Here is a 257187-nt window from a genome sequence, read left to right as displayed (position 1 = left end):
CAGAGACGAATGTACTAAGTTTGGTGTACCCAATAGAAATAAAAAGATTAGCGACTTAGGCTCTGTGGAAACTGACACCCAGAAATAATCACTGCCTATTAAGCTGTCCATTTGATTTGTCTTACATAATGCCATGAGCACCGCACTGCTCTAGGCCGAAGCCTTTTGTTGAGGTCATCTCGTGTTTCCTGGTTTTGTTTTGAAAATAAACATTCTGAAAGTTATACCATTTTCTAAATTACAAAGCTTAATACAAGTGAATACGGATAAACACGGTGAATCTGGAAAGCAATTTACAAACTTTGCCAAACATTCAGTAAAGCAAAGAAGGCAGAAACAATCTAACCTGGTTCTCTCGATGTTTTGTAAGCGGGTAGCAAGCCTTAGTCTTCAATTACACGTGTCAACAGTTTTCGTCTCGTCATCAACTCGGAATAAATTACTTTTGGAATTAACCGGAAATAAACAATTTCGTATCCACTCGTGCAAAGAGCTACAAAGGGGTCGATTACTCCCTTGTCATGTAGGATTACGTCAGTTTGTGATAGTACAATGATGAAACTTAAGTGTTAGTAAACAGTGACACCATTCCAATATTGAAGCTGATGTAATGTAGCTGCTCGCATTTACCAGGTACTATACACAGCGGACATTGCTCGGCATATAACACAGAAGAGATGTGGATCGTAGGTGAAGTAGCTTCAGCTCGACGTTAACAAAACGAAGATAGGTGTTGCCTCTGCAACAAACAGAAAAATAATGATACAATAAGGAGATGCTCTCTTGTGATAAGTTAGGAAACTTTTGGTATTTTAAGGAAGAGAATTTATGGATGTCAACTTCTTTATTATGAGGAACACAACGTTTCGGAGTATATGCTTACTCATTCATCATCATTCACCTGGTGAAGGAGTAAGCATATACTCCGAAACGTTGTGTTCCTCATAATAAAGAAGTTGACATCCATAAATTCTCTTCCTCATGTGCATCACTTCTAAACGCCTTACAAAGACTTTGGGCATTTTGTCTTTTTACTGCCTCTAAAGCACGCAGCTGTATGTAGGGACGTGGTTGTATGTCACCACACATACATTTAGGAGACGTACTCCATTTTAAATGTAGAGCAAAGTTTTCTGTATATTTGTTGCTGTTAAATTAAAATTCACTATTGTAGTTACTGCGGATTTACTGCCACTAAGTCGTTGATCACACACGTAGGATCTAATATTCATTCCATAAATTAGTTGCAGTATTTTCAAAGGATGATATTTCAACAGTTGTCATGTTTCTACGATCCTGTTGGTTGCTATGTTACAGAAATAACGCTGGTGGCCATGAATATATTTTGAAGTGTTACAGTTAAGTGTAAGACACTTACATGTCCGACACAAAGACACTTAAAACGCAAGTAAGGAGTGAAGTGGCTATTATCGTAAGCTATTGCTTCTTTCCTGGAAACACGTTCACTTCGTTGGTATGGAAATAAGCTTAATAATGTGTATACATGTACTGTATGCTGGCTGTGGCCTCGGACACAAGTAGTGCGTACACACTACAGCAGAAACACCTTCCACCGATCTCGGACATGCATACAAAACAACATTGGTTTGTGTCTTTGTAACGTGGTTTTCAAACTGTGTTGTTTCTTTTACTGAACAGCACATTGCATTTTCTCAAATGTTGTCTTATGTTTAATTAGACCAGCTAGGTATGCTATTTGGAGTTTCGAGTGCCTTTCTTATAATAACCTTTATAGGATGTAGTAACAGTCGTCTGTGGCTCTAAAATTTCATCTTTTGCAATGTTGCTCTGAGGTATTCTAATATGCCGTCCTTTCTTTAAATAAAGAAAATGCATTTAAACTGGAGAATTGATGTACCATATCCATGTTCTGTGTAGTGAGATTCAAACAAATTATTCTGTGTGTCTGTCACAGGGTTAAGATAGGTAATTACTGGCGATCAGCGTTCAGCCAGACACAATGAGGCGTGATAAATAGATATTACGTCAGATTCTCCATGTTCTACGATCTTCTCGACTGCCATATGGCGGCATATCTTTCTCTAATAACGCATCGAGGTAACAATAATTCTCTCTCTCCTCGGTCAAGCTCAAGTTGAAGTAAGTCAGAGGTGAACAAATATTGGTCTAATCGCTTACATAACACAAATAAATATGTGCGTTACTCGATGCTAGGTGAAAGTCAGGACTACGTGTGGCCCGGATGCTGAAACTACCACTCTATGTGATGGGGACGTAAATACGCCATTTTATAAATTTTATCAACTGAGTCCTCTTGTATGTGATGAAATAAGCCTTCCCCAGAATGCAACACGTGTAATGTAGACCCAGCTTTTGAAGACACGTTTCCGTCTAGAAGCATCTGATTCCATGCATGCATTTATAGGAGTTAAGACGTTATGTGTAACACCCAATCCCATGTCCGGGCATCAAATACCGAACACCCACGAATGTTTAAACTACTAATATTATCAACATTGTAAATACAAAACGTGTTTTCTTAGAAAACAGTTTCTTACTAATAAAGTTGTGACGCAAATATAATATCACTCAAGAATGCTATGGATTCATGATTCAATGGATGACAACATATGTTTCCATGATAACTCAATCCACACGGTTAACAGAATGCAGAGGCGTATCAATCATATGATATCATGTCGCCAAGCCGGATCTTGCGTGAGTTTTTATAATTTGTGAAAAAGACCACACAACATTTCCATGCTTCGAATCCAATCAGGTTGTGTCGCACACTCACATTCGTTTTACACAGCCACATTGAAACCACCATTTAGGACTCGGATGTCATACATGTTCACAAGGCTTGCTTATAACAGGCACATAACGTTCCATGACCTCAGCTCATGGCATGCACACAGCACAATTGCCGGTAATTGAGGAAAGATCATAGGTACGTTGTTGGTGACCTAACATAACGTGACAAGCAGCTGACACACAAAGATAGATTGGATTTATCATCATAAAATGAGGCCCACATACAGGTGTGACAAAGCCACTATGTCACAGTTCGCATCTTCAAAACCCCATATCCCGCTCATAAAACACGAAAAATAGCGTTTTCATACTTCTGGTGAAAGGTCAGTGTTACGCAGATTAATTGTACGGAGACACTAGCTGCGAGCACGCTTAATACGAGCAAATTATGCACAAATCCCGTAACAAACAATAAAACACGCTTTTCCTGTTTTAATGTGTGATTAATTGATCTTGTGCTTCTGTCTTGGGGTGAAGTAAAAGGTTTCCACTGTTTTGTCTCTCGATCAAGGCGATGGATCCAAGTTTCATCCAAGCTTTCAATTCGCGCAACAAAGCTTTGAGTATTCTGCAGATAACTGGACAAAAGGTCTCTTGTTCAGTCGGGTCAGGTTCTGATCTGGTGTCATCGTCATGGATACATCTTGTGGACAGCTTGCTCATGCAGTGTGTCTTAAGATGGACTTCGTAAGAGGCGACTAAAGGGTTCTGGTGGTCAACAAACAAACAAACAAACAAACAAACAAACAAACATTAAAATGAAGTGTACTGACCCCAAAACGGTCCTAATAGTGTCAGTTATATTTTGAATTGTAACAGGACGGTCAGCATCCACTTGAATTTCTAACGTAGCATCTTCAGGACGTCATCTTCTGTGCTTCTTCCGTCTCACTTGGATTCAGCAGCCCATATCTTAACGATTGACTATGCAGGGAAGTCATCCTCAAGCGTGTTTTTCATATCTTCGTATCTGACCTGTATTTCCGTTGTGATGTGCCCTTTATGCAGATACTTAATCACAGCTCGTGTTTCAGCTTTCTCCCTTTTCGAAGTTTCTTTCCCCCTGTCAAATTCTCAAGAAAACTTCAGGGCACGGGTGTCCTTGAAACCTCACTGGTTGAAGCAATGTCAATGAGGCCACGAGCTGTTGGATTTACCTAGGTAAGTGATGGTCACCGATTAATCTATTTGCATGCTACATATTCTGTAATTGTGATGAGAAGTTTTCGTAATTTAGTTTACATGGTTTACAACGGTTGTCAAGGGTGCTATGCATTTTACGCAGATCAATGGAAACTACGTGCATTGTGCTGTGAAGGCTGTTTAAGTAACTGATATCAAAGAATCCTATCTCAATATCTACCCGTTGTATGCACGTGCAGAGTAAAGTTACTCACGTGACAAGCTGTGTATGTAATACACACGCCAGATGTGTAAGCACAACGTGATCCCTGGATACAGGCGCAGACCCTTGCAAGGGTGACGCATATCTCCATCTGCTCAGCGGATCACGTACCTCACAAAGTAACATGTATGTAATCAGTCATTAAAGCAAAAGTGAATTGAATTAGGATCGCACTTGTCTCTGTCTCCTAATTCAGTTACACAGGGCATCCACATGATAATGGGCGCGTGTGCAGGTTTCAATTATGTGAAATTGTAAGATGTAATGACGGACAGGAGGTGTGGTATATTGCATTACAACCATGGATTGAGCAGTGCGCCCCTCTATGGGAGGACGTGATTATGGCCTGTTCAAGTTGCAACAGGTCATTAATACCATTTAGTCAGAGATGTGGAACAACCAGGGAAGACGATGGAGAGAATGATACTAATGATAACATGTTTATGTCTTGTTAATCACATATACAACAAGTCCTTTCATGCTGACTCGCGCACGCTCATTCATTACACTCCATTGTTAATGGTCAATTCCTGACCCAAACGCCATTCCGTGTGCATTTTCCTTTAAGATTTACATATAAAATGCAAGTGAAACCCTTTATCTGTATCAATGTTTTCGTAATTCAATGTCAAAATATATTTCTGTGTTGAGACTCCAAACTTGGACACACGAGGCTGAAGACCCAAACCAGTTTCTGTGTTCGCATTTAGAAATTGAATGCTGTTTATAGTCTCTTCCCACGGGTGACAAATTGTTGAAATAACACCAGACTTTGATAATATTCAATAGCTAATAATTGACACATTTTCGCCATGGTAATAATACTTCAGACAGCCTATCCACCACGCAACATAAATTAATGCTTGTTTTTCTCAAGGAAAAGTCCACACAGACTTGAGAGCGAATGAGACTCTCCTTGTTCCGCTGGCCTCCTCCCCTCCCTGTACCCCTCTCCATCGAGTACAACGTTTCCCCCTTCACGGGGACCCCACACCTGGCTCACTTTTTTCTCACATTTGTCACAATTCATGTTGTGGGACGTGATATGAGCATTTTGTAATTTGAAAAGTATTAACAAAACGTTTATAATGTGAGATAAAATACTATGGAGCGATGTGGAATGTATTACATGGAACAATTCATAGACGAACTTTAGAGAACCCAAGCAGTTATTGTTCTCTGGAGAGAAATGTTTCATCAACAAGCTGTCATCATGTTTCATCAACAGGATGTCATCACAAACGAAATGCGCGAAACATGTTTTTTTATTGATTTGTCAATTTGAAACAATTATCAATCGGAAAATAAAACTCACCTGAAGTTTGTTCTACTCATTTTGAAATGTTTTAAATATTTTTCATATAATTCCAAGTGTAGCATAATTAAAACTATTTCATGTAAAAGGGCATATATACGGATATGAATCCCAGCATGAAGCGTCCGATAATGGTACTGTTGTAAACCTGTCGACAACAATACTGACTTTCAACACCAATGCCTCAGACTGTAACTACGAGTTTCTTGTGTCATCTTTACCGTTTGTGAGAACGATGTCTTCACGCGAGTCCCTTGAGTCATCTTTACCGTTTGTGAGAACGATGTCTTCACGCGAGTCCGACACTTAAATTTCCAGGTTCATGTTTATGCGGTATTTCTTTGAGAAATATTAATGTTTGAGTTGACTCAGTATCTGAACTGTTATGACAATAACTATTATGGTTTAAGTGAACAGAACGCTGATAACTGTATAGCTAAATGGCTAGACAGTAGACACAAAACTCTTCACGAGCCAAATCATGCAAAAAAGAAGAATGCATTCTCCGATTCTATTTCCTCGTTCTTCCTTATTGGATAAATGACCTCCCTAACTTGCGATGCATGAACGAATTACTTGACAATTGTTTTGATACCTAAATTCATATTTATGTCTGTTTGTACCTAAAACTATTTATTTTTCTGTCATGTATGTCCTTGTCATATAATGTATCCGCGTGTACATGTAAAATATATAAATAAATGCAATATACCTAAAACTTGTACGTGTCGTACTGTCTATGCTTCCTGTTATTATTAGAAAGGGACGTTAAATAAATTCGGCCGGCAATCGTCATTAACCCTACTGTCTAGATATTAGCTCCAAGTTTTTGTTGAAAACTTTTGACAAAAATAATTTGACTATTGAAAAAACAAGAAATTGCCTGCCACAAAAATTACATTTTTTCCCCCGAAAACTTTTGACAAAAATAATTATGACTATTGAAAAAACAAGAAATTGCCTGCCACAAAAATTACATTGTTGCAAGATGTTTTTCTTTTGAAAAATAAGGCTCATAGTTTAAATAAAAACATTTTTGGTTTTGTATCTGCAGTTGAAAAAATATGCAATCTCGATACCAAATCCCAGCCCCAGACCAACTGTTTTGAATATTGAACATCAAGTATGTCTTCTGTGATTTATTGTAATATTTACTGACAGGTTGCAAGCGAAATAGAAGACCTGACACAACAAACAGTGTATGCATTGAGCTGTCAAACATGCGGATGTTGACATGCGGCCTTAAGAGCTTGAAACGATAATCCAACTTTAAACTTTTGTCTTTGCTCTAAATTTCCACCTCCACAAAGCACATTTATTCTTGTAGGTTGGAGTTATATATTACCTTTCTGCCTTCGATGTGATATCAACATCATTTCCATTGTTGCATCTTCAACATCTACAATACATACGTTGTCCCCCATGTATCGTCAGCTTAATCACGTGCGCTGTCCTGCTGGAGTATAATCTCAGCAACATGATGATGACATGCTGCTGTTTATCATTTATTTTTATTTTTTTACGTGTATGCCAACGTTGAATGTCTCATACATTTGTTGTCTAAATATATAAGATTGTTCTGAACAGCTTTTGAATGTAAAATACTGGAATACTAGCCACGAGTGTTTTGGTTCAATGCGGATATTGGGTAATTAATATGTGCATTATCTGCGATGATTATCTCCAAGATTTAATCAAAGAGTTTCACGAATCGATTCCAACTTTAACATCTGTTCCCTGCAGTGCTGTACTTTATGAACGTTTGACAGGTTTTTACATTCCATGCTTTTTCAAGCGGAAAATACAGGGTCAAAGTATTCAACCCCTCTCCAATCTTCATTTGCCAGAGAATTCTGGCTCGTTTTGTTGACAAATATTTGCTGAGCTCTCAGTACATGACAGTTGAGGGACGTCTCCTCATTCCCCATCACAGTGCCAGTTGCTCGCACGAAACAGCAAAACTGATGGGAACTATAAAGCCACTTGTATTGACACTACTCTAATATGAGCATGAATGCGACTGTCAGAACATCTCATACCTTTGTTCATGGCGTTAATCTGAACTGGGGGACGACGACAATTGGAATTAATGACCATAGATTATGGCCAAGTGGAATTGTCAGTGCTATTGAGAGTATACGTTGTTTATCGTCAGTGATTTACATTGAGACAGGCAGTTGATGCATCGCCACGATCTCTCAGCAAATGGTCGTCAGGGCTTTATTGTCAACACAAATAAATGGGTTAAAATACATATAATCACAATAACCCTCAGAAGAAAAGTATTAAACATGACGTTGTCTGTGTGGAACATAAATCGTGTCAGCAATCTAAGCAACACAAAATGGGCATAAAAACAGAATGACTTATCTCATTCTCCCTCTGTTGATGATTCTACTAACTAACTAACTAACTAACTAACTAACTAACTAACTAACTAACTAACTAACTAACTAACTAACTAACTAACTAACTAACTAACTAACTAAATAAATAAATAAACCCTGGACGACCCTGGTGTACACTCGTTGGCCAAGGTATAACACAGGTAAGCACATTTTACCTCAGTGATACCTCATGAATGTCATACCTAGGTTAATCAGAGATCCCCACACCTATTGTACCCCTGGGAGACGGTACTCTGGTTAGCAGCCTCCAAGTGACGTCACCCTCAAAGTTAATTAGTTTTTCATTCATTGATTCACTCATGGATAAAAATGTTCTAATGAATATAATTAACTCGGCATTGATATTATATGTATTCTGATGTGCGTCAGGGAATGTTTTTCATTGTTGACATAAATACTTTAGAATCAATAATGGAAACTTTGATGATAATGTCGCATCTTGTCGTTCTGGCATAAAATAAAATGAATAGGGTACCCGTGAAGATCCGGGTTTGAATAGGTCTTCAGCAACCCATGCTTATGCTTTATTGTAAGAGGCAACGATGCTTGTCGTAAGAGGCGACTAAAGGCGTCGGGTGGTCAGACTCTCTGACTTGGTTAATTTATGTCATCGTATCCCAATATTGTGCATCGATGCTCATGCAATCACTGGTGTGTCTGGCCAGACTAGGTGATTTACAGACCGCTGTCATATAGATGGAATATGACTGAGTGCCTTAAACAACAAACAAACAAAGAACAAAGGCAAGGACAAAGAAACTGTACAATGGCAGGTATGTCAAGCAATAGGTCATACGTGTGTGTTATAGCGTTACACATAGTTGTTGTGTTTCTCCTTCTCTCAGCCATTTTGTATCAAATCTAAGATTCCATTTTATTGTCCTGAGTTAGTCTTGATTAACACTGGTTAACACATTTTGCCAGTATCAGGTCACTCAAATTTTAATAATCAAACACACGTTGTAAGATATGGGCGACGTCCTGTTAGCAGCTGCTCTATGCTCTTCCTCAGTGGAAGTGACTGTTCTCCACATCCGTGCATGCCGGGACTTACACACGTAGCACATTATAAGAAAATTCATTTGACACAAGTGTCTGATATGCCTTTTATTGACATTAAAATACACTTTTTGCCTAAAATTTACAATATCCGATATTTCTAAATGACGAACTCAATTCGTATGCTCCTTACTTTCTACAGTAAGACCTTTAAAACCAGAGCTTCAGTAACTCGATACTTTCATGATGAGGATTATTCTAGTTCTGATTCCTTTTATAATTTCTTATTTAGCAGTTGACCCCTCATGAGTCGACACACCAGGGCCAACGGTCGCAGTAATGTCTTATCATTGTGATATTCTAACTAAATAATTCGCATTTGCATTCAACTCTCAAATATTATTTTGAGAACCAATGTCGAGTGCTACTGCGCGATCAACTGCCCTGCAGTGTTGTAATGTGTAATCCACTCCAGTGTTGTATTGTGTAATCCACTCCAGTGTTTTAATGTGTAATCCTCTCCAGTGTTTTAATGTGTAATCCTCTCCAGTATTTTAATGTGTAATCCTCTCCAGTGTTTTAATGTGTAATCCTCTCCAGTGTTTTAATGTGTAATCCTCTCCAGTATTTTAATGTGTAATCCTCTCCAGTGTTTTAATGTGTAATCCACTCCAGTGTTTTAATGTGTAATCCTCTCCAGTATTTTAATGTGTAATCCTCTCCAGTGTTTTAATTTATAATCCTCTCCGGTGTTTTAATTTGTAATCCTCTCTGGTGTTTTAATTTGTAATCCTCTCCAGTGTTTTAATGTGTAATCCTCTCCAGTGTTTTAATGTGTAATGCTCTCCAGTGTTTTAATGTGTAATGCCCTCCAGTGTTTTAATGTGTAATCCTCTCCAGTGTTTTAATGGGTAATCCCCTCCAGTGTTTAAATGTATAATCCTCTCCAGTATTTAAATGTGTAATCCTCTCCAGTGTTTTAATGTGTAATCCCCTCCAGTGTTTAAATGTATAATCCTCTCCAGTGTTTTAATGAGTAATCCTCTCCAGTGTTTTAATGTGTAATCCTCTCCAGTGTTGTAGTGTGTACTAATAATCCATTCAAATGTGTAAATATGTAATCAATTCCAGTGTTTTAGTGTGTTGCGTAATCCATCCCGTGTTGTAATGTTTAATCAATTCCAGTGTTTTAATGTGTAATCCGCTTTAGTATTGTAGTTTGTAATCCACTCCAGTGTTGAAGTGTGTAATCCATTCAAGTGTGTAATCCACTCCAGTGTTGAAGTGTGTAATCCACACGAGTTTTGTAGTGTGTAATCCACACCAGTGTTGTAGTGTGTAATCAACTCCAGTGTTGTAGTGTGTAATCCACACCAGTGTTGTAGTGTGTAATCCACACCAGTGTTGTAGTGTGTAATCCACTCCAGTGTTGAAGTGTGTAATCCACTCCAGTGTTGTAGTGTGTAATCTACTCCAGTGCTGCAGTGTCTAATCCATTCAAGTGGTTAATCCACTCCAGTGTTGTAGTGTGTAATCCACACCAGTGTTGTAGTGTGTAATCCATACCGGTATTGTAGTGTGTAATCCACTCCAGTGTTGAAGTGTGTAATCCACACCAGTGTTGTAGTGTGTAATCCACTCCAGTGTTGTAGTGTGTACTCCTCACCAGTGTTGTAGTGTGTAATCCACTTCAGGATTGATGTGTTTAATCCACACCAGTGTTGTAGTGTGTAATCCACACCAGTGTTGTATTGTGTTTAATCCACTCCAGTGTTGTAGTGTGTAATCCACATCACTGTTGTAGTGTGTAATCTACTCCAGTGCTGCAGTGTGTAATCCATTAAAGTGTGTAATCCACTCCAGTGTTGAAGTATGTAATCCACACCAGTGTTGTAGTGTGTAATCCACGCCAGTGTTGTAGTGTGTAATCTACTCAAGTGCTGAAGTGTGTAATCCATTCAAGTGTGTAATCCACTCCAGTGTTGAAGTGTGTAATCCACACGAGTTTTGTAGTGTGTAATCCACACCAGTGTTGTAGTGTGTAATCAACTCCAGTGTTGTAGTGTGTAATCCACACCAGTGTTGTAGTGTGTAATCCACACCAGTGTTGTAGTGTGTAATCCACTCCAGTGTTGAAGTGTGTAATCCACTCCAGTGTTGTAGTGTGTAATCTACTCCAGTGCTGCAGTGTCTAATCCATTCAAGTGGTTAATCCACTCCAGTGTTGTAGTGTGTAATCCACACCAGTGTTGTAGTGTGTAATCCATACCGGTATTGTAGTGTGTAATCCACTCCAGTGTTGAAGTGTGTAATCCACACCAGTGTTGTAGTGTGTAATCCACTCCAGTGTTGTAGTGTGTACTCCTCACCAGTGTTGTAGTGTGTAATCCACTTCAGGATTGATGTGTTTAATCCACACCAGTGTTGTAGTGTGTAATCCACACCAGTGTTGTATTGTGTTTAATCCACTCCAGTGTTGTAGTGTGTAATCCACATCACTGTTGTAGTGTGTTATCTACTCCAGTGCTGCAGTGTGTAATCCACACCAGTGTTGTATTGTGTTTAATCCACTCCAGTGTTGTAGTGTGTAATCCACGCCAGTGTTGTAGTGTGTAATCTACTCAAGTGCTGAAGTGTGTAATCCATTCAAGTGTGTAATCCACTCCAGTGTTGAAGTGTGTTATCCACACCAGTGTTGTAGTGTGTAATCCACACCAGTGTTGTAGTGTGTAATTCACTCCAGTGTTGAAGTGTGTAATCCACACCAGTGTTGTAGTGTGTAATCCACTCCAGTGGTGTAGTGTGTAATCCACACCAGTGTTTTTGTGTGTAATCCATTCAAGTGTGTAATCCACTCCAGTGTTGTAGTGTGTAATCCACTTCAGTGATGTAGTGTGTACTCCACACCAGTGTTGTAGTGTGTAATCCATTCAAGTGTGTAATCCACTCCAGTGTTGTAGTGTGTAGTCCACTCCAGTGTTGTGGTAGGTAATCCACTCCAGTGATCTAGTGTGTAATCCAATCCATTGTTGTCGCGTGTAATCCACTCCAGTGTTGTAGTGTGTAATCCACTCCAGTGTTGTAGTGTGTAATCCACTTCAGTGATGTAGTGTGTACTCCACACCAGTGTTGTAGTGTGTTATCCACTCCAGTGTTGTAGTGTGTAATCCACTTCAGTGATGTAGTGTGTACTCCACACCAGTGTTGTAGTGTGTAATCCATTCAAGTGTTTAATCCACTCCAGTGTTGTCCACTCAAGTGTTGTGGTAGGTAATCCACTCCAGTGATCTAGTGTGTAATCCAATCCATTGTTGTCGCGTGTAATCCCCTCCAGTGTTGTGGTGTGTTATCCACACCAGTATCTTAATGATTTTATTCGGGATCCACACCAGTGTGTTGATGTGTAATCCATTCCTGTGTTTTAATGTGGGATTTACATCAGTGTATTGATGTGTAATCCACTCCAGTATTGTAGTGTGTAATCCACTCCAGTGTTGAAGTGTGTAATCCACACCAGTGTTGCAGTGTGTAATCCACTCCAGTGTTGTAGTGTGTAATCCACACCAGTGTTGAGTGTGTAATCCACGCCAGTGTTGTAGTGTGTAATCCACTCCAGTGTTGTAGTGTGTAATCCACATCAGTGTTGTAGTGTGTAATCTACTCCAGTGCTGCAGTGTGTAATCCATTCAAGTGTGTAATCCGATCCAGTGTTGAAGTGTGTAATCCACACCAGTGTTGTAGTGTGTAATCCATTCAAGTGTGTAATCCACTCCAGTGTTCAAATGTGTAATCCACACCAGTGTTGTAGTGTGTAATCCACTCCAGTTTTGTAGTGTGTAATCCACACCAGTGTTTTAGAGTGTAATCCATTCAAGTGTTTAGTCCGATCCAGTGTTGTAGTGTGTAATCCACTTCAGTGATGTAGTGTGTATTCCACACCAGTGTTGTAGTGTGTAATCCATTGAAGTGTGTAATCCACTCCAGTGTTGAAGTGTGTAGTCCACTCCAGTGTTGTGGTAGGTAATCCAATCTAGTGATCTAGTGTGTAATCCAATCCATTGTTGTCGCGTGTAATCCACTCCAGTGATGTAGTGTGTACTCCACAGAAGTGTTGTAGTGTGTAATCAATTCAAGTATGTAATCCACTCCAGTGTTGTCGCATGTAATCCACTCCAGTGTTGTAGTGTGTAATCCACTCCAGTGTTGTAGTGTGTAATCCACTTCAGTGATGTAGTGTGTACTCCACACCAGTGTTGTAGTGTGTTATCCATTCAAGTGTGTAATCCACTCCAGTGTTGTAGTGTGTAGTCTACTCCAGTGTGGTGGTAGGTAATCCACTCCAGTGATCTAGTGTGTAATCCAATCCATTGTTGTCGCGTGTAATCCCCTCCAGTGTTGTAGTGTGTAATCCACACCAGTATCTTAATGATTTTATTCGGGATCCACACCACTGTGTTGATGTGTAATCCACTCCAGTGTTGTTGTGTTTAATCCACTCAATTGTTGTAGTGTGTAATCCATTCAAGTGTTGTAGTGTGTAATCCACACCAGTGTTGTTGTGTTTAATCCATTCAAGTGTTATAGTGTGTAATCTACTCCAGTGCTGTAGTGTGTAATCCACTCAAGTGTTGTAGTGTGTAATCTACTCCAGTGCTGGAGTGTGTAATCCATTCAAGTGTTGTAATGTGTAATCTACTCCAGTGCTGTCGTGTGTAATTCATTCAAGTGTTGTAGTGTGTTATCCACTCCAGGTTTGTTTTTGTTTTATCCACTACATTGTTGTTGTGTTTAATCCACTCAAGTGTTGTAGTGTGTAATCTACTCAAGTGTTGTAGTGTGTAATCTACTCCAGTACTTTAGTGTGTAATCAATTCAAGTCTTGAAGTGTGTAATCCACAGCAGTGTTGTAGTGTGTAATCTACTCCAGTGCTGTAGTGTTTAATCCACTCAAGTGTTGTAGTGTGTAATCCACTCAAGTGTTGTAGTGTGTAACCTACTCCAGTGCTGTAGTGTTTAATCCACTAAAGTGTTGTAGTGTGTAATCCACTCCAGGTTTGTTTTTGTTTTATCCACTACAGTGTTGTTGTGTTTAATCCACTCAAGTGTTGTAGTGTGTAATCTACTCAAGTGTTGTAGTGTGTAATCTACTCCAGTGCTGTAGTGTGTAATCCATTCAAGTCTTGAAGTGTGTAATCCACAGCAGTGTTGTAGTGTGTAATCTACTCCAGTGCTGTAGTGTTTAATCCACTCAAGTGTTGTAGTGTTTAATCCACTAACGTGCTGTAGTGTGTAATCTACTCCAGTGCTGTAGTGTTTCATCAACTCAAGTGTTGTAGTGTGTAATCCACTCCAGGTTTGTTTTTGTTTTATCCACTACAGTGCTGTAGTGTTTAATCCATTCAAGTGTTGAAGTGTGTAATCCACACCAGTGTTGTAGTGTGTAATCTACTCCAGTGCTGTAGTGTGTAATCCATTCAAGTGTTGTAGTGTGTAATCTACTCCAGTGCTGTAGTTTGTTATCCGTTCAAGTGTTGTAGTGTGTAATCTACTCCAGTGCTGTAGTGTGTAATCCATTCAAGTGTTGTAGTGTGTAATCTACTCCAGTGCTGTAGTGTGTAATCTACTCCAGTGCTATAGTGTGTAATCCGTTCAAGTCTTGAAGTGTGTAATCCACAGCAGTGTTGTAGCGTGTAATCTACTCCAGTGCTGTAGTGTTTAATCCACTCAAGTGTTGTAGTGTGTAATCCGTTCAAGTCTTGAAGTGTGTAATCCACAGCAGTGTTGTAGTGTGTAATCTACTCCAGTGCTGTAGTGTTTAATCCACTCAAGTGTTGTAGTGTGTAATCCACTCCAGGTTTGTTTTAGTTTTATCCACTACAGTGTTGTTGTGTTTAATCCACTCAAGTGTTGTAGTATGTAATCTACTCAAGTGTTGTAGTGTGTAATCTACTCCAGTGCTATAGTGTGTTATCCGTTCAAGTCTTGAAGTGTGTAATCCACAGCAGTGTTGTAGTGTGTAATCTACTCCAGTGCTGTAGTGTTTAATCCACTCAAGTGTTGTAGTGTGTAATCCACTCAAGTGCTGTAGTGTGTAATCTACCCCAGTGCTGTAGTGTGTTAAACCACTCCAGTGCTGTAGTGTGTAATCCACTCCAGTGTTGTAGTGTGTAATCCACACCAGGTTTTTTTTGTTTTATCCACTACAGTGTTGTTGTGTTTAATCCACTCAAGTGTTGAAGTGTGTAATCTACTCAAGTGTTGTAGTGTGTAATCCACTCCAGGTTTGTTTTTGTTTTATCCACTACAGTGTTGTAATGTTTTTTATCCATTACAGTGTTGTAGTGTGTAATCCACTCCAGTATCTTAATGATTTTATTTGGGATCCACACCAGTGTTTTGATGTGGGATCAACACCAGTGTGTTAATGTGTAATCAATTCCAGTGTTTTAATCTTAATCTGTGAATCTTACTTTGACATAATTGAGTTCTTTTTGATAGTTTTCCAAATATATGTATAGTTCTCAAAGAGAAGACTACACAGGTAAGCTGTGTGGGAATGCTTATCACGAGGATAAGCACCCCACTTCCTTCCCACTTAGCAAACAACCCGGTACAATAACGTCTTTGGAAAACGTTTTCAGTTAGATCCAGTAGTGAAAGGATTCACTTCTGTATGTTCGCAGTAGCAAGGGAAAAGACTGTGAGGACACACGACCCATTGAAATAGCATGGACGCGTAAACAACCAGGACCGTGCCCTAAAGGTGGACCGTCTTAGGTGCAGACCAGTGGTAAATGATATTTACAAGACATTCACAATGTATAGCTTGCATGTGTAGGTCGTCCATACACTAGTTCCAAAATATTTTACAGCAAATAAATTAGATGAAACAAACAACAAATGATTTTTCTATGGTGATGTATCTTATACGGGTATGGTTTAGATGTGTTTTTTACACAAAAGAAATTCGGATTGGTAAGCAAGCAAAACATTGCTTATATAAACACGGAACCGGGAAAAACAGATTTCAGCTGGTGAATTGATATAAACATAATTATGTTTAAAATAAATATATTATGCATCTACATCTGTAACCGTAAGCTAGAGCTAATTATGTCCTAGCTAAAGTGATACAGTATCAAAATTTCGATTTTTATCCCAAATTGATTTATATTATTATTGCTATTCGAATCTTTTGCTTTTAATAATTATATCGTCGACTGATTTCAGAATGTCCATGTTGATTGAGTCACTAAATGAAGCGTTGCCGCATTCAGCTGTTTTCAGCTTTTATCCATGGCTATTAAAATACATATTATTTCTAATGTTTGGATAGTTTCTGCATGAAAATAGAAAATGCATGAAGAAAGGATTACCACAGCTGTGGTCAGATCTGTTCGATATATGTCGCTTGAATTTATGAGCGATTAGTTCGCTGCAACCGAACCTGAGACGACAATGCATAATTTGACAGAATCTAGAACCGAAGTTTAAGTTTATATGTTTACGACTAGTGTCCGGGGTATTGATTAAAATGTTAAATTCTCTGTTGACCCAGTTTGAAATTTAAACCAAATTCATTATTAATACACGTGGCTGACTGCCGCAGCTGGATAATCATCATCATTTATTTCTAAAAAAAAACACCCACGGTGGTACAGGAGAAAAAAAAGTTTCTTAATATGATAATAATCAATATTTAACAAGATGTCGGTTATACTGTACAGATATTTGGCGATAAACATTTTGCTTGAAGATTTGTACGAACATTTAAACCGTAACACTTACATAAGCAAACACACATATACAGTTACACTCAAAGGTACTTAGCTATTATACATATGAATTTTACAAGGTTCTTGATTTCTTTTACATTTCTGGTACTCAACATTTTTTTGTATTTTATTATATTCGGAAATTGCGTTTATTTATTCGAGATAAGTTTAGATCTAGATTCACGGAACGCTTCACATTTAAACATGTAGTGGAATTCATCGGCTATAGCTTGCGACATACACAGTTCACATGTCCTAAATTCTCTATCTATACCCAGCCAACGGCCAACTTCGACAGGTAGATTATGGTTACAGGTTCTATGTTTTAGATTAGGATAATAAATATGTTTAGATAGGAGAAGAAAGTTTTCAAATGACTGGCTATCTTTTAAATATTTATAATAATAATACGCTTTTGAACTTCGACGTCTGATCTCCAATTTTGATCAAACTGATGTTTAAAGTTGTTTCTTTCTGAGCAGTAAGCCACTTCGCTGGAGACGATTTGTGGGTCATAAAATACATAGGGCAGACCACAGTAATTAAGTATTTGCCTCACATTTCTTATAAAGGCATTTTGTTTATTATTGGAGAACAATTGCAAATGAGCAAACTTGTAAATAATTGTCGATAGTTTCGGTGCAGGTCCGGGTTCACACAGTTTATGCCAAAAGTTAACTACCCGTTTATAAAATGATAAAGGTATTCTACCTTGTTCTCCATAAACCATAACATTTGGGGGTCTCATTTCTAAGACCCAATGCTAGTTTAAGGAATTTTAGCTGGGTCTTTTCAATTATGTTCATATTTTCGTATGCCAAATTTTCACAACCATATAAAAATATTGGTAGTATCATTACGTCAAAACAAAAACCTTAAGTAAGCAATCCAAAGGAATCGTTTTTTAGAAGACAGAACATGGTTTTAGATGCACTCTTCGCTTAACATTTTGGCTTGAAATTTCTGTTTCTACTAAACATAACACCTAAGTACGTATAATTGTCTATCAATTTCCGTATTCTTCAAATAAAATGATAACCTACTGTTTTTGGACGGCCCGCTTCCAAAGATCAAAACTTACGTCTAAATCCAGATATTGCAATAACGTTTAAAAGAATCTATGATGACTTATATTGAAATATCGTCAGAAACAAAGACGCATCTTGCCCTCAATTTCTTCAACAATATAAACGATAAACAACAGTGGTCCTCGCACACATCCCTGACTTACACCAGCATTGAGATAAACACTGGATAATACCTTTGTGTCTCACAATAAACGGCTCATTTCTTTTCCCTCCTCTGAAGCCTCAGAGATGAGATGAGGTTATATAGGTTTATCAGCTGCCTGAATGCAGCCTGACGATTATTCCCCCAAACCCTTCTCTTTGCGACGATAAATGCGAGCAAGGCCATCATTATGGAATAAGCAGAATCTGATTTCGGTCACTTAAAAACAGTTTCTACCAGTCACGGATCTTTTAACGTTGTACTGTCCTTTCCCAGTCTTCGACGTTGACGCTCATTGGTCAAGGCCACTCGGCGGAAGGGGCGATAGGCTCGAATACCTGCGACACGGACACGCCATAGCACAGTGCGTCGACTAATGCGGCCTCAAAACGCTGCTGTTTCCACCGCTGTGACGAACCAACCTTTTCAAACTAACGGGTTGTGATTTGGACCTCGCAGTTTGCAGTGTTTCGGCGACTGTTTTAGCACAGTCTAGTAACGTTTTGATAACGTTTGTACAAGTGTACATGTTATTTTGTTTATTTAAGATCTCACATGACATCCAGATATCTACTGTCAATATAGAGATGTGCACGTGAGAACTAAATCATCCCAAGTTCGCTTTATTTGCTCAGAATAAACGTCTGTCTCGGAAAATCACTCACTCACTCACTCATGCTCAGATAACCATTCTTGATATAATATCAGATAGAAGATTTGCTGCCTAGGGGAGAAATGTATCGCATGTTTTGATTACATGAGTTCACTGGGAAGTATACAAAACACAATCGACAAACCTATACACAACCCTACAGCGTTAGAAATTGGCACTAGTCATGTAGTCCATGCCAAACTGGCCAATAGTTAATATAACATAAGGACCAGTAGAAATTTGCCATTTTTAAGGGTTTTGTTATATGTTATCATTATAAGGACTAGTGGACTAAATATGATAGTTTCTACACCTGCCCTAGGTGCGGGTCAGCAAAACGTTTTGTCACAACACAATGAACGCACGCTTTCTGGTTGCCTGTTTCACGTTAGGTGAGATGCGCATTTACACTCTTCCTGTTTCCGATTCTATATGGACCAAACAATCCCATATACCCATTTTTCCAAAAGTAACCTTTCAGAATGGAAAAGAAAATATTTACATATCAAACAATGCTCATCGTCATTGACTTGTGATCTATACACTGACCATCACACTCAAGTGTCATGCAAACACAATTGACCATTTGATTGTCATTAAACTGACCACTGTGTAATACACCAAGGGAACTTGGCTTTTAAAGAAAACAGAGATTTCCTTGGCATCTCTGACTGTTCCCCTGCACCTGGCTCGGATTGACCATTGAAAGCGGTCAGTTTAGTTGTCCGGCCCATCAGGTCAACCTATGCCACCTGGAACACAAACGTAATGCGATCCGTGTGACTGAACGGACACTGGTCATTAGTAAACAAATGAACATTTCACCCAGCAACAATAAGTCATAGGTTTCGGCACAGATGGGTGTTTCCAATGCAGTGCACCATAAAACAATGTATGCAGGGGGTTGTGTGAAGTCGTTGGAAAAAGCTACATGTATGTTAAACTGGTATTGCAGATTATAAGTTACACAGCAACTACTCAACATTTTATGTAATTATAATGAACCGCAAAAGGAACGTCACCCCAAGTAACATTGCATGAAAAGTTGTCATTTAAATATCTGGGTAATTTTTGTCAAAGTTTCTAAAATTTAACATTACCTTGTCCGCAAAAGCAGATGAAAATATAACCGATCGCCCAAACGCATCACGACAACGACCATGGTAACCCGATGCACGTGAGTTCCGTGTAAATTGAAATGCACATGCGATCCCCCATTTCTTGCCCTATAAAAATCATCCCGAGATCGGATAACATTCATTCGTTATTGAATTGCTACCACATGCCAAGATTGACAAGAAAACCAAGCCCTTGCAAGCAAGCTAGACAAACCGCCCGGCAAGTAGCCATTGCATTTCAAGTCCACGTAAGGACCATATACAGGCTCCATCAACGGTACCAGACCACCAACACTGCAGATGACCGACCACGTAGTGGAAGACCAAAGGTCACTACACGACGTCAGGATCGTCAGATTGACACTTCCACTGTCAAAGGCCACACCGAGGACGTCATCGCCGGGGCCATCTTCAGAGAGAGAGAGAGAGAGAGAGAGAGAGAGAGAGAGAGAGAGAGAGAGAGAGAGAGAGATACGCCGTGGGAAACGTTATTTGGATGCTTGTATTGTTGGGAGAGATTCGTGGGGGGTGGTCCGAGCATCATGGTATGGGGTGGAATTGGTCTTGCACAGAAGGTCGGCCCTGTGGTCTTCCAGAACATCGGTCCAGGGAGAGGCAATGGTGTCACAGCAGCTGGGTACATTGATCAAGTCTTGAGACCACACGCCATACCTCATTTGGCAACATCGCCGCAAACACGAGTTTCAGCATGATGACGCCCGTGCCCACACTACGAGAGCAACAAGAGACTTCCTTCAGCAGAATGGCATCAGAACCATACAGCGGCCTGCCCTCAGTCCCGATTAAAATCCCATTGAGTACCTGTGGGACGAGATTCAAAGACGGCTGAATGACGTCCGACCAAGGCCGACAACAGCAGTTGAACTGCGCCAGGCGTCCCTCGGAGTGTGGGCTCAAATGCCTATGGCCTTCATCAACCGCCTCATCCATTCCATGCATCAACGTTGCACGGCAGTCATCAATGCACATTGCGGACACACGAGATACCGACTTGTGATGCAATTCTCTCAGAGACTAGTGTTGTGATTCACTTTAAGAACATTTGAGACTTTAATTTCAACCTTGATGATTAGTTTTGCCAAGTTTCATCTTTTTAATATGTCTCAAAGTATGTTTACAGTGTTTGGACAAATAAGGTTTCTCATACATCTATCCATGGTGACGTTTCTTTTACGTTTCAGTATATATATACACACAAAATAAGTAACGTTGTTTAATTGGAATTCTAGAAATTGATATATATGAATCCAAACATTAGTGTTGGTACTACGTTACTTGTCATCACTTCTTACTTGCCTCTATACATGCACTGGCATCTTTATGGAGCATGTCTAGAGCTAACGCTTATAGCTTTGAAATTACAGGCATCATACGAACGCGTAATGGCCGCACTATATGTCCCCGTACAGGTTTTTATTTTAGTTCAGGCACACACATGTCTGACACTGCACCCATAAATGTTACGGGACGTCTCCAGCAGGGGCATATCATATGTCGCAAACCATGTATATTTATGTGTCCACAGCACTGGGAAACCCAAAAGGGACAATAATGTATATGTCAGGTGCAATTAACGTCTGATATGCATAGCTTATGAATTCCAATACAAACAATTCCATTGACAAACAAATTATCTCTTGAAAAATGCATGTGTTTGCTGTAAACCATAACGAAATTCGGCACAGCTCTATGGTATTGGATTGCGTGCAAATATTTAAACTCATATTATTATTATTATTCTGTCATTATATTTCTATGTTTCGGAGTTATAAAATTCATTCTGATATCATCGACTTATGAATGTTTGTATAAATATGTTAGAGTTGAATTTAATGTCGATTTGGGCAGTACTTCATTTACATTACAGCAAATCAGCTGAGGGCAAGCCAAAATGTCACATGTCATATACGTTTGGTGAAACCCACACCTACAGGCATGGTGCTGACAAGCCAACAGTTATTGTTCTAAACACATTTTGCACAGTGTATCTTCATTTGAGATCTCTACCTACACGATGCCTTCATTACACTTGTCTGTAGTATCGCTCCTGTGGTAAGTATATGTTTGCAAGACTAACAGATTAATAATCTTTCTAGATATAGCATTAGCCCCAGCGATGGCCCGAAAATAGTCTGGACTAGTCAAACACTGGAGTGAGTAACGGATACGACCTCACACACTCAGCAAGGGTACGTGACACATGGTACCTCACCTCATGGTTGATGGCTCGGGGATGCCAATCATCCATCCTGCCTGCTGGTAGACACTCCTATTGGGATACCGTCCCTTCCTGCACATCATGTAGATGTCTATCCTGAAGTAGAAGGGGTCGTTGCCGGCACGGGTACTACATATATGTAGCCCAGGTACGTTTTTGTATACAGAAATGTACCCTAGCCAAAAGCAGATTACAGAGAGGTACCCTAGGATACCGGTTCCTTGGACGCTTACGTAACGACACGTCTTGGACGCCACTCCGCGGTAAAATTCAACATACGCGATATATATGTTTCTCTCTGTATTTCCTTTTCATTAATGGATCGTCACTGTCATACTATTACATCACTCAAAGACGTATATATGGATATAAATACGTACTTAAATCAATCTATTAGTCGGCGATGAACAGCATTAACCAGCATGCACTGGTCATCAGGCGAACCAGAACTGTTTCTCTAATACAAACCCACCAGAATCTCCAATCAAATTACCAACTCCTCTTGTCTACTAAAATACAAACTAGAATCCTTCAGTGCTCGATCCTTCTGTCATGCAGGTGCCTCACTATGAAACTCTCTTCCCTGCAACCCCCCACCCCCCACCCACCCACCCACCCCAAAAACAAGAAGAAAAAAAGTGCACCTAGTATCATTTTTTAAAAGAAATTGGGCTCAAATCGTACCTCTTTGAGAGCTACAACTGAATCAGATAGGACTACGATCATTTGTCGTAAGGCCTCTATGAAATGTGTGGTCACAGAAGCCTACAATCACATTACAGGGAGCTGGCTCTGATCCGTATTGCCTAATATATATGGATCCATACAAATAAAGAGGGCAAAACCCTTTCATCGTTCATAAGAAATCCCTGTTATAATCAGAGTCGAATGTACGATTCCGACTACATCATGAGCAGGAGTTTATGAATCACTGTCAAATAGACTAAGTGATGGTACCAGGTGTTCGCGAAAAGGTCCTGCCCCACCGGTGGCACCCGTCACAAACACATGCAAAGGCAAGTCATTTGTTCACCTGAAATAACACGTGAATATATGTTACAGTCAAAATAGGGAATTGCATCTCACATCATTTAATTTCTGCCCCCTTTATGTCGTCTGTATATGTTTATTAGTGTTATCTTACTGTCCCCTCTCTGTTGTGTATATGTATATATGCCGTGCTGCACATTGAGCATGTCCCTCGGTGATGTGGAATTTGCATTATGGAAATAGCCTTATTACTTTTAGAGGTACGTGAGAGAACTTGACAGGGAGCAGCAATATTGTACGAAAATAATTTGCATTATATGCACACGTAGTTTGTGGAAGCTGTTCATGAACACACATTCTGTTAAGCAATTTGGATCCCTCATTTGGGGACAAATTAAATTATAAAATGAATATGTATTTTACAGAAACAGAGGTCAACAGAGGTTATGGGAAACTATTTCATCGACTTGGTGCATTAGTAGTCGATTTGGGCACTATCGCCCCTTTCACGTGTGTGCTGCCTACACGACTGGTCGGCCTCACATTTACATACTTTTCATAAATATATTTTATATTCAGATATATTTCTATACTGTGTCTTCATTAAATATCTTCAAATTCCCCTCACGCGTATTCGATATCATCCCATCATTTAAACGTTTCCTTGTTGATGTTTTGCTGAGTGAAGTATAATTAAGTTCAAACGTAGTCCATGTACCTGTCAGCTGACAAATCAATACTGTTAGTTTCTTGGTTTCACATAATTGCAATGGCAATAAACATGACAGATCAAAGATTAATTTGACAACAATTTAAATTGGCATGATCTTGACATTTTACAGCTGATTACAACACATGATATTATTCAGAAAGGTTTAATCTTGTCAGTAATCTATGCATCTAGATCAAAAGTCCATACCGTAATTTACACGGTGGGCGTGGCAGGGTATTGTAGTCTTTCATCACCATCAGTTGGGGACGGCATGGGACACGGGGAAAGAGTCCCAGCTTGTTTTTTATTGTCGCTCTAGGCGTTATTGATACACAAAGACCTCTATATATGCTTTCCTCGTCTCCGTAAACTGCAATGAACATATCAGGATCTATTTGTTTGGACGAGATAACTTGTGAGAAGATAGTAAATACAATTCTTTCTTTACATTCTAGTTGTATATAATTTAAATACAAAGTGCATATCACTCTCTCTCTCTCACTCACTATATATATATATATATATATATATATATATATATATATATATATATATATATATATATATATATATATATATATATATATATATATATATATATCTTGTGCATAATACATGCGTCTTGTTTGTATTTGCATATACGCAAGAGAAAGATACTCATGTATACAACTATTCGTTCATTTCCTGAAACACGTGCTGACACAAACATTCTGAAACACATGCTGACACATACATCCTGACACACATGCTGACACATTCATCCTGACACACATACTGACACATACATCCTGACACACATGCTGACACAAACATCCTGACACACATGCTGACACAAACATCCCGAAACACATGCTGACACATACATCCTGACACACATGCTGACACATACATCCTGACACACATGCTGACACATACATCCTGAAGCACATGCTGACACATACATCCTGACACACATGCTGACACATACATCCTGACACACATGCTGACACAAACATCTTGAAACACATACATCCTGACACACATACTGACACATACATCCTGAAAACACATGCTGACACATACATCCTGACACACATACTGACACATACATCCTGAAGCACATGCTGACACATACATCCTGACACACATACTGACACACATACTGACACATACATCCTGACACATGCTGAAACATACATCCTGACACACATGCTGACACATACATCCTGTCACACATGCTGACACATACATCCTGACACACAAACTGACACATACATCCTGACACACATGCTGACACAAACATCCTGAAACACATGCTGACACATACATCCTGACACACATACTGACACATACATCCTGACACACATGCTGACACATACATCCTGACACACATACTGACACATACATCCTGTCACACATGCTGACACATACATCCTGACACACATGCTGACACATACATCCTGTCACACATGCTGACACATACATCCTGACACACAAACTGACACATACATCCTGACACACATGCTGACACAAACATCCTGAAACACATGCTGACACATACATCCTGACACACATACTGACACATACATCCTGAAGAACATGCTGAAACATACATCCTGACACACATGCTGACACATACATCCTGACACACATGCTGAAACAAACATCCTGAAACACATGCTGACACATACATCCTTACACACATGCTGACACATACATCCTGAAACACATGCTGACACAAACATCCTGAAACACATGCTGACACATACATCCTGAAACACATGCTGACACAAACATCCTGAAACACATGCTGACACATACATCCTGAAGCACATGCTGACACATACATCCTGACACACATGCTGACACATACATCCTGACACACATGCTGACACATACATCCTGACACACATGCTGACACATACATCCTGACGCACATGCTGACACATACATCGTGACACACATACTGACACATACATCCTGACACACATGCTGACACATAAATCCTGACACACATGCTGACACATACATCCTGACACACATGCTGACACATACATCCTGACACACATGCTGACACAAACATCCTGAAACACATGCTGACACATACATCCTGACACACATACTGACACATACATCCCGACACACATGCTGACACATACATACTGACACATACATCCTGACACACATGCTGACACATACATCCTGACACACATACTGACACATACATCCTGACACCCATGCTGACACAAACATCCTGAAATACATGCTAACACATACATCTTGACACAAATCCTGAGACCCATGCTGACACATACATCCTGACACACATGCTGACACACATGTTGCCACAAACGCCCTGAAACACATCACCGCCTCCTTGGTCTAGGGGTAGAGCATCCGCCCGGAGAGCGGAAGGTCGGGGGTTCGATCCCCGGCCGCGTCATACCAAAAGACGTTAAAAGATGGTACTTGTTGTTACCCTGTCTGGCGCTCGGCATTAAGGGGATTAAGCAAGTACTGGTCGGCTCGGAGTCAGTATACTGTGTCTGAGTGGGATATCCATGTTAAACTGCGGCATGGTATCTCAGTCCGGTCTAGTACAAGCAGCAAAACACACACACACGTGCATCCACGTCGCTATATAAGTGCAATAATCTTGGACGCGACCTTAACCCCAATTTCACCTCCCCTCCCCACACATACATCCTGACACACATAGTGACACCCATGCTGACACATACATCCTAAAACCCATGCTAACACATACACCCTGACACACATGCTGACACGTACGCCCTTACATGCACATGAGTTTTTCTTACACATGATGAGAAACACATGCTGACATACGCATGATGAAAAACACATGCATGAAAAAATATACATACTGAGATACACATGCTGACATGTCATGCACATGCTGACATACACGTGAAGACATAGACATGAAGGCATGCACGTGAAGAGATAGACATGATGATATGCACGTGATGAAATACACATGTCACTATGGGTGTTCATAAATAACATAGGTTGCTGTATGTACGGAGGACTTATTGACGACAGTCAGAACAAACGCCATGAAACATATGCCGAAAAAATAAATATACATAGTTCTTTTTTAGTGACAGCGAGGTTCAAAGGGTAGTAAATCTTTCTCTTATTCTCTATTCAAGGTATTGTTTGGTACAGAGTTGTATCTTAGCTGTGTGACCGTCAGTAAATTGAGAGTGGCGCTAGCTCGGTTTAGATGTTAGCAATTGAACCTAAAGTGATCAACTTATCTTATGTAGACCTGACAGAGGAGGACATTTCTGTATTACTTAAAGGTATGAAGTTCACCCATACTCCATCGAAACAGGATTGACGTGAACTAGAAACAGATAAGTCTGATTTTTTGTAGAAAATTGAGATTACTAAATCATTTTGATATTGATGCCAATAACGAAGATACTTCATAAGTTAGAAACAAAAGCACCTTCACTCCAAAACCTGGTAGTAACAAAGAGTTAGACAATGTTATTAACCGCCTCAGAGATTTACCCTTTACTGTAAACCCTCAAAGAGGTAAACCAAACATAACAAGTCTCTAAACAGATTATGACACAACGAGTCAATTGAGATTAAAGAAGCTGACAAGGGAGGCGCTATATTAATTATGGACAGTAATGAATGTGGGAAAGATGAATCTTGTTACAGAAAGCTTTCAGACAGTTCGGAGAAATCTGTATTACTTAATCTTAAATAATTAGTATATTCACATTCTCAATGCCTTACTAAGACAAAGAGGATTATTTAATTAATTTTGAATCGAAAGAAAGTAATTTTTATGGTCTCCCTAAAGTTCATCAGAGCGCACAGATCCAAGAAAATTGTCGAACATTGAATACTGCTTATGTCAAAATCCCCCCCGTTAATTACGGCCAATAATTGCGGGGCCCAAATGTCCCACACACAGAATCAGTGACCTTATGGATAAAGTGTTAAAACCCATAACTAAACATGTCAAGAGCTACATAAAAGATACCACTGACATTCTGAACCAAACTTCCCGCCTCAGTCGAAAATATTACAAAGTTAGTAGGTTTTGATGTAGTAAGTTTATATTCAAACATTCCCCATGATCTCGGCATAGAAGCTACTGAATACTGGATAAATAAACACCGTTCGGAAATTGGAGAAGACATTGCCTCTGAATTCATTATCAAATTTATTCTAAACAATAATACTTTTAATGTTGATGGTTCTCATTACAAACAAGTTAAAGGCACAGCAATGGGGAAAAAAATGGCCCCTACTTATGCAACTCTTGTACTTGGTTATTTGGAGGAAAACTGTACTAAAAAATGATGAAAAATTCGCCACTGAATTTTGACAGGGATTTCAAGACAAATGGAAAAGATTTTTAGATGATTGTTTGGTTCTGTGAAATCGGAATGAAGACGATCTACAATGTTTGATAGATATTTTACAGACACTCCATCCAAATTTAACCTTTACATTAGAGATGAGCGATAACAATCTATTGTTTCTAGATGTAATGGTTACAGTTTCGAACAATAACATTGAAACAGATGTATATTACAAAAGCAACCGATTCCAAGCAATACCTCAATTACAATTCCTGTCACCCCGTCATACTAAAACAGTGTCCCTTATTCATTAGCACGTAGAATCTGCGCGATAGTATCTAATTCAGATCGTGCACAAGATAGACTCGATAAACTGAGTCACTATTAGAAAGAAACTACCCTAGAAAAATAGTAGAAGACGCAATAAACAATAACTAAATCACAAAACCGTTGTGATATTTTAAAACCATAAGATAAACCTTACGAGAGTGTTCTCCCTTTTGTTTAACCTTTAATCCCCAAAACCCGGTAACACTGTATTCCTTAAAGAAGGAACTAAAGCTGAGAGCTAAAGAACTAAAACAAAAAATATCACTAAATACAAAAAAGAGTAATAGACAAAGCCAAAATCTGAAACAGATTTACTAGGGCTTCTTTCTCAAATGAAAAACAAGAATGTAAAACAGTACAAAAGTGTAACAGGCCAAATTGTGGTACTTGCCCTCATGTTTTACAGTGTTGTTCTTTTACAGTCAAAGGCGGAAAAACTTTCTATGACCGTGAAAATATGAATTGTGCTTCGAAAAACTTGAACAGAGGACACCCTAAGAGCGACAGTGAAGATCCATCGACAACAAATAAGGGACTCCTCTTGCCGGTGTATCCCACTCAGTCAACACATTGATCAGTGTGTCGGGAATAAAACACCAAATTTTGTGATATTCCCGTTTTACAAATGTGACAATGATGCACTGAGAAAGATAAAAGAAAGTTATTACATTAATACGTTCAAACCAAAATTACATGGCCTGAAATAATTGAATAATTTTATACAGTTACAAGTATTGTACATTTTACTGCCACTACAATACTCATTTCTTACATTTTCCAAGTAAATGTCGATTAGCCACTTCATATAGACACTTTGTGCGTGACTTCATAATTAATCAACAGTGGACACAGTCAACACAATACGCTGTGTGTGCCAGCAAGAGAGAAGTAAAATAACAATTCATAGAAGAGCAAAAACATCAAGGTTCAGGCGAGGCTCGAACTCGCGGCCTTCTGCGTGTGAAGCAGACGTGATAACCACTACACCACTGAACCTCAGCTGTGTTGGTGGCAGTGTTTGTAAAGACTTATACCTGCCACGGACACTAACAGAGCACGGCAAGTTGAGGATCTGCTGAGGGGTGGTGTACATGTGTAAAAGGCGACAAGAAACAAAACATTAAGAAGTAACAAGCCCCCTTCGCTGGTGGTAGGTTTTTACCTGAGAAAGAGAGATGTATACATTCCATGAAATAATGGAAATCCCCCAAAAAGTAAGGTTCCGGCGAGGCTCGAACTCGCGGCCTTCTGCGTGTTAAGCAGACGTGATAACCACTACACCACGGAACCACCTGTAAAGGAACATGAATCTCTTTCGTGTACCATTGATTGTATGTTTTCTTTTCTCTCACGGCATTTCCTCTTACTGGTTCCATCATTTCCAATATCAGGACTTTGTATCATTGAAACATGACTGGAAACGTATTGGATCACGATCAGGGGGCTAATTAAGGTGTAATGATGTCTTATCTCACAAACTTCCCACCAGCTTCTCTCAACTAGACAGTTAACACCATGTATATTGATGTCTTATCTCACAAACATCCCACCACATTCTCTCAACTGGACAGTTTACACAGGAGCAGCCATACAGTCTCAATCACGGTCAATGGGAGATAACCATTGCCACGATGTAATCACCAAACAATATACATTGTACAAACCACTTCAGCTGTTGACATTATCTGTACTCTCTATGTTTTTTTCGCAAATCACAAACGTGGAATGAATCCTAAGTACACAGAGGTGGCGATGTCTGTAACTGATTGACCTGATTAAGATTTTTCAAAAGATTTAGCAGGAATGTTACATGATGTTGCATACCACACTGGCGTGCCTTTTGAAAAGAAGTAGGTACAAATTCCGCCATGTGTTAGTTAAGATCATACTTTTAGGGATCATTTCTATAGTATGCATCGCCATGACTTCAGGTAAAATTGACAGTCTACCAAACCACGAGGACGATAGACAGCCTCTCTTTCTGAGCGCGAAGCGAACCAGGGTGAGTGCCAGCTCAGGCTAGTAACTCTGGTTATTGATGACCGTTCCTCTCAGTCACATGTGGCAGAGATGGAGGGAAGAGAGGCATTCTGAGTGGTTTGGCTTATCTATTTTTCCAAGTAAATGTCGATTAGCCACTTCATATAGACACTTTGTGCGTGACTTCATAATTAATCAACAGTGGACACAGTCAACACAATACGCTGTGTGTGCCAGCAAGAGAGAAGTAAAATAACAATTCATAGAAGAGCAAAAACATCAAGGTTCAGGCGAGGCTCGAACTCGCGGCCTTCTGCGTGTGAAGCAGACGTGATAACCACTACACCACTGAACCTCAGCTGTGTTGGTGGCAGTGTTTGTAAAGACTTATACCTGCCACGGTGTACATGTGTAAAAGGCCACAAGAAACAAAACATTAAGAAGTAACAAGCCCCCTTCGCTGGTGGTAGGTTTTTCCCCGAGAAAGAGAGATGTATACATTCCATGAAATAATGGAAATCCCCCAAAAAGTAAGGTTCCGGCGAGGCTCGAACTCGCGGCCTTCTGCGTGTTAAGCAGACGTGATAACCTCTACACCACGGAACCACCTGTAAAGGAACATGAATCTCTTTCGTGTACCATTGATTGTATGTTTTCTTTTCTCTCACGGCATTTCCTCTTACTGGTTCCATCATTTCCAATATCAGGACTTTGTATCATTGAAACATGACTGGAAACGTATTGGATCACGATCAGGGGGCTAATTAAGGTGTAATGATGTCTTATCTCACAATTTTCCCACCAGCTTCTCTCAACTAGACAGTTAACACCATGTATATTGATGTCTTATCTCACAAACATCCCACCAACTTCTCTCAACTGGACAGTTTACACAGGAGCAGCCATACAGTCTCAATCACGGTCAATGGGAGATAACCACTGCCACGATGTTATCACCAAACAATATACATTGTACAAACACCTTCAGCTGTTGACATTATCTGTACTCTCTATGTTTTTTTCGCAAATCACAAACGTGGAATGAATCCTAAGTACACAGAGGTGGCGATGTCTGTAACTGATTGACCTGATTAAGATTTTTCAAAAGATTTAGCAGGAATGTTACATGATGTTGCATACCACACTGGCGTGCCTTTTGAAAAGAAGTAGGTACAAATTCCGCCATGTGTTAGTTAAGATCATACTTTTAGGGATCATTTCTATAGTATGCATCGCCATGACTTCAGGTAAAATTGACAGTCTACCAAACCACGAGGACGATAGACAGCCTCTCTTTCTGAGCGCGAAGCGAACCAGGGTGAGTGCCAGCTCAGGCTAGTAACTCTGGTTATTGATGACCGTTCCTCTCAGTCACATGTGGCAGAGATGGAGGGAAGAGAGGCATTCTGAGTGGTTTGGCTTATCTATTTTTCCAAGTAAATGTCGATTAGCCACTTCATATAGACACTTTGTGCGTGACTTCATAATTAATCAACAGTGGACACAGTCAACACAATACGCTGTGTGTGCCAGCAAGAGAGAAGTAAAATAACAATTCATAGAAGAGCAAAAACATCAAGGTTCAGGCGAGGCTCGAACTCGCGGCCTTCTGCGTGTGAAGCAGACGTGATAACCACTACACCACTGAACCTCAGCTGTGTTGGTGGCAGTGTTTGTAAAGACTTATACCTGCCACGGTGTACATGTGTAAAAGGCGACAAGAAACAAAACATTAAGAAGTAACAAGCCCCCTTCGCTGGTGGTAGGTTTTTCCCCGAGAAAGAGAGATGTATACATTCCATGAAATAATGGAAATCCCCCAAAAAGTAAGGTTCCGGCGAGGCTCGAACTCGCGGCCTTCTGCGTGTTAAGCAGACGTGATAACCACTACACCACGGAACCACCTGTAAAGGAACATGAATCTCTTTCGTGTACCATTGATTGTATGTTTTCTTTTCTCTCACGGCATTTCCTCTTACTGGTTCCATCATTTCCAATATCAGGACTTTGTATCATTGAAACATGACTGGAAACGTATTGGATCACGATCAGGGGGCTAATTAAGGTGTAATGATGTCTTATCTCACAATTTTCCCACCAGCTTCTCTCAACTAGACAGTTAACACCATGTATATTGATGTCTTATCTCACAAACATCCCACCAACTTCTCTCAACTGGACAGTTTACACAGGAGCAGCCATACAGTCTCAATCACGGTCAATGGGAGATAACCACTGCCACGATGTTATCACCAAACAATATACATTGTACAAACACCTTCAGCTGTTGACATTATCTGTACTCTCTATGTTTTTTTCGCAAATCACAAACGTGGAATGAATCCTAAGTACACAGAGGTGGCGATGTCTGTAACTGATTGACCTGATTAAGATTTTTCAAAAGATTTAGCAGGAATGTTACATGATGTTGCATACCACACTGGCGTGCCTTTTGAAAAGAAGTAGGTACAAATTCCGCCATGTGTTAGTTAAGATCATACTTTTAGGGATCATTTCTATAGTATGCATCGCCATGACTTCAGGTAAAATTGACAGTCTACCAAACCACGAGGACGATAGACAGCCTCTCTTTCTGAGCGCGAAGCGAACCAGGGTGAGTGCCAGCTCAGGCTAGTAACTCTGGTTATTGATGACCGTTCCTCTCAGTCACATGTGGCAGAGATGGAGGGAAGAGAGGCATTCTGAGTGGTTTGGCTTATCTATTTTTCCAAGTAAATGTCGATTAGCCACTTCATATAGACACTTTGTGCGTGACTTCATAATTAATCAACAGTGGACACAGTCAACACAATACGCTGTGTGTGCCAGCAAGAGAGAAGTAAAATAACAATTCATAGAAGAGCAAAAACATCAAGGTTCAGGCGAGGCTCGAACTCGCGGCCTTCTGCGTGTGAAGCAGACGTGATAACCACTACACCACTGAACCTCAGCTGTGTTGGTGGCAGTGTTTGTAAAGACTTATACCTGCCACGGTGTACATGTGTAAAAGGCCACAAGAAACAAAACATTAAGAAGTAACAAGCCCCCTTCGCTGGTGGTAGGTTTTTCCCCGAGAAAGAGAGATGTATACATTCCATGAAATAATGGAAATCCCCCAAAAAGTAAGGTTCCGGCGAGGCTCGAACTCGCGGCCTTCTGCGTGTTAAGCAGACGTGATAACCACTACACCACGGAACCACCTGTAAAGGAACATGAATCTCTTTCGTGTACCATTGATTGTATGTTTTCTTTTCTCTCACGGCATTTCCTCTTACTGGTTCCATCATTTCCAATATCAGGACTTTGTATCATTGAAACATGACTGGAAACGTATTGGATCACGATCAGGGGGCTAATTAAGGTGTAATCATGTCTTATCTCACAAACTTCCCACCAGCTTCTCTCAACTAGACAGTTAACACCATGTATATTGATGTCTTATCTCACAAACATCCCACCAACTTCTCTCAACTGGACAGTTTACACAGGAGCAGCCATACAGTCTCAATCACGGTCAATGGGAGATAACCACTGCCACGATGTTATCACCAAACAATATACATTGTACAAACACCTTCAGCTGTTGACATTATCTGTACTCTCTATGTTTTTTTCGCAAATCACAAACGTGGAATGAATCCTAAGTACACAGAGGTGGCGATGTCTGTAACTGATTGACCTGATTAAGATTTTTCAAAAGATTTAGCAGGAATGTTACATGATGTTGCATACCACACTGGCGTGCCTTTTGAAAAGAAGTAGGTACAAATTCCGCCATGTGTTAGTTAAGATCATACTTTTAGGGATCATTTCTATAGTATGCATCGCCATGACTTCAGGTAAAACTGACAGTCTACCAAACCACGAGGACGATAGACAGCCTCTCTTTCTGAGCGCGAAGCGAACCAGGGTGAGTGCCAGCTCAGGCTAGTAACTCTGGTTATTGATGACCGTTCCTCTCAGTCACATGTGGCAGAGATGGAGGGAAGAGAGGCATTCTGAGTGGTTTGGCTTATCTATTTTTCCAAGTAAATGTCGATTAGCCACTTCATATAGACACTTTGTGCGTGACTTCATAATTAATCAACAGTGGACACAGTCAACACAATACGCTGTGTGTGCCAGCAAGAGAGAAGTAAAATAACAATTCATAGAAGAGCAAAAACATCAAGGTTCAGGCGAGGCTCGAACTCGCGGCCTTCTGCGTGTGAAGCAGACGTGATAACCACTACACCACTGAACCTCAGCTGTGTTGGTGGCAGTGTTTGTAAAGACTTATACCTGCCACGGACACTAACAGAGCACGGCAAGTTGAGGATCTGCTGAGGGGTGGTGTACATGTGTAAAAGGCGACAAGAAACAAAACATTAAGAAGTAACAAGCCCCCTTCGCTGGTGGTAGGTTTTTACCTGAGAAAGAGAGATGTATACATTCCATGAAATAATGGAAATCCCCCAAAAAGTAAGGTTCCGGCGAGGCTCGAACTCGCGGCCTTCTGCGTGTTAAGCAGACGTGATAACCACTACACCACGGAACCACCTGTAAAGGAACATGAATCTCTTTCGTGTACCATTGATTGTATGTTTTCTTTTCTCTCACGGCATTTCCTCTTACTGGTTCCATCATTTCCAATATCAGGACTTTGTATCATTGAAACATGACTGGAAACGTATTGGATCACGATCAGGGGGCTAATTAAGGTGTAATCATGTCTTATCTCACAAACTTCCCACCAGCTTCTCTCAACTAGACAGTTAACACCATGTATATTGATGTCTTATCTCACAAACATCCCACCAACTTCTCTCAACTGGACAGTTTACACAGGAGCAGCCATACAGTCTCAATCACGGTCAATGGGAGATAACCATTGCCACGATGTAATCACCAAACAATATACATTGTACAAACCACTTCAGCTGTTGACATTATCTGTACTCTCTATGTTTTTTTCGCAAATCACAAACGTGGAATGAATCCTAAGTACACAGAGGTGGCGATGTCTGTAACTGATTGACCTGATTAAGATTTTTCAAAAGATTTAGCAGGAATGTTACATGATGTTGCATACCACACTGGCGTGCCTTTTGAAAAGAAGTAGGTACAAATTCCGCCATGTGTTAGTTAAGATCATACTTTTAGGGATCATTTCTATAGTATGCATCGCCATGACTTCAGGTAAAATTGACAGTCTACCAAACCACGAGGACGATAGACAGCCTCTCTTTCTGAGCGCGAAGCGAACCAGGGTGAGTGCCAGCTCAGGCTAGTAACTCTGGTTATTGATGACCGTTCCTCTCAGTCACATGTGGCAGAGATGGAGGGAAGAGAGGCATTCTGAGTGGTTTGGCTTATCTATTTTTCCAAGTAAATGTCGATTAGCCACTTCATATAGACACTTTGTGCGTGACTTCATAATTAATCAACAGTGGACACAGTCAACACAATACGCTGTGTGTGCCAGCAAGAGAGAAGTAAAATAACAATTCATAGAAGAGCAAAAACATCAAGGTTCAGGCGAGGCTCGAACTCGCGGCCTTCTGCGTGTGAAGCAGACGTGATAACCACTACACCACTGAACCTCAGCTGTGTTGGTGGCAGTGTTTGTAAAGACTTATACCTGCCACGGACACTAACAGAGCACGGCAAGTTGAGGATCTGCTGAGGGGTGGTGTACATGTGTAAAAGGCGACAAGAAACAAAACATTAAGAAGTAACAAGCCCCCTTCGCTGGTGGTAGGTTTTTACCTGAGAAAGAGAGATGTATACATTCCATGAAATAATGGAAATCCCCCAAAAAGTAAGGTTCCGGCGAGGCTCGAACTCGCGGCCTTCTGCGTGTTAAGCAGACGTGATAACCACTACACCACGGAACCACCTGTAAAGGAACATGAATCTCTTTCGTGTACCATTGATTGTATGTTTTCTTTTCTCTCACGGCATTTCCTCTTACTGGTTCCATCATTTCCAATATCAGGACTTTGTATCATTGAAACATGACTGGAAACGTATTGGATCACGATCAGGGGGCTAATTAAGGTGTAATCATGTCTTATCTCACAAACTTCCCACCAGCTTCTCTCAACTAGACAGTTAACACCATGTATATTGATGTCTTATCTCACAAACATCCCACCAACTTCTCTCAACTGGACAGTTTACACAGGAGCAGCCATACAGTCTCAATCACGGTCAATGGGAGATAACCATTGCCACGATGTAATCACCAAACAATATACATTGTACAAACCACTTCAGCTGTTGACATTATCTGTACTCTCTATGTTTTTTTCGCAAATCACAAACGTGGAATGAATCCTAAGTACACAGAGGTGGCGATGTCTGTAACTGATTGACCTGATTAAGATTTTTCAAAAGATTTAGCAGGAATGTTACATGATGTTGCATACCACACTGGCGTGCCTTTTGAAAAGAAGTAGGTACAAATTCCGCCATGTGTTAGTTAAGATCATACTTTTAGGGATCATTTCTATAGTATGCATCGCCATGACTTCAGGTAAAATTGACAGTCTACCAAACCACGAGGACGATAGACAGCCTCTCTTTCTGAGCGCGAAGCGAACCAGGGTGAGTGCCAGCTCAGGCTAGTAACTCTGGTTATTGATGACCGTTCCTCTCAGTCACATGTGGCAGAGATGGAGGGAAGAGAGGCATTCTGAGTGGTTTGGCTTATCTATTTTTCCAAGTAAATGTCGATTAGCCACTTCATATAGACACTTTGTGCGTGACTTCATAATTAATCAACAGTGGACACAGTCAACACAATACGCTGTGTGTGCCAGCAAGAGAGAAGTAAAATAACAATTCATAGAAGAGCAAAAACATCAAGGTTCAGGCGAGGCTCGAACTCGCGGCCTTCTGCGTGTGAAGCAGACGTGATAACCACTACACCACTGAACCTCAGCTGTGTTGGTGGCAGTGTTTGTAAAGACTTATACCTGCCACGGTGTACATGTGTAAAAGGCCACAAGAAACAAAACATTAAGAAGTAACAAGCCCCCTTCGCTGGTGGTAGGTTTTTCCCCGAGAAAGAGAGATGTATACATTCCATGAAATAATGGAAATCCCCCAAAAAGTAAGGTTCCGGCGAGGCTCGAACTCGCGGCCTTCTGCGTGTTAAGCAGACGTGATAACCACTACACCACGGAACCACCTGTAAAGGAACATGAATCTCTTTCGTGTACCATTGATTGTATGTTTTCTTTTCTCTCACGGCATTTCCTCTTACTGGTTCCATCATTTCCAATATCAGGACTTTGTATCATTGAAACATGACTGGAAACGTATTGGATCACGATCAGGGGGCTAATTAAGGTGTAATGATGTCTTATCTCACAATTTTCCCACCAGCTTCTCTCAACTAGACAGTTAACACCATGTATATTGATGTCTTATCTCACAAACATCCCACCAACTTCTCTCAACTGGACAGTTTACACAGGAGCAGCCATACAGTCTCAATCACGGTCAATGGGAGATAACCACTGCCACGATGTTATCACCAAACAATATACATTGTACAAACACCTTCAGCTGTTGACATTATCTGTACTCTCTATGTTTTTTTCGCAAATCACAAACGTGGAATGAATCCTAAGTACACAGAGGTGGCGATGTCTGTAACTGATTGACCTGATTAAGATTTTTCAAAAGATTTAGCAGGAATGTTACATGATGTTGCATACCACACTGGCGTGCCTTTTGAAAAGAAGTAGGTACAAATTCCGCCATGTGTTAGTTAAGATCATACTTTTAGGGATCATTTCTATAGTATGCATCGCCATGACTTCAGGTAAAACTGACAGTCTACCAAACCACGAGGACGATAGACAGCCTCTCTTTCTGAGCGCGAAGCGAACCAGGGTGAGTGCCAGCTCAGGCTAGTAACTTTGGTTATTGATGACCGTTCCTCTCAGTCACATGTGGCAGAGATGGAGGGAAGAGAGGCATTCTGAGTGGTTTGGCTTATCTATTTTTCCAAGTAAATGTCGATTAGCCACTTCATATAGACACTTTGTGCGTGACTTCATAATTAATCAACAGTGGACACAGTCAACACAATACGCTGTGTGTGCCAGCAAGAGAGAAGTAAAATAACAATTCATAGAAGAGCAAAAACATCAAGGTTCAGGCGAGGCTCGAACTCGCGGCCTTCTGCGTGTGAAGCAGACGTGATAACCACTACACCACTGAACCTTAGCTGTGTTGGTGGCAGTGTTTGTAAAGACTTATACCTGCCACGGACACTAACAGAGCACGGCAAGTTGAGGATCTGCTGAGGGGTGGTGTACATGTGTAAAAGGCGACAAGAAACAAAACATTAAGAAGTAACAAGCCCCCTTCGCTGGTGGTAGGTTTTTACCCGAGAAAGAGAGATGTATACATTCCATGAAATAATGGAAATCCCCCAAAAAGTAAGGTTCCGGCGAGGCTCGAACTCGCGGCCTTCTGCGTGTTAAGCAGACGTGATAACCACTACACCACGACTCCACCTGTAAAGGAACATGAATCTCTTTCGTGTACCATTGATTGTATGTTTTCTTTTCTCTCACGGCATTTCCTCTTACTGGTTCCATCATTTCCAATATCAGGACTTTGTATCATTGAAACATGACTGGAAACGTATTGGATCACGATCAGGGGGCTAATTAAGGTGTAATGATGTCTTATCTCACAATTTTCCCACCAGCTTCTCTCAACTAGACAGTTAACACCATGTATATTGATGTCTTATCTCACAAACATCCCACCAACTTCTCTCAACTGGACAGTTTACACAGGAGCAGCCATACAGTCTCAATCACGGTCAATGGGAGATAACCACTGCCACGATGTTATCACCAAACAATATACATTGTACAAACACCTTCAGCTGTTGACATTATCTGTACTCTCTATGTTTTTTTCGCAAATCACAAACGTGGAATGAATCCTAAGTACACAGAGGTGGCGATGTCTGTAACTGATTGACCTGATTAAGATTTTTCAAAAGATTTAGCAGGAATGTTACATGATGTTGCATACCACACTGGCGTGCCTTTTGAAAAGAAGTAGGTACAAATTCCGCCATGTGTTAGTTAAGATCATACTTTTAGGGATCATTTCTATAGTATGCATCGCCATGACTTCAGGTAAAACTGACAGTCTACCAAACCACGAGGACGATAGACAGCCTCTCTTTCTGAGCGCGAAGCGAACCAGGGTGAGTGCCAGCTCAGGCTAGTAACTCTGGTTATTGATGACCGTTCCTCTCAGTCACATGTGGCAGAGATGGAGGGAAGAGAGGCATTCTGAGTGGTTTGGCTTATCTATTTTTCCAAGTAAATGTCGATTAGCCACTTCATATAGACACTTTGTGCGTGACTTCATAATTAATCAACAGTGGACACAGTCAACACAATACGCTGTGTGTGCCAGCAAGAGAGAAGTAAAATAACAATTCATAGAAGAGCAAAAACATCAAGGTTCAGGCGAGGCTCGAACTCGCGGCCTTCTGCGTGTGAAGCAGACGTGATAACCACTACACCACTGAACCTCAGCTGTGTTGGTGGCAGTGTTTGTAAAGACTTATACCTGCCACGGACACTAACAGAGCACGGCAAGTTGAGGATGTGCTGAGGGGTGGTGTACATGTGTAAAAGGCGACAAGAAACAAAACATTAAGAAGTAACAAGCCCCCTTCGCTGGTGGTAGGTTTTTCCCCGAGAAAGAGAGATGTATACATTCCATGAAATAATGGAAATCCCCCAAAAAGTAAGGTTCCGGCGAGGCTCGAACTCGCGGCCTTCTGCGTGTTAAGCAGACGTGATAACCACTACACCACGGAACCACCTGTAAAGGAACATGAATCTCTTTCGTGTACCATTGATTGTATGTTTTCTTTTCTCTCACGGCATTTCCTCTTACTGGTTCCATCATTTCCAATATCAGGACTTTGTATCATTGAAACATGACTGGAAACGTATTGGATCACGATCAGGGGGCTAATTAAGGTGTAATCATGTCTTATCTCACAAACTTCCCACCAGCTTCTCTCAACTAGACAGTTAACACCATGTATATTGATGTCTTATCTCACAAACATCCCACCAACTTCTCTCAACTGGACAGTTTACACAGGAGCAGCCATACAGTCTCAATCACGGTCAATGGGAGATAACCATTGCCACGATGTAATCACCAAACAATATACATTGTACAAACCACTTCAGCTGTTGACATTATCTGTACTCTCTATGTTTTTTTCGTAAATCACAAACGTGGAATGAATCCTAAGTACACAGAGGTGGCGATGTCTGTAACTGATTGACCTGATTAAGATTTTTCAAAAGATTTAGCAGGAATGTTACATGATGTTGCATACCACACTGGCGTGCCTTTTGAAAAGAAGTAGGTACAAATTCCGCCATATGTTAGTTAAGATCATACTTTTAGGGATCATTTCTATAGTATGCATCGCCATGACTTCAGGTAAAACTGACAGTCTACCAAACCACGAGGACGATAGACAGTCTCTCTTTCTGAGCGCGAAGCGAACCAGGGCGAGTGCCAGCTCAGGCTAGTAACTCTGGTTATTGATGACCGTTCCTCTCAGTCACATGTGGCAGAGATGGAGGGAAGAGAGGCATTCTGAGTGGTTTGGCTTATCTATTTTTCCAAGTAAATGTCGATTAGCCACTTCATATAGACACTTTGTGCGTGACTTCATAATTAATCAACAGTGGACACAGTCAACACAATACGCTGTGTGTGCCAGCAAGAGAGAAGTAAAATAACAATTCATAGAAGAGCAAAAACATCAAGGTTCAGGCGAGGCTCGAACTCGCGGCCTTCTGCGTGCGAAGCAGACGTGATAACCACTACACCACTGAACCTCAGCTGTGTTGGTGGCAGTGTTTGTGAAGACTTATACCTGCAGTAGTATAGGTAATAGGGGTTCTGGCTCACTTCCACTGGAGCTGGATTTATATACCTATACTGCTACTACAGATGGAATTTTTTATGCCAAAATGATTATGCGATTCAACGATAGTCATGAGATTAAGTTAAATTGGCTCTAGCTCACCAATACCTGGGGCCAATCATTGCTTTAGATGAGTCTAAATGGTAATAAAAATATTCTTTATTATTTTTATCGATAAAGCGATATTCAACATTTTTATTAAGTTCTTGGTTCATTTTACTAGGAGACCAGACTATATAACTACACTCTTCTTGTAAATTGATAAGAAACAATTGATAACCGTATTTGGTTGGTTTGGCATCACTGATATAATAAAAACCTTGTGGTAATTCTTTCCATTGAATAGCTTTCTCCATTATTATATATTTATGTTAGCATTTGTCTAAATGTAATCACACGATAGTAAACAATCTATTTTTAATCTCCAACCAGTTCTTTGGTTTTGGCACGGAATAATTGACGCGCTTGTTGCCTCCCCTGTTCTATGAACTTTTTTTTCTCATCTTCGCTAATACCACTGGTCTTGCGAGATTTTGATCAAATCTCCTGCTTCATTTCGTTGTATTTGGTGAGTTCCGACAGCACTAAACGAAACTCATCCTCGGATATCTTACAATCGGCCATTGCTGTCGAAATATGATCCTCAATGCTGTTCAACTTTGCTTCGGCGAGTAGCCGAATACTATCGTGTTTTGATGCTTTCTTTTGTAACCTACGAGAAATGAATTTTATCGCTATTCCTGCCAGTCCCGAGACTCCAGCGGTTATTTCCATGCCGAGCACGATAGGCGCGGCGATTATAGTTGATAGTAAACCGATACCCGCTACACCGAGTCCCATGCCAGATACTAAAAGCACGGTGTCAACTCCGTCCAGAGCATTCACGGCTCTGCGATACTTTTTATACAATCCAAGTCTCAACTCCCTCTCCTTCCCTATTCGATGTTTTATGTCGCTTATTTGATGTAATCGAAATCCATCAACAGTTTCCATCTTTTCAAATGCTTCACCGAGCGTCGGATATAAACTCATAGTGTATATAACGATCATATAATAGTCTTTAATTGGTCTTGCTTAAATGTTTTGAGACTATACATCAATCTTATCAAATGTATATTATACGGCAAGAATATCTTAGAAAGAGAAATACTGTCACTTTTAATAATTTGGACCCCCTCGAGGGTTGCAACGGGCGATGCTCCGATATGAATAATACTGCAACGTTGACGTTGGTGTTTCTTTAGCCATTTAATCGATAGACCTGGTAATATATCGAAGGCATCTTCCGGTGCATCTCCGAACAAGACTTCAATAATAAGCGTAGAAAGATTAGGTATTGCACTCAAGTTATCTTTAATATCTTCGAATTCAGTAACCAAATTTAAAGTAACATTTCTTAAGGTCGGACGACTATATAACATATGACCTGGGTTTTCTGGCAGGGGGGTAACTAACACACTTTTTCGTTTTGACGGGATATAAGCCGCGAGTACGATGCCACTATTTATTATCTTAGTTAAATTATGTCCCTTACCCATCATCACATAAGGTGGGGTAATGACGATATTCAGTAGCCACTCGATGTTTGCTTCGATCATAGTCCATTTATTATCGTCGTTGCGAGTAATATTGTACGAAGTGTTTTTAAGGAGTCTACTAACATCAACATCGCTTAAATCTCCTAGATTACCCGTGAATGTAACTTCTTTCCGATTGTATACATTATCGTGTAAGTGTAAAGCGTATAACTTACCATCGGTACCGTGTTTACCAAATCCTTCTGTGTCTCCGAGATCGGAAAGCGCAATTGTATTACATTGTCTTACTGTTCCAGGGCCTGATGCATCAACCATTATTTTTAATATGGAGTGTTACACTTAAGTATCCTATATGTACAGGTTGGTGTTTTACATCTAATACAGAAATTTTGAGGTCTGAAATAATACCCCGCTTTAATTTTTTATATTGTAATGTTGAGAAAGATTCCGTTCTACCGCTATTATATTTTTCATTTTTCACTGGAACACTTCTTAGCAGAGTTGAAGGACTTTCTTGTTGAATATTATCTGTCGTACTGATTTGATCAAGATGGATGCACAACTCTTTATAGGGAACTAAATCGGGTAAATAGAGTCCCTGATCTGATGTCTTGATTACTGTTATTTCTCCTCCCCATCCAAGTGTGTATGCTAAGTTCATGTAAAGCTTTACATCCTTTGTTCCAGCGTTTAAAATCAGTTACCCATTTGACTCATTTTGTGTTAGACTAATTCCATTAGGCTTAAAAAATTCATCATTGAGTGAGCATACGCTGTAATACCCATCAGGTATAATGTATTTTTTACCATTTATTTCTGTCTCATTATTATAACCCCTCGTAGCACTTATATTGGTCCACAGTGGGTAATACGTTACATCACATAGAGCGACTTCGAGTTGTCCATCCGAGTTATCGATAGTACGAAGCAGTTGAATAGACTGACCATTTGTTATTCCCAGGAGTGTAACATACATATCAAATATACAATGATACTATATCATAACTTAAATATGGAATCAACCATTATATAATATGGAGTGTTACACTTAAGTATCCTATATGTACTGGTTGGTGTTTTACATCTAATACAGAAATTTTAAGGTCTGAAATAATACCCCGCTTTAATTTTTTATATTGTAATAACAAGAAAGATTCCGTTCTACCGCTATTATATTTTTCATTTTTCACTGGAACACCTCTGAGAAGAGTTGAAGGACTTTCTTGTTGAATATTATCCGTCGTGCTTATTTGATCAAGATGAATGAACAACTCTTTATAGGGAACTAAATCGGGTAATGTATTAGGTACAAACATTGTTACGTCGGGTGGTAATGTTGTTTTTCTTCTTCCCAATCCAAGTGTGTATGCTAAGTTCTCACCAATAATTATTTTTTCGTTTCCATTGATGATTTTCATTGTCCAATTCGACTCATTTTGTGTGATACTAAATTTAATAGTATTTAAAAATTCTATATCAGCCTTAAAATAATCATTGAGTGAGCTTATGCTGTAATACCCATCAGGTATAGTAAAAATTCTATTAATTCTATTTTGGTCATCTATTATAAATATCTCATTATTTTTTCTCGCAGCACTTATATTGGTCCACCGTTGGTAATACGTTACATCGCATAGAGCTACTTCGAGTTGTCCATCCGAGTTATCGATAGTATGAAGCAGTTCAATAGACTGACCATTTGTTATTCCCGGGAGTGTAACATACATATTAAATATACAATGATACTATATCATAACTTAAATATGAAATCGAGATACATTACTAATCAATCGATTATAGTAACTGCCTCTGGTGCTGAATTTTTCGTTAAATTCCCCGATATCTTTGAAAATTACAGGGTCACGGCAACTAGCGATAAAATGGTGCACGATTGGTTTCACAATCCTATGCAATTTTGGCAGAATCAGTTAAACTTTGCCATATGGTGTGCCACAACGGGATGTGGCGTATCTGTTAATGCCCCAGGATTTATGCTAAATAAGTCTGTTTTATTATTTCACGTGTATTATCAGATTAGACGTATACTTAAAGAAATTAGTGCTCCTTTACCGCAGGATCGAGCGTGGAATTCCACAATTAATAATTATGATAGGTCCGCGTATGAGCGTATTTGTAATGAATTTAATGTTTCTACGAGTAAAGATTGGCGCATTAAAGGAGCAAACCATGGTCTAGGTGTTCCGTACAGCGGACAAAGAACTGTTAAAGAAGTAAGCGATGATTTAGTTAAAAAAACTCATCAACCATTCGATCCATTTAAATTCTTACAGATAGACAATCTTTTTGTAAGATTGCATAATCTTAATCATGGCTGGGAACTTTCGAGTAACGATTGGAGAGGTTCTCTTATGAGTTTTAAGGGTGGTTTGGCTTATATTGTTACAAAATTTATACAAATGAACGATACCGCAAACGCTTGGAATGAATTTCTTAATGATAAAACGGAAAATAATTTTACTAACCCAGGATTTGTAAGATTTAATGAATCGATAAGAACTTATGTATGGGCAATTCTCGGAGCACAATCGCAAACACGAACGTCCATTATCGGTTCTGGGACGGCGCTCGATGCACAAAAACAGTTTGTCGCAAACGTGGAGGACGCCATTAATTCACCAGTTGACATACCATCGTCAATAAAGCGTTTTCAAGATGCATTACAGTACGCTCAATCCAAAGTGGACTTCGTTTATGCGCCGGGACTATACATGTCTCCGAGTAATATGGAACTTAAGATCGGTCAAGTGATAGGCTATAATAATAAAATTGTTATCGCTACCGATCAACAAAAACCAGGTATAAATTCAGATATTAACGTTGAATTAATAACGCAAACGATCACGGGCGAAAAGGGAATAGTCAAGCCGCAAACACCAACTATCGCTAAAACTTCTACTAATGCACAACCATCTACAAACGCACACGCACAAGTACCACCGCATATTGAGGCTAAAAATCAACAACATATCGATGAAAAAACAGCGCTTGTAGTGGGTGGAGTCTCGGTTGGTTTACTCATGATTTGGTTAAATAGTTCTTAGCGAACTGATTTGGTTAAATAGTTCTTAGCGAACTGATTTGGTTAAATAGTTCTTAGCAAATACGTACAGCAGCCCTGCAATTGCTACGATCAACCCCCACAAGTTTTGACTAAGCCAAGTGGTGGTCTTAGCTAATAAATTCAATAGCCAGGAAACAACACTCCCTATTATACCGGGAAGTGCGGCCGCGGCTTTCTCAGCGAGCTTTCCCAGTGCTGAACCTAATGCTTTTAAATGCTTTTTTATCCACTCTTTTATACCATTTTTATCGCTAGGAGGTGATCCGCCTCCACCTGTACTGCCACCTGTTAACGAGAGAGTCAAAGTCGATATAATAAATCCCAACGCGGTTAAAATACTGGCAATGGTTATTCCCTGTTCTCTGAACAATGTTTTAATTTTATCGGCCAGTGTAGTGTCATCGTTGAGGACTTGATCGATAGTTTCTCGAATACGACTGATTTGCGAACGAAGTGCCTTTCTATTACTGGAAGCTGCTTCGAGGCGGGCCGATCTTTCGTCTTCTAAGTTACGCAATCTTTCCGCTACGCGGCGTCTACTGAACTCATTGCCCGCCTGTTCGAGTTTTGTTTTCTCTTTAGCTATATGCTTGTCGATTTCGGATATCTTGGCTATATTATTGATGAGTTCTCCCCGCATTGTTCGCATTGCCTTGTCAAGACCTCGTAATTCCCTAATACTAAACTCCGATACCTGTAACGTGGAATTATCGTAATAGGTATCTAAGATTTCTCCGAGTCCGTCCGAGGCCACCATCGAGGCTGCTTCCAAATCATCTGTATTAACGAGTTCATCATGCACGGTTCGAAGAACCTTAGTAGTCTTCGCGGAAAGTCGTCGGTAGTCCACAAAACCTAATTTATCACGAACAGTGCCGATGCCGTGTTTAGCAGCTATCGTAGACAAGGCTAGGGGCTTACGAGTACGAGAATGCATAAGATCAATATCCGGAGAGTCACGCAGTCGCAATATTCCTTTACTATCTATCGTAAACTTTGAATAGTCACGGCCTATTGGGGTATCTTCTTTTAAGGCATCGTAATAATCATTGACGGACGATTGTAAAAGTTCATCGTTAAGACTACTAAACCTGGTTTCATCAGTACCCTCTTCAGTTCGATTCGGATCATCAAAGGAACTTAGATCAAAGTCATTAATATCAAAATCAGTCATTTTTATATTAAACATAGGGTACATAATTTTAATATAAACAATGTCTTCACAGTACGGACGCAAGTTAAACCCACAACGTAGACTTCGAGATCCATTAGGGGTCAAAGCAATTCGTCAGTCTGTAACTATAACTAATAACCCTAGTACCATAGATCAGAATCAAACGCTTCTGGTTCGCTTTCCTAATCTCGGCGCACACGATGTGTTAGTTCCGGGAACTGTCCGACTAGCATTTACGATTAGTTTGACTTCTACAGACGTTAACAGGGAGCTCGTTCAGAACATAGGTCGTGCTATCGTTAAGAAAATCGCCATTAAAATTAGCGGTAATGAGGTTTTGAGTATCGACGATAGCGATGTATACTATTGCTACATGGATCTCTGGAGAACGCATAAAGAGCGGGAAAACTTACAGTACCAAGGTATTTGTAATAAGAACACATTGAGACTGCGCGTGGGTGCTGAAAATGGTGTTGATACCAACGAAAAAGATAAGGCCGTTGCCGACGCATTAGGTAACAGATTCTATATTCCCCTAGACTTTGAATTACTAGATTCCCACATGCCCTTTTATCAAGCATCCCTAGGCGATAGGTTAGAATACGAACTCACTTTTAATGACTACGGTAGAGTAATCAGATCTGCTAATGAAGATGCTAGATATTCCATTGACAATATCTCGCTGGAGTACGATATGATAACGGATCCCGAATTAGCCAGACAAATTCGTAACCAGTATACCGGAAGTTTAGCCATTTTGTACGATCGCGTGCTGCGACACCGAAAGATCACGAGGGACAAAAAAGATACGATGTGGAATATCAATCTAAACGTTCCCACGAGGTCGTTGAAGGGTATTTTAATGTTGTTCGAGGACCCCTCCGATGCGTTTAAAAGAAATACCGAGAAGTTTTACAATCCCAAGATTACAAAAGTAGAATTGACTATCGAAGGCGTTCCTAATCAACTATATAGCCAAGGAATGCTAGCGTATCACCAGTGGGATGAGATTAAAAAACTTCCTTCTATAAAACGTTCTCCGGAAGTTAACGCGGTCGTGAAAGATCTGTCTCACGGGAGTGTATCGATGGGTGAATACCTCACCACGAACTACGCGCTATGGCTCGACATGCGAACAACGGACAATGACCAATTACACGGCAGTGGGAGGAGAATAGAAAATGCTAGCGAGGGTGCCACCATACAGATAACGAAGCTTCAGGAAGCGGCTGGTAAATTAAACATATATTTGTACGTGATTAACTTAATATACAGAATGGGAGATTCGTGCAAGCAATCTATTGATAATCTTTTACCTCAAGATCCGCACTGCGCTATCATATGCGGGCAAACGGACTGCGGAAAAACAGCTTTTATTCTAGATATTTTAGAAAGTCATTATCGGGACGTTTTCGATCATATTATTATTCTGTGCCCGACTATAAGCGTTAATAAAACCTACCTATCGAGAGATTGGGTAATGAATAACGACGGGGTACACAGAGTCGATCCCGGCGATCGTTTACAAGACTGCCTCCGAGTATGTCACGAGAAATACAAAGGAGAATCAACCCTTTTCATAATAGACGACTGCAGCGCGAGTAAAGAACTCACAAAAAAGAAAGATATGCTTTCGTATTTAGCATTCTCCGGTCGGCATACTCAACATAGCGTTTGGGTACTTACTCAAAAATACAACTCTGTCCTGAAAGATCTCAGAGAGCAGACCAAATGGGTAGCGCTTTTTCATTGCAAAGATCGAGATTCATTCGAGGAATTTTTACTCGAAAATGATGTCATTTATACCAAGGGCGAACAAGATAAAGTCAGAAAAGTGTTAGCGGCAACGAAGCACTGTAAACTCGTTTTAAAAACCGATCAACCAGCTGCTTATGCAATTGCTTAGCAAATTGTAGCAAAAATATAGTAAAATTATAGCAAAATTATAGCAAAATTATAGCAAAATGTAGCAAAATTATAGCAAAATGTAGCAAATTGAACATTAGCGGTTAATATTACATAAAATGTGGTTCGAAATCCTCATTCTTTCGCAACAGTTCATTATTACGGGATGTATTGGATATGTTATATTATATTATGTTAGACTTAAATATCTCCTTTGGTATTACATTATGGAATGCGACGAACTCATCCAATAAATGCTCAAAGAATCTGATGCAGATCAAAAAACACATCAACATGCTGATAAATCTTTAGATAAACATAGAGAAAGACTCGCCGCTTTGGTAGCCGGTGGAAAATGTTCCCAATATTTGGGAGAAAATTATACCATCGAAAAAATTGATAACATGACAGACGAAGAAATTAAAAAACTGTACGCGCGTTACGAGTCTAGACTGGGAGCTACCATGACTAAAACGATAGGGTCTTCTATATTACAACTATACACAGCCGTAGCTAGTACGTTTCTCCCCATCCCGGCAGAACATCGCCTGTATTTATGCGAATCTCTCGAGAAAGACCCATTCATCGAACACGCTATAAGCGCAGTGAGCTGTGAGTTTTATCATAGATTCGGAATGTTCTTAGCTCCGTTCACCACAGCTTTAATAACGGCTAGGTATTGTCAATTTAAACATACGTGCCCACTTAATAATATAAATGGAGACACAACAGATTGCGGAAACACAATCACAACAGGTGACACCACAGATTGTGAACGAGGAACAACAGATTGTGAACACACAACAGATTGCGGAACAACAAGTGAATGCGGAACCACCACATGTGAATGAGAAAACAAAAAAACAACCCAGAGTTACTAAGAATCCTTTGAAAATAGCTGCAGGAAGAAAGGGAGGGCTGGCGCGCAAAGCGAAATTAATAAATAATTCAAATATTAATCCGATTAAAACATGGGCACTAGTAGGAGTTGCTGGTATAGCGGTTGTATGGTTCTTTTATAAGACCGGAGAAGAGAAAACGTCACCCCCGCCGCAACAACAAGTTCAATTAGAGGTTAGTCCTCATATAATGCTATAAGAAGCATGACTACTCCAGCTACAGACGGTAAAATGTTGGTAAACGCGACGTATCATTCAGCGGTGGTCACCGGCTTGGCCATTGGCTATGCCCGTATGGCTAAAATGATTACTAAAGCCACACCTCCCAAGCTAGATTTTAATGGATATGACATACCAATGATGGTTCTGGATATTGGATTAGCTATGGCAACGAAGGATATGCTCATCAAACAAGGACTTATCCCGGAAGACATAATGAAGTAATTAAACATTTCAATATTTTATATTATTATACATATGGCATCAATTGCGATGATGGTCGGTGGAGCTATTGTTAATGCTCTAGCTTTTTCGGGGAGTAATTTTTTATTTTCTAGTATGAGAGGTTCGGAGCAGAAAAGACATAATAAACCTTTAGAACAACTCCAAGCAGCCCAGTCACAATGGGCCAGAAATAGGACATTAAGATTAGACTTTATTCATGAAAAACTGCTTAAGGAAGGACATTCAATTCAAACGTTTAAGGATGTTGAATCTGCCATGCACGAATACTTCCTCGTTTATGGGAAAAAACTAGACCCAATACCGAGACCAACAATAAGTCAGTTTTATACACCGTCAGAGGAACAAAAGAACCGAGAGGTCACATTTATTATTATTGGATTGACTTCTCTATTGATTTTCAGCTATACCATGCATAAGTCAGAGTGACAGCTGTGGCTATGCATAATCAATATCTCACAGTGTAGCTGTGATTTGCATTTAGACAAATGATATGATAGATGTATATACCATGAATAACTGCAAGTTTACACTCATGGGAAAGACTACCCTTTGTAACCGACGCTGTGTTGATTTTTTTTACTGCGGCATACACAATCATTACATCAGGCGCGGAAACATTAACTATACGTGTTCTGTATGCGGGATAGGGGTCAAAGGTCGTTATTGTTTATGTAAGGAACACGGTGCTGATAGGGTCAGGAACCAGATTATTTATGCTAGGAAGAGAGATTACATCAATGAGAGGAATAGGTTGGGGAGAATATGTATTTAGATATATGAAAACAACCAATTAGACAAAACTGACAGTCTACCAAACCACGAGGACGATAGACAGCCTCTCTTTCTGAGCGCGAAGCGAACCAGGGTGAGTGCCAGCTCAGGCTAGTAACTCTGGTTATTGATGATCGTTCCTCTCAGTCACATGTGGCAGAGATGGAGGGAAGAGAGGCATTCTGAGTGGTTTGGCTTATCTATTTTTCCAAGTAAATGTCGATTAGCCACTTCATATAGACACTTTGTGCGTGACTTCATAATTAATCAACAGTGGACACAGTCAACACAATACGCTGTGTGTGCCAGCAAGAGAGAAGTAAAATAACAATTCATAGAAGAGCAAAAACATCAAGGTTCAGGCGAGGCTCGAACTCGCGGCCTTCTGCGTGTGAAGCAGACGTGATAACCACTACACCACTGAACCTCAGCTGTGTTGGTGGCAGTGTTTGTAAAGACTTATACCTGCCACAGACACTAACAGAGCACGGCAAGTTGAGGATCTGCTGAGGGGTGGTGTACATGTGTAAAAGGCGACAAGAAACAAAACATTAAGAAGTAACAAGCCCCCTTCGCTGGTGGTAGGTTTTTACCCGAGAAAGAGAGATGTATACATTCCATGAAATAATGGAAATCCCCCAAAAAGTAAGGTTCCGGCGAGGCTCGAACTCGCGGCCTTCTGCGTGTTAAGCAGACGTGATAACCACTACACCACGGAACCACCTGTAAACGAACATGAATCTCTTTCGTGTACCATTGATTGTATGTTTTCTTTTCTCTCACGGCATTTCCTCTTACTGGTTCCATCATTTCCAATATCAGGACTTTGTATCATTGAAACATGACTGGAAACGTATTGGATCACGATCAGGGGGCTAATTAAGGTGTAATGATGTCTTATCTCACAAACTTCCCACCAGCTTCTCTCAACTAGACAGTTAACACCATGTATATTGATGTCTTATCTCACAAACATCCCACCAACTTCTCTCAACTGGACAGTTTACACAGGAGCAGCCATACAGTCTCAATCACGGTCAATGGGAGATAACCATTGCCACGATGTAATCACCAAACAATATACATTGTACAAACCACTTCAGCTGTTGACATTATCTGTACTCTCTATGTTTTTTTCGCAAATCACAAACGTGGAATGAATCCTAAGTACACAGAGGTGGCGATGTCTGTAACTGATTGACCTGATGAAGATTTTTCAAAAGATTTAGCAGGAATGTTACATGATGTTGCATACCACACTGGCGTGCCTTTTGAAAAGAAGTAGGTACAAATTCCGCCATATGTTAGTTAAGATCATACTTTTAGGGATCATTTCTATAGTATGCATCGCCATGACTTCAGGTAAAACTGACAGTCTACCAAACCACGAGGACGATAGACAGCCTCTCTTTCTGAGCGCGAAGCGAACCAGGGTGAGTGCCAGCTCAGGCTAGTAACTCTGGTTATTGATGATCGTTCCTCTCAGTCACATGTGGCAGAGATGGAGGGAAGAGAGGCATTCTGAGTGGTTTGGCTTATCTATTTTTCCAAGTAAATGTCGATTAGCCACTTCATATAGACACTTTGTGCGTGACTTCATAATTAATCAACAGTGGACACAGTCAACACAATACGCTGTGTGTGCCAGCAGGAGAGAAGTAAAATAACAATTCATAGAAGAGCAAAAACATCAAGGTTCAGGCGAGGCTCGAACTCGCGGCCTTCTGCGTGTGAAGCAGACGTGATAACCACTACACCACTGAACCTCAGCTGTGTTGGTGGCAGTGTTTGTAAAGACTTATACCTGCCACGGACACTAACAGAGCACGGCAAGTTGAGGATCTGCTGAGGGGTGGTGTACATGTGTAAAAGGCGACAAGAAACAAAACATTAAGAAGTAACAAGCCCCCTTCGCTGGTGGTAGGTTTTTACCCGAGAAAGAGAGATGTATACATTCCATGAAATAATGGAAATCCCCCAAAAAGTAAGGTTCCGGCGAGGCTCGAACTCGCGGCCTTCTGCGTGTTAAGCAGACGTGATAACCACTACACCACGGAACCACCTGTAAAGGAACAAGAATCTCTTTCGTGTACCATTGATTGTATGTTTTCTTTTCTCTCACGGCATTTCCTCTTACTGGTTCCATCATTTCCAATATCAGGACTTTGTATCATTGAAACATGACTGGAAACGTATTGGATCACGATCAGGGGGCTAATTAAGGTGTAATGATGTCTTATCTCACAAACTTCCCACCAGCTTCTCTCAACTAGACAGTTAACACCATGTATATTGATGTCTTATCTCACAAACATCCCACCAACTTCTCTCAACTGGACAGTTTACACAGGAGCAGCCATACAGTCTAAATCACGGTCAATGGGAGATAACCATTGCCACGATGTAATCACCAAACAATATACATTATACAAACCACTTCAGCTGTTGACATTATCTGTACTCTCTATGTTTTTTTCGCAAATCACAAACGTGGAATGAATCCTAAGTACACAGAGGTGGCGATGTCTGTAACTGATTGACCTGATGAAGATTTTTCAAAAGATTTAGCAGGAATGTTACATGATGTTGCATACCACACTGGCGTGCCTTTTGAAAAGAAGTAGGTACAAATTCCGCCATATGTTAGTTAAGATCATACTTTTAGGGATCATTTCTATAGTATGCATCGCCATGACTTCAGGTAAAACTGACAGTCTACCAAACCACGAGGACGATAGACAGCCTCTCTTTCTGAGCGCGAAGCGAACCAGGGTGAGTGCCAGCTCAGGCTAGTAACTCTGGTTATTGATGATCGTTCCTCTCAGTCACATGTGGCAGAGATGGAGGGAAGAGAGGCATTCTGAGTGGTTTGGCTTATCTATTTTTCCAAGTAAATGTCGATTAGCCACTTCATATAGACACTTTGTGCGTGACTTCATAATTAATCAACAGTGGACACAGTCAACACAATACGCTGTGTGTGCCAGCAAGAGAGAAGTAAAATAACAATTCATAGAAGAGCAAAAACATCAAGGTTCAGGCGAGGCTCGAACTCGCGGCCTTCTGCGTGTGAAGCAGACGTGATAACCACTACACCACTGAACCTCAGCTGTGTTGGTGGCAGTGTTTGTAAAGACTTATACCTGCCACAGACACTAACAGAGCACGGCAAGTTGAGGATCTGCTGAGGGGTGGTGTACATGTGTAAAAGGCGACAAGAAACAAAACATTAAGAAGTAACAAGCCCCCTTCGCTGGTGGTAGGTTTTTACCCGAGAAAGAGAGATGTATACATTCCATGAAATAATGGAAATCCCCCAAAAAGTAAGGTTCCGGCGAGGCTCGAACTCGCGGCCTTCTGCGTGTTAAGCAGACGTGATAACCACTACACCACGGAACCACCTGTAAACGAACATGAATCTCTTTCGTGTACCATTGATTGTATGTTTTCTTTTCTCTCACGGCATTTCCTCTTACTGGTTCCATCATTTCCAATATCAGGACTTTGTATCATTGAAACATGACTGGAAACGTATTGGATCACGATCAGGGGGCTAATTAAGGTGTAATGATGTCTTATCTCACAAACTTCCCACCAGCTTCTCTCAACTAGACAGTTAACACCATGTATATTGATGTCTTATCTCACAAACATCCCACCAACTTCTCTCAACTGGACAGTTTACACAGGAGCAGCCATACAGTCTAAATCACGGTCAATGGGAGATAACCATTGCCACGATGTAATCACCAAACAATATACATTGTACAAACCACTTCAGCTGTTGACATTATCTGTACTCTCTATGTTTTTTTCGCAAATCACAAACGTGGAATGAATCCTAAGTACACAGAGGTGGCGATGTCTGTAACTGATTGACCTGATGAAGATTTTTCAAAAGATTTAGCAGGAATGTTACATGATGTTGCATACCACACTGGCGTGCCTTTTGAAAAGAAGTAGGTACAAATTCCGCCATATGTTAGTTAAGATCATACTTTTAGGGATCATTTCTATAGTATGCATCGCCATGACTTCAGGTAAAACTGACAGTCTACCAAACCACGAGGACGATAGACAGCCTCTCTTTCTGAGCGCGAAGCGAACCAGGGTGAGTGCCAGCTCAGGCTAGTAACTCTGGTTATTGATGATCGTTCCTCTCAGTCACATGTGGCAGAGATGGAGGGAAGAGAGGCATTCTGAGTGGTTTGGCTTATCTATTTTTCCAAGTAAATGTCGATTAGCCACTTCATATAGACACTTTGTGCGTGACTTCATAATTAATCAACAGTGGACACAGTCAACACAATACGCTGTGTGTGCCAGCAAGAGAGAAGTAAAATAACAATTCATAGAAGAGCAAAAACATCAAGGTTCAGGCGAGGCTCGAACTCGCGGCCTTCTGCGTGTGAAGCAGACGTGATAACCACTACACCACTGAACCTCAGCTGTGTGTTTGTAAAGACTTATACCTGCCACAGACACTAACAGAGCACGGCAAGTTGAGGATCTGCTGAGGGGTGGTGTACATGTGTAAAAGGCGACAAGAAACAAAACATTAAGAAGTAACAAGCCCCCTTCGCTGGTGGTAGGTTTTTACCCGAGAAAGAGAGATGTATACATTCCATGAAATAATGGAAATCCCCCAAAAAGTAAGGTTCCGGCGAGGCTCGAACTCGCGGCCTTCTGCGTGTTAAGCAGACGTGATAACCACTACACCACGGAACCACCTGTAAAGGAACATGAATCTCTTTCGTGTACCATTGATTGTATGTTTTCTTTTCTCTCACGGCATTTCCTCTTACTGGTTCCATCATTTCCAATATCAGGACTTTGTATCATTGAAACATGACTGGAAACGTATTGGATCACGATCAGGGGGCTAATTAAGGTGTAATGATGTCTTATCTCACAAACTTCCCACCAGCTTCTCTCAACTAGACAGTTAACACCATGTATATTGATGTCTTATCTCACAAACATCCCACCAACTTCTCTCAACTGGACAGTTTACACAGGAGCAGCCATACAGTCTAAATCACGGTCAATGGGAGATAACCATTGCCACGATGTAATCACCAAACAATATACATTGTACAAACCACTTCAGCTGTTGACATTATCTGTACTCTCTATGTTTTTTTCGCAAATCACAAACGTGGAATGAATCCTAAGTACACAGAGGTGGCAATGTCTGTAACTGATTGACCTGATGAAGATTTTTCAAAAGATTTAGCAGGAATGTTACATGATGTTGCATACCACACTGGCGTGCCTTTTGAAAAGAAGTAGGTACAAATTCCGCCATATGTTAGTTAAGATCATACTTTTAGGGATCATTTCTATAGTATGCATCGCCATGACTTCAGGTAAAACTGACAGTCTACCAAACCACGAGGACGATAGACAGCCTCTCTTTCTGAGCGCGAAGCGAACCAGGGTGAGTGCCAGCTCAGGCTAGTAACTCTGGTTATTGATGATCGTTCCTCTCAGTCACATGTGGCAGAGATGGAGGGAAGAGAGGCATTCTGAGTGGTTTGGCTTATCTATTTTTCCAAGTAAATGTCGATTAGCCACTTCATATAGACACTTTGTGCGTGACTTCATAATTAATCAACAGTGGACACAGTCAACACAATACGCTGTGTGTGCCAGCAAGAGAGAAGTAAAATAACAATTCATAGAAGAGCAAAAACATCAAGGTTCAGGCGAGGCTCGAACTCGCGGCCTTCTGCGTGTGAAGCAGACGTGATAACCACTACACCACTGAACCTCAGCTGTGTTGGTGGCAGTGTTTGTAAAGACTTATACCTGCCACAGACACTAACAGAGCACGGCAAGTTGAGGATCTGCTGAGGGGTGGTGTACATGTGTAAAAGGCGACAAGAAACAAAACATTAAGAAGTAACAAGCCCCCTTCGCTGGTGGTAGGTTTTTACCCGAGAAAGAGAGATGTATACATTCCATGAAATAATGGAAATCCCCCAAAAAGTAAGGTTCCGGCGAGGCTCGAACTCGCGGCCTTCTGCGTGTTAAGCAGACGTGATAACCACTACACCACGGAACCACCTGTAAACGAACATGAATCTCTTTCGTGTACCATTGATTGTATGTTTTCTTTTCTCTCACGGCATTTCCTCTTACTGGTTCCATCATTTCCAATATCAGGACTTTGTATCATTGAAACATGACTGGAAACGTATTGGATCACGATCAGGGGGCTAATTAAGGTGTAATGATGTCTTATCTCACAAACTTCCCACCAGCTTCTCTCAACTAGACAGTTAACACCATGTATATTGATGTCTTATCTCACAAACATCCCACCAACTTCTCTCAACTGGACAGTTTACACAGGAGCAGCCATACAGTCTCAATCACGGTCAATGGGAGATAACCACTGCCACGATGTAATCACCAAACAATATACATTGTACAAACCACTTCAGCTGTTGACATTATCTGTACTCTCTATGTTTTTTTCGCAAATCACAAACGTGGAATGAATCCTAAGTACACAGAGGTGGCGATGTCTGTAACTGATTGACCTGATGAAGATTTTTCAAAAGATTTAGCAGGAATGTTACATGATGTTGCATACCACACTGGCGTGCCTTTTGAAAAGAAGTAGGTACAAATTCCGCCATATGTTAGTTAAGATCATACTTTTAGGGATCATTTCTATAGTATGCATCGCCATGACTTCAGGTAAAACTGACAGTCTACCAAACCACGAGGACGATAGACAGCCTCTCTTTCTGAGCGCGAAGCGAACCAGGGTGAGTGCCAGCTCAGGCTAGTAACTCTGGTTATTGATGATCGTTCCTCTCAGTCACATGTGGCAGAGATGGAGGGAAGAGAGGCATTCTGAGTGGTTTGGCTTATCTATTTTTCCAAGTAAATGTCGATTAGCCACTTCATATAGACACTTTGTGCGTGACTTCATAATTAATCAACAGTGGACACAGTCAACACAATACGCTGTGTGTGCCAGCAAGAGAGAAGTAAAATAACAATTCATAGAAGAGCAAAAACATCAAGGTTCAGGCGAGGCTCGAACTCGCGGCCTTCTGCGTGTGAAGCAGACGTGATAACCACTACACCACTGAACCTCAGCTGTGTTGGTGGCAGTGTTTGTAAAGACTTATACCTGCCACAGACACTAACAGAGCACGGCAAGTTGAGGATCTGCTGAGGGGTGGTGTACATGTGTAAAAGGCGACAAGAAACAAAACATTAAGAAGTAACAAGCCCCCTTCGCTGGTGGTAGGTTTTTACCCGAGAAAGAGAGATGTATACATTCCATGAAATAATGGAAATCCCCCAAAAAGTAAGGTTCCGGCGAGGCTCGAACTCGCGGCCTTCTGCGTGTTAAGAAGACGTGATAACCACTACACCACGGAACCACCTGTAAACGAACATGAATCTCTTTCGTGTACCATTGATTGTATGTTTTCTTTTCTCTCACGGCATTTCCTCTTACTGGTTCCATCATTTCCAATATCAGGACTTTGTATCATTGAAACATGACTGGAAACGTATTGGATCACGATCAGGGGGCTAATTAAGGTGTAATGATGTCTTATCTCACAAACTTCCCACCAGCTTCTCTCAACTAGACAGTTAACACCATGTATATTGATGTCTTATCTCACAAACATCCCACCAACTTCTCTCAACTGGACAGTTTACACAGGAGCAGCCATACAGTCTAAATCACGGTCAATGGGAGATAACCATTGCCACGATGTAATCACCAAACAATATACATTGTACAAACCACTTCAGCTGTTGACATTATCTGTACTCTCTATGTTTTTTTCGCAAATCACAAACGTGGAATGAATCCTAAGTACACAGAGGTGGCGATGTCTGTAACTGATTGACCTGATGAAGATTTTTCAAAAGATTTAGCAGGAATGTTACATGATGTTGCATACCACACTGGCGTGCCTTTTGAAAAGAAGTAGGTACAAATTCCGCCATATGTTAGTTAAGATCATACTTTTAGGGATCATTTCTATAGTATGCATCGCCATGACTTCAGGTAAAACTGACAGTCTCTCTTTCTGAGCGCGAAGCGAACCAGGGTGAGTGCCAGCTCAGGCTAGTAACTCTGGTTATTGATGATCGTTCCTCTCAGTCACATGTGGCAGAGATGGAGGGAAGAGAGGCATTCTGAGTGGTTTGGCTTATCTATTTTTCCAAGTAAATGTCGATTAGCCACTTCATATAGACACTTTGTGCGTGACTTCATAATTAATCAACAGTGGACACAGTCAACACAATACGCTGTGTGTGCCAGCAAGAGAGAAGTAAAATAACAATTCATAGAAGAGCAAAAACATCAAGGTTCAGGCGAGGCTCGAACTCGCGGCCTTCTGCGTGTGAAGCAGACGTGATAACCACTACACCACTGAACCTCAGCTGTGTGTTTGTAAAGACTTATACCTGCCACAGACACTAACAGAGCACGGCAAGTTGAGGATCTGCTGAGGGGTGGTGTACATGTGTAAAAGGCGACAAGAAACAAAACATTAAGAAGTAACAAGCCCCCTTCGCTGGTGGTAGGTTTTTACCCGAGAAAGAGAGATGTATACATTCCATGAAATAATGGAAATCCCCCAAAAAGTAAGGTTCCGGCGAGGCTCGAACTCGCGGCCTTCTGCGTGTTAAGCAGACGTGATAACCACTACACCACGGAACCACCTGTAAAGGAACATGAATCTCTTTCGTGTACCATTGATTGTATGTTTTCTTTTCTCTCACGGCATTTCCTCTTACTGGTTCCATCATTTCCAATATCAGGACTTTGTATCATTGAAACATGACTGGAAACGTATTGGATCACGATCAGGGGGCTAATTAAGGTGTAATGATGTCTTATCTCACAAACTTCCCACCAGCTTCTCTCAACTAGACAGTTAACACCATGTATATTGATGTCTTATCTCACAAACATCCCACCAACTTCTCTCAACTGGACAGTTTACACAGGAGCAGCCATACAGTCTAAATCACGGTCAATGGGAGATAACCATTGCCACGATGTAATCACCAAACAATATACATTGTACAAACCACTTCAGCTGTTGACATTATCTGTACTCTCTATGTTTTTTTCGCAAATCACAAACGTGGAATGAATCCTAAGTACACAGAGGTGGCAATGTCTGTAACTGATTGACCTGATGAAGATTTTTCAAAAGATTTAGCAGGAATGTTACATGATGTTGCATACCACACTGGCGTGCCTTTTGAAAAGAAGTAGGTACAAATTCCGCCATATGTTAGTTAAGATCATACTTTTAGGGATCATTTCTATAGTATGCATCGCCATGACTTCAGGTAAAACTGACAGTCTACCAAACCACGAGGACGATAGACAGCCTCTCTTTCTGAGCGCGAAGCGAACCAGGGTGAGTGCCAGCTCAGGCTAGTAACTCTGGTTATTGATGATCGTTCCTCTCAGTCACATGTGGCAGAGATGGAGGGAAGAGAGGCATTCTGAGTGGTTTGGCTTATCTATTTTTCCAAGTAAATGTCGATTAGCCACTTCATATAGACACTTTGTGCGTGACTTCATAATTAATCAACAGTGGACACAGTCAACACAATACGCTGTGTGTGCCAGCAAGAGAGAAGTAAAATAACAATTCATAGAAGAGCAAAAACATCAAGGTTCAGGCGAGGCTCGAACTCGCGGCCTTCTGCGTGTGAAGCAGACGTGATAACCACTACACCACTGAACCTCAGCTGTGTTGGTGGCAGTGTTTGTAAAGACTTATACCTGCCACAGACACTAACAGAGCACGGCAAGTTGAGGATCTGCTGAGGGGTGGTGTACATGTGTAAAAGGCGACAAGAAACAAAACATTAAGAAGTAACAAGCCCCCTTCGCTGGTGGTAGGTTTTTACCCGAGAAAGAGAGATGTATACATTCCATGAAATAATGGAAATCCCCCAAAAAGTATGGTTCCGGCGAGGCTCGAACTCGCGGCCTTCTGCGTGTTAAGCAGACGTGATAACCACTACACCACGGAACCACCTGTAAACGAACATGAATCTCTTTCGTGTACCATTGATTGTATGTTTTCTTTTCTCTCACGGCATTTCCTCTTACTGGTTCCATCATTTCCAATATCAGGACTTTGTATCATTGAAACATGACTGGAAACGTATTGGATCACGATCAGGGGGCTAATTAAGGTGTAATGATGTCTTATCTCACAAACTTCCCACCAGCTTCTCTCAACTAGACAGTTAACACCATGTATATTGATGTCTTATCTCACAAACATCCCACCAACTTCTCTCAACTGGACAGTTTACACAGGAGCAGCCATACAGTCTAAATCACGGTCAATGGGAGATAACCATTGCCACGATGTAATCACCAAACAATATACATTGTACAAACCACTTCAGCTGTTGACATTATCTGTACTCTCTATGTTTTTTTCGCAAATCACAAACGTGGAATGAATCCTAAGTACACAGAGGTGGCGATGTCTGTAACTGATTGACCTGATGAAGATTTTTCAAAAGATTTAGCAGGAATGTTACATGATGTTGCATACCACACTGGCGTGCCTTTTGAAAAGAAGTAGGTACAAATTCCGCCATATGTTAGTTAAGATCATACTTTTAGGGATCATTTCTATAGTATGCATCGCCATGACTTCAGGTAAAACTGACAGTCTACCAAACCACGAGGACGATAGACAGCCTCTCTTTCTGAGCGCGAAGCGAACCAGGGTGAGTGCCAGCTCAGGCTAGTAACTCTGGTTATTGATGATCGTTCCTCTCAGTCACATGTGGCAGAGATGGAGGGAAGAGAGGCATTCTGAGTGGTTTGGCTTATCTATTTTTCCAAGTAAATGTCGATTAGCCACTTCATATAGACACTTTGTGCGTGACTTCATAATTAATCAACAGTGGACACAGTCAACACAATACGCTGTGTGTGCCAGCAAGAGAGAAGTAAAATAACAATTCATAGAAGAGCAAAAACATCAAGGTTCAGGCGAGGCTCGAACTCGCGGCCTTCTGCGTGTGAAGCAGACGTGATAACCACTACACCACTGAACCTCAGCTGTGTTGGTGGCAGTGTTTGTAAAGACTTATACCTGCCACGGACACTAACAGAGCACGGCAAGTTGAGGATCTGCTGAGGGGTGGTGTACATGTGTAAAAGGCGACAAGAAACAAAACATTAAGAAGTAACAAGCCCCCTTCGCTGGTGGTAGGTTTTTACCCGAGAAAGAGAGATGTATACATTCCATGAAATAATGGAAATCCCCCAAAAAGTAAGGTTCCGGCGAGGCTCGAACTCGCGGCCTTCTGCGTGTTAAGCAGACGTGATAACCACTACACCACGGAACCACCTGTAAAGGAACAAGAATCTCTTTCGTGTACCATTGATTGTATGTTTTCTTTTCTCTCACGGCATTTCCTCTTACTGGTTCCATCATTTCCAATATCAGGACTTTGTATCATTGAAACATGACTGGAAACGTATTGGATCACGATCAGGGGGCTAATTAAGGTGTAATGATGTCTTATCTCACAAACTTCCCACCAGCTTCTCTCAACTAGACAGTTAACACCATGTATATTGATGTCTTATCTCACAAACATCCCACCAACTTCTCTCAACTGGACAGTTTACACAGGAGCAGCCATACAGTCTCAATCACGGTCAATGGGAGATAACCATTGCCACGATGTAATCACCAAACAATATACATTGTACAAACCACTTCAGCTGTTGACATTATCTGTACTCTCTATGTTTTTTTCGCAAATCACAAACGTGGAATGAATCCTAAGTACACAGAGGTGGCGATGTCTGTAACTGATTGACCTGATGAAGATTTTTCAAAAGATTTAGCAGGAATGTTACATGATGTTGCATACCACACTGGCGTGCCTTTTGAAAAGAAGTAGGTACAAATTCCGCCATATGTTAGTTAAGATCATACTTTTAGGGATCATTTCTATAGTATGCATCGCCATGACTTCAGGTAAAACTGACAGTCTACCAAACCACGAGGACGATAGACAGCCTCTCTTTCTGAGCGCGAAGCGAACCAGGGTGAGTGCCAGCTCAGGCTAGTAACTCTGGTTATTGATGACCGTTTCTCTCAGTCACATGTGGCAGAGATGGAGGGAAGAGAGGCATTCTGAGTGGTTTGGCTTATCTATTTTTCCAAGTAAATGTCGATTAGCCACTTCATATAGACACTTTGTGCGTGACTTCATAATTAATCAACAGTGGACACAGTCAACACAATACGCTGTGTGTGCCAGCAAGAGAGAAGTAAAATAACAATTCATAGAAGAGCAAAAACATCAAGGTTCAGGCGAGGCTCGAACTCGCGGCCTTCTGCGTGTGAAGCAGACGTGATAACCACTACACCACTGAACCTCAGCTGTGTTGGTGGCAGTGTTTGTAAAGACTTATACCTGCCACGGACACTAACAGAGCACGGCAAGTTGAGGATCTGCTGAGGGGTGGTGTACATGTGTAAAAGGCGACAAGAAACAAAACATTAAGAAGTAACAAGCCCCCTTCGCTGGTGGTAGGTTTTTACCCGAGAAAGAGAGATGTATACATTCCATGAAATAATGGAAATCCCCCCAAAAGTAAGGTTCCGGCGAGGCTCGAACTCGCGGCCTTCTGCGTGTTAAGCAGACGTGATAACCACTACACCACGGAACCACCTGTAAACGAACATGAATCTCTTTCGTGTACCATTGATTGTATGTTTTCTTTTCTCTCACAGAATTTCCTCTTACTGGTTCCATCATTTCCAATATCAGGACTTTGTATCATTGAAACATGACTGGAAACGTATTGGATCACGATCAGGGGGCTAATTAAGGTGTAATGATGTCTTATCTCACAAACTTCCCACCAGCTTCTCTCAACTAGACATTTAACACCATGTATATTGATGTCTTATCTCACAAACATCCCACCAACTTCTCTCAACTGGACAGTTTACACAGGAGCAGCCATACAGTCTAAATCACGGTCAATGGGAGATAACCACTGCCACGATGTAATCACCAAACAATATACATTGTACAAACCACTTCAGCTGTTGACATTATCTGTACTCTCTATGTTTTTTTCGCAAATCACAAACGTGGAATGAATCCTAAGTACACAGAGGTGGCGATGTCTGTAACTGATTGACCTGATGAAGATTTTTCAAAAGATTTAGCAGGAATGTTACATGATGTTGCATACCACACTGGCGTGCCTTTTGAAAAGAAGTAGGTACAAATTCCGCCATATGTTAGTTAAGATCATACTTTTAGGGATCATTTCTATAGTATGCATCGCCATGACTTCAGGTAAAACTGACAGTCTACCAAACCACGAGGACGATAGACAGCCTCTCTTTCTGAGCGCGAAGCGAACCAGGGTGAGTGCCAGCTCAGGCTAGTAACTCTGGTTATTGATGATCGTTCCTCTCAGTCACATGTGGCAGAGATGGAGGGAAGAGAGGCATTCTGAGTGGTTTGGCTTATCTATTTTTCCAAGTAAATGTCGATTAGCCACTTCATATAGACACTTTGTGCGTGACTTCATAATTAATCAACAGTGGACACAGTCAACACAATACGCTGTGTGTGCCAGCAGGAGAGAAGTAAAATAACAATTCATAGAAGAGCAAAAACATCAAGGTTCAGGCGAGGCTCGAACTCGCGGCCTTCTGCGTGTGAAGCAGACGTGATAACCACTACACCACTGAACCTCAGCTGTGTTGGGGGCAGTGTTTGTAAAGACTTATACCTGCCACGGACACTAACAGAGCACGGCAAGTTGAGGATCTGCTGAGGGGTGGTGTACATGTGTAAAAGGCGACAAGAAACAAAACATTAAGAAGTAACAAGCCCCCTTCGCTGGTGGTAGGTTTTTACCCGAGAAAGAGAGATGTATACATTCCATGAAATAATGGAAATCCCCCAAAAAGTAAGGTTCCGGCGAGGCTCGAACTCGCGGCCTTCTGCGTGTTAAGCAGACGTGATAACCACTACACCACGGAACCACCTGTAAACGAACATGAATCTCTTTCGTGTACCATTGATTGTATGTTTTCTTTTCTCTCACAGAATTTCCTCTTACTGGTTCCATCATTTCCAATATCAGGACTTTGTATCATTGAAACATGACTGGAAACGTATTGGATCACGATCAGGGGGCTAATTAAGGTGTAATGATGTCTTATCTCACAAACTTCCCACCAGCTTCTCTCAACTAGACAGTTAACACCATGTATATTGATGTCTTATCTCACAAACATCCCACCAACTTCTCTCAACTGGACAGTTTACACAGGAGCAGCCATACAGTCTAAATCACGGTCAATGGGAGATAACCATTGCCACGATATAATCACCAAACAATATACATTGTACAAACCACTTCAGCTGTTGACATTATCTGTACTCTCTATGTTTTTTTCGTAAATCACAAACGTGGAATGAATCCTAAGTACACAGAGGTGGCGATGTCTGTAACTGATTGACCTGATGAAGATTTTTCAAAAGATTTAGCAGGAATGTTACATGCTGTTGCATACCACACTGGCGTGCCTTTTGAAAAGAAGTAGGTACAAATTCCGCCATATGTTAGTTAAGATCATACTTTTAGGGATCATTTCTATAGTATGCATCGCCATGACTTCAGGTAAAACTGACAGTCTACCAAACCACGAGGACGATAGACAGCCTCTCTTTCTGAGCGCGAAGCGAACCAGGGTGAGTGCCAGCTCAGGCTAGTAACTCTGGTTATTGATGACCGTTCCTCTCAGTCACATGTGGCAGAGATGGAGGGAAGAGAGGCATTCTGAGTGGTTTGGCTTATCTATTTTTCCAAGTAAATGTCGATTAGCCACTTCATATAGACACTTTGTGCGTGACTTCATAATTAATCAACAGTGGACACAGTCAACACAATACGCTGTGTGTGCCAGCAAGAGAGAAGTAAAATAACAATTCATAGAAGAGCAAAAACATCAAGGTTCAGGCGAGGCTCGAACTCGCGGCCTTCTGCGTGTGAAGCAGACGTGATAACCACTACACCACTGAACCTCAGCTGTGTTGGTGGCAGTGTTTGTAAAGACTTATACCTGCCACGGACACTAACAGAGCACGGCAAGTTGAGGATCTGCTGAGGGGTGGTGTACATGTGTAAAAGGCGACAAGAAACAAAACATTAAGAAGTAACAAGCCCCCTTCGCTGGTGGTAGGTTTTTACCCGAGAAAGAGAGATGTATACATTCCATGAAATAATGGAAATCCCCCAAAAAGTAAGGTTCCGGCGAGGCTCGAACTCGCGGCCTTCTGCGTGTTAAGCAGACGTGATAACCACTACACCACGGAACCACCTGTTAAGAAACATGAATCTCTTTCGTGTACCATTGATTGTATGTTTTCTTTTCTCTCACGGCATTTCCTCTTACTGGTTCCATCATTTCCAATATCAGGACTTTGTATCATTGAAACATGACTGGAAACGTATTGGATCACGATCAGGGGGCTAATTAAGGTGTAATGATGTCTTATCTCACAATTTTCCCACCAGCTTCTCTCAACTAGACAGTTAACACCATGTATATTGATGTCTTATCTCACAAACATCCCACCAACTTCTCTCAACTGGACAGTTTACACAGGAGCAGCCATACAGTCTCAATCACGGTCAATGGGAGATAACCACTGCCACGATGTAATCACCAAACAATATACATTGTACAAACCACTTCAGCTGTTGACATTATCTGTACTCTCTGGTTTTTTCGCAAATCACAAACGTGGAATGAATCCTAAGTACACAGAGGTGGCGATGTCTGTAACTGATTGACCTGATGAAGATTTTTCAAAAGATTTAGCAGGAATGTTACATGATGTTGCATACCACACTGGCGTGCCTTTTGAAAAGAAGTAGGTACAAATTCCGCCATATGTTAGTTAAGATCATACTTTTAGGGATCATTTCTATAGTATGCATCGCCATGACTTCAGGTAAAACTGACAGTCTACCAAACCACGAGGACGATAGACAGCCTCTCTTTCTGAGCGCGAAGCGAACCAGGGTGAGTGCCAGCTCAGGCTAGTAACTCTGGTTATTGATGATCGTTCCTCTCAGTCACATGTGGCAGAGATGGAGGGAAGAGAGGCATTCTGAGTGGTTTGGCTTATCTATTTTTCCAAGTAAATGTCGATTAGCCACTTCATATAGACACTTTGTGCGTGACTTCATAATTAATCAACAGTGGACACAGTCAACACAATACGCTGTGTGTGCCAGCAAGAGAGAAGTAAAATAACAATTCATAGAAGAGCAAAAACATCAAGGTTCAGGCGAGGCTCGAAATCGCGGCCTTCTGCGTGTGAAGCAGACGTGATAACCACTACACCACTGAACCTCAGCTGTGTTGGTGGCAGTGTTTGTAAATACTTATACCTGCCACGGACACTAACAGAGCACGGCAAGTTGAGGATCTGCTGAGGGGTGGTGTACATGTGTAAAAGGCGACAAGAAACAAAACATTAAGAAGTAACAAGCCCCCTTCGCTGGTGGTGGGTTTTTACCCGAGAAAGAGAGATGTATACATTCCATGAAATAATGGAAATCCCCCAAAAAGTAAGGTTCCGGCGAGGCTCGAACTCGCGGCCTTCTGCGTGTAAAGCAGACGTGATAACCACTACACCACGGAACCACCTGTAAACGAACATGAATCTCTTTCGTGTACCATTGATTGTATGTTTTCTTTTCTCTCACGGCATTTCCTCTTACTGGTTCCATCATTTCCAATATCAGGACTTTGTATCATTGAAACATGACTGGAAACGTATTGGATCACGATCAGGGGGCTAATTAAGGTGTAATGATGTCTTATCTCACAATTTTCCCACCAGCTTCTCTCAACTAGACAGTTAACACCATGTATATTGATGTCTTATCTCACAAACATCCCACCAACTTCTCTCAACTGGACAGTTTACACAGGAGCAGCCATACAGTCTCAATCACGGTCAATGGGAGATAACCACTGCCACGATGTAATCACCAAACAATATACATTGTACAAACCACTTCAGCTGTTGACATTATCTGTACTCTCTGGTTTTTTCGCAAATCACAAACGTGGAATGAATCCTAAGTACACAGAGGTGGCGATGTCTGTAACTGATTGACCTGATGAAGATTTTTCAAAAGATTTAGCAGGAATGTTACATGATGTTGCATACCACACTGGCGTGCCTTTTGAAAAGAAGTAGGTACAAATTCCGCCATATGTTAGTTAAGATCATACTTTTAGGGATCATTTCTATAGTATGCATCGCCATGACTTCAGGTAAAACTGACAGTCTACCAAACCACGAGGACGATAGACAGCCTCTCTTTCTGAGCGCGAAGCGAACCAGGGTGAGTGCCAGCTCAGGCTAGTAACTCTGGTTATTGATGACCGTTCCTCTCAGTCACATGTGGCAGAGATGGAGGGAAGAGAGGCATTCTGAGTGGTTTGGCTTATCTATTTTTCCAAGTAAATGTCGATTAGCCACTTCATATAGACACTTTGTGCGTGACTTCATAATTAATCAACAGTGGACACAGTCAACACAATACGCTGTGTGTGCCAGCAAGAGAGAAGTAAAATAACAATTCATAGAAGAGCAAAAACATCAAGGTTCAGGCGAGGCTCGAACTCGCGGCCTTCTGCGTGTGAAGCAGACGTGATAACCACTACACCACTGAACCTCAGCTGTGTTGGTGGCAGTGTTTGTAAAGACTTATACCTGCCACGGACACTAACAGAGCACGGCAAGTTGAGGATCTGCTGAGGGGTGGTGTACATGTGTAAAAGGCGACAAGAAACAAAACATTAAGAAGTAACAAGCCCCCTTCGCTGGTGGTAGGTTTTTACCCGAGAAAGAGAGATGTATACATTCCATGAAATAATGGAAATCCCCCAAAAAGTAAGGTTCCGGCGAGGCTCGAACTCGCGGCCTTCTGCGTGTTAAGCAGACGTGATAACCACTACACCACGGAACCACCTGTTAAGAAACATGAATCTCTTTCGTGTACCATTGATTGTATGTTTTCTTTTCTCTCACGGCATTTCCTCTTACTGGTTCCATCATTTCCAATATCAGGACTTTGTATCATTGAAACATGACTGGAAACGTATTGGATCACGATCAGGGGGCTAATTAAGGTGTAATGATGTCTTATCTCACAATTTTCCCACCAGCTTCTCTCAACTAGACAGTTAACACCATGTATATTGATGTCTTATCTCACAAACATCCCACCAACTTCTCTCAACTGGACAGTTTACACAGGAGCAGCCATACAGTCTCAATCACGGTCAATGGGAGATAACCACTGCCACGATGTAATCACCAAACAATATACATTGTACAAACCACTTCAGCTGTTGACATTATCTGTACTCTCTGGTTTTTTCGCAAATCACAAACGTGGAATGAATCCTAAGTACACAGAGGTGGCGATGTCTGTAACTGATTGACCTGATGAAGATTTTTCAAAAGATTTAGCAGGAATGTTACATGATGTTGCATACCACACTGGCGTGCCTTTTGAAAAGAAGTAGGTACAAATTCCGCCATATGTTAGTTAAGATCATACTTTTAGGGATCATTTCTATAGTATGCATCGCCATGACTTCAGGTAAAACTGACAGTCTACCAAACCACGAGGACGATAGACAGCCTCTCTTTCTGAGCGCGAAGCGAACCAGGGTGAGTGCCAGCTCAGGCTAGTAACTCTGGTTATTGATGACCGTTCCTCTCAGTCACATGTGGCAGAGATGGAGGGAAGAGAGGCATTCTGAGTGGTTTGGCTTATCTATTTTTCCAAGTAAATGTCGATTAGCCACTTCATATAGACACTTTGTGCGTGACTTCATAATTAATCAACAGTGGACACAGTCAACACAATACGCTGTGTGTGCCAGCAAGAGAGAAGTAAAATAACAATTCATAGAAGAGCAAAAACATCAAGGTTCAGGCGAGGCTCGAAATCGTGGCCTTCTGCGTGTGAAGCAGACGTGATAACCACTACACCACTGAACCTCAGCTGTGTTGGTGGCAGTGTTTGTAAAGACTTATACCTGCCACGGACACTAACAGAGCACGGCAAGTTGAGGATCTGCTGAGGGGTGGTGTACATGTGTAAAAGGCGACAAGAAACAAAACATTAAGAAGTAACAAGCCCCCTTCGCTGGTGGTGGGTTTTTACCCGAGAAAGAGAGATGTATACATTCCATGAAATAATGGAAATCCCCCAAAAAGTAAGGTTCCGGCGAGGCTCGAACTCGCGGCCTTCTGCGTGTAAAGCAGACGTGATAACCACTACACCACGGAACCACCTGTAAACGAACATGAATCTCTTTCGTGTACCATTGATTGTATGTTTTCTTTTCTCTCACGGCATTTCCTCTTACTGGTTCCATCATTTCCAATATCAGGACTTTGTATCATTGAAACATGACTGGAAACGTATTGGATCACGATCAGGGGGCTAATTAAGGTGTAATGATGTCTTATCTCACAAACTTCCCACCAGCTTCTCTCAACTAGACAGTTAACACCATATATATTGATGTCTTATCTCACAAACATCCCACCAACTTCTCTCAACTGGACAGTTTACACAGGAGCAGCCATACAGTCTAAATCACGGTCAATGGGAGATAACCATTGCCACGATGTAATCACCAAACAATATACATTGTACAAACCACTTCAGCTGTTGACATTATCTGTACTCTCTATGTTTTTTTCGTAAATCACAAACGTGGAATGAATCCTAAGTACACAGAGGTGGCGATGTCTGTAACTGATTGACCTGATGAAGATTTTTCAAAAGATTTAGCAGGAATGTTACATGATGTTGCATACCACACTGGCGTGCCTTTTGAAAAGAAGTAGGTACAAATTCCGCCATATGTTAGTTAAGATCATACTTTTAGGGATCATTTCTATAGTATGCATCGCCATGACTTCAGGTAAAACTGACAGTCTACCAAACCACGAGGACGATAGACAGCCTCTCTTTCTGAGCGCGAAGCGAACCAGGGTGAGTGCCAGCTCAGGCTAGTAACTCTGGTTATTGATGATCGTTCCTCTCAGTCACATGTGGCAGAGATGGAGGGAAGAGAGGCATTCTGAGTGGTTTGGCTTATCTATTTTTCCAAGTAAATGTCGATTAGCCACTTCATATAGACACTTTGTGCGTGACTTCATAATTAATCAACAGTGGACACAGTCAACACAATACGCTGTGTGTGCCAGCAAGAGAGAAGTAAAATAACAATTCATAGAAGAGCAAAAACATCAAGGTTCAGGCGAGGCTCGAACTCGCGGCCTTCTGCGTGTGAAGCAGACGTGATAACCACTACACCACTGAACCTCAGCTGTGTTGGTGGCAGTGTTTGTAAAGACTTATACCTGCCACGGACACTAACAGAGCACGGCAAGTTGAGGATCTGCTGAGGGGTGGTGTACATGTGTAAAAGGCGACAAGAAACAAAACATTAAGAAGTAACAAGCCCCCTTCGCTGGTGGTAGGTTTTTACCCGAGAAAGAGAGATGTATACATTCCATGAAATAATGGAAATCCCCCAAAAAGTAAGGTTCCGGCGAGGCTCGAACTCGCGGCCTTCTGCGTGTTAAGCAGACGTGATAACCACTACACCACGGAACCACCTGTAAAGGAACAAGAATCTCTTTCGTGTACCATTGATTGTATGTTTTCTTTTCTCTCACAGAATTTCCTCTTACTGGTTCCATCATTTCCAATATCAGGACTTTGTATCATTGAAACATGACTGGAAACGTATTGGATCACGATCAGGGGGCTAATTAAGGTGTAATGATGTCTTATCTCACAAACTTCCCACCAGCTTCTCTCAACTAGACATTTAACACCATGTATATTGATGTCTTATCTCACAAACATCCCACCAACTTCTCTCAACTGGACAGTTTACACAGGAGCAGCCATACAGTCTAAATCACGGTCAATGGGAGATAACCACTGCCACGATGTAATCACCAAACAATATACATTGTACAAACCACTTCAGCTGTTGACATTATCTGTACTCTCTATGTTTTTTTCGCAAATCACAAACGTGGAATGAATCCTAAGTACACAGAGGTGGCGATGTCTGTAACTGATTGACCTGATGAAGATTTTTCAAAAGATTTAGCAGGAATGTTACATGATGTTGCATACCACACTGGCGTGCCTTTTGAAAAGAAGTAGGTACAAATTCCGCCATATGTTAGTTAAGATCATACTTTTAGGGATCATTTCTATAGTATGCATCGCCATGACTTCAGGTAAAACTGACAGTCTACCAAACCACGAGGACGATAGACAGCCTCTCTTTCTGAGCGCGAAGCGAACCAGGGTGAGTGCCAGCTCAGGCTAGTAACTCTGGTTATTGATGATCGTTCCTCTCAGTCACATGTGGCAGAGATGGAGGGAAGAGAGGCATTCTGAGTGGTTTGGCTTATCTATTTTTCCAAGTAAATGTCGATTAGCCACTTCATATAGACACTTTGTGCGTGACTTCATAATTAATCAACAGTGGACACAGTCAACACAATACGCTGTGTGTGCCAGCAGGAGAGAAGTAAAATAACAATTCATAGAAGAGCAAAAACATCAAGGTTCAGGCGAGGCTCGAACTCGCGGCCTTCTGCGTGTGAAGCAGACGTGATAACCACTACACCACTGAACCTCAGCTGTGTTGGTGGCAGTGTTTGTAAAGACTTATACCTGCCACGGACACTAACAGAGCACGGCAAGTTGAGGATCTGCTGAGGGGTGGTGTACATGTGTAAAAGGCGACAAGAAACAAAACATTAAGAAGTAACAAGCCCCCTTCGCTGGTGGTAGGTTTTTACCCGAGAAAGAGAGATGTATACATTCCATGAAATAATGGAAATCCCCCAAAAAGTAAGGTTCCGGCGAGGCTCGAACTCGCGGCCTTCTGCGTGTTAAGCAGACGTGATAACCACTACACCACGGAACCACCTGTAAAGGAACAAGAATCTCTTTCGTGTACCATTGATTGTATGTTTTCTTTTCTCTCACGGCATTTCCTCTTACTGGTTCCATCATTTCCAATATCAGGACTTTGTATCATTGAAACATGACTGGAAACGTATTGGATCACGATCAGGGGGCTAATTAAGGTGTAATGATGTCTTATCTCACAATTTTCCCACCAGCTTCTCTCAACTAGACAGTTAACACCATGTATATTGATGTCTTATCTCACAAACATCCCACCAACTTCTCTCAACTGGACAGTTTACACAGGAGCAGCCATACAGTCTCAATCACGGTCAATGGGAGATAACCACTGCCACGATGTAATCACCAAACAATATACATTGTACAAACCACTTCAGCTGTTGACATTATCTGTACTCTCTATGTTTTTTTCGTAAATCACAAACGTGGAATGAATCCTAAGTACACAGAGGTGGCGATGTCTGTAACTGATTGACCTGATGAAGATTTTTCAAAAGATTTAGCAGGAATGTTACATGATGTTGCATACCACACTGGCGTGCCTTTTGAAAAGAAGTAGGTACAAATTCCGCCATATGTTAGTTAAGATCATACTTTTAGGGATCATTTCTATAGTATGCATCGCCATGACTTCAGGTAAAACTGACAGTCTACCAAACCACGAGGACGATAGACAGCCTCTCTTTCTGAGCGCGAAGCGAACCAGGGTGAGTGCCAGCTCAGGCTAGTAACTCTGGTTATTGATGATCGTTCCTCTCAGTCACATGTGGCAGAGATGGAGGGAAGAGAGGCATTCTGAGTGGTTTGGCTTATCTATTTTTCCAAGTAAATGTCGATTAGCCACTTCATATAGACACTTTGTGCGTGACTTCATAATTAATCAACAGTGGACACAGTCAACACAATACGCTGTGTGTGCCAGCAAGAGAGAAGTAAAATAACAATTCATAGAAGAGCAAAAACATCAAGGTTCAGGCGAGGCTCGAACTCGCGGCCTTCTGCGTGTGAAGCAGACGTGATAACCACTACACCACTGAACCTCAGCTGTGTTGGTGGCAGTGTTTGTAAAGACTTATACCTGCCACGGACACTAACAGAGCACGGCAAGTTGAGGATCTGCTGAGGGGTGGTGTACATGTGTAAAAGGCGACAAGAAACAAAACATTAAGAAGTAACAAGCCCCCTTCGCTGGTGGTAGGTTTTTACCCGAGAAAGAGAGATGTATACATTCCATGAAATAATGGAAATCCCCCAAAAAGTAAGGTTCCGGCGAGGCTCGAACTCGCGGCCTTCTGCGTGTTAAGCAGACGTGATAACCACTACACCACGGAACCACCTGTAAAGGAACAAGAATCTCTTTCGTGTACCATTGATTGTATGTTTTCTTTTCTCTCACAGAATTTCCTCTTACTGGTTCCATCATTTCCAATATCAGGACTTTGTATCATTGAAACATGACTGGAAACGTATTGGATCACGATCAGGGGGCTAATTAAGGTGTAATGATGTCTTATCTCACAAACTTCCCACCAGCTTCTCTCAACTAGACATTTAACACCATGTATATTGATGTCTTATCTCACAAACATCCCACCAACTTCTCTCAACTGGACAGTTTACACAGGAGCAGCCATACAGTCTAAATCACGGTCAATGGGAGATAACCACTGCCACGATGTAATCACCAAACAATATACATTGTACAAACCACTTCAGCTGTTGACATTATCTGTACTCTCTATGTTTTTTTCGCAAATCACAAACGTGGAATGAATCCTAAGTACACAGAGGTGGCGATGTCTGTAACTGATTGACCTGATGAAGATTTTTCAAAAGATTTAGCAGGAATGTTACATGATGTTGCATACCACACTGGCGTGCCTTTTGAAAAGAAGTAGGTACAAATTCCGCCATATGTTAGTTAAGATCATACTTTTAGGGATCATTTCTATAGTATGCATCGCCATGACTTCAGGTAAAACTGACAGTCTACCAAACCACGAGGACGATAGACAGCCTCTCTTTCTGAGCGCGAAGCGAACCAGGGTGAGTGCCAGCTCAGGCTAGTAACTCTGGTTATTGATGATCGTTCCTCTCAGTCACATGTGGCAGAGATGGAGGGAAGAGAGGCATTCTGAGTGGTTTGGCTTATCTATTTTTCCAAGTAAATGTCGATTAGCCACTTCATATAGACACTTTGTGCGTGACTTCATAATTAATCAACAGTGGACACAGTCAACACAATACGCTGTGTGTGCCAGCAGGAGAGAAGTAAAATAACAATTCATAGAAGAGCAAAAACATCAAGGTTCAGGCGAGGCTCGAACTCGCGGCCTTCTGCGTGTGAAGCAGACGTGATAACCACTACACCACTGAACCTCAGCTGTGTTGGTGGCAGTGTTTGTAAAGACTTATACCTGCCACGGACACTAACAGAGCACGGCAAGTTGAGGATCTGCTGAGGGGTGGTGTACATGTGTAAAAGGCGACAAGAAACAAAACATTAAGAAGTAACAAGCCCCCTTCGCTGGTGGTAGGTTTTTACCCGAGAAAGAGAGATGTATACATTCCATGAAATAATGGAAATCCCCCAAAAAGTAAGGTTCCGGCGAGGCTCGAACTCGCGGCCTTCTGCGTGTTAAGCAGACGTGATAACCACTACACCACGGAACCACCTGTAAAGGAACAAGAATCTCTTTCGTGTACCATTGATTGTATGTTTTCTTTTCTCTCACGGCATTTCCTCTTACTGGTTCCATCATTTCCAATATCAGGACTTTGTATCATTGAAACATGACTGGAAACGTATTGGATCACGATCAGGGGGCTAATTAAGGTGTAATGATGTCTTATCTCACAATTTTCCCACCAGCTTCTCTCAACTAGACAGTTAACACCATGTATATTGATGTCTTATCTCACAAACATCCCACCAACTTCTCTCAACTGGACAGTTTACACAGGAGCAGCCATACAGTCTCAATCACGGTCAATGGGAGATAACCACTGCCACGATGTAATCACCAAACAATATACATTGTACAAACCACTTCAGCTGTTGACATTATCTGTACTCTCTATGTTTTTTTCGCAAATCACAAACGTGGAATGAATCCTAAGTACACAGAGGTGGCGATGTCTGTAACTGATTGACCTGATGAAGATTTTTCAAAAGATTTAGCAGGAATGTTACATGATGTTGCATACCACACTGGCGTGCCTTTTGAAAAGAAGTAGGTACAAATTCCGCCATATGTTAGTTAAGATCATACTTTTAGGGATCATTTCTATAGTATGCATCGCCATGACTTCAGGTAAAACTGACAGTCTACCAAACCACGAGGACGATAGACAGCCTCTCTTTCTGAGCGCGAAGCGAACCAGGGTGAGTGCCAGCTCAGGCTAGTAACTCTGGTTATTGATGACCGTTCCTCTCAGTCACATGTGGCAGAGATGGAGGGAAGAGAGGCATTCTGAGTGGTTTGGCTTATCTATTTTTCCAAGTAAATGTCGATTAGCCACTTCATATAGACACTTTGTGCGTGACTTCATAATTAATCAACAGTGGACACAGTCAACACAATACGCTGTGTGTGCCAGCAAGAGAGAAGTAAAATAACAATTCATAGAAGAGCAAAAACATCAAGGTTCAGGCGAGGCTCGAACTCGCGGCCTTCTGCGTGTGAAGCAGACGTGATAACCACTACACCACTGAACCTCAGCTGTGTTGGTGGCAGTGTTTGTAAAGACTTATACCTGCCACGGACACTAACAGAGCACGGCAAGTTGAGGATCTGCTGAGGGGTGGTGTACATGTGTAAAAGGCGACAAGAAACAAAACATTAAGAAGTAACAAGCCCCCTTCGCTGGTGGTAGGTTTTTCCCCGAGAAAGAGAGATGTATACATTCCATGAAATAATGGAAATCCCCCAAAAAGTAAGGTTCCGGCGAGGCTCGAACTCGCGGCCTTCTGCGTGTTAAGCAGACGTGATAACCACTACACCACGGAACCACCTGTAAAGGAACATGAATCTCTTTCGTGTACCATTGATTGTATGTTTTCTTTTCTCTCACAGAATTTCCTCTTACTGGTTCCATCATTTCCAATATCAGGACTTTGTATCATTGAAACATGACTGGAAACGTATTGGATCACGATCAGGGGGCTAATTAAGGTGTAATGATGTCTTATCTCACAATTTTCCCACCAGCTTCTCTCAACTAGACAGTTAACACCATGTATATTGATGTCTTATCTCACAAACATCCCACCAACTTCTCTCAACTGGACAGTTTACACAGGAGCAGCCATACAGTCTAAATCACGGTCAATGGGAGATAACCATTGCCACGATGTAATCACCAAACAATATACATTGTACAAACCACTTCAGCTGTTGACATTATCTGTACTCTCTATGTTTTTTTCGCAAATCACAAACGTGGAATGAATCCTAAGTACACAGAGGTGGCGATGTCTGTAACTGATTGACCTGATGAAGATTTTTCAAAAGATTTAGCAGGAATGTTACATGATGTTGCATACCACACTGGCGTTCCTTTTGAAAAGAAGTAGGTACAAATTCCGCCATATGTTAGTTAAGATCATACTTTTAGGGATCATTTCTATAGTATGCATCGCCATGACTTCAGGTAAAACTGACAGTCTACCAAACCACGAGGACGATAGACAGCCTCTCTTTCTGAGCGCGAAGCGAACCAGGGTGAGTGCCAGCTCAGGCTAGTAACTCTGGTTATTGATGATCGTTCCTCTCAGTCACATGTGGCAGAGATGGAGGGAAGAGAGGCATTCTGAGTGGTTTGGCTTATCTATTTTTCCAAGTAAATGTCGATTAGCCACTTCATATAGACACTTTGTGCGTGACTTCATAATTAATCAACAGTGGACACAGTCAACACAATACGCTGTGTGTGCCAGCAGGAGAGAAGTAAAATAACAATTCATAGAAGAGCAAAAACATCAAGGTTCAGGCGAGGCTCGAACTCGCGGCCTTCTGCGTGTGAAGCAGACGTGATAACCACTACACCACTGAACCTCAGCTGTGTTGGTGGCAGTGTTTGTAAAGACTTATACCTGCCACGGACACTAACAGAGCACGGCAAGTTGAGGATCTGCTGAGGGGTGGTGTACATGTGTAAAAGGCGACAAGAAACAAAACATTAAGAAGTAACAAGCCCCCTTCGCTGGTGGTAGGTTTTTACCCGAGAAAGAGAGATGTATACATTCCATGAAATAATGGAAATCCCCCAAAAAGTAAGGTTCCGGCGAGGCTCGAACTCGCGGCCTTCTGCGTGTTAAGCAGACGTGATAACCACTACACCACGGAACCACCTGTAAAGGAACAAGAATCTCTTTCGTGTACCATTGATTGTATGTTTTCTTTTCTCTCACGGCATTTCCTCTTACTGGTTCCATCATTTCCAATATCAGGACTTTGTATCATTGAAACATGACTGGAAACGTATTGGATCACGATCAGGGGGCTAATTAAGGTGTAATGATGTCTTATCTCACAATTTTCCCACCAGCTTCTCTCAACTAGACAGTTAACACCATGTATATTGATGTCTTATCTCACAAACATCCCACCAACTTCTCTCAACTGGACAGTTTACACAGGAGCAGCCATACAGTCTCAATCACGGTCAATGGGAGATAACCACTGCCACGATGTAATCACCAAACAATATACATTGTACAAACCACTTCAGCTGTTGACATTATCTGTACTCTCTATGTTTTTTTCGCAAATCACAAACGTGGAATGAATCCTAAGTACACAGAGGTGGCGATGTCTGTAACTGATTGACCTGATGAAGATTTTTCAAAAGATTTAGCAGGAATGTTACATGATGTTGCATACCACACTGGCGTGCCTTTTGAAAAGAAGTAGGTACAAATTCCGCCATATGTTAGTTAAGATCATACTTTTAGGGATCATTTCTATAGTATGCATCGCCATGACTTCAGGTAAAACTGACAGTCTACCAAACCACGAGGACGATAGACAGCCTCTCTTTCTGAGCGCGAAGCGAACCAGGGTGAGTGCCAGCTCAGGCTAGTAACTCTGGTTATTGATGACCGTTCCTCTCAGTCACATGTGGCAGAGATGGAGGGAAGAGAGGCATTCTGAGTGGTTTGGCTTATCTATTTTTCCAAGTAAATGTCGATTAGCCACTTCATATAGACACTTTGTGCGTGACTTCATAATTAATCAACAGTGGACACAGTCAACACAATACGCTGTGTGTGCCAGCAAGAGAGAAGTAAAATAACAATTCATAGAAGAGCAAAAACATCAAGGTTCAGGCGAGGCTCGAACTCGCGGCCTTCTGCGTGTGAAGCAGACGTGATAACCACTACACCACTGAACCTCAGCTGTGTTGGTGGCAGTGTTTGTAAAGACTTATACCTGCCACGGACACTAACAGAGCACGGCAAGTTGAGGATCTGCTGAGGGGTGGTGTACATGTGTAAAAGGCGACAAGAAACAAAACATTAAGAAGTAACAAGCCCCCTTCGCTGGTGGTAGGTTTTTCCCCGAGAAAGAGAGATGTATACATTCCATGAAATAATGGAAATCCCCCAAAAAGTAAGGTTCCGGCGAGGCTCGAACTCGCGGCCTTCTGCGTGTTAAGCAGACGTGATAACCACTACACCACGGAACCACCTGTAAAGGAACATGAATCTCTTTCGTGTACCATTGATTGTATGTTTTCTTTTCTCTCACAGAATTTCCTCTTACTGGTTCCATCATTTCCAATATCAGGACTTTGTATCATTGAAACATGACTGGAAACGTATTGGATCACGATCAGGGGGCTAATTAAGGTGTAATGATGTCTTATCTCACAATTTTCCCACCAGCTTCTCTCAACTAGACAGTTAACACCATGTATATTGATGTCTTATCTCACAAACATCCCACCAACTTCTCTCAACTGGACAGTTTACACAGGAGCAGCCATACAGTCTAAATCACGGTCAATGGGAGATAACCATTGCCACGATGTAATCACCAAACAATATACATTGTACAAACCACTTCAGCTGTTGACATTATCTGTACTCTCTATGTTTTTTTCGCAAATCACAAACGTGGAATGAATCCTAAGTACACAGAGGTGGCGATGTCTGTAACTGATTGACCTGATGAAGATTTTTCAAAAGATTTAGCAGGAATGTTACATGATGTTGCATACCACACTGGCGTTCCTTTTGAAAAGAAGTAGGTACAAATTCCGCCATATGTTAGTTAAGATCATACTTTTAGGGATCATTTCTATAGTATGCATCGCCATGACTTCAGGTAAAACTGACAGTCTACCAAACCACGAGGACGATAGACAGCCTCTCTTTCTGAGCGCGAAGCGAACCAGGGTGAGTGCCAGCTCAGGCTAGTAACTCTGGTTATTGATGATCGTTCCTCTCAGTCACATGTGGCAGAGATGGAGGGAAGAGAGGCATTCTGAGTGGTTTGGCTTATCTATTTTTCCAAGTAAATGTCGATTAGCCACTTCATATAGACACTTTGTGCGTGACTTCATAATTAATCAACAGTGGACACAGTCAACACAATACGCTGTGTGTGCCAGCAGGAGAGAAGTAAAATAACAATTCATAGAAGAGCAAAAACATCAAGGTTCAGGCGAGGCTCGAACTCGCGGCCTTCTGCGTGTGAAGCAGACGTGATAACCACTACACCACTGAACCTCAGCTGTGTTGGTGGCAGTGTTTGTAAAGACTTATACCTGCCACGGACACTAACAGAGCACGGCAAGTTGAGGATCTGCTGAGGGGTGGTGTACATGTGTAAAAGGCGACAAGAAACAAAACATTAAGAAGTAACAAGCCCCCTTCGCTGGTGGTAGGTTTTTACCCGAGAAAGAGAGATGTATACATTCCATGAAATAATGGAAATCCCCCAAAAAGTAAGGTTCCGGCGAGGCTCGAACTCGCGGCCTTCTGCGTGTTAAGCAGACGTGATAACCACTACACCACGGAACCACCTGTAAAGGAACATGAATCTCTTTCGTGTACCATTGATTGTATGTTTTCTTTTCTCTCACGGCATTTCCTCTTACTGGTTCCATCATTTCCAATATCAGGACTTTGTATCATTGAAACATGACTGGAAACGTATTGGATCACGATCAGGGGGCTAATTAAGGTGTAATGATGTCTTATCTCACAATTTTCCCACAAGCTTCTCTCAACTAGACAGTTAACACCATGTATATTGATGTCTTATCTCACAAACATCCCACCAACTTCTCTCAACTGGACAGTTTACACAGGAGCAGCCATACAGTCTAAATCACGGTCAATGGGAGATAACCATTGCCACGATGTAATCACCAAACAATATACATTGTACAAACCACTTCAGCTGTTGACATTATCTGTACTCTCTATGTTTTTTTCGCAAATCACAAACGTGGAATGAATCCTAAGTACACAGAGGTGGCGATGTCTGTAACTGATTGACCTGATGAAGATTTTTCAAAAGATTTAGCAGGAATGTTACATGATGTTGCATACCACACTGGCGTTCCTTTTGAAAAGAAGTAGGTACAAATTCCGCCATATGTTAGTTAAGATCATACTTTTAGGGATCATTTCTATAGTATGCATCGCCATGACTTCAGGTAAAACTGACAGTCTACCAAACCACGAGGACGATAGACAGCCTCTCTTTCTGAGCGCGAAGCGAACCAGGGTGAGTGCCAGCTCAGGCTAGTAACTCTGGTTATTGATGATCGTTCCTCTCAGTCACATGTGGCAGAGATGGAGGGAAGAGAGGCATTCTGAGTGGTTTGGCTTATCTATTTTTCCAAGTAAATGTCGATTAGCCACTTCATATAGACACTTTGTGCGTGACTTCATAATTAATCAACAGTGGACACAGTCAACACAATACGCTGTGTGTGCCAGCAGGAGAGAAGTAAAATAACAATTCATAGAAGAGCAAAAACATCAAGGTTCAGGCGAGGCTCGAACTCGCGGCCTTCTGCGTGTGAAGCAGACGTGATAACCACTACACCACTGAACCTCAGCTGTGTTGGTGGCAGTGTTTGTAAAGACTTATACCTGCCACGGACACTAACAGAGCACGGCAAGTTGAGGATCTGCTGAGGGGTGGTGTACATGTGTAAAAGGCGACAAGAAACAAAACATTAAGAAGTAACAAGCCCCCTTCGCTGGTGGTAGGTTTTTACCCGAGAAAGAGAGATGTATACATTCCATGAAATAATGGAAATCCCCCAAAAAGTAAGGTTCCGGCGAGGCTCGAACTCGCGGCCTTCTGCGTGTTAAGCAGACGTGATAACCACTACACCACGGAACCACCTGTAAAGGAACATGAATCTCTTTCGTGTACCATTGATTGTATGTTTTCTTTTCTCTCACGGCATTTCCTCTTACTGGTTCCATCATTTCCAATATCAGGACTTTGTATCATTGAAACATGACTGGAAACGTATTGGATCACGATCAGGGGGCTAATTAAGGTGTAATGATGTCTTATCTCACAATTTTCCCACAAGCTTCTCTCAACTAGACAGTTAACACCATGTATATTGATGTCTTATCTCACAAACATCCCACCAACTTCTCTCAACTGGACAGTTTACACAGGAGCAGCCATACAGTCTAAATCACGGTCAATGGGAGATAACCATTGCCACGATGTAATCACCAAACAATATACATTGTACAAACCACTTCAGCTGTTGACATTATCTGTACTCTCTATGTTTTTTTCGTAAATCACAAACGTGGAATGAATCCTAAGTACACAGAGGTGGCGATGTCTGTAACTGATTGACCTGATGAAGATTTTTCAAAAGATTTAGCAGGAATGTTACATGATGTTGCATACCACACTGGCGTGCCTTTTGAAAAGAAGTAGGTACAAATTCCGCCATATGTTAGTTAAGATCATACTTTTAGGGATCATTTCTATAGTATGCATCGCCATGACTTCAGGTAAAACTGACAGTCTACCAAACCACGAGGACGATAGACAGCCTCTCTTTCTGAGCGCGAAGCGAACCAGGGTGAGTGCCAGCTCAGGCTAGTAACTCTGGTTATTGATGATCGTTCCTCTCAGTCACATGTGGCAGAGATGGAGGGAAGAGAGGCATTCTGAGTGGTTTGGCTTATCTATTTTTCCAAGTAAATGTCGATTAGCCACTTCATATAGACACTTTGTGCGTGACTTCATAATTAATCAACAGTTGACACAGTCAACACAATACGCTGTGTGTGCCAGCAAGAGAGAAGTAAAATAACAATTCATAGAAGAGCAAAAACATCAAGGTTCAGGCGAGGCTCGAACTCGCGGCCTTCTGCGTGTGAAGCAGACGTGATAACCACTACACCACTGAACCTCAGCTGTGTTGGTGGCAGTGTTTGTAAAGACTTATACCTGCCACGGACACTAACAGAGCACGGCAAGTTGAGGATCTGCTGAGGGGTGGTGTACATGTGTAAAAGGCGACAAGAAACAAAACATTAAGAAGTAACAAGCCCCCTTCGCTGGTGGTAGGTTTTTCCCCGAGAAAGAGAGATGTATACATTCCATGAAATAATGGAAATCCCCCAAAAAGTAAGGTTCCGGCGAGGCTCGAACTCGCGGCCTTCTGCGTGTTAAGCAGACGTGATAACCACTACACCACGGAACCACCTGTTAAGGAACATGAATCTCTTTCGTGTACCATTGATTGTATGTTTTCTTTTCTCTCACGGCATTTCCTCTTACTGGTTCCATCATTTCCAATATCAGGACTTTGTATCATTGAAACATGACTGGAAACGTATTGGATCACGATCAGGGGGCTAATTAAGGTGTAATGATGTCTTATCTCACAAACTTCCCACCAGCTTCTCTCAACTAGACAGTTAACACCATGTATATTGATGTCTTATCTCACAAACATCCCACCAACTTCTCTCAACTGGACAGTTTACACAGGAGCAGCCATACAGTCTAAATCACGGTCAATGGGAGATAACCACTGCCACGATGTAATCACCAAACAATATACATTGTACAAACCACTTCAGCTGTTGACATTATCTGTACTCTCTATGTTTTTTTCGCAAATCACAAACGTGGAATGAATCCTAAGTACACAGAGGTGGCGATGTCTGTAACTGATTGACCTGATGAAGATTTTTCAAAAGATTTAGCAGGAATGTTACATGATGTTGCATACCACACTGGCGTTCCTTTTGAAAAGAAGTAGGTACAAATTCCGCCATATGTTAGTTAAGATCATACTTTTAGGGATCATTTCTATAGTATGCATCGCCATGACTTCAGGTAAAACTGACAGTCTACCAAACCACGAGGACGATAGACAGCCTCTCTTTCTGAGCGCGAAGCGAACCAGGGTGAGTGCCAGCTCAGGCTAGTAACTCTGGTTATTGATGATCGTTCCTCTCAGTCACATGTGGCAGAGATGGAGGGAAGAGAGGCATTCTGAGTGGTTTGGCTTATCTATTTTTCCAAGTAAATGTCGATTAGCCACTTCATATAGACACTTTGTGCGTGACTTCATAATTAATCAACAGTGGACACAGTCAACACAATACGCTGTGTGTGCCAGCAGGAGAGAAGTAAAATAACAATTCATAGAAGAGCAAAAACATCAAGGTTCAGGCGAGGCTCGAACTCGCGGCCTTCTGCGTGTGAAGCAGACGTGATAACCACTACACCACTGAACCTCAGCTGTGTTGGTGGCAGTGTTTGTAAAGACTTATACCTGCCACGGACACTAACAGAGCACGGCAAGTTGAGGATCTGCTGAGGGGTGGTGTACATGTGTAAAAGGCGACAAGAAACAAAACATTAAGAAGTAACAAGCCCCCTTCGCTGGTGGTAGGTTTTTACCCGAGAAAGAGAGATGTATACATTCCATGAAATAATGGAAATCCCCCAAAAAGTAAGGTCCCGGCGAGGCTCGAACTCGCGGCCTTCTGCGTGTTAAGCAGACGTGATAACCACTACACCACGGAACCACCTGTAAAGGAACAAGAATCTCTTTCGTGTACCATTGATTGTATGTTTTCTTTTCTCTCACGGCATTTCCTCTTACTGGTTCCATCATTTCCAATATCAGGACTTTGTATCATTGAAACATGACTGGAAACGTATTGGATCACGATCAGGGGGCTAATTAAGGTGTAATGATGTCTTATCTCACAATTTTCCCACCAGCTTCTCTCAACTAGACAGTTAACACCATGTATATTGATGTCTTATCTCACAAACATCCCACCAACTTCTCTCAACTGGACAGTTTACACAGGAGCAGCCATACAGTCTCAATCACGGTCAATGGGAGATAACCACTGCCACGATGTAATCACCAAACAATATACATTGTACAAACCACTTCAGCTGTTGACATTATCTGTACTCTCTATGTTTTTTTCGCAAATCACAAACGTGGAATGAATCCTAAGTACACAGAGGTGGCGATGTCTGTAACTGATTGACCTGATGAAGATTTTTCAAAAGATTTAGCAGGAATGTTACATGATGTTGCATAGCACACTGGCGTGCCTTTTGAAAAGAAGTAGGTACAAATTCCGCCATATGTTAGTTAAGATCATACTTTTAGGGATCATTTCTATAGTATGCATCGCCATGACTTCAGGTAAAACTGACAGTCTACCAAACCACGAGGACGATAGACAGCCTCTCTTTCTGAGCGCGAAGCGAACCAGGGTGAGTGCCAGCTCAGGCTAGTAACTCTGGTTATTGATGACCGTTCCTCTCAGTCACATGTGGCAGAGATGGAGGGAAGAGAGGCATTCTGAGTGGTTTGGCTTATCTATTTTTCCAAGTAAATGTCGATTAGCCACTTCATATAGACACTTTGTGCGTGACTTCATAATTAATCAACAGTGGACACAGTCAACACAATACGCTGTGTGTGCCAGCAAGAGAGAAGTAAAATAACAATTCATAGAAGAGCAAAAACATCAAGGTTCAGGCGAGGCTCGAACTCGCGGCCTTCTGCGTGTGAAGCAGACGTGATAACCACTACACCACTGAACCTCAGCTGTGTTGGTGGCAGTGTTTGTAAAGACTTATACCTGCCACGGACACTAACAGAGCACGGCAAGTTGAGGATCTGCTGAGGGGTGGTGTACATGTGTAAAAGGCGACAAGAAACAAAACATTAAGAAGTAACAAGCCCCCTTCGCTGGTGGTAGGTTTTTCCCCGAGAAAGAGAGATGTATACATTCCATGAAATAATGGAAATCCCCCAAAAAGTAAGGTTCCGGCGAGGCTCGAACTCGCGGCCTTCTGCGTGTTAAGCAGACGTGATAACCACTACACCACGGAACCACCTGTAAAGGAACAAGAATCTCTTTCGTGTACCATTGATTGTATGTTTTCTTTTCTCTCACAGAATTTCCTCTTACTGGTTCCATCATTTCCAATATCAGGACTTTGTATCATTGAAACATGACTGGAAACGTATTGGATCACGATCAGGGGGCTAATTAAGGTGTAATGATGTCTTATCTCACAATTTTCCCACCAGCTTCTCTCAACTAGACAGTTAACACCATGTATATTGATGTCTTATCTCACAAACATCCCACCAACTTCTCTCAACTGGACAGTTTACACAGGAGCAGCCATACAGTCTAAATCACGGTCAATGGGAGATAACCATTGCCACGATGTAATCACCAAACAATATACATTGTACAAACCACTTCAGCTGTTGACATTATCTGTACTCTCTATGTTTTTTTCGCAAATCACAAACGTGGAATGAATCCTAAGTACACAGAGGTGGCGATGTCTGTAACTGATTGACCTGATGAAGATTTTTCAAAAGATTTAGCAGGAATGTTACATGATGTTGCATACCACACTGGCGTTCCTTTTGAAAAGAAGTAGGTACAAATTCCGCCATATGTTAGTTAAGATCATACTTTTAGGGATCATTTCTATAGTATGCATCGCCATGACTTCAGGTAAAACTGACAGTCTACCAAACCACGAAGACGATAGACAGCCTCTCTTTGTGAGCGCGAAGCGAACCAGGGTGAGTGCCAGCTCAGGCTAGTAACTCTGGTTATTGATGACCGTTCCTCTCAGTCACATGTGGCAGAGATGGAGGGAAGAGAGGCATTCTGAGTGGTTTGGCTTATCTATTTTTCCAAGTAAATGTCGATTAGCCACTTCATATAGACACTTTGTGCGTGACTTCATAATTAATCAACAGTGGACACAGTCAACACAATACGCTGTGTGTGCCAGCAAGAGAGAAGTAAAATAACAATTCATAGAAGAGCAAAAACATCAAGGTTCAGGCGAGGCTCGAACTCGCGGCCTTCTGCGTGTGAAGCAGACGTGATAACCACTACACCACTGAACCTCAGCTGTGTTGGTGGCAGTGTTTGTAAAGACTTATACCTGCCACGGACACTAACAGAGCACGGCAAGTTGAGGATCTGCTGAGGGGTGGTGTACATGTGTAAAAGGCGACAAGAAACAAAACATTAAGAAGTAACAAGCCCCCTTCGCTGGTGGTAGGTTTTTCCCCGAGAAAGAGAGATGTATACATTCCATGAAATAATGGAAATCCCCCAAAAAGTAAGGTTCCGGCGAGGCTCGAACTCGCGGCCTTCTGCGTGTAAAGCAGACGTGATAACCACTACACCACGGAACCACCTGTAAAGGAACATGAATCTCTTTCGTGTACCATTGATTGTATGTTTTCTTTTCTCTCACGGCATTTCCTCTTACTGGTTCCATCATTTCCAATATCAGGACTTTGTATCATTGAAACATGACTGGAAACGTATTGGATCACGATCAGGGGGCTAATTAAGGTGTAATGATGTCTTATCTCACAATTTTCCCACAAGCTTCTCTCAACTAGACAGTTAACACCATGTATATTGATGTCTTATCTCACAAACATCCCACCAACTTCTCTCAACTGGACAGTTTACACAGGAGCAGCCATACAGTCTAAATCACGGTCAATGGGAGATAACCATTGCCACGATGTAATCACCAAACAATATACATTGTACAAACCACTTCAGCTGTTGACATTATCTGTACTCTCTATGTTTTTTTCGTAAATCACAAACGTGGAATGAATCCTAAGTACACAGAGGTGGCGATGTCTGTAACTGATTGACCTGATGAAGATTTTTCAAAAGATTTAGCAGGAATGTTACATGATGTTGCATAGCACACTGGCGTGCCTTTTGAAAAGAAGTAGGTACAAATTCCGCCATATGTTAGTTAAGATCATACTTTTAGGGATCATTTCTATAGTATGCATCGCCATGACTTCAGGTAAAACTGACAGTCTACCAAACCACGAGGACGATAGACAGCCTCTCTTTCTGAGCGCGAAGCGAACCAGGGTGAGTGCCAGCTCAGGCTAGTAACTCTGGTTATTGATGACCGTTCCTCTCAGTCACATGTGGCAGAGATGGAGGGAAGAGAGGCATTCTGAGTGGTTTGGCTTATCTATTTTTCCAAGTAAATGTCGATTAGCCACTTCATATAGACACTTTGTGCGTGACTTCATAATTAATCAACAGTTTACACAGTCAACACAATACGCTGTGTGTGCCAGCAAGAGAGAAGTAAAATAACAATTCATAGAAGAGCAAAAACATCAAGGTTCAGGCGAGGCTCGAACTCGCGGCCTTCTGCGTGTGAAGCAGACGTGATAACCACTACACCACTGAACCTCAGCTGTGTTGGTGGCAGTGTTTGTAAAGACTTATACCTGCCACGGACACTAACAGAGCACGGCAAGTTGAGGATCTGCTGAGGGGTGGTGTACATGTGTAAAAGGCGACAAGAAACAAAACATTAAGAAGTAACAAGCCCCCTTCGCTGGTGGTAGGTTTTTCCCCGAGAAAGAGAGATGTATACATTCCATGAAATAATGGAAATCCCCCAAAAAGTAAGGTTCCGGCGAGGCTCGAACTCGCGGCCTTCTGCGTGTTAAGCAGACGTGATAACCACTACACCACGGAACCACCTGTTAAGGAACATGAATCTCTTTCGTGTACCATTGATTGTATGTTTTCTTTTCTCTCACGGCATTTCCTCTTACTGGTTCCATCATTTCCAATATCAGGACTTTGTATCATTGAAACATGACTGGAAACGTATTGGATCACGATCAGGGGGCTAATTAAGGTGTAATGATGTCTTATCTCACAATTTTCCCACAAGCTTCTCTCAACTAGACAGTTAACACCATGTATATTGATGTCTTTTCTCACAAACATCCCACCAACTTCTCTCAACTGGACAGTTTACACAGGAGCAGCCATACAGTCTAAATCACGGTCAATGGGAGATAACCATTGCCACGATGTAATCACCAAACAATATACATTGTACAAACCACTTCAGCTGTTGACATTATCTGTACTCTCTATGTTTTTTTCGTAAATCACAAACGTGGAATGAATCCTAAGTACACAGAGGTGGCGATGTCTGTAACTGATTGACCTGATGAAGATTTTTCAAAAGATTTAGCAGGAATGTTACATGATGTTGCATACCACACTGGCGTGCCTTTTGAAAAGAAGTAGGTACAAATTCCGCCATATGTTAGTTAAGATCATACTTTTAGGGATCATTTCTATAGTATGCATCGCCATGACTTCAGGTAAAACTGACAGTCTACCAAACCACGAGGACGATAGACAGCCTCTCTTTCTGAGCGCGAAGCGAACCAGGGTGAGTGCCAGCTCAGGCTAGTAACTCTGGTTATTGATGACCGTTCCTCTCAGTCACATGTGGCAGAGATGGAGGGAAGAGAGGCATTCTGAGTGGTTTGGCTTATCTATTTTTCCAAGTAAATGTCGATTAGCCACTTCATATAGACACTTTGTGCGTGACTTCATAATTAATCAACAGTGGACACAGTCAACACAATACGCTGTGTGTGCCAGCAGGAGAGAAGTCTGCGTGTGAAGCAGACGTGATAACCACTACACCACTGAACCTCAGCTGTGTTGGTGGCAGTGTTTGTAAAGACTTATACCTGCCACGGACACTAACAGAGCACGGCAAGTTGAGGATCTGCTGAGGGGTGGTGTACATGTGTAAAAGGCGACAAGAAACAAAACATTAAGAAGTAACAAGCCCCCTTCGCTGGTGGTAGGTTTTTACCCGAGAAAGAGAGATGTATACATTCCATGAAATAATGGAAATCCCCCAAAAAGTAAGGTTCCGGCGAGGCTCGAACTCGCGGCCTTCTGCGTGTTAAGCAGACGTGATAACCACTACACCACGGAACCACCTGTAAACGAACATGAATCTCTTTCGTGTACCATTGATTGTATGTTTTCTTTTCTCTCACGGCATTTCCTCTTACTGGTTCCATCATTTCCAATATCAGGACTTTGTATCATTGAAACATGACTGGAAACGTATTGGATCACGATCAGGGGGCTAATTAAGGTGTAATGATGTCTTATCTCACAATTTTCCCACCAGCTTCTCTCAACTAGACAGTTAACACCATGTATATTGATGTCTTATCTCACAAACATCCCACCAACTTCTCTCAACTGGACAGTTTACACAGGAGCAGCCATACAGTCTCAATCACGGTCAATGGGAGATAACCACTGCCACGATGTAATCACCAAACAATATACATTGTACAAACCACTTCAGCTGTTGACATTATCTGTACTCTCTGGTTTTTTCGCAAATCACAAACGTGGAATGAATCCTAAGTACACAGAGGTGGCGATGTCTGTAACTGATTGACCTGATGAAGATTTTTCAAAAGATTTAGCAGGAATGTTACATGATGTTGCATACCACTCTGGCGTGCCTTTTGAAAAGAAGTAGGTACAAATTCCGCCATATGTTAGTTAAGATCATACTTTTAGGGATCATTTCTATAGTATGCATCGCCATGACTTCAGGTAAAACTGACAGTCTACCAAACCACGAGGACGATAGACAGCCTCTCTTTCTGAGCGCGAAGCGAACCAGGGTGAGTGCCAGCTCAGGCTAGTAACTCTGGTTATTGATGACCGTTCCTCTCAGTCACATGTGGCAGAGATGGAGGGAAGAGAGGCATTCTGAGTGGTTTGGCTTATCTATTTTTCCAAGTAAATGTCGATTAGCCACTTCATATAGACACTTTGTGCGTGACTTCATAATTAATCAACAGTGGACACAGTCAACACAATACGCTGTGTGTGCCAGCAAGAGAGAAGTAAAATAACAATTCATAGAAGAGCAAAAACATCAAGGTTCAGGCGAGGCTCGAACTCGCAGCCTTCTGCGTGTGAAGCAGACGTGATAACCACTACACCACTGAACCTCAGCTGTGTTGGTGGCAGTGTTTGTAAAGACTTATACCTGCCACGGACACTAACAGAGCACGGCAAGTTGAGGATCTGCTGAGGGGTGGTGTACATGTGTAAAAGGCGACAAGAAACAAAACATTAAGAAGTAACAAGCCCCCTTCGCTGGTGGTAGGTTTTTACCCGAGAAAGAGAGATGTATACATTCCATGAAATAATGGAAATCCCCCAAAAAGTAAGGTTCCGGCGAGGCTCGAACTCGCGGCCTTCTGCGTGTTAAGCAGACGTGATAACCACTACACCACGGAACCACCTGTAAAGGAACATGAATCTCTTTCGTGTACCATTGATTGTATGTTTTCTTTTCTCTCACGGCATTTCCTCTTACTGGTTCCATCATTTCCAATATCAGGACTTTGTATCATTGAAACATGACTGGAAACGTATTGGATCACGATCAGGGGGCTAATTAAGGTGTAATGATGTCTTATCTCACAAACTTCCCACCAGCTTCTCTCAACTAGACAGTTAACACCATGTATATTGATGTCTTATCTCACAAACATCCCACCAACTTCTCTCAACTGGACAGTTTACACAGGAGCAGCCATACAGTCTCAATCACGGTCAATGGGAGATAACCACTGCCACGATGTAATCACCAAACAATATACATTGTACAAACCACTTCAGCTGTTGACATTATCTGTACTCTCTGGTTTTTTCGCAAATCACAAACGTGGAATGAATCCTAAGTACACAGAGGTGGCGATGTCTGTAACTGATTGACCTGATGAAGATTTTTCAAAAGATTTAGCAGGAATGTTACATGATGTTGCATACCACACTGGCGTGCCTTTTGAAAAGAAGTAGGTACAAATTCCGCCATATGTTAGTTAAGATCATACTTTTAGGGATCATTTCTATAGTATGCATCGCCATGACTTCAGGTAAAACTGACAGTCTACCAAACCACGAGGACGATAGACAGCCTCTCTTTCTGAGCGCTAAGCGAACCAGGGTGAGTGCCAGCTCAGGCTAGTAACTCTGGTTATTGATGACCGTTCCTCTCAGTCACATGTGGCAGAGATGGAGGGAAGAGAGGCATTCTGAGTGGTTTGGCTTATCTATTTTTCCAAGTAAATGTCGATTAGCCACTTCATATAGACACTTTGTGCGTGACTTCATAATTAATCAACAGTGGACACAGTCAACACAATACGCTGTGTGTGCCAGCAAGAGAGAAGTAAAATAACAATTCATAGAAGAGCAAAAACATCAAGGTTCAGGGGAGGCTCGAACTCGCAGCCTTCTGCGTGTGAAGCAGACGTGATAACCACTACACCACTGAACCTCAGCTGTGTTGGTGGCAGTGTTTGTAAAGACTTATACCTGCCACGGACACTAACAGAGCACGGCAAGTTGAGGATCTGCTGAGGGGTGGTGTACATGTGTAAAAGGCGACAAGAAACAAAACATTAAGAAGTAACAAGCCCCCTTCGCTGGTGGTAGGTTTTTCCCCGAGAAAGAGAGATGTATACATTCCATGAAATAATGGAAATCCCCCAAAAAGTAAGGTTCCGGCGAGGCTCGAACTCGCGGCCTTCTGCGTGTTAAGCAGACGTGATAACCACTACACCACGGAACCACCTGTAAACGAACATGAATCTCTTTCGTGTACCATTGATTGTATGTTTTCTTTTCTCTCACGGCATTTCCTCTTACTGGTTCCATCATTTCCAATATCAGGACTTTGTATCATTGAAACATGACTGGAAACGTATTGGATCACGATCAGGGGGCTAATTAAGGTGTAATGATGTCTTATCTCACAATTTTCCCACCAGCTTCTCTCAACTAGACAGTTAACACCATGTATATTGATGTCTTATCTCACAAACATCCCACCAACTTCTCTCAACTGGACAGTTTACACAGGAGCAGCCATACAGTCTCAATCACGGTCAATGGGAGATAACCACTGCCACGATGTAATCACCAAACAATATACATTGTACAAACCACTTCAGCTGTTGACATTATCTGTACTCTCTGGTTTTTTCGCAAATCACAAACGTGGAATGAATCCAAAGTACACAGAGGTGGCGATGTCTGTAACTGATTGACCTGATGAAGATTTTTCAAAAGATTTAGCAGGAATGTTACATGATGTTGCATAGCACACTGGCGTGCCTTTTGAAAAGAAGTAGGTACAAATTCCGCCATATGTTAGTTAAGATCATACTTTTAGGGATCATTTCTATAGTATGCATCGCCATGACTTCAGGTAAAACTGACAGTCTACCAAACCACGAGGACGATAGACAGCCTCTCTTTCTGAGCGCTAAGCGAACCAGGGTGAGTGCCAGCTCAGGCTAGTAACTCTGGTTATTGATGACCGTTCCTCTCAGTCACATGTGGCAGAGATGGAGGGAAGAGAGGCATTCTGAGTGGTTTGGCTTATCTATTTTTCCAAGTAAATGTCGATTAGCCACTTCATATAGACACTTTGTGCGTGACTTCATAATTAATCAACAGTGGACACAGTCAACACAATACGCTGTGTGTGCCAGCAAGAGAGAAGTAAAATAACAATTCATAGAAGAGCAAAAACATCAAGGTTCAGGCGAGGCTCGAACTCGCGGCCTTCTGCGTGTGAAGCAGACGTGATAACCACTACACCACTGAACCTCAGCTGTGTTGGTGGCAGTGTTTGTAAAGACTTATACCTGCCACGGACACTAACAGAGCACGGCAAGTTGAGGATCTGCTGAGGGGTGGTGTACATGTGTAAAAGGCGACAAGAAACAAAACATTAAGAAGTAACAAGCCCCCTTCGCTGGTGGTAGGTTTTTCCCCGAGAAAGAGAGATGTATACATTCCATGAAATAATGGAAATCCCCCAAAAAGTAAGGTTCCGGCGAGGCTCGAACTCGCGGCCTTCTGCGTGTTAAGCAGACGTGATAACCACTACACCACGGAACCACCTGTAAAGGAACATGAATCTCTTTCGTGTACCATTGATTGTATGTTTTCTTTTCTCTCACAGAATTTCCTCTTACTGGTTCCATCATTTCCAATATCAGGACTTTGTATCATTGAAACATGACTGGAAACGTATTGGATCACGATCAGGGGGCTAATTAAGGTGTAATGATGTCTTATCTCACAATTTTCCCACCAGCTTCTCTCAACTAGACAGTTAACACCATGTATATTGATGTCTTATCTCACAAACATCCCACCAACTTCTCTCAACTGGACAGTTTACACAGGAGCAGCCATACAGTCTAAATCACGGTCAATGGGAGATAACCATTGCCACGATGTAATCACCAAACAATATACATTGTACAAACCACTTCAGCTGTTGACATTATCTGTACTCTCTATGTTTTTTTCGCAAATCACAAACGTGGAATGAATCCTAAGTACACAGAGGTGGCGATGTCTGTAACTGATTGACCTGATGAAGATTTTTCAAAAGATTTAGCAGGAATGTTACATGATGTTGCATACCACACTGGCGTTCCTTTTGAAAAGAAGTAGGTACAAATTCCGCCATATGTTAGTTAAGATCATACTTTTAGGGATCATTTCTATAGTATGCATCGCCATGACTTCAGGTAAAACTGACAGTCTACCAAACCACGAGGACGATAGACAGCCTCTCTTTCTGAGCGCGAAGCGAACCAGGGTGAGTGCCAGCTCAGGCTAGTAACTCTTGGTTATTGATGATCGTTCCTCTCAGTCACATGTGGCAGAGATGGAGGGAAGAGAGGCATTCTGAGTGGTTTGGCTTATCTATTTTTCCAAGTAAATGTCGATTAGCCACTTCATATAGACACTTTGTGCGTGACTTCATAATTAATCAACAGTGGACACAGTCAACACAATACGCTGTGTGTGCCAGCAGGAGAGAAGTAAAATAACAATTCATAGAAGAGCAAAAACATCAAGGTTCAGGCGAGGCTCGAACTCGCGGCCTTCTGCGTGTGAAGCAGACGTGATAACCACTACACCACTGAACCTCAGCTGTGTTGGTGGCAGTGTTTGTAAAGACTTATACCTGCCACGGACACTAACAGAGCACGGCAAGTTGAGGATCTGCTGAGGGGTGGTGTACATGTGTAAAAGGCGACAAGAAACAAAACATTAAGAAGTAACAAGCCCCCTTCGCTGGTGGTAGGTTTTTACCCGAGAAAGAGAGATGTATACATTCCATGAAATAATGGAAATCCCCCAAAAAGTAAGGTTCCGGCGAGGCTCGAACTCGCGGCCTTCTGCGTGTTAAGCAGACGTGATAACCACTACACCACGGAACCACCTGTAAAGGAACATGAATCTCTTTCGTGTACCATTGATTGTATGTTTTCTTTTCTCTCACGGCATTTCCTCTTACTGGTTCCATCATTTCCAATATCAGGACTTTGTATCATTGAAACATGACTGGAAACGTATTGGATCACGATCAGGGGGCTAATTAAGGTGTAATGATGTCTTATCTCACAATTTTCCCACAAGCTTCTCTCAACTAGACAGTTAACACCATGTATATTGATGTCTTATCTCACAAACATCCCACCAACTTCTCTCAACTGGACAGTTTACACAGGAGCAGCCATACAGTCTAAATCACGGTCAATGGGAGATAACCATTGCCACGATGTAATCACCAAACAATATACATTGTACAAACCACTTCAGCTGTTGACATTATCTGTACTCTCTATGTTTTTTTCGCAAATCACAAACGTGGAATGAATCCTAAGTACACAGAGGTGGCGATGTCTGTAACTGATTGACCTGATGAAGATTTTTCAAAAGATTTAGCAGGAATGTTACATGATGTTGCATACCACACTGGCGTTCCTTTTGAAAAGAAGTAGGTACAAATTCCGCCATATGTTAGTTAAGATCATACTTTTAGGGATCATTTCTATAGTATGCATCGCCATGACTTCAGGTAAAACTGACAGTCTACCAAACCACGAGGACGATAGACAGCCTCTCTTTCTGAGCGCGAAGCGAACCAGGGTGAGTGCCAGCTCAGGCTAGTAACTCTGGTTATTGATGATCGTTCCTCTCAGTCACATGTGGCAGAGATGGAGGGAAGAGAGGCATTCTGAGTGGTTTGGCTTATCTATTTTTCCAAGTAAATGTCGATTAGCCACTTCATATAGACACTTTGTGCGTGACTTCATAATTAATCAACAGTGGACACAGTCAACACAATACGCTGTGTGTGCCAGCAGGAGAGAAGTAAAATAACAATTCATAGAAGAGCAAAAACATCAAGGTTCAGGCGAGGCTCGAACTCGCGGCCTTCTGCGTGTGAAGCAGACGTGATAACCACTACACCACTGAACCTCAGCTGTGTTGGTGGCAGTGTTTGTAAAGACTTATACCTGCCACGGACACTAACAGAGCACGGCAAGTTGAGGATCTGCTGAGGGGTGGTGTACATGTGTAAAAGGCGACAAGAAACAAAACATTAAGAAGTAACAAGCCCCCTTCGCTGGTGGTAGGTTTTTACCCGAGAAAGAGAGATGTATACATTCCATGAAATAATGGAAATCCCCCAAAAAGTAAGGTTCCGGCGAGGCTCGAACTCGCGGCCTTCTGCGTGTTAAGCAGACGTGATAACCACTACACCACGGAACCACCTGTAAAGGAACATGAATCTCTTTCGTGTACCATTGATTGTATGTTTTCTTTTCTCTCACGGCATTTCCTCTTACTGGTTCCATCATTTCCAATATCAGGACTTTGTATCATTGAAACATGACTGGAAACGTATTGGATCACGATCAGGGGGCTAATTAAGGTGTAATGATGTCTTATCTCACAATTTTCCCACAAGCTTCTCTCAACTAGACAGTTAACACCATGTATATTGATGTCTTATCTCACAAACATCCCACCAACTTCTCTCAACTGGACAGTTTACACAGGAGCAGCCATACAGTCTAAATCACGGTCAATGGGAGATAACCATTGCCACGATGTAATCACCAAACAATATACATTGTACAAACCACTTCAGCTGTTGACATTATCTGTACTCTCTATGTTTTTTTCGTAAATCACAAACGTGGAATGAATCCTAAGTACACAGAGGTGGCGATGTCTGTAACTGATTGACCTGATGAAGATTTTTCAAAAGATTTAGCAGGAATGTTACATGATGTTGCATAGCACACTGGCGTGCCTTTTGAAAAGAAGTAGGTACAAATTCCGCCATATGTTAGTTAAGATCATACTTTTAGGGATCATTTCTATAGTATGCATCGCCATGACTTCAGGTAAAACTGACAGTCTACCAAACCACGAGGACGATAGACAGCCTCTCTTTCTGAGCGCGAAGCGAACCAGGGTGAGTGCCAGCTCAGGCTAGTAACTCTGGTTATTGATGATCGTTCCTCTCAGTCACATGTGGCAGAGATGGAGGGAAGAGAGGCATTCTGAGTGGTTTGGCTTATCTATTTTTCCAAGTAAATGTCGATTAGCCACTTCATATAGACACTTTGTGCGTGACTTCATAATTAATCAACAGTTGACACAGTCAACACAATACGCTGTGTGTGCCAGCAAGAGAGAAGTAAAATAACAATTCATAGAAGAGCAAAAACATCAAGGTTCAGGCGAGGCTCGAACTCGCGGCCTTCTGCGTGTGAAGCAGACGTGATAACCACTACACCACTGAACCTCAGCTGTGTTGGTGGCAGTGTTTGTAAAGACTTATACCTGCCACGGACACTAACAGAGCACGGCAAGTTGAGGATCTGCTGAGGGGTGGTGTACATGTGTAAAAGGCGACAAGAAACAAAACATTAAGAAGTAACAAGCCCCCTTCGCTGGTGGTAGGTTTTTACCCGAGAAAGAGAGATGTATACATTCCATGAAATAATGGAAATCCCCCAAAAAGTAAGGTTCCGGCGAGGCTCGAACTCGCGGCCTTCTGCGTGTTAAGCAGACGTGATAACCACTACACCACGGAACCACCTGTAAAGGAACATGAATCTCTTTCGTGTACCATTGATTGTATGTTTTCTTTTCTCTCACGGCATTTCCTCTTACTGGTTCCATCATTTCCAATATCAGGACTTTGTATCATTGAAACATGACTGGAAACGTATTGGATCACGATCAGGGGGCTAATTAAGGTGTAATGATGTCTTATCTCACAATTTTCCCACAAGCTTCTCTCAACTAGACAGTTAACACCATGTATATTGATGTCTTATCTCACAAACATCCCACCAACTTCTCTCAACTGGACAGTTTACACAGGAGCAGCCATACAGTCTAAATCACGGTCAATGGGAGATAACCATTGCCACGATGTAATCACCAAACAATATACATTGTACAAACCACTTCAGCTGTTGACATTATCTGTACTCTCTATGTTTTTTTCGTAAATCACAAACGTGGAATGAATCCTAAGTACACAGAGGTGGCGATGTCTGTAACTGATTGACCTGATGAAGATTTTTCAAAAGATTTAGCAGGAATGTTACATGATGTTGCATAGCACACTGGCGTGCCTTTTGAAAAGAAGTAGGTACAAATTCCGCCATATGTTAGTTAAGATCATACTTTTAGGGATCATTTCTATAGTATGCATCGCCATGACTTCAGGTAAAACTGACAGTCTACCAAACCACGAGGACGATAGACAGCCTCTCTTTCTGAGCGCGAAGCGAACCAGGGTGAGTGCCAGCTCAGGCTAGTAACTCTGGTTATTGATGATCGTTCCTCTCAGTCACATGTGGCAGAGATGGAGGGAAGAGAGGCATTCTGAGTGGTTTGGCTTATCTATTTTTCCAAGTAAATGTCGATTAGCCACTTCATATAGACACTTTGTGCGTGACTTCATAATTAATCAACAGTTGACACAGTCAACACAATACGCTGTGTGTGCCAGCAAGAGAGAAGTAAAATAACAATTCATAGAAGAGCAAAAACATCAAGGTTCAGGCGAGGCTCGAACTCGCGGCCTTCTGCGTGTGAAGCAGACGTGATAACCACTACACCACTGAACCTCAGCTGTGTTGGTGGCAGTGTTTGTAAAGACTTATACCTGCCACGGACACTAACAGAGCACGGCAAGTTGAGGATCTGCTGAGGGGTGGTGTACATGTGTAAAAGGCGACAAGAAACAAAACATTAAGAAGTAACAAGCCCCCTTCGCTGGTGGTAGGTTTTTCCCCGAGAAAGAGAGATGTATACATTCCATGAAATAATGGAAATCCCCCAAAAAGTAAGGTTCCGGCGAGGCTCGAACTCGCGGCCTTCTGCGTGTTAAGCAGACGTGATAACCACTACACCACGGAACCACCTGTTAAGGAACATGAATCTCTTTCGTGTACCATTGATTGTATGTTTTCTTTTCTCTCACGGCATTTCCTCTTACTGGTTCCATCATTTCCAATATCAGGACTTTGTATCATTGAAACATGACTGGAAACGTATTGGATCACGATCAGGGGGCTAATTAAGGTGTAATGATGTCTTATCTCACAAACTTCCCACCAGCTTCTCTCAACTAGACAGTTAACACCATGTATATTGATGTCTTATCTCACAAACATCCCACCAACTTCTCTCAACTGGACAGTTTACACAGGAGCAGCCATACAGTCTAAATCACGGTCAATGGGAGATAACCACTGCCACGATGTAATCACCAAACAATATACATTGTACAAACCACTTCAGCTGTTGACATTATCTGTACTCTCTATGTTTTTTTCGCAAATCACAAACGTGGAATGAATCCTAAGTACACAGAGGTGGCGATGTCTGTAACTGATTGACCTGATGAAGATTTTTCAAAAGATTTAGCAGGAATGTTACATGATGTTGCATACCACACTGGCGTTCCTTTTGAAAAGAAGTAGGTACAAATTCCGCCATATGTTAGTTAAGATCATACTTTTAGGGATCATTTCTATAGTATGCATCGCCATGACTTCAGGTAAAACTGACAGTCTACCAAACCACGAGGACGATAGACAGCCTCTCTTTCTGAGCGCGAAGCGAACCAGGGTGAGTGCCAGCTCAGGCTAGTAACTCTGGTTATTGATGATCGTTCCTCTCAGTCACATGTGGCAGAGATGGAGGGAAGAGAGGCATTCTGAGTGGTTTGGCTTATCTATTTTTCCAAGTAAATGTCGATTAGCCACTTCATATAGACACTTTGTGCGTGACTTCATAATTAATCAACAGTGGACACAGTCAACACAATACGCTGTGTGTGCCAGCAGGAGAGAAGTAAAATAACAATTCATAGAAGAGCAAAAACATCAAGGTTCAGGCGAGGCTCGAACTCGCGGCCTTCTGCGTGTGAAGCAGACGTGATAACCACTACACCACTGAACCTCAGCTGTGTTGGTGGCAGTGTTTGTAAAGACTTATACCTGCCACGGACACTAACAGAGCACGGCAAGTTGAGGATCTGCTGAGGGGTGGTGTACATGTGTAAAAGGCGACAAGAAACAAAACATTAAGAAGTAACAAGCCCCCTTCGCTGGTGGTAGGTTTTTACCCGAGAAAGAGAGATGTATACATTCCATGAAATAATGGAAATCCCCCAAAAAGTAAGGTTCCGGCGAGGCTCGAACTCGCGGCCTTCTGCGTGTTAAGCAGACGTGATAACCACTACACCACGGAACCACCTGTAAAGGAACAAGAATCTCTTTCGTGTACCATTGATTGTATGTTTTCTTTTCTCTCACGGCATTTCCTCTTACTGGTTCCATCATTTCCAATATCAGGACTTTGTATCATTGAAACATGACTGGAAACGTATTGGATCACGATCAGGGGGCTAATTAAGGTGTAATGATGTCTTATCTCACAATTTTCCCACCAGCTTCTCTCAACTAGACAGTTAACACCATGTATATTGATGTCTTATCTCACAAACATCCCACCAACTTCTCTCAACTGGACAGTTTACACAGGAGCAGCCATACAGTCTCAATCACGGTCAATGGGAGATAACCACTGCCACGATGTAATCACCAAACAATATACATTGTACAAACCACTTCAGCTGTTGACATTATCTGTACTCTCTATGTTTTTTTCGCAAATCACAAACGTGGAATGAATCCTAAGTACACAGAGGTGGCGATGTCTGTAACTGATTGACCTGATGAAGATTTTTCAAAAGATTTAGCAGGAATGTTACATGATGTTGCATAGCACACTGGCGTGCCTTTTGAAAAGAAGTAGGTACAAATTCCGCCATATGTTAGTTAAGATCATACTTTTAGGGATCATTTCTATAGTATGCATCGCCATGACTTCAGGTAAAACTGACAGTCTACCAAACCACGAGGACGATAGACAGCCTCTCTTTCTGAGCGCGAAGCGAACCAGGGTGAGTGCCAGCTCAGGCTAGTAACTCTGGTTATTGATGACCGTTCCTCTCAGTCACATGTGGCAGAGATGGAGGGAAGAGAGGCATTCTGAGTGGTTTGGCTTATCTATTTTTCCAAGTAAATGTCGATTAGCCACTTCATATAGACACTTTGTGCGTGACTTCATAATTAATCAACAGTGGACACAGTCAACACAATACGCTGTGTGTGCCAGCAAGAGAGAAGTAAAATAACAATTCATAGAAGAGCAAAAACATCAAGGTTCAGGCGAGGCTCGAACTCGCGGCCTTCTGCGTGTGAAGCAGACGTGATAACCACTACACCACTGAACCTCAGCTGTGTTGGTGGCAGTGTTTGTAAAGACTTATACCTGCCACGGACACTAACAGAGCACGGCAAGTTGAGGATCTGCTGAGGGGTGGTGTACATGTGTAAAAGGCGACAAGAAACAAAACATTAAGAAGTAACAAGCCCCCTTCGCTGGTGGTAGGTTTTTCCCCGAGAAAGAGAGATGTATACATTCCATGAAATAATGGAAATCCCCCAAAAAGTAAGGTTCCGGCGAGGCTCGAACTCGCGGCCTTCTGCGTGTTAAGCAGACGTGATAACCACTACACCACGGAACCACCTGTAAAGGAACAAGAATCTCTTTCGTGTACCATTGATTGTATGTTTTCTTTTCTCTCACAGAATTTCCTCTTACTGGTTCCATCATTTCCAATATCAGGACTTTGTATCATTGAAACATGACTGGAAACGTATTGGATCACGATCAGGGGGCTAATTAAGGTGTAATGATGTCTTATCTCACAATTTTCCCACCAGCTTCTCTCAACTAGACAGTTAACACCATGTATATTGATGTCTTATCTCACAAACATCCCACCAACTTCTCTCAACTGGACAGTTTACACAGGAGCAGCCATACAGTCTAAATCACGGTCAATGGGAGATAACCATTGCCACGATGTAATCACCAAACAATATACATTGTACAAACCACTTCAGCTGTTGACATTATCTGTACTCTCTATGTTTTTTTCGCAAATCACAAACGTGGAATGAATCCTAAGTACACAGAGGTGGCGATGTCTGTAACTGATTGACCTGATGAAGATTTTTCAAAAGATTTAGCAGGAATGTTACATGATGTTGCATACCACACTGGCGTTCCTTTTGAAAAGAAGTAGGTACAAATTCCGCCATATGTTAGTTAAGATCATACTTTTAGGGATCATTTCTATAGTATGCATCGCCATGACTTCAGGTAAAACTGACAGTCTACCAAACCACGAAGACGATAGACAGCCTCTCTTTGTGAGCGCGAAGCGAACCAGGGTGAGTGCCAGCTCAGGCTAGTAACTCTGGTTATTGATGACCGTTCCTCTCAGTCACATGTGGCAGAGATGGAGGGAAGAGAGGCATTCTGAGTGGTTTGGCTTATCTATTTTTCCAAGTAAATGTCGATTAGCCACTTCATATAGACACTTTGTGCGTGACTTCATAATTAATCAACAGTGGACACAGTCAACACAATACGCTGTGTGTGCCAGCAAGAGAGAAGTAAAATAACAATTCATAGAAGAGCAAAAACATCAAGGTTCAGGCGAGGCTCGAACTCGCGGCCTTCTGCGTGTGAAGCAGACGTGATAACCACTACACCACTGAACCTCAGCTGTGTTGGTGGCAGTGTTTGTAAAGACTTATACCTGCCACGGACACTAACAGAGCACGGCAAGTTGAGGATCTGCTGAGGGGTGGTGTACATGTGTAAAAGGCGACAAGAAACAAAACATTAAGAAGTAACAAGCCCCCTTCGCTGGTGGTAGGTTTTTCCCCGAGAAAGAGAGATGTATACATTCCATGAAATAATGGAAATCCCCCAAAAAGTAAGGTTCCGGCGAGGCTCGAACTCGCGGCCTTCTGCGTGTTAAGCAGACGTGATAACCACTACACCACGGAACCACCTGTAAAGGAACAAGAATCTCTTTCGTGTACCATTGATTGTATGTTTTCTTTTCTCTCACAGAATTTCCTCTTACTGGTTCCATCATTTCCAATATCAGGACTTTGTATCATTGAAACATGACTGGAAACGTATTGGATCACGATCAGGGGGCTAATTAAGGTGTAATGATGTCTTATCTCACAATTTTCCCACCAGCTTCTCTCAACTAGACAGTTAACACCATGTATATTGATGTCTTATCTCACAAACATCCCACCAACTTCTCTCAACTGGACAGTTTACACAGGAGCAGCCATACAGTCTAAATCACGGTCAATGGGAGATAACCATTGCCACGATGTAATCACCAAACAATATACATTGTACAAACCACTTCAGCTGTTGACATTATCTGTACTCTCTATGTTTTTTTCGCAAATCACAAACGTGGAATGAATCCTAAGTACACAGAGGTGGCGATGTCTGTAACTGATTGACCTGATGAAGATTTTTCAAAAGATTTAGCAGGAATGTTACATGATGTTGCATACCACACTGGCGTTCCTTTTGAAAAGAAGTAGGTACAAATTCCGCCATATGTTAGTTAAGATCATACTTTTAGGGATCATTTCTATAGTATGCATCGCCATGACTTCAGGTAAAACTGACAGTCTACCAAACCACGAAGACGATAGACAGCCTCTCTTTGTGAGCGCGAAGCGAACCAGGGTGAGTGCCAGCTCAGGCTAGTAACTCTGGTTATTGATGACCGTTCCTCTCAGTCACATGTGGCAGAGATGGAGGGAAGAGAGGCATTCTGAGTGGTTTGGCTTATCTATTTTTCCAAGTAAATGTCGATTAGCCACTTCATATAGACACTTTGTGCGTGACTTCATAATTAATCAACAGTGGACACAGTCAACACAATACGCTGTGTGTGCCAGCAAGAGAGAAGTAAAATAACAATTCATAGAAGAGCAAAAACATCAAGGTTCAGGCGAGGCTCGAACTCGCGGCCTTCTGCGTGTGAAGCAGACGTGATAACCACTACACCACTGAACCTCAGCTGTGTTGGTGGCAGTGTTTGTAAAGACTTATACCTGCCACGGACACTAACAGAGCACGGCAAGTTGAGGATCTGCTGAGGGGTGGTGTACATGTGTAAAAGGCGACAAGAAACAAAACATTAAGAAGTAACAAGCCCCCTTCGCTGGTGGTAGGTTTTTCCCCGAGAAAGAGAGATGTATACATTCCATGAAATAATGGAAATCCCCCAAAAAGTAAGGTTCCGGCGAGGCTCGAACTCGCGGCCTTCTGCGTGTAAAGCAGACGTGATAACCACTACACCACGGAACCACCTGTAAAGGAACATGAATCTCTTTCGTGTACCATTGATTGTATGTTTTCTTTTCTCTCACGGCATTTCCTCTTACTGGTTCCATCATTTCCAATATCAGGACTTTGTATCATTGAAACATGACTGGAAACGTATTGGATCACGATCAGGGGGCTAATTAAGGTGTAATGATGTCTTATCTCACAATTTTCCCACAAGCTTCTCTCAACTAGACAGTTAACACCATGTATATTGATGTCTTATCTCACAAACATCCCACCAACTTCTCTCAACTGGACAGTTTACACAGGAGCAGCCATACAGTCTAAATCACGGTCAATGGGAGATAACCATTGCCACGATGTAATCACCAAACAATATACATTGTACAAACCACTTCAGCTGTTGACATTATCTGTACTCTCTATGTTTTTTTCGTAAATCACAAACGTGGAATGAATCCTAAGTACACAGAGGTGGCGATGTCTGTAACTGATTGACCTGATGAAGATTTTTCAAAAGATTTAGCAGGAATGTTACATGATGTTGCATAGCACACTGGCGTGCCTTTTGAAAAGAAGTAGGTACAAATTCCGCCATATGTTAGTTAAGATCATACTTTTAGGGATCATTTCTATAGTATGCATCGCCATGACTTCAGGTAAAACTGACAGTCTACCAAACCACGAGGACGATAGACAGCCTCTCTTTCTGAGCGCGAAGCGAACCAGGGTGAGTGCCAGCTCAGGCTAGTAACTCTGGTTATTGATGACCGTTCCTCTCAGTCACATGTGGCAGAGATGGAGGGAAGAGAGGCATTCTGAGTGGTTTGGCTTATCTATTTTTCCAAGTAAATGTCGATTAGCCACTTCATATAGACACTTTGTGCGTGACTTCATAATTAATCAACAGTTTACACAGTCAACACAATACGCTGTGTGTGCCAGCAAGAGAGAAGTAAAATAACAATTCATAGAAGAGCAAAAACATCAAGGTTCAGGCGAGGCTCGAACTCGCGGCCTTCTGCGTGTGAAGCAGACGTGATAACCACTACACCACTGAACCTCAGCTGTGTTGGTGGCAGTGTTTGTAAAGACTTATACCTGCCACGGACACTAACAGAGCACGGCAAGTTGAGGATCTGCTGAGGGGTGGTGTACATGTGTAAAAGGCGACAAGAAACAAAACATTAAGAAGTAACAAGCCCCCTTCGCTGGTGGTAGGTTTTTCCCCGAGAAAGAGAGATGTATACATTCCATGAAATAATGGAAATCCCCCCAAAAGTAAGGTTCCGGCGAGGCTCGAACTCGCGGCCTTCTGCGTGTTAAGCAGACGTGATAACCACTACACCACGGAACCACCTGTTAAGGAACATGAATCTCTTTCGTGTACCATTGATTGTATGTTTTCTTTTCTCTCACGGCATTTCCTCTTACTGGTTCCATCATTTCCAATATCAGGACTTTGTATCATTGAAACATGACTGGAAACGTATTGGATCACGATCAGGGGGCTAATTAAGGTGTAATGATGTCTTATCTCACAATTTTCCCACCAGCTTCTCTCAACTAGACAGTTAACACCATGTATATTGATGTCTTTTCTCACAAACATCCCACCAACTTCTCTCAACTGGACAGTTTACACAGGAGCAGCCATACAGTCTAAATCACGGTCAATGGGAGATAACCATTGCCACGATGTAATCACCAAACAATATACATTGTACAAACCACTTCAGCTGTTGACATTATCTGTACTCTCTATGTTTTTTTCGTAAATCACAAACGTGGAATGAATCCTAAGTACACAGAGGTGGCGATGTCTGTAACTGATTGACCTGATGAAGATTTTTCAAAAGATTTAGCAGGAATGTTACATGATGTTGCATACCACACTGGCGTGCCTTTTGAAAAGAAGTAGGTACAAATTCCGCCATATGTTAGTTAAGATCATACTTTTAGGGATCATTTCTATAGTATGCATCGCCATGACTTCAGGTAAAACTGACAGTCTACCAAACCACGAGGACGATAGACAGCCTCTCTTTCTGAGCGCGAAGCGAACCAGGGTGAGTGCCAGCTCAGGCTAGTAACTCTGGTTATTGATGACCGTTCCTCTCAGTCACATGTGGCAGAGATGGAGGGAAGAGAGGCATTCTGAGTGGTTTGGCTTATCTATTTTTCCAAGTAAATGTCGATTAGCCACTTCATATAGACACTTTGTGCGTGACTTCATAATTAATCAACAGTGGACACAGTCAACACAATACGCTGTGTGTGCCAGCAGGAGAGAAGTCTGCGTGTGAAGCAGACGTGATAACCACTACACCACTGAACCTCAGCTGTGTTGGTGGCAGTGTTTGTAAAGACTTATACCTGCCACGGACACTAACAGAGCACGGCAAGTTGAGGATCTGCTGAGGGGTGGTGTACATGTGTAAAAGGCGACAAGAAACAAAACATTAAGAAGTAACAAGCCCCCTTCGCTGGTGGTAGGTTTTTACCCGAGAAAGAGAGATGTATACATTCCATGAAATAATGGAAATCCCCCAAAAAGTAAGGTTCCGGCGAGGCTCGAACTCGCGGCCTTCTGCGTGTTAAGCAGACGTGATAACCACTACACCACGGAACCACCTGTAAACGAACATGAATCTCTTTCGTGTACCATTGATTGTATGTTTTCTTTTCTCTCACGGCATTTCCTCTTACTGGTTCCATCATTTCCAATATCAGGACTTTGTATCATTGAAACATGACTGGAAACGTATTGGATCACGATCAGGGGGCTAATTAAGGTGTAATGATGTCTTATCTCACAATTTTCCCACCAGCTTCTCTCAACTAGACAGTTAACACCATGTATATTGATGTCTTATCTCACAAACATCCCACCAACTTCTCTCAACTGGACAGTTTACACAGGAGCAGCCATACAGTCTCAATCACGGTCAATGGGAGATAACCACTGCCACGATGTAATCACCAAACAATATACATTGTACAAACCACTTCAGCTGTTGACATTATCTGTACTCTCTGGTTTTTTCGCAAATCACAAACGTGGAATGAATCCTAAGTACACAGAGGTGGCGATGTCTGTAACTGATTGACCTGATGAAGATTTTTCAAAAGATTTAGCAGGAATGTTACATGATGTTGCATACCACTCTGGCGTGCCTTTTGAAAAGAAGTAGGTACAAATTCCGCCATATGTTAGTTAAGATCATACTTTTAGGGATCATTTCTATAGTATGCATCGCCATGACTTCAGGTAAAACTGACAGTCTACCAAACCACGAGGACGATAGACAGCCTCTCTTTCTGAGCGCGAAGCGAACCAGGGTGAGTGCCAGCTCAGGCTAGTAACTCTGGTTATTGATGACCGTTCCTCTCAGTCACATGTGGCAGAGATGGAGGGAAGAGAGGCATTCTGAGTGGTTTGGCTTATCTATTTTTCCAAGTAAATGTCGATTAGCCACTTCATATAGACACTTTGTGCGTGACTTCATAATTAATCAACAGTGGACACAGTCAACACAATACGCTGTGTGTGCCAGCAAGAGAGAAGTAAAATAACAATTCATAGAAGAGCAAAAACATCAAGGTTCAGGCGAGGCTCGAACTCGCAGCCTTCTGCGTGTGAAGCAGACGTGATAACCACTACACCACTGAACCTCAGCTGTGTTGGTGGCAGTGTTTGTAAAGACTTATACCTGCCACGGACACTAACAGAGCACGGCAAGTTGAGGATCTGCTGAGGGGTGGTGTACATGTGTAAAAGGCGACAAGAAACAAAACATTAAGAAGTAACAAGCCCCCTTCGCTGGTGGTAGGTTTTTACCCGAGAAAGAGAGATGTATACATTCCATGAAATAATGGAAATCCCCCAAAAAGTAAGGTTCCGGCGAGGCTCGAACTCGCGGCCTTCTGCGTGTTAAGCAGACGTGATAACCACTACACCACGGAACCACCTGTAAAGGAACATGAATCTCTTTCGTGTACCATTGATTGTATGTTTTCTTTTCTCTCACGGCATTTCCTCTTACTGGTTCCATCATTTCCAATATCAGGACTTTGTATCATTGAAACATGACTGGAAACGTATTGGATCACGATCAGGGGGCTAATTAAGGTGTAATGATGTCTTATCTCACAAACTTCCCACCAGCTTCTCTCAACTAGACAGTTAACACCATGTATATTGATGTCTTATCTCACAAACATCCCACCAACTTCTCTCAACTGGACAGTTTACACAGGAGCAGCCATACAGTCTCAATCACGGTCAATGGGAGATAACCACTGCCACGATGTAATCACCAAACAATATACATTGTACAAACCACTTCAGCTGTTGACATTATCTGTACTCTCTGGTTTTTTCGCAAATCACAAACGTGGAATGAATCCTAAGTACACAGAGGTGGCGATGTCTGTAACTGATTGACCTGATGAAGATTTTTCAAAAGATTTAGCAGGAATGTTACATGATGTTGCATACCACACTGGCGTGCCTTTTGAAAAGAAGTAGGTACAAATTCCGCCATATGTTAGTTAAGATCATACTTTTAGGGATCATTTCTATAGTATGCATCGCCATGACTTCAGGTAAAACTGACAGTCTACCAAACCACGAGGACGATAGACAGCCTCTCTTTCTGAGCGCTAAGCGAACCAGGGTGAGTGCCAGCTCAGGCTAGTAACTCTGGTTATTGATGACCGTTCCTCTCAGTCACATGTGGCAGAGATGGAGGGAAGAGAGGCATTCTGAGTGGTTTGGCTTATCTATTTTTCCAAGTAAATGTCGATTAGCCACTTCATATAGACACTTTGTGCGTGACTTCATAATTAATCAACAGTGGACACAGTCAACACAATACGCTGTGTGTGCCAGCAAGAGAGAAGTAAAATAACAATTCATAGAAGAGCAAAAACATCAAGGTTCAGGGGAGGCTCGAACTCGCAGCCTTCTGCGTGTGAAGCAGACGTGATAACCACTACACCACTGAACCTCAGCTGTGTTGGTGGCAGTGTTTGTAAAGACTTATACCTGCCACGGACACTAACAGAGCACGGCAAGTTGAGGATCTGCTGAGGGGTGGTGTACATGTGTAAAAGGCGACAAGAAACAAAACATTAAGAAGTAACAAGCCCCCTTCGCTGGTGGTAGGTTTTTACCCGAGAAAGAGAGATGTATACATTCCATGAAATAATGGAAATCCCCCAAAAAGTAAGGTTCCGGCGAGGCTCGAACTCGCGGCCTTCTGCGTGTTAAGCAGACGTGATAACCACTACACCACGGAACCACCTGTAAACGAACATGAATCTCTTTCGTGTACCATTGATTGTATGTTTTCTTTTCTCTCACGGCATTTCCTCTTACTGGTTCCATCATTTCCAATATCAGGACTTTGTATCATTGAAACATGACTGGAAACGTATTGGATCACGATCAGGGGGCTAATTAAGGTGTAATGATGTCTTATCTCACAATTTTCCCACCAGCTTCTCTCAACTAGACAGTTAACACCATGTATATTGATGTCTTATCTCACAAACATCCCACCAACTTCTCTCAACTGGACAGTTTACACAGGAGCAGCCATACAGTCTCAATCACGGTCAATGGGAGATAACCACTGCCACGATGTAATCACCAAACAATATACATTGTACAAACCACTTCAGCTGTTGACATTATCTGTACTCTCTGGTTTTTTCGCAAATCACAAACGTGGAATGAATCCAAAGTACACAGAGGTGGCGATGTCTGTAACTGATTGACCTGATGAAGATTTTTCAAAAGATTTAGCAGGAATGTTACATGATGTTGCATAGCACACTGGCGTGCCTTTTGAAAAGAAGTAGGTACAAATTCCGCCATATGTTAGTTAAGATCATACTTTTAGGGATCATTTCTATAGTATGCATCGCCATGACTTCAGGTAAAACTGACAGTCTACCAAACCACGAGGACGATAGACAGCCTCTCTTTCTGAGCGCTAAGCGAACCAGGGTGAGTGCCAGCTCAGGCTAGTAACTCTGGTTATTGATGACCGTTCCTCTCAGTCACATGTGGCAGAGATGGAGGGAAGAGAGGCATTCTGAGTGGTTTGGCTTATCTATTTTTCCAAGTAAATGTCGATTAGCCACTTCATATAGACACTTTGTGCGTGACTTCATAATTAATCAACAGTGGACACAGTCAACACAATACGCTGTGTGTGCCAGCAAGAGAGAAGTAAAATAACAATTCATAGAAGAGCAAAAACATCAAGGTTCAGGCGAGGCTCGAACTCGCGGCCTTCTGCGTGTGAAGCAGACGTGATAACCACTACACCACTGAACCTCAGCTGTGTTGGTGGCAGTGTTTGTAAAGACTTATACCTGCCACGGACACTAACAGAGCACGGCAAGTTGAGGATCTGCTGAGGGGTGGTGTACATGTGTAAAAGGCGACAAGAAACAAAACATTAAGAAGTAACAAGCCCCCTTCGCTGGTGGTAGGTTTTTACCCGAGAAAGAGAGATGTATACATTCCATGAAATAATGGAAATCCCCCAAAAAGTAAGGTTCCGGCGAGGCTCGAACTCGCGGCCTTCTGCGTGTTAAGCAGACGTGATAACCACTACACCACGGAACCACCTGTTAAGAAACATGAATCTCTTTCGTGTACCATTGATTGTATGTTTTCTTTTCTCTCACGGCATTTCCTCTTACTGGTTCCATCATTTCCAATATCAGGACTTTGTATCATTGAAACATGACTGGAAACGTATTGGATCACGATCAGGGGGCTAATTAAGGTGTAATGATGTCTTATCTCACAAACTTCCCACCAGCTTCTCTCAACTAGACAGTTAACACCATGTATATTGATGTCTTATCTCACAAACATCCCACCAACTTCTCTCAACTGGACAGTTTACACAGGAGCAGCCATACAGTCTAAATCACGGTCAATGGGAGATAACCATTGCCACGATGTAATCACCAAACAATATACATTGTACAAACCACTTCAGCTGTTGACATTATCTGTACTCTCTATGTTTTTTTCGTAAATCACAAACGTGGAATGAATCCTAAGTACACAGAGGTGGCGATGTCTGTAACTGATTGACCTGATGAAGATTTTTCAAAAGATTTAGCAGGAATGTTACATGATGTTGCATACCACACTGGCGTGCCTTTTGAAAAGAAGTAGGTACAAATTCCGCCATATGTTAGTTAAGGTCATACTTTTAGGGATCATTTCTATAGTATGCATCGCCATGACTTCAGGTAAAACTGACAGTCTACCAAACCACGAGGACGATAGACAGCCTCTCTTTCTGAGCGCGAAGCGAACCAGGGTGAGTGCCAGCTCAGGCTAGTAACTCTGGTTATTGATGACCGTTCCTCTCAGTCACATGTGGCAGAGATGGAGGGAAGAGAGGCATTCTGAGTGGTTTGGCTTATCTATTTTTCCAAGTAAATGTCGATTAGCCACTTCATATAGACACTTTGTGCGTGACTTCATAATTAATCAACAGTGGACACAGTCAACACAATACGCTGTGTGTGCCAGCAAGAGAGAAGTAAAATAACAATTCATAGAAGAGCAAAAACATCAAGGTTCAGGCGAGGCTCGAACTCGCGGCCTTCTGCGTGTGAAGCAGACGTGATAACCACTACACCACTGAACATCAGCTGTGTTGGTGGCAGTGTTTGTAAAGACTTATACCTGCCACAGACACTAACAGAGCACGGCAAGTTGAGGATCTGCTGAGGGGTGGTGTACATGTGTAAAAGGCGACAAGAAACAAAACATTAAGAAGTAACAAGCCCCCTTCGCTGGTGGTAGGTTTTTACCCGAGAAAGAGAGATGTATACATTCCATGAAATAATGGAAATCCCCCAAAAAGTAAGGTTCCGGCGAGGCTCGAACTCGCGGCCTTCTGCGTGTTAAGCAGACGTGATAACCACTACACCACGGAACCACCTGTAAAGGAACATGAATCTCTTTCGTGTACCATTGATTGTATGTTTTCTTTTCTCTCACGGCATTTCCTCTTACTGGTTCCATCATTTCCAATATCAGGACTTTGTATCATTGAAACATGACTGGAAACGTATTGGATCACGATCAGGGGGCTAATTAAGGTGTAATGATGTCTTATCTCACAATTTTCCCACCAGCTTCTCTCAACTAGACAGTTAACACCATGTATATTGATGTCTTATCTCACAAACATCCCACCAACTTCTCTCAACTGGACAGTTTACACAGGAGCAGCCATACAGTCTAAATCACGGTCAATGGGAGATAACCATTGCCACGATGTAATCACCAAACAATATACATTGTACAAACCACTTCAGCTGTTGACATTATCTGTACTCTCTATGTTTTTTTCGTAAATCACAAACGTGGAATGAATCCTAAGTACACAGAGGTGGCGATGTCTGTAACTGATTGACCTGATGAAGATTTTTCAAAAGATTTAGCAGGAATGTTACATGATGTTGCATAGCACACTGGCGTGCCTTTTGAAAAGAAGTAGGTACAAATTCCGCCATATGTTAGTTAAGATCATACTTTTAGGGATCATTTCTATAGTATGCATCGCCATGACTTCAGGTAAAACTGACAGTCTACCAAACCACGAGGACGATAGACAGCCTCTCTTTCTGAGCGCGAAGCGAACCAGGGTGAGTGCCAGCTCAGGCTAGTAACTCTGGTTATTGATGACCGTTCCTCTCAGTCACATGTGGCAGAGATGGAGGGAAGAGAGGCATTCTGAGTGGTTTGGCTTATCTATTTTTCCAAGTAAATGTCGATTAGCCACTTCATATAGACACTTTGTGCGTGACTTCATAATTAATCAACAGTTGACACAGTCAACACAATACGCTGTGTGTGCCAGCAAGAGAGAAGTAAAATAACAATTCATAGAAGAGCAAAAACATCAAGGTTCAGGCGAGGCTCGAACTCGCGGCCTTCTGCGTGTGAAGCAGACGTGATAACCACTACACCACTGAACCTCAGCTGTGTTGGTGGCAGTGTTTGTAAAGACTTATACCTGCCACGGACACTAACAGAGCACGGCAAGTTGAGGATCTGCTGAGGGGTGGTGTACATGTGTAAAAGGCGACAAGAAACAAAACATTAAGAAGTAACAAGCCCCCTTCGCTGGTGGTAGGTTTTTCCCCGAGAAAGAGAGATGTATACATTCCATGAAATAATGGAAATCCCCCAAAAAGTAAGGTTCCGGCGAGGCTCGAACTCGCGGCCTTCTGCGTGTTAAGCAGACGTGATAACCACTACACCACGGAACCACCTGTTAAGGAACATGAATCTCTTTCGTGTACCATTGATTGTATGTTTTCTTTTCTCTCACGGCATTTCCTCTTACTGGTTCCATCATTTCCAATATCAGGACTTTGTATCATTGAAACATGACTGGAAACGTATTGGATCACGATCAGGGGGCTAATTAAGGTGTAATGATGTCTTATCTCACAATTTTCCCACCAGCTTCTCTCAACTAGACAGTTAACACCATGTATATTGATGTCTTATCTCACAAACATCCCACCAACTTCTCTCAACTGGACAGTTTACACAGGAGCAGCCATACAGTCTAAATCACGGTCAATGGGAGATAACCATTGCCACGATGTAATCACCAAACAATATACATTGTACAAACCACTTCAGCTGTTGACATTATCTGTACTCTCTATGTTTTTTTCGTAAATCACAAACGTGGAATGAATCCTAAGTACACAGAGGTGGCGATGTCTGTAACTGATTGACCTGATGAAGATTTTTCAAAAGATTTAGCAGGAATGTTACATGATGTTGCATACCACACTGGCGTGCCTTTTGAAAAGAAGTAGGTACAAATTCCGCCATATGTTAGTTAAGATCATACTTTTAGGGATCATTTCTATAGTATGCATCGCCATGACTTCAGGTAAAACTGACAGTCTACCAAACCACGAGGACGATAGACAGCCTCTCTTTCTGAGCGCGAAGCGAACCAGGGTGAGTGCCAGCTCAGGCTAGTAACTCTGGTTATTGATGACCGTTCCTCTCAGTCACATGTGGCAGAGATGGAGGGAAGAGAGGCATTCTGAGTGGTTTGGCTTATCTATTTTTCCAAGTAAATGTCGATTAGCCACTTCATATAGACACTTTGTGCGTGACTTCATAATTAATCAACAGTTGACACAGTCAACACAATACGCTGTGTGTGCCAGCAAGAGAGAAGTAAAATAACAATTCATAGAAGAGCAAAAACATCAAGGTTCAGGCGAGGCTCGAACTCGCGGCCTTCTGCGTGTGAAGCAGACGTGATAACCACTACACCACTGAACCTCAGCTGTGTTGGTGGCAGTGTTTGTAAAGACTTATACCTGCCACGGACACTAACAGAGCACGGCAAGTTGAGGATCTGCTGAGGGGTGGTGTACATGTGTAAAAGGCGACAAGAAACAAAACATTAAGAAGTAACAAGCCCCCTTCGCTGGTGGTAGGTTTTTCCCCGAGAAAGAGAGATGTATACATTCCATGAAATAATGGAAATCCCCCAAAAAGTAAGGTTCCGGCGAGGCTCGAACTCGCGGCCTTCTGCGTGTTAAGCAGACGTGATAACCACTACACCACGGAACCACCTGTTAAGGAACATGAATCTCTTTCGTGTACCATTGATTGTATGTTTTCTTTTCTCTCACGGCATTTCCTCTTACTGGTTCCATCATTTCCAATATCAGGACTTTGTATCATTGAAACATGACTGGAAACGTATTGGATCACGATCAGGGGGCTAATTAAGGTGTAATGATGTCTTATCTCACAATTTTCCCAGCCATACAGTCTAAATCACGGTCAATGGGAGATAACCATTGCCACGATGTAATCACCAAACAATATACATTGTACAAACCACTTCAGCTGTTGACATTATCTGTACTCTCTATGTTTTTTTCGTAAATCACAAACGTGGAATGAATCCTAAGTACACAGAGGTGGCGATGTCTGTAACTGATTGACCTGATGAAGATTTTTCAAAAGATTTAGCAGGAATGTTACATGATGTTGCATAGCACACTGGCGTGCCTTTTGAAAAGAAGTAGGTACAAATTCCGCCATATGTTAGTTAAGATCATACTTTTAGGGATCATTTCTATAGTATGCATCGCCATGACTTCAGGTAAAACTGACAGTCTACCAAACCACGAGGACGATAGACAGCCTCTCTTTCTGAGCGCGAAGCGAACCAGGGTGAGTGCCAGCTCAGGCTAGTAACTCTGGTTATTGATGACCGTTCCTCTCAGTCACATGTGGCAGAGATGGAGGGAAGAGAGGCATTCTGAGTGGTTTGGCTTATCTATTTTTCCAAGTAAATGTCGATTAGCCACTTCATATAGACACTTTGTGCGTGACTTCATAATTAATCAACAGTGGACACAGTCAACACAATACGCTGTGTGTGCCAGCAAGAGAGAAGTAAAATAACAATTCATAGAAGAGCAAAAACATCAAGGTTCAGGCGAGGCTCGAACTCGCGGCCTTCTGCGTGTGAAGCAGACGTGATAACCACTACACCACTGAACCTCAGCTGTGTTGGTGGCAGTGTTTGTAAAGACTTATACCTGCCACGGACACTAACAGAGCACGGCAAGTTGAGGATCTGCTGAGGGGTGGTGTACATGTGTAAAAGGCGACAAGAAACAAAACATTAAGAAGTAACAAGCCCCCTTCGCTGGTGGTGGGTTTTTACCCGAGAAAGAGAGATGTATACATTCCATGAAATAATGGAAATCCCCCAAAAAGTAAGGTTCCGGCGAGGCTCGAACTCGCGGCCTTCTGCGTGTAAAGCAGACGTGATAACCACTACACCACGGAACCACCTGTAAACGAACATGAATCTCTTTCGTGTACCATTGATTGTATGTTTTCTTTTCTCTCACGGCATTTCCTCTTACTGGTTCCATCATTTCCAATATCAGGACTTTGTATCATTGAAACATGACTGGAAACGTATTGGATCACGATCAGGGGGCTAATTAAGGTGTAATGATGTCTTATCTCACAATTTTCCCACCAGCTTCTCTCAACTAGACAGTTAACACCATGTATATTGATGTCTTATCTCACAAACATCCCACCAACTTCTCTCAACTGGACAGTTTACACAGGAGCAGCCATACAGTCTCAATCACGGTCAATGGGAGATAACCACTGCCACGATGTAATCACCAAACAATATACATTGTACAAACCACTTCAGCTGTTGACATTATCTGTACTCTCTGGTTTTTTCGCAAATCACAAACGTGGAATGAATCCTAAGTACACAGAGGTGGCGATGTCTGTAACTGATTGACCTGATGAAGATTTTTCAAAAGATTTAGCAGGAATGTTACATGATGTTGCATACCACACTGGCGTGCCTTTTGAAAAGAAGTAGGTACAAATTCCGCCATATGTTAGTTAAGATCATACTTTTAGGGATCATTTCTATAGTATGCATCGCCATGACTTCAGGTAAAACTGACAGTCTACCAAACCACGAGGACGATAGACAGCCTCTCTTTCTGAGCGCGAAGCGAACCAGGGTGAGTGCCAGCTCAGGCTAGTAACTCTGGTTATTGATGACCGTTCCTCTCAGTCACATGTGGCAGAGATGGAGGGAAGAGAGGCATTCTGAGTGGTTTGGCTTATCTATTTTTCCAAGTAAATGTCGATTAGCCACTTCATATAGACACTTTGTGCGTGACTTCATAATTAATCAACAGTGGACACAGTCAACACAATACGCTGTGTGTGCCAGCAAGAGAGAAGTAAAATAACAATTCATAGAAGAGCAAAAACATCAAGGTTCAGGCGAGGCTCGAACTCGCGGCCTTCTGCGTGTGAAGCAGACGTGATAACCACTACACCACTGAACCTCAGCTGTGTTGGTGGCAGTGTTTGTAAAGACTTATACCTGCCACGGACACTAACAGAGCACGGCAAGTTGAGGATCTGCTGAGGGGTGGTGTACATGTGTAAAAGGCGACAAGAAACAAAACATTAAGAAGTAACAAGCCCCCTTCGCTGGTGGTGGGTTTTTACCCGAGAAAGAGAGATGTATACATTCCATGAAATAATGGAAATCCCCCAAAAAGTAAGGTTCCGGCGAGGCTCGAACTCGCGGCCTTCTGCGTGTAAAGCAGACGTGATAACCACTACACCACGGAACCACCTGTAAACGAACATGAATCTCTTTCGTGTACCATTGATTGTATGTTTTCTTTTCTCTCACGGCATTTCCTCTTACTGGTTCCATCATTTCCAATATCAGGACTTTGTATCATTGAAACATGACTGGAAACGTATTGGATCACGATCAGGGGGCTAATTAAGGTGTAATGATGTCTTATCTCACAATTTTCCCACCAGCTTCTCTCAACTAGACAGTTAACACCATGTATATTGATGTCTTATCTCACAAACATCCCACCAACTTCTCTCAACTGGACAGTTTACACAGGAGCAGCCATACAGTCTCAATCACGGTCAATGGGAGATAACCACTGCCACGATGTAATCACCAAACAATATACATTGTACAAACCACTTCAGCTGTTGACATTATCTGTACTCTCTGGTTTTTTCGCAAATCACAAACGTGGAATGAATCCTAAGTACACAGAGGTGGCGATGTCTGTAACTGATTGACCTGATGAAGATTTTTCAAAAGATTTAGCAGGAATGTTACATGATGTTGCATACCACACTGGCGTGCCTTTTGAAAAGAAGTAGGTACAAATTCCGCCATATGTTAGTTAAGATCATACTTTTAGGGATCATTTCTATAGTATGCATCGCCATGACTTCAGGTAAAACTGACAGTCTACCAAACCACGAGGACGATAGACAGCCTCTCTTTCTGAGCGCGAAGCGAACCAGGGTGAGTGCCAGCTCAGGCTAGTAACTCTGGTTATTGATGACCGTTCCTCTCAGTCACATGTGGCAGAGATGGAGGGAAGAGAGGCATTCTGAGTGGTTTGGCTTATCTATTTTTCCAAGTAAATGTCGATTAGCCACTTCATATAGACACTTTGTGCGTGACTTCATAATTAATCAACAGTGGACACAGTCAACACAATACGCTGTGTGTGCCAGCAAGAGAGAAGTAAAATAACAATTCATAGAAGAGCAAAAACATCAAGGTTCAGGCGAGGCTCGAACTCGCGGCCTTCTGCGTGTGAAGCAGACGTGATAACCACTACACCACTGAACCTCAGCTGTGTTGGTGGCAGTGTTTGTAAAGACTTATACCTGCCACGGACACTAACAGAGCACGGCAAGTTGAGGATCTGCTGAGGGGTGGTGTACATGTGTAAAAGGCGACAAGAAACAAAACATTAAGAAGTAACAAGCCCCCTTCGCTGGTGGTGGGTTTTTACCCGAGAAAGAGAGATGTATACATTCCATGAAATAATGGAAATCCCCCAAAAAGTAAGGTTCCGGCGAGGCTCGAACTCGCGGCCTTCTGCGTGTAAAGCAGACGTGATAACCACTACACCACGGAACCACCTGTAAACGAACATGAATCTCTTTCGTGTACCATTGATTGTATGTTTTCTTTTCTCTCACGGCATTTCCTCTTACTGGTTCCATCATTTCCAATATCAGGACTTTGTATCATTGAAACATGACTGGAAACGTATTGGATCACGATCAGGGGGCTAATTAAGGTGTAATGATGTCTTATCTCACAATTTTCCCACCAGCTTCTCTCAACTAGACAGTTAACACCATGTATATTGATGTCTTATCTCACAAACATCCCACCAACTTCTCTCAACTGGACAGTTTACACAGGAGCAGCCATACAGTCTCAATCACGGTCAATGGGAGATAACCACTGCCACGATGTAATCACCAAACAATATACATTGTACAAACCACTTCAGCTGTTGACATTATCTGTACTCTCTGGTTTTTTCGCAAATCACAAACGTGGAATGAATCCTAAGTACACAGAGGTGGCGATGTCTGTAACTGATTGACCTGATGAAGATTTTTCAAAAGATTTAGCAGGAATGTTACATGATGTTGCATACCACACTGGCGTGCCTTTTGAAAAGAAGTAGGTACAAATTCCGCCATATGTTAGTTAAGATCATACTTTTAGGGATCATTTCTATAGTATGCATCGCCATGACTTCAGGTAAAACTGACAGTCTACCAAACCACGAGGACGATAGACAGCCTCTCTTTCTGAGCGCGAAGCGAACCAGGGTGAGTGCCAGCTCAGGCTAGTAACTCTGGTTATTGATGACCGTTCCTCTCAGTCACATGTGGCAGAGATGGAGGGAAGAGAGGCATTCTGAGTGGTTTGGCTTATCTATTTTTCCAAGTAAATGTCGATTAGCCACTTCATATAGACACTTTGTGCGTGACTTCATAATTAATCAACAGTGGACACAGTCAACACAATACGCTGTGTGTGCCAGCAAGAGAGAAGTAAAATAACAATTCATAGAAGAGCAAAAACATCAAGGTTCAGGCGAGGCTCGAACTCGCGGCCTTCTGCGTGTGAAGCAGACGTGATAACCACTACACCACTGAACCTCAGCTGTGTTGGTGGCAGTGTTTGTAAAGACTTATACCTGCCACGGACACTAACAGAGCACGGCAAGTTGAGGATCTGCTGAGGGGTGGTGTACATGTGTAAAAGGCGACAAGAAACAAAACATTAAGAAGTAACAAGCCCCCTTCGCTGGTGGTAGGTTTTTCCCCGAGAAAGAGAGATGTATACATTCCATGAAATAATGGAAATCCCCCAAAAAGTAAGGTTCCGGCGAGGCTCGAACTCGCGGCCTTCTGCGTGTTAAGCAGACGTGATAACCACTACACCACGGAACCACCTGTTAAGAAACATGAATCTCTTTCGTGTACCATTGATTGTATGTTTTCTTTTCTCTCACGGCATTTCCTCTTACTGGTTCCATCATTTCCAATATCAGGACTTTGTATCATTGAAACATGACTGGAAACGTATTGGATCACGATCAGGGGGCTAATTAAGGTGTAATGATGTCTTATCTCACAATTTTCCCACCAGCTTCTCTCAACTAGACAGTTAACACCATGTATATTGATGTCTTATCTCACAAACATCCCACCAACTTCTCTCAACTGGACAGTTTACACAGGAGCAGCCATACAGTCTAAATCACGGTCAATGGGAGATAACCATTGCCACGATGTAATCACCAAACAATATACATTGTACAAACCACTTCAGCTGTTGACATTATCTGTACTCTCTATGTTTTTTTCGTAAATCACAAACGTGGAATGAATCCTAAGTACACAGAGGTGGCGATGTCTGTAACTGATTGACCTGATGAAGATTTTTCAAAAGATTTAGCAGGAATGTTACATGATGTTGCATAGCACACTGGCGTGCCTTTTGAAAAGAAGTAGGTACAAATTCCGCCATATGTTAGTTAAGATCATACTTTTAGGGATCATTTCTATAGTATGCATCGCCATGACTTCAGGTAAAACTGACAGTCTACCAAACCACGAGGACGATAGACAGCCTCTCTTTCTGAGCGCGAAGCGAACCAGGGTGAGTGCCAGCTCAGGCTAGTAACTCTGGTTATTGATGACCGTTCCTCTCAGTCACATGTGGCAGAGATGGAGGGAAGAGAGGCATTCTGAGTGGTTTGGCTTATCTATTTTTCCAAGTAAATGTCGATTAGCCACTTCATATAGACACTTTGTGCGTGACTTCATAATTAATCAACAGTTGCCACAGTCAACACAATACGCTGTGTGTTTCAGCAAGAGAGAAGTAAAATAACAATTCATAGAAGAGCAAAAACATCAAGGTTCAGGCGAGGCTCGAACTCGCGGCCTTCTGCGTGTGAAGCAGACGTGATAACCACTACACCACTGAACCTCAGCTGTGTTGGTGGCAGTGTTTGTAAAGACTTATACCTGCCACGGACACTAACAGAGCACGGCAAGTTGAGGATCTGCTGAGGGGTGGTGTACATGTGTAAAAGGCGACAAGAAACAAAACATTAAGAAGTAACAAGCCCCCTTCGCTGGTGGTAGGTTTTTACCCGAGAAAGAGAGATGTATACATTCCATGAAATAATGGAAATCCCCCAAAAAGTAAGGTTCCGGCGAGGCTCGAACTCGCGGCCTTCTGCGTGTTAAGCAGACGTGATAACCACTACACCACGGAACCACCTGTTAAGGAACATGAATCTCTTTCGTGTACCATTGATTGTATGTTTTCTTTTCTCTCACGGCATTTCCTCTTACTGGTTCCATCATTTCCAATATCAGGACTTTGTATCATTGAAACATGACTGGAAACGTATTGGATCACGATCAGGGGGCTAATTAAGGTGTAATGATGTCTTATCTCACAATTTTCCCACCAGCTTCTCTCAACTAGACAGTTAACACCATGTATATTGATGTCTTATCTCACAAACATCCCACCAACTTCTCTCAACTGGACAGTTTACACAGGAGCAGCCATACAGTCTCAATCACGGTCAATGGGAGATAACCACTGCCACGATGTAAGCACCAAACAATATACATTGTACAAACCACTTCAGCTGTTGACATTATCTGTACTCTCTATGTTTTTTTCGTAAATCACATACGTGGAATGAATCCTAAGTACACAGAGGTGGCGATGTCTGTAACTGATTGACCTGATGAAGATTTTTCAAAAGATTTAGCAGGAATGTTACATGATGTTGCATACCACACTGGCGTGCCTTTTGAAAAGAAGTAGGTACAAATTCCGCCATATGTTAGTTAAGATCATACTTTTAGGGATCATTTCTATAGTATGCATCGCCATGACTTCAGGTAAAACTGACAGTCTACCAAACCACGAGGACGATAGACAGCCTCTCTTTCTGAGCGCGAAGCGAACCAGGGTGAGTGCCAGCTCAGGCTAGTAACTCTGGTTATTGATGACCGTTCCTCTCAGTCACATGTGGCAGAGATGGAGGGAAGAGAGGCATTCTGAGTGGTTTGGCTTATCTATTTTTCCAAGTAAATGTCGATTAGCCACTTCATATAGACACTTTGTGCGTGACTTCATAATTAATCAACAGTGGACACAGTCAACACAATACGCTGTGTGTGCCAGCAAGAGAGAAGTAAAATAACAATTCATAGAAGAGCAAAAACATCAAGGTTCAGGCGAGGCTCGAACTCGCAGCCTTCTGCGTGTGAAGCAGACGTGATAACCACTACACCACTGAACCTCAGCTGTGTTGGTGGCAGTGTTTGTAAAGACTTATACCTGCCACGGACACTAACAGAGCACGGCAAGTTGAGGATCTGCTGAGGGGTGGTGTACATGTGTAAAAGGCGACAAGAAACAAAACATTAAGAAGTAACAAGCCCCCTTCGCTGGTGGTAGGTTTTTACCCGAGAAAGAGAGATGTATACATTCCATGAAATAATGGAAATCCCCCAAAAAGTAAGGTTCCGGCGAGGCTCGAACTCGCGGCCTTCTGCGTGTTAAGCAGACGTGATAACCACTACACCACGACTCCACCTGTAAAGGAACATGAATCTCTTTCGTGTACCATTGATTGTATGTTTTCTTTTCTCTCACGGCATTTCCTCTTACTGGTTCCATCATTTCCAATATCAGGACTTTGTATCATTGAAACATGACTGGAAACGTATTGGATCACGATCAGGGGGCTAATTAAGGTGTAATGATGTCTTATCTCACAATTTTCCCACCAGCTTCTCTCAACTAGACAGTTAACACCATGTATATTGATGTCTTATCTCACAAACATCCCACCAACTTCTCTCAACTGGACAGTTTACACAGGAGCAGCCATACAGTCTCAATCACGGTCAATGGGAGATAACCACTGCCACGATGTTATCACCAAACAATATACATTGTACAAACACCTTCAGCTGTTGACATTATCTGTACTCTCTATGTTTTTTTCGTAAATCACAAACGTGGAATGAATCCTAAGTACACAGAGGTGGCGATGTCTGTAACTGATTGACCTGATGAAGATTTTTCAAAAGATTTAGCAGGAATGTTACATGATGTTGCATAGCACACTGGCGTGCCTTTTGAAAAGAAGTAGGTACAAATTCCGCCATATGTTAGTTAAGATCATACTTTTAGGGATCATTTCTATAGTATGCATCGCCATGACTTCAGGTAAAACTGACAGTCTACCAAACCACGAGGACGATAGACAGCCTCTCTTTCTGAGCGCGAAGCGAACCAGGGTGAGTGCCAGCTCAGGCTAGTAACTCTGGTTATTGATGACCGTTCCTCTCAGTCACATGTGGCAGAGATGGAGGGAAGAGAGGCATTCTGAGTGGTTTGGCTTATCTATTTTTCCAAGTAAATGTCGATTAGCCACTTCATATAGACACTTTGTGCGTGACTTCATAATTAATCAACAGTTGCCACAGTCAACACAATACGCTGTGTGTTTCAGCAAGAGAGAAGTAAAATAACAATTCATAGAAGAGCAAAAACATCAAGGTTCAGGCGAGGCTCGAACTCGCGGCCTTCTGCGTGTGAAGCAGACGTGATAACCACTACACCACTGAACCTCAGCTGTGTTGGTGGCAGTGTTTGTAAAGACTTATACCTGCCACGGACACTAACAGAGCACGGCAAGTTGAGGATCTGCTGAGGGGTGGTGTACATGTGTAAAAGGCGACAAGAAACAAAACATTAAGAAGTAACAAGCCCCCTTCGCTGGTGGTAGGTTTTTCCCCGAGAAAGAGAGATGTATACATTCCATGAAATAATGGAAATCCCCCAAAAAGTAAGGTTCCGGCGAGGCTCGAACTCGCGGCCTTCTGCGTGTTAAGCAGACGTGATAACCACTACACCACGGAACCACCTGTTAAGGAACATGAATCTCTTTCGTGTACCATTGATTGTATGTTTTCTTTTCTCTCACGGCATTTCCTCTTACTGGTTCCATCATTTCCAATATCAGGACTTTGTATCATTGAAACATGACTGGAAACGTATTGGATCACGATCAGGGGGCTAATTAAGGTGTAATGATGTCTTATCTCACAATTTTCCCACCAGCTTCTCTCAACTAGACAGTTAACACCATGTATATTGATGTCTTATCTCACAAACATCCCACCAACTTCTCTCAACTGGACAGTTTACACAGGAGCAGCCATACAGTCTCAATCACGGTCAATGGGAGATAACCACTGCCACGATGTAAGCACCAAACAATATACATTGTACAAACCACTTCAGCTGTTGACATTATCTGTACTCTCTATGTTTTTTTCGTAAATCACATACGTGGAATGAATCCTAAGTACACAGAGGTGGCGATGTCTGTAACTGATTGACCTGATGAAGATTTTTCAAAAGATTTAGCAGGAATGTTACATGATGTTGCATACCACACTGGCGTGCCTTTTGAAAAGAAGTAGGTACAAATTCCGCCATATGTTAGTTAAGATCATACTTTTAGGGATCATTTCTATAGTATGCATCGCCATGACTTCAGGTAAAACTGACAGTCTACCAAACCACGAGGACGATAGACAGCCTCTCTTTCTGAGCGCGAAGCGAACCAGGGTGAGTGCCAGCTCAGGCTAGTAACTCTGGTTATTGATGACCGTTCCTCTCAGTCACATGTGGCAGAGATGGAGGGAAGAGAGGCATTCTGAGTGGTTTGGCTTATCTATTTTTCCAAGTAAATGTCGATTAGCCACTTCATATAGACACTTTGTGCGTGACTTCATAATTAATCAACAGTGGACACAGTCAACACAATACGCTGTGTGTGCCAGCAAGAGAGAAGTAAAATAACAATTCATAGAAGAGCAAAAACATCAAGGTTCAGGCGAGGCTCGAACTCGCAGCCTTCTGCGTGTGAAGCAGACGTGATAACCACTACACCACTGAACCTCAGCTGTGTTGGTGGCAGTGTTTGTAAAGACTTATACCTGCCACGGACACTAACAGAGCACGGCAAGTTGAGGATCTGCTGAGGGGTGGTGTACATGTGTAAAAGGCGACAAGAAACAAAACATTAAGAAGTAACAAGCCCCCTTCGCTGGTGGTAGGTTTTTACCCGAGAAAGAGAGATGTATACATTCCATGAAATAATGGAAATCCCCCAAAAAGTAAGGTTCCGGCGAGGCTCGAACTCGCGGCCTTCTGCGTGTTAAGCAGACGTGATAACCACTACACCACGGAACCACCTGTAAAGGAACATGAATCTCTTTCGTGTACCATTGATTGTATGTTTTCTTTTCTCTCACGGCATTTCCTCTTACTGGTTCCATCATTTCCAATATCAGGACTTTGTATCATTGAAACATGACTGGAAACGTATTGGATCACGATCAGGGGGCTAATTAAGGTGTAATGATGTCTTATCTCACAATTTTCCCACCAGCTTCTCTCAACTAGACAGTTAACACCATGTATATTGATGTCTTATCTCACAAACATCCCACCAACTTCTCTCAACTGGACAGTTTACACAGGAGCAGCCATACAGTCTCAATCACGGTCAATGGGAGATAACCACTGCCACGATGTAATCACCAAACAATATACATTGTACAAACCACTTCAGCTGTTGACATTATCTGTACTCTCTGGTTTTTTCGCAAATCACAAACGTGGAATGAATCCTAAGTACACAGAGGTGGCGATGTCTGTAACTGATTGACCTGATGAAGATTTTTCAAAAGATTTAGCAGGAATGTTACATGATGTTGCATAGCACACTGGCGTGCCTTTTGAAAAGAAGTAGGTACAAATTCCGCCATATGTTAGTTAAGATCATACTTTTAGGGATCATTTCTATAGTATGCATCGCCATGACTTCAGGTAAAACTGACAGTCTACCAAACCACGAGGACGATAGACAGCCTCTCTTTCTGAGCGCGAAGCGAACCAGGGTGAGTGCCAGCTCAGGCTAGTAACTCTGGTTATTGATGACCGTTCCTCTCAGTCACATGTGGCAGAGATGGAGGGAAGAGAGGCATTCTGAGTGGTTTGGCTTATCTATTTTTCCAAGTAAATGTCGATTAGCCACTTCATATAGACACTTTGTGCGTGACTTCATAATTAATCAACAGTTGACACAGTCAACACAATACGCTGTGTGTTTCAGCAAGAGAGAAGTAAAATAACAATTCATAGAAGAGCAAAAACATCAAGGTTCAGGCGAGGCTCGAACTCGCGGCCTTCTGCGTGTGAAGCAGACGTGATAACCACTACACCACTGAACCTCAGCTGTGTTGGTGGCAGTGTTTGTAAAGACTTATACCTGCCACGGACACTAACAGAGCACGGCAAGTTGAGGATCTGCTGAGGGGTGGTGTACATGTGTAAAAGGCGACAAGAAACAAAACATTAAGAAGTAACAAGCCCCCTTCGCTGGTGGTAGGTTTTTCCCCGAGAAAGAGAGATGTATACATTCCATGAAATAATGGAAATCCCCCAAAAAGTAAGGTTCCGGCGAGGCTCGAACTCGCGGCCTTCTGCGTGTTAAGCAGACGTGATAACCACTACACCACGGAACCACCTGTTAAGGAACATGAATCTCTTTCGTGTACCATTGATTGTATGTTTTCTTTTCTCTCACGGCATTTCCTCTTACTGGTTCCATCATTTCCAATATCAGGACTTTGTATCATTGAAACATGACTGGAAACGTATTGGATCACGATCAGGGGGCTAATTAAGGTGTAATGATGTCTTATCTCACAATTTTCCCACCAGCTTCTCTCAACTAGACAGTTAACACCATGTATATTGATGTCTTATCTCACAAACATCCCACCAACTTCTCTCAACTGGACAGTTTACACAGGAGCAGCCATACAGTCTCAATCACGGTCAATGGGAGATAACCACTGCCACGATGTAAGCACCAAACAATATACATTGTACAAACCACTTCAGCTGTTGACATTATCTGTACTCTCTATGTTTTTTTCGTAAATCACATACGTGGAATGAATCCTAAGTACACAGAGGTGGCGATGTCTGTAACTGATTGACCTGATGAAGATTTTTCAAAAGATTTAGCAGGAATGTTACATGATGTTGCATACCACACTGGCGTGCCTTTTGAAAAGAAGTAGGTACAAATTCCGCCATATGTTAGTTAAGATCATACTTTTAGGGATCATTTCTATAGTATGCATCGCCATGACTTCAGGTAAAACTGACAGTCTACCAAACCACGAGGACGATAGACAGCCTCTCTTTCTGAGCGCGAAGCGAACCAGGGTGAGTGCCAGCTCAGGCTAGTAACTCTGGTTATTGATGACCGTTCCTCTCAGTCACATGTGGCAGAGATGGAGGGAAGAGAGGCATTCTGAGTGGTTTGGCTTATCTATTTTTCCAAGTAAATGTCGATTAACCACTTCATATAGACACTTTGTGCGTGACTTCATAATTAATCAACAGTGGACACAGTCAACACAATACGCTGTGTGTGCCAGCAAGAGAGAAGTAAAATAACAATTCATAGAAGAGCAAAAACATCAAGGTTCAGGCGAGGCTCGAACTCGCAGCCTTCTGCGTGTGAAGCAGACGTGATAACCACTACACCACTGAACCTCAGCTGTGTTGGTGGCAGTGTTTGTAAAGACTTATACCTGCCACGGACACTAACAGAGCACGGCAAGTTGAGGATCTGCTGAGGGGTGGTGTACATGTGTAAAAGGCGACAAGAAACAAAACATTAAGAAGTAACAAGCCCCCTTCGCTGGTGGTAGGTTTTTACCCGAGAAAGAGAGATGTATACATTCCATGAAATAATGGAAATCCCCCAAAAAGTAAGGTTCCGGCGAGGCTCGAACTCGCGGCCTTCTGCGTGTTAAGCAGACGTGATAACCACTACACCACGGAACCACCTGTAAACGAACATGAATCTCTTTCGTGTACCATTGATTGTATGTTTTCTTTTCTCTCACGGCATTTCCTCTTACTGGTTCCATCATTTCCAATATCAGGACTTTGTATCATTGAAACATGACTGGAAACGTATTGGATCACGATCAGGGGGCTAATTAAGGTGTAATGATGTCTTATCTCACAATTTTCCCACCAGCTTCTCTCAACTAGACAGTTAACACCATGTATATTGATGTCTTATCTCACAAACATCCCACCAACTTCTCTCAACTGGACAGTTTACACAGGAGCAGCCATACAGTCTCAATCACGGTCAATGGGAGATAACCACTGCCACGATGTAATCACCAAACAATATACATTGTACAAACCACTTCAGCTGTTGACATTATCTGTACTCTCTGGTTTTTTCGCAAATCACAAACGTGGAATGAATCCTAAGTACACAGAGGTGGCGATGTCTGTAACTGATTGACCTGATGAAGATTTTTCAAAAGATTTAGCAGGAATGTTACATGATGTTGCATAGCACACTGGCGTGCCTTTTGAAAAGAAGTAGGTACAAATTCCGCCATATGTTAGTTAAGATCATACTTTTAGGGATCATTTCTATAGTATGCATCGCCATGACTTCAGGTAAAACTGACAGTCTACCAAACCACGAGGACGATAGACAGCCTCTCTTTCTGAGCGCGAAGCGAACCAGGGTGAGTGCCAGCTCAGGCTAGTAACTCTGGTTATTGATGACCGTTCCTCTCAGTCACATGTGGCAGAGATGGAGGGAAGAGAGGCATTCTGAGTGGTTTGGCTTATCTATTTTTCCAAGTAAATGTCGATTAGCCACTTCATATAGACACTTTGTGCGTGACTTCATAATTAATCAACAGTGGACACAGTCAACACAATACGCTGTGTGTGCCAGCAAGAGAGAAGTAAAATAACAATTCATAGAAGAGCAAAAACATCAAGGTTCAGGCGAGGCTCGAACTCGCAGCCTTCTGCGTGTGAAGCAGACGTGATAACCACTACACCACTGAACCTCAGCTGTGTTGGTGGCAGTGTTTGTAAAGACTTATACCTGCCACGGACACTAACAGAGCACGGCAAGTTGAGGATCTGCTGAGGGGTGGTGTACATGTGTAAAAGGCGACAAGAAACAAAACATTAAGAAGTAACAAGCCCCCTTCGCTGGTGGTAGGTTTTTACCCGAGAAAGAGAGATGTATACATTCCATGAAATAATGGAAATCCCCCAAAAAGTAAGGTTCCGGCGAGGCTCGAACTCGCGGCCTTCTGCGTGTTAAGCAGACGTGATAACCACTACACCACGGAACCACCTGTAAAGGAACATGAATCTCTTTCGTGTACCATTGATTGTATGTTTTCTTTTCTCTCACGGCATTTCCTCTTACTGGTTCCATCATTTCCAATATCAGGACTTTGTATCATTGAAACATGACTGGAAACGTATTGGATCACGATCAGGGGGCTAATTAAGGTGTAATGATGTCTTATCTCACAATTTTCCCACCAGCTTCTCTCAACTAGACAGTTAACACCATGTATATTGATGTCTTATCTCACAAACATCCCACCAACTTCTCTCAACTGGACAGTTTACACAGGAGCAGCCATACAGTCTCAATCACGGTCAATGGGAGATAACCACTGCCACGATGTAATCACCAAACAATATACATTGTACAAACCACTTCAGCTGTTGACATTATCTGTACTCTCTGGTTTTTTCGCAAATCACAAACGTGGAATGAATCCTAAGTACACAGAGGTGGCGATGTCTGTAACTGATTGACCTGATGAAGATTTTTCAAAAGATTTAGCAGGAATGTTACATGATGTTGCATAGCACACTGGCGTGCCTTTTGAAAAGAAGTAGGTACAAATTCCGCCATATGTTAGTTAAGATCATACTTTTAGGGATCATTTCTATAGTATGCATCGCCATGACTTCAGGTAAAACTGACAGTCTACCAAACCACGAGGACGATAGACAGCCTCTCTTTCTGAGCGCGAAGCGAACCAGGGTGAGTGCCAGCTCAGGCTAGTAACTCTGGTTATTGATGACCGTTCCTCTCAGTCACATGTGGCAGAGATGGAGGGAAGAGAGGCATTCTGAGTGGTTTGGCTTATCTATTTTTCCAAGTAAATGTCGATTAGCCACTTCATATAGACACTTTGTGCGTGACTTCATAATTAATCAACAGTGGACACAGTCAACACAATACGCTGTGTGTGCCAGCAAGAGAGAAGTAAAATAACAATTCATAGAAGAGCAAAAACATCAAGGTTCAGGGGAGGCTCGAACTCGCAGCCTTCTGCGTGTGAAGCAGACGTGATAACCACTACACCACTGAACCTCAGCTGTGTTGGTGGCAGTGTTTGTAAAGACTTATACCTGCCACGGACACTAACAGAGCACGGCAAGTTGAGGATCTGCTGAGGGGTGGTGTACATGTGTAAAAGGCGACAAGAAACAAAACATTAAGAAGTAACAAGCCCCCTTCGCTGGTGGTAGGTTTTTACCCGAGAAAGAGAGATGTATACATTCCATGAAATAATGGAAATCCCCCAAAAAGTAAGGTTCCGGCGAGGCTCGAACTCGCGGCCTTCTGCGTGTTAAGCAGACGTGATAACCACTACACCACGGAACCACCTGTAAAGGAACATGAATCTCTTTCGTGTACCATTGATTGTATGTTTTCTTTTCTCTCACGGCATTTCCTCTTACTGGTTCCATCATTTCCAATATCAGGACTTTGTATCATTGAAACATGACTGGAAACGTATTGGATCACGATCAGGGGGCTAATTAAGGTGTAATGATGTCTTATCTCACAATTTTCCCACCAGCTTCTCTCAACTAGACAGTTAACACCATGTATATTGATGTCTTATCTCACAAACATCCCACCAACTTCTCTCAACTGGACAGTTTACACAGGAGCAGCCATACAGTCTCAATCACGGTCAATGGGAGATAACCACTGCCACGATGTAATCACCAAACAATATACATTGTACAAACCACTTCAGCTGTTGACATTATCTGTACTCTCTGGTTTTTTCGCAAATCACAAACGTGGAATGAATCCTAAGTACACAGAGGTGGCGATGTCTGTAACTGATTGACCTGATGAAGATTTTTCAAAAGATTTAGCAGGAATGTTACATGATGTTGCATAGCACACTGGCGTGCCTTTTGAAAAGAAGTAGGTACAAATTCCGCCATATGTTAGTTAAGATCATACTTTTAGGGATCATTTCTATAGTATGCATCGCCATGACTTCAGGTAAAACTGACAGTCTACCAAACCACGAGGACGATAGACAGCCTCTCTTTCTGAGCGCGAAGCGAACCAGGGTGAGTGCCAGCTCAGGCTAGTAACTCTGGTTATTGATGACCGTTCCTCTCAGTCACATGTGGCAGAGATGGAGGGAAGAGAGGCATTCTGAGTGGTTTGGCTTATCTATTTTTCCAAGTAAATGTCGATTAGCCACTTCATATAGACACTTTGTGCGTGACTTCATAATTAATCAACAGTGGACACAGTCAACACAATACGCTGTGTGTGCCAGCAAGAGAGAAGTAAAATAACAATTCATAGAAGAGCAAAAACATCAAGGTTCAGGCGAGGCTCGAACTCGCGGCCTTCTGCGTGTGAAGCAGACGTGATAACCACTACACCACTGAACCTCAGCTGTGTTGGTGGCAGTGTTTGTAAAGACTTATACCTGCCACGGACACTAACAGAGCACGGCAAGTTGAGGATCTGCTGAGGGGTGGTGTACATGTGTAAAAGGCGACAAGAAACAAAACATTAAGAAGTAACAAGCCCCCTTCGCTGGTGGTAGGTTTTTACCCGAGAAAGAGAGATGTATACATTCCATGAAATAATGGAAATCCCCCAAAAAGTAAGGTTCCGGCGAGGCTCGAACTCGCGGCCTTCTGCGTGTTAAGCAGACGTGATAACCACTACACCACGGAACCACCTGTTAAGAAACATGAATCTCTTTCGTGTACCATTGATTGTATGTTTTCTTTTCTCTCACGGCATTTCCTCTTACTGGTTCCATCATTTCCAATATCAGGACTTTGTATCATTGAAACATGACTGGAAACGTATTGGATCACGATCAGGGGGCTAATTAAGGTGTAATGATGTCTTATCTCACAAACTTCCCACCAGCTTCTCTCAACTAGACAGTTAACACCATGTATATTGATGTCTTATCTCACAAACATCCCACCAACTTCTCTCAACTGGACAGTTTACACAGGAGCAGCCATACAGTCTAAATCACGGTCAATGGGAGATAACCATTGCCACGATGTAATCACCAAACAATATACATTGTACAAACCACTTCAGCTGTTGACATTATCTGTACTCTCTATGTTTTTTTCGTAAATCACAAACGTGGAATGAATCCTAAGTACACAGAGGTGGCGATGTCTGTAACTGATTGACCTGATGAAGATTTTTCAAAAGATTTAGCAGGAATGTTACATGATGTTGCATACCACACTGGCGTGCCTTTTGAAAAGAAGTAGGTACAAATTCCGCCATATGTTAGTTAAGGTCATACTTTTAGGGATCATTTCTATAGTATGCATCGCCATGACTTCAGGTAAAACTGACAGTCTACCAAACCACGAGGACGATAGACAGCCTCTCTTTCTGAGCGCGAAGCGAACCAGGGTGAGTGCCAGCTCAGGCTAGTAACTCTGGTTATTGATGACCGTTCCTCTCAGTCACATGTGGCAGAGATGGAGGGAAGAGAGGCATTCTGAGTGGTTTGGCTTATCTATTTTTCCAAGTAAATGTCGATTAGCCACTTCATATAGACACTTTGTGCGTGACTTCATAATTAATCAACAGTGGACACAGTCAACACAATACGCTGTGTGTGCCAGCAAGAGAGAAGTAAAATAACAATTCATAGAAGAGCAAAAACATCAAGGTTCAGGCGAGGCTCGAACTCGCGGCCTTCTGCGTGTGAAGCAGACGTGATAACCACTACACCACTGAACCTCAGCTGTGTTGGTGGCAGTGTTTGTAAAGACTTATACCTGCCACAGACACTAACAGAGCACGGCAAGTTGAGGATCTGCTGAGGGGTGGTGTACATGTGTAAAAGGCGACAAGAAACAAAACATTAAGAAGTAACAAGCCCCCTTCGCTGGTGGTAGGTTTTTACCCGAGAAAGAGAGATGTATACATTCCATGAAATAATGGAAATCCCCCAAAAAGTAAGGTTCCGGCGAGGCTCGAACTCGCGGCCTTCTGCGTGTTAAGCAGACGTGATAACCACTACACCACGGAACCACCTGTAAAGGAACATGAATCTCTTTCGTGTACCATTGATTGTATGTTTTCTTTTCTCTCACGGCATTTCCTCTTACTGGTTCCATCATTTCCAATATCAGGACTTTGTATCATTGAAACATGACTGGAAACGTATTGGATCACGATCAGGGGGCTAATTAAGGTGTAATGATGTCTTATCTCACAATTTTCCCACCAGCTTCTCTCAACTAGACAGTTAACACCATGTATATTGATGTCTTATCTCACAAACATCCCACCAACTTCTCTCAACTGGACAGTTTACACAGGAGCAGCCATACAGTCTAAATCACGGTCAATGGGAGATAACCATTGCCACGATGTAATCACCAAACAATATACATTGTACAAACCACTTCAGCTGTTGACATTATCTGTACTCTCTATGTTTTTTTCGTAAATCACAAACGTGGAATGAATCCTAAGTACACAGAGGTGGCGATGTCTGTAACTGATTGACCTGATGAAGATTTTTCAAAAGATTTAGCAGGAATGTTACATGATGTTGCATACCACACTGGCGTGCCTTTTGAAAAGAAGTAGGTACAAATTCCGCCATATGTTAGTTAAGATCATACTTTTAGGGATCATTTCTATAGTATGCATCGCCATGACTTCAGGTAAAACTGATAGTCTACCAAACCACGAGGACGATAGACAGCCTCTCTTTCTGAGCGCGAAGCGAACCAGGGTGAGTGCCAGCTCAGGCTAGTAACTCTGGTTATTGATGACCGTTCCTCTCAGTCACATGTGGCAGAGATGGAGGGAAGAGAGGCATTCTGAGTGGTTTGGCTTATCTATTTTTCCAAGTAAATGTCGATTAGCCACTTCATATAGACACTTTGTGCGTGACTTCATAATTAATCAACAGTGGACACAGTCAACACAATACGCTGTGTGTGCCAGCAAGAGAGAAGTAAAATAACAATTCATAGAAGAGCAAAAACATCAAGGTTCAGGCGAGGCTCGAACTCGCGGCCTTCTGCGTGTGAAGCAGACGTGATAACCACTACACCACTGAACCTCAGCTGTGTTGGTGGCAGTGTTTGTAAAGACTTATACCTGCCACGGACACTAACAGAGCACGGCAAGTTGAGGATCTGCTGAGGGGTGGTGTACATGTGTAAAAGGCGACAAGAAACAAAACATTAAGAAGTAACAAGCCCCCTTCGCTGGTGGTAGGTTTTTACCCGAGAAAGAGAGATGTATACATTCCATGAAATAATGGAAATCCCCCAAAAAGTAAGGTTCCGGCGAGGCTCGAACTCGCGGCCTTCTGCGTGTTAAGCAGACGTGATAACCACTACACCACGGAACCACCTGTAAAGGAACATGAATCTCTTTCGTGTACCATTGATTGTATGTTTTCTTTTCTCTCACGGCATTTCCTCTTACTGGTTCCATCATTTCCAATATCAGGACTTTGTATCATTGAAACATGACTGGAAACGTATTGGATCACGATCAGGGGGCTAATTAAGGTGTAATGATGTCTTATCTCACAATTTTCCCACCAGCTTCTCTCAACTAGACAGTTAACACCATGTATATTGATGTCTTATCTCACAAACATCCCACCAACTTCTCTCAACTGGACAGTTTACACAGGAGCAGCCATACAGTCTAAATCACGGTCAATGGGAGATAACCATTGCCACGATGTAATCACCAAACAATATACATTGTACAAACCACTTCAGCTGTTGACATTATCTGTACTCTCTATGTTTTTTTCGTAAATCACAAACGTGGAATGAATCCTAAGTACACAGAGGTGGCGATGTCTGTAACTGATTGACCTGATGAAGATTTTTCAAAAGATTTAGCAGGAATGTTACATGATGTTGCATACCACACTGGCGTGCCTTTTGAAAAGAAGTAGGTTCAAATTCCGCCATATGTTAGTTAAGATCATACTTTTAGGGATCATTTCTATAGTATGCATCGCCATGACTTCAGGTAAAACTGATAGTCTACCAAACCACGAGGACGATAGACAGCCTCTCTTTCTGAGCGCGAAGCGAACCAGGGTGAGTGCCAGCTCAGGCTAGTAACTCTGGTTATTGATGACCGTTCCTCTCAGTCACATGTGGCAGAGATGGAGGGAAGAGAGGCATTCTGAGTGGTTTGGCTTATCTATTTTTCCAAGTAAATGTCGATTAGCCACTTCATATAGACACTTTGTGCGTGACTTCATAATTAATCAACAGTGGACACAGTCAACACAATACGCTGTGTGTGCCAGCAAGAGAGAAGTAAAATAACAATTCATAGAAGAGCAAAAACATCAAGGTTCAGGCGAGGCTCGAACTCGCGGCCTTCTGCGTGTGAAGCAGACGTGATAACCACTACACCACTGAACCTCAGCTGTGTTGGTGGCAGTGTTTGTAAAGACTTATACCTGCCACGGACACTAACAGAGCACGGCAAGTTGAGGATCTGCTGAGGGGTGGTGTACATGTGTAAAAGGCGACAAGAAACAAAACATTAAGAAGTAACAAGCCCCCTTCGCTGGTGGTAGGTTTTTACCCGAGAAAGAGAGATGTATACATTCCATGAAATAATGGAAATCCCCCAAAAAGTAAGGTTCCGGCGAGGCTCGAACTCGCGGCCTTCTGCGTGTTAAGCAGACGTGATAACCACTACACCACGGAACCACCTGTAAAGGAACATGAATCTCTTTCGTGTACCATTGATTGTATGTTTTCTTTTCTCTCACGGCATTTCCTCTTACTGGTTCCATCATTTCCAATATCAGGACTTTGTATCATTGAAACATGACTGGAAACGTATTGGATCACGATCAGGGGGCTAATTAAGGTGTAATGATGTCTTATCTCACAATTTTCCCACCAGCTTCTCTCAACTAGACAGTTAACACCATGTATATTGATGTCTTATCTCACAAACATCCCACCAACTTCTCTCAACTGGACAGTTTACACAGGAGCAGCCATACAGTCTCAATCACGGTCAATGGGAGATAACCACTGCCACGATGTAATCACCAAACAATATACATTGTACAAACCACTTCAGCTGTTGACATTATCTGTACTCTCTGGTTTTTTCGCAAATCACAAACGTGGAATGAATCCTAAGTACACAGAGGTGGCGATGTCTGTAACTGATTGACCTGATGAAGATTTTTCAAAAGATTTAGCAGGAATGTTACATGATGTTGCATACCACACTGGCGTGCCTTTTGAAAAGAAGTAGGTACAAATTCCGCCATATGTTAGTTAAGATCATACTTTTAGGGATCATTTCTATAGTATGCATCGCCATGACTTCAGGTAAAACTGACAGTCTACCAAACCACGAGGACGATAGACAGCCTCTCTTTCTGAGCGCGAAGCGAACCAGGGTGAGTGCCAGCTCAGGCTAGTAACTCTGGTTATTGATGACCGTTCCTCTCAGTCACATGTGGCAGAGATGGAGGGAAGAGAGGCATTCTGAGTGGTTTGGCTTATCTATTTTTCCAAGTAAATGTCGATTAGCCACTTCATATAGACACTTTGTGCGTGACTTCATAATTAATCAACAGTGGACACAGTCAACACAATACGCTGTGTGTGCCAGCAAGAGAGAAGTAAAATAACAATTCATAGAAGAGCAAAAACATCAAGGTTCAGGCGAGGCTCGAACTCGCGGCCTTCTGCGTGTGAAGCAGACGTGATAACCACTACACCACTGAACCTCAGCTGTGTTGGTGGCAGTGTTTGTAAAGACTTATACCTGCCACGGACACTAACAGAGCACGGCAAGTTGAGGATCTGCTGAGGGGTGGTGTACATGTGTAAAAGGCGACAAGAAACAAAACATTAAGAAGTAACAAGCCCCCTTCGCTGGTGGTAGGTTTTTACCCGAGAAAGAGAGATGTATACATTCCATGAAATAATGGCAATCCCCCAAAAAGTAAGGTTCCGGCGAGGCTCGAACTCGCGGCCTTCTGCGTGTTAAGCAGACGTGATAACCACTACACCACGGAACCACCTGTTAAGAAACATGAATCTCTTTCGTGTACCATTGATTGTATGTTTTCTTTTCTCTCACGGCATTTCCTCTTACTGGTTCCATCATTTCCAATATCAGGACTTTGTATCATTGAAACATGACTGGAAACGTATTGGATCACGATCAGGGGGCTAATTAAGGTGTAATGATGTCTTATCTCACAATTTTCCCACCAGCTTCTCTCAACTAGACAGTTAACACCATGTATATTGATGTCTTATCTCACAAACATCCCACCAACTTCTCTCAACTGGACAGTTTACACAGGAGCAGCCATACAGTCTAAATCACGGTCAATGGGAGATAACCATTGCCACGATGTAATCACCAAACAATATACATTGTACAAACCACTTCAGCTGTTGACATTATCTGTACTCTCTATGTTTTTTTCGTAAATCACAAACGTGGAATGAATCCTAAGTACACAGAGGTGGCGATGTCTGTAACTGATTGACCTGATGAAGATTTTTCAAAAGATTTAGCAGGAATGTTACATGATGTTGCATACCACACTGGCGTGCCTTTTGAAAAGAAGTAGGTACAAATTCCGCCATATGTTAGTTAAGATCATACTTTTAGGGATCATTTCTATAGTATGCATCGCCATGACTTCAGGTAAAACTGACAGTCTACCAAACCACGAGGACGATAGACAGCCTCTCTTTCTGAGCGCGAAGCGAACCAGGGTGAGTGCCAGCTCAGGCTAGTAACTCTGGTTATTGATGACCGTTCCTCTCAGTCACATGTGGCAGAGATGGAGGGAAGAGAGGCATTCTGAGTGGTTTGGCTTATCTATTTTTCCAAGTAAATGTCGATTAGCCACTTCATATAGACACTTTGTGCGTGACTTCATAATTAATCAACAGTGGACACAGTCAACACAATACGCTGTGTGTGCCAGCAAGAGAGAAGTAAAATAACAATTCATAGAAGAGCAAAAACATCAAGGTTCAGGCGAGGCTCGAACTCGCGGCCTTCTGCGTGTGAAGCAGACGTGATAACCACTACACCACTGAACCTCAGCTGTGTTGGTGGCAGTGTTTGTAAAGACTTATACCTGCCACGGACACTAACAGAGCACGGCAAGTTGAGGATCTGCTGAGGGGTGGTGTACATGTGTAAAAGGCGACAAGAAACAAAACATTAAGAAGTAACAAGCCCCCTTCGCTGGTGGTAGGTTTTTACCCGAGAAAGAGAGATGTATACATTCCATGAAATAATGGAAATCCCCCAAAAAGTAAGGTTCCGGCGAGGCTCGAACTCGCGGCCTTCTGCGTGTTAAGCAGACGTGATAACCACTACACCACGGAACCACCTGTTAAGAAACATGAATCTCTTTCGTGTACCATTGATTGTATGTTTTCTTTTCTCTCACGGCATTTCCTCTTACTGGTTCCATCATTTCCAATATCAGGACTTTGTATCATTGAAACATGACTGGAAACGTATTGGATCACGATCAGGGGGCTAATTAAGGTGTAATGATGTCTTATCTCACAATTTTCCCACCAGCTTCTCTCAACTAGACAGTTAACACCATGTATATTGATGTCTTATCTCACAAACATCCCACCAACTTCTCTCAACTGGACAGTTTACACAGGAGCAGCCATACAGTCTAAATCACGGTCAATGGGAGATAACCATTGCCACGATGTAATCACCAAACAATATACATTGTACAAACCACTTCAGCTGTTGACATTATCTGTACTCTCTATGTTTTTTTCGTAAATCACAAACGTGGAATGAATCCTAAGTACACAGAGGTGGCGATGTCTGTAACTGATTGACCTGATGAAGATTTTTCAAAAGATTTAGCAGGAATGTTACATGATGTTGCATAGCACACTGGCGTGCCTTTTGAAAAGAAGTAGGTACAAATTCCGCCATATGTTAGTTAAGATCATACTTTTAGGGATCATTTCTATAGTATGCATCGCCATGACTTCAGGTAAAACTGACAGTCTACAAAACCACGAGGACGATAGACAGCCTCTCTTTCTGAGCGCGAAGCGAACCAGGGTGAGTGCCAGCTCAGGCTAGTAACTCTGGTTATTGATGACCGTTCCTCTCAGTCACATGTGGCAGAGATGGAGGGAAGAGAGGCATTCTGAGTGGTTTGGCTTATCTATTTTTCCAAGTAAATGTCGATTAGCCACTTCATATAGACACTTTGTGCGTGACTTCATAATTAATCAACAGTTGACACAGTCAACACAATACGCTGTGTGTGCCAGCAAGAGAGAAGTAAAATAACAATTCATAGAAGAGCAAAAACATCAAGGTTCAGGCGAGGCTCGAACTCGCGGCCTTCTGCGTGTGAAGCAGACGTGATAACCACTACACCACTGAACCTCAGCTGTGTTGGTGGCAGTGTTTGTAAAGACTTATACCTGCCACGGACACTAACAGAGCACGGCAAGTTGAGGATCTGCTGAGGGGTGGTGTACATGTGTAAAAGGCGACAAGAAACAAAACATTAAGAAGTAACAAGCCCCCTTCGCTGGTGGTAGGTTTTTCCCCGAGAAAGAGAGATGTATACATTCCATGAAATAATGGAAATCCCCCAAAAAGTAAGGTTCCGGCGAGGCTCGAACTCGCGGCCTTCTGCGTGTTAAGCAGACGTGATAACCACTACACCACGGAACCACCTGTTAAGGAACATGAATCTCTTTCGTGTACCATTGATTGTATGTTTTCTTTTCTCTCACGGCATTTCCTCTTACTGGTTCCATCATTTCCAATATCAGGACTTTGTATCATTGAAACATGACTGGAAACGTATTGGATCACGATCAGGGGGCTAATTAAGGTGTAATGATGTCTTATCTCACAATTTTCCCAGCCATACAGTCTAAATCACGGTCAATGGGAGATAACCATTGCCACGATGTAATCACCAAACAATATACATTGTACAAACCACTTCAGCTGTTGACATTATCTGTACTCTCTATGTTTTTTTCGTAAATCACAAACGTGGAATGAATCCTAAGTACACAGAGGTGGCGATGTCTGTAACTGATTGACCTGATGAAGATTTTTCAAAAGATTTAGCAGGAATGTTACATGATGTTGCATACCACACTGGCGTGCCTTTTGAAAAGAAGTAGGTACAAATTCCGCCATATGTTAGTTAAGATCATACTTTTAGGGATCATTTCTATAGTATGCATCGCCATGACTTCAGGTAAAACTGACAGTCTCTCTTTCTGAGCGCGAAGCGAACCAGGGTGAGTGCCAGCTCAGGCTAGTAACTCTGGTTATTGATGACCGTTCCTCTCAGTCACATGTGGCAGAGATGGAGGGAAGAGAGGCATTCTGAGTGGTTTGGCTTATCTATTTTTCCAAGTAAATGTCGATTAGCCACTTCATATAGACACTTTGTGCGTGACTTCATAATTAATCAACAGTGGACACAGTCAACACAATACGCTGTGTGTGCCAGCAAGAGAGAAGTAAAATAACAATTCATAGAAGAGCAAAAACATCAAGGTTCAGGCGAGGCTCGAACTCGCGGCCTTCTGCGTGTGAAGCAGACGTGATAACCACTACACCACTGAACCTCAGCTGTGTTGGTGGCAGTGTTTGTAAAGACTTATACCTGCCACGGACACTAACAGAGCACGGCAAGTTGAGGATCTGCTGAGGGGTGGTGTACATGTGTAAAAGGCGACAAGAAACAAAACATTAAGAAGTAACAAGCCCCCTTCGCTGGTGGTAGGTTTTTACCCGAGAAAGAGAGATGTATACATTCCATGAAATAATGGAAATCCCCCAAAAAGTAAGGTTCCGGCGAGGCTCGAACTCGCGGCCTTCTGCGTGTTAAGCAGACGTGATAACCACTACACCACGGAACCACCTGTTAAGAAACATGAATCTCTTTCGTGTACCATTGATTGTATGTTTTCTTTTCTCTCACGGCATTTCCTCTTACTGGTTCCATCATTTCCAATATCAGGACTTTGTATCATTGAAACATGACTGGAAACGTATTGGATCACGATCAGGGGGCTAATTAAGGTGTAATGATGTCTTATCTCACAATTTTCCCACCAGCTTCTCTCAACTAGACAGTTAACACCATGTATATTGATGTCTTATCTCACAAACATCCCACCAACTTCTCTCAACTGGACAGTTTACACAGGAGCAGCCATACAGTCTAAATCACGGTCAATGGGAGATAACCATTGCCACGATGTAATCACCAAACAATATACATTGTACAAACCACTTCAGCTGTTGACATTATCTGTACTCTCTATGTTTTTTTCGTAAATCACAAACGTGGAATGAATCCTAAGTACACAGAGGTGGCGATGTCTGTAACTGATTGACCTGATGAAGATTTTTCAAAAGATTTAGCAGGAATGTTACATGATGTTGCATAGCACACTGGCGTGCCTTTTGAAAAGAAGTAGGTACAAATTCCGCCATATGTTAGTTAAGATCATACTTTTAGGGATCATTTCTATAGTATGCATCGCCATGACTTCAGGTAAAACTGACAGTCTACAAAACCACGAGGACGATAGACAGCCTCTCTTTCTGAGCGCGAAGCGAACCAGGGTGAGTGCCAGCTCAGGCTAGTAACTCTGGTTATTGATGACCGTTCCTCTCAGTCACATGTGGCAGAGATGGAGGGAAGAGAGGCATTCTGAGTGGTTTGGCTTATCTATTTTTCCAAGTAAATGTCGATTAGCCACTTCATATAGACACTTTGTGCGTGACTTCATAATTAATCAACAGTGGACACAGTCAACACAATACGCTGTGTGTGCCAGCAAGAGAGAAGTAAAATAACAATTCATAGAAGAGCAAAAACATCAAGGTTCAGGGGAGGCTCGAACTCGCAGCCTTCTGCGTGTGAAGCAGACGTGATAACCACTACACCACTGAACCTCAGCTGTGTTGGTGGCAGTGTTTGTAAAGACTTATACCTGCCACGGACACTAACAGAGCACGGCAAGTTGAGGATCTGCTGAGGGGTGGTGTACATGTGTAAAAGGCGACAAGAAAAAAAACATTAAGAAGTAACAAGCCCCCTTCGCTGGTGGTAGGTTTTTACCCGAGAAAGAGAGATGTATACATTCCATGAAATAATGGAAATCCCCCAAAAAGTAAGGTTCCGGCGAGGCTCGAACTCGCGGCCTTCTGCGTGTTAAGCAGACGTGATAACCACTACACCACGGAACCACCTGTAAAGGAACATGAATCTCTTTCGTGTACCATTGATTGTATGTTTTCTTTTCTCTCACGGCATTTCCTCTTACTGGTTCCATCATTTCCAATATCAGGACTTTGTATCATTGAAACATGACTGGAAACGTATTGGATCACGATCAGGGGGCTAATTAAGGTGTAATGATGTCTTATCTCACAATTTTCCCACCAGCTTCTCTCAACTAGACAGTTAACACCATGTATATTGATGTCTTATCTCACAAACATCCCACCAACTTCTCTCAACTGGACAGTTTACACAGGAGCAGCCATACAGTCTCAATCACGGTCAATGGGAGATAACCACTGCCACGATGTAATCACCAAACAATATACATTGTACAAACCACTTCAGCTGTTGACATTATCTGTACTCTCTGGTTTTTTCGCAAATCACAAACGTGGAATGAATCCTAAGTACACAGAGGTGGCGATGTCTGTAACTGATTGACCTGATGAAGATTTTTCAAAAGATTTAGCAGGAATGTTACATGATGTTGCATACCACACTGGCGTGCCTTTTGAAAAGAAGTAGGTACAAATTCCGCCATATGTTAGTTAAGATCATACTTTTAGGGATCATTTCTATAGTATGCATCGCCATGACTTCAGGTAAAACTGACAGTCTACCAAACCACGAGGACGATAGACAGCCTCTCTTTCTGAGCGCGAAGCGAACCAGGGTGAGTGCCAGCTCAGGCTAGTAACTCTGGTTATTGATGACCGTTCCTCTCAGTCACATGTGGCAGAGATGGAGGGAAGAGAGGCATTCTGAGTGGTTTGGCTTATCTATTTTTCCAAGTAAATGTCGATTAGCCACTTCATATAGACACTTTGTGCGTGACTTCATAATTAATCAACAGTGGACACAGTCAACACAATACGCTGTGTGTGCCAGCAAGAGAGAAGTAAAATAACAATTCATAGAAGAGCAAAAACATCAAGGTTCAGGCGAGGCTCGAACTCGCAGCCTTCTGCGTGTGAAGCAGACGTGATAACCACTACACCACTGAACCTCAGCTGTGTTGGTGGCAGTGTTTGTAAAGACTTATACCTGCCACGGACACTAACAGAGCACGGCAAGTTGAGGATCTGCTGAGGGGTGGTGTACATGTGTAAAAGGCGACAAGAAACAAAACATTAAGAAGTAACAAGCCCCCTTCGCTGGTGGTAGGTTTTTACCCGAGAAAGAGAGATGTATACATTCCATGAAATAATGGAAATCCCCCAAAAAGTAAGGTTCCGGCGAGGCTCGAACTCGCGGCCTTCTGCGTGTTAAGCAGACGTGATAACCACTACACCACGGAACCACCTGTTAAGAAACATGAATCTCTTTCGTGTACCATTGATTGTATGTTTTCTTTTCTCTCACGGCATTTCCTCTTACTGGTTCCATCATTTCCAATATCAGGACTTTGTATCATTGAAACATGACTGGAAACGTATTGGATCACGATCAGGGGGCTAATTAAGGTGTAATGATGTCTTATCTCACAATTTTCCCACCAGCTTCTCTCAACTAGACAGTAAACACCATGTATATTGATGTCTTATCTCACAAACATCCCACCAACTTCTCTCAACTGGACAGTTTACACAGGAGCAGCCATACAGTCTCAATCACGGTCAATGGGAGATAACCACTGCCACGATGTAATCACCAAACAATATACATTGTACAAACCACTTCAGCTGTTGACATTATCTGTACTCTCTATGTTTTTTTCGCAAATCACAAACGTGGAATGAATCCTAAGTACACAGAGGTGGCGATGTCTGTAACTGATTGACCTGATGAAGATTTTTCAAAAGATTTAGCAGGAATGTTACATGATGTTGCATACCACACTGGCGTGCCTTTTGAAAAGAAGTAGGTACAAATTCCGCCATATGTTAGTTAAGATCATACTTTTAGGGATCATTTCTATAGTATGCATCGCCATGACTTCAGGTAAAACTGACAGTCTACCAAACCACGAGGACGATAGACAGCCTCTCTTTCTGAGCGCGAAGCGAACCAGGGTGAGTGCCAGCTCAGGCTAGTAACTCTGGTTATTGATGACCGTTCCTCTCAGTCACATGTGGCAGAGATGGAGGGAAGAGAGGCATTCTGAGTGGTTTGGCTTATCTATTTTTCCAAGTAAATGTCGATTAGCCACTTCATATAGACACTTTGTGCGTGACTTCATAATTAATCAACAGTGGACACAGTCAACACAATACGCTGTGTGTGCCAGCAAGAGAGAAGTAAAATAACAATTCATAGAAGAGCAAAAACATCAAGGTTCAGGCGAGGCTCGAACTCGCGGCCTTCTGCGTGTGAAGCAGACGTGATAACCACTACACCACTGAACCTCAGCTGTGTTGGTGGCAGTGTTTGTAAAGACTTATACCTGCCACGGACACTAACAGAGCACGGCAAGTTGAGGATCTGCTGAGGGGTGGTGTACATGTGTAAAAGGCGACAAGAAACAAAACATTAAGAAGTAACAAGCCCCCTTCGCTGGTGGTAGGTTTTTACCTGAGAAAGAGAGATGTATACATTCCATGAAATAATGGAAATCCCCAAAAATTAAGGTTCCGGCGAGGCTCGAACTCGCGGCCTTCTGCGTGTTAAGCAGACGTGATAACCACTACACCACGGAACCACCTGTAAAGGAACATGAATCTCTTTCGTGTACCATTGATTGTATGTTTTCTTTTCTCTCACGGCATTTCCTCTTACTGGTTCCATCATTTCCAATATCAGGACTTTGTATCATTGAAACATGACTGGAAACGTATTGGATCACGATCAGGGGGCTAATTAAGGTGTAATGATGTCTTATCTCACAATTTTCCCACCAGCTTCTCTCAACTAGACAGTTAACACCATGTATATTGATGTCTTATCTCACAAACATCCCACCAACTTCTCTCAACTGGACAGTTTACACAGGAGCAGCCATACAGTCTCAATCACGGTCAATGGGAGATAACCATTGCCACGATGTAATCACCAAACAATATACATTGTACAAACCACTTCAGCTGTTGACATTATCTGTACTCTCTATGTTTTTTTCGTAAATCACAAACGTGGAATGAATCCTAAGTACACAGAGGTGGCGATGTCTGTAACTGATTGACCTGATGAAGATTTTTCAAAAGATTTAGCAGGAATGTTACATGATGTTGCATACCACACTGGCGTGCCTTTTGAAAAGAAGTAGGTACAAATTCCGCCATATGTTAGTTAAGATCATACTTTTAGGGATCATTTCTATAGTATGCATCGCCATGACTTCAGGTAAAACTGACAGTCTACCAAACCACGAGGACGATAGACAGCCTCTTTCTGAGCGCGAAGCGAACCAGGGTGAGTGCCAGCTCAGGCTAGTAACTCTGGTTATTGATGACCGTTCCTCTCAGTCACATGTGGCAGAGATGGAGGGAAGAGAGGCATTCTGAGTGGTTTGGCTTATCTATTTTTCCAAGTAAATGTCGATTAGCCACTTCATATAGACACTTTGTGCGTGACTTCATAATTAATCAACAGTGGACACAGTCAACACAATACGCTGTGTGTGCCAGCAAGAGAGAAGTAAAATAACAATTCATAGAAGAGCAAAAACATCAAGGTTCAGGCGAGGCTCGAACTCGTGGCCTTCTGCGTGTGAAGCAGACGTGATAACCACTACACCACTGAACCTCAGCTGTGTTGGTGGCAGTGTTTGTAAAGACTTATACCTGCCACGGACACTAACAGAGCACGGCAAGTTGAGGATCTGCTGAGGGGTGGTGTACATGTGTAAAAGGCGACAAGAAACAAAACATTAAGAAGTAACAAGCCCCCTTCGCTGGTGGTAGGTTTTTACCTGAGAAAGAGAGATGTATACATTCCATGAAATAATGGAAATCCCCAAAAATTAAGGTTCCGGCGAGGCTCGAACTCGCGGCCTTCTGCGTGTTAAGCAGACGTGATAACCACTACACCACGGAACCACCTGTAAAGGAACATGAATCTCTTTCGTGTACCATTGATTGTATGTTTTCTTTTCTCTCACGGCATTTCCTCTTACTGGTTCCATCATTTCCAATATCAGGACTTTGTATCATTGAAACATGACTGGAAACGTATTGGATCACGATCAGGGGGCTAATTAAGGTGTAATGATGTCTTATCTCACAAACATCCCACCAACTTCTCTCAACTGGACAGTTTACACAGGAGCAGCCATACAGTCTCAATCACGGTCAATGGGAGATAACCATTGCCACGATGTAATCACCAAACAATATACATTGTACAAACCACTTCAGCTGTTGACATTATCTGTACTCTCTATGTTTTTTTCGTAAATCACAAACGTGGAATGAATCCTAAGTACACAGAGGTGGCGATGTCTGTAACTGATTGACCTGATGAAGATTTTTCAAAAGATTTAGCAGGAATGTTACATGATGTTGCATACCACACTGGCGTGCCTTTTGAAAAGAAGTAGGTACAAATTCCGCCATATGTTAGTTAAGATCATACTTTTAGGGATCATTTCTATAGTATGCATCGCCATGACTTCAGGTAAAACTGACAGTCTACCAAACCACGAGGACGATAGACAGCCTCTTTCTGAGCGCGAAGCGAACCAGGGTGAGTGCCAGCTCAGGCTAGTAACTCTGGTTATTGATGACCGTTCCTCTCAGTCACATGTGGCAGAGATGGAGGGAAGAGAGGCATTCTGAGTGGTTTGGCTTATCTATTTTTCCAAGTAAATGTCGATTAGCCACTTCATATAGACACTTTGTGCGTGACTTCATAATTAATCAACAGTGGACACAGTCAACACAATACGCTGTGTGTGCCAGCAAGAGAGAAGTAAAATAACAATTCATAGAAGAGCAAAAACATCAAGGTTCAGGCGAGGCTCGAACTCGTGGCCTTCTGCGTGTGAAGCAGACGTGATAACCACTACACCACTGAACCTCAGCTGTGTTGGTGGCAGTGTTTGTAAAGACTTATACCTGCCACGGACACTAACAGAGCACGGCAAGTTGAGGATCTGCTGAGGGGTGGTGTACATGTGTAAAAGGCGACAAGAAACAAAACATTAAGAAGTAACAAGCCCCCTTCGCTGGTGGTAGGTTTTTACCCGAGAAAGAAAGATGTATACATTCCATGAAATAATGGAAATCCCCCAAAAAGTAAGATTCCGGCGAGGATCGAACTCGCGGCCTTCTGCGTGTTAAGCAGACGTGATAACCACTACACCACGGAACCACCTGTAAAGGAACATGAACTCTTTCGTGTACCATTGATTGTATGTTTTCTTTTCTCTCACGGCATTTCCTCTTACTGGTTCCATCATTTCCAATATCAGGACTTTGTATCATTGAAACATGACTGGAAACGTATTGGATCACGATCAGGGGGCTAATTAAGGTGTAATGATGTCTTATCTCACAATTTTCCCACCAGTTTCTCTCAACTAGACAGTTAACACCATGTATATTGATGTCTTATCTCACAAACATCCCACCAACTTCTCTCAACTGGACAGTTTACACAGGAGCAGCCATACAGTCTCAATCACGGTCAATGGGAGATAACCACTGACACGATGTAATCACCAAACAATATACATTGTACAAACCACTTCAGCTGTTGACATTATCTGTACTCTCTATGTTTTTTTCGTAAATCACAAACGTGGAATGAATCCTAAGTACACAGAGGTGGCGATGTCTGTAACTGATTGACCTGATGAAGATTTTTCAAAAGATTTAGCAGGAATGTTACATGATGTTGCATACCACACTGGCGTGCCTTTTGAAAAGAAGTAGGTACAAATTCCGCCATATGTTAGTTAAGATCATACTTTTAGGGATCATTTCTACAGTATGCATCGCCATGACTTCAGGTAAAACTGACAGTCTACCAAACCACGAGGACGATAGACAGCCTCTCTTTCTGAGCGCGAAGCGAACCAGGGTGAGTGCCAGCTCAGGCTAGTAACTCTGGTTATTGATGACCGTTCCTCTCAGTCACATGTGGCAGAGATGGAGGGAAGAGAGGCATTCTGAGTGGTTTGGCTTATCTATTTTTCCAAGTAAATGTCGATTAGCCACTTCATATAGACACTTTGTGCGTGACTTCATAATTAATCAACAGTGGACACAGTCAACACAATACGCTGTGTGTGCCAGCAAGAGAGAAGTAAAATAACAATTAATAGAAGAGCAAAAACATCAAGGTTCAGGCGAGGCTCGAACTCGCGGCCTTCTGCGTGTGAAGCAGACGTGATAACCACTACACCACTGAACCTCAGCTGTGTTGGTGGCAGTGTTTGTAAAGACTTATACCTGCCACGGACACTAACAGAGCACGGCAAGTTGAGGATCTGCTGAGGGGTGGTGTACATGTGTAAAAGGCGACAAGAAACAAAACGTTAAGCAGTAACAAGCCCCCTTCGCTGGTGGTAGGTTTTTCCCCGAGAAAGAGAGATGTATACATTCCATGAAATAATGGAAATCCCCCAAAAAGTAAGGTTCCGGCGAGGCTCGAACTCGCGGCCTTCTGCGTGTTAAGCAGACGTGATAACCACTACACCACGGAACCACCTGTAAAGGAACATGAATCTCTTTCGTGTACCATTGATTGTATGTTTTCTTTTCTCTCACGGCATTTCCTCTTACTGGTCCCAGCATTTCCAATATCAGGACTTTGTACCATTGAAACATGACTGGAAACGTATTGGATCACGATCAGGGGGCTAATTAAGGTGTAATGATGTCTTATCTCACAAACTTCCCACCAGCTTCTCTCAACTAGACAGTTAACACCATGTATATTGATGTCTTATCTCACAAACATCCCACCAACTTCTCTCAACTGGACAGTTTACACAGGAGCAGCCATACAGTCTCAATCACGGTCAATGGGAGATAACCACTGACACGATGTAATCACCAAACAATATACATTGTACAAACCACTTCAGCTGTTGACATTATCTGTACTCTCTATGTTTTTTTCGTAAATCACAAACGTGGAATGAATCCTAAGTACACAGAGGTGGCGATGTCTGTAACTGATTGACCTGATGAAGATTTTTCAAAAGATTTAGCAGGAATGTTACATGATGTTGCATACCACACTGGCGTGCCTTTTGAAAAGAAGTAGGTACAAATTCCGCCATATGTTAGTTAAGATCATACTTTTAGGGATCATTTCTACAGTATGCATCGCCATGACTTCAGGTAAAACTGACAGTCTACCAAACCACGAGGACGATAGACAGCCTCTCTTTCTGAGCGCGAAGCGAACCAGGGTGAGTGCCAGCTCAGGCTAGTAACTCTGGTTATTGATGACCGTTCCTCTCAGTCACATGTGGCAGAGATGGAGGGAAGAGAGGCATTCTGAGTGGTTTGGCTTATCTATTTTTCCAAGTAAATGTCGATTAGCCACTTCATATAGACACTTTGTGCGTGACTTCATAATTAATCAACAGTGGACACAGTCAACACAATACGCTGTGTGTGCCAGCAAGAGAGAAGTAAAATAACAATTAATAGAAGAGCAAAAACATCAAGGTTCAGGCGAGGCTCGAACTCGCGGCCTTCTGCGTGTGAAGCAGACGTGATAACCACTACACCACTGAACCTCAGCTGTGTTGGTGGCAGTGTTTGTAAAGACTTATACCTGCCACGGACACTAACAGAGCACGGCAAGTTGAGGATCTGCTGAGGGGTGGTGTACATGTGTAAAAGGCGACAAGAAACAAAACGTTAAGAAGTAACAAGCCCCCTTCGCTGGTGGTAGGTTTTTCCCCGAGAAAGAGAGATGTATACATTCCATGAAATAATGGAAATCCCCCAAAAAGTAAGGTTCCGGCGAGGCTCGAACTCGCGGCCTTCTGCGTGTTAAGCAGACGTGATAACCACTACACCACGGAACCACCTGTAAAGGATCATGAATCTCTTTCGTGTACCATTGATTGTATGTTTTCTTTTCTCTCACGGCATTTCCTCTTACTGGTCCCAGCATTTCCAATATCAGGACTTTGTACCATTGAAACATGACTGGAAACGTATTGGATCACGATCAGGGGGCTAATTAAGGTGTAATGATGTCTTATCTCACAAACTTCCCACCAGCTTCTCTCAACTAGACAGTTAACACCATGTATATTGATGTCTTATCTCACAAACATCCCACCAACTTCTCTCAACTGGACAGTTTACACAGGAGCAGCCATACAGTCTAAATCACGGTCAATGGGAGATAACCATTGCCACGATGTAATCACCAAACAATATACATTGTACAAACCACTTCAGCTGTTGACATTATCTGTACTCTCTATGTTTTTTTCGTAAATCACAAACGTGGAATGAATCCTAAGTACACAGAGGTGGCGATGTCTGTAACTGATTGACCTGATGAAGATTTTTCAAAAGATTTAGCAGGAATGTTACATGATGTTGCATACCACACTGGCGTGCCTTTTGAAAAGAAGTAGGTACAAATTCCGCCATATGTTAGTTAAGATCATACTTTTAGGGATCATTTCTATAGTATGCATCGCCATGACTTCAGGTAAAACTGACAGTCTACCAAACCACGAGGACGATAGACAGCCTCTCTTTCTGAGCGCGAAGCGAACCAGGGTGAGTGCCAGCTCAGGCTAGTAACTCTGGTTATTGATGACCGTTCCTCTCAGTCACATGTGGCAGAGATGGAGGGAAGAGAGGCATTCTGAGTGGTTTGGCTTATCTATTTTTCCAAGTAAATGTCGATTAGCCACTTCATATAGACACTTTGTGCGTGACTTCATAATTAATCAACAGTGGACACAGTCAACACAATACGCTGTGTGTGCCAGCAAGAGAGAAGTAAAATAACAATTCATAGAAGAGCAAAAACATCAAGGTTCAGGCGAGGCTCGAACTCGCGGCCTTCTGCGTGTGAAGCAGACGTGATAACCACTACACCACTCAACCTTAGCTGTGTTGGTGGCAGTGTTTGTAAAGACTTATACCTGCCACGGACACTAACAGAGCACGGCAAGTTGAGGATCTGCTGAGGGGTGGTGTACATGTGTAAAAGGCGACAAGAAACAAAACATTAAGAAGTAACAAGCCCCCTTCGCTGGTGGTAGGTTTTTACCCGAGAAAGAGAGATGTATACATTCCATGAAATAATGGAAATCCCCCAAAAAGTAAGGTTCCGGCGAGGCTCGAACTCGCGGCCTTCTGCGTGTTAAGCAGACGTGATAACCACTACACCACGGAACCACCTATAACATGAATCTCTTTCGTGTACCATTGATTGTATGTTTTCTTTTCTCTCACGGCATTTCCTCTTACTGGTTCCATCATTTCCAATATCAGGACTTTGTATCATTGAAACATGACTGGAAACGTATTGGATCACGATCAGGGGGCTAATTAAGGTGTAATGATGTCTTATCTCACAATTTTCCCACCAGTTTCTCTCAACTAGACAGTTAACACCATGTATATTGATGTCTTATCTCACAAACATCCCACCAACTTCTCTCAACTGGACAGTTTACACAGGAGCAGCCATACAGTCTCAATCACGGTCAATGGGAGATAACCACTGCCACGATGTAATCACCAAACAATATACATTGTACAAACCACTTCAGCTGTTGACATTATCTGTACTCTCTATGTTTTTTTCGTAAATCACAAACGTGGAATGAATCCTAAGTACACAGAGGTGGCGATGTCTGTAACTGATTGACCTGATGAAGATTTTTCAAAAGATTTAGCAGGAATGTTACATGATGTTGCATACCACACTGGCGTGCCTTTTGAAAAGAAGTAGGTACAAATTCCGCCATATGTTAGTTAAGATCATACTTTTAGGGATCATTTCTATAGTATGCATCGCCATGACTTCAGGTAAAACTGACAGTCTACCAAACCACGAGGACGATAGACAGCCTCTCTTTCTGAGCGCGAAGCGAACCAGGGTGAGTGCCAGCTCAGGCTAGTAACTCTGGTTATTGATGACCGTTCCTCTCAGTCACATGTGGCAGAGATGGAGGGAAGAGAGGCATTCTGAGTGGTTTGGCTTATCTATTTTTCCAAGTAAATGTCCATTAGCCACTTCATATAGACACTTTGTGCGTGACTTCATAATTAATCAACAGTGGACACAGTCAACACAATACGCTGTGTGTGCCAGCAAGAGAGAAGTAAAATAACAATTCATAGAAGAGCAAAAACATCAAGGTTCAGGCGAGGCTCGAACTCGCGGCCTTCTGCGTGTGAAGCAGACGTGATAACCACTACACCACTGAACCTCAGCTGTGTTGGTGGCAGTGTTTGTAAAGACTTATACCTGCCACGGACACTAACAGAGCACGGCAAGTTGAGGATCTGCTGAGGGGTGGTGTACATGTGTAAAAGGCGACAAGAAACAAAACATTAAGAAGTAACAAGCCCCCTTCGCTGGTGGTAGGTTTTTACCCGAGAAAGAGAGATGTATACATTCCATGAAATAATGGAAATCCCCCAAAAAGTAAGGTTCCGGCGAGGTTCGAACTCGCGGCCTTCTGCGTGTTAAGCAGACGTGATAACCACTACACCACGGAACCACCTGTAAAGGAACATGAATCTCTTTCGTGTACCATTGATTGTATGTTTTCTTTTCTCTCACGGCATTTCCTCTTACTGGTCCCAGCATTTCCAATATCAGGACTTTGTACCATTGAAACATGACTGGAAACGTATTGGATCACGATCAGGGGGCTAATTAAGGTGTAATGATGTCTTATCTCACAATTTTCCCACCAGCTTCTCTCAACTAGACAGTTAACACCATGATGTCTTATCTCACAAACATCCCACCAACTTCTCTCAACTGGAAAGTTTACACAGGAGCAGCCATACAGTCTCAATCACGGTCAATGGGAGATAACCACTGCCACGATGTAATCACCAAACAATAAACATTGTACAAACCACTTCAGCTGTTGACATTATCTGTACTCTCTATGTTTTTTTCGCAAATCACAAACGTGGAATGAATCCTAAGTACACAGAGGTGGCGATGTCTGTAACTGATTGACCTGATGAAGATTTTTCAAAAGATTTAGCAGGAATGTTACATGATGTTGCATACCACACTGGCGTGCCTTTTGAAAAGAAGTAGGTACAAATTCCGCCATATGTTAGTTAAGATCATACTTTTAGGGATCATTTCTATAGTATGCATCGCCATGACTTCAGGTAAAACTGACAGTCTACCAAACCACGAGGACGATAGACAGCCTCTCTTTCTGAGCGCGAAGCGAACCAGGGTGAGTGCCAGCTCAGGCTAGTAACTCTGGTTATTGATGACCGTTCCTCTCAGTCACATGTGGCAGAGATGGAGGGAAGAGAGGCATTCTGAGTGGTTTGGCTTATCTATTTTTCCAAGTAAATGTCGATTAGCCACTTCATATAGACACTTTGTGCGTGACTTCATAATTAATCAACAGTGGACACAGTCAACACAATACGCTGTGTGTGCCAGCAAGAGAGAAGTAAAATAACAATTCATAGAAGAGCAAAAACATCAAGGTTCAGGCGAGGCTCGAACTCGCGGCCTTCTGCGTGTGAAGCAGACGTGATAACCACTACACCACTGAACCTCAGCTGTGTTGGTGGCAGTGTTTGTAAAGACTTATACCTGCCACGGACACTAACAGAGCACGGCAAGTTGAGGATCTGCTGAGGGGTGGTGTACATGTGTAAAAGGCGACAAGAAACAAAACATTAAGAAGTAACAAGCCCCCTTCGCTGGTGGTAGGTTTTTACCCGAGAAAGAGAGATGTATACATTCCATGAAATAATGGAAATCCCCCAAAAAGTAAGGTTCCGGCGAGGCTCGAACTCGCGGCCTTCTGCGTGTTAAGCAGACGTGATAACCACTACACCACGGAACCACCTGTAAAGGAACATGAATCTCTTTTCGTGTACCATTGATTGTATGTTTTCTTTTCTCTCACGGCATTTCCTCTTACTGGTTCCATCATTTCCAATATCAGGACTTTGTATCATTGAAACATGACTGGAAACGTATTGGATCACGATCAGGGGGCTAATTAAGGTGTAATGATGTCTTATCTCACAATTTTCCCACCAGTTTCTCTCAACTAGACAGTTAACACCATGTATATTGATGTCTTATCTCACAAACATCCCACCAACTTCTCTCAACTGGACAGTTTACACAGGAGCAGCCATACAGTCTCAATCACGGTCAATGGGAGATAACCACTGACACGATGTAATCACCAAACAATATACATTGTACAAACCACTTCAGCTGTTGACATTATCTGTACTCTCTATGTTTTTTTCGCAAATCACAAACGTGGAATGAATCCTAAGTACACAGAGGTGGCGATGTCTGTAACTGATTGACCTGATGAAGATTTTTCAAAAGATTTAGCAGGAATGTTACATGATGTTGCATACCACACTGGCGTGCCTTTTGAAAAGAAGTAGGTACAAATTCCGCCATATGTTAGTTAAGATCATACTTTTAGGGATCATTTCTATAGTATGCATCGCCATGACTTCAGGTAAAACTGACAGTCTACCAAACCACGAGGACGATAGACAGCCTCTCTTTCTGAGCGCGAAGCGAACCAGGGTGAGTGCCAGCTCAGGCTAGTAACTCTGGTTATTGATGACCGTTCCTCTCAGTCACATGTGGCAGAGATGGAGGGAAGAGAGGCATTCTGAGTGGTTTGGCTTATCTATTTTTCCAAGTAAATGTCGATTAGCCACTTCATATAGACACTTTGTGCGTGACTTCATAATTAATCAACAGTGGACACAGTCAACACAATACGCTGTGTGTGCCAGCAAGAGAGAAGTAAAATAACAATTCATAGAAGAGCAAAAACATCAAGGTTCAGGCGAGGCTCGAACTCGCGGCCTTCTGCGTGTGAAGCAGACGTGATAACCACTACACCACTGAACCTCAGCTGTGTTGGTGGCAGTGTTTGTAAAGACTTATACCTGCCACGGACACTAACAGAGCACGGCAAGTTGAGGATCTGCTGAGGGGTGGTGTACATGTGTAAAAGGCGACAAGAAACAAAACATTAAGAAGTAACAAGCCCCCTTCGCTGGTGGTAGGTTTTTACCCGAGAAAGAGAGATGTATACATTCCATGAAATAATGGAAATCCCCCAAAAAGTAAGGTTCCGGCGAGGCTCGAACTCGCGGCCTTCTGCGTGTTAAGCAGACGTGATAACCACTACACCACGGAACCACCTGTAAAGGAACATGAATCTCTTTTCGTGTACCATTGATTGTATGTTTTCTTTTCTCTCACGGCATTTCCTCTTACTGGTTCCATCATTTCCAATATCAGGACTTTGTATCATTGAAACATGACTGGAAACGTATTGGATCACGATCAGGGGGCTAATTAAGGTGTAATGATGTCTTATCTCACAATTTTCCCACCAGTTTCTCTCAACTAGACAGTTAACACCATGTATATTGATGTCTTATCTCACAAACATCCCACCAACTTCTCTCAACTGGACAGTTTACACAGGAGCAGCCATACAGTCTCAATCACGGTCAATGGGAGATAACCACTGCCACGATGTAATCACCAAACAATATACATTGTACAAACCACTTCAGCTGTTGACATTATCTGTACTCTCTATGTTTTTTTCGCAAATCACAAACGTGGAATGAATCCTAAGTACACAGAGGTGGCGATGTCTGTAACTGATTGACCTGATGAAGATTTTTCAAAAGATTTAGCAGGAATGTTACATGATGTTGCATACCACACTGGCGTGCCTTTTGAAAAGAAGTAGGTACAAATTCCGCCATATGTTAGTTAAGATCATACTTTTAGGGATCATTTCTATAGTATGCATCGCCATGACTTCAGGTAAAACTGACAGTCTACCAAACCACGAGGACGATAGACAGCCTCTCTTTCTGAGCGCGAAGCGAACCAGGGTGAGTGCCAGCTCAGGCTAGTAACTCTGGTTATTGATGACCGTTCCTCTCAGTCACATGTGGCAGAGATGGAGGGAAGAGAGGCATTCTGAGTGGTTTGGCTTATCTATTTTTCCAAGTAAATGTCGATTAGCCACTTCATATAGACACTTTGTGCGTGACTTCATAATTAATCAACAGTGGACACAGTCAACACAATACGCTGTGTGTGCCAGCAAGAGAGAAGTAAAATAACAATTCATAGAAGAGCAAAAACATCAAGGTTCAGGCGAGGCTCGAACTCGCGGCCTTCTGCGTGTGAAGCAGACGTGATAACCACTACACCACTGAACCTCAGCTGTGTTGGTGGCAGTGTTTGTAAAGACTTATACCTGCCACGGACACTAACAGAGCACGGCAAGTTGAGGATCTGCTGAGGGGTGGTGTACATGTGTAAAAGGCGACAAGAAACAAAACATTAAGAAGTAACAAGCCCCCTTCGCTGGTGGTAGGTTTTTACCCGAGAAAGAGAGATGTATACATTCCATGAAATAATGGAAATCCCCCAAAAAGTAAGGTTCCGGCGAGGCTCGAACTCGCGGCCTTCTGCGTGTTAAGCAGACGTGATAACCACTACACCACGGAACCACCTGTAAAGGAACATGAATCTCTTTTCGTGTACCATTGATTGTATGTTTTCTTTTCTCTCACGGCATTTCCTCTTACTGGTTCCATCATTTCCAATATCAGGACTTTGTATCATTGAAACATGACTGGAAACGTATTGGATCACGATCAGGGGGCTAATTAAGGTGTAATGATGTCTTATCTCACAATTTTCCCACCAGTTTCTCTCAACTAGACAGTTAACACCATGTATATTGATGTCTTATCTCACAAACATCCCACCAACTTCTCTCAACTGGACAGTTTACACAGGAGCAGCCATACAGTCTCAATCACGGTCAATGGGAGATAACCACTGACACGATGTAATCACCAAACAATATACATTGTACAAACCACTTCAGCTGTTGACATTATCTGTACTCTCTATGTTTTTTTCGCAAATCACAAACGTGGAATGAATCCTAAGTACACAGAGGTGGCGATGTCTGTAACTGATTGACCTGATGAAGATTTTTCAAAAGATTTAGCAGGAATGTTACATGATGTTGCATACCACACTGGCGTGCCTTTTGAAAAGAAGTAGGTACAAATTCCGCCATATGTTAGTTAAGATCATACTTTTAGGGATCATTTCTATAGTATGCATCGCCATGACTTCAGGTAAAACTGACAGTCTACCAAACCACGAGGACGATAGACAGCCTCTCTTTCTGAGCGCGAAGCGAACCAGGGTGAGTGCCAGCTCAGGCTAGTAACTCTGGTTATTGATGACCGTTCCTCTCAGTCACATGTGGCAGAGATGGAGGGAAGAGAGGCATTCTGAGTGGTTTGGCTTATCTATTTTTCCAAGTAAATGTCGATTAGCCACTTCATATAGACACTTTGTGCGTGACTTCATAATTAATCAACAGTGGACACAGTCAACACAATACGCTGTGTGTGCCAGCAAGAGAGAAGTAAAATAACAATTCATAGAAGAGCAAAAACATCAAGGTTCAGGCGAGGCTCGAACTCGCGGCCTTCTGCGTGTGAAGCAGACGTGATAACCACTACACCACTGAACCTCAGCTGTGTTGGTGGCAGTGTTTGTAAAGACTTATACCTGCCACGGACACTAACAGAGCACGGCAAGTTGAGGATCTGCTGAGGGGTGGTGTACATGTGTAAAAGGCGACAAGAAACAAAACATTAAGAAGTAACAAGCCCCCTTCGCTGGTGGTAGGTTTTTACCCGAGAAAGAGAGATGTATACATTCCATGAAATAATGGAAATCCCCCCAAAAGTAAGGTTCCGGCGAGGCTCGAACTCGCGGCCTTCTGCGTGTTAAGCAGACGTGATAACCACTACACCACGGAACCACCTGTAAAGGAACATGAATCTCTTTCGTGTACCATTGATTGTATGTTTTCTTTTCTCTCACGGCATTTCCTCTTACTGGTTCCATCATTTCCAATATCAGGACTTTGTATCATTGAAACATGACTGGAAACGTATTGGATCACGATCAGGGGGCTAATTAAGGTGTAATGATGTCTTATCTCACAATTTTCCCACCAGTTTCTCTCAACTAGACAGTTAACACCATGTATATTGATGTCTTATCTCACAAACATCCCACCAACTTCTCTCAACTGGACAGTTTACACAGGAGCAGCCATACAGTCTCAATCACGGTCAATGGGAGATAACCACTGACACGATGTAATCACCAAACAATATACATTGTACAAACCACTTCAGCTGTTGACATTATCTGTACTCTCTATGTTTTTTTCGCAAATCACAAACGTGGAATGAATCCTAAGTACACAGAGGTGGCGATGTCTGTAACTGATTGACCTGATGAAGATTTTTCAAAAGATTTAGCAGGAATGTTACATGATGTTGCATACCACACTGGCGTGCCTTTTGAAAAGAAGTAGGTACAAATTCCGCCATATGTTAGTTAAGATCATACTTTTAGGGATCATTTCTATAGTATGCATCGCCATGACTTCAGGTAAAACTGACAGTCTACCAAACCACGAGGACGATAGACAGCCTCTCTTTCTGAGCGCGAAGCGAACCAGGGTGAGTGCCAGCTCAGGCTAGTAACTCTGGTTATTGATGACCGTTCCTCTCAGTCACATGTGGCAGAGATGGAGGGAAGAGAGGCATTCTGAGTGGTTTGGCTTATCTATTTTTCCAAGTAAATGTCGATTAGCCACTTCATATAGACACTTTGTGCGTGACTTCATAATTAATCAACAGTGGACACAGTCAACACAATACGCTGTGTGTGCCAGCAAGAGAGAAGTAAAATAACAATTCATAGAAGAGCAAAAACATCAAGGTTCAGGCGAGGCTCGAACTCGCGGCCTTCTGCGTGTGAAGCAGACGTGATAACCACTACACCACTGAACCTCAGCTGTGTTGGTGGCAGTGTTTGTAAAGACTTATACCTGCCACGGACACTAACAGAGCACGGCAAGTTGAGGATCTGCTGAGGGGTGGTGTACATGTGTAAAAGGCGACAAGAAACAAAACATTAAGAAGTAACAAGCCCCCTTCGCTGGTGGTAGGTTTTTACCCGAGAAAGAGAGATGTATACATTCCATGAAATAATGGAAATCCCCCAAAAAGTAAGGTTCCGGCGAGGCTCGAACTCGCGGCCTTCTGCGTGTTAAGCAGACGTGATAACCACTACACCACGGAACCACCTGTAAAGGAACATGAATCTCTTTTCGTGTACCATTGATTGTATGTTTTCTTTTCTCTCACGGCATTTCCTCTTACTGGTTCCATCATTTCCAATATCAGGACTTTGTATCATTGAAACATGACTGGAAACGTATTGGATCACGATCAGGGGGCTAATTAAGGTGTAATGATGTCTTATCTCACAATTTTCCCACCAGTTTCTCTCAACTAGACAGTTAACACCATGTATATTGATGTCTTATCTCACAAACATCCCACCAACTTCTCTCAACTGGACAGTTTACACAGGAGCAGCCATACAGTCTCAATCACGGTCAATGGGAGATAACCACTGACACGATGTAATCACCAAACAATATACATTGTACAAACCACTTCAGCTGTTGACATTATCTGTACTCTCTATGTTTTTTTCGCAAATCACAAACGTGGAATGAATCCTAAGTACACAGAGGTGGCGATGTCTGTAACTGATTGACCTGATGAAGATTTTTCAAAAGATTTAGCAGGAATGTTACATGATGTTGCATACCACACTGGCGTGCCTTTTGAAAAGAAGTAGGTACAAATTCCGCCATATGTTAGTTAAGATCATACTTTTAGGGATCATTTCTATAGTATGCATCGCCATGACTTCAGGTAAAACTGACAGTCTACCAAACCACGAGGACGATAGACAGCCTCTCTTTCTGAGCGCGAAGCGAACCAGGGTGAGTGCCAGCTCAGGCTAGTAACTCTGGTTATTGATGACCGTTCCTCTCAGTCACATGTGGCAGAGATGGAGGGAAGAGAGGCATTCTGAGTGGTTTGGCTTATCTATTTTTCCAAGTAAATGTCGATTAGCCACTTCATATAGACACTTTGTGCGTGACTTCATAATTAATCAACAGTGGACACAGTCAACACAATACGCTGTGTGTGCCAGCAAGAGAGAAGTAAAATAACAATTCATAGAAGAGCAAAAACATCAAGGTTCAGGCGAGGCTCGAACTCGCGGCCTTCTGCGTGTGAAGCAGACGTGATAACCACTACACCACTGAACCTCAGCTGTGTTGGTGGCAGTGTTTGTAAAGACTTATACCTGCCACGGACACTAACAGAGCACGGCAAGTTGAGGATCTGCTGAGGGGTGGTGTACATGTGTAAAAGGCGACAAGAAACAAAACATTAAGAAGTAACAAGCCCCCTTCGCTGGTGGTAGGTTTTTACCCGAGAAAGAGAGATGTATACATTCCATGAAATAATGGAAATCCCCCAAAAAGTAAGGTTCCGGCGAGGCTCGAACTCGCGGCCTTCTGCGTGTTAAGCAGACGTGATAACCACTACACCACGGAACCACCTGTAAAGGAACATGAATCTCTTTTCGTGTACCATTGATTGTATGTTTTCTTTTCTCTCACGGCATTTCCTCTTACTGGTTCCATCATTTCCAATATCAGGACTTTGTATCATTGAAACATGACTGGAAACGTATTGGATCACGATCAGGGGGCTAATTAAGGTGTAATGATGTCTTATCTCACAATTTTCCCACCAGTTTCTCTCAACTAGACAGTTAACACCATGTATATTGATGTCTTATCTCACAAACATCCCACCAACTTCTCTCAACTGGACAGTTTACACAGGAGCAGCCATACAGTCTCAATCACGGTCAATGGGAGATAACCACTGCCACGATGTAATCACCAAACAATATACATTGTACAAACCACTTCAGCTGTTGACATTATCTGTACTCTCTATGTTTTTTTCGCAAATCACAAACGTGGAATGAATCCTAAGTACACAGAGGTGGCGATGTCTGTAACTGATTGACCTGATGAAGATTTTTCAAAAGATTTAGCAGGAATGTTACATGATGTTGCATACCACACTGGCGTGCCTTTTGAAAAGAAGTAGGTACAAATTCCGCCATATGTTAGTTAAGATCATACTTTTAGGGATCATTTCTATAGTATGCATCGCCATGACTTCAGGTAAAACTGACAGTCTACCAAACCACGAGGACGATAGACAGCCTCTCTTTCTGAGCGCGAAGCGAACCAGGGTGAGTGCCAGCTCAGGCTAGTAACTCTGGTTATTGATGACCGTTCCTCTCAGTCACATGTGGCAGAGATGGAGGGAAGAGAGGCATTCTGAGTGGTTTGGCTTATCTATTTTTCCAAGTAAATGTCGATTAGCCACTTCATATAGACACTTTGTGCGTGACTTCATAATTAATCAACAGTGGACACAGTCAACACAATACGCTGTGTGTGCCAGCAAGAGAGAAGTAAAATAACAATTCATAGAAGAGCAAAAACATCAAGGTTCAGGCGAGGCTCGAACTCGCGGCCTTCTGCGTGTGAAGCAGACGTGATAACCACTACACCACTGAACCTCAGCTGTGTTGGTGGCAGTGTTTGTAAAGACTTATACCTGCCACGGACACTAACAGAGCACGGCAAGTTGAGGATCTGCTGAGGGGTGGTGTACATGTGTAAAAGGCGACAAGAAACAAAACATTAAGAAGTAACAAGCCCCCTTCGCTGGTGGTAGGTTTTTCCCCGAGAAAGAGAGATGTATACATTCCATGAAATAATGGAAATCCCCCAAAAAGTAAGGTTCCGGCGAGGCTCGAACCCGCGGCCTTGTGCGTGTTAAGCAGACGTGATAACCACTACACCACGGAACCACCTGTAAAGGAACATGAATTTCTTTCGTGTACCATTGATTGTATGTTTTCTTTTCTCTCACGGCATTTCCTCTTACTGGTTCCATCATTTCCAATATCAGGACTTTGTATCATTGAAACATGACTGGAAACGTATTGGATCACGATCAGGGGGCTAATTAAGGTGTAATGATGTCTTATCTCACAAACTTCCCACCAGCTTCTCTCAACTAGACAGTTAACACCATGTATATTGATGTCTTATCTCACAAACATCCCACCAACTTCTCTCAACTGGACAGTTTACACAGGAGCAGCCATACAGTCTCAATCACGGTCAATGGGAGATAACCACTGCCACGATGTAATCACCAAACAATATACATTGTACAAACCACTTCAGCTGTTGACATTATCTGTACTCTCTATGTTTTTTTCGCAAATCACAAACGTGGAATGAATCCTAAGTACACAGAGGTGGCGATGTCTGTAACTGATTGACCTGATGAAGATTTTTCAAAAGATTTAGCAGGAATGTTACATGATGTTGCATACCACACTGGCGTGCCTTTTGAAAAGAAGTAGGTACAAATTCCGCCATATGTTAGTTAAGATCATACTTTTAGGGATCATTTCTATAGTATGCATCGCCATGACTTCAGGTAAAACTGACAGAATACAAAATCACGAGGACGATAGACAGCCTCTTTCTGAGCGCGAAGCGAACCAGGGGGAGTGCCAGCTCAGGCTAGTAACTCTGGTTATTGATGACCGTTCCTCTCAGTCACATGTGGCAGAGATGGAGGGAAGAGAGGCATTCTGAGTGGTTTGGCTTATCTATTTTTCCAAGTAAATGTCGATTAGCCGCTTCATATAGACACTTTGTGCGTGACTTCATAATTAATCAACAGTGGACACAGTCAACACAATACGCTGTGTGTGCCAGCAAGAGAGAAGTAAAATAACAATTCATAGAAGAGCAAAAACATCAAGGTTCAGGCGAGGCTCGAACTCGCGGCCTTCTGCGTGTGAAGCAGACGTGATAACCACTACACCACTGAACCTCAGCTGTGTTGGTGGCAGTGTTTGTAAAGACTTATACCTGCCACGGGCACTAACAGAGCACGGCAAGTTGAGGATCTGCTGAGGGGTGGTGTACATGTGTAAAAGGCGACAAGAAACAAAACATTAAGAAGTAACAAGCCCCCTTCGCTGGTGGTAGGTTTTTCCCCGAGAAAGAGAGATGTATACATTCCATGAAATAATGGAAATCCCCCAAAAAGTAAGGTTCCGGCGAGGCTCGAACTCGCGGCCTTCTGCGTGTTAAGCAGACGTGATAACCACTACACCACGGAACCACCTGTAAAGGAACATGAATTTCTTTCGTGTACCATTGATTGTATGTTTTCTTTTCTCTCACGGCATTTCCTCTTACTGGTTCCATCATTTCCAATATCAGGACTTTGTATCATTGAAACATGACTGGAAACGTATTGGATCACGATCAGGGGGCTAATTAAGGTGTAATGATGTCTTATCTCACAATCTTCCCACCAGCTTCTCTCAACTAGACAGTTAACACCATGTATATTGATGTCTTATCTCACAAACATCCCACCAACTTCTCTCAACTGGACAGTTTACACAGGAGCAGCCATACAGTCTCAATCACGGTCAATGGGAGATAACCACTGCCACGATGTAATCACCAAACAATATACATTGTACAAACCACTTCAGCTGTTGACATTATCTGTACTCTCTATGTTTTTTTCGCAAATCACAAACGTGGAATGAATCCTAAGTACACAGAGGTGGCGATGTCTGTAACTGATTGACCTGATGAAGATTTTTCAAAAGATTTAGCAGGAATGTTACATGATGTTGCATACCACACTGGCGTGCCTTTTGAAAAGAAGTAGGTACAAATTCCGCCATATGTTAGTTAAGATCATACTTTTAGGGATCATTTCTATAGTATGCATCGCCATGACTTCAGGTAAAACTGACAGTCTACCAAACCACGAGGACGATAGACAGCCTCTCTTTTCGAGCGCGAAGCGAACCAGGGTGAGTGCCAGCTCAGGCTAGTAACTCTGGTTATTGATGACCGTTCCTCTCAGTCACATGTGGCAGAGATGGAGGGAAGAGAGGCATTCTGAGTGGTTTGGCTTATCTATTTTTCCAAGTAAATGTCGATTAGCCACTTCATATAGACACTTTGTGCGTGACTTCATAATTAATCAACAGTGGACACAGTCAACACAATACGCTGTGTGTGCCAGCAAGAGAGAAGTAAAATAACAATTCATAGAAGAGCAAAAACATCAAGGTTCAGGCGAGGCTCGAACTCGCGGCCTTCTGCGTGTGAAGCAGACGTGATAACCACTACACCACTGAACCTCAGCTGTGTTGGTGGCAGTGTTTGTAAAGACTTATACCTGCCACGGACACTAACAGAGCACGGCAAGTTGAGGATCTGCTGAGGGGTGGTGTACGTGTGTAAAAGGCGACAAGAAACAAAACATTAAGAAGTAACAAGCCCCCTTCGCTGGTGGTAGGTTTTTCCCCGAGAAAGAGAGATGTATACATTCCATGAAATAATGGAAATCCCCCAAAAAGTAAGGTTCCGGCGAGGCTCGAACTCGCGGCCTTCTGCGTGTTAAGCAGACGTGATAACCACTACACCACGGAACCACCTGTAAAGGAACATGAATCTCTTTTCGTGTACCATTGATTGTATGTTTTCTTTTCTCTCACGGCATTTCCTCTTACTGGTTCCATCATTTCCAATATCAGGACTTTGTATCATTGAAACATGACTGGAAACGTATTGGATCACGATCAGGGGGCTAATTAAGGTGTAATGATGTCTTATCTCACAATTTTCCCACCAGTTTCTCTCAACTAGACAGTTAACACCATGTATATTGATGTCTTATCTCACAAACATCCCACCAACTTCTCTCAACTGGACAGTTTACACAGGAGCAGCCATACAGTCTCAATCACGGTCAATGGGAGATAACCACTGCCACGATGTAATCACCAAACAATATACATTGTACAAACCACTTCAGCTGTTGACATTATCTGTACTCTCTATGTTTTTTTCGCAAATCACAAACGTGGAATGAATCCTAAGTACACAGAGGTGGCGATGTCTGTAACTGATTGACCTGATGAAGATTTTTCAAAAGATTTAGCAGGAATGTTACATGATGTTGCATACCACACTGGCGTGCCTTTTGAAAAGAAGTAGGTACAAATTCCGCCATATGTTAGTTAAGATCATACTTTTAGGGATCATTTCTATAGTATGCATCGCCATGACTTCAGGTAAAACTGACAGTCTACCAAACCACGAGGACGATAGACAGCCTCTCTTTCTGAGCGCGAAGCGAACCAGGGTGAGTGCCAGCTCAGGCTAGTAACACTGGCTATTGATGACCGTTCCTCTCAGTCACATGTGGCAGAGATGGAGGGAAGAGAGGCATTCTGAGTGGTTTGGCTTATCTATTTTTCCAAGTAAATGTCGATTAGCCACTTCATATAGACACTTTGTGCGTGACTTCATAATTAATCAACAGTGGACACAGTCAACACAATACGCTGTGTGTGCCAGCAAGAGAGAAGTAAAATAACAATTCATAGAAGAGCAAAAACATCAAGGTTCAGGCGAGGCTCGAACTCGCGGCCTTCTGCGTGTGAAGCAGACGTGATAACCACTACACCACTGAACCTCAGCTGTGTTGGTGGCAGTGTTTGTAAAGACTTATACCTGCCACGGACACTAACAGAGCACGGCAAGTTGAGGATCTGCTGAGGGGTGGTGTACATGTGTAAAAGGCGACAAGAAACAAAACATTAAGAAGTAACAAGCCCCCTTCGCTGGTGGTAGGTTTTTACCCGAGAAAGAGAGATGTATACATTCCATGAAATAATGGAAATCCCCCAAAAAGTAAGGTTCCGGCGAGGCTCGAACTCGCGGCCTTCTGCGTGTTAAGCAGACGTGATAACCACTACACCACGGAACCACCTGTAAAGGAACATGAATCTCTTTTCGTGTACCATTGATTGTATGTTTTCTTTTCTCTCACGGCATTTCCTCTTACTGGTTCCATCATTTCCAATATCAGGACTTTGTATCATTGAAACATGACTGGAAACGTATTGGATCACGATCAGGGGGCTAATTAAGGTGTAATGATGTCTTATCTCACAATTTTCCCACCAGTTTCTCTCAACTAGACAGTTAACACCATGTATATTGATGTCTTATCTCACAAACATCCCACCAACTTCTCTCAACTGGACAGTTTACACAGGAGCAGCCATACAGTCTCAATCACGGTCAATGGGAGATAACCACTGCCACGATGTAATCACCAAACAATATACATTGTACAAACCACTTCAGCTGTTGACATTATCTGTACTCTCTATGTTTTTTTCGCAAATCACAAACGTGGAATGAATCCTAAGTACACAGAGGTGGCGATGTCTGTAACTGATTGACCTGATGAAGATTTTTCAAAAGATTTAGCAGGAATGTTACATGATGTTGCATACCACACTGGCGTGCCTTTTGAAAAGAAGTAGGTACAAATTCCGCCATATGTTAGTTAAGATCATACTTTTAGGGATCATTTCTATAGTATGCATCGCCATGACTTCAGGTAAAACTGACAGTCTACCAAACCACGAGGACGATAGACAGCCTCTCTTTCTGAGCGCGAAGCGAACCAGGGTGAGTGCCAGCTCAGGCTAGTAACACTGGCTATTGATGACCGTTCCTCTCAGTCACATGTGGCAGAGATGGAGGGAAGAGAGGCATTCTGAGTGGTTTGGCTTATCTATTTTTCCAAGTAAATGTCGATTAGCCACTTCATATAGACACTTTGTGCGTGACTTCATAATTAATCAACAGTGGACACAGTCAACACAATACGCTGTGTGTGCCAGCAAGAGAGAAGTAAAATAACAATTCATAGAAGAGCAAAAACATCAAGGTTCAGGCGAGGCTCGAACTCGCGGCCTTCTGCGTGTGAAGCAGACGTGATAACCACTACACCACTGAACCTCAGCTGTGTTGGTGGCAGTGTTTGTAAAGACTTATACCTGCCACGGACACTAACAGAGCACGGCAAGTTGAGGATCTGCTGAGGGGTGGTGTACATGTGTAAAAGGCGACAAGAAACAAAACATTAAGAAGTAACAAGCCCCCTTCGCTGGTGGTAGGTTTTTACCCGAGAAAGAGAGATGTATACATTCCATGAAATAATGGAAATCCCCCAAAAAGTAAGGTTCCGGCGAGGCTCGAACTCGCGGCCTTCTGCGTGTTAAGCAGACGTGATAACCACTACACCACGGAACCACCTGTTAAGAAACATGAATCTCTTTCGTGTACCATTGATTGTATGTTTTCTTTTCTCTCACGGCATTTCCTCTTACTGGTTCCATCATTTCCAATATCAGGACTTTGTATCATTGAAACATGACTGGAAACGTATTGGATCACGATCAGGGGGCTAATTAAGGTGTAATGATGTCTTATCTCACAATTTTCCCACCAGCTTCTCTCAACTAGACAGTTAACACCATGTATATTGATGTCTTATCTCACAAACATCCCACCAACTTCTCTCAACTGGACAGTTTACACAGGAGCAGCCATACAGTCTAAATCACGGTCAATGGGAGATAACCATTGCCACGATGTAATCACCAAACAATATACATTGTACAAACCACTTCAGCTGTTGACATTATCTGTACTCTCTATGTTTTTTTCGCAAATCACAAACGTGGAATGAATCCTAAGTACACAGAGGTGGCGATGTCTGTAACTGATTGACCTGATGAAGATTTTTCAAAAGATTTAGCAGGAATGTTACATGATGTTGCATACCACACTGGCGTGCCTTTTGAAAAGAAGTAGGTACAAATTCCGCCATATGTTAGTTAAGATCATACTTTTAGGGATCATTTCTATAGTATGCATCGCCATGACTTCAGGTAAAACTGACAGTCTACCAAACCACGAGGACGATAGACAGCCTCTCTTTCTGAGCGCGAAGCGAACCAGGGTGAGTGCCAGCTCAGGCTAGTAACACTGGTTATTGATGACCGTTCCTCTCAGTCACATGTGGCAGAGATGGAGGGAAGAGAGGCATTCTGAGTGGTTTGGCTTATCTATTTTTCCAAGTAAATGTCGATTAGCCACTTCATATAGACACTTTGTGCGTGACTTCATAATTAATCAACAGTGGACACAGTCAACACAATACGCTGTGTGTGCCAGCAAGAGAGAAGTAAAATAACAATTCATAGAAGAGCAAAAACATCAAGGTTCAGGCGAGGCTCGAACTCGCGGCCTTCTGCGTGTGAAGCAGACGTGATAACCACTACACCACTGAACCTCAGCTGTGTTGGTGGCAGTGTTTGTAAAGACTTATACCTGCCACGGACACTAACAGAGCACGGCAAGTTGAGGATCTGCTGAGGGGTGGTGTACATGTGTAAAAGGCGACAAGAAACAAAACATTAAGAAGTAACAAGCCCCCTTCGCTGGTGGTAGGTTTTTACCCGAGAAAGAGAGATGTATACATTCCATGAAATAATGGAAATCCCCCAAAAAGTAAGGTTCCGGCGAGGTTCGAACTCGCGGCCTTCTGCGTGTTAAGCAGACGTGATAACCACTACACCACGGAACCACCTGTCAAGGAACATGAATCTCTTTCGTGTACCATTGATTGTATGTTTTCTTTTCTCTCACGGCATTTCCTCTTACTGGTTCCATCATTTCCAATATCAGGACTTTGTATCATTGAAACATGACTGGAAACGTATTGGATCACGATCAGGGGGCTAATTAAGGTGTAATGATGTCTTATCTCACAATTTTCCCACCAGTTTCTCTCAACTAGACAGTTAACACCATGTATATTGATGTCTTATCTCACAAACATCCCACCAACTTCTCTCAACTGGACAGTTTACACAGGAGCAGCCATACAGTCTCAATCACGGTCAATGGGAGATAACCACTGCCACGATGTAATCACCAAACAATATACATTGTACAAACCACTTCAGCTGTTGACATTATCTGTACTCTCTATGTTTTTTTCGCAAATCACAAACGTGGAATGAATCCTAAGTACACAGAGGTGGCGATGTCTGTAACTGATTGACCTGATGAAGATTTTTCAAAAGATTTAGCAGGAATGTTACATGATGTTGCATACCACACTGGCGTGCCTTTTGAAAAGAAGTAGGTACAAATTCCGCCATATGTTAGTTAAGATCATACTTTTAGGGATCATTTCTATAGTATGCATCGCCATGACTTCAGGTAAAACTGACAGTCTACCAAACCACGAGGACGATAGACAGCCTCTCTTTCTGAGCGCGAAGCGAACCAGGGTGAGTGCCAGCTCAGGCTAGTAACACTGGTTATTGATGACCGTTCCTCTCAGTCACATGTGGCAGAGATGGAGGGAAGAGAGGCATTCTGAGTGGTTTGGCTTATCTATTTTTCCAAGTAAATGTCGATTAGCCACTTCATATAGACACTTTGTGCGTGACTTCATAATTAATCAACAGTGGACACAGTCAACACAATACGCTGTGTGTGCCAGCAAGAGAGAAGTAAAATAACAATTCATAGAAGAGCAAAAACATCAAGGTTCAGGCGAGGCTCGAACTCGCGGCCTTCTGCGTGTGAAGCAGACGTGATAACCACTACACCACTGAACCTCAGCTGTGTTGGTGGCAGTGTTTGTAAAGACTTATACCTGCCACGGACACTAACAGAGCACGGCAAGTTGAGGATCTGCTGAGGGGTGGTGTACATGTGTAAAAGGCGACAAGAAACAAAACATTAAGAAGTAACAAGCCCCCTTCGCTGGTGGTAGGTTTTTACCCGAGAAAGAGAGATGTATACATTCCATGAAATAATGGAAATCCCCCAAAAAGTAAGGTTCCGGCGAGGTTCGAACTCGCGGCCTTCTGCGTGTTAAGCAGACGTGATAACCACTACACCACGGAACCACCTGTAAAGGAACATGAATCTCTTTCGTGTACCATTGATTGTATGTTTTCTTTTCTCTCACGGCATTTCCTCTTACTGGTTCCATCATTTCCAATATCAGGACTTTGTATCATTGAAACATGACTGGAAACGTATTGGATCACGATCAGGGGGCTAATTAAGGTGTAATGATGTCTTATCTCACAATCTTCCCACCAGTTTCTCTCAACTAGACAGTTAACACCATGTATATTGATGTCTTATCTCACAAACATCCCACCAACTTCTCTCAACTGGACAGTTTACACAGGAGCAGCCATACAGTCTCAATCACGGTCAATGGGAGATAACCACTGCCACGATGTAATCACCAAACAATATACATTGTACAAACCACTTCAGCTGTTGACATTATCTGTACTCTCTGGTTTTTTCGCAAATCACAAACGTGGAATGAATCCTAAGTACACAGAGGTGGCGATGTCTGTAACTGATTGACCTGATGAAGATTTTTCAAAAGATTTAGCAGGAATGTTACATGATGTTGCATACCACACTGGCGTGCCTTTTGAAAAGAAGTAGGTACAAATTCCGCCATATGTTAGTTAAGATCATACTTTTAGGGATCATTTCTATAGTATGCATCGCCATGACTTCAGGTAAAACTGACAGTCTACCAAACCACGAGGACGATAGACAGCCTCTCTTTCTGAGCGCGAAGCGAACCAGGGTGAGTGCCAGCTCAGGCTAGTAACACTGGTTATTGATGACCGTTCCTCTCAGTCACATGTGGCAGAGATGGAGGGAAGAGAGGCATTCTGAGTGGTTTGGCTTATCTATTTTTCCAAGTAAATGTCGATTAGCCACTTCATATAGACACTTTGTGCGTGACTTCATAATTAATCAACAGTGGACACAGTCAACACAATACGCTGCGTGTGCCAGCAAGAGAGAAGTAAAATAACAATTCATAGAAGAGCAAAAACATCAAGGTTCAGGCGAGGCTCGAACTCGCGGCCTTCTGCGTGTGAAGCAGACGTGATAACCACTACACCACTGAACCTCAGCTGTGTTGGTGGCAGTGTTTGTAAAGACTTATACCTGCCACGGACACTAACAGAGCACGGCAAGTTGAGGATCTGCTGAGGGGTGGTGTACATGTGTAAAAGGCGACAAGAAACAAAACATTAAGAAGTAACAAGCCCCCTTCGCTGGTGGTAGGTTTTTACCCGAGAAAGAGAGATGTATACATTCCATGAAATAATGGAAATCCCCCAAAAAGTAAGGTTCCGGCGAGGTTCGAACTCGCGGCCTTCTGCGTGTTAAGCAGACGTGATAACCACTACACCACGGAACCACCTGTCAAGGAACATGAATCTCTTTCGTGTACCATTGATTGTATGTTTTCTTTTCTCTCACGGCATTTCCTCTTACTGGTTCCATCATTTCCAATATCAGGACTTTGTATCATTGAAACATGACTGGAAACGTATTGGATCACGATCAGGGGGCTAATTAAGGTGTAATGATGTCTTATCTCACAATTTTCCCACCAGTTTCTCTCAACTAGACAGTTAACACCATGTATATTGATGTCTTATCTCACAAACATCCCACCAACTTCTCTCAACTGGACAGTTTACACAGGAGCAGCCATACAGTCTCAATCACGGTCAATGGGAGATAACCACTGCCACGATGTAATCACCAAACAATATACATTGTACAAACCACTTCAGCTGTTGACATTATCTGTACTCTCTATGTTTTTTTCGCAAATCACAAACGTGGAATGAATCCTAAGTACACAGAGGTGGCGATGTCTGTAACTGATTGACCTGATGAAGATTTTTCAAAAGATTTAGCAGGAATGTTACATGATGTTGCATACCACACTGGCGTGCCTTTTGAAAAGAAGTAGGTACAAATTCCGCCATATGTTAGTTAAGATCATACTTTTAGGGATCATTTCTATAGTATGCATCGCCATGACTTCAGGTAAAACTGACAGTCTACCAAACCACGAGGACGATAGACAGCCTCTCTTTCTGAGCGCGAAGCGAACCAGGGTGAGTGCCAGCTCAGGCTAGTAACACTGGTTATTGATGACCGTTCCTCTCAGTCACATGTGGCAGAGATGGAGGGAAGAGAGGCATTCTGAGTGGTTTGGCTTATCTATTTTTCCAAGTAAATGTCGATTAGCCACTTCATATAGACACTTTGTGCGTGACTTCATAATTAATCAACAGTGGACACAGTCAACACAATACGCTGTGTGTGCCAGCAAGAGAGAAGTAAAATAACAATTCATAGAAGAGCAAAAACATCAAGGTTCAGGCGAGGCTCGAACTCGCGGCCTTCTGCGTGTGAAGCAGACGTGATAACCACTACACCACTGAACCTCAGCTGTGTTGGTGGCAGTGTTTGTAAAGACTTATACCTGCCACGGACACTAACAGAGCACGGCAAGTTGAGGATCTGCTGAGGGGTGGTGTACATGTGTAAAAGGCGACAAGAAACAAAACATTAAGAAGTAACAAGCCCCCTTCGCTGGTGGTAGGTTTTTACCCGAGAAAGAGAGATGTATACATTCCATGAAATAATGGAAATCCCCCAAAAAGTAAGGTTCCGGCGAGGTTCGAACTCGCGGCCTTCTGCGTGTTAAGCAGACGTGATAACCACTACACCACGGAACCACCTGTCAAGGAACATGAATCTCTTTCGTGTACCATTGATTGTATGTTTTCTTTTCTCTCACGGCATTTCCTCTTACTGGTTCCATCATTTCCAATATCAGGACTTTGTATCATTGAAACATGACTGGAAACGTATTGGATCACGATCAGGGGGCTAATTAAGGTGTAATGATGTCTTATCTCACAATTTTCCCACCAGTTTCTCTCAACTAGACAGTTAACACCATGTATATTGATGTCTTATCTCACAAACATCCCACCAACTTCTCTCAACTGGACAGTTTACACAGGAGCAGCCATACAGTCTCAATCACGGTCAATGGGAGATAACCACTGCCACGATGTAATCACCAAACAATATACATTGTACAAACCACTTCAGCTGTTGACATTATCTGTACTCTCTATGTTTTTTTCGCAAATCACAAACGTGGAATGAATCCTAAGTACACAGAGGTGGCGATGTCTGTAACTGATTGACCTGATGAAGATTTTTCAAAAGATTTAGCAGGAATGTTACATGATGTTGCATACCACACTGGCGTGCCTTTTGAAAAGAAGTAGGTACAAATTCCGCCATATGTTAGTTAAGATCATACTTTTAGGGATCATTTCTATAGTATGCATCGCCATGACTTCAGGTAAAACTGACAGTCTACCAAACCACGAGGACGATAGACAGCCTCTCTTTCTGAGCGCGAAGCGAACCAGGGTGAGTGCCAGCTCAGGCTAGTAACACTGGTTATTGATGACCGTTCCTCTCAGTCACATGTGGCAGAGATGGAGGGAAGAGAGGCATTCTGAGTGGTTTGGCTTATCTATTTTTCCAAGTAAATGTCGATTAGCCACTTCATATAGACACTTTGTGCGTGACTTCATAATTAATCAACAGTGGACACAGTCAACACAATACGCTGTGTGTGCCAGCAAGAGAGAAGTAAAATAACAATTCATAGAAGAGCAAAAACATCAAGGTTCAGGCGAGGCTCGAACTCGCGGCCTTCTGCGTGTGAAGCAGACGTGATAACCACTACACCACTGAACCTCAGCTGTGTTGGTGGCAGTGTTTGTAAAGACTTATACCTGCCACGGACACTAACAGAGCACGGCAAGTTGAGGATCTGCTGAGGGGTGGTGTACATGTGTAAAAGGCGACAAGAAACAAAACATTAAGAAGTAACAAGCCCCCTTCGCTGGTGGTAGGTTTTTACCCGAGAAAGAGAGATGTATACATTCCATGAAATAATGGAAATCCCCCAAAAAGTAAGGTTCCGGCGAGGTTCGAACTCGCGGCCTTCTGCGTGTTAAGCAGACGTGATAACCACTACACCACGGAACCACCTGTAAAGGAACATGAATCTCTTTCGTGTACCATTGATTGTATGTTTTCTTTTCTCTCACGGCATTTCCTCTTACTGGTTCCATCATTTCCAATATCAGGACTTTGTATCATTGAAACATGACTGGAAACGTATTGGATCACGATCAGGGGGCTAATTAAGGTGTAATGATGTCTTATCTCACAATCTTCCCACCAGTTTCTCTCAACTAGACAGTTAACACCATGTATATTGATGTCTTATCTCACAAACATCCCACCAACTTCTCTCAACTGGACAGTTTACACAGGAGCAGCCATACAGTCTCAATCACGGTCAATGGGAGATAACCACTGCCACGATGTAATCACCAAACAATATACATTGTACAAACCACTTCAGCTGTTGACATTATCTGTACTCTCTGGTTTTTTCGCAAATCACAAACGTGGAATGAATCCTAAGTACACAGAGGTGGCGATGTCTGTAACTGATTGACCTGATGAAGATTTTTCAAAAGATTTAGCAGGAATGTTACATGATGTTGCATACCACACTGGCGTGCCTTTTGAAAAGAAGTAGGTACAAATTCCGCCATATGTTAGTTAAGATCATACTTTTAGGGATCATTTCTATAGTATGCATCGCCATGACTTCAGGTAAAACTGACAGTCTACCAAACCACGAGGACGATAGACAGCCTCTCTTTCTGAGCGCGAAGCGAACCAGGGTGAGTGCCAGCTCAGGCTAGTAACACTGGTTATTGATGACCGTTCCTCTCAGTCACATGTGGCAGAGATGGAGGGAAGAGAGGCATTCTGAGTGGTTTGGCTTATCTATTTTTCCAAGTAAATGTCGATTAGCCACTTCATATAGACACTTTGTGCGTGACTTCATAATTAATCAACAGTGGACACAGTCAACACAATACGCTGCGTGTGCCAGCAAGAGAGAAGTAAAATAACAATTCATAGAAGAGCAAAAACATCAAGGTTCAGGCGAGGCTCGAACTCGCGGCCTTCTGCGTGTGAAGCAGACGTGATAACCACTACACCACTGAACCTCAGCTGTGTTGGTGGCAGTGTTTGTAAAGACTTATACCTGCCACGGACACTAACAGAGCACGGCAAGTTGAGGATCTGCTGAGGGGTGGTGTACATGTGTAAAAGGCGACAAGAAACAAAACATTAAGAAGTAACAAGCCCCCTTCGCTGGTGGTAGGTTTTTCCCCGAGAAAGAGAGATGTATACATTCCATGAAATAATGGAAATCCCCCAAAAAGTAAGGTTCCGGCGAGGCTCGAACCCGCGGCCTTTTGCGTGTTAAGCAGACGTGATAACCACTACACCACGGAACCACCTGTAAAGGAACATGAATTTCTTTCGTGTACCATTGATTGTATGTTTTCTTTTCTCTCACGGCATTTCCTCTTACTGGTTCCATCATTTCCAATATCAGGACTTTGTATCATTGAAACATGACTGGAAACGTATTGGATCACGATCAGGGGGCTAATTAAGGTGTAATGATGTCTTATCTCACAAACTTCCCACCAGCTTCTCTCAACTAGACAGTTAACACCATGTATATTGATGTCTTATCTCACAAACATCCCACCAACTTCTCTCAACTGGACAGTTTACACAGGAGCAGCCATACAGTCTCAATCACGGTCAATGGGAGATAACCACTGCCACGATGTAATCACCAAACAATATACATTGTACAAACCACTTCAGCTGTTGACATTATCTGTACTCTCTATGTTTTTTTCGCAAATCACAAACGTGGAATGAATCCTAAGTACACAGAGGTGGCGATGTCTGTAACTGATTGACCTGATGAAGATTTTTCAAAAGATTTAGCAGGAATGTTACATGATGTTGCATACCACACTGGCGTGCCTTTTGAAAAGAAGTAGGTACAAATTCCGCCATATGTTAGTTAAGATCATACTTTTAGGGATCATTTCTATAGTATGCATCGCCATGACTTCAGGTAAAACTGACAGTCTACCAAACCACGAGGACGATAGACAGCCTCTCTTTCTGAGCGCGAAGCGAACCAGGGTGAGTGCCAGCTCAGGCTAGTAACTCTGGTTATTGATGACCGTTCCTCTCAGTCACATGTGGCAGAGATGGAGGGAAGAGAGGCATTCTGAGTGGTTTGGCTTATCTATTTTTCCAAGTAAATGTCGATTAGCCACTTCATATAGACACTTTGTGCGTGACTTCATAATTAATCAACAGTGGACACAGTCAACACAATACGCTGCGTGTGCCAGCAAGAGAGAAGTAAAATAACAATTCATAGAAGAGCAAAAACATCAAGGTTCAGGCGAGGCTCGAACTCGCGGCCTTCTGCGTGTGAAGCAGACGTGATAACCACTACACCACTGAACCTCAGCTGTGTTGGTGGCAGTGTTTGTAAAGACTTATACCTGCCACGGACACTAACAGAGCACGGCAAGTTGAGGATCTGCTGAGGGGTGGTGTACATGTGTAAAAGGCGACAAGAAACAAAACATTAAGAAGTAACAAGCCCCCTTCGCTGGTGGTAGGTTTTTCCCCGAGAAAGAGAGATGTATACATTCCATGAAATAATGGAAATCCCCCAAAAAGTAAGGTTCCGGCGAGGCTCGAACCCGCGGCCTTGTGCGTGTTAAGCAGACGTGATAACCACTACACCACGGAACCACCTGTAAAGGAACATGAATTTCTTTCGTGTACCATTGATTGTATGTTTTCTTTTCTCTCACGGCATTTCCTCTTACTGGTTCCATCATTTCCAATATCAGGACTTTGTATCATTGAAACATGACTGGAAACGTATTGGATCACGATCAGGGGGCTAATTAAGGTGTAATGATGTCTTATCTCACAAACTTCCCACCAGCTTCTCTCAACTAGACAGTTAACACCATGTATATTGATGTCTTATCTCACAAACATCCCACCAACTTCTCTCAACTGGACAGTTTACACAGGAGCAGCCATACAGTCTCAATCACGGTCAATGGGAGATAACCACTGCCACGATGTAATCACCAAACAATATACATTGTACAAACCACTTCAGCTGTTGACATTATCTGTACTCTCTATGTTTTTTTCGCAAATCACAAACGTGGAATGAATCCTAAGTACACAGAGGTGGCGATGTCTGTAACTGATTGACCTGATGAAGATTTTTCAAAAGATTTAGCAGGAATGTTACATGATGTTGCATACCACACTGGCGTGCCTTTTGAAAAGAAGTAGGTACAAATTCCGCCATATGTTAGTTAAGATCATACTTTTAGGGATCATTTCTATAGTATGCATCGCCATGACTTCAGGTAAAACTGACAGAATACAAAATCACGAGGACGATAGACAGCCTCTTTCTGAGCGCGAAGCGAACCAGGGGGAGTGCCAGCTCAGGCTAGTAACTCTGGTTATTGATGACCGTTCCTCTCAGTCACATGTGGCAGAGATGGAGGGAAGAGAGGCATTCTGAGTGGTTTGGCTTATCTATTTTTCCAAGTAAATGTCGATTAGCCACTTCATATAGACACTTTGTGCGTGACTTCATAATTAATCAACAGTGGACACAGTCAACACAATACGCTGTGTGTGCCAGCAAGAGAGAAGTAAAATAACAATTCATAGAAGAGCAAAAACATCAAGGTTCAGGCGAGGCTCGAACTCGCGGCCTTCTGCGTGTGAAGCAGACGTGATAACCACTACACCACTGAACCTCAGCTGTTTTGGTGGCAGTGTTTGTAAAGACTTATACCTGCCACGGGCACTAACAGAGCACGGCAAGTTGAGGATCTGCTGAGGGGTGGTGTACATGTGTAAAAGGCGACAAGAAACAAAACATTAAGAAGTAACAAGCCCCCTTCGCTGGTGGTAGGTTTTTCCCCGAGAAAGAGAGATGTATACATTCCATGAAATAATGGAAATCCCCCAAAAAGTAAGGTTCCGGCGAGGCTCGAACTCGCGGCCTTCTGCGTGTTAAGCAGACGTGATAACCACTACACCACGGAACCACCTGTAAAGGAACATGAATTTCTTTCGTGTACCATTGATTGTATGTTTTCTTTTCTCTCACGGCATTTCCTCTTACTGGTTCCATCATTTCCAATATCAGGACTTTGTATCATTGAAACATGACTGGAAACGTATTGGATCACGATCAGGGGGCTAATTAAGGTGTAATGATGTCTTATCTCACAATCTTCCCACCAGTTTCTCTCAACTAGACAGTTAACACCATGTATATTGATGTCTTATCTCACAAACATCCCACCAACTTCTCTCAACTGGACAGTTTACACAGGAGCAGCCATACAGTCTCAATCACGGTCAATGGGAGATAACCACTGCCACGATGTAATCACCAAACAATATACATTGTACAAACCACTTCAGCTGTTGACATTATCTGTACTCTCTATGTTTTTTTCGCAAATCACAAACGTGGAATGAATCCTAAGTACACAGAGGTGGCGATGTCTGTAACTGATTGACCTGATGAAGATTTTTCAAAAGATTTAGCAGGAATGTTACATGATGTTGCATACCACACTGGCGTGCCTTTTGAAAAGAAGTAGGTACAAATTCCGCCATATGTTAGTTAAGATCATACTTTTAGGGATCATTTCTATAGTATGCATCGCCATGACTTCAGGTAAAACTGACAGTCTACCAAACCACGAGGACGATAGACAGCCTCTCTTTCTGAGCGCGAAGCGAACCAGGGTGAGTGCCAGCTCAGGCTAGTAACTCTGGTTATTGATGACCGTTCCTCTCAGTCACATGTGGCAGAGATGGAGGGAAGAGAGGCATTCTGAGTGGTTTGGCTTATCTATTTTTCCAAGTAAATGTCGATTAGCCACTTCATATAGACACTTTGTGCGTGACTTCATAATTAATCAACAGTGGACACAGTCAACCCAATACGCTGTGTGTGCCAGCAAGAGAGAAGTAAAATAACAATTCATAGAAGAGCAAAAACATCAAGGTTCAGGCGAGGCTCGAACTCGCGGCCTTCTGCGTGTGAAGCAGACGTGATAACCACTACACCACTGAACCTCAGCTGTGTTGGTGGCAGTGTTTGTAAAGACTTATACCTGCCACGGACACTAACAGAGCACGGCAAGTTGAGGATCTGCTGAGGGGTGGTGTACATGTGTAAAAGGCGACAAGAAACAAAACATTAAGAAGTAACAAGCCCCCTTCGCTGGTGGTAGGTTTTTCCCCGAGAAAGAGAGATGTATACATTCCATGAAATAATGGAAATCCCCCCAAAAGTAAGGTTCCGGCGAGTATCGAACTCGCGGCCTTCTGCGTGTTAAGCAGACGTGATAACCACTACACCACGGAACCACCTGTAAAGGAACATGAATCTCTTTCGTGTACCATTGATTGTATGTTTTCTTTTCTCTCACGGCATTTCCTCTTACTGGTTCCATCATTTCCAATATCAGGACTTTGTATCATTGAAACATGACTGGAAACGTATTGGATCACGATCAGGGGGCTAATTAAGGTGTAATGATGTCTTATCTCACAATCTTCCCACCAGCTTCTCTCAACTAGACAGTTAACACCATGTATATTGATGTCTTATCTCACAAACATCCCACCAACTTCTCTCAACTGGACAGTTTACACAGGAGCAGCCATACAGTCTCAATCACGGTCAATGGGAGATAACCACTGCCACGATGTAATCACCAAACAATATACATTGTACAAACCACTTCAGCTGTTGACATTATCTGTACTCTCTATGTTTTTTTCGCAAATCACAAACGTGGAATGAATCCTAAGTACACAGAGGTGGCGATGTCTGTAACTGATTGACCTGATGAAGATTTTTCAAAAGATTTAGCAGGAATGTTACATGATGTTGCATACCACACTGGCGTGCCTTTTGAAAAGAAGTAGGTACAAATTCCGCCATATGTTAGTTAAGATCATACTTTTAGGGATCATTTCTATAGTATGCATCGCCATGACTTCAGGTAAAACTGACAGTCTACCAAACCACGAGGACGATAGACAGCCTCTCTTTCTGAGCGCGAAGCGAACCAGGGTGAGTGCCAGCTCAGGCTAGTAACTCTGGTTATTGATGATCGTTCCTCTCAGTCACATGTGGCAGAGATGGAGGGAAGAGAGGCATTCTGAGTGGTTTGGCTTATCTATTTTTCCAAGTAAATGTCGATTAGCCACTTCATATAGACACTTTGTGCGTGACTTCATAATTAATCAACAGTGGACACAGTCAACACAATACGCTGTGTGTGCCAGCAAGAGAGAAGTAAAATAACAATTCATAGAAGAGCAAAAACATCAAGGTTCAGGCGAGGCTCGAACTCGCGGCCTTCTGCGTGTGAAGCAGACGTGATAACCACTACACCACTGAACCTCAGCTGTGTTGGTGGCAGTGTTTGTAAAGACTTATACCTGCCACGGACACTAACAGAGCACGGCAAGTTGAGGATCTGCTGAGGGGTGGTGTACATGTGTAAAAGGCGACAAGAAACAAAACATTAAGAAGTAACAAGCCCCCTTCGCTGGTGGTAGGTTTTTCCCCGAGAAAGAGAGATGTATACATTCCATGAAATAATGGAAATCCCCCAAAAAGTAAGGTTCCGGCGAGGCTCGAACTCGCGGCCTTCTGCGTGTTAAGCAGACGTGATAACCACTACACCACGGAACCACCTGTAAAGGAACATGAATCTCTTTCGTGTACCATTGATTGTATGTTTTCTTTTCTCTCACGGCATTTCCTCTTACTGGTTCCATCATTTCCAATATCAGGACTTTGTATCATTGAAACATGACTGGAAACGTATTGGATCACGATCAGGGGGCTAATTAAGGTGTAATGATGTCTTATCTCACAAACTTCCCACCAGCTTCTCTCAACTAGACAGTTAACACCATGTATATTGATGTCTTATCTCACAAACATCCCACCAACTTCTCTCAACTGGACAGTTTACACAGGAGCAGCCATACAGTCTAAATCACGGTCAATGGGAGATAACCATTGCCACGATGTAATCACCAAACAATATACATTGTACAAACCACTTCAGCTGTTGACATTATCTGTACTCTCTATGTTTTTTTCGTAAATCACAAACGTGGAATGAATCCTAAGTACACAGAGGTGGCGATGTCTGTAACTGATTGACCTGATGAAGATTTTTCAAAAGATTTAGCAGGAATGTTACATGATGTTGCATACCACACTGGCGTGCCTTTTGAAACGAAGTAGGTACAAATTCCGCCATATGTTAGTTAAGATCATACTTTTAGGGATCATTTCTATAGTATGCATCGCCATGACTTCAGGTAAAACTGACAGTCTACCAAACCACGAGGACGATAGACAGCCCTCTCTTTCTGAGCGCGAAGCGAACCAGGGTGAGTGCCAGCTCAGGCTAGTAACTCTGGTTATTGATGACCGTTCCTCTCAGTCACATGTGGCAGAGATGGAGGGAAGAGAGGCATTCTGAGTGGTTTGGCTTATCTATTTTTCCAAGTAAATGTCGATTAGCCACTTCATATAGACACTTTGTGCGTGACTTCATAATTAATCAACTGTGGACACAGTCAACACAATACGCTGTGTGTGCCAGCAAGAGAGAAGTAAAATAACAATTCATAGAAGAGCAAAAACATCATGGTTCAGGCGAGGCTCGAACTCGCGGCCTTCTGCGTGTGAAGCAGACGTGATAACCACTACACCACTAAACCTCAGCTGTGTTGGTGGCAGTGTTTGTAAAGACTTATACCTGCCACGGACACTAACAGAGCACGGCAAGTTGAGGATCTGCTGAGGGGTGGTGTACATGTGTAAAAGGCGACAAGAAACAAAACATTAAGAAGTAACAAGCCCCCTTCGCTGGTGGTAGGTTTTTCCCCGATAAAGAGAGATGTATACATTCCATGAAATAATGGAAATCCCCCAAAAAGTAAGGTTCCGGCGAGGCTCGAACTCGCGGCCTTCTGCGTGTTAAGCAGACGTGATAACCACTACACCACGGAACCACCTGTAAAGGAACATGAATCTCTTTCGTGTACCATTGATTGTATGTTTTCTTTTCTCTCACGGCATTTCCTCTTACTGGTTCCATCATTTCCAATATCAGGACTTTGTATCATTGAAACATGACTGGAAACGTATTGGATCACGATCAGGGGGCTAATTAAGGTGTAATAATGTCTTATCTCACAATTTTCCCACCAGTTTCTCTCAACTAGACAGTTAACACCATGTATATTGATGTCTTATCTCACAAACATCCCACCAACTTCTCTCAACTGGACAGTTTACACAGGAGCAGCCATACAGTCTCAATCACGGTCAATGGGAGATAACCACTGCCACGATGTAATCACCAAACAATATACATTGTACAAACCACTTCAGCTGTTGACATTATCTGTACTCTCTATGTTTTTTTCGCAAATCACAAACGTGGAATGAATCCTAAGTACACAGAGGTGGCGATGTCTGTAACTGATTGACCTGATGAAGATTTTTCAAAAGATTTAGCAGGAATGTTACATGATGTTGCATACCACACTGGCGTGCCTTTTGAAAAGAAGTAGGTACAAATTCCGCCATATGTTAGTTAAGATCATACTTTTAGGGATCATTTCTATAGTATGCATCGCCATGACTTCAGGTAAAACTGACAGTCTCTCTTTCTGAGCGCGAAGCGAACCAGGGTGAGTGCCAGCTCAGGCTAGTAACTCTGGTTATTGATGACCGTTCCTCTCAGTCACATGTGGCAGAGATGGAGGGAAGAGAGGCATTCTGAGTGGTTTGGCTTATCTATTTTTCCAAGTAAATGTCGATTAGCCACTTCATATAGACACTTTGTGCGTGACTTCATAATTAATCAACAGTGGACACAGTCAACACAATACGCTGTGTGTGCCAGCAAGAGAGAAGTACAATAACAATTCATAGAAGAGCAAAAACATCAAGGTTCAGGCGAGGCTCGAACTCGCGGCCTTCTGCGTGTGAAGCAGACGTGATAACCACTACACCACTGAACCTCAGCTGTGTTGGTGGCAGTGTTTGTAAAGACTTATACCTGCCACGGACACTAACAGAGCACGGCAAGTTGAGGATCTGCTGAGGGGTGGGGTACATGTGTAAAAGGCGACAAGAAACAAAACATTAAGAAGTAACAAGCCCCCTTCGCTGGTGGTAGGTTTTTCCCCGAGAAAGAGAGATGTATACATTCCATGAAATAATGGAAATCCCCCAAAAAGTAAGGTTCCGGCGAGTATCGAACTCGCGGCCTTCTGCGTGTTAAGCAGACGTGATAACCACTACACCACGGAACCACCTGTAAAGGAACACGAATCTCTTTCGTGTACCATTGATTGTATGTTTTCTTTTCTCTCACGGCATTTCCTCTTACTGGTTCCATCATTTCCAATATCAGGACTTTGTATCATTGAAACATGACTGGAAACGTATTGGATCACGATCAGGGGGCTAATTAAGGTGTAATGATGTCTTATCTCACAATCTTCCCACCAGCTTCTCTCAACTAGACAGTTAACACCATGTATATTGATGTCTTATCTCACAAACATCCCACCAACTTCTCTCAACTGGACAGTTTACACAGGAGCAGCCATACAGTCTCAATCACGGTCAATGGGAGATAACCACTGCCACGATGTAATCACCAAACAATATACATTGTACAAACCACTTCAGCTGTTGACATTATCTGTACTCTCTATGTTTTTTTCGCAAATCACAAACGTGGAATGAATCCTAAGTACACAGAGGTGGCGATGTCTGTAACTGATTGACCTGATGAAGATTTTTCAAAAGATTTAGCAGGAATGTTACATGATGTTGCATACCACACTGGCGTGCCTTTTGAAAAGAAGTAGGTACAAATTCCGCCATATGTTAGTTAAGATCATACTTTTAGGGATCATTTCTATAGTATGCATCGCCATGACTTCAGGTAAAACTGACAGTCTACCAAACCACGAGGACGATAGACAGCCTCTCTTTCTGAGCGCGAAGCGAACCAGGGTGAGTGCCAGCTCAGGCTAGTAACTCTGGTTATTGATGATCGTTCCTCTCAGTCACATGTGGCAGAGATGGAGGGAAGAGAGGCATTCTGAGTGGTTTGGCTTATCTATTTTTCCAAGTAAATGTCGATTAGCCACTTCATATAGACACTTTGTGCGTGACTTCATAATTAATCAACAGTGGACACAGTCAACACAATACGCTGTGTGTGCCAGCAAGAGAGAAGTAAAATAACAATTCATAGAAGAGCAAAAACATCAAGATTCAGGCGAGGCTCGAACTCGCGGCCTTCTGCGTGTGAAGCAGACGTGATAACCACTACACCACTGAACCTCAGCTGTGTTGGTGGCAGTGTTTGTAAAGACTTATACCTGCCACGGACACTAACAGAGCACGGCAAGTTGAGGATCTGCTGAGGGGTGGTGTACATGTGTAAAAGGCGACAAGAAACAAAACATTAAGAAGTAACAAGCCCCCTTCGCTGGTGGTAGGTTTTTACCCGAGAAAGAGAGATGTATACATTCCATGAAATAATGGAAATCCCCCAAAAAGTAAGGTTCCGGCGAGGCTCGAACTCGCGGCCTTCTGCGTGTTAAGCAGACGTGATAACCACTACACCACGGAACCACCTGTAAAGGAACATGAATCTCTTTCGTGTACCATTGATTGTATGTTTTCTTTTCTCTCACGGCATTTCCTCTTACTGGTTCCATCATTTCCAATATCAGGACTTTGTATCATTGAAACATGACTGGAAACGTATTGGATCACGATCAGGGGGCTAATTAAGGTGTAATAATGTCTTATCTCACAATTTTCCCACCAGTTTCTCTCAACTAGACAGTTAACACCATGTATATTGATGTCTTATCTCACAAACATCCCACCAACTTCTCTCAACTGGACAGTTTACACAGGAGCAGCCATACAGTCTCAATCACGGTCAATGGGAGATAACCACTGCCACGATGTAATCACCAAACAATATACATTGTACAAACCACTTCAGCTGTTGACATTATCTGTACTCTCTATGTTTTTTTCGCAAATCACAAACGTGGAATGAATCCTAAGTACACAGAGGTGGCGATGTCTGTAACTGATTGACCTGATGAAGATTTTTCAAAAGATTTAGCAGGAATGTTACATGATGTTGCATACCACACTGGCGTGCCTTTTGAAAAGAAGTAGGTACAAATTCCGCCATATGTTAGTTAAGATCATACTTTTAGGGATCATTTCTATAGTATGCATCGCCATGACTTCAGGTAAAACTGACAGTCTACCAAACCACGAGGACGATAGACAGCCTCTCTTTCTGAGCGCGAAGCGAACCAGGGTGAGTGCCAGCTCAGGCTAGTAACTCTGGTTATTGATGACCGTTCCTCTCAGTCACATGTGGCAGAGATGGAGGGAAGAGAGGCATTCTGAGTGGTTTGGCTTATCTATTTTTCCAAGTAAATGTCGATTAGCCACTTCATATAGACACTTTGTGCGTGACTTCATAATTAATCAACAGTGGACACAGTCAACACAATACGCTGTGTGTGCCAGCAAGAGAGAAGTACAATAACAATTCATAGAAGAGCAAAAACATCAAGGTTCAGGCGAGGCTCGAAATCGCGGCCTTCTGCGTGTGAAGCAGACGTGATAACCACTACACCACTGAACCTCAGCTGTGTTGGTGGCACTGTTTGTAAAGACTTATACCTGCCACGGACACTAACAGAGCACGGCAAGTTGAGGATCTGCTGAGGAGTGGTGTACATGTGTAAAAGGCGACAAGAAACAAAACATTAAGAAGTAACAAGCCCCCTTCGCTGGTGGTAGGTTTTTCCCCGAGAAAGAGAGATGTATACATTCCATGAAAGAATGGAAATCCCCCAAAAAGTAAGGTTCCGGCGAGGCTCGAACTCGCGGCCTTCTGCGTGTTAAGCAGACGTGATAACCACTACACCACGGAACCACCTGTAAAGGAACATGAATCTCTTTCGTGTACCATTGATTGTATGTTTTCTTTTCTCTCACGGCATTTCCTCTTACTGGTTCCATCATTTCCAATATCAGGACTTTGTATCATTGAAACATGACTGGAAACGTATTGGATCACGATCAGGGGGCTAATTAAGGTGTAATGATGTCTTATCTCACAAACTTCCCACCAGCTTCTCTCAACTAGACAGTTAACACCATGTATATTGATGTCTTATCTCACAAACATCCCACCAACTTCTCTCAACTGGACAGTTTACACAGGAGCAGCCATACAGTCTCAATCACGGTCAATGGGAGATAACCACTGCCACGATGTAATCACCAAACAATATACATTGTACAAACCACTTCAGCTGTTGACATTATCTGTACTCTCTATGTTTTTTTCGCAAATCACAAACGTGGAATGAATCCTAAGTACACAGAGGTGGCGATGTCTGTAACTGATTGACCTGATGAAGATTTTTCAAAAGATTTAGCAGGAATGTTACATGATGTTGCATACCACACTGGCGTGCCTTTTGAAAAGAAGTAGGTACAAATTCCGCCATATGTTAGTTAAGATCATACTTTTAGGGATCATTTCTATAGTATGCATCGCCATGACTTCAGGTAAAACTGACAGTCTACCAAACCACGAGGACGATAGACAGCCTCTCTTTCTGAGCGCGAAGCGAACCAGGGTGAGTGCCAGCTCAGGCTAGTAACTCTGGTTATTGATGACCGTTCCTCTCAGTCACATGTGGCAGAGATGGAGGGAAGAGAGGCATTCTGAGTGGTTTGGCTTATCTATATTTCCAAGTAAATGTCGATTAGCCACTTCATATAGACACTTTGTGCGTGACTTCATAATTAATCAACAGTGGACACAGTCAACACAATACGCTGTGTGTGCCAGCAAGAGAGAAGTAAAATAACAATTCATAGAAGAGCAAAAACATCAAGGTTCAGGCGAGGCTCCAACTCGCGGCCTTCTGCGTGTGAAGCAGACGTGATAACCACTACACCACTGAACCTCAGCTGTGTTGGTGGCTTACTTACTTACTTATAGTAGGAGATTTTACGTGCGCTTTCCGACTGGAGCGTATTTCGCACACGGGCCTGGCCGGGCCATTTAGTGAGATAGAAGGGAAAGAGAGGTGTGCAACCAAGGAGGGGGGTTTAGTGGTTGCTTATATAAAATTTGGAAATTTTGAGATTTGGAAGACATGCCTTGGGGGAGTGGTTGGGACTAAGGGAGTGTGTGGAGGTGAGTTGTTGTTTTAAATGCTAGTGTTTGGTGGTTTGGTGATTTTTAGATACGATTTATTAGGTCTGTTTTGGTTAGGTATATGCCTAGGGCTTTGAAGTTTTCTATTTTATTTTGAGGGTTTAGGATTGCTTCTAGGGTAAGAGCTTTATTTAGATTTAGGTTGGTTTGTAGTGTTGTACGGTGGGTGAGGTAGTGGGTGCAATGTAGGAGTGCGTGTTCTATTGTTTCTGGGTGAGTGCAGTGTGGACACTTCCCGTTTGCGTGTTTTTTTAATTTTAGAAGATGGTTATTTAGTTTGGTGTGTCCTGTTTGGAGTTTGGTGATTATTCTATCGATTTTTTTGGAGGGATGGAGGATTTTTGGTTTGGTAAGGGGTTTTTTGAGGATTTTTATGATTTGGGTGTTTGTGTTTTGATAGAGGCTATGCCATCTTTGGGTGATTTTTCGTTGATTGATACTTTTGATCTCTGCTTTAGATATTGGTAGCTTAAGGCTTATCTCTGGTATTTTTAGGGATTGTTTAGCGGCTTTGTCGGCGTTTTCATTACCGTATATTCCTACGTGGGCTGGTATCCAAATGAGTACTATGTTTTTGCCTGCCTCTGTTAGTTTATTTACGCTTTTGAGAATTTGGTTTATTAATTTGGGGCGGTTTTTGGTATTTTTGCTTTTGAGGGCCTGGAGTCCACTTAGTGAGTCTGAGAGTATAAGGATTTCTTTTTGGTTTTTAGTGTGTTGGCTGTGGAGGGCCGTGGCGATACCCATAAGTTCTGCGGTGAAGATGGATTGGTTGTTAGGGAGTCGGAAAGATTGCGTATTTCTATTTGGTTGGGCTATGTGGACTCCGAAACCTGTGTGATTTGTGATCGGATCAGCAGATCCATCTGTGTAGATGTGACACCAATTTGGCCAGTTTTGATGAATGTAGGCTAGTGAGGTGGATTTAGCTATGTTTGGGTCGGTTTGTTTGTTTACTGAGTTGGCTAAGGATGTGTCTATTTTGGGGATTTTAAGTTTTGGGGTGAATACGTTGGATTGTTTGCAGTTTTGTTGTTGGTTTCCTATTTGGTGTTCGTTACGGTAGTTTATTATTCGTTGGGATATTGGAGTGAGTAGAGGGTGTTTCCTAGTTAGTGCCTGGTTTTGGGGACGTATGTTTTGGTTTAGAAGGTTTTGGAGAAGAGGGTTTGATTGAGATGCTGCCCAGAAGTTTAGTGTTAAGTGTTGCCTACGTAAATTTAGTGGCATTTCTCCTGTAAGGGCCTGCAGTGAAGTAAGGGAGGTGCCATGTTGGGTACGTGTGACTAGTTTGAGGGCTTGGTATTGTATTGACTCTAGTTTTTTGGTTAAGGTTTCGTTTAAGGTATCGTATATGGCACAGCCGTAGTCTAGTTTGGATCTGATTAGGGATGTATAGAGACTGAGGAGGGTATCTTTAGAGGCACCCCAGTTGGAGCCGGTTAGACATCTTAGTGTGTTTAGATCTTTGCTACATCTGGTGGTTAGGTTTTGGACGTGAGCATCCCAGGAGAGATGTTCGTCGAAAATTAGTCCTAGGAATTTAGTTTGTTTCTGAAATTGGATTGGTTTGTTGTTTAGTTTGAGGGTAGGGGTGGCCTGTCTCATGCTTTTGTGTTTAAATACTATTCCTGTGGTTTTTTCAGAGTTTAGGGAGAAGCCCCATTTGTCGGCCCATTGTTGTATTTTGTTTAGGGATTTTTGTAGTAGTTCCTGAGATGTTAGAATACTTTTGGAGCGGATCCAGAGGGCTCCGTCATCCGCAAATTTTGAAGTGTTTATTTTAGGGGATAAGCCATCAAAGAGATCGTTTATCATTATGTTGAAGAGTGTGGGGCTAAGAATGCTGCCTTGGGGGGTGCCGTTTTCTAGTGGACACTGATCCGACAAGGCCTGGTCTATACCCACTGTGATTTTACGGTTTTTAAGGAAGCTTTGAATGTAGTTTACGATTTGACCTTTTAGTCCTATTTTTTTAAGTTTTTGGATTAGCCCGTTGTGCCATACCATGTCGAAAGCTTTGGAAAAATCCAGAAAGATGCCTGTAGTATATTGTTTATTTAGTTGTCCTGTTTTAATGTCCTGCTCTAGACGGGCTAGGTTGTCTAAGGTTGAGCGGCGGGGAGTGAAACCGCTTTGGTCTGAGTTAATTATATTATTTTGGGTTAAGTAGTGTTGGAGTCTATTTTTGGCCATGGATTCCATTACTTTGCATAGGTTGGAGGTGAGAGATATTGGCCTATAGGAGTTTGCTTGGTTGGTTGGTTTACCGGGTTTAGGGATGGGGATAATAAGAGCCTCTTTCCAAGGGGTTGGAACCTGACCGTTTAGATAGATTAGATTATAGAGTTTTAGTAATGACTGGAGTAGTTTGGGGGGGAGTTTTTTGATTATTTGGTAGGAAGTTAAGTCTAAGCCTGGGGCTGTACCCTTTTTCCTATTTTGAAGTACGTGGTTTAGTTCTTCTATTGTGTAGGGTTGGTTTATTTCTAGGTTGTTATTGTTTGGTTCTTGGATAGGTTCGGTTTCTGCTTTGAGTTTTTGTTGGAATTTATGGCTGAAGTTGTTATTGCTACTTGTGGCCGAAAAGTGGTTTGCCAGGTTATTTGCTTTTTCGCTGGGAGTCGTTGAGTTGTTTATGCTAGGTGTTTTTTTGTTGCGTTTTAGGCCTCTGACGGCGTGGATTTTGCGCCAGACCGTTCTGGCATCTGTGCGATTATTTAGTCCCTCGCAGAATTTTTTCCAATCTCTGGTTTTAGCTATTTTGACTAGTTTTTGGACCTGGTGGTTTAGTTGGTGGGCTACTGGTATGTGGTTATGGTCGCGTTTGGCTTTATTGAAGGCTGATTTACGTTTTCGTCTAGTTTGTTCTATTTCCTCGTTCCACCAGGGTACAGAGGGCCTACCTGATTTATTGGTTTTTTTAAAGGGGATTGCGCTTTTGGCTGCGTTACTTATGAAGTCCGTTAGGTTTTGGCAGTAAGTTTCTGGGTCATTATTCTCTATGTTTTGTAGGTTAACCTGACTGCATATGTCTTGGAATTTGTCCCAGTTAGCTTGGTTGTAATTAAATTTGGGCTCTGAGCTTTCAGTTTGATTGGGGACGTTAGTATTGCCTATGGTTATATTTATTGGGAAGTGGTCACTTCCTAGGGGGGCGTCGTGAACTTCCCATTGTGTGCTTTGAGCTAGATCTGCTGTGCAGATAGTTAGGTCGATAGCCGACATGTTTCTATTGTTTTTATCGTACCTGGTGGGTTGATTATTGTTTAGTAGTACTAGATCATTAGCCTCTATCCATTCTGATATTAGTTTGCCGTCGTTATCTAATTTATCCCCCGTGCCCCAGGAGGGGTGGTGGGCGTTAAAGTCTCCTAGGAAGATAGTTGATTTGGTGCTTATTTGTTTGAGAGTGTTTAGATCCTCCGGTTGGATTTTTTGTTGTTGCCAATGGTAGATATTTATGATGTTTATTTTTTTGTTTTTTTAAGGTGATTTGGACGCCATTGGCTTCTAGGTTTGGAGTATTGACTTGGATTTCTTCGTAGTTTATGTCCTCTCTGATTAGTATAATTAGGCCTCCTGATGCTCTAAGTACTTTTGATTTGGGTCGGTCTAGTCTGACTGTGTTATAGTTTGGTAGATTGAATTTGGATTTACTTGAAAATTTGGTTTCCTGGATACACGCTACATGTGGTCCTTGGTTAAGTTTAAATCTAGCTTTAAGTTCGTGGCTGTGGGAGTTAAGCCCGTCCGCATTCCACTGGAAGATATTTAGGCCTGTCATTATTTGGGCTTTTAGTGTTTGGAGATTATGGTTTTTGGTTTTGGTTTACTTTATAGTCCTGTGACTGCTCGGTTGTAGCTTGCGTAGAATTCTGGGTAGGTTTGGGTGGTAAGATTTAGTTTAAATGCTACTTTGTGTAGTGTAGTGGTGCTAGCATCTGGTTTGATTTCTTTTAGCATGTAAGCTAGTAGGATTGTAAGATTGTTTAGTTTGGTAGCTAAGGGTGTTTGGGGTTCAGGTTGAGTTTGGGGTTTACGTTTACGATTTTTGAGATTTTTGGGGGCTGACCTAGTTATTTCATTGATGTTATCCTCAGTTTCGGTTTGGGAATCTTCTACGCTACTTTGATTTGTTTCCTCACTCTCCATGGGGGTTGTTTGAGTGTTTGGTTGTGTTTGCGTGGGCGTGTTGGGTATATCCATGGGTTGATTACAGTTTGTGTTTTCGGGTGTTGCTTGCTCGTGTGTGGTTGTTGTTGCCCTGATGGCTGTAGCTTGTGTGGTGTTGGGTTGAGGTATGGCTGGTATGGTGCGTTTTGGTTTGCGTGCGGGAGTAGATGCAGAGAGTGGTTTGGGTGTGGCGAATGTTGGCGGGTAGTGCGGGTTTTGGGTGTGTGTGGGTGTTGCTTGTGGTATTTTCATGGGGACGCCGTCAAACAGGCTTCGTAGGTGTGGTTCGTTGTTTGGTTGCGATGTGGGTAGCAAAGGTTTGTTTGGATGTTGTGTCGGTTTTCGTGTTTGGAGCTTGGCCGAGTCGATATCTATGTGTCTGTTGGCCTGTTGGGTGAGGGTGTGTTTGTGGGGGCATTTGTTGGATAGTGAGGAGTGGTTTGTGGTTTTACAGTGAATGCACCAGGGTGTGCAGGATCCTGGGCATTGAGGTTGGGCGCATGTTCTACATTTAGTTTTTTGATATTTACAACCGTTAGCGGTGTGATTGTATTGTAGGCAGTTGGTACATTGTTTAACTTGTTTAATGTAGGGTTTTACCTCTAGTTTGGTTGATGCTCCGAAAGAGATGTATTTAGGGGCTTCGGGAAATTTGTTTGATTTTTGGAAGTTTATTGGTGTATTTGATGTTCTACCGTTTCTATTTGAGGTAATTCTCCTAGTGCTGGTTATTTTAGGTTGGGGGAAGGTGTCTGTGTTAAGGTTTGCTTCATTAGTGTATAATTCTAGGTCTTCCTCTGATTCTCTAGGGTTAACTCTGATTACTCCTCTAGTGTATAGTTGCCAGTTAGGGGTTTGATGGGTTACAGTGTATTGGAATATTTCCGTTACTTTTTTGGCTGCATTTAGTGAGTCTTGGTCCGGAAAGATGATTTGATAGCCTTTGTGTGCTTCCCTGATTTTGTCGAAGTTTATTTTTTGTTTTTTGAACCATAGTCCTACTTTGTTAGCGGAGAGTACCTTACTTAGAGTGTTTATGGGGCCAGCCGCGCAGAAGTAGAGGGCGAAGGTGACCATGGATGCAGTGAAGGAAGGTGGTGTGAGTGTAGTGTTGGAAGCGTCCAACTTCCGTTTCTTGGGGTTTGTTGTTGTTGCGGGCGAATCGGAAGTTTTGGTAGGAGAAGCGACTGTCGATTGATTTCCGAATTCGTGAGGGATGAGGGTTTCTGGTGTCCGATCGGAGGTGTTGTGGGCCTCCGATGGTGTGGGTGTGTCTGTACGGTGGATGTCTGCCTGAGTGATGATACGTGTGTCGGACATGTCTGTGGTTGTGCGTAAGCTGATGTGAGGTTTGAGGTTTTGTTTGGGGGGAGGAGAGTGAGCTGAGTTGGTGGCAGTGTTTGTAAAGACTTATACCTGCCACGGACACTAACAGAGCACGGCAAGTTGAGGATCTGCTGAGGAGTGGTGTACATGTGTAAAAGGCGACAAGAAACAAAACATTAAGAAGTAACAAGCCCCCTTCGCTGGTGGTAGGTTTTTCCCCGAGAAAGAGAGATGTATACATTCTATGAAATAATGGAAATCCCCCAAAAAGTAAGGTTCCGGCGAGGCTCGAACTCGCGGCCTTTTGCGTGTTAAGCAGACGTGATAACCACTACACCACGGAACCACCTGTAAAGGAACATGAATCTCTTTCGTGTACCATTGATTGTATGTTTTCTTTTCTCTCACGGCATTTCCTCTTACTGGTTCCATCATTTCCAATATCAGGACTTTGTACCATTGAAACATGACTGGAAACGTATTGGATCACGATCAGGGGGCTAATTAAGGTGTAATGATGTCTTATCTCACAATCTTCCCACCAGCTTCTCTCAACTAGACAGTTAACACCATGTATATTGATGTCTTATCACACAAACATCCCACCAACTTCTCTCAACTGGACACTTTACACAGGAGCAGCCATACAGTCTCAATCACGGTCAATGGGAGATAACCACTGCCACGATGTAATCACCAAACAATATACATTGTACAAACCACTTCAGCTGTTGACATTATCTGTACTCTCTATGTTTTTTTCGCAAATCACAAACGTGGAATGAATCCTAAGTACACAGAGGTGGCGATGTCTGTAACTGATTGACCTGATGAAGATTTTTCAAAAGATTTAGCAGGAATGTTACATGCTGTTGCATACCACACTGGCGTGCCTTTTGAAAAGAAGTAGGTACAAATTCCGCCATATGTTAGTTAAGATCATACTTTTAGGGATCATTTCTATAGTATGCATCGCCATGACTTCAGGTAAAACTGACAGTCTCTCTTTCTGAGCGCGAAGCGAACCAGGGTGAGTGCCAGCTCAGGCTAGTAACTCTGGTTATTGATGACCGTTCCTCTCAGTCACATGTGGCAGAGATGGAGGGAAGAGAGGCATTCTGAGTGGTTTGGCTTATCTATTTTTCCAAGTAAATGTCGATTAGCCACTTCATATAGACACTTTGTGCGTGACTTCATAATTAATCAACAGTGGACACAGTCAACACAATACGCTGTGTGTGCCAGCAAGAGAGAAGTAAAATAACAATTCATAGAAGAGCAAAAACATCAAGGTTCAGGCGAGGCTCGAACTCGCGGCCTTCTGCGTGTGAAGCAGACGTGATAACCACTACACCACTGAACCTCAGCTGTGTTGGTGGCAGTGTTTGTAAAGACTTATACCTGCCACGGACACTAACAGAGCACGGCAAGTTGAGGATCTGCTGAGGAGTGGTGTACATGTGTAAAAGGCGACAAGAAACAAAACATTAAGAAGTAACAAGCCCCCTTCGCTGGTGGTAGGTTTTTACCTGAGAAAGAGAGATGTATACATTCCATGAAATAATGGAAATCCCCCAAAAAGTAAGGTTCCGGCGAGGCTCGAACTCGCGGCCTTCTGCGTGTTAAGCAGACGTGATAACCACTACACCACGGAACCACCTGTAAAGGAACATGAATCTCTTTCGTGTACCATTGATTGTATGTTTTCTTTTCTCTCACGGCATTTCCTCTTACTGGTTCCATCATTTCCAATATCAGGACTTTGTACCATTGAAACATGACTGGAAACGTATTAGATCACGATCAGGGGGCTAATTAAGGTGTAATGATGTCTTGTCTCACAAACTTCCCACCAGCTTCTCTCAACTAGACAGTTAACACCATGTATATTGATGTCTTATCTCACAAACATCCCACCAACTTCTCTCAACTGGACAGTTTACACAGGAGCAGCCATACAGTCTCAATCACGGTCAATGGGAGATAACCACTGCCACGATGTAATCACCAAACAATATACATTGTACAAACCACTTCAGCTGTTGACATTATCTGTACTCTCTATGTTTATTTTTTTCAAATCACAAACGTGGAATGAATCCTAAGTACACAGAGGTGGCGATGTCTGTAACTGATTGACCTGATGAAGATTTTTCAAAAGATTTAGCAGGAATGTTACATGCTGTTGCATACCACACTGGCGTGCCTTTTGAAAAGAAGTAGGTACAAATTCCGCCATAAGTTAGTTAAGATCATACTTTTAGGGATCATTTCTATAGCATGCATCGCCATATACATTGTACAAACCACTTCAGCTGTAGACAGTATCTGTACTCTCTGGTATTTTTTCGTAATCACAAACGTGGAATGAATCTAAGTACACACAGGTGGCGATGCGTGTGAAGCAGTCGGGATAATTGTTACACCCCAGTTACACCGCCAGGAAAGCTTTAGCACAATTATATATCAACGATAACATGATTTAAATCGAACAAATCACCCGATTCTGTAGATTTCTCCATTTCGAAAATGAGGTTTTAGGGGTCAAACGAGAATAGGAAGAGGGTTGAGAATCACTCAAACTATAAAAAACTATATCAAAGTTATACTCGTCATCATCATGTGAAGCACTGAAGGGCCAATTCTGCAGTTCTGTTGAATGAACTTCCCTGTTTTTATTTATAAATTGAAATGATCTCAAAATGTTGTAAAGTACAGAAAAGGCCAAATGAAAATAAACGACCAACATGCTTCCAAACATTTAAATAAATTAATTAGTAATTAAGTATTCACCTTTATTTAAAATATAAATGTTTGTACAAACTATATCAAACTAGGGTCGCAACTTCACAAGACAAAAACACTGTCTGAGTGACGATACGCACGATTATAATATCATACATTGAGATGTATTTTTCAGAATGTGGCAGTAATACGCTTCTATAGATTTCTGAAGTAATGACTGATTACTTTCTAGGCCAATACTTTGTTAAAGCCTGGTAAATAAACGTCTCGACATGTGTCTGGTTTCATGAAAAAAGGTTCCTAACAAAAACGGCTGAGACATGTACGTAGTGTCGTCCGATGTATATGTTATGCAGGTGCGATACCAACTTGAACGTTTGTTAGATCCATTACAGGGAGCAAAAATGACGTTCGAAAATATTTATTTCTTGGAGGAAAAAAGGACATTACATAATAAGTCTGTATGAAACATTTAATACACTTTGGAATCTTGTTATAACTGATGCAAAGTTAAAATTCAAATTTATAACAAACCTACTTTAAGGAGTAGTACTAACTCTATCTTTGAAAATATCAACTGACAAGCACAATTAGGAGATAGCTGTATACCGTAAAAAATACTATTATCAAGAGATGGATGACAGGAGTCAGGTTGTTTGTATAATCCGATACATTCTAACAAAGATATTTTACTATTCGTTACAAAAGAAATGTAATGTAATGGTTTGTTCATTGTCAAACATAAATCTGAGAAATGAACATGTCACTGATAAATACAATGCATCATCGATGATCGATTATGAAGGCTTTGCAGTGCTAACACACGACACGTAGCCTTGTTCACATGAGATATCAATATGACGTTTTTTCAACTAACTTTAAAAAGGCAATAATAGAAAGGTTTTCGAAAGTTGAAATATATATACAGAACATAATGGGTGCTTACACACAGATATTTTGATGGATTTCATTGACTAAGGTGCACTTATGTCTTTTGCACACTCCGATTTCTTCTATCACAAATGTCCATTTAATGTGTGCATATAGTATATCCCTAAATAACCACCTACCCTCGTTTATTGCATGTAACAACAACGTGTCGGATAGTGCTTCCCAAATTATCTGTAATACATGTGGCAATATATTTGTTTATATTAAATATTGAACTGTGGCCCTACTTTGTTACATTCTGTTATACAAAACATAACTAACATAACATAACACACAGGAGGTTATTCTGCTTAATGAAAAACATGGAAAAATCACGAAAAGTATAACACAATGCATAAGAAGAATGTGCTACCTTTACAAATGGCGGTTAGAAACTACACTTTCTTCATTAAACTACACATACATGTGAAACAGGAATTGTGTTCTTGTAACGAGTGGGGGCTTGTTCGTTTCAATTTCAACATTGTCCGTGTTTCCTGAAACAGTAAATATAAATTGTCATTATAAATGCATGGCACAACAGACTGAACACAAAAATACCTATTGCAGCACTTTATCATAAAATACAGCTTTTCCTATTAACAGTTTATGTATTCCACTACACTTGAACGTTTTACAAAGAAATGGTACAGGTGTGGTACAACCGTTTTCATTTTGCTAAACAATACATGCAAGAATCTTATGGTAGAGGGTTCAAATCCCATATTCCCCCTGATTATGATTCTTGGAATGTCAGTTTACACCCGTGCTCTTAGGTTCCCCAAAGAAGTAAATGTCTAAATCCTGCATGCTTTCTTCAATTCTTTCTTCAATCCCACATTAAGCTGAAACGCCGTAGTATAACTGAAATGATGTGGTGTTAAATTCAACCCACTCACTAACATGTCACAGAACGTCTTTTGTTTGCTTTCTTGGTTTCTGTATAAGTTCATCTTGTGAGTGGGTATATATTCTACAATTAATTAACTACGAAGGTTATACTATCGAGGTAGGGAGAGATATGAACAGGTAAGAGAAAAGCAATACTTATAAGCACTGTTGTAGCTGCGTTGTGTTGTTGTCCATGGAGTGATGTAAATGATTCGGTAATACAAACTATTTACAAGTTATTCTTTAATTATTTATTGTAGTTTAAGTAATTGATTCGCTGACATAATATCACACGAGATTCCATATATAACCTATGTATAGAACACAACTGGACCTACAAGATGCCAGCAGGCGATGAATACAACTAAAGAGCTCCTATCTTGTGTCGCGTAGATGGTCCACTTACATTATGGACACGTGCCATCTACATGACTGGTTGAACTCTGTGTTGGCATCGGAAGCTGCATCCAGGGCACAAGCTACACATCTCCGTGGCCTTCCGAAGGTAAAGAGTTGAAACAACATTATCTGTAACAAGGACGAAAACACATGAACAACAACATCACTGAATCATAAGAGATCCCAGATTCGCTCACTACTGTAGCAGGTGAGTTGGCGTGAAATAGAGTTTAACATCGCGTTCAAGATTTTTGCATTTATATATAGCGACGTGCATGCACGTGTGCGTGTCGCTGTTTGTACTAGTCTGGACGAATACAGATTTTTTAGGTACAGCCTACTGAGATACCATGTGGCAGAGTAACATGAATACCCCACTCAGACAGGGTATTCTGACTCCTTGCCGACCAGTCTTGTTTAGCCCCTTAATGCCGAGCGTCAGGCAGGGTAACATCAAGTACTATGTTTTAACGTCTTTTTCGTATGACGCGGCCAGGGATCGTATCCACGACCTTCCGCTCTCCAGGCAGCCGCTCTATCCACAAGATCACGTACCCGGTTCATAGTATTCCTGAAGGGCAACCGTGCTAGGTCGGGAGTCAATCACAACATCAGCCATGGTCATCACAGTGTTTATACATCCCTCGCGATCCGAAATCTGGAATATACAGTTACATCAAACCACTTTGCCATCAAACATATCAACAGTGTGGACAGAATGCATGAATGCATCTTTACACTTTGTCGTACTTTGCTTGTGCTGGAGGAGTATATGAACAATTGCACTCCCAAGTGAATAGTAATGTATACCATCGTTTACTCACTTCGTTGAAGTAAAGTGTCAGCGTGTTTCCATTTCTCTCGGAGCGGGAAAAGACTGCAGTATGTTGCCTCTCATTAAGGTCCGGGTCAAAACCAGTAGGTACTCCAATGTTGAGAAGGCTCATACCACTACTTCCTGCTTCAAGATGACGGAAGCATGTCTTCAATACAAATCTCCTGTCTGTCTGTTCCAGGATCTCTACACGTAATTCAAACTTGGGATTGGTAGAAGGCGTGTTCTCGTTATACTGTTTATGCACCTGTAAAAGAACGCATTCCTCCTTGCAAGGAAACTGAACATGAACAAAAGGCAACTTAACATGCTGCACAAACCATGTACTTGGGAAATACAAAATGCGCACTCAACAATATTTGGTTAACAAACATGCATATGTGATTGAATGTTGATTGGTTAAATAAGTGAGTGAGGTAGGTTTAACGCCGCTTTGGAGAGTATTTCTACCATATCACAGCTGCCAGCTTGATGCAGAAGCAACGCCCATAGTAAAACAAGACGTTAACTACTTAGGTGCAATCAACGAGCACGAGCATGGTGGTGACATACCATAATGTGTTGAAAACGGGGACTGAACCGACATTCAGTGGATCCTGTGTCACGTCAATTAGCGAGATGTTGCAGACCTGATTAATTCACATGGCGTTTGAACGAAATATGTCGACAATAACGACAATATAGTAAGTATCTGACAAGGGATTTAACGCCGCTTTTGACAGCATTACAGTCGTGTCCTTGTGGTTAGGTTAACGCGTAAGGAAGCCTGAAGCGACGCAGGTTTTACCGTGAAACGTACGACTACGGACATATATATATAAATCACCAAGCATCTTAATCGGGCCACACTCAGTAGATGCTCGTGTGGAAGAGTCAAGGATTATACATTTTGGACTGATACAAATTCGGAATATTCAAATAAGCGATACACCATTTAATCAATTTGTCAACAGCAAACTATTGAGTATACGTGTTTTGGGTATGAAAACTATTTGTATCCGACCTGTAGTACCGCCACCCCAGACCCGGAGGCTGTCAGAGTCAGCACACTGGGTACATTGGCCACCTGGAAATACATGCAGAGTATTAAACATGAAGAGAAACGTCTATGTGGAATCAAACTGTGCATGACAAAGTTTTTACTTTTGAAGGAAAGCGACAACACTTACTGGAATCTCACCCGCTTGTAGTAGGAGGGCTGTGTCAGAATTGATAGAAAAATTCTTGGAATACCCTTGCATGTTGACAGAAATATTGATGGATGTCTGTGGTGAATACACATCACCAGCAAACTTTGACAGCGCTTCAAGGGCTACAACCGTGTCCTGTAAACATAATTTCGTGGTTCAAGAAACACATTTTCTGGTGCTGTAGAGTATTTTAACTTTATCACTAAACAGAAACTAACGTGCACTTGGTACTTATCTGTTCCACTCTTGTGCTTACCTGTGTCGATATAAAGCCTCCCCTGTCATTTCTCTGGTTACTGATCCACCGCATGACAGGGAGTCCTTCCGTTACATTGCTAGTCAGAGAGTAGAGGAGAAGAGCATATGACGTCATCTCTATACTCTTGGCTTCAGTGTCGCGATACCATCGGTAGTGGAAGTATCCCGTGGGTTTAGGCGGTGATGGGTCCATCCAATGTTTAGAGCTTACTGGAAATCAAAAAGCGACAAAATAACCAGAAGAAAAGACGAAACAAATTCTATGATACATATATACGGGTTCAGGGTTTAAGGAGATATCAACCTCACTACCACTAGGGTAGAGAATGACGACTTTAGATCTGCCTTATTTTTGAAAATGTCATTCTTAGTGCTCTCGTGGACTTGCAGTGGAGAAAGCATGCATAGGTCTAATTACCGTCATTGACAGCCGCGGCTTCAACGATGGACTGAGCTTCAAGAGCCCTGTTACTACCAGCAAGAGCGAGAGCATAGGCCACGAGGATCTTGTCATAAGTTGTGTTCAGGGTGTCGAACCGGGACTCCAAATATTGCACAGCTTTATTAGCAGAATCCAAGAGCTACAAATGCGTAACATAAAAAATAACCATTGCGATAAATAAGAATGATTTTCCACAATGTAGGTATGTCAATAGTTCCTTCATAAAACAGAGGTCAATCTCGATAACCATCAAATGCTATGCTATGCTTGTTAAGAGGATGAAAGGTCATGTGAATCTGGGGCCAAAACCTTCTGTACATATGCATTTATGGTAGCCATAATAAAGAAAACATTCAGATATATGTAAGATAAAACTAATAATAAATTCCCCAAATAAATACCCATATTTTATATCTGCAACTTTCCATGGTTTTCTTCTCTAAGGGGGCAGTCCGGTAGCCTAGTGGTTTAAGCGTTAGCTCGTCACGCCGAAGATCCGGGTTCGATTCCCGACATGGGTACAATGTATGAAGCCTATTTCTGATATTAGGCCGTGATATTGCTCAAAGCGGCGCAAAACAAACTCACTCACTCACTCTAACACCGAAGAGAAAACCTCTCACATTAACTTATTGATCTCCCATTTTGAAGGATATTTTATCTCCAAACTCCCAGATAAGTATTGCATTGAAATAAAAAAAAATCAGGGCAATTGTTTTATAGTAATAAGAATCATATACCATTTTGTCCGTTAGTACCGATGCTGGTAGTCTGGGAGCTGGGGGATTGCCAGGGGATCGATCCCCACCCAGTATATCCGTTGGGACCTCGTTATTAGACGCCCACTGCACCTGTGCAGCCTGTGCCTCCTTGAGAGCTATGAGTACATATGCGGTGAGGCCAACACCCGCCCCTGTACCACTCTGAAACCAAGGAGTACATTACATATAGCACTATGCTGCGAGATCAGCACTCGCCCTTGGTACCAATCTGAAACCAAGGAGTACATTGAATATACAGCACTATGCTGCGAGATCAACAATCGCTCTTGTACCACTCTGATATCAGGTTACACATTCAGAATAGATCACTCTGCTGTCAGGCCAACACCCGCCCCTGTACCAATCTGAAACCAAGGAGTACATTAAATATACAGCACTATGCTGCGAGATCAACAACCGCTCTTGTACCACTCTGATATCAGGTTGCACATTCTGAATAGATCACTCTGCTGTCAGGCCAACACCCACCCCTGTACCACTCTGATATCAGGTTACACATTCTGAATAGACCACTCTGTGGTCAGGCCAACACCCGCCCCTGTACCACTCTGATATCAGGTTGCACATTCTGAATAGATCACTATGCTGTCAGGCCAAAACCCGGCCCCGCTGAACAACTGTACCAGGGTATACAGTCACAATATATCAGAATGTTGTGAAACCATATAGCAGACTGACGAAAAAGTTTGGTTTCGGAAGAAATTATATGACATGATAACAACAATTTGTGCACTACAAACTATATAATAAAGCTACGGTTATCTTCACATTTTCCTTAGATTTGGTACCTAACCAAATATGCCCACATGTAAGGGTATTTCAGGTTAAAGCTGGGATAAAAGGCATCACACAACCTGCATTCTCTTATTGAAAACGTGTCCATCCTCCGGGAAGCTACCATCCTCTCCCTGCTGGCCGACTACCCACTGTAAGCCTTGAGACATCACGTTGGTGTCTATGACGTCTGGGATCCAAGGGTACGCCTGGGTAAAGCACTTCAATACAAACGCTGTGAGCCTGAAGAAGCCAATGTGCGACATTTACAGGTGGGAAAAGATTACGCACAGCTTAAAAAAACATTTCCATCTTATTTTAATTCTTTGTTGATTCTGTTTGTGGCATGCCAAGTATATCATTTGCATAAGGCCATCCATATTTGTATATGTGTGTTTCTCATCTCCGACCTCAGCGGGCGGACGAAATCAAATGTAAAATTTAACAAAAAAATGTCTTTCAATAATTTAAGTTATTTTGAGGCATATTTTATACAAATTTAAAACACTTGGTACTCGTTTATAAATTAAGTATTGAGGCGAGTCACTGTGCTTCGGAAACGAATTTTTAATAAACAGCTGAAGAAAGATAAAGTCGACATGGTTCTTTTTGACGGTACAATGATAGTAGTAAATAGATCGGTGCACGGGGCGGTGGTTAAAACGTTCGCGCGTCACGCTGAAGACCTGGGTTCGATTCTCCACATGGGCACAGTGTGTAAAGCCCATTTCTTGTGTCACCCGCCGTGTTATTGCTGGAATATTGCTAAAAGCGGCATCAAACCATACTCACTCACTAGATCGGTGCACACTTTCCACAGGGGCGGGAAAAAATGAGAAAACGAAACGTTATACTATTTCACTTCGGAAGGGAGATAAGGAAATCAGATAAAACATGCACAGCCTCACATACTTCGAAACGTGGTTTAGATAAATATTTTGTTCCCACTAGTTTTGTCATGTGCGTGAACATGGATTTCAACATTATTTGAATCAAGATTATTCAGGTCGCTGGCTACACGGATCATCATCTCTTGTAACTACTTCGACATGAACACATGTTTTGGTCTTGCAGCTTAAGGAACACTGTCGCACTCAGATGCATTTTTTCTCCATCTTTGACGAGTACCTGACATAATGTCAATGCCTCGACAATCTTCATGGTCAGTTGATTTCAACAATGTAATACACACAGCCTCATCACAAGATTCCTTCGACAGAGCCAACCACGTGATCAGGGATGAATTAATAAATTAATTTGTTTTTATAAGGAAAGAATTGATTTCGTGAATATTATTATAAACATGGCATTTTTTAATGCACTGCGGATTTGCTCTTATTCCGACCACGCGATTTTCCTAGCAACTTCGCCCCGAGCGGGCATCCGATTTGGATTACTGCTTACAACAGGTTACTGTCAAGTACTTTGCAGGATCGCTTGCCTTCAATATGAGCGTCAAAACATTTTCGTGTGATGGTCAGGGAAGCCTTTGGTTATTTCCTTTTTGACATTGATGACTCTATCGTGGAGAAATTGCCAGTTCAAGATAACATAGGTCCGGATGTCAACTCGAATCAACAAGATGGAGCCTCTCTTCCCGCCCTTAAGTGCAACTGAAACTTTGACAATTATTTGGCCGATTTTGGGGATTAGTGGAACAGTGTCACTGCTAGATTTCATAGTGGAACCAGATGAAGGCGAAGATGTCTGTTCACAGAGCTTTTGTCAACCATGCGTGACACAGCACAGGCAATCATGGTTACGGAATGGTACCTCCAAGTTCCCAGAAATTCGTCGATATGAAAACAACGTTACAAATACTTCTGGACTGAGCTGAGTAGAAGAAGTGTTCTAAATACTTGGATTTAAAGAAACGGATATTAAACGTAGCAGCATATGAAGGATTGGCGTGGACAAACGGGAAGCGATGCCAGATTTTGTTTTAAAACTTAGGCGCGAAGTGTATTCAAATCCACTGAAAAAACAACTGAAACATATTTTTATGAAAAATAACCATTTGGCTTAAATTCCATGCCATGAACCAATGTTATCAAATTGTTTTACAATTGTCCTGTTGAAGGCACATCTCAATTGTTATTCTACGCCTTGAAAATTCATATATCGGTGCAATGCATCCTCCTGAAGTATCAGGCGGACGATGTCTTAAGCCCCAATTGAACAACCGTCGGACCTTCCCACTAGGAGATAAATTGGAAAGAAAATCAAGCCTTTGCTTTAATTGGCGGATCATATATGAAACTATATTCCTGCCAGTAACGAAAGCGTCGTTAATGTAAGTAACAATGTCATGAAACATACCACATACTGCAGTTCCTGTTACCATAACTGTAAATAGCAGACTCTCCAAACGTAGAATAACACCCTTCTCTGTGTTTGTAGCGCAATTCTTGTTGGTATCCTACATAAAGTAAAGTAACATCAATTTGTTGAAAACAAGTCAGTTATGCAGTTACAAACATGTTAATGCGACTGTATCTATGCACCCACAAGCTATAAATGTTCATACAGCATACGCATCACCAGTGTTAAACCATCACCTTCATTTTGGTGAAATACAGGCCTACCACAACCTCATAAAATATGGAAGTATCTTGCCTCTAGTTAACATACTAAGATCGTGGAGGAATCTCCACTGATCACTAGCAGTCTAATTGCATCACTCCCGGTTTGGGAAAGAACAATTTTAAATCAGAAAGTCCCATTCCTCAAGCTAAATAATATGAAACATACAGACACTTCCGGTTGAATGATATTACTTCCGTCTGTGGAAATAAGTCATGCGCAGTGCAGACTCCAGAAATCTGTTTGAACCTGTTGTTTAATGACACTGACCCTCAATTTCAACCAATCACAGGCTTAAATACAACTTGTTATAAAAGTGAAGTCTAACTCTTACAATCATATAAATCTAAACAGTTGATTGATTCAGTACATAAAGAGCCAAAACTACCTTATGAAAGACCATTCGAGTGACTTTGACCTTCAATAAAGATATCTCAATGATCACTTCGGGTGTCCATCATAAGGAACATACATACCAATATTCATCACGCTACAGTCAACACTTTTTGAGTTTCAATTCATTTTCAGCGTGTGACATGGAAAGTGAATATAAACAAATATGACGTTCCAAGATGGAATTCAATGTAAAACTGAATTACAGCATATGCTACCGATTAATATGCCAATTACATTTCCCAGGACCCTAAAGGAGATGTACATGATATAATATCTAGGTCGTATTTGTATCTTTGTTGTGTAACGCAGTACTCAGCAATAATCCAGCTATATGACTGAGGTCTATATATAATGGACCAGATATGGACCAGATAATCCAGTGACTGATATTATGAGCAATGATCCACGACATCGGGATTTGGGGAAATTATTAAAAAAAAACATATAATAAATGCTGTTCATTGAATGAAGATCACCGTGGCCTTCTACTCATAAAGAGTTGGCATCACTTATTACAAGCTTACATACATATTATTAAAATTAAATAACCACTATGCATGGAAAAACGTGACCTTACACGTAAGTCTCTCACAGACTTTTCCGATAAAGTATTAACAAACGGGGAACATTGTTGAAACATGGGAAGCTATGCTTCGGAAAGACAAACCACAAACCGCCAAAGATCATAAGTATTTTGGGATCGTCTATTTCTCAAGACAAAAGCCGGTGAGATTTACATTGCCTGTAAATCCTGAAACAGTTTGTTGAAATCTCCTCGTTGCATGTATATAGCGGAGCAGTATCGTTACGAGCAAAGCAAGCATCAAAACCTATAGGTCTGATTAATAACTTGTTTTGTATTGGTAAAAAGGGTTCTAATATTCCCAGACATCTGAATATGCATATCTATTTGTTCCTGTCTTAATCATCTTAAAAATAGTTAGTATGTTTGTACAGACACCAGATGTAACAGCATACCTTTCTCCATATACGTTTCAATTGTGTCTTTAATGTGTGTGGTCAAACGCTGAGTTCTCTGCAGGTACTTCATGACGTAGATGTTTGGGGCAAATCTCACCATGTTCTGTTCTGCACAACCGCCAGGCATTCTGACTAGATTCTCAATATTTGTCAGAGAAGAACTGAGAATGTCACCTGTATACAACGTAAAACAAGCATACAGATGTATTTAACATACGTTTTGTTTCTAAATTGTCATCAGTGTCGAAGCTGTTGATATCTTACTTCTATCCTACTTTGTTACAAATGGTATTCCATAGATCTTATATAGGCTCCCTGCACAAACAAAATTAAATTGGTTTACAATACCTGCAACGCTGACTCTTAGTTTTTGTGACCCCTCGACGGTTTGTAGAGGGAAATCGACGGATGTGCTTTCCTGGAACGTTGAGGATCCCCGGAGATCGATCAGCCAAGCCTCGTTTTCTGTGCGCTCCAATCCTTCAGGCTTGAAGGCAGAAACCGATGTTTTAAAAGATTAAAGCGTTAAAATTCCATGCTAGTTGAGTATATCAGGATGGCTTTGCAAGCACTTGAAAAAACAAACAAACAGACCCTCGTCACTATTTCCACAAATCCCAACACGGTCTTCCGGTTTAAGACACATGGCTACCAGAGAAAATGTTCAAACCAGGAAAAAACCTATTTCATCCCAGCTAGCCACATGAGGAATCAAAATATACAATTGCCCGAGTATACCTTTAAATCAGGCTGTCCCTTTCCATCTAAATAACTTTAAAGTAAAATCGACAAAACCATTTCCATAATAAAAAGAAACTGTATCATAAACATGAATGAATTAGGTTTAACGCCTCTTTAAACAGTATTCCAATTATTTTACAGCGTATGAACTTAATGTGGGAGAAACGCTTGAAGTGATGCAGGTCTCAGAAGTTTATAGATGGTGACATCATATCATGTGTATACAAATCACTATTTAATAGTGATAACACAAGGTGTTCGCGAAAAAGTACGAGTATCCTACACCACCGGTGGCACCCGTCACAAACAATTGTTCACTTGCAAAAACACGGGAACGTATGGTACAAGTCGAGAAGCACCGGGAATCATTTTGGTGACTGGTGCTTCACATATGGAAAAAGTCCTCCACATGTCAACTATAAAACGTTTTGAAAGCTTTACTGAGGCCTTGAATCAAACAACATTGAAGGAAGAGTCACATGGCACTCTTTAAAATCTTATAGAAAGACCATGCTCGATTGTATCTCAAACTCGTGAAATGTAGATACCAAAGTCTGGAGCTCCTGGAATATTCTCAAGATAAAGGATAAAATGACTATTGTAAAGTTTAATTTATCTTATGTTGCCACCCAACCTTGTGGATAGTTCTTTGTCACTGTCTATGCATAGACCTAAATATAAAACAGATGTGGCGGTTTCACGGGCCTCTTGTATTTCTAGTTCAGGTGCGTAAATCAGAGGAAGGAAATATGTGTATATTTGATCATTATTGAACATTATCAGATCAACGCAATCTTAAGTTAAAGTACTTGGACAAATTGCCTTGTTTTGATTTTGCCAATCTAAGCAGAAATTTATATGTGCAAAGAAACAGATAAGTAAGAACATCCGTGTCAATGGGGATGCCTTCTTGCCAAAATGTCTTATCCCCAAATTGTACATAGATGCTAAGTAAACTTCAGATGATATTTGCTTTCAGATTAGACAAGTTGTCTTGAACCTTTCAAGATTGATATGTATCTATATTCATGGTCGCCTCCTTTATATCAAATTCCTCATGGATCAAGGAATTGAAGCTTATGGAGATTATTAGAAATCAAGCAAATCATTTGAGTTTTTGTGAATCAACACGGTATTAAGACCATTTGTCTCAAATACTTTCTGTGAATATATATGTAACAATATGTTTGTACTTTTTGGATTTTAAAGCATCATTCTATTTAACTAATAAGAATTAAAGTATTAAACTAAACCTAAATAATTAACATTTATTTCCGTAAATACTTGTCTCTGTTAATTTCCATACCTGCAAAGAGCTACTCATAGGTAAGCTAGTTTCTGAAAATAGCTTGTGTTGTTCAGATTATTACCCAACCGCGTTGACAGTTTTTGATGAAGTGCACTTCGCCCTCCATTTTTATCTTTTTATTGTACACAAGACCACTGGGATTTCTGGTCCTTCACAACATAGATGCTTTGTTTGCACTTGTCTGCCAGTTTGCGCTCCCCCCAAAATGCAAGCTGCTTCACAAAGACTCCATTGCTGAGAATAGCTCCTCTGACCTCGATGCCATTCCTACTCTTCTGTTACCCCCTGCAGGCTCTACGTGATGCATCTGATGCCAACTTGTAGGAGTCGGCAATGTGCTGGCGCAGATCTGTGATGTGGGTGGTGTCAGTTTGTCTACTTTGTGGAGAACCTTTTTCAAAAGCAATGTCGACAGGTAAACGTGGTTTTCTGCTAAACATAAGGAAAAAAGGATGCTCTCCAATAGGCATGGATTAGTAGTGCTACGTATAACTTCCAGTTGGTATTCTGGGATTGTTGCAAGGAACCCGACATACTTATCAGGTTACGATTAAATCTCTCTGTCAGCCCATTTCCCTGTGTGTGGTAAGGTGTGGTCCTACTCTTGTCCTGTCCTTGTCAAGCATGCACAGTTCCGTGATCAGGTTACTCAAATTGACACCTTGTTCTGCATGTAGTCTCTGAGGAAAAGCATTGTGTACAAAGAAGTTGTTGAATATGAATTCTGTGGTGGTCTTTGCCGTTATGTTCCTTGTAGGGTAGGCTCGAGCATATCTTGTGAAATGGTCAGTAAAAGTAAAGGTTGATATCCTCTCTTGGACATCGAGAATGTAAGATTGATGCCAGAGGTCTGCCTTCTGTTGGTGTTCTTCTGAACATCCATCACAGTCTTTTTATCTAGAATCTAGAGAATTGCACCTACTACTAGTGAACTTGAATCTTCATTAATTTCAAGTGTTTAATCTTCAAGTCTTTTGTTCTTGAAGCGATTTCCCGATTCACCGAGGGAGCCGATGTGAGAGAGGCCAAGCAATATTAGAGAAGTTCTTGACATATTGGTATTGAAGAACTACCTCTGAACTGATGAATTGGAGTTCCCATACATGCTAACCAACACCTGAGTTCTTCCTCAGTCTTACCTTTTGGTGTACCAGCTTCTTAAATACCTCATAAAAAAGACGCCAACTCTTTGGGACATAATGACAATGTAATGACAAAATTGCAAACGACTAAGACGTAAAGGTAATACCATCACAGGCAGTACCCTTTACAGCTTTATCCTACATGTACACCATAGAATGCTACAGCCAAACAATAAGTCTAAAGTGTACAGTTCAAACAGCGGAAAAACGAATAATTAAAATAAGAAGAATGCAGTATACAAGTATACTTAATGAAGTATCAACTTTACGTTAGCTATGGTCAAAACCCGTGAAGATCAGGGGTAGAATAGGTCTTAAGCACCCCATTTTTGTCATAAATGACGACTATTCTTGTCGTAAGAGGCGAGTAACGGGGTCGGGTGGCCAGGCTCGTTGACTTGGTTTGATGCATGTGGATCCATGTTCGTGAGTTCAATCACTGAATTGTCTGTTCCAGATTCGATTAGTTACAGACCGCCATCATTTAGCTGGAATATTGCTGAGTGCAAACAAACAAACAAAAGTTATGGTCAAGGATTATGTATGTAACAAAATAAGTTTAGTTGTCTCTTTATCTGACAACTTAATCCTTACTATAGTAATACAACCGGATATGACAGGTGAGTGTGTCATCCCATAGCAGGGCATGGAGGCATCCATAAATGGTATCATTATCTTGTCAGATTGCTGACGGGATTAACCTCTTTGGGCATGTGGTCAAGGATCAGAAGGTCCGTGGTTCGAATGCAATCAGGAGCTGGCGGAATTATGGTTAGGGGCGGCAATGGTGCTCCAGCTTTTGTTTTTCCTCCACAATAGAAGTGTTCATATTAATCCTCCAAAATGCCTAGACGGTGGCAATCATATCATCGTTGGTGGTAAAACTCTATCACACAGGGTTGATTTGACAGATTAAGGTCAGAGGACACTGTGCCAGAAGAGGGATAGGGAAGTAATTCAAAGCAACCAATTGCAACTACAGCCACCTACACAAGTGCAAGTTGCATTGTCCTGAAGCTTTAGCATACGTGAATGGAGCTTTTCATGCTTTTCTTAGCTGACACAATTCTGTGTCAGCATTGTAGTGTCCATTGACCGTCTGACCTCGATGCAGATGGTTAATCGTATTTATCCCGTTACTGTCCAGGAAATTCGTATCGATAACTTTGTAACCTGACACCACCTTCTTGTATTTCCTTGGGGGTTACCACTGTTTGTTCTGAGTACTGACTCACCCAGGGTTAAAATTCACATTTACTAGGATTCTTCGGATGACTGATCAATTGGTCCTTGGATACGTTCAGCTGAATCGGCAACTGATCTGGTGCCATCATTCTGAGTACCCATCTTGCAGATATTTCGCCCATGTGAATTGTGTCAGTTAGGATGGACTGAACTGATACAAAACCTATCCATTTTATGAAGGGCACCGTCTCCACATCATTATGCATAAATTCAGCAGCCCATTTCTTAACAGTTGAATATGAAAGGCAGTCAAGCCAAAGCGTGTTTTACATATCTTTTCTCCATTTCCGCATTTTCTTTCACCCCTGTAAACTTTTCTAGTTGACTTCTCGAAAGCAGATGTGGTTATCAGCCTGTGACTTAGTGTTATGTCTTTCGAAAGATCATATTCTTCTTATGTGTTGGAATCCCAAATTACACAAAGTAATGAGGCCAACACATTTTCGATTCCCCTTCGTTTACTATGAGAAAATGATTTCATGTTATTTTTTATGATTTCTTTTCATGCCAAGTTTGATTTAATGTCGGAACAATATTCAGGACGAAATATCGAATGTGTTACATGACCCTTTACAAATTGCCCAAACCACTGAAATATATGCGTATTTACCATAAAGATTTGCAACTGAAATTGTATTAAAACATTCAAAACACCTTTAATTACAACTCACCTCCACTCTCAGGGGTCTCCTCACGCCATCGCCAGGCACCCAGGACAATAAGTCCACCTCCAGTGTCACGTCACCGATCGCCATAGGCTTGATCACGAAATACACAGCGCGACCTTCACCTGCTGGTATCTGGACACAAGGTGCTCAAGATAAGATGTCACATAAGATGTGAGAACTTTACCTTGAATGTTGCCATTGGTTCATAATTGCACATCTTGTGTTATGAAATGTATTTTTTCTCTCGCAACTGTTTCCATGTGAACCAGGGCGTCATATATATATATATATATATATATATATATATATATATATATATATATGACATGCCGCTATATGTTTACACTATTACTTTATGTATGCTTTGGCTGACAGAAGTAGCATTTCATATTTGCAGGAAAGCAAATCTATGAAAAGAAAATGTAAAAGAAACCACCATCCCTCCCATAAGAGTCATAAAGTAAGGATAATAACCCTTGCTAGAAAAATAGGGAAGGGGATATTATTTTGAACTCATTCTAAACGAACATATTTCAAATCTATATCAATCTAAATTTGGAATGACACAGATCGTATCTGAATCTCAGCTATTTCTTGGTTCATCTGCAAAAAGTTACTCTTCAAAATATAGAACAAAGAGGTAAATAAAATTTACATCAATAGAATGTGATTGTTGAGTTGAGTATATGTCTTTTCCAGTTTCAACACCAGATGTTGCACTCAGAAAAATGTTGTGGAAGTCCTTGTTCCGTTTCAGAACTATGAGAACCTGCAATACAAATAAAACGATGAAAATATTTAATTGGAACAAAATATATATGGCGTTCGGAGTAGGTGAAAAATTGGGACTGATCTCTTCATCGTAAAGCACATGTGAGGTTTCCCGTTGAAAACTGTTGTAGGAAGAGTTTTCCAAGCATTCAACTATGTGATATCAATGTTTCATTTCCTTAAAAAACAATTGCACTTTCCACAGTTTCTGAAGGCATGTGTCAGTGTTTCAAAATATGGACATGATTGTTTTGAAAAACGGAAAAAACGTTCTCTTCATTTCATAACAAAGGTAGATACAAAATTCGTCCGCACACTTTGCTTTTTAATACGCAATTTACAGTTTACGTATTTGCAGCTGAATGCATTTTTCCATATCCCGACTACGATGAGATGGGTTACAGGAAGAACAGACCACCGGTATATACATGTAGCTGGAATATTGCAGATTGCGGCTTTAATCACCAAATTCACTCACTCACTCACTTACGGGCAGATCTCGGTCATGGTAGTTGAATGCTGTCGCCTGTAGTACCACCTCTTCTCCGCGAACAACAGAATACGGGAGCTCTAATCTCAGGAAAAGTTTACGTTCGGTTGTCAGCTGCGATAAAGAAATATATAATCCATTAACTAAAACATGTCTTCAGTCACACGAACAATACAAATAGGTCGCCTTTATAACTTAACAATTTTGAAATTAATGAGTAATGAATGGGCTGTAGTATCACTTACATTTGCAGTCCGGGTAGCGACAGCGAGTCCTTTTCCGGGATGCACAGCAAAGGCACTTGTGATCCACGTTGTGATAGTGTCAGGAGCTTGCAATGATAAGTCGCTTTGCCCAGAAGCACTGGATATATGGGATAAAGGTTCATTAGACGTGTCAGTGTAATTTCATGGACAAAGTCAAAATAGGCACAGACACATGTATACACAAATCTACATGCTGTGCCTTCTTTCATTTCTTTACTTCTCTTTGAACCTGAATTTCCAGTTGAATCATCAAACCAGTTGCTTCAGATCTAGTGCTAATATTAAGTTAATTTTAATACGTATATGGATAACAGTCGCTATACAGTGTGCACAAACTTACTGATATGTTGTCCATACAAACAAACAATTGGATTCTAATCCCTAAGGTTATGCTCAGTATAGTTAAGTGTTTTACCCAATAACCACCATGGTCCAAATCCACGTTTCCGGGAAATTAGTGCGTGTTCTCTCTACAGGTTTAAAGTTAGCTTGCTCAGGCACTGCAACTGACTGACGGCCCATCCCACCAGAGTCCATTCTATCATTCATTGCGTAAAGGCCACCATCTGAAATACGGATCACTCATGAAATTGAACAAATGACATACCCGTGAAGATCCGGGGTAGGATGGGTCTTCAGCAAACCCATGCTTGCCGTACAAGGCGACTTTGCTTGTCGTAAGACGCAACTAACGTGATCGGCTGGCCAGGCTCGCTGACTTGGTTGATGCATGTCATCGTATCCCAACTGCGTGGATCGATGCTCATGATGTCAATCACTGGGTTGTCTGGTCCAGACTCGATTATTTACAGACCGCCGTCATACAGATGACATATTGCTGAGTGCGGCGTTAAACACAAACAAAACGAAGTAATGACACATTCATGAAGCAGTCTATTTTCTTAAATTTCATGTGACTTTTGTGAATTACTTTTCACAATCGCATTTCCGAAATTTTACTCAGCTTTCAGTTTTCCTCAGATAAACAGACCCGACTGCTTAGATTGATAGTTTATTGCATCATAAATATAATAATAAAATTCAATTATCAACTAGAGCTATGGGTCGCAATCTATGGGGAAAGGGTGGAAACTCTGTCCGTTCCTTTCCTTTCCGTTCATTTTGCGCTAAAGACAGGCACCCCCCTCCCACACCCAACCCCCACACCCAAACGCACACACACTCCCTCCACATACGCCCTGCATGCCACAAACCCTCATTTTTGTAAAAAAACAATACTTCACGGTTTTGATATTTGTGGCAGTTCATATTTGGGGGAACATCTTATATAATTACAAACAAGAAAGTAATTTTTAATTCTGATAATCAAGCAGTAGTGCATAGGTCAACACCTATAATGGGTTTAGTCTGTTTGTTTACTCAAATGCTTGTTGCGTAACATAATCATGAAATTTCAATATATTCCAAGGTGCTCCAAAAGGATAACAGATTCTTTATCAGGTTTTCAGTTTCAGCAGTTTCAGGATCTAGGACCTCAGGCCTGTCCACAGCCAACCTCAATACCAGATTCGCTGTGGGAGATATGAAAGATGATGCTAACAGGCTTTTAAGTATATCAATATCTTCAAACATAAATAAGGCCACATGTTTTATATTTTTCATTTCACAGGCCCGCTGCACCTACTAAAATGCAGCTGGAAAAGAAATAAATTCAACATAAAAATATTTATTTTATTATTTCTCCCGCTAGTAATATAGACCCTCTTATATAATATAAAATGTTACATAAAAATCCCATGTCTACGTCACTATCAGGGATTCAAGAAACCAGCTGCAGTTTTAACGGCAGAATGACTTTCATATAAATAAATATATAAATAAATGAGTGACATAGCTATTTATATTTATTTTTATTTCAACCGGCTTAGTGGAAAAGCTGGAATAAATGCATGAAACATAAAATTTAAAAAGTGTGGCCTAAGGCGTACAGGTTTGCGTTGAATTGATTTCAACAGTTTCGTTTCAGAAATAACCTAGATTCGAGCCAGCCAGGTCTGATCCAGTGGAGCAGACAATACTTGTGATGGGGAGCATGTGAGTGGAGAAGAGTTCTCGTCACCGAGTTGATGGCATGACACATGTCTACAGGCGCACATGTGAACGTTACATCAGGTCATGTGTTCTGAAAGGGGGTCGTTATGAAGGTGGGGGCGTTATGATCTGGGGTGGGATAACAGCTGCAGCAAGGACGCCAATAATTGTGATTGAGGGGAACTTGAATATTGTGAGGTACCGTGACGAGATTTTGCAACAGAACGTCCCTGGAGTGACGTTGCAACACGATAACGCCAGTCCACACGTTGCTTGAGTTGTACAGCATTATCTTAATCAGAACAGCGTTAATGTGTTTCCCTGGCCCGCAAGATCCCATTTAACACGTCTGGGATGAAATGAAGCGACGTTTACGTTTACAACAGCGCTGCGGGAACTCCGCCAAACCTTTCTTCGCTTATATAATGCTCATCCCCAGCACTATCATCGACGTTTCGAGGCGGCAGTGAGGCGGAGGTGCGAGACCTGCATCGGTGCACAGGGTGGACACACTCGCTACTGACTGTGAACTTGCTTGTGAACCCCCTCTTGTTTTGCATATGCCCTACGCTGTTCTCATGGACTGTTGATCGTTACCATACCTTGGAACATTTGTCTTTCCATGTGATAACATTTCATTCGCGGCAGTAAAAGCTAACGCTGATTCTGTTTGTCGTTTGTATGTCACAATAACTTTTGCCTAAATACATCGGCATATGAGGTACAAACAGTAATTTACATAGTAGCGGACAGAGGTTAACCAGGTATGATGTTAACAAATTTACATAGTTTCTTTCTCTTCTGTAGATTTGTTATGGCAGTTAAATAATTCCTGGAATTGTAACATATGTGTCCTTTTGAATAGCATTTTGGAATGTACATTTCTCAGTATTCATCGAAATATTTACATTTAAAACTAAAGTGTAATTCATCTCCGCTCCAATGACATAAATATTCCATAATTTACATGAAAGTTCTTTCAACGGAGTTTTATTTAATTTTTCGGAGTTGGGAAGCGGTGACACTTTCTTACTTAGAACAACTCGATTAAGCTACAGAGTGTAAATATATGATCGGTGGTAGAATATTGACATGATTAGTATGCACATGATCTCGGGTTAGTCTTGCATCAAATATACGATTTGTCTTGATCAAAAATAAGATAAAGCAATGACAAATTTGAATAGACGAGACAATAACAGAATCGAAATGATGTATGTCAGGGCATCATCTGTTCAATTTGTTGGGCCCAATTTGTGAACGTTGGACCACGGGGTCACTGCGCCCGTTCTTTTTAAAGAAAACTATGTTATATTCCGATCACAGGAGTCGATAGCTCGAATGGTCTAACGTAATGTCATGGTAGAAACTACATCAATTGTTTTCTTTAACATGTACCCTTTCGATCGTTATTCGATCTTCAACAATTCATATGTACTTCAGTAGTACATGAACCTGAAGGGTAAGTCAAATGTTAAAATGAAGAGGGACTTTTATTTTAGTTTAATATAAGAACAATATGAAACGTACATCGTTTATGTTTATCTATTTATAAACTTTTATCAGAAGGGAACTTCACGCTACTATGCGCCTGAGATGATAGTTGGTCCTCACAATATGCGAAACAGCGGCTGATACGCGTGTACTAATAACGTCACCTATACTCACAGTTGTAGTATTCTTTATGTTCGTACACATTGGCATCGGTCACAACGGCAAGGTTAGCCCCCTTGATAATAAACAAAAAACAGACCTTTTAGTTGATGACTTCAACAAATCTTTTCAATGACTTTCGTGATGGTCAAACCTTCCATTTTACGGACAACAAACTATGTCATATCAGCATACCAGTATTGCTTGGTGCCTGTATGTCTGATGTGCGTAGTATAGCCTCGTTGATATGAAGTTAAATTTGAATGGAAACAGATACAGATACACTTCTCACACAAAATGAAGCAAGACTGGGGTTTATATGTGCTATGATCCTTTATCCCGCACACGACTGCACATAATACTTTATGTATGGGTTAAGAACATAACACACATAAATCTGAGTTGTTGTTAAGCACTAATCAAAATGAACTCTTACGGAAAATACTCCCTTGGTATCAGTACCCCCTGAAGAGCGAGGCAGCCAGCATCCACGGTACCACGTATCAAACCACCCAAAGTAGGAACCATAGTCATATGACATGAGCTCTCGAGAAACCTGCAATAGAAAATGTACCGTGATGTGATACAGCCTGTGAATACTGCACTGTTGAAATGTATCTTTGGACAATTATACAATTTTATTGATGGCAATTTCTAGTTTCTTGAATTTAGCGACGTTGCGAGGTAGATTCTTACACCCTTATCAATCTGGAGTGATTACAGACAAGGAATGAGAGGTAACAAAATGTATTGTGATAAGCAGCAGATTATTATTAACAACAACAGGTTATCGATTACAAAAACCGATCGGGGAAACCATCTTGTTTCCGAAAACCCGTACCGGCTTTTGTTTTCGATCTGGAATCCTAAACTGTCCCTTGCTAGAACAACATTTTACTTTGATGAGAAGTAAAAGGTCACGCAGTGACATTTGTAAACATTACCTCTTAAATCTTTTTTGCATTTCGGCGTGTATTCTGGTTCCTTTATGTTTTGTTTATGTCAGGATACAAATTGTCATTTAATACATTAAAGAAATGTGACAGTGACTGTGTACAACTTGAAACTTTATGTATATAAGAATCTCTCTGGATGTGATGACAATTTAGAAACTATAGAAATAACAGTTAACCGCCAATTATTTTATGAGATACGTAAAATGTAAATATGAAGTAATCTAGTTATTAAAACTTGAATAACTTGAAACTATCAAAACAGAAAAAGAGGGATTAAAATCAAAACTAAATATCTTATGAATTTTGAAAACAGATATTTTGTAAAGATTAATATAACACAAATCATAAAAGATATCATCTTGACAACAAAATATGATATATCAAAGGAATGATCTTTTATGAAAATCTGTACAAAAGTAATTACGCGGAAGATTTGCACTTGTATTTAGATATATTTACAAATGGTGATGTATAACACAAATGATAGAAGGTAATTTTGTGAAAGATCACATACTCTAGAAGAGAGTGCACCATCGTTAGAAACATGAAAACTAGAAAAATAGCTCAGGTAAATATTTGGCGAAAAATTGTGTAAATATTCCTTGAAAGATATACGTATGTTTCTATGGGGATCGATCACAGATATTTGAAAAAAATGGTTTCTGTCGGACTTTCAAATATAAATTATTATCGCAGGTATCCCAAAACATTCCCGTGATATACCATATAAAAAAGCTAGGTCTCTTAAATGTCCACAATAAAATCGCATCAGGGGCTATCGCCTTACGCCTAAAATAGGCCCTCCCAGATATGATTCGTGAAACAGAAACATGTTCAAAAAATTCATTAAGTGGAGGAAATAGTAAAATACTTCATGATTTGATGAATTATTGTCAGAAACATAAAATACCTGGTATTTGAATTGATTTTGAGAAATCTTTTTGACACTTTAGCCACCTTACCTCTTCGTCGCATGTATGGCGTTATTTGCTCTTGCAATAAAATCTAATCAGTGTGATAATGGTATAGACTTTAAAGTGTAGAACACTTTATTTTCCTGTACGAAGATGAAACTGAGTATACCTTAGACGGGTCTGAAGGGGGGCTCTCAGAACTGATCGCTGTTTTTTAATAAGGTTTGCTACAGTACATGTTTCTGGTTTTCATTTTGAACCGTGATAAAACCTTAGTCAAACAACTCTGTCCGCATATACCTCTACGTTGATCTATTCAAAATCATTGGAGTAATGTTTTCAATTCACATACAAGAAAGGATTTTATTAAATGTTAAAACATAGTTTTCGAAACTTAGACACTTTTTTTTAATGATCAGATAGATCATTACTTCATCATCCCCATTCCACACATCTTATTATGGTGCTTTGAAACCCATCTTTTTGTAAATATAAGTATATGAAAGTGAAAATATGCGTCTCAGGGGTTATGGCGACACTTAGCACATAAATCGTTAACCATGTGGGAAGATACTAAATTGTTTAATTTTCAAAGAGACAAATTGGAAATGTACTCCAAAAATATTAGCAATTTTCAGCCCAAAGATCTTCAAGCTGTAGAAGAATTCGTGGCATAGCCTATTTTGAATTTTGTACCACTAAGTGATATCAGTTTCAATATAATTAAAATCAAATCTTAGTTCTCGCTACTGCAAAACAAGCGCGACCTAAGATTTTTAACACAGGCAACCAGAAATCTCGACGAAACGTATCTCCCTTTCTTCAGGATTTTACATCATATACCGAAAAAATGGGTTCGTCATGAAAGAAATACATCCATATACAGGGACTAACAAAAGCAGTCATATACACTCAGTTTTGTGAAAACCAAGGACTATCATCAGACAACCTTCGACAAGACTAAAATGACTTTATATGATGATTTTCTGGGTGATTATTTTCAGTTTTCTTCTGTACAAATTTGTAAATATTACAATGAATTGTATAATTATATACTTATCCTATCTCACACTATACATTTCTCATTCTTCTTTCGACATTAAGTGGAAACGTGCCTAAACAAAGGTTTCCAGCTTCGGAAAAAACAATTCACCCCCACACACCTAGCATCACATTCGTCACCGCCCAACAATCTGGATCATGCACGCATTTCATACTGGTCGACATACACGAGCTGAACACGTGATTTCCCCAGCTCTTTCTAGAGCTTAATAGGCTAAACGAATTGTGAACCAAAGTGAGTAAAACTGTCTTGTGTCATAAGACAGCTCATGGGTTGGGATGAAACACCCCAAAAGAGTGTTGTCACCTTGATACGTGAACAGAGGAAAACCACATGAAGTTCATTTGTAAGCGAGCGTAATTGTAAAGCCAAACAATATGATGCACGACTTTTAATCGATTAGGAAATGGAATCCAGCCAATCGACTCTACAAGACAAGGGTATCACTATTTTTCATGGACGATAAAAAAACAACCTCAACCATGTCTCAGGGATTGAATGTTAGTTAAAGACGAGAAGAGAAACGATCGCCCATATCCAGAAAAGCAGAGGTGAATGGAATAGAGGATCGGGACACCGAGATTCGGCCGAGCCTGAATACATCCTCCTATCGGATACTCAGTCTGGGAAAACCCGAAAAGTTACAATAAACTTAAAAGAGACATGGAGAAGGACAAAGAAGTACAACAAACTGGATCGGGTACACGTCTCAACATATCTGTGCAAATGTGTCCTGGAGACTTGTGCGAGAGGCAATGATGCGAGTTTCGTGAGGGATGGAAGCAGCCAGAGCATGGAGGCCAGGAAAGGTATAAGCTCGGAGAACAACCGAATCAATCCCAAAACGAAATCGTGGTACAGGAAACGTCCTTTACAGCTGTCTTAGAAAGTGGGATAAACTGTCTCTTACTGGAACGCCGAAATGGTTTCGCCGCATCAAAATAGATCTGAAGCGCACTTACGGGACACAGGATACGTCTTCAAGATCCTCAGGATTCAAGATGGACGTCAAAGGTGCGAATCAAATCAAGTTGTCCAGGAAATTGATTTTGGTGATGAAATCCCCTCTCAAGCCTAGGAAAACGTTCCCATGTTCACGCATGAAAGCATGATTCTCATTCACTCGAGCAGCCTTTGCGAGAGCCAGGAGAAAGTTTTATGCGTGATGTGTTCGAACTCCTTCTTGGCAAGTGGTTCATAATCAGCCGAAGTTAGACGACGAAGTATGATGTTAAAATCCCAGGTGGGTGTAAAACCGAGATGACTGGTCTGCCGACTTGAAAGACCGAATTAATGATTGCAGTCCAGCAAACATAGATATATTTGCACCACTGCCCTGCCACTTGCAGTTCCTGTAAATGAGTTCCCAAACCCACCATTGAGGCGTCGACGAAGATATGCAAATGGCCACAACAAGACACCTTTGCAGACGTTCAATGGAATCAGCCACCACTGGAGAAAATAGAATCGTTGTTCTGGTGGTAGGGCTTGAGAAAAACACTGAATTGCGTGCAGGTGAAGTTGAGAGCATGTGCTGACATCAGGAGACCGAGACATTGTTGCAATTGAGGCACAGAGAGAGTGACTGTCTGAGTGCAAATGTTACAAAGTGTTGAATGTTCATCCAGCGATCCTTGGGCATGTACATCTTGCCTAGGTGCATGTCGATCAGGACCCCGATAAACTGAATACGCTGTTCAGTTGGAATCATTTCGGATTTTTAGAAGTTGATGAAGAAGATACTGCGAGAAGTTGAGATATGACTGGATCTTCGTTGGCCTTGTACGTAGTAACACGATTGACGTTATACGGAAATTTGGATGTACCTCTAGATATATTTATCTGTAAAAGAGCGCCGATCTTGAGATGTTCGCTGACCCTAATAAACAATGTGATCTGGGGAGGAGTCATGATCTTTGGAGGGATGGCGAGTCTAAGAAGATCGCCAATCACATGATCGGCGAGCCACAGATTGCCGATCCCGATCCGGGATTGAGGTTAAATCATTAGAATTCCATGATTCTACGTGGAAGACTTGTGTGGAAGACTGTAGTGTCACTAGAGCATCTGGAACAGTCACAGTAGGTGGACATTAAACCAGTGCATTGAAGACAAAAAGTGCCATCCGAATCCTAAAAGATGGTACTTGTTGTTACCCTGTCTGGGGCTCGGCATTAAGGGGCTAAAACAAGGACTAGTCGGCTCTAGAGGGTTCGATCGAAGACGCAGTCTGAGGGATGCCATTAAGCTTGACATTTTCAGCAACAGACGAGGGCGACGAAGAAACAATACAATCTCCGGTAGGCTTGGTAGCAGTAAAAGGGGTCGCGGTTAACTGTGAAGAAAATACAGATCCATCTTCACTGAAAGAACTTTCCGTACATCCGATCCCGATCGCCGAAACTGATGAAGGTGGAATCCTTGGAAATATTCATGTAAATCTTTATTTGAATGTGAACTGTATATAACAGATGTAAGGTATGTATGTTACTCTGTTAAAATGTAAATCATATATGAATTATTGCCCATGTTAAGCAGTAGAAGGTAATTTGTACTTGCAAGAATATAAAACTAACTCGACTTGTATATTGGCTGCAGCATACGTTTGTACATCTTCAAAATACACCAAAATTGTTTAAGTTCTAAGATGTATCAAAGAAGATATTAAGATGCACCTATAAATGTTAAAGGCCTGGAATTCTGAGTAAACTGAATCTGAATGTTTTTCATTTTTACTCCCATTTCTCTCTCATTCTCTCTCTCGCTCTCTCACTCTCTCTCTCTCCCTCTCTTATCATGACATTAAAAAGTATGAAATAATCAATTGTCATCTGTTGTCTGTAAGATGATGGTTAGGCCCCGAATTGTTATAATGTTAAATCTTTAAATAATACGTTTCAAATCAACCTACCATCTCTTCTGTAATATCATTTCCGTCTTTGAGTAGCAGGACACTCTTGTCCCGACCCAGGAGGAACACCAGAGAGTCGGGGTCAGCGTGCACTCTCATATCCACTGCTGCTCCAGGTTTCACGCTCCGTCGGTCAAACTCGACACGCACCTGTCAGACAGTCAACATACTCATTCACAATTGACAGTCTGCTAATAAATATGATGCTATGAACAATGCATTTGAAAGACCTGGTACAGTGACAAGACCGAATAACTACGCATAATTGTTACTATTGTGACCAGCCAATGCAGTGCACTGCAAGAACACTTAGGTCGATGCTCATGATGTCAATCACTGGATTGTCTGGTCCAAACTCGATTATTTACAGACCGCCGTCATATAGGTGGAATATTGCTGAGTGTGGCGTTAAACAACAAACTTGGACCTACATACCACACCATCTGCCCGAAGTCAGGAATACGGTTTTTCTGACTTGTCGAACGAGAAGCCAAACTTTGATGTCGTGTTGTATGGCAGACAGACAGGTGTAACATCAATGAACAACATTTCAGATTTATAGTTATTATTGTATGCGAGTGAAGACTAAGAATGAATGAACATGTTCCTGTTCAGACCATATTATTTTTATGTATTCTTGTATAGTGCATATTGTGATAATAACATGATTTCTCCAGGAATTAATGTGCCATTGCCAAATCCCAAACTCGATAAAAAAAATAAGAAACACTGCAAACTAGAGAAAAACCGTCATCTTACATTGTTATCAAATGTTCCATCCACTTTAATGGATATAGCATCAGCAACAATTTCACCATCAGCATGCTTATAGTACACAACAATCTGAGGGTTAGGGGCCATCTCGGCTGTCATACGTATGGCGAAGATGTTGCTTGATGATGGAGTAGGGACAGATGCATCCTGTACAGCAACAGTGCGGCCTCTAGACAACACCTGCAACACATGCATAGGTATGAGTCGTGTGTTATTCAATTAGATATTGTATATTTTATGGACACAGTATCAGTGTTTATACTAACACATGAAAACGGCCGTTTGATGTTATATTGCTTGTTCACTGCAAATTATATAAACTATGAACAGACGGCTTTATAGGTAAATATGTTAATTAGGGAATAAACATGCTGTGTTTTCAAAGTTGAGCTAGGTTACCTTGTTTCAAAAGTTAAATTTTACGCGGTTAAATCCACAGGTAACCTTGACTCTACATTGAAAACACAAAACCATGGAAAAATACACGAACTCTTTGGTGTCAGTAAATGTACTACTATACGCTCGTGTGAAGCTTCATGGGCCAAGTCCACTGTTTGTAGCGTGTTGCCGATCTGAATTGAGGAAACGACGACAACACCCCTTGAGCATAATATGGACCTGAATATGTCTTTTTAATACAGTAATACGCCACTAGAACATATGACAGGCATTGAAAGCATCTAGCACAGCAACTCAGTTAGCCAACATGTAGTGGGCACCCTTAAAGAAAACTAAGCAAGCCTTGTACGGTTTTCTCATACACCAAACGTCACTATTATGACGTCACATCGGTCATTGTGTCGCAAAATATATGACATCACAGTCTGCTAAATGGTAAGCTTTCTGTTGTCACCAAACTTGATATACACCCTCTCAGTCGATTCTGTCTTCTTCCCACAATTTATCCTCACACATACCTTGAATATTTAGTTACGGCATCTCTAGTTACTTACAAAAGAAGAGCTTCAGAATATTTTCTTTCGTAGTTATTCGGTTATCCACAAGATTTTTGACACGCAAATTCTATCTTGTATTTCGGTAAGTCTCGATTCTTCAGAGGAATCAAATGAACTCTACTTGAAACAGCCAATTTGATGACCGAATATATGGGTCTATCCTCGTAGGTAAAGGCAGATATGGTTTCGGTGATATACCTCTTAGGAAAACAGAGAATACAACACTCATTCTCGTTTGATACCATATTTCACGAAACTAGTGGACTTTCAAGGGTATCTGACCAAGTGAAACAAATTTCGTTCGTTAACACACCAAACTGAAACCGGTTGCAAATCTGCTTGCTCATGAATATTAATATATGCCCAAATATGGGCATTGTTGACATTTCTATGCCTACGCATTAACAACATGTTCCTGCTGTTGTGTGTGCAAATATGAAAGCAACAACGCTATAGATATTATTTTAAGCATTTCTTCAACTTATGGTAAATCAAATATTGTTAGTACGCAGGACAACTGTAAGTAAACATAAAAAGTCAATTAACGCCGCGCCTTGAATTTCGGACCAACACAATGTCACTCGTACCGACGGTGTCGCGGCTGTGCAATCAAAATATACTGAAACGCATTTAAAACGCACCAGAGGTAAAAAGTGAAATAGACGATAAACAAATTTTATATGGGGTTGGTTGTGCAGTACAATCACACTTAGATAGCATAGCTCATTAGTAATGAAATTTGGCATTGGAAAGTATACAAATTTAATGTAGAGGAAATGGAACACGCAAGGGGTCCAAAGACAAAGTCAGTACCGGGTATGACCATCCCTGGTAGCAATGCATGCCCCATAACGCCTTCTAATGGACACTATCAGTCTTGATAACAGCTTGTGGTCTTACGCTTCTCACGTTGCAGGACAAGTGCGAGCTCTCTAACGTTGATGTGCAACGCGCTGTCCCAGGTAGATCGAGAGATAGTGCAGGCCGTGGCATAACAGGTACGCCTTTCTATGCCAGGAAGTCCATAGAAGCACGTGCTGTATGTGCTCCGGCGTCCTGTTGGAAAGTATTCATTTCTTGGTGTTGACGGAAACAGAGGACAACGTGACGTTTTAAAAATGGCGTTCTTGTAGTAAACTGCATTAACACGACCTATGCATACATGGATCTCATCAAACCATCACACTTCCGCCGCCTCATCGATCATCAGTCTGAATGATCATCGTGACAACGTTTACCATGGCGACGCCGTACCCGTATACGTCCGTCGGCGTTCCTGAGGTGAAATCTAGATTCGTCAGAAAAAAACCCGCCATGCCAGCGTCGAAAAAACCGTTGGCTGTGCCGTGTAGACGTGCATTTCTGTGCCTTAGCGTCAGAATCGGGTTAAGGAAAGGGTGACGACACGTTCCCGTTCCTCAAGTGTCAATCTCGGCTTTGCGTCCTCAGTGCTATTCCGCGGCTACACCGATTAAGCGGGAAGCCTTTGAATGCCATCCCTTTATACCCCATTTCTGCACGAAAAGGTAACGACGTTTCGTATTTTTCGTGCTTTGTAAAATCGTGTTTTTGAGTACCGTTCTCTACTGCGTTTTGGTGACGACTCACAACGGCTGTCAAACTTGAGAACAGTTTTGGAGCTTCCTTGAGTCCTAACATGGTGTATTTTCGTTTGTTCTTTGCCAACTATCGTGATATTTTCATGGATCCATGTTGGTGCGTTATCAAAGCGAGTCAGTATAGTTGGGTTTCCTTGAATTTACATCCTGGCCGTACCATTTGGATGAAGGAAATCAGATTGCTCGCCAAAGACGTTAACTGTACGACCCTATACTGAAGACATAAAAATCAACAAACTCAAATCTGCTTACTTGTCAGTGACAGCTTCGAACAAAGGGCAAGGTCACCATTGAAAGAAGAAAAGACAGTTGTGATCTACTCACAACGTTTTACGTTTGAGATCATCAACAGAGCTTGTTATTGTTCACATTCGGGGTTTAGTATCTTCCCGCCTGTATCTTACGTGGGTAATAAGACAGATATGGGTTAGATATACCTGGTAGGTAAAGGAAAATACGCGTTAAGTGATAAACATGTATCTGGTAGGTAAAGGCAGACATGCGTTAAATGATGTACCTGGTAGGTAGAGGTAGACATGCGTTAAGTGATGTGTGCGAGTTAAAGGTAGATATGGGTTTTGTGATATACCTGGTAGGTAAAGGCAGATAAAGGTTAAGTTATATACCTTGCAGATAAAGGCAGATATGCGTTGAAAGTTAAGACGGATATGGGTTAGAGAGATATAGTTGGTAAAACCAGGTATGGGTTTAATGCTAGATAAAAGCAGATATACGTTGAAAGTTAAGACGGATATGGGTTAGAGACATATAGTTGGTAAAACCAGGTATGGATTTAATGCTAGATAAAAACAGATATGCGTTGAAAGTTAAGACGGATATGGGTTAGAGACATACAGTTAGGAAAACCAGGTATGGGTTTAATGCTAGATAAAGGCAGATATGAGCTAGTCATATACCTGCTAGGCAAAAATAGTTATGGGTTAGTGATATTAACTAGTAGGTTAAAGAAGGCGTGGGTTTAATGATGTACCTGGTATGTAAGGTCAAGTATGGGTGCAGCGATATACCTGCCAGGGAAGGTCAGGTGTGGGTTTAGTGAAATACCTGGTGGCTAAAGGCAAATTTGGGTTAGAGTTATATAGTTAGCAGGTAAAAGCAGGTATAGGTTTTATGATACACCTGATATGTAAAGGCAGATTCTGGTTTAGTGATATAAACGGTAGGTAAAGGCAGATATGGGTTAAGTTATATACCTGGTAGGTAAAGTGAGTGAGTGAGTGAGTGAGTTTGGTTTTACGCCGCTTTTAGCAATATTCCAGCAATATCACGGCGGGGACACCAGAAATGGGCTTCACACATTGTACCCATGTCGGGAAACGAACCCGGGTCTCCGGCGTGACGACCGAATGCTTTAACCACTAGGCTACCCGACCACCCCTTGGTAGGTAAAGGCAGATATGGGTTAAGTTATATACCTGGTAGGTAAAGGCAGATATGGGTTAAGTTATATACCTGGTTGGTAAAGGCAGATATGGGTTAAGTTATATACCTGGTAGGTAAAGGCAGATATGGGTTAAGTTATATACCTGGTTGGTAAAGGCAGATATGGGTTAAGTTATATACCTGGTTGGTAAAGGCAGATATGGGTTAAGTTATATACCTGGTTGGTAAAGGCAGATATGGGTTAAGTTATATACCTGGTTGGTAAAGGCAGATATGGGTTAAGTTATATACCTGGTTGGTAAAGGCAGATATGGGTTAAGTTATATACCTGGTTGGTAAAGGCAGATATGGGTTAAGTTATATACCTGGTTGGTAAAGGCAGATATGGGTTAAGTTATATACCTGGTAGGTAAAGGCAGATATGGGTTGTGTGGATCTTAACTGGAATTCCATGCTGTCACCGACCTGATAAGATAAAGAGATATGGTTATAAGGTCACTTCCTTCTGAAATGTCATTGGCACGTTGTTTAGAACACAAGATGTATAGACATCAATCAAATATATGACAGATTTATTGAATCACAATCGTTGAATGAATACAATATATCAATATAGTGAGTGCAAAATAAATTGAACCATTTAAATAGAAAATGAAATGCAATTATCAGCGCTTACTTGTTATATTGACGTGAGTGGTTACCGCAGAGACCACAAAATAGATTTTCTGGTCTCTGGTTACCGTTACCACCTACCCGAGTTTCGGCATTTGGCACAGTGAGCTGAATATAACTATCAGTGGGTGAATGACTCTTGCTGGCATATCTATATGCCTGGGTGTTAAAACCTTCAGCCTGAAAGAAGACACATCAGACCAATTAACTATCTGACTACATGTCTTTTAACGTTATACTGAGTACTATGTTATTTTACAGAACGAATGGCCTGGGCATCAATGACTACTTAAAGACCTAAACACATTCACATTGGGTACCGAGGAGCAGAAAAAACAGCCATTCCTCTCAGATGGTTTTTGCATATCATTGATTTTCAATTGAAAATATCTTCAGTGCTATTATGATCTGTTCTGGTACTTAGCGGTTAAAATGGATATTTTTTTGAAAATATGATTTAACTTAAAACTTTCAAAACTTGGAAACAACTTTCACACAATACATAACTGCCGCAGGGTATCTTTTTCGGCACACATTTTAAACATGGTAGGAATCATATGGTTGCAAATTCATTTCATACACACGTATTCAATGAACCAGTGAGTTTCCCAGACACAGATCACCTTTTACAAATTGTTGCAGGAATAAGTAATATTATTGTTTAAAAGTAGACACAATCAAAGTTAACAAAAATTCTTTCAATTTAAATCACATAAAGAATAAACTCATTATTCAAGAGTGAAATGAAACATAGCAAATACACAGTTCTTTAAAGTAAAATAGTGCTTTTTCAATATTACAATTCAAAAGAAGATTTCAACTGGAACTACTTTTTTCAAATAGGGATCTGATAAATACTAACTACTTGGCAAATTAATCAGTGAGGGACACTTCGGGGTTGTGTGCCAAACAAGTGAAGCTCCGCATGGGCAGCAAGGAGATAGACGTACACTTGAGTACCTTACTCTCTGTGCTCATCTTGACCTGCTTGTCGAGGTATTTAATGCGTCCTCGTTCCAGAAGGAAACACAGAGGAGAGCCTGCCCAGTTGCTAGCAACTTGTGATTCATTATATATGCACAAAACTGAATGTGGTCCTGCTCTCTCGATCTAAACCGGTGCAGTGACAACGCGTTTGTGATCGATATGTGTTTCGACTGCACCTTCGCTGTGGTCTAATATAACGAGGTATTTTAGCACATTTCAGTACTTTAGTCAATGAGTCAACTATCACATTCTCTAGCACACGGCTTACGGTCAAGTAGGCATTACTTTTAAATTGCTTTAATAATGATTACTATGATTACTAAAACCATTAAACAAATTACGCTTATTATGTATTCCCTTCATCCGAACCGAGCACACCAATGTCACAGAGAACAAGTGATGATAAGATATCAGGATAATAGGTACTATCAAAACCAAGGCTGATTAATCGTAGCAGCACAAATTTTTATGTCAATGTAGACTCTCATATAACTTTAAGATTTTGGAAACCATCAGTAAGTAAAAACACGAATCTGAAGTTGGATAATTATGTTAGAAAAGAGAAAACAATTGAAAACTAGTAATCAAGGGTTCTAATGCACTCCCGTAGATAGGGAGTTCCTGTATGAAGCCTATTTTCCAGGCCACAATAAGATGCTTTACATTTATCATGCTGCATCTTTGTCTGGAGCTACAGACAGGATATGGCTTCTGTCCTTACTGTCTATTGCCTGGCTTTACATTTAAACGCATAATTAGGAAACTTATTATATTAGATCAGTCAATCGTTAATACATGTAGTTGCCGTGTAGTACAATCAAGGGAGGCCGAGCATGTCCGAACATGTACAATTTACAACGGCAAGAGGTCACTGTGACATTGTCACGATGACACCTAGAAACGAGGACATATAAAATATATCCGCAAGCTCGACCAAGTGCGATATTGTGCATGTTTCACAAAATGCCACTGGGTAGGCTCGACAAGCTGTTCAAGGTCGATGAGTGCATAAAGTAGTAGGTAACGCTTGAGCAAATGAGCTTATTTTGGCAAATTTACTTCAAGCATCCCTCGCCATTTAATTTGTCAAGTAGTTAATTTTAATGAGATTCCAAGTTACAAAAACAGTCCCAGTTAAAATTAGACCGTTGTCATCAAAGTCATAAAGTCTTCACATAATAAGTATCGATTGTGTCCTAAACATATATTCATCATGGCTGAAATATAATGAAATGTTCTTACTTAATTACATTATAATTATTGAGTAATAATAATATAAGATGTCATGCGTAACTTTCTTCGAGAGAAAGTAATCTGATCCTTTTAAAGACAAAGTGATTTGTAAACTAGTAAGAATTGTATAAAAGCAAAACGTTTTGATGAATAACAAATACGATAATCCGTCATTTTATGAGTTGTGAGTATACTTTGCCAAAGGATGATCTGAACATGCATTCATAAAATAGTTTTGCAACAAAGAAGACTAGTCTGAAGCGCTTAAAAATATAATTGTTGTAGTCATGAACCTTCATAACATACATAACATTGATATTGCTAGTTAAAATAGTTTGGAGATCCTCGTGAACTTTAGCATTGATCATCTGTAACCCATGCTTGGTGTAAAGAGGCGACTAACGGGATCGAGTGGTCAGGCTCGCTGAGTTGGTTGGCGCATGTAGAACGAGTCTCATTGATGGTCCAGACTTGATTATTTACAGGCCGTTGTCATATGGCTGGATTCTTGATGAGTGTGGCGTTAAATTTAACATCAAGCAAAACGAAAGAAATTTGGAGAAGAGTGTTAATTCAACAGCTAACGACAATCGACCTACAGTTTTTGTTTGTGTACGATATATTTAACATGACTGATATTCAATACAAATCTTAAAGCTTTGACACTAATACTCTCTGGCGAAGCAATAACCAATTCTTTGGTTTACCTTCAAAGTAATGCTTTCCGCATCAGTTGGTATGTTCGCCTTAATTTCAGCGAGGCCGGTTTTGGGGTTAAACTTGACCAGGTTGGTGGAGAGCACAACTGCCTTGTAGCGGGGGTAATAACCAGGCAGGCCACGTGTGAAGTCTGGGTCAACCATAGTGATGGGTGGTAGAGGGCGTCCTGAACCCGTCGTTCCATTACCTTCCAGCACCATGTCTGGTGTAGGTTTGGGCCTGGTGGTAGTGGTGGTTGTGGTGGTAGGTGGAGCCGGTGTGGTTGGCAGGAGCACTTGATAGGTGATTGTTACATTAACGTCTTCCAGATCAGATGGCGACACAAGTTTGTCGTCCTGCTGGCTTACTTGTAACTGTAACAGAAAACAATATCATCAAAACATTGGTCGATACAATGTTTTGACCTACGATGGCGCAAGCATGGATTTCCCTTTTTGCAAGAAACAGTCATGCCTTAAACTACAATATCGATCAAGCAGCAAGGCGAGGGAGTGCTTCTTGTAAGCAAATCCGTCTCATTCCGCTAAAATTGAATATAATTCCTTTCTGCACATAAAATGTTTTGGATAACCTCATATTATTTTAAACTTTCTTTCATGAATTTGTCATTGTAATGTTTAATATGATTATTAATTTGGATTGTTGTTAAATGCTTTCAAATAAAGTTTCGAGAGAGAATCGATAGTGCCAGCATGAAAGAATGAATAGAGCATTTTCTTTCAACCATGCATTTGCCTTTCAAACTACATCATTGTCAATAACAATAGGAATGGAGGAAACTGAGGAGAAAGGTGATTAGACAGATATGTACCAGCTTTCTGAGTTTTAGTGAGTTCGATACTGAGTTCGACGTCACGCAGCCAGATGTTTCTCCCCGAATAGAAACACATCGGATTTTGGTCACCTTACTCACAATACACTAAGTTAAATCTTACTCACTAAGTTAAATGATAATTACAAAGTAAAATCGTCTCACTTTACACTGGTACGTCAGATGTTACTCACTATACACTGGTACGTCAAATAATACTCACTATACACTGGTACATCAAATGTTACTCACTATACACTGGTACGTCAAATGTTACTCGGTATACACTGGTACGTCAAGTGTTACTCACTATACACTGGTACGTCAAATGTTACTCACTATACACTGGTACGTCAAATGTTACACACTATACACTGGTACGTCAAATGTTACTCAGTATACACTGGTACGTCAAATGTTACACACTTTAAACTGGTACATCAAATGTTATTCACTATACATTGGTACGTCAAATGTTATTCATTATACACTGGTACGTCAAATGTTACACACTTTACACTGGTACATCAAATGTTATTCACTATACATGGGTACGTCAAATGTTACCCACTATACACTGGTACGTCAGATGTTACTCACTATACACTGGTACGTCAAATGGTACTCACTTTACACTGGTACATCAAATGTTACTCACTATACACTGGTACGTCAAATGTTACTCACTATACAATGGTACGTCAAATGTTACTCACTTTACACTGTTCCATCAAATGTTACTCGCTATACACTGGTACATCAAATGTTACTCGCTATACACTGGTACATCAAATGTTACTCTCTATACACTGGTACGTCAAATGTTACTATACCTGTGTACGACAGATGTAACTCACTATATACTGATATGCCATATTTATACACAATACATGTAAAATGTTACTTAATATGCACGAGTACCTCAAATGTAACACACAACACAAAAGTATCCCAGATGTTGATTTTCGTACGACAATATGTTAGATGTCAATAAATGTTAGTCGTTTTTTGTCATCATTCCGAAGTAGAAGTGTAAGATAAAACTCCACTCCGAGGTTACCCAAGCATAAGAGAGAAACGTTTTATGTTATTATGATACCGACAAATTACGATCCAATATGTTAAAATTAATTGAGAAAATATATCAAATATCAAGCAAATATATCGGCTGCTTTGCCCCCCCCCCCCCCCGCTTTGTCCCCACCCTGCTTTGTTCTCTCTCTCTCCCCCTACACCCCCCCCCCCCCCCCCCCTGTACAGAGTGAGTATGGTTTTACGCCGCTTTTAGCAATATTCCAGCAATATCACGGCGGGGGACACCAGAAATGGGCTTCACACATTGTAACCATGTCGGGAATCGAACCCGGATCTTCGGCGTGACAAGGCTACCCGACCCCCGCCGATTTCTTACACTTTGGGATCAATTTACAAGTATAAAAAAAAATATTTGTGTGTACATATTGCAAGAATCAATTACATTTCCAACCTATGACATAATACATGTATAGAGTTCGGAATCTCAACGAAATGCCATGCGGCATGTGGGTTCGAATCCAAGGATCGTGAACCATAGATTCGAAAAACTAATTCAGGTAGACAGGTTATTGTCTATATTTAAGATAGATGTTTATACAGACTTACAAGAAAAGAAAGAGTTTATCAAACTACCGTAATAAGCCTATTAGAGAGGGATAGGTTAATAAATCGTAAGGAAGTGCCGCCCTGTAATCAACAGATTACACTTGACGTTTTAATCATCGTACACATATTAATCATATTGCATCCTTTCAGACTTTGCTCACCGCACACAGGTATGTCAGGCCTGGCTTAAAGACATTGGGACAAACATCCATAAATCTGAGTTTATTGCTATTTTCATGAAATGTCTTGGTTGTCGTCTTGGCAGGAAGCGTCTTTCCTGTTAGTGTTTCAGTGACATTAGCTTCCACTACAATTTGGCGATACCGCAGGTTGGTGTCGTTTGCGAGCAAAGGTTTGCTGGAATAGGTGTCTCCTTCATGGGCCAAGGCACCCAACTCATCAAGAGAAAATTCAACGTCACCATTGCCATCAACAACCTGAAAGCGTAAGTTGTATGTCAGAATAATATGCAGCGTATTACAGAATGATTGTTGTCATGGCTCATTCTGTCGGGAGACACTAAATATGACCCATGTCATCTAGCATAGTATCAGTAATAAGGATGACGATCATCATAAACAAATAAATTAACCTATATAATTGTCAGTGGGTATTTAAGCATCAATGATGAAGTACAATGTATCAGGAAGACGCGTGAAGAAATCTTATTCCAAAGTATCGCTGAAAACTCACCGTTACTTTTTTCTGAATTGATGGGTTTTTCTTGGAGCTATATGACCCATAGTAGTAGGAGAAACGAACACGGATATTGGCTGTTCCGTCCACACCTTTGCCGTGTGTGTATCTTTAAATAAATGAAATGGCAACATAGTTTAAGAATCACATATTTCAGCTATGTGCCAAATACTGTATATGACTTGAGATTCAATGTGTTGAAGATGAGTGTATAAATGATTACGCTCCAGTTATGTTTGCAGTTATATGCGACACTTTCTAAGAACTTGTCCTTAGAGAAGCAAACTTATTATCAAGGAAATCACTCACGAATAATTGTTGGAACCATAGAGAAATGTGTAGATTCACTGATGTATTTCAAACGCTCGTGATGAAAATTGTATGTGAGGGGAACCTACTTGGCAGTGACAGCGGCCGACACAGACGTCATGTTCAAGGTCAGGTACGATGGCAGTACGGTCTCCACCTCAAATTTGGGCAACACTGAAGACAAAAGTCTATGTATTATATATCCTATGAAACCTTAAAGAATATATGTCTTATTCATAACATATTCATAAAACATTGTGACATTGCCTCAGTATACCGCACAAGAATATTTTGAAGACAACAACAGTTGTCATGGTCTGAGTTTAGTGATATCTTGAAAGTCATATTTCATGCGTTATGACATATTTAATATTTTGCAAGAAGAAGGGGTAAGAACTTGACTATATACACTATTGTCGGAACTGGTGATAATCGAACTATGTCAATCAACAGGAGACATCTTGGGCAAGATTGATAAGTTTCGTTTAGACTTGAATGTATCCATTTGTGAGTGAGTATGGTTTTACGCTGCTTTTAGCAATATTCCAGCAATATCACGGCGGGGGACACCAGAAATGGGCTTCACACATTGTACCCATGTCGGGAATCGAACCCGGATCTTCGGCGTGACGAGCGAACGCTTTAACCACTAGGCTCCCCGACCGCCCCCATTTGCTTACAGACATTGCTTTGAAAATGGTCTTGATATTTTCACAGAGAATACACCAAGTGATACTACAAAACTAATAATGATAAACATTATCCGTCTTACCATATTCGGCAATGGTGAAAGTTTTTATTTCTTTGTATCTCTGAAACATTAGGAATCTTAGTAACAACAACAACAACAACAACAACAACAACAGCAACACTACTACTACTACTACTACTACTACTACTACTACTACTACTACAACTACTACTACTACTACTATTAATTCCACAGTTTTCCAAAACGAGCCAGGGTTGTGGGACATAATCTTAATGTCGGTGTTAATTTTGTTGATGGTTCTGTACTGCTGGACGGTACAGAAATAAGTGTCAACCAAGCGAAGTGCCATATCAAGTCGGCCCAGACTCAGTTTTTAAAGGAGATGCATCTGCATCGAGTTTATGTGCAGAGTGTTGAGAAGATTAGCAATCCTGCAGAGTCCTTCGCTTGGATGAAGTCGTCTGGCCTGAAAAGTGAAACAGAAGGCTATCTGTTTGCTGCTCAGGACCAGTCGCTTCCCGCTCGAAACCGTCAATGTGTGATTTTGCATCAAAATGTAAATACAAAATGTACATTATTTAATGAATTTATTGGGACTGACCAACACGTTGTCAGTGGATGCCCAGCTTTGGCACAAACACAGTATCTTAAACGACATGATGGCGTAGCTCGATCCTTTTATTACCGTCTTCGCCATGCTTGTGGTTTTGGCACTAGAGGTCCACCCATGGTACGACCCGGAATATGTAGAGGGCGTCATGGAAATGATATATTCAAAATTCTTTGGAATAGGCCTATTTACAGCCTCATACGTATCCAGGCCAACAAACCTGATCTTGTCTTTTTTGATAAATCCAATGAAATCATTTATATCATTGAATTTTCTGTTCCCTCTGACACTATTGTGATTGACAAGATTGAGGAAAAACATGGCAAATATGCGGACCTCGCTTTCGAAATGTCACGCTTGCATCCCAAGTACCAAGTTGTCCGACTCCCCATTGTTCTCGGTGCCTTAGGTTTGGTACCTCCCAATCTGTTGACTGACATTGGGAGAGTACCCGGGTTTGCTACCAGGAATACAGCCTTTCTGACAATCTGGGTAATGCGGAAGGCTGCAGTGTTGGGGAGTCTTCACATTCTCCGAAAAGTTCTTGGTGGTTTTGACTAGGCAGCGCTTCCTGGGAGAAGTTCCATTCGCTCTCTGGGCTGCGTGTAGAGGGGGCAAGGGCCCCGATCTGATGATGAGCCTAACCAGCCTGACTGTGCCAGGATCACCCAAACCCTTTTTGCTGCATTTTTTTTATATTAATTTGTAAATAATAATAATAATAACAATAATAATAGATGTAATTCGGCAATCACGGCTCCAAGTGATACTTCCAGATATTGTTTGTTGTTTAAATGCCGCACTCAGCAATATTCCAGCTATATGACAGCGGTCTATAATTAATTGAGTCTGGACTAGCACTTACATCAAGAGTGACCGCAATCGTCCAGTCCCCAAGAACTGGTTCCGATGACGTGGTGAGGACGCGAGTAACCACACCACTGGGATCTGTAGCTCCCCGCCACTGTTTGATACGGTTCTTGTTCGAATCCTGAAAAAAAACTATATGCGTTTAGTGACTCGGAAAGAGACTGTGTCATATTTCAGATTTCAAAATAACATCGAATATCTTCATTCGCAACGTATTGGTTTCATTATCAGGTTCATGTTTATATTTGTTGTAAATAGTTTCATCGTTAGTTATTCACATGAATAACTCGCATACAAGTACTCATGTGTGTACAGCAACCCTGCTCTGGGTGTGAACATGATGATATCGCCGTGGCGTTAACGACTGTTGACTCACATATATGACAATATCCACGGGCTCCCGAACCACTTTCAGGTTAGGATAGACCGACACAACCCGGAATTTTACTGCAAAACAAACCATTAAGTCATAACATGTAAGCATTCAAGATTAATAACGTTCGGTATGGCTATAAATGCTGTCACGATCAGCTGTATATACAGTCAGCAATTGATTGTGAGTACATATTCACATGGTGTAAGTAAGTACCTGATTGCCCGGGTTTATACATTGCCTTGTCAGTCTGTATGAAGATGGACTTAGACTTCTCATTAAATTCACAAGTCTCGGACGATTTGAAGTTCAGGCCGCCAGTGCCTGTGAAGTTGAACTGTAGCTCACGCCATCTCCATGGTTGGTGCAAGTCTTTTGGTATCTGTATCAGAATCACACAAAATGGTTTTGTATAAGGACGACGCCAAACATACCAACATCAGTTTGTTTTCCCCGCAGTTTTAGTTGGGACGAAGTATACTCTTAAAAAAGTAGAGGATCATGAAATATAAATGTCAATATCAAGTATTTGAACAACGACAACTGTTGACGACAAACATCCTGTCCAAGAATGTTTATGTCAGTGAAACGTATCACACCTTCTTGTTTGCACGTGCCTCCTGTCATAGCGCTACAGACGTCCACAGGGAGGCATTCCTGTTTTGGACACCTTCAAGGAAGGTCGACTAATCTCTGTGGACCGTTCTTTCTGTCAAGATTCTGCTAATCAAAAGTTGTGTTTTAATTGATTTACTGGAAACATACTGACACCCTCTGTTGTCCCGTTTGCAAGGTGTGTGGGTCGACGTTTGGTCTTTCATGACAACGCCCGTGCTCACAACTTCCATAGAATGCCGTGGACAGCAAAGAGCCCAGATATTTCCCCCACTGAACATGATAGAAAGACGTGTGCCGAAAACAAACTGAAACTGATCAGGATCACGAATATGTTGTACCAAATAGAGAGTGTTTTTTAATGACAATAACATACATCGAAGCATACATCGATATTATTTCTTACCTGAAAATCCACTGTTTCCGTTTGACCTACAAGTAACAAGTTGATAAGTTAAAAGTAGGATTTATTCAGAAATATATACACATTATAAGGGTGGATGTGAACTGCCAGCTCACTCCTTACATACGAGTAAACCATCGTCAACTCTAAAGTGGAAATAGTGGATTTAAAATATACATATTCTTTAAGGCTAGTATAATATATTGTTGCATCATTGAATACTTTTACGCTTTTAATAAAAAAGCCTTTAGTACAGAGAAGACATAATTAACAAACGGGATCATTGTCAACTCAAAGGTCATCCGGTACTTTCCGTATATTTTTTTTCTATTTTAGTTAACATATGAAACAATTACTCGGTTAGGTATTTGAAATACAAACTGGTTGAATTCCACAGTAGGCCATTGAACAAACATTCACTTCTCCATGGAAACGTCTCCTGGAAACGTGTAGGTATTGATATTGGAACAACAGCGCTGATTGTGTTGCTATGTGTACACAGATAAAAATAATACAACACAATCACTTTTAAATTTGCATGAGAATCCACTTAAGTTTTTTATGGCGTGTCAACTGTTTGTTTCAACTTCAAATCAGTTAGTTGGTATATTCAACAGTGAGGGCCCATGCCATTCACCAATCAAAACATTGGCCCACTGACCTCAAGGCAAGGAATATTTGCACAAAGGCTTTACACTCGAACAATGTAAATGCCACACGGTTTGATTGGATCTTCGGCAAACACAAAGGTCTGGTGCACTGCTCGCTGTGAGGCAGATGATGGAATGCTACTACATCAAATCTACATCTACACCAGTGGCCTAGTAGCCCGTCCAGCATGATTCAAGGAACACGCGATAGTGTACAACCAGATCTACTGTGAAGTGCGAGAATAGTCAGTGTAGATAATAAAGTGCAGATGTACTGACATTAAAGCAAAGTACAATTACTGTTAGTATATAAAATTCAAACCAATAAACTTATATATGAAATTTTGAAATATGAACTATTCTCACAGTGAGAATAATAACTAATTAAATGGAACCTGATATGAATATGTGTATTGCTTACACCCGAGAAGTGGATACCCGTATGAAGGATCTTGCTGTTTTCTGAAGCATGACGTCTGAAGGGAATACGAACCATGTATGAACCATGTACTTTACAGGATGGTGTCTGAAGTGGAAATGCCCCCACATACTCTTTTTGGAGGACCTTGCTGTACGTGGACACGGCACCGATGTATGAATGGTCCCTCTGTACTTTACACGATGGGTCTTTTTAAAATGGATATACTTCAAGCATACCCTGTATGCAGGATCTCGCTGTATTCTCCAGGTTGGCATATAGCCTCAACTTAATCTATATCAAGTATATTGCTATACTCTGAAGGATGGTGTCAAATATATCTACGTCAGCAGCTCAAAGCTGTATGAAAGATCTTGCTATTTTCGGCACGAATGCGTGAATATATACTCTTAAAAAAGGATTGCAATGCGGATATTTGTTGCCATAAAAAAAATTCCGGATCAAAATGATTACAAAAAGGACATGAAAACCATTTGTCGGAAAACACGTACGATTCGGAAAAACGCACCATGTGCCTTAACAAAAGGGCCATGGAGATGCTCGTACTGCACGTGCAACAGCACTATGAACGATATTAAAGTGCAGGGTTTTTGATTGCCTGGCATCTGCGTCAATCGAACAGTGACAGTTCAACAACATGCCAAGATTAACAGAAGTGCAAAGAATCAACGCCGTAGGCCGCTTGCAGGCAGAGGAATCCCGATTAGCTGTAGAAAGGGTTTTCAATGTAGCCCCCAGCACCAACACAAGGCTATGGGATCGGCTTGGGTCAGCACCAGACGTCCTGTTCGGCTCGTCATATTGAGTCTACAATATCGTCAATAACGACGGCTTTTATGCCTGCAACACAGGGTATGGCCTCAACTGCGATGGAGGGATGTCTGGTTCAGCGATGTATCAAGATTTCTTCTCTGTCGAGGGGATGGAGGGGCACGGATCTACAAACGTCGGGGAGAAGGTTACGCCGGAAACTGCGTACAGGAAGTGGACAGGTTTGGTGGGGGTAGCGTTATCATCATGGCAGGACAGGTTTGGTCCATATCCAGGGCAATCTTCGATACATCAACGAAATTCTCCTACCACACGTCCTCCCAATTGCAGCCAACGGCAACGGTGTATTCCAGCTGGACACCGCATACAGCACGGATCCCAAGAGCCTGTCTACACAACAACACCGTTGATGTTCTCCCCTGGCCCTCCAGATCCCCGGATCTAAACCCGATAGAGCACCTGTGGGATGAATTGGATATACGGTTGCGCGACGTCAACCACAACCCCAGACGTTGCAGCAGTTGGCTTTTGCGTTGTAGGCCGAGTGGGCTACCAATCCCCAGGATGTGATTCGCATACTCGTCTCTTCCATGGGCAGGTGATGTCAGGCCGCTATCGATTCCAACGGGGGATATACGCGTTATTGATGGTAGCTGACCTTAACCTTGGACTTTTCCTATGTACCGATACCTGAGATGACTACAATCACCAAGTCTTCTCTCCACAATATTTGCTCAATACCTTGTACGGTTCCTCGTTTAAATGTATTTTCCTACCTCACACAAATCTGACTTTGCGTTTCTTTTTTTGAAGAGTATAAATGGGAACCCACTGGTCCGTATGATGTACATTCGACACCAACTTACCCTGGATGAAGGACCTTGCAGTTCTACGGCAACAGTTTACCCGGTTTAAATAGAAGGATCTATCAATATACTGCACACATACGTTGGGGTGATTAGTACCAGATACCTACCCTGTGAGAAGGACCTCGTTGTACTCTGTATTATAGTGTCTGATGTACGGTTGACAAGTGCAATCTGAATTGACACTGGTTGTGTTGCATTTAGAATCTGTACTCTCATTGGAACTGTCCATCCCGGGGCGATCTTTCTGGCAAAGGTGATGATATATGTTCCAGGAGAGCTGTAGAATAAAAAGGAAAACTGTTGATATCTTAAGATAAATGCCCTCATGAGCATTTAGCTTTCCCTCGCCCTGAGAAACTGGACAATGTTTTCTTTTCCCTAGACTCACATGTGTATGCTGCACTAGCCAAGATGCTATTAACGCTCATCAGCATGATGCATTTGTTATTTTATCGCCTGTGGGTGTGCTCAGCAGTAAAATAATATTGTTCTGTTGTGAAATCTCCAAACTGTGCAGTCTTATAGACATAGCTTTCATGCAATTAGGATCTGTTTCAAATCCAAGAAACACAATGTCAGTTTATTAGCAGATATATTAATGCATATTTTTAATTTTCACATGAATATTCACTATGCTGGTTCCTGAGTTTCGACGTTAAATGTTCACAACTATTGCTGCTATGCTGCACGCGTTTTCTTTTCACAACACCAGGACTGTTCTGGTATTCCTTGCGATAGGCAACCCAAATGTCCATGTTGAAGTGACCACACTGCTCGACATGACAGCTGGACAACAGAATGTTTTCAATTGCTGATGCCCCAGGGCCATTGTTGAGACTATGAATAGACAAAGAAACCACCCCACTGATATTTCTTGAAAAGTTCAAATTAATTGACGAATATATAGTGAGTGATCGGTTCACGGCTTCTGTGTGTCTGTGTTAAGTTTCATTTGTTCGTCAACTTCCGAACACTTGAGAATTTCATTCCCATTCAGAAAGTGTTTATCACTCTCATCCGTATTGAATTAAGTAACTTTGCTGCATTCGAGGAACAAGGACCACATCCACACACACACACACACACACACACACACACACACACACACACACACACACACACACACACACACACACACACACACACACACACACACACAACATGGTACTTAGCACATCTGTAGCAGTCGCCGCTGCAGCACTTAAGGGTTCCCCCGAGCCCCCTGGATAAGATCATACAAAGTGTTTTCATGTCACCCGCACTGAGTTCTTTCAGTATCAGAAGGCACCGTGCATATACATCTTAAGTTATGACCTTCTTTTCCTTTACTTAATGCAGAAATTGGGGTTTCAGGGACATAGAACTATTAAAAAAGTTTAATTGTATGCCTGGAAGTGTTTTTAAAATGCAACGTTTTCAACTTCAAATATTTCGGTGTTAGGCGAGTGTGGTACACGTTTTATAGGTTTTGTATTGTGATTTATCCGAAAGTCCCCAAAAGGTTTATTATGCACAGATTCAAACATCCATTTCATATGAGAATTATTTGAGTGGTATTTTACCCTAAGTAAATTCAGAACCACATTGACTCGTTTTCGGCTTAGTTCTCACAATTGAGAAATTGAACCTGGACCATTTTAATATTCCTCGTGAATTTAGAAAATGTAAAGTTTGTAACTTAAACCAAATCGAAAATGAATATCAGTGTTTGTTTATTTGTCAAGCTTATAGCCATCTCAGGCAAAGTTACATAAAATCTAAATTTTACATCTTTCCAAATATTCTGAAGTTTAATACACTACTGTCATCGCAAGAACCTATTATCAATATGAATACAGCAAATTACTTGTTTCATGCCAATGCTGTGAGAACATAATACTCCAACTTTGATAACATGCAATAATGTTCAAGCTGTTGTTGTTAAAAGAACTGTTTGCACCTAAATTGTAATTCGTTTGTACATAAAGGCCCGTGGCCGAAACGTACTGCATAAAGTGTGGTGTGATGTGAATTAGCTCACCCTTGGGCAATTCACATAAGTTCGTTGTCCTTTCAGAAAGTCCAGCAAAGCTTATTCTGGGATGAAGCGTTGATGATGAACTTCTTACCAATTGGTGTCTGAGAGGCGATGCTGATTGCTTGTGGTCCATTCTGCCCAGGCTTCCTCATACTTGTTACGTTAAGTTATATCGGCTATCCATCTCGCATGGCTCAGTACCAATGTTGAACGATACTTCCATGCTTCAGCTACCTTTTTGTTCTTGTCTAGTGGTATACGTGCCAATATATCTTTGCTTGACTCTTCTTGGAGGTCTTGATTGCTGGTCGCAGTTGGACGCAATAACGGAACAAAGCTAGAGATACCGCTACAGTCAGCCAGTGCCGTCCAGCCTCGACTTGGTAACCAGAAGTCTTCAGCACTCATTCTAGTGACAGTCCTAGGTGTCTGACTCTTGGGATTTAAGGGTGAGACCTTAGTTCAACAGATTGTGACCTTTGCTGAACTGTGACTTGATTCTCTTGGAATCACTTTATATCGCGACCGACTCGGACTGAATAAAAGAGCTCTGATCACAAGAAGTACTTGTATACCCCATCATTGTGTGTTGTCACAAGCAATGACAAGCATTTACATGTATTGGGAACTTTCAAGACATACACAGCAGTCTTAATTGAAGTTGAGCTGTATTGAGTCTGACACTTTGACGCGTATTGCCCAAATAGCAGCTGATAATGGTCACGCCTGTTGTCTCGCTTCGTTTGAATGACTGTACACAGCTATCTGCGCACTCAATATATTTAATGAGTAAAGGCAGGATTTTCTTATGAATAAAATTTTTCATATTTCAGTGATTGACATCATGAACATCGATCCACACAACTGGGATGTGATGACACGCATCAACAAAGTCAGCGTTCCTGACCACCCGTTCCCGTAAGTCGCCTTTACGACAAGCATAGTCGCTTTTTACGGCCAGCATGGGCAGCTGAAGACCAATCCTACCCCGGATCTTCACGGATCCATAGATGTTGTGAGAGAATGCAGTAACAATGCCATTTACACTATGACTGTGAAAGATCGCATACTAAATGGGAGGTTTGCACAACAATGTGGCATTCAACTGATACTAACAACAAGAAACTTTCGCTTCTGTTGAAGAGAAGGTCTCACCTATGTAAAGGATCAATGTCTTAATTAGGTAATGCTAAATTATTTGTTTATTATTTTTAATTCACATAACTGATTAGAAATTTGATTGTAAAGCTGGACCATATAAAGTCCCCAAATTTGTCTAAAATGTCTAAAAACTTGTTCTTGGATCAGCGAATATGTAATACCTGAATTTTCTAGGCATTATGTATATTCCTCGAGTGACTCAGACATTACCCCATTATTCCCTGAACATGTCAGGGATTATGCATATTCCCTGATGAGACATAGTCCCTGATTAGACATATTCCCTGATCAGACATATTCCCTGATGAGACATATTCCCTGATTAGACATATTCCCTGATTAGACATATTCCCTGATGAGACATATTCCCTGATGAGACATATTCCCTGATCAGACATAGTCCCTTATTAGACATATTCCCTGATTAGACATAGTCCCTGATTAGACACATTCCCTGATTAGACATAGTCCCTGATTAGACAAATTCCCTGATTAGACATAGTCCCTGATTAGACATAGTCCCTGATTAGACAAATTCCCTGATTAGACATAGTCCCTGATTAGACATAGTCCCTGATTAGACACATTCCCTGATTAGACATAGTCCCTGATTAGACATATTCCCTGATTAGACACATTCCCTGATTAGACACATTCCCTGATTAGACATAGTCCCTGATTAGACAAATTCCCTGATTAGACATAGTCCCTGATTAGACATATTCCCTGATTAGACACATTCCCTGATTAGACACATTCCCTGATTAGACATAGTCCCTGATTAGACAAATTCCCTGATTAGACATAGTCCCTGATTAGACATAGTCCCTGATTAGACATAGTCCCTTTTTAGACATAGTCCCTGATTAGACAAATTCCCTGATTAGACATAGTCCCTGATTAGACATAGTCCCTGATTAGACATAGTCCCTGATTAGACATAGTCCCTGATTAGACAAATTCCCTGATTAGACATAGTCCCTGATTAGACATATTCCCTGATTAGACACATTCCCTGATTAGACACATTCCCTGATTAGACATATTCCCTGATTAGACACATTCCCTGATTAGACATAGTCCCTGATTAGACATATTCCCTGATTAGAAACAGTCCCTGATTAGACAATGTCCCTGATTAGACATAGTCCCTGATTAGACATAGTCCCTGATTAGACACAGTCCCTGATTAGACATAGCCCTGATTAGACACAGTCCCTGATTAGACATAGTCCCTGATTAGACATAGTCCCGTGGAGAAAGTTGCTCAGTGTGCAAATGTTGTTTTGTTCTGATTCGTTACGTTGTAGTTAAGTTTCGCGCATCTTGACTTATTTGACAGGCTCCTTGAACTTTGTCAGATCTCACCATATGTTTGTAGTTAAATGCCGCACTCAGCAGTATTCCAGCTATATGACGGCGGTCTGTCAATAATCAAGTTTGGGCAGTGATTGATTCAATCCAGTGATTGACATCATGAGCAACGATCTACGCAAATAAGATATGATGACCTGCATCAACCAAGTCAGCGAGGCTGACCACCCGATCCCGTTAGCCGTCTCTTACGTCAAACAGTCGCCTTGTACGGCAAGCATGGATTGCTGGAGACCTATTCTAACCCGGATATAACGGGTATCTCACCATATGTATCTGTTTTGATTGATGTGACTTGTTTTGTCAGTACACTTTTCTTGATAACATATGTGATTGTGAAATTGACTATGTACTTGTTTCAGTTAAATGAGTGAGTGAGTGAGTTGGGTTTAACGCCGCTTTTAACAGTATTCCAGCTATATCGCGGCGTGTCAGCATAACGTGGGAGGAAAGCTCGAAGTGATGCGGGTATTAGACGTTTACCAGCAGTCCGGTAAAACCCACGAGCACGGTTATAGTGCTGACAAACCTAGAAACATAATCGGGGCAAACCAGGATTCGACCCCACAATCATAGGTTTCTGGCATGCCCTAGGGACGCGACTCTGCACAGCAAATCGCGGCGCCTTAGACGACTGGGCCACCTGTGCTCTTCCACAAGACCACGGAGGTGGTCACAAGGTCAATAAGCAAATCGTTCATACCAGAAAGTAGCAAATCGTTCTCAAATGTCTTTTTAGAAATATTCATTCACCTCCATATACACATGGACCATCGGATTTGATTATCAATGATGAAGGAAATTGATGTCGACCTGGGAAATAGAAATTTTGAAAGCTTTCCAATACGCAAGAATGGCGTTAAATGCCAATGCCTTGTAAGCTTGTTGTCCTTAGACAATCATTTAAGGACGTTTTCTTATGCATTCCATGACGGTGTTAGGGATAAAATTGTACACAGCTGGTTAAGTTTACATGATTAGCGAAATCGAGGAGCTGAACTCAATGGTTGTACTCGACATTGTTGTACATGCTATAACGTTAATTCAGAAACAAAGAGGGAGGATGAGACACGTGCCCATCCAGTAGTAATACGAGGTAGTTATGAAGCACTTATAACACTGATCTGTAAATCCTCAACGTGCTATGCACAAAAAGCCCCGAGTGCCTAATACAGTTCTGTTCGACGTGTTTAAAAGCTGTTCGACGTGGAATTTGGACAGGTTGTTAACGGCGCGCATCAAACGTTTAAGACCTGCATAGCCTCTGGCTTTCCTCCAACATGAAACTGACGCTCCATTATATAACTGGAAGACACTCACACACTCATATTTATGACAATTTGGAAATCCAGTCCCGAGAAAATATATGAACCACCATAGCGAGCATCCGTGCGCGTGTAATTGTCTATCACCATGGACTCATGAGACACAGACGATACAGCCTTTATTACATAACCCTTACTGCTATGTATGGTCAAGACCACGTAGTGCAGCCTTTATTACATAACCCTTACTGCTATGTATGGTCAAGACCACGTAGTGCAGCCTTTATTACATAACCCTTACTGCTATGTATGGTCAAGACCACGTAGTGCAGCCTTTATTACATAACCCTTACTGCTATGTATGGTCAAGACCACGTAGTGCAGCCTTTACTACATAACCCTTACTGCTATGTATGGTAAAGACCACGTAGTGCAGCCTTTATTACATAACCCTTACTGCTATGTATGGTCAAGACCACGTAGTGCAGCCTTTATTACATAACCCTTACTGCTATGTATGATCAAGACCACGTTGTGCAGCCTTTATTACATAACCCTTACTGCTATGTATGGTCAAGACCACGTAGTGCAGCCTTTATTACATAACCCTTACTGCTATGTATGGGCAAGACAACGTAGTGCAGCCTTTATTACATAACCCTTACTGCTATGTATGGGCAAGACCACGTAGTGCAGCCTTTATTACATAACCCTTACTGCTATGTATGGGCAAGACCACGTTGTGCAGCCTTTATTACAAAACCCTTACTGCTATGTATGGGCAAGACAACGTGTCAGCAGATCTGCAGTCTCCGAGGTTTGCCGATAAAGTTTGTTGTGTTCATCGACGAGAGACAGAACGTCACGTTGTAATGCTCCTGTTGCTGTGACGCTTTAGCTTTGCACTCAATGACATGCTCACGCAGCAAGGAGTTCGGTATTTCGACTGTTATAAAGTGACAGTGTTGGAATAAAACTACTGAAAATGTAAAGGTAATCTAAAACAGAATGACTAATATGTCAATCGATTATAAGTGATCAGAAAGCAATATTTCACGGGGGGGGGGGGGGGGGGGGGGGGGGCAGTATTGGATAATAAAAGTTATATTAATACTTCCAGTATTAGCTCCCTCTAGAATTAATGACAAGTATAGCCATATAATAAACCCGTCTCTTGGCGTTAATTGCATACAATGGTACGATGATAGACTGCACCTTTGAATTTAGTAAAACAGTTTCAGATATTGTACTGAACCATTTTACAAGGAAAGGTACTGACAAGTCTTTGGGTCTCAACATATAAATGACTAGGAGATACATTATCTCAATACTATACATGTGTATAGGCTTCTTGTACAAATACGTGTCTGATGTATATTCCGTTGGACAATTACGTGTATAAAGGCGGTCGCCGCTGTGTGCAAAAGAACACACTTCTTTCTCGGAAATTTCGTATTCGATGCATCATTGATTAAGAACATCAACATCATTGACATAAAAATCACGATGACGCACCAAATGCGTTAAATAGAAGTTCACCACCACTATTGACTGTGTATAGTTGCATATGTGGAGGGGAGGGTATTGCGCAAGTTAAACCCTTAAGCCACCCCGTTTCAGTAAATGAGTGTTAGGGACCACTAGAACATTTACTGTCTATTGCACGGGCTTCGGTCGGGTTTCTAAGAACGTATGTAGTTTGTGACTCAGAAGCACGGCGCGCACCTACCGCCACCATTATCAACACACAGTGGTGAATACCAGTCCTGCGATCGTCTGACCATGCGAACTGTCTGTTTGTAAAGCACACATCCAGTAATGTAAACAGTAGTTATAAAGCCTTACCGTTCATTCTCGGCAGCTCCGACAGTGAGAGCCAGCAATAAGGTCAACCATAACGTCATCATGACTGCATCCACCCCTGTATCCACCATACACAAACAGTCAGGCCCTGTAACACCGGTTGGGGAGTTGAAATGTGAAATTGCCGATGTGGTTCATTATGATCCATTATGTTCCTTATAATTACTTGTTTGTTGTCTGCTGGTCCTTTTTTAGGTTTGACAGACAGAGAGATTATGGAATGAAAATTACCACTTTCATAGAGTTTAATGCACTAAAATGGGACAGTTAACATGCGTTGAAGACTTTGGAAAATCATTTTCAATTCCATGTGGCCCCTGGGCCTTATTATTGGATAAACTTGAAATATGTGACTGTATCTACCTGTCTGAAATGGACTGTTTTTCGAGTCACCTTAAGCATATGTAGGTGCGTGTATGTGCGATAATATCTGGATGTTCGATGCATAGTAATGTTTTAAAGTGGTGTATCGATGCCGCTATGTAACAGATTGTATAATTGCTGCTACCTTTGTAGCCGCTCGCAGTCACCTGACTGCAAATCCTTAACCGGATTGTAACCATGTGATAAAAACTTATCGTTAGCAAAATGGGTATTTCTTGCAAACCGCACTTTGTAATGTTTGTCGTCGGAATGACTTGTTCCACTTAAAAGTATTAACACACATGCGGCTATCTTCGTTAATTAATAATATCGAAACTTCGTGATTCTATTTCATGTTGCGAGGACCATAGCAACATTAACCAACGTATTCAACATGTTTCTAGATCGCATGGCTATTTGTTAGGAACGACGAACAGTTTAGCAAACGTACACTACAGAATGCAATGCAAATCTATCTCGAAAATGTGTCTGCTTTGTGTGAAAAGAGATCATAATTCAAAATTCGATAGATAAATACAGGTTCGTCTATCATGTGGCGATGTTTAATATAAATAATTGAACTTAATAGTTTCGCTTTCCTTTGTACCATCTTGAACATCACACATGTGTTGGACAAGTATGATAGAATGATATGAAATACTGTCAGAAAGATATACAAACGCATCTTGAGACGAACGAGTTAAAATAATCGTGTGGTATAAAGTCTCGTGCTCATTGGCTTTGTTTCATCGTTCACTCCTTCACGTGAGCTGAGAGTTGGTATGTGACTGTACTGTGAATGCGGACATTTGGGAGCTGGCATGAATCATGTTGACAAGTAACCCAACTTAGACTGCCGGAGGTAAGACAGACGTGTCAATGTTGTTTAGCCTTCTTGGGATAGGCGTAACTTTAACATTCTCTTATGTAAAACACTTTTGTATTCTGAAATGAATGCGCGGATTTACCTCAGGATATACTAGTATTAGACCTATTGTCTAATGACGACTCTCTATTCTAAATTAATAGGTGGCGCCTGACATCTCATTCACATATCTCCACATCTACATACACAGGATTATGCTGTCCATGTGATCGTGTGTTGAGCAAGTAACACCATGACAGTATCGCCTTATTTTGGTAGGAATCTATGTGGCCAGGCTGACAGTGTACCTTCTAGCTTCACCTACCTTGTGCTGGTTTAATGGAGGCGGCTCTGTCCTTGCTGTGTAAAAGCTTCGTCAACAGCTAACAGCAAACACGCAACCACTTTGATTTAGTCCATCACGTGACTAGAACCAAGCTGCCGAGTCCCATACGTCACACCTGGGCGAGCAGGTCCGACCATAGCAGCTGAATTGTACGTGTTATGAAAGAATAATAATTTGTCACCATGGCATGTCGAGACATTAAAGTAGCACGGTTTACGACACGCATACTGCAGTCTTCGCCACTTTGAAACAAAATCACGAAATAGTATCAGTATTAATTAACGAAGATAGCTGCATGAGTGCTATAAACTTCTAACAAGGCGTTCCGGCGATAACGAATATTACAGTTGTGACAAAAATTGCAAAGCGCGCTTTTCACAAATACGTTTCTATGCAAGTTGTGAGGGAAGCGGGTGCCACCGGTAGAGCAGGTCATGCTTACACTTTCGCGAAACACCTGGTGCCATGACTGATTTTCAGTGATATATTCCTATAACTGTCACCACTATTTTGTCCAATTGAGTCTGTTCGGCGGATAGTAGTCTCTGTCGTTGAAGTTTTATATTTTCAAGATATATCCAAATAACCATCATCATTGAGTTTTGATCACATGGTTACAATCCGGGTACGTATCGTCAGTCAGGTGACTGCGAGCGGCATAGGGGAGTATATTTAGCAGTTCTGTGCATCTCGAACAAGGTCAGAAGCACGTGAAATTCAACACGGTTTTTTCTTTCAGGTCGTGCTGGGAATGTACCTACAACACTATTATGTCAATCGTTACCCGGCTTGCAACAACGTGAAAACTCAATGATGATGTTTATGGCAGGCAAAATGGATATTTCTTGAAAAGCCTACTTCGTTTAGTAATTAATAATCGCGATATTTCGTGATTCCATTAGAAATGGCACGGTCTTTAGTTGACACGTACACACAAAACAAACGCTATATGTTAACCCCATTATTACTAATTTTACTTTAGCCAAGTCAACACGTTATCATGGTAAGATATGCGCATACAAAGTTTAATCAAATGTAATGAAAAAAGGGGGCGTGGCTATCCCCAGATCCACCACAGACGTACATACATTTTTTGTTATTATCACCATTATCATCGATTTAAGTGATTAACAAACTTCTCTAGATTTACTTTCTAATGGATGTTTGCTATTCACTATATAGGACTGTTGTATGATTGAGTATATTTATTCTTTCCTAATACCAAGTAAGATGTATGGCTGCCAACTGTGCGATTCTCGTCGAGGTGAAGAGTTTGCCTTACGGGGTGCGCACCCCACCTGCAGCATTCTTAACATTCATACATTCAAAAGTGGTGGTCAGGTATACTTACACTATAAATAAATCGTTTGTGACAAAATTACACGACTACCATACACAGATTGACATAAAAATTACTCCCGTATTTAAAAAAAAAGCTGTATCTGTGCCTGACTGATCACATGACCACTCGACCCTAACTTTGCTCTACCGTCTTCACCTACACTGGTGATAGGAGGACCAGGCCCACTCATCCGACTGGGCATGACATGCACATTTTGGATGAATTCATTACAAGTTGTAGCAGTATCACGAGGGCAATGGTATGAAATCTAACGAGAGTCGAATAAAACCACATATACCCCGATTGATACTGCTTCAAAGAATATATCTTGCCGACATGTTTCAATTTGCCATCGTAAGGAATTAAAGCAAATTGAAAAGTAAAAAAAGCAGTTCGATTGGGTTTAACTTAGCCTGTGTCACGGGACTTTCTTCGACTTGTAAACAACATGCGGGATAGTATTTATCAAGATCACGTGAACCAATCAGATTTCAACACTCTGACAAGGAGGTAAGATAAACCTATTTGTTTTCGTTTTCACAGAATCAAATCTAAGTCTAATCTTTTGAATTTTGATTTGTTTGTTTGTGAGTTGTTTAACGCCGCACTCAGCAATATTCAGCTATATAGGTCTGTAAATAATAGAGTCTGGACCAGACAATCCAGTGATTGATATCATGAGCATAGATCTACGCAATTAGGATACGATGACATGCATCATGTATGAGTTTTGAAAGTTCGCAAAATATAACATTGACCAGAGTCTAAATCCCTCATGGACCAATCTGTCACCTTAAACTACGAGTTGAGTAACATTGTAGCGCTAGTGAGCTGGAGCTCCACTGACATCGACCGCATTGGCGGGGTCAGATTTAATGAATCTATATTCTGTGATCATGGCACCCAAACCAAATTCCAAGAAGTGTATAAATGTAATCATTTGATGAAGTACCATGTCGTTAAATTCAGGCAATGGTATTTTCTCAAACCTGAAACTGTCCAATGACTAAGGAATATGCAAACCATCCTGACGTAATATGAAATGATCATACATCCACATGTCCACATTCCATATTGTGTGCCACATTTTAGGATTCAGTTTACCAGTCATTGACTGGGTTTGCTTGGTTAAGTATCAAATTTTTTCACAGTGCTATTTCTAATAAGTTGAAAAGAATTATCATTAACACGAAATTCAGTAACATGTTAATGGCCTACATGTATTTGTTGAATTGACATGTTCAGATACTGCACTAAATGACGTGTGTTTCATATGCAGTGTAAGTATGTACGTATGTTCCTATACAGTGTAAGTATGTACGTATGTTTCATATACAGTATAAGTATGTAGGTATGTTTCATTCACAGTGTAAGTATGAACGTATGTTTCATCTACAGTGTAAGTATGTACGTATGTTTCATATACAGTATACGTATGTAGGTATGTTTCATATACAGTGTAAGTATGTACGTATGTTTCATCTACAGTGTAAGTATGTACGTATGTTTCATTTACAGTGTAAGCATGTACGTATGTTTCACATACAGTGTAAGTATGTACGTATGTTTCATTTACTGTGTAAGCATGTACGTATGTTTCATATACATTCTAAGTATGTACGTATGTTTCATATACAGTGTAAGCATGTACTATGTATCATTTACAGTGTAAGAATGAACGGATGTTTCATTTACAGTGTAATTATGTCAGAACAGCAAGTCGCTGAAAAGTCGGCTCCGCTAAAATCGCCTTATATCTGTATCATTATCAGACACCGTGACCCCAAAATCAGGTAAAGTGACTTTGAAGATACCCACAATGGATTCATGTTAGTAAATCTTGGAAATGATAAAGGGTTCTGCTTAAAATCAAGTGTCCCACATGTGTAGAAATGTGAAGGAGAATTTACACAAGGGCGCATGCACCAGTACTGATTGACTGAGCGTCCGATTTATCAACAAAACAATGGGCAGCCCAAGCAGAGTCAGTGAAGCATTGAGTAGCTCTGTCATCGAGGAACATGACCTACGATAAGCTACACAAAGTGTGGATGATATAGACAATGACATTTTCAATGAAATACACAGACGCCTTGGACAACTTGATCGAATTTCTTTTGAAACTGAACTTTTGGACATATACAAGGATGATGAAGAAAAACCGAACGAAGTGAGACAAAGTCTTTATGACGTAGCCAAGGATAGTCGACATGATACTCCAAATGTATATCTACCAAAACGTGTACAAAGAGAACATTCCAGGAAGTCTGTGATTGAGAAATATGCGTGTGATGTATATTGCCTATATGGTTTTATTACACAAACAATCCCCTCTCATATACTGGAAAAACAAGTACTCAGCAAAGGCAAACCAAACGCACGTCCCACCAACGTATCCGGAGACAGGTCGCCGGATACACAAAGAGGTAATGATCTTTTGACCCTAATCTATGCCAAAATATTGGAAATGCGGGATTCTGCGAACGAACGTAATGACAGCATGGATAGAAAAATTACATGAAATATTTGAGTGAGTGAGTGAGTTGGGTTTAACGCCGCTTTTAACAGTATTCCAGTTATATCGCGGCGTGTCAGCTTAATGTGGGAGGAAAGCTCGAAGTGATGCAGGTCTCAGACGTTTACCACTTCGGTGAAACCCACGAGCACGGGTATGGTGCTGACAAACCTAGAAACATAATCGGGGCGAACCGGGATTCGAACCCACAATCATAGGTTTCTGGCGTGCCCAAGGGACGCAACTCTGCACAGCGAATCGCGGCGCCTTAGACGACTGGGCCACCCGTGCCCCACATGAAATATTTGACACTGAACTCAGGAATATGAAGCGTACCATCGAAGAGAAGAACAGCGACCTTATAACAGCGTACAGAGAGTTAGAAAGGTCTAAAAACGTAGAGCTCAAGCTACATGGAGACGTACGGATACTATTCTCTCAACTACGTGAGATTCACGGATACATCACCTTGAAAGTCATCTGAAAAACAGTATTAGTAAGCTAACACGAAAAACCAACGCTATAGACGTGCAAATAGAAGCTGATGTAATCTGAAGCAAATAAAAGCCCCCCGCTGCTCAGAACTGTGAGTTCCTGTGCACAACCAGGCAATGAGGCCGACCGTGTTCTGATCAGAATAGCAGAAACCAACAAAACTAAAACTCCAAGTGTTGTGGACGTTACTATTAAACCACGAGAGGGATACTATTGGGGACAACACTGAGAACGACGAGGATGGAGACTGTGACACTATGTGTACAATTCCTACTCAACATGACAGTGCCAGTTATGACCATACCAGGGAAGTTGGATGTGATGACGTCAGCCATAAACAACACGAAGACCATGCTCAGAGATCTGTGAAATTCGACAGTGAATGGTCTAGAGCTTTTAGAGGTGTTTCACCAAAATTTAAAACAAAACGGTTTGTGCTATCGTATGTTAGGGCGGATAAACCACTAAAAACAGTGCAAGATGCCACATGTGAATATGCTAAACAACGTGGCGTCCATGTGAGTTACGTTCGTTTGTTGAGACACTGGGAAGGCTACAATCCTACTTACACTCTGAGATAGGAGAACAAGTTACTGAGAATGAACATTTCTGGCCGCCAAATGTAAGATGTCGGGAATGGATACCACAGTCACACAGAAACAGCAATGGTGCACGCTAACTCGTCTAACATGATAACATTGAAAACTTGCCTAATACTTATTACCATGCAAAGTGTTGGAAAATGGAATATTCGTGGAGCCTTATACAGCTGTGAGTATCTGAATAAGGTCGCTGACCAGTGTGATGTGCTGACTCTTACAGAAAACTGGCTTACAGAGAACACTGCATCCTACCTGGACAAGATGAGAAACAAGTTTGACTGTGCTGTTGGATTACGATCTGGACAGCATGGATGTAGAGGTGAAGGTGGAGTAGCTATTCTTGTGAAACATTCTCTGAGTACGTACATGACACTACATGTGATGACGTGATAGCTGTGACTATATCTCGAGAACAATGTGTAGACCTCTCTATAGTTTGTGCTTTACTCACGTCAACAAATCACAATATCAGCGAATATGCAGAATGCTTGAACAGCGTATTCGAAACTGTAGACGAACTAAGTAGCAACAGTGTTACTATCCTTTGTGGGGATTTTAATATAGCCATCTATCACAATAAACTATCACGTAGATCGCAACTACTGATCAAACCTCTTTCGCTGAGAAGTATGCTTGCTTCTTACTCGTGTGGTACTACCGAAGGACAACTCATCACGTGGAGAAACAAGACAGAAACCCAACACTCACTCTTAGACTATCTCTTTATACCCAGCAATCTACAAGGATCAGTTCTGAAAACCAATTTGAATTTTACAGTCCTTTTTGATATTTCTGACCACTATCCTGTGA

General features: G+C 41.7%; 1 protein-coding gene, 336 non-coding genes and 5 pseudogenes across 337 annotated transcripts; 114 read left to right on the top strand and 228 right to left on the bottom strand.

The window, feature by feature from the left end:
- Positions 1 to 29223: 29223 nt before the first annotated feature.
- Positions 29224 to 29296, bottom strand: Trnav-cac. The gene has a single exon. It is a non-coding gene; the product is annotated as a tRNA-Val (tRNA).
- Positions 29297 to 29517: 221 nt separating this feature from the next.
- On the bottom strand, positions 29518 to 29590 carry Trnav-aac. Its single transcript has one exon. It is a non-coding gene; the product is annotated as a tRNA-Val (tRNA).
- A 589-nt stretch (positions 29591 to 30179) lies between these two features.
- On the top strand, positions 30180 to 30399 carry LOC124139877. Its single transcript, XR_006861834.2, has one exon. It is a non-coding gene; the product is annotated as a small nucleolar RNA U3 (small nucleolar RNA).
- A 163-nt stretch (positions 30400 to 30562) lies between these two features.
- Positions 30563 to 30635, bottom strand: Trnav-cac. Its single transcript has one exon. It is a non-coding gene; the product is annotated as a tRNA-Val (tRNA).
- Positions 30636 to 30813: 178 nt separating this feature from the next.
- Positions 30814 to 30886, bottom strand: Trnav-aac. Its single transcript has one exon. It is a non-coding gene; the product is annotated as a tRNA-Val (tRNA).
- Positions 30887 to 31475: 589 nt separating this feature from the next.
- Positions 31476 to 31695, top strand: LOC125376290. The gene has a single exon (XR_007219150.1). It is a non-coding gene; the product is annotated as a small nucleolar RNA U3 (small nucleolar RNA).
- A 163-nt stretch (positions 31696 to 31858) lies between these two features.
- Positions 31859 to 31931, bottom strand: Trnav-cac. The gene has a single exon. It is a non-coding gene; the product is annotated as a tRNA-Val (tRNA).
- A 178-nt stretch (positions 31932 to 32109) lies between these two features.
- Positions 32110 to 32182, bottom strand: Trnav-aac. The gene has a single exon. It is a non-coding gene; the product is annotated as a tRNA-Val (tRNA).
- Positions 32183 to 32771: 589 nt separating this feature from the next.
- Positions 32772 to 32991, top strand: LOC125376289. The gene has a single exon (XR_007219149.1). It is a non-coding gene; the product is annotated as a small nucleolar RNA U3 (small nucleolar RNA).
- A 163-nt stretch (positions 32992 to 33154) lies between these two features.
- Positions 33155 to 33227, bottom strand: Trnav-cac. Its single transcript has one exon. It is a non-coding gene; the product is annotated as a tRNA-Val (tRNA).
- Positions 33228 to 33405: 178 nt separating this feature from the next.
- Trnav-aac lies at positions 33406 to 33478 on the bottom strand. The gene has a single exon. It is a non-coding gene; the product is annotated as a tRNA-Val (tRNA).
- A 589-nt stretch (positions 33479 to 34067) lies between these two features.
- LOC124139875 lies at positions 34068 to 34287 on the top strand. The gene has a single exon (XR_006861832.1). It is a non-coding gene; the product is annotated as a small nucleolar RNA U3 (small nucleolar RNA).
- A 163-nt stretch (positions 34288 to 34450) lies between these two features.
- On the bottom strand, positions 34451 to 34523 carry Trnav-cac. The gene has a single exon. It is a non-coding gene; the product is annotated as a tRNA-Val (tRNA).
- Positions 34524 to 34744: 221 nt separating this feature from the next.
- Trnav-aac lies at positions 34745 to 34817 on the bottom strand. Its single transcript has one exon. It is a non-coding gene; the product is annotated as a tRNA-Val (tRNA).
- Positions 34818 to 35406: 589 nt separating this feature from the next.
- LOC124139874 lies at positions 35407 to 35626 on the top strand. The gene has a single exon (XR_006861831.2). It is a non-coding gene; the product is annotated as a small nucleolar RNA U3 (small nucleolar RNA).
- Positions 35627 to 35789: 163 nt separating this feature from the next.
- Positions 35790 to 35862, bottom strand: Trnav-cac. Its single transcript has one exon. It is a non-coding gene; the product is annotated as a tRNA-Val (tRNA).
- A 221-nt stretch (positions 35863 to 36083) lies between these two features.
- Trnav-aac lies at positions 36084 to 36156 on the bottom strand. The gene has a single exon. It is a non-coding gene; the product is annotated as a tRNA-Val (tRNA).
- Positions 36157 to 36745: 589 nt separating this feature from the next.
- LOC124139873 lies at positions 36746 to 36965 on the top strand. The gene has a single exon (XR_006861830.2). It is a non-coding gene; the product is annotated as a small nucleolar RNA U3 (small nucleolar RNA).
- Positions 36966 to 37128: 163 nt separating this feature from the next.
- Positions 37129 to 37201, bottom strand: Trnav-cac. The gene has a single exon. It is a non-coding gene; the product is annotated as a tRNA-Val (tRNA).
- A 178-nt stretch (positions 37202 to 37379) lies between these two features.
- Positions 37380 to 37452, bottom strand: Trnav-aac. Its single transcript has one exon. It is a non-coding gene; the product is annotated as a tRNA-Val (tRNA).
- Positions 37453 to 38041: 589 nt separating this feature from the next.
- Positions 38042 to 38261, top strand: LOC124139872. Its single transcript, XR_006861829.2, has one exon. It is a non-coding gene; the product is annotated as a small nucleolar RNA U3 (small nucleolar RNA).
- Positions 38262 to 38424: 163 nt separating this feature from the next.
- Positions 38425 to 38497, bottom strand: Trnav-cac. The gene has a single exon. It is a non-coding gene; the product is annotated as a tRNA-Val (tRNA).
- Positions 38498 to 38718: 221 nt separating this feature from the next.
- On the bottom strand, positions 38719 to 38788 carry Trnav-aac. The gene has a single exon. It is a non-coding gene; the product is annotated as a tRNA-Val (tRNA).
- Positions 38789 to 39380: 592 nt separating this feature from the next.
- Positions 39381 to 39600, top strand: LOC124139871. The gene has a single exon (XR_006861828.1). It is a non-coding gene; the product is annotated as a small nucleolar RNA U3 (small nucleolar RNA).
- Positions 39601 to 39763: 163 nt separating this feature from the next.
- Trnav-cac lies at positions 39764 to 39836 on the bottom strand. Its single transcript has one exon. It is a non-coding gene; the product is annotated as a tRNA-Val (tRNA).
- A 221-nt stretch (positions 39837 to 40057) lies between these two features.
- On the bottom strand, positions 40058 to 40130 carry Trnav-aac. The gene has a single exon. It is a non-coding gene; the product is annotated as a tRNA-Val (tRNA).
- A 589-nt stretch (positions 40131 to 40719) lies between these two features.
- Positions 40720 to 40939, top strand: LOC124139884. The gene has a single exon (XR_006861841.1). It is a non-coding gene; the product is annotated as a small nucleolar RNA U3 (small nucleolar RNA).
- A 163-nt stretch (positions 40940 to 41102) lies between these two features.
- Positions 41103 to 41175, bottom strand: Trnav-cac. Its single transcript has one exon. It is a non-coding gene; the product is annotated as a tRNA-Ala (tRNA).
- Positions 41176 to 51089: 9914 nt separating this feature from the next.
- Positions 51090 to 51289, top strand: LOC125376317 (annotated as a pseudogene).
- Positions 51290 to 51452: 163 nt separating this feature from the next.
- On the bottom strand, positions 51453 to 51525 carry Trnav-cac. The gene has a single exon. It is a non-coding gene; the product is annotated as a tRNA-Val (tRNA).
- Positions 51526 to 51746: 221 nt separating this feature from the next.
- On the bottom strand, positions 51747 to 51819 carry Trnav-aac. Its single transcript has one exon. It is a non-coding gene; the product is annotated as a tRNA-Val (tRNA).
- A 589-nt stretch (positions 51820 to 52408) lies between these two features.
- Positions 52409 to 52628, top strand: LOC125376331. The gene has a single exon (XR_007219189.1). It is a non-coding gene; the product is annotated as a small nucleolar RNA U3 (small nucleolar RNA).
- A 163-nt stretch (positions 52629 to 52791) lies between these two features.
- Positions 52792 to 52864, bottom strand: Trnav-cac. The gene has a single exon. It is a non-coding gene; the product is annotated as a tRNA-Val (tRNA).
- A 221-nt stretch (positions 52865 to 53085) lies between these two features.
- Trnav-aac lies at positions 53086 to 53158 on the bottom strand. The gene has a single exon. It is a non-coding gene; the product is annotated as a tRNA-Val (tRNA).
- Positions 53159 to 53747: 589 nt separating this feature from the next.
- Positions 53748 to 53967, top strand: LOC125376330. Its single transcript, XR_007219188.1, has one exon. It is a non-coding gene; the product is annotated as a small nucleolar RNA U3 (small nucleolar RNA).
- A 163-nt stretch (positions 53968 to 54130) lies between these two features.
- Trnav-cac lies at positions 54131 to 54203 on the bottom strand. Its single transcript has one exon. It is a non-coding gene; the product is annotated as a tRNA-Val (tRNA).
- Positions 54204 to 54424: 221 nt separating this feature from the next.
- Positions 54425 to 54497, bottom strand: Trnav-aac. Its single transcript has one exon. It is a non-coding gene; the product is annotated as a tRNA-Val (tRNA).
- A 589-nt stretch (positions 54498 to 55086) lies between these two features.
- On the top strand, positions 55087 to 55306 carry LOC125376329. Its single transcript, XR_007219187.1, has one exon. It is a non-coding gene; the product is annotated as a small nucleolar RNA U3 (small nucleolar RNA).
- Positions 55307 to 55469: 163 nt separating this feature from the next.
- On the bottom strand, positions 55470 to 55542 carry Trnav-cac. The gene has a single exon. It is a non-coding gene; the product is annotated as a tRNA-Val (tRNA).
- A 211-nt stretch (positions 55543 to 55753) lies between these two features.
- Positions 55754 to 55826, bottom strand: Trnav-aac. The gene has a single exon. It is a non-coding gene; the product is annotated as a tRNA-Val (tRNA).
- A 589-nt stretch (positions 55827 to 56415) lies between these two features.
- Positions 56416 to 56635, top strand: LOC125376328. The gene has a single exon (XR_007219186.1). It is a non-coding gene; the product is annotated as a small nucleolar RNA U3 (small nucleolar RNA).
- Positions 56636 to 56798: 163 nt separating this feature from the next.
- Trnav-cac lies at positions 56799 to 56871 on the bottom strand. Its single transcript has one exon. It is a non-coding gene; the product is annotated as a tRNA-Val (tRNA).
- Positions 56872 to 57092: 221 nt separating this feature from the next.
- Trnav-aac lies at positions 57093 to 57165 on the bottom strand. Its single transcript has one exon. It is a non-coding gene; the product is annotated as a tRNA-Val (tRNA).
- Positions 57166 to 57754: 589 nt separating this feature from the next.
- Positions 57755 to 57974, top strand: LOC125376327. The gene has a single exon (XR_007219185.1). It is a non-coding gene; the product is annotated as a small nucleolar RNA U3 (small nucleolar RNA).
- Positions 57975 to 58137: 163 nt separating this feature from the next.
- On the bottom strand, positions 58138 to 58210 carry Trnav-cac. The gene has a single exon. It is a non-coding gene; the product is annotated as a tRNA-Val (tRNA).
- A 221-nt stretch (positions 58211 to 58431) lies between these two features.
- On the bottom strand, positions 58432 to 58504 carry Trnav-aac. Its single transcript has one exon. It is a non-coding gene; the product is annotated as a tRNA-Val (tRNA).
- Positions 58505 to 59093: 589 nt separating this feature from the next.
- LOC125376315 lies at positions 59094 to 59280 on the top strand (annotated as a pseudogene).
- Positions 59281 to 59448: 168 nt separating this feature from the next.
- Trnav-cac lies at positions 59449 to 59521 on the bottom strand. The gene has a single exon. It is a non-coding gene; the product is annotated as a tRNA-Val (tRNA).
- Positions 59522 to 59732: 211 nt separating this feature from the next.
- Positions 59733 to 59805, bottom strand: Trnav-aac. The gene has a single exon. It is a non-coding gene; the product is annotated as a tRNA-Val (tRNA).
- A 589-nt stretch (positions 59806 to 60394) lies between these two features.
- Positions 60395 to 60614, top strand: LOC125376326. The gene has a single exon (XR_007219184.1). It is a non-coding gene; the product is annotated as a small nucleolar RNA U3 (small nucleolar RNA).
- Positions 60615 to 60777: 163 nt separating this feature from the next.
- Positions 60778 to 60850, bottom strand: Trnav-cac. Its single transcript has one exon. It is a non-coding gene; the product is annotated as a tRNA-Val (tRNA).
- A 221-nt stretch (positions 60851 to 61071) lies between these two features.
- On the bottom strand, positions 61072 to 61144 carry Trnav-aac. Its single transcript has one exon. It is a non-coding gene; the product is annotated as a tRNA-Val (tRNA).
- Positions 61145 to 61733: 589 nt separating this feature from the next.
- On the top strand, positions 61734 to 61953 carry LOC125376325. Its single transcript, XR_007219183.1, has one exon. It is a non-coding gene; the product is annotated as a small nucleolar RNA U3 (small nucleolar RNA).
- Positions 61954 to 62116: 163 nt separating this feature from the next.
- Positions 62117 to 62189, bottom strand: Trnav-cac. Its single transcript has one exon. It is a non-coding gene; the product is annotated as a tRNA-Val (tRNA).
- Positions 62190 to 62410: 221 nt separating this feature from the next.
- On the bottom strand, positions 62411 to 62483 carry Trnav-aac. The gene has a single exon. It is a non-coding gene; the product is annotated as a tRNA-Val (tRNA).
- Positions 62484 to 63072: 589 nt separating this feature from the next.
- Positions 63073 to 63292, top strand: LOC125376288. The gene has a single exon (XR_007219148.1). It is a non-coding gene; the product is annotated as a small nucleolar RNA U3 (small nucleolar RNA).
- A 163-nt stretch (positions 63293 to 63455) lies between these two features.
- Trnav-cac lies at positions 63456 to 63528 on the bottom strand. The gene has a single exon. It is a non-coding gene; the product is annotated as a tRNA-Val (tRNA).
- Positions 63529 to 63749: 221 nt separating this feature from the next.
- On the bottom strand, positions 63750 to 63822 carry Trnav-aac. The gene has a single exon. It is a non-coding gene; the product is annotated as a tRNA-Val (tRNA).
- A 589-nt stretch (positions 63823 to 64411) lies between these two features.
- On the top strand, positions 64412 to 64631 carry LOC125376324. Its single transcript, XR_007219182.1, has one exon. It is a non-coding gene; the product is annotated as a small nucleolar RNA U3 (small nucleolar RNA).
- Positions 64632 to 64794: 163 nt separating this feature from the next.
- Trnav-cac lies at positions 64795 to 64867 on the bottom strand. Its single transcript has one exon. It is a non-coding gene; the product is annotated as a tRNA-Val (tRNA).
- A 221-nt stretch (positions 64868 to 65088) lies between these two features.
- Positions 65089 to 65161, bottom strand: Trnav-aac. The gene has a single exon. It is a non-coding gene; the product is annotated as a tRNA-Val (tRNA).
- Positions 65162 to 65750: 589 nt separating this feature from the next.
- On the top strand, positions 65751 to 65970 carry LOC125376286. The gene has a single exon (XR_007219146.1). It is a non-coding gene; the product is annotated as a small nucleolar RNA U3 (small nucleolar RNA).
- A 163-nt stretch (positions 65971 to 66133) lies between these two features.
- Positions 66134 to 66206, bottom strand: Trnav-cac. Its single transcript has one exon. It is a non-coding gene; the product is annotated as a tRNA-Val (tRNA).
- Positions 66207 to 66427: 221 nt separating this feature from the next.
- On the bottom strand, positions 66428 to 66500 carry Trnav-aac. Its single transcript has one exon. It is a non-coding gene; the product is annotated as a tRNA-Val (tRNA).
- Positions 66501 to 67087: 587 nt separating this feature from the next.
- On the top strand, positions 67088 to 67307 carry LOC125376323. The gene has a single exon (XR_007219181.1). It is a non-coding gene; the product is annotated as a small nucleolar RNA U3 (small nucleolar RNA).
- Positions 67308 to 67470: 163 nt separating this feature from the next.
- Trnav-cac lies at positions 67471 to 67543 on the bottom strand. Its single transcript has one exon. It is a non-coding gene; the product is annotated as a tRNA-Val (tRNA).
- Positions 67544 to 67764: 221 nt separating this feature from the next.
- Trnav-uac lies at positions 67765 to 67837 on the bottom strand. Its single transcript has one exon. It is a non-coding gene; the product is annotated as a tRNA-Val (tRNA).
- Positions 67838 to 68424: 587 nt separating this feature from the next.
- Positions 68425 to 68644, top strand: LOC125376285. Its single transcript, XR_007219145.1, has one exon. It is a non-coding gene; the product is annotated as a small nucleolar RNA U3 (small nucleolar RNA).
- Positions 68645 to 68807: 163 nt separating this feature from the next.
- Trnav-cac lies at positions 68808 to 68880 on the bottom strand. Its single transcript has one exon. It is a non-coding gene; the product is annotated as a tRNA-Val (tRNA).
- Positions 68881 to 69101: 221 nt separating this feature from the next.
- On the bottom strand, positions 69102 to 69174 carry Trnav-aac. The gene has a single exon. It is a non-coding gene; the product is annotated as a tRNA-Val (tRNA).
- Positions 69175 to 69761: 587 nt separating this feature from the next.
- LOC125376284 lies at positions 69762 to 69981 on the top strand. Its single transcript, XR_007219144.1, has one exon. It is a non-coding gene; the product is annotated as a small nucleolar RNA U3 (small nucleolar RNA).
- Positions 69982 to 70144: 163 nt separating this feature from the next.
- Trnav-cac lies at positions 70145 to 70217 on the bottom strand. Its single transcript has one exon. It is a non-coding gene; the product is annotated as a tRNA-Val (tRNA).
- Positions 70218 to 70438: 221 nt separating this feature from the next.
- Trnav-uac lies at positions 70439 to 70511 on the bottom strand. The gene has a single exon. It is a non-coding gene; the product is annotated as a tRNA-Val (tRNA).
- Positions 70512 to 71100: 589 nt separating this feature from the next.
- LOC125376322 lies at positions 71101 to 71320 on the top strand. The gene has a single exon (XR_007219180.1). It is a non-coding gene; the product is annotated as a small nucleolar RNA U3 (small nucleolar RNA).
- A 163-nt stretch (positions 71321 to 71483) lies between these two features.
- Positions 71484 to 71556, bottom strand: Trnav-cac. The gene has a single exon. It is a non-coding gene; the product is annotated as a tRNA-Val (tRNA).
- A 221-nt stretch (positions 71557 to 71777) lies between these two features.
- Positions 71778 to 71850, bottom strand: Trnav-aac. Its single transcript has one exon. It is a non-coding gene; the product is annotated as a tRNA-Val (tRNA).
- A 589-nt stretch (positions 71851 to 72439) lies between these two features.
- LOC125376321 lies at positions 72440 to 72659 on the top strand. The gene has a single exon (XR_007219179.1). It is a non-coding gene; the product is annotated as a small nucleolar RNA U3 (small nucleolar RNA).
- A 163-nt stretch (positions 72660 to 72822) lies between these two features.
- On the bottom strand, positions 72823 to 72895 carry Trnav-cac. The gene has a single exon. It is a non-coding gene; the product is annotated as a tRNA-Val (tRNA).
- Positions 72896 to 73116: 221 nt separating this feature from the next.
- Trnav-aac lies at positions 73117 to 73189 on the bottom strand. The gene has a single exon. It is a non-coding gene; the product is annotated as a tRNA-Val (tRNA).
- A 589-nt stretch (positions 73190 to 73778) lies between these two features.
- On the top strand, positions 73779 to 73998 carry LOC125376320. The gene has a single exon (XR_007219178.1). It is a non-coding gene; the product is annotated as a small nucleolar RNA U3 (small nucleolar RNA).
- A 163-nt stretch (positions 73999 to 74161) lies between these two features.
- Positions 74162 to 74234, bottom strand: Trnav-cac. The gene has a single exon. It is a non-coding gene; the product is annotated as a tRNA-Val (tRNA).
- A 221-nt stretch (positions 74235 to 74455) lies between these two features.
- Trnav-aac lies at positions 74456 to 74528 on the bottom strand. Its single transcript has one exon. It is a non-coding gene; the product is annotated as a tRNA-Val (tRNA).
- A 589-nt stretch (positions 74529 to 75117) lies between these two features.
- On the top strand, positions 75118 to 75337 carry LOC125376319. The gene has a single exon (XR_007219177.1). It is a non-coding gene; the product is annotated as a small nucleolar RNA U3 (small nucleolar RNA).
- Positions 75338 to 75500: 163 nt separating this feature from the next.
- On the bottom strand, positions 75501 to 75573 carry Trnav-cac. Its single transcript has one exon. It is a non-coding gene; the product is annotated as a tRNA-Val (tRNA).
- A 221-nt stretch (positions 75574 to 75794) lies between these two features.
- Trnav-aac lies at positions 75795 to 75867 on the bottom strand. The gene has a single exon. It is a non-coding gene; the product is annotated as a tRNA-Val (tRNA).
- A 589-nt stretch (positions 75868 to 76456) lies between these two features.
- LOC125376283 lies at positions 76457 to 76676 on the top strand. Its single transcript, XR_007219143.1, has one exon. It is a non-coding gene; the product is annotated as a small nucleolar RNA U3 (small nucleolar RNA).
- Positions 76677 to 76839: 163 nt separating this feature from the next.
- On the bottom strand, positions 76840 to 76912 carry Trnav-cac. Its single transcript has one exon. It is a non-coding gene; the product is annotated as a tRNA-Val (tRNA).
- Positions 76913 to 77133: 221 nt separating this feature from the next.
- Trnav-aac lies at positions 77134 to 77206 on the bottom strand. Its single transcript has one exon. It is a non-coding gene; the product is annotated as a tRNA-Val (tRNA).
- Positions 77207 to 77795: 589 nt separating this feature from the next.
- Positions 77796 to 78015, top strand: LOC125376318. Its single transcript, XR_007219176.1, has one exon. It is a non-coding gene; the product is annotated as a small nucleolar RNA U3 (small nucleolar RNA).
- Positions 78016 to 78178: 163 nt separating this feature from the next.
- Trnav-cac lies at positions 78179 to 78251 on the bottom strand. The gene has a single exon. It is a non-coding gene; the product is annotated as a tRNA-Val (tRNA).
- A 221-nt stretch (positions 78252 to 78472) lies between these two features.
- On the bottom strand, positions 78473 to 78545 carry Trnav-aac. The gene has a single exon. It is a non-coding gene; the product is annotated as a tRNA-Val (tRNA).
- Positions 78546 to 79134: 589 nt separating this feature from the next.
- LOC125376282 lies at positions 79135 to 79354 on the top strand. The gene has a single exon (XR_007219142.1). It is a non-coding gene; the product is annotated as a small nucleolar RNA U3 (small nucleolar RNA).
- A 163-nt stretch (positions 79355 to 79517) lies between these two features.
- Positions 79518 to 79590, bottom strand: Trnav-cac. Its single transcript has one exon. It is a non-coding gene; the product is annotated as a tRNA-Val (tRNA).
- A 221-nt stretch (positions 79591 to 79811) lies between these two features.
- Positions 79812 to 79884, bottom strand: Trnav-aac. Its single transcript has one exon. It is a non-coding gene; the product is annotated as a tRNA-Val (tRNA).
- A 589-nt stretch (positions 79885 to 80473) lies between these two features.
- LOC125376310 lies at positions 80474 to 80693 on the top strand. The gene has a single exon (XR_007219172.1). It is a non-coding gene; the product is annotated as a small nucleolar RNA U3 (small nucleolar RNA).
- A 163-nt stretch (positions 80694 to 80856) lies between these two features.
- Positions 80857 to 80929, bottom strand: Trnav-cac. The gene has a single exon. It is a non-coding gene; the product is annotated as a tRNA-Val (tRNA).
- Positions 80930 to 81150: 221 nt separating this feature from the next.
- On the bottom strand, positions 81151 to 81223 carry Trnav-aac. Its single transcript has one exon. It is a non-coding gene; the product is annotated as a tRNA-Val (tRNA).
- Positions 81224 to 81812: 589 nt separating this feature from the next.
- LOC125376300 lies at positions 81813 to 82032 on the top strand. Its single transcript, XR_007219161.1, has one exon. It is a non-coding gene; the product is annotated as a small nucleolar RNA U3 (small nucleolar RNA).
- A 163-nt stretch (positions 82033 to 82195) lies between these two features.
- Trnav-cac lies at positions 82196 to 82268 on the bottom strand. The gene has a single exon. It is a non-coding gene; the product is annotated as a tRNA-Val (tRNA).
- Positions 82269 to 82489: 221 nt separating this feature from the next.
- Positions 82490 to 82562, bottom strand: Trnav-aac. The gene has a single exon. It is a non-coding gene; the product is annotated as a tRNA-Val (tRNA).
- Positions 82563 to 83151: 589 nt separating this feature from the next.
- Positions 83152 to 83371, top strand: LOC125376293. The gene has a single exon (XR_007219153.1). It is a non-coding gene; the product is annotated as a small nucleolar RNA U3 (small nucleolar RNA).
- Positions 83372 to 83534: 163 nt separating this feature from the next.
- Trnav-cac lies at positions 83535 to 83607 on the bottom strand. Its single transcript has one exon. It is a non-coding gene; the product is annotated as a tRNA-Val (tRNA).
- A 221-nt stretch (positions 83608 to 83828) lies between these two features.
- Positions 83829 to 83901, bottom strand: Trnav-aac. Its single transcript has one exon. It is a non-coding gene; the product is annotated as a tRNA-Val (tRNA).
- Positions 83902 to 84490: 589 nt separating this feature from the next.
- On the top strand, positions 84491 to 84710 carry LOC125376287. The gene has a single exon (XR_007219147.1). It is a non-coding gene; the product is annotated as a small nucleolar RNA U3 (small nucleolar RNA).
- Positions 84711 to 84873: 163 nt separating this feature from the next.
- Trnav-cac lies at positions 84874 to 84946 on the bottom strand. Its single transcript has one exon. It is a non-coding gene; the product is annotated as a tRNA-Val (tRNA).
- Positions 84947 to 85167: 221 nt separating this feature from the next.
- Trnav-aac lies at positions 85168 to 85240 on the bottom strand. The gene has a single exon. It is a non-coding gene; the product is annotated as a tRNA-Val (tRNA).
- A 589-nt stretch (positions 85241 to 85829) lies between these two features.
- LOC125376281 lies at positions 85830 to 86049 on the top strand. The gene has a single exon (XR_007219141.1). It is a non-coding gene; the product is annotated as a small nucleolar RNA U3 (small nucleolar RNA).
- Positions 86050 to 86212: 163 nt separating this feature from the next.
- On the bottom strand, positions 86213 to 86285 carry Trnav-cac. Its single transcript has one exon. It is a non-coding gene; the product is annotated as a tRNA-Val (tRNA).
- Positions 86286 to 86506: 221 nt separating this feature from the next.
- Trnav-aac lies at positions 86507 to 86579 on the bottom strand. Its single transcript has one exon. It is a non-coding gene; the product is annotated as a tRNA-Val (tRNA).
- Positions 86580 to 87168: 589 nt separating this feature from the next.
- On the top strand, positions 87169 to 87388 carry LOC125376309. The gene has a single exon (XR_007219171.1). It is a non-coding gene; the product is annotated as a small nucleolar RNA U3 (small nucleolar RNA).
- A 163-nt stretch (positions 87389 to 87551) lies between these two features.
- Positions 87552 to 87624, bottom strand: Trnav-cac. Its single transcript has one exon. It is a non-coding gene; the product is annotated as a tRNA-Val (tRNA).
- Positions 87625 to 87845: 221 nt separating this feature from the next.
- On the bottom strand, positions 87846 to 87918 carry Trnav-uac. The gene has a single exon. It is a non-coding gene; the product is annotated as a tRNA-Val (tRNA).
- A 589-nt stretch (positions 87919 to 88507) lies between these two features.
- On the top strand, positions 88508 to 88727 carry LOC124139894. Its single transcript, XR_007219140.1, has one exon. It is a non-coding gene; the product is annotated as a small nucleolar RNA U3 (small nucleolar RNA).
- A 163-nt stretch (positions 88728 to 88890) lies between these two features.
- On the bottom strand, positions 88891 to 88963 carry Trnav-cac. The gene has a single exon. It is a non-coding gene; the product is annotated as a tRNA-Val (tRNA).
- A 221-nt stretch (positions 88964 to 89184) lies between these two features.
- Positions 89185 to 89257, bottom strand: Trnav-aac. Its single transcript has one exon. It is a non-coding gene; the product is annotated as a tRNA-Val (tRNA).
- Positions 89258 to 89846: 589 nt separating this feature from the next.
- On the top strand, positions 89847 to 90066 carry LOC125376280. Its single transcript, XR_007219139.1, has one exon. It is a non-coding gene; the product is annotated as a small nucleolar RNA U3 (small nucleolar RNA).
- A 393-nt stretch (positions 90067 to 90459) lies between these two features.
- On the bottom strand, positions 90460 to 90532 carry Trnav-aac. Its single transcript has one exon. It is a non-coding gene; the product is annotated as a tRNA-Val (tRNA).
- A 587-nt stretch (positions 90533 to 91119) lies between these two features.
- On the top strand, positions 91120 to 91339 carry LOC125376279. The gene has a single exon (XR_007219138.1). It is a non-coding gene; the product is annotated as a small nucleolar RNA U3 (small nucleolar RNA).
- A 163-nt stretch (positions 91340 to 91502) lies between these two features.
- On the bottom strand, positions 91503 to 91575 carry Trnav-cac. Its single transcript has one exon. It is a non-coding gene; the product is annotated as a tRNA-Val (tRNA).
- Positions 91576 to 91796: 221 nt separating this feature from the next.
- Trnav-aac lies at positions 91797 to 91869 on the bottom strand. The gene has a single exon. It is a non-coding gene; the product is annotated as a tRNA-Val (tRNA).
- A 587-nt stretch (positions 91870 to 92456) lies between these two features.
- Positions 92457 to 92676, top strand: LOC125376304. The gene has a single exon (XR_007219165.1). It is a non-coding gene; the product is annotated as a small nucleolar RNA U3 (small nucleolar RNA).
- Positions 92677 to 92839: 163 nt separating this feature from the next.
- Trnav-cac lies at positions 92840 to 92912 on the bottom strand. Its single transcript has one exon. It is a non-coding gene; the product is annotated as a tRNA-Val (tRNA).
- A 221-nt stretch (positions 92913 to 93133) lies between these two features.
- Positions 93134 to 93206, bottom strand: Trnav-aac. Its single transcript has one exon. It is a non-coding gene; the product is annotated as a tRNA-Val (tRNA).
- Positions 93207 to 93793: 587 nt separating this feature from the next.
- LOC125376303 lies at positions 93794 to 94013 on the top strand. The gene has a single exon (XR_007219164.1). It is a non-coding gene; the product is annotated as a small nucleolar RNA U3 (small nucleolar RNA).
- A 163-nt stretch (positions 94014 to 94176) lies between these two features.
- On the bottom strand, positions 94177 to 94249 carry Trnav-cac. Its single transcript has one exon. It is a non-coding gene; the product is annotated as a tRNA-Val (tRNA).
- A 221-nt stretch (positions 94250 to 94470) lies between these two features.
- Trnav-aac lies at positions 94471 to 94543 on the bottom strand. Its single transcript has one exon. It is a non-coding gene; the product is annotated as a tRNA-Val (tRNA).
- Positions 94544 to 95132: 589 nt separating this feature from the next.
- On the top strand, positions 95133 to 95353 carry LOC125376268. The gene has a single exon (XR_007219126.1). It is a non-coding gene; the product is annotated as a small nucleolar RNA U3 (small nucleolar RNA).
- Positions 95354 to 95516: 163 nt separating this feature from the next.
- Trnav-cac lies at positions 95517 to 95589 on the bottom strand. The gene has a single exon. It is a non-coding gene; the product is annotated as a tRNA-Val (tRNA).
- Positions 95590 to 95810: 221 nt separating this feature from the next.
- Positions 95811 to 95883, bottom strand: Trnav-aac. The gene has a single exon. It is a non-coding gene; the product is annotated as a tRNA-Val (tRNA).
- A 589-nt stretch (positions 95884 to 96472) lies between these two features.
- On the top strand, positions 96473 to 96692 carry LOC124139893. Its single transcript, XR_007219136.1, has one exon. It is a non-coding gene; the product is annotated as a small nucleolar RNA U3 (small nucleolar RNA).
- A 163-nt stretch (positions 96693 to 96855) lies between these two features.
- Positions 96856 to 96928, bottom strand: Trnav-cac. Its single transcript has one exon. It is a non-coding gene; the product is annotated as a tRNA-Val (tRNA).
- A 221-nt stretch (positions 96929 to 97149) lies between these two features.
- Trnav-aac lies at positions 97150 to 97222 on the bottom strand. Its single transcript has one exon. It is a non-coding gene; the product is annotated as a tRNA-Val (tRNA).
- Positions 97223 to 97811: 589 nt separating this feature from the next.
- On the top strand, positions 97812 to 98031 carry LOC125376273. The gene has a single exon (XR_007219131.1). It is a non-coding gene; the product is annotated as a small nucleolar RNA U3 (small nucleolar RNA).
- Positions 98032 to 98194: 163 nt separating this feature from the next.
- On the bottom strand, positions 98195 to 98267 carry Trnav-cac. Its single transcript has one exon. It is a non-coding gene; the product is annotated as a tRNA-Val (tRNA).
- A 221-nt stretch (positions 98268 to 98488) lies between these two features.
- Trnav-aac lies at positions 98489 to 98561 on the bottom strand. The gene has a single exon. It is a non-coding gene; the product is annotated as a tRNA-Val (tRNA).
- Positions 98562 to 99150: 589 nt separating this feature from the next.
- LOC125376346 lies at positions 99151 to 99370 on the top strand. Its single transcript, XR_007219205.1, has one exon. It is a non-coding gene; the product is annotated as a small nucleolar RNA U3 (small nucleolar RNA).
- A 163-nt stretch (positions 99371 to 99533) lies between these two features.
- Trnav-cac lies at positions 99534 to 99606 on the bottom strand. The gene has a single exon. It is a non-coding gene; the product is annotated as a tRNA-Val (tRNA).
- Positions 99607 to 99827: 221 nt separating this feature from the next.
- On the bottom strand, positions 99828 to 99900 carry Trnav-aac. Its single transcript has one exon. It is a non-coding gene; the product is annotated as a tRNA-Val (tRNA).
- Positions 99901 to 100489: 589 nt separating this feature from the next.
- LOC125376338 lies at positions 100490 to 100709 on the top strand. The gene has a single exon (XR_007219197.1). It is a non-coding gene; the product is annotated as a small nucleolar RNA U3 (small nucleolar RNA).
- A 163-nt stretch (positions 100710 to 100872) lies between these two features.
- On the bottom strand, positions 100873 to 100945 carry Trnav-cac. Its single transcript has one exon. It is a non-coding gene; the product is annotated as a tRNA-Val (tRNA).
- Positions 100946 to 101166: 221 nt separating this feature from the next.
- On the bottom strand, positions 101167 to 101239 carry Trnav-aac. The gene has a single exon. It is a non-coding gene; the product is annotated as a tRNA-Val (tRNA).
- A 589-nt stretch (positions 101240 to 101828) lies between these two features.
- LOC125376278 lies at positions 101829 to 102048 on the top strand. Its single transcript, XR_007219137.1, has one exon. It is a non-coding gene; the product is annotated as a small nucleolar RNA U3 (small nucleolar RNA).
- A 163-nt stretch (positions 102049 to 102211) lies between these two features.
- Trnav-cac lies at positions 102212 to 102284 on the bottom strand. Its single transcript has one exon. It is a non-coding gene; the product is annotated as a tRNA-Val (tRNA).
- A 221-nt stretch (positions 102285 to 102505) lies between these two features.
- On the bottom strand, positions 102506 to 102578 carry Trnav-aac. Its single transcript has one exon. It is a non-coding gene; the product is annotated as a tRNA-Val (tRNA).
- A 589-nt stretch (positions 102579 to 103167) lies between these two features.
- Positions 103168 to 103387, top strand: LOC125376308. Its single transcript, XR_007219170.1, has one exon. It is a non-coding gene; the product is annotated as a small nucleolar RNA U3 (small nucleolar RNA).
- A 163-nt stretch (positions 103388 to 103550) lies between these two features.
- Positions 103551 to 103623, bottom strand: Trnav-cac. The gene has a single exon. It is a non-coding gene; the product is annotated as a tRNA-Val (tRNA).
- Positions 103624 to 103844: 221 nt separating this feature from the next.
- Positions 103845 to 103917, bottom strand: Trnav-aac. Its single transcript has one exon. It is a non-coding gene; the product is annotated as a tRNA-Val (tRNA).
- A 589-nt stretch (positions 103918 to 104506) lies between these two features.
- Positions 104507 to 104726, top strand: LOC125376307. Its single transcript, XR_007219169.1, has one exon. It is a non-coding gene; the product is annotated as a small nucleolar RNA U3 (small nucleolar RNA).
- Positions 104727 to 104889: 163 nt separating this feature from the next.
- Positions 104890 to 104962, bottom strand: Trnav-cac. The gene has a single exon. It is a non-coding gene; the product is annotated as a tRNA-Val (tRNA).
- A 221-nt stretch (positions 104963 to 105183) lies between these two features.
- Positions 105184 to 105256, bottom strand: Trnav-aac. The gene has a single exon. It is a non-coding gene; the product is annotated as a tRNA-Val (tRNA).
- Positions 105257 to 105845: 589 nt separating this feature from the next.
- LOC125376277 lies at positions 105846 to 106065 on the top strand. The gene has a single exon (XR_007219135.1). It is a non-coding gene; the product is annotated as a small nucleolar RNA U3 (small nucleolar RNA).
- A 163-nt stretch (positions 106066 to 106228) lies between these two features.
- On the bottom strand, positions 106229 to 106301 carry Trnav-cac. The gene has a single exon. It is a non-coding gene; the product is annotated as a tRNA-Val (tRNA).
- Positions 106302 to 106522: 221 nt separating this feature from the next.
- Positions 106523 to 106595, bottom strand: Trnav-aac. The gene has a single exon. It is a non-coding gene; the product is annotated as a tRNA-Val (tRNA).
- A 589-nt stretch (positions 106596 to 107184) lies between these two features.
- Positions 107185 to 107404, top strand: LOC124139888. The gene has a single exon (XR_006861845.2). It is a non-coding gene; the product is annotated as a small nucleolar RNA U3 (small nucleolar RNA).
- Positions 107405 to 107797: 393 nt separating this feature from the next.
- On the bottom strand, positions 107798 to 107870 carry Trnav-aac. Its single transcript has one exon. It is a non-coding gene; the product is annotated as a tRNA-Val (tRNA).
- Positions 107871 to 108457: 587 nt separating this feature from the next.
- LOC125376276 lies at positions 108458 to 108677 on the top strand. The gene has a single exon (XR_007219134.1). It is a non-coding gene; the product is annotated as a small nucleolar RNA U3 (small nucleolar RNA).
- Positions 108678 to 108840: 163 nt separating this feature from the next.
- Trnav-cac lies at positions 108841 to 108913 on the bottom strand. The gene has a single exon. It is a non-coding gene; the product is annotated as a tRNA-Val (tRNA).
- Positions 108914 to 109134: 221 nt separating this feature from the next.
- Positions 109135 to 109207, bottom strand: Trnav-aac. The gene has a single exon. It is a non-coding gene; the product is annotated as a tRNA-Val (tRNA).
- A 587-nt stretch (positions 109208 to 109794) lies between these two features.
- LOC125376302 lies at positions 109795 to 110014 on the top strand. Its single transcript, XR_007219163.1, has one exon. It is a non-coding gene; the product is annotated as a small nucleolar RNA U3 (small nucleolar RNA).
- A 163-nt stretch (positions 110015 to 110177) lies between these two features.
- Positions 110178 to 110250, bottom strand: Trnav-cac. Its single transcript has one exon. It is a non-coding gene; the product is annotated as a tRNA-Val (tRNA).
- A 221-nt stretch (positions 110251 to 110471) lies between these two features.
- Trnav-aac lies at positions 110472 to 110544 on the bottom strand. Its single transcript has one exon. It is a non-coding gene; the product is annotated as a tRNA-Val (tRNA).
- Positions 110545 to 111131: 587 nt separating this feature from the next.
- Positions 111132 to 111351, top strand: LOC125376301. Its single transcript, XR_007219162.1, has one exon. It is a non-coding gene; the product is annotated as a small nucleolar RNA U3 (small nucleolar RNA).
- A 163-nt stretch (positions 111352 to 111514) lies between these two features.
- Positions 111515 to 111587, bottom strand: Trnav-cac. The gene has a single exon. It is a non-coding gene; the product is annotated as a tRNA-Val (tRNA).
- A 221-nt stretch (positions 111588 to 111808) lies between these two features.
- On the bottom strand, positions 111809 to 111881 carry Trnav-aac. The gene has a single exon. It is a non-coding gene; the product is annotated as a tRNA-Val (tRNA).
- A 589-nt stretch (positions 111882 to 112470) lies between these two features.
- LOC124139876 lies at positions 112471 to 112690 on the top strand. The gene has a single exon (XR_006861833.2). It is a non-coding gene; the product is annotated as a small nucleolar RNA U3 (small nucleolar RNA).
- Positions 112691 to 112853: 163 nt separating this feature from the next.
- Trnav-cac lies at positions 112854 to 112926 on the bottom strand. The gene has a single exon. It is a non-coding gene; the product is annotated as a tRNA-Val (tRNA).
- A 221-nt stretch (positions 112927 to 113147) lies between these two features.
- Positions 113148 to 113220, bottom strand: Trnav-aac. The gene has a single exon. It is a non-coding gene; the product is annotated as a tRNA-Val (tRNA).
- Positions 113221 to 113809: 589 nt separating this feature from the next.
- Positions 113810 to 114029, top strand: LOC124139879. The gene has a single exon (XR_006861836.2). It is a non-coding gene; the product is annotated as a small nucleolar RNA U3 (small nucleolar RNA).
- A 163-nt stretch (positions 114030 to 114192) lies between these two features.
- Trnav-cac lies at positions 114193 to 114265 on the bottom strand. The gene has a single exon. It is a non-coding gene; the product is annotated as a tRNA-Val (tRNA).
- A 221-nt stretch (positions 114266 to 114486) lies between these two features.
- Trnav-aac lies at positions 114487 to 114559 on the bottom strand. The gene has a single exon. It is a non-coding gene; the product is annotated as a tRNA-Val (tRNA).
- Positions 114560 to 115148: 589 nt separating this feature from the next.
- On the top strand, positions 115149 to 115368 carry LOC124139883. The gene has a single exon (XR_006861840.2). It is a non-coding gene; the product is annotated as a small nucleolar RNA U3 (small nucleolar RNA).
- A 163-nt stretch (positions 115369 to 115531) lies between these two features.
- Positions 115532 to 115604, bottom strand: Trnav-cac. The gene has a single exon. It is a non-coding gene; the product is annotated as a tRNA-Val (tRNA).
- A 221-nt stretch (positions 115605 to 115825) lies between these two features.
- Trnav-aac lies at positions 115826 to 115898 on the bottom strand. The gene has a single exon. It is a non-coding gene; the product is annotated as a tRNA-Val (tRNA).
- Positions 115899 to 116387: 489 nt separating this feature from the next.
- Positions 116388 to 116607, top strand: LOC124139897. The gene has a single exon (XR_006861850.1). It is a non-coding gene; the product is annotated as a small nucleolar RNA U3 (small nucleolar RNA).
- Positions 116608 to 116770: 163 nt separating this feature from the next.
- On the bottom strand, positions 116771 to 116843 carry Trnav-cac. The gene has a single exon. It is a non-coding gene; the product is annotated as a tRNA-Val (tRNA).
- A 221-nt stretch (positions 116844 to 117064) lies between these two features.
- On the bottom strand, positions 117065 to 117137 carry Trnav-aac. Its single transcript has one exon. It is a non-coding gene; the product is annotated as a tRNA-Val (tRNA).
- Positions 117138 to 117724: 587 nt separating this feature from the next.
- On the top strand, positions 117725 to 117944 carry LOC124139898. The gene has a single exon (XR_006861851.1). It is a non-coding gene; the product is annotated as a small nucleolar RNA U3 (small nucleolar RNA).
- Positions 117945 to 118107: 163 nt separating this feature from the next.
- On the bottom strand, positions 118108 to 118180 carry Trnav-cac. Its single transcript has one exon. It is a non-coding gene; the product is annotated as a tRNA-Val (tRNA).
- Positions 118181 to 118401: 221 nt separating this feature from the next.
- On the bottom strand, positions 118402 to 118474 carry Trnav-aac. Its single transcript has one exon. It is a non-coding gene; the product is annotated as a tRNA-Val (tRNA).
- A 587-nt stretch (positions 118475 to 119061) lies between these two features.
- On the top strand, positions 119062 to 119281 carry LOC124139866. The gene has a single exon (XR_006861823.1). It is a non-coding gene; the product is annotated as a small nucleolar RNA U3 (small nucleolar RNA).
- Positions 119282 to 119444: 163 nt separating this feature from the next.
- On the bottom strand, positions 119445 to 119517 carry Trnav-cac. Its single transcript has one exon. It is a non-coding gene; the product is annotated as a tRNA-Val (tRNA).
- A 221-nt stretch (positions 119518 to 119738) lies between these two features.
- Positions 119739 to 119811, bottom strand: Trnav-aac. The gene has a single exon. It is a non-coding gene; the product is annotated as a tRNA-Val (tRNA).
- A 587-nt stretch (positions 119812 to 120398) lies between these two features.
- Positions 120399 to 120618, top strand: LOC125376275. The gene has a single exon (XR_007219133.1). It is a non-coding gene; the product is annotated as a small nucleolar RNA U3 (small nucleolar RNA).
- A 163-nt stretch (positions 120619 to 120781) lies between these two features.
- On the bottom strand, positions 120782 to 120854 carry Trnav-cac. The gene has a single exon. It is a non-coding gene; the product is annotated as a tRNA-Val (tRNA).
- Positions 120855 to 121075: 221 nt separating this feature from the next.
- Positions 121076 to 121148, bottom strand: Trnav-aac. Its single transcript has one exon. It is a non-coding gene; the product is annotated as a tRNA-Val (tRNA).
- A 589-nt stretch (positions 121149 to 121737) lies between these two features.
- On the top strand, positions 121738 to 121957 carry LOC125376274. Its single transcript, XR_007219132.1, has one exon. It is a non-coding gene; the product is annotated as a small nucleolar RNA U3 (small nucleolar RNA).
- A 163-nt stretch (positions 121958 to 122120) lies between these two features.
- Positions 122121 to 122193, bottom strand: Trnav-cac. The gene has a single exon. It is a non-coding gene; the product is annotated as a tRNA-Val (tRNA).
- Positions 122194 to 122414: 221 nt separating this feature from the next.
- Positions 122415 to 122487, bottom strand: Trnav-aac. Its single transcript has one exon. It is a non-coding gene; the product is annotated as a tRNA-Val (tRNA).
- Positions 122488 to 123076: 589 nt separating this feature from the next.
- LOC124139882 lies at positions 123077 to 123296 on the top strand. The gene has a single exon (XR_006861839.2). It is a non-coding gene; the product is annotated as a small nucleolar RNA U3 (small nucleolar RNA).
- A 163-nt stretch (positions 123297 to 123459) lies between these two features.
- On the bottom strand, positions 123460 to 123532 carry Trnav-cac. Its single transcript has one exon. It is a non-coding gene; the product is annotated as a tRNA-Val (tRNA).
- A 221-nt stretch (positions 123533 to 123753) lies between these two features.
- On the bottom strand, positions 123754 to 123823 carry Trnav-aac. The gene has a single exon. It is a non-coding gene; the product is annotated as a tRNA-Val (tRNA).
- A 592-nt stretch (positions 123824 to 124415) lies between these two features.
- Positions 124416 to 124635, top strand: LOC125376272. Its single transcript, XR_007219130.1, has one exon. It is a non-coding gene; the product is annotated as a small nucleolar RNA U3 (small nucleolar RNA).
- Positions 124636 to 124798: 163 nt separating this feature from the next.
- On the bottom strand, positions 124799 to 124871 carry Trnav-cac. Its single transcript has one exon. It is a non-coding gene; the product is annotated as a tRNA-Val (tRNA).
- A 221-nt stretch (positions 124872 to 125092) lies between these two features.
- Positions 125093 to 125165, bottom strand: Trnav-aac. Its single transcript has one exon. It is a non-coding gene; the product is annotated as a tRNA-Val (tRNA).
- A 589-nt stretch (positions 125166 to 125754) lies between these two features.
- On the top strand, positions 125755 to 125974 carry LOC125376271. The gene has a single exon (XR_007219129.1). It is a non-coding gene; the product is annotated as a small nucleolar RNA U3 (small nucleolar RNA).
- A 163-nt stretch (positions 125975 to 126137) lies between these two features.
- Positions 126138 to 126210, bottom strand: Trnav-cac. The gene has a single exon. It is a non-coding gene; the product is annotated as a tRNA-Val (tRNA).
- A 221-nt stretch (positions 126211 to 126431) lies between these two features.
- Positions 126432 to 126504, bottom strand: Trnav-aac. Its single transcript has one exon. It is a non-coding gene; the product is annotated as a tRNA-Val (tRNA).
- Positions 126505 to 127091: 587 nt separating this feature from the next.
- On the top strand, positions 127092 to 127311 carry LOC125376270. Its single transcript, XR_007219128.1, has one exon. It is a non-coding gene; the product is annotated as a small nucleolar RNA U3 (small nucleolar RNA).
- A 163-nt stretch (positions 127312 to 127474) lies between these two features.
- Positions 127475 to 127547, bottom strand: Trnav-cac. The gene has a single exon. It is a non-coding gene; the product is annotated as a tRNA-Val (tRNA).
- A 221-nt stretch (positions 127548 to 127768) lies between these two features.
- Positions 127769 to 127841, bottom strand: Trnav-aac. Its single transcript has one exon. It is a non-coding gene; the product is annotated as a tRNA-Val (tRNA).
- Positions 127842 to 128430: 589 nt separating this feature from the next.
- LOC125376269 lies at positions 128431 to 128650 on the top strand. The gene has a single exon (XR_007219127.1). It is a non-coding gene; the product is annotated as a small nucleolar RNA U3 (small nucleolar RNA).
- Positions 128651 to 128813: 163 nt separating this feature from the next.
- Positions 128814 to 128886, bottom strand: Trnav-cac. Its single transcript has one exon. It is a non-coding gene; the product is annotated as a tRNA-Val (tRNA).
- A 221-nt stretch (positions 128887 to 129107) lies between these two features.
- Trnav-aac lies at positions 129108 to 129180 on the bottom strand. The gene has a single exon. It is a non-coding gene; the product is annotated as a tRNA-Val (tRNA).
- A 587-nt stretch (positions 129181 to 129767) lies between these two features.
- LOC125376349 lies at positions 129768 to 129987 on the top strand. Its single transcript, XR_007219208.1, has one exon. It is a non-coding gene; the product is annotated as a small nucleolar RNA U3 (small nucleolar RNA).
- A 163-nt stretch (positions 129988 to 130150) lies between these two features.
- Trnav-cac lies at positions 130151 to 130223 on the bottom strand. The gene has a single exon. It is a non-coding gene; the product is annotated as a tRNA-Val (tRNA).
- A 221-nt stretch (positions 130224 to 130444) lies between these two features.
- On the bottom strand, positions 130445 to 130517 carry Trnav-aac. The gene has a single exon. It is a non-coding gene; the product is annotated as a tRNA-Val (tRNA).
- Positions 130518 to 131104: 587 nt separating this feature from the next.
- Positions 131105 to 131324, top strand: LOC125376348. Its single transcript, XR_007219207.1, has one exon. It is a non-coding gene; the product is annotated as a small nucleolar RNA U3 (small nucleolar RNA).
- Positions 131325 to 131487: 163 nt separating this feature from the next.
- Positions 131488 to 131560, bottom strand: Trnav-cac. The gene has a single exon. It is a non-coding gene; the product is annotated as a tRNA-Val (tRNA).
- Positions 131561 to 131781: 221 nt separating this feature from the next.
- On the bottom strand, positions 131782 to 131854 carry Trnav-aac. Its single transcript has one exon. It is a non-coding gene; the product is annotated as a tRNA-Val (tRNA).
- A 587-nt stretch (positions 131855 to 132441) lies between these two features.
- On the top strand, positions 132442 to 132661 carry LOC124139885. The gene has a single exon (XR_006861842.2). It is a non-coding gene; the product is annotated as a small nucleolar RNA U3 (small nucleolar RNA).
- Positions 132662 to 132824: 163 nt separating this feature from the next.
- On the bottom strand, positions 132825 to 132897 carry Trnav-cac. The gene has a single exon. It is a non-coding gene; the product is annotated as a tRNA-Val (tRNA).
- Positions 132898 to 133118: 221 nt separating this feature from the next.
- Trnav-aac lies at positions 133119 to 133191 on the bottom strand. Its single transcript has one exon. It is a non-coding gene; the product is annotated as a tRNA-Val (tRNA).
- A 589-nt stretch (positions 133192 to 133780) lies between these two features.
- Positions 133781 to 134000, top strand: LOC124139865. Its single transcript, XR_006861822.2, has one exon. It is a non-coding gene; the product is annotated as a small nucleolar RNA U3 (small nucleolar RNA).
- A 163-nt stretch (positions 134001 to 134163) lies between these two features.
- On the bottom strand, positions 134164 to 134236 carry Trnav-cac. The gene has a single exon. It is a non-coding gene; the product is annotated as a tRNA-Val (tRNA).
- A 221-nt stretch (positions 134237 to 134457) lies between these two features.
- Trnav-aac lies at positions 134458 to 134530 on the bottom strand. Its single transcript has one exon. It is a non-coding gene; the product is annotated as a tRNA-Val (tRNA).
- A 589-nt stretch (positions 134531 to 135119) lies between these two features.
- LOC124139891 lies at positions 135120 to 135339 on the top strand. Its single transcript, XR_006861848.2, has one exon. It is a non-coding gene; the product is annotated as a small nucleolar RNA U3 (small nucleolar RNA).
- A 163-nt stretch (positions 135340 to 135502) lies between these two features.
- Positions 135503 to 135575, bottom strand: Trnav-cac. The gene has a single exon. It is a non-coding gene; the product is annotated as a tRNA-Val (tRNA).
- A 221-nt stretch (positions 135576 to 135796) lies between these two features.
- Positions 135797 to 135869, bottom strand: Trnav-aac. Its single transcript has one exon. It is a non-coding gene; the product is annotated as a tRNA-Val (tRNA).
- A 589-nt stretch (positions 135870 to 136458) lies between these two features.
- On the top strand, positions 136459 to 136678 carry LOC125376334. The gene has a single exon (XR_007219192.1). It is a non-coding gene; the product is annotated as a small nucleolar RNA U3 (small nucleolar RNA).
- Positions 136679 to 136841: 163 nt separating this feature from the next.
- Positions 136842 to 136914, bottom strand: Trnav-cac. Its single transcript has one exon. It is a non-coding gene; the product is annotated as a tRNA-Val (tRNA).
- A 221-nt stretch (positions 136915 to 137135) lies between these two features.
- Trnav-aac lies at positions 137136 to 137208 on the bottom strand. The gene has a single exon. It is a non-coding gene; the product is annotated as a tRNA-Val (tRNA).
- A 587-nt stretch (positions 137209 to 137795) lies between these two features.
- LOC125376347 lies at positions 137796 to 138015 on the top strand. The gene has a single exon (XR_007219206.1). It is a non-coding gene; the product is annotated as a small nucleolar RNA U3 (small nucleolar RNA).
- A 163-nt stretch (positions 138016 to 138178) lies between these two features.
- Trnav-cac lies at positions 138179 to 138251 on the bottom strand. The gene has a single exon. It is a non-coding gene; the product is annotated as a tRNA-Val (tRNA).
- A 221-nt stretch (positions 138252 to 138472) lies between these two features.
- On the bottom strand, positions 138473 to 138545 carry Trnav-aac. The gene has a single exon. It is a non-coding gene; the product is annotated as a tRNA-Val (tRNA).
- A 589-nt stretch (positions 138546 to 139134) lies between these two features.
- LOC124139878 lies at positions 139135 to 139354 on the top strand. Its single transcript, XR_006861835.2, has one exon. It is a non-coding gene; the product is annotated as a small nucleolar RNA U3 (small nucleolar RNA).
- Positions 139355 to 139517: 163 nt separating this feature from the next.
- Trnav-aac lies at positions 139518 to 139590 on the bottom strand. The gene has a single exon. It is a non-coding gene; the product is annotated as a tRNA-Val (tRNA).
- A 221-nt stretch (positions 139591 to 139811) lies between these two features.
- Positions 139812 to 139884, bottom strand: Trnav-aac. Its single transcript has one exon. It is a non-coding gene; the product is annotated as a tRNA-Val (tRNA).
- A 589-nt stretch (positions 139885 to 140473) lies between these two features.
- Positions 140474 to 140693, top strand: LOC124139890. Its single transcript, XR_006861847.2, has one exon. It is a non-coding gene; the product is annotated as a small nucleolar RNA U3 (small nucleolar RNA).
- Positions 140694 to 140856: 163 nt separating this feature from the next.
- Positions 140857 to 140929, bottom strand: Trnav-cac. Its single transcript has one exon. It is a non-coding gene; the product is annotated as a tRNA-Val (tRNA).
- Positions 140930 to 141150: 221 nt separating this feature from the next.
- On the bottom strand, positions 141151 to 141223 carry Trnav-aac. The gene has a single exon. It is a non-coding gene; the product is annotated as a tRNA-Val (tRNA).
- A 489-nt stretch (positions 141224 to 141712) lies between these two features.
- Positions 141713 to 141899, top strand: LOC125376316 (annotated as a pseudogene).
- Positions 141900 to 142067: 168 nt separating this feature from the next.
- Positions 142068 to 142140, bottom strand: Trnav-cac. Its single transcript has one exon. It is a non-coding gene; the product is annotated as a tRNA-Val (tRNA).
- A 221-nt stretch (positions 142141 to 142361) lies between these two features.
- On the bottom strand, positions 142362 to 142434 carry Trnav-aac. Its single transcript has one exon. It is a non-coding gene; the product is annotated as a tRNA-Val (tRNA).
- Positions 142435 to 143023: 589 nt separating this feature from the next.
- On the top strand, positions 143024 to 143243 carry LOC125376333. The gene has a single exon (XR_007219191.1). It is a non-coding gene; the product is annotated as a small nucleolar RNA U3 (small nucleolar RNA).
- A 163-nt stretch (positions 143244 to 143406) lies between these two features.
- Positions 143407 to 143479, bottom strand: Trnav-cac. The gene has a single exon. It is a non-coding gene; the product is annotated as a tRNA-Val (tRNA).
- A 221-nt stretch (positions 143480 to 143700) lies between these two features.
- Positions 143701 to 143773, bottom strand: Trnav-aac. Its single transcript has one exon. It is a non-coding gene; the product is annotated as a tRNA-Val (tRNA).
- Positions 143774 to 144360: 587 nt separating this feature from the next.
- Positions 144361 to 144580, top strand: LOC125376345. The gene has a single exon (XR_007219204.1). It is a non-coding gene; the product is annotated as a small nucleolar RNA U3 (small nucleolar RNA).
- A 163-nt stretch (positions 144581 to 144743) lies between these two features.
- On the bottom strand, positions 144744 to 144816 carry Trnav-cac. The gene has a single exon. It is a non-coding gene; the product is annotated as a tRNA-Val (tRNA).
- Positions 144817 to 145037: 221 nt separating this feature from the next.
- Positions 145038 to 145110, bottom strand: Trnav-aac. Its single transcript has one exon. It is a non-coding gene; the product is annotated as a tRNA-Val (tRNA).
- A 589-nt stretch (positions 145111 to 145699) lies between these two features.
- LOC125376344 lies at positions 145700 to 145919 on the top strand. Its single transcript, XR_007219203.1, has one exon. It is a non-coding gene; the product is annotated as a small nucleolar RNA U3 (small nucleolar RNA).
- A 163-nt stretch (positions 145920 to 146082) lies between these two features.
- On the bottom strand, positions 146083 to 146155 carry Trnav-cac. Its single transcript has one exon. It is a non-coding gene; the product is annotated as a tRNA-Val (tRNA).
- Positions 146156 to 146375: 220 nt separating this feature from the next.
- Positions 146376 to 146448, bottom strand: Trnav-aac. The gene has a single exon. It is a non-coding gene; the product is annotated as a tRNA-Val (tRNA).
- Positions 146449 to 147037: 589 nt separating this feature from the next.
- On the top strand, positions 147038 to 147255 carry LOC125376311. Its single transcript, XR_007219173.1, has one exon. It is a non-coding gene; the product is annotated as a small nucleolar RNA U3 (small nucleolar RNA).
- A 163-nt stretch (positions 147256 to 147418) lies between these two features.
- On the bottom strand, positions 147419 to 147491 carry Trnav-cac. The gene has a single exon. It is a non-coding gene; the product is annotated as a tRNA-Val (tRNA).
- Positions 147492 to 147711: 220 nt separating this feature from the next.
- Positions 147712 to 147784, bottom strand: Trnav-aac. The gene has a single exon. It is a non-coding gene; the product is annotated as a tRNA-Val (tRNA).
- A 525-nt stretch (positions 147785 to 148309) lies between these two features.
- Positions 148310 to 148527, top strand: LOC124139896. The gene has a single exon (XR_006861849.2). It is a non-coding gene; the product is annotated as a small nucleolar RNA U3 (small nucleolar RNA).
- Positions 148528 to 148690: 163 nt separating this feature from the next.
- Positions 148691 to 148763, bottom strand: Trnav-cac. The gene has a single exon. It is a non-coding gene; the product is annotated as a tRNA-Val (tRNA).
- Positions 148764 to 148984: 221 nt separating this feature from the next.
- On the bottom strand, positions 148985 to 149057 carry Trnav-aac. The gene has a single exon. It is a non-coding gene; the product is annotated as a tRNA-Val (tRNA).
- A 588-nt stretch (positions 149058 to 149645) lies between these two features.
- LOC125376298 lies at positions 149646 to 149865 on the top strand. The gene has a single exon (XR_007219159.1). It is a non-coding gene; the product is annotated as a small nucleolar RNA U3 (small nucleolar RNA).
- Positions 149866 to 150028: 163 nt separating this feature from the next.
- On the bottom strand, positions 150029 to 150101 carry Trnav-cac. The gene has a single exon. It is a non-coding gene; the product is annotated as a tRNA-Val (tRNA).
- A 221-nt stretch (positions 150102 to 150322) lies between these two features.
- Positions 150323 to 150395, bottom strand: Trnav-aac. The gene has a single exon. It is a non-coding gene; the product is annotated as a tRNA-Val (tRNA).
- A 589-nt stretch (positions 150396 to 150984) lies between these two features.
- On the top strand, positions 150985 to 151204 carry LOC125376297. Its single transcript, XR_007219158.1, has one exon. It is a non-coding gene; the product is annotated as a small nucleolar RNA U3 (small nucleolar RNA).
- A 163-nt stretch (positions 151205 to 151367) lies between these two features.
- On the bottom strand, positions 151368 to 151440 carry Trnav-cac. The gene has a single exon. It is a non-coding gene; the product is annotated as a tRNA-Val (tRNA).
- Positions 151441 to 151661: 221 nt separating this feature from the next.
- Trnav-aac lies at positions 151662 to 151734 on the bottom strand. Its single transcript has one exon. It is a non-coding gene; the product is annotated as a tRNA-Val (tRNA).
- Positions 151735 to 152323: 589 nt separating this feature from the next.
- Positions 152324 to 152543, top strand: LOC124139869. The gene has a single exon (XR_006861826.1). It is a non-coding gene; the product is annotated as a small nucleolar RNA U3 (small nucleolar RNA).
- A 163-nt stretch (positions 152544 to 152706) lies between these two features.
- On the bottom strand, positions 152707 to 152779 carry Trnav-cac. Its single transcript has one exon. It is a non-coding gene; the product is annotated as a tRNA-Val (tRNA).
- A 221-nt stretch (positions 152780 to 153000) lies between these two features.
- Positions 153001 to 153073, bottom strand: Trnav-aac. The gene has a single exon. It is a non-coding gene; the product is annotated as a tRNA-Val (tRNA).
- Positions 153074 to 153657: 584 nt separating this feature from the next.
- On the top strand, positions 153658 to 153877 carry LOC124139881. Its single transcript, XR_006861838.2, has one exon. It is a non-coding gene; the product is annotated as a small nucleolar RNA U3 (small nucleolar RNA).
- Positions 153878 to 154040: 163 nt separating this feature from the next.
- On the bottom strand, positions 154041 to 154113 carry Trnav-cac. Its single transcript has one exon. It is a non-coding gene; the product is annotated as a tRNA-Val (tRNA).
- Positions 154114 to 154334: 221 nt separating this feature from the next.
- On the bottom strand, positions 154335 to 154407 carry Trnav-aac. Its single transcript has one exon. It is a non-coding gene; the product is annotated as a tRNA-Val (tRNA).
- A 582-nt stretch (positions 154408 to 154989) lies between these two features.
- LOC125376343 lies at positions 154990 to 155209 on the top strand. Its single transcript, XR_007219202.1, has one exon. It is a non-coding gene; the product is annotated as a small nucleolar RNA U3 (small nucleolar RNA).
- Positions 155210 to 155372: 163 nt separating this feature from the next.
- On the bottom strand, positions 155373 to 155445 carry Trnav-cac. The gene has a single exon. It is a non-coding gene; the product is annotated as a tRNA-Val (tRNA).
- A 221-nt stretch (positions 155446 to 155666) lies between these two features.
- Positions 155667 to 155739, bottom strand: Trnav-aac. The gene has a single exon. It is a non-coding gene; the product is annotated as a tRNA-Val (tRNA).
- A 590-nt stretch (positions 155740 to 156329) lies between these two features.
- On the top strand, positions 156330 to 156549 carry LOC124139887. Its single transcript, XR_006861844.2, has one exon. It is a non-coding gene; the product is annotated as a small nucleolar RNA U3 (small nucleolar RNA).
- Positions 156550 to 156712: 163 nt separating this feature from the next.
- On the bottom strand, positions 156713 to 156785 carry Trnav-cac. Its single transcript has one exon. It is a non-coding gene; the product is annotated as a tRNA-Val (tRNA).
- A 221-nt stretch (positions 156786 to 157006) lies between these two features.
- On the bottom strand, positions 157007 to 157079 carry Trnav-aac. Its single transcript has one exon. It is a non-coding gene; the product is annotated as a tRNA-Val (tRNA).
- Positions 157080 to 157669: 590 nt separating this feature from the next.
- LOC125376342 lies at positions 157670 to 157889 on the top strand. Its single transcript, XR_007219201.1, has one exon. It is a non-coding gene; the product is annotated as a small nucleolar RNA U3 (small nucleolar RNA).
- Positions 157890 to 158052: 163 nt separating this feature from the next.
- On the bottom strand, positions 158053 to 158125 carry Trnav-cac. Its single transcript has one exon. It is a non-coding gene; the product is annotated as a tRNA-Val (tRNA).
- Positions 158126 to 158346: 221 nt separating this feature from the next.
- Trnav-aac lies at positions 158347 to 158419 on the bottom strand. Its single transcript has one exon. It is a non-coding gene; the product is annotated as a tRNA-Val (tRNA).
- Positions 158420 to 159009: 590 nt separating this feature from the next.
- Positions 159010 to 159229, top strand: LOC125376341. The gene has a single exon (XR_007219200.1). It is a non-coding gene; the product is annotated as a small nucleolar RNA U3 (small nucleolar RNA).
- Positions 159230 to 159392: 163 nt separating this feature from the next.
- Trnav-cac lies at positions 159393 to 159465 on the bottom strand. Its single transcript has one exon. It is a non-coding gene; the product is annotated as a tRNA-Val (tRNA).
- A 221-nt stretch (positions 159466 to 159686) lies between these two features.
- Positions 159687 to 159759, bottom strand: Trnav-aac. The gene has a single exon. It is a non-coding gene; the product is annotated as a tRNA-Val (tRNA).
- Positions 159760 to 160348: 589 nt separating this feature from the next.
- Positions 160349 to 160568, top strand: LOC125376340. Its single transcript, XR_007219199.1, has one exon. It is a non-coding gene; the product is annotated as a small nucleolar RNA U3 (small nucleolar RNA).
- A 163-nt stretch (positions 160569 to 160731) lies between these two features.
- On the bottom strand, positions 160732 to 160804 carry Trnav-cac. Its single transcript has one exon. It is a non-coding gene; the product is annotated as a tRNA-Val (tRNA).
- Positions 160805 to 161025: 221 nt separating this feature from the next.
- Positions 161026 to 161098, bottom strand: Trnav-aac. Its single transcript has one exon. It is a non-coding gene; the product is annotated as a tRNA-Val (tRNA).
- Positions 161099 to 161688: 590 nt separating this feature from the next.
- Positions 161689 to 161908, top strand: LOC125376339. Its single transcript, XR_007219198.1, has one exon. It is a non-coding gene; the product is annotated as a small nucleolar RNA U3 (small nucleolar RNA).
- A 163-nt stretch (positions 161909 to 162071) lies between these two features.
- Positions 162072 to 162144, bottom strand: Trnav-cac. The gene has a single exon. It is a non-coding gene; the product is annotated as a tRNA-Val (tRNA).
- A 221-nt stretch (positions 162145 to 162365) lies between these two features.
- Trnav-aac lies at positions 162366 to 162438 on the bottom strand. The gene has a single exon. It is a non-coding gene; the product is annotated as a tRNA-Val (tRNA).
- A 590-nt stretch (positions 162439 to 163028) lies between these two features.
- LOC125376337 lies at positions 163029 to 163248 on the top strand. The gene has a single exon (XR_007219196.1). It is a non-coding gene; the product is annotated as a small nucleolar RNA U3 (small nucleolar RNA).
- Positions 163249 to 163411: 163 nt separating this feature from the next.
- On the bottom strand, positions 163412 to 163484 carry Trnav-cac. The gene has a single exon. It is a non-coding gene; the product is annotated as a tRNA-Val (tRNA).
- Positions 163485 to 163705: 221 nt separating this feature from the next.
- Trnav-aac lies at positions 163706 to 163778 on the bottom strand. The gene has a single exon. It is a non-coding gene; the product is annotated as a tRNA-Val (tRNA).
- A 589-nt stretch (positions 163779 to 164367) lies between these two features.
- On the top strand, positions 164368 to 164585 carry LOC125376314. The gene has a single exon (XR_007219175.1). It is a non-coding gene; the product is annotated as a small nucleolar RNA U3 (small nucleolar RNA).
- Positions 164586 to 164748: 163 nt separating this feature from the next.
- Trnav-cac lies at positions 164749 to 164821 on the bottom strand. Its single transcript has one exon. It is a non-coding gene; the product is annotated as a tRNA-Val (tRNA).
- Positions 164822 to 165042: 221 nt separating this feature from the next.
- Trnav-aac lies at positions 165043 to 165115 on the bottom strand. The gene has a single exon. It is a non-coding gene; the product is annotated as a tRNA-Val (tRNA).
- A 589-nt stretch (positions 165116 to 165704) lies between these two features.
- Positions 165705 to 165924, top strand: LOC125376299. The gene has a single exon (XR_007219160.1). It is a non-coding gene; the product is annotated as a small nucleolar RNA U3 (small nucleolar RNA).
- Positions 165925 to 166087: 163 nt separating this feature from the next.
- On the bottom strand, positions 166088 to 166160 carry Trnav-cac. Its single transcript has one exon. It is a non-coding gene; the product is annotated as a tRNA-Val (tRNA).
- Positions 166161 to 166381: 221 nt separating this feature from the next.
- Positions 166382 to 166454, bottom strand: Trnav-aac. Its single transcript has one exon. It is a non-coding gene; the product is annotated as a tRNA-Val (tRNA).
- A 590-nt stretch (positions 166455 to 167044) lies between these two features.
- On the top strand, positions 167045 to 167264 carry LOC125376306. Its single transcript, XR_007219167.1, has one exon. It is a non-coding gene; the product is annotated as a small nucleolar RNA U3 (small nucleolar RNA).
- Positions 167265 to 167427: 163 nt separating this feature from the next.
- Positions 167428 to 167500, bottom strand: Trnav-cac. The gene has a single exon. It is a non-coding gene; the product is annotated as a tRNA-Val (tRNA).
- Positions 167501 to 167721: 221 nt separating this feature from the next.
- Positions 167722 to 167794, bottom strand: Trnav-aac. The gene has a single exon. It is a non-coding gene; the product is annotated as a tRNA-Val (tRNA).
- A 590-nt stretch (positions 167795 to 168384) lies between these two features.
- Positions 168385 to 168604, top strand: LOC125376305. The gene has a single exon (XR_007219166.1). It is a non-coding gene; the product is annotated as a small nucleolar RNA U3 (small nucleolar RNA).
- A 163-nt stretch (positions 168605 to 168767) lies between these two features.
- On the bottom strand, positions 168768 to 168840 carry Trnav-cac. Its single transcript has one exon. It is a non-coding gene; the product is annotated as a tRNA-Val (tRNA).
- Positions 168841 to 169061: 221 nt separating this feature from the next.
- Positions 169062 to 169134, bottom strand: Trnav-aac. Its single transcript has one exon. It is a non-coding gene; the product is annotated as a tRNA-Val (tRNA).
- A 589-nt stretch (positions 169135 to 169723) lies between these two features.
- Positions 169724 to 169943, top strand: LOC125376296. The gene has a single exon (XR_007219157.1). It is a non-coding gene; the product is annotated as a small nucleolar RNA U3 (small nucleolar RNA).
- Positions 169944 to 170106: 163 nt separating this feature from the next.
- Positions 170107 to 170179, bottom strand: Trnav-cac. The gene has a single exon. It is a non-coding gene; the product is annotated as a tRNA-Val (tRNA).
- Positions 170180 to 170400: 221 nt separating this feature from the next.
- Positions 170401 to 170473, bottom strand: Trnav-aac. Its single transcript has one exon. It is a non-coding gene; the product is annotated as a tRNA-Val (tRNA).
- Positions 170474 to 171062: 589 nt separating this feature from the next.
- LOC125376295 lies at positions 171063 to 171282 on the top strand. The gene has a single exon (XR_007219156.1). It is a non-coding gene; the product is annotated as a small nucleolar RNA U3 (small nucleolar RNA).
- A 163-nt stretch (positions 171283 to 171445) lies between these two features.
- Trnav-cac lies at positions 171446 to 171518 on the bottom strand. Its single transcript has one exon. It is a non-coding gene; the product is annotated as a tRNA-Val (tRNA).
- Positions 171519 to 171739: 221 nt separating this feature from the next.
- Positions 171740 to 171812, bottom strand: Trnav-aac. Its single transcript has one exon. It is a non-coding gene; the product is annotated as a tRNA-Val (tRNA).
- Positions 171813 to 172399: 587 nt separating this feature from the next.
- On the top strand, positions 172400 to 172619 carry LOC124139892. The gene has a single exon (XR_007219155.1). It is a non-coding gene; the product is annotated as a small nucleolar RNA U3 (small nucleolar RNA).
- Positions 172620 to 172782: 163 nt separating this feature from the next.
- Positions 172783 to 172855, bottom strand: Trnav-cac. The gene has a single exon. It is a non-coding gene; the product is annotated as a tRNA-Val (tRNA).
- A 221-nt stretch (positions 172856 to 173076) lies between these two features.
- Positions 173077 to 173149, bottom strand: Trnav-aac. Its single transcript has one exon. It is a non-coding gene; the product is annotated as a tRNA-Val (tRNA).
- A 589-nt stretch (positions 173150 to 173738) lies between these two features.
- On the top strand, positions 173739 to 173958 carry LOC125376294. The gene has a single exon (XR_007219154.1). It is a non-coding gene; the product is annotated as a small nucleolar RNA U3 (small nucleolar RNA).
- Positions 173959 to 174121: 163 nt separating this feature from the next.
- Positions 174122 to 174194, bottom strand: Trnav-cac. The gene has a single exon. It is a non-coding gene; the product is annotated as a tRNA-Val (tRNA).
- A 221-nt stretch (positions 174195 to 174415) lies between these two features.
- Positions 174416 to 174488, bottom strand: Trnav-aac. The gene has a single exon. It is a non-coding gene; the product is annotated as a tRNA-Val (tRNA).
- Positions 174489 to 175077: 589 nt separating this feature from the next.
- LOC125376292 lies at positions 175078 to 175297 on the top strand. Its single transcript, XR_007219152.1, has one exon. It is a non-coding gene; the product is annotated as a small nucleolar RNA U3 (small nucleolar RNA).
- Positions 175298 to 175460: 163 nt separating this feature from the next.
- On the bottom strand, positions 175461 to 175533 carry Trnav-cac. The gene has a single exon. It is a non-coding gene; the product is annotated as a tRNA-Val (tRNA).
- A 221-nt stretch (positions 175534 to 175754) lies between these two features.
- On the bottom strand, positions 175755 to 175827 carry Trnav-aac. Its single transcript has one exon. It is a non-coding gene; the product is annotated as a tRNA-Val (tRNA).
- A 587-nt stretch (positions 175828 to 176414) lies between these two features.
- Positions 176415 to 176634, top strand: LOC125376291. Its single transcript, XR_007219151.1, has one exon. It is a non-coding gene; the product is annotated as a small nucleolar RNA U3 (small nucleolar RNA).
- Positions 176635 to 176797: 163 nt separating this feature from the next.
- Positions 176798 to 176870, bottom strand: Trnav-cac. The gene has a single exon. It is a non-coding gene; the product is annotated as a tRNA-Val (tRNA).
- A 221-nt stretch (positions 176871 to 177091) lies between these two features.
- On the bottom strand, positions 177092 to 177164 carry Trnav-aac. The gene has a single exon. It is a non-coding gene; the product is annotated as a tRNA-Val (tRNA).
- A 589-nt stretch (positions 177165 to 177753) lies between these two features.
- LOC125376336 lies at positions 177754 to 177973 on the top strand. Its single transcript, XR_007219195.1, has one exon. It is a non-coding gene; the product is annotated as a small nucleolar RNA U3 (small nucleolar RNA).
- Positions 177974 to 178136: 163 nt separating this feature from the next.
- On the bottom strand, positions 178137 to 178209 carry Trnav-cac. Its single transcript has one exon. It is a non-coding gene; the product is annotated as a tRNA-Val (tRNA).
- Positions 178210 to 178430: 221 nt separating this feature from the next.
- Positions 178431 to 178503, bottom strand: Trnav-aac. Its single transcript has one exon. It is a non-coding gene; the product is annotated as a tRNA-Val (tRNA).
- Positions 178504 to 179092: 589 nt separating this feature from the next.
- Positions 179093 to 179310, top strand: LOC125376313. Its single transcript, XR_007219174.1, has one exon. It is a non-coding gene; the product is annotated as a small nucleolar RNA U3 (small nucleolar RNA).
- Positions 179311 to 179473: 163 nt separating this feature from the next.
- On the bottom strand, positions 179474 to 179546 carry Trnav-cac. The gene has a single exon. It is a non-coding gene; the product is annotated as a tRNA-Val (tRNA).
- A 221-nt stretch (positions 179547 to 179767) lies between these two features.
- Positions 179768 to 179840, bottom strand: Trnav-aac. Its single transcript has one exon. It is a non-coding gene; the product is annotated as a tRNA-Val (tRNA).
- Positions 179841 to 180429: 589 nt separating this feature from the next.
- On the top strand, positions 180430 to 180649 carry LOC125376335. The gene has a single exon (XR_007219194.1). It is a non-coding gene; the product is annotated as a small nucleolar RNA U3 (small nucleolar RNA).
- A 163-nt stretch (positions 180650 to 180812) lies between these two features.
- Trnav-cac lies at positions 180813 to 180885 on the bottom strand. The gene has a single exon. It is a non-coding gene; the product is annotated as a tRNA-Val (tRNA).
- Positions 180886 to 181106: 221 nt separating this feature from the next.
- On the bottom strand, positions 181107 to 181179 carry Trnav-aac. The gene has a single exon. It is a non-coding gene; the product is annotated as a tRNA-Val (tRNA).
- A 589-nt stretch (positions 181180 to 181768) lies between these two features.
- Positions 181769 to 181988, top strand: LOC125376332. The gene has a single exon (XR_007219190.1). It is a non-coding gene; the product is annotated as a small nucleolar RNA U3 (small nucleolar RNA).
- Positions 181989 to 182151: 163 nt separating this feature from the next.
- Positions 182152 to 182224, bottom strand: Trnav-cac. Its single transcript has one exon. It is a non-coding gene; the product is annotated as a tRNA-Val (tRNA).
- A 221-nt stretch (positions 182225 to 182445) lies between these two features.
- Positions 182446 to 182518, bottom strand: Trnav-aac. The gene has a single exon. It is a non-coding gene; the product is annotated as a tRNA-Val (tRNA).
- Positions 182519 to 183107: 589 nt separating this feature from the next.
- Positions 183108 to 183328, top strand: LOC124113302. The gene has a single exon (XR_007219168.1). It is a non-coding gene; the product is annotated as a small nucleolar RNA U3 (small nucleolar RNA).
- A 163-nt stretch (positions 183329 to 183491) lies between these two features.
- Positions 183492 to 183564, bottom strand: Trnav-cac. Its single transcript has one exon. It is a non-coding gene; the product is annotated as a tRNA-Val (tRNA).
- A 221-nt stretch (positions 183565 to 183785) lies between these two features.
- Trnav-aac lies at positions 183786 to 183858 on the bottom strand. The gene has a single exon. It is a non-coding gene; the product is annotated as a tRNA-Val (tRNA).
- A 589-nt stretch (positions 183859 to 184447) lies between these two features.
- Positions 184448 to 184634, top strand: LOC124113297 (annotated as a pseudogene).
- Positions 184635 to 184802: 168 nt separating this feature from the next.
- Trnav-cac lies at positions 184803 to 184875 on the bottom strand. The gene has a single exon. It is a non-coding gene; the product is annotated as a tRNA-Val (tRNA).
- Positions 184876 to 185096: 221 nt separating this feature from the next.
- Trnav-aac lies at positions 185097 to 185169 on the bottom strand. Its single transcript has one exon. It is a non-coding gene; the product is annotated as a tRNA-Val (tRNA).
- A 589-nt stretch (positions 185170 to 185758) lies between these two features.
- Positions 185759 to 185978, top strand: LOC124113299. Its single transcript, XR_006857752.2, has one exon. It is a non-coding gene; the product is annotated as a small nucleolar RNA U3 (small nucleolar RNA).
- Positions 185979 to 186141: 163 nt separating this feature from the next.
- Positions 186142 to 186214, bottom strand: Trnav-cac. The gene has a single exon. It is a non-coding gene; the product is annotated as a tRNA-Val (tRNA).
- A 221-nt stretch (positions 186215 to 186435) lies between these two features.
- On the bottom strand, positions 186436 to 186508 carry Trnav-aac. Its single transcript has one exon. It is a non-coding gene; the product is annotated as a tRNA-Val (tRNA).
- Positions 186509 to 187097: 589 nt separating this feature from the next.
- LOC124113300 lies at positions 187098 to 187317 on the top strand. Its single transcript, XR_006857753.2, has one exon. It is a non-coding gene; the product is annotated as a small nucleolar RNA U3 (small nucleolar RNA).
- Positions 187318 to 187480: 163 nt separating this feature from the next.
- Trnav-cac lies at positions 187481 to 187553 on the bottom strand. Its single transcript has one exon. It is a non-coding gene; the product is annotated as a tRNA-Val (tRNA).
- A 221-nt stretch (positions 187554 to 187774) lies between these two features.
- Trnav-aac lies at positions 187775 to 187847 on the bottom strand. The gene has a single exon. It is a non-coding gene; the product is annotated as a tRNA-Val (tRNA).
- A 589-nt stretch (positions 187848 to 188436) lies between these two features.
- Positions 188437 to 188656, top strand: LOC124113301. Its single transcript, XR_007219193.1, has one exon. It is a non-coding gene; the product is annotated as a small nucleolar RNA U3 (small nucleolar RNA).
- A 163-nt stretch (positions 188657 to 188819) lies between these two features.
- Trnav-cac lies at positions 188820 to 188892 on the bottom strand. Its single transcript has one exon. It is a non-coding gene; the product is annotated as a tRNA-Val (tRNA).
- A 6029-nt stretch (positions 188893 to 194921) lies between these two features.
- Trnav-aac lies at positions 194922 to 194994 on the bottom strand. The gene has a single exon. It is a non-coding gene; the product is annotated as a tRNA-Val (tRNA).
- Positions 194995 to 195583: 589 nt separating this feature from the next.
- LOC124113298 lies at positions 195584 to 195770 on the top strand (annotated as a pseudogene).
- Positions 195771 to 195938: 168 nt separating this feature from the next.
- On the bottom strand, positions 195939 to 196011 carry Trnav-cac. The gene has a single exon. It is a non-coding gene; the product is annotated as a tRNA-Val (tRNA).
- Positions 196012 to 196232: 221 nt separating this feature from the next.
- Positions 196233 to 196305, bottom strand: Trnav-aac. Its single transcript has one exon. It is a non-coding gene; the product is annotated as a tRNA-Val (tRNA).
- Positions 196306 to 197798: 1493 nt separating this feature from the next.
- On the bottom strand, positions 197799 to 251545 carry LOC124113296 (alpha-1-macroglobulin-like). The gene is made up of 36 exons (XM_048387522.1): positions 251403 to 251545; positions 249832 to 249937; positions 242277 to 242446; positions 239444 to 239469; positions 238639 to 238804; positions 238426 to 238496; positions 238045 to 238170; positions 236630 to 236669; positions 235947 to 236031; positions 235546 to 235657; positions 235014 to 235289; positions 232388 to 232753; positions 229542 to 229640; positions 229191 to 229253; positions 224795 to 224989; positions 224036 to 224185; positions 218628 to 218747; positions 218207 to 218267; positions 214902 to 215052; positions 214466 to 214583; positions 214221 to 214334; positions 213615 to 213728; positions 212963 to 213091; positions 208203 to 208341; positions 207852 to 208028; positions 206214 to 206313; positions 203975 to 204137; positions 203079 to 203261; positions 202315 to 202477; positions 201895 to 202106; positions 201618 to 201773; positions 201452 to 201514; positions 200438 to 200695; positions 200169 to 200271; positions 199621 to 199742; positions 197799 to 198820 (listed from the first exon to the last, which is right to left on the bottom strand). Exons 2-35 carry the CDS (start codon positions 249918 to 249920, stop codon positions 199639 to 199641), a joined length of 4662 nt encoding a protein of 1553 aa, XP_048243479.1. The 5' UTR covers positions 249921 to 249937; positions 251403 to 251545; the 3' UTR covers positions 197799 to 198820; positions 199621 to 199638.
- Positions 251546 to 257187: the final 5642 nt, after the last annotated feature.

This window comes from Haliotis rufescens, unplaced genomic scaffold (assembly GCF_023055435.1).
Source record: "Haliotis rufescens isolate VD_foot unplaced genomic scaffold, xgHalRufe1.0.p SCAF_7, whole genome shotgun sequence".
NCBI lineage: Eukaryota > Metazoa > Mollusca > Gastropoda > Lepetellida > Haliotidae > Haliotis > Haliotis rufescens.
The sequence above is the reverse complement of the archived record's forward strand: the minus strand, read 5'-3'. Positions and strand labels throughout refer to the sequence as shown.

Excerpts from the sequence above, each read along its gene's own strand:
- LOC124113296 (XM_048387522.1), bottom strand. The coding sequence starts at position 249,920 with ATGGTGGATACAGGGGTGGATGCAGTCATGATGACGTTATGGTTGACC. Across the intron at positions 202,107-202,314 it reads AGCCGCGGCTGTCAATGACG|TAAGCTCTAAACATTGGATG; the intron begins GTAATTAGACCT and ends TTTGATTTCCAG. Across the intron at positions 200,696-201,451 it reads CTGGGGTGGCGGTACTACAG|GTGCATAAACAGTATAACGA; the intron begins GTCGGATACAAA and ends GTTCTTTTACAG.